A 288,358-nucleotide genomic window follows, 5' to 3' on the forward strand; every position below is an offset into this window, starting at 1 on the left:
AAGAAACAATTAACTGAGTCATTAGTTCTCAGGCAGAAGGTCTTCTGTCAAAAGCTGGGCAGAGGAGGGTTTGCATTTCTGGGCTTTTGGTCTGGGGGCTGGCAAGAGAAAAAAGCCCAGTGAACAATATCTTTTATAATCTTGCTCTCACTTCTCAGAATTGAAATGTATCTTTCTGTCTCTCTGTATCACCTTGAAACACATTTTTCTGTTCCTTTAGACTAGACTCTACTGCCCATTTTGCTCCTTTCCCCTTGCCATTCATTTCCCCCTCCTCTCTCTGTTTCTAACTACCTAACCCATAACCCCCTTGTTCCGGATTTCCTATCCCTTGCACCCTCTCCCAGTTCAAGAGGAACCCCAAAAGTCTTTTTTTGCCTGCTGGGCTGCTGAGAAACTTCTGGGATCCCCTTTCTTTGTCCTCCATGGGAAACACAGGAGAGATCGGAGCCCCCTGATAATAACCTGCATTTGTCTCCCAACACAATGGGGATGCTGGATCTTGTGTTTCTCCCCCATTGTGAGCCCCACATGTGTCGCCTATCAATTTTATATTTTATTATTATATTATTATTATTATTATTATATTATTCTTCATGATATCTTGCCCCTAATAAAATGAAGCAAAGTGACCTCGCTGTGAACTCTGGCCAAACATGCCTCGACCTGGATATCAGTGGCTTGCCCCAAGCTCATGTTCTTTCAATAGGTTTACCATGATCACCATATGAAATACTCAATGGACATTTTCTTAAATTTCAGAGGGCAAAGCCAGACCATTTAAGAATTGAGCAACCTTTGGACATTTTAATCATCTTTCATGAATGGCATATCCCCTCTGCTGAGGGCAGGTGTGTCACAACTGTCTCGAAACAATGACATTTTCCTCTCTCTGGATTCTGAATCACCAAATCTCATTAAGATTGCTGATACTACTGACTGGGAACAATAGTCCTGACATCCAGGTGTCAGACCCCTAATCAAGGGACTTGTTACTTCAATCTTCTTATCAATAGACAGGTCCGGCTTGCAGGGCCCAAGGCTCTTGCTGGGCCACCTGACAATAGGCCCAGGAAGGGCCAGTCATAATACAGCCATTAGACTAATATTTTTTGTTGGACTTATCTGGGAGTTTTAGTGTTTGGGACACTAGGCTTCATCAGAGACTGTACATGCAAAAGGACAATAAGAATTTCAACAAGGTTATTGTCCCCACACAGCAGGATACTTAATTCCATCATCAGCCATCACCTCCTTCATTGTTCAGTGACCTGCCAGCCCCTCTTTCATCATTGGACAGAGGGAGAATTGCACTGAAGGCAGGTGGCGCTCTCTCATTGGCCAGGGCGTGTCAAGCTCCCACCTCTCCAGGGAGCCCCTGCCAATCACAGCAAGGCTGGCTCCAGCCAGGGGTGATGGGAATTTTGAATCTGAAAAACTGTATAAAAGTGCATGCTTTGTTATGTTATGGATCTCAGTCTATTTTTGGCAAACTATTGCAGGCTGGCATCACTTTCAGCTGAAATTAGATAAAATTCCTCAGTGGCTTCTGCTTCAACTTGGCGAGTTATATTCTGGAAATTATTGGCTTCTTTTCTCACCAGGCTTTACCCACAGCTTGGATCTCACTATCCAATGCTGCTCTAAATTGCTTGTTAACACTGTCTGCCTTTGCCGCCCCCAGTTCCTTCAAGGTCAAGCCAGTCACTTCAAGGATACCATCCATCCATCCATCTCGCCCTTGATCGGCCTGTCTTCCTTTTTCCTTCCATTTTCCCCAGCATCATTATCTTCTCCAAGCTTTCCTGTATTCTCTCTATGTGGCCAAAATACTTAATCTTTGCCTCTAATATCCTTCCCTCCAGCGAGCGGCTGGGCATTATTTCCTGGAGGATGGACTGGTTGGATCTTCTTGCGGTCCAAGGCACTCTCAGGATTTTCCTCCAGCACCACAGTTCAAAAGCGTCTATCTTCCTTCGCTCAGCCTTCCTCATGGTCCAGCTTTAGCTTTTTTTTAGTGTTTCCCTTTTTTGGTATGGGGATATAAATTGATTTCCCTCCCAATCTGATAGCCATTCTTGTGTTTTCCATATTTACTGACATATGGCATGCATCACCTTGACAGCATCATCTTCCAAGATTTTAAACAACTCAGCTGGGATCCCGTCGTCTCCTGCTGTCTTGTTATTAGCAATGCTTCTTAAGGCCCATTCAACCTCACTCCTCAGGATGTCTGGTTCTAATTCACTCATCACACTGTCAAAACTATCCTAGATATTATGTTTCCTGTACTGATCTTCTGTATAGTCTCGCCATCTTCTCTTGATCTCTTCAGCTTCTGTTAGGTCCTTGCCATCTTTGTTTTTGATCATACCCATTTTTGCCTGAAATTTACCTCTAATATTTCTAATTTTCTGGAAGAGGTCTCTTGTCCTTCCTATTCTATTGTCTTCTTCCACTTCAATGTATTGCGTGTTTAAAAATAGTTCCTTATCTCTTCTGGGGTAGCATCTTCTGTTGGATTTGCGGATTTATATTCTGTTGGATTTATATTATTATTATTATTATTAATAAACTAATATAAATAATAATAAAGGCAACGGTAAAGGTTTTCCCCTGACATTAAGTCTAGTCGTGTCCGGCTCTGGGGGTTGGCGCTCATCTCCATTTCTAAGCCGAAGAGCCGGCGTTGTCCGTAAACCCCTTCTAGGTCCTGTGGCCAGCATGACTGCATGGAGCGCCATTATCTTCTTGCAGAAGCAGTACCTATTAATCCACTCACGTTTGCATGTTTTTGAACTGCTAGGTTGGCAGAAGCTGGGGCTAATAGCGGGAGCTCACTCCACTCCATGGATTCAAACTGCCGATCTTTCGGTCAGCAAAGTCAGCAGCTCAGCGGTTGAACCTGCTGTGCCACTGTGGGTTCCATAAATAATAATATATAAATATAAATAATATAAAATAAATATAAGTAATTATTGCTGTATATGCATGTATTTGACTAAGTTTCTGTGGGATCACTACTTGTGTATGTGTGTGTTAAGGGAAAAACACCTGGTCTTACAACTCATAGTTGAGTAATTAGAACAATCACGGATAACAAGCTTGAACCACTCCCTGAATGGGGTATAACATGGGAAATGTTTGTAATGTTTTTTGGGACTTACTGAATCACCTGCTTCAGACCTTGCTGAGAGCCTACTATGAAGAAATCTCCAAAGAAGATGCATGAGTTTAATGCAAGCAACTTCATGTGAGTTTTGTTTCTTCAAAGAGACTGAGTTATCTTGAAGCTGGAGGTTTTATGTTTTTTGACTCTGCTACTTAAATTTTGATTTTTCCATTTTCCTGGCTTGTTTCTTTTGCTCATTGTGGATGCACAAAAAGGCTGGATAAGTCTGGACAGGACTGCACGCAGTTTGTTTTTCAGCAAACCCGTAACAGTAATACAGTAGAGTCTCACTTATCCAACATAAACAGGCCGGCAGAACGTTGGATAAGCGAATATGTTGGATAATGAGAGATTAAGGAAAAGCCTAACATCAAATTGGGTTATGATTTTACAAATTATGCACCCAAACATCATGTTCTACAACAAATTTGACAGAAAAAGTAGTTCAATATGCAGTAATGCTATGTAGTAATTACTGTATTTACGAATTCAGCACCAAAATATCACGATATATTGAAAACATTTACTACAAAAATGCGTTGGATAATCCAGAACGTTGGATAAGTGAGACTCTACTGTAATATAAATCACTGGGTTGCTGTGAGTTTTCCTGGCTGTATGTTTCAGAAGCAGTCTCTCCTGACCTTTTGCCCACACCTATGGCAGGCATTCTCAGGGGTTGTGAGGTCTGTTGGAAACTAGGCAAGTTGGGTTTATATATCTGTGGAATGTCCAGGTGGGAGAAAGAACTCTTTATCTGTTGCAGGCAAATGTGAATGTTGCAGTTGGCCACCTTGATTAGCACTGAATGACCTTGTAGCGTCAATTCCTGGCTGCAACATTCACACTTGCCTCAAACAGAGAAGAGTTCTTTCTCCCATACCACAAATATATAAATGGCCTTCTCCAGGTGTTTTGGACTTCAGCTCCCAGAAATCCCAGCCAGTTTATGAACTGTTGGGAATTGTGGGAGCTGAAGTCCAAAACACCTGGAGGAGCAGAGTTTGAGAAGAACTGATATAAATCAGGCACAGCAAACCTCGGCCCTCCAGGTGTTTCGGACTTCAGCTCCTACAGCTCCGATAGGCTGTTAGGAATTGTGGAAGTTGAAGTCCAAAACACCTGGAGGGCGAAGTTTGTCCATGCCTGGATATAAATGAATGAATGTCTATGTGGCGCTCAGGGGCGTGCTTAAGGTGGGAGGGAGGCATGGAGCGGGGGCGAGGCTTGCCTTATCGCGCGCACCGCCCTTTTCCCGCCTTTGGCTCGAGCCGCTTCCTCCGTCCTTCCCTCCCTCCCTCCTTTCCTCGCGCCAGGCCTGCCCTCCTCTTAGCCCCGCCCCTCCTGCTCGTGCAGCATCGCGCCCCCCCCTCCCGCCGGAGAAGATGGCGCTGGGTGGCCAGGTTAGTGCGGAGGGGAAGGGGAGAGGGTAAAGACAAGGCGCCTCTTTTCTTGGGCTCCTGGGTCGGGAGGCTAGGCGAGTCGATGAGGAGCCTCCCCACCCGCCTCCTGAGGCTCAGGACGAGGGAGAGGAGGAGAAGGAGGCTGCCACAAGAGGGAGGGAGGGGCTTGTTTCTCTCAGCCAGGCCTGGGCCAACTTTGGCCCTCTCTCCAGATACTTGGCATTTCAACACCCACCCTTGCTATTAGGAAGACACCTATAGAGGGAGGGCGGAAGTTGTCCCAGGCCTGCTCTAAAGTGTCACCACAGACATTGTTGTGGTTGGCACAGGGGCCAGACAACTTTCAGAGGGAATGGAAATCATCCACTGAAATGTCCCTATCTCAGCCATACATGTAGGAGCCTCCGGTGGCCTAGGGGATAAAAGCCTCGTGACTTGAAGGTTGGGTTGCTGACCTGAAAGCTCCCAGGTTCGAATCCCACCCGGGGAGAGTGCGGATGAGCTCCCTCTATCACCTCCATGCGGGGACATGAGAGAAGCCTCCCACAAGGATGGTAAAACATCAAAAACATCCGGTCGTCCCCTGGGTAACGTCCCTGCAGATGGCCAATTCTCTCACTTCAAAAGCATCTCCTGACGGGGTTGGGGGGGGGGGGGGAGCCATACATGTGGGCAGTTTGGGATTTGGGGCAGTATTGGAATCCCAGGCCAGGGTGCTCAACCTGTGTTGTTTGTACACACAGGGGCCAAAGAACTTTCTAAGTTAATGTTAGGATACACTTAAATCTCACTTTTTCAGTCACCATGTGGATAATTTATTAATTTGGATTTTGGGGGGATTCCAGAATGAGATGTCTAATCTTTGTTGGTTGCTGTTGTTGTTGATGATGTACCCACATGGGCCTAACAACTTTCTTTTTTCCCTTTCTAATTTTTTATTCTTATTTATTAAAATAAGCATACAGTGTAAATGTTGTTGCATACAGTGATAATTTTGGGACTTTGTTATATTTTCAAGCTGTTGAGAGTTCAGTTTGTTGTTGAAAGCTTTCATGGCCGAAAACCTTGCAGCGTTTCTGGATACCAATATTAAAAACTCTAAAATCAGGACAGTAAATAAAGAACAACACTCTGAAAACAGGGAAATTCCAGACATGAAACAATCAGGGCCAGCTAACACCTCCCAATAAAGGATTCCCCCAGGTAGGAATCAGCCAGGCCTTGAAGCTGCAAGGCTTTTCAATGCTAATCATGGTGAATAATTGAAACATTAACGCTAGCCTCTAACAGACAAGAGCTCTTTCTCCCACCCTGGATGTTCCACACATATATAAACCTCCCTTTCCTAGTTTCCAATATACTTCACAACTTCTGAGGATGCCTGCCATAGATGCAGATGAAACGTCAGGAAAAAAATGCTTCTGGAACATGGCCATACAACCCAGAAAACTCACAGCAACTCTGTTGAGAGTTTGTTAACATTTCTCATATATTATATATATTTAAGGACACTCTGGCATCTGTGTCAGATAGATAAGAGAATTAGAGATTCTAAGTTAATATCAGTTTCCTCTTTGCCTACGAATGGGAATAATACTTCATTGATTTGCTGATAATGGATAAAATAACTATACTCTTAAGAGGAGAGCAACTAGAGGATTTCTTTTAAGAATGGCAGCTGGGGATCCAACAACTCAGCAATAAAGTAAAGTTAAGCTGGCTATAGAAAGGGCCAACAACTTTCTAACCGATTTGGGTACTGTTCTATTATCCAGGTGGAGGCCACAAGGGGTGCTAGAGAGAGAAGGATAGTTCATTTTACGAAGTGGAGAGTGGGTTGAATTTTCCTGTTTTCCTGTTATTCCCCCCACCCATGTTGCCCTCACTGAAATAACATCGTTTATGACAGGGGTCCTCAAACTTTTAAAGCAGAGGGCCGGTCCACGATCCTTCAGACTGTTGAGGGGCCGAATTATCATTTGAAAAAAAAAACGAACAAATTCCTATGCACACTGCACATATCTTATTTGTAGTGCAAAACAATAACAATAACAATGAAAGACCAATACAATATTTAAAAATGAAAATAAATTTAACCAACATAAACCTGTCAGGATTTCAATAGGAAGTGTGGGCCTGCTTCTGGCCAATGAGATAGCCAGGTTAATTAGGATTATTGTTGTTGTGTGTCTTCAAGTCATTTCAGACTTTGGGCAAGCCGAAGTCCAAAATTATTTATTTATTCATTTACTACATTTATTTACTACATTTATATCCCACCCTTCTCACCCTGAAGGGAACTCAGAGCAGCTCTATGTACATACAATATATTATATTATTAGCATAGCACAATATTAGCATTATATATTACTATATTGAACTATACCACTATATGTAACATTATATGTAATATATAACATATAATTAATATTATTATATGGTATTATTATTAGTATTATATTGTATAAAATGATAATATTATTATCAATATCATATGTATATACAATATATTATATTATTAAAACTGATATAAAAATATTATATTATAAATGAGGGTGGGGGCCAGGTAAATGACCTTGGAGGGCCGCATCTGGCCCCCGGGCCTTAGTTTGGGGACCCCTGGTTTATGATATGGGAAAAGGGGGGGTAACCAATGAAAATGGGGGAAATGGCTTTTCCCTTTCAACTCCTCCCCCCATAAAATGGACTATCCTTCTCTGTCTAGGCCCCCTTTTGTAGTCCGCCCGGATAATGGAACAGTACTGAAATATAAATGAAGGGTTTTCATGTGATGCATTGTGTCCCCACAGTTTATGTATGTGTCTGTATAATTAGAAGACTTCACTTAGAGTCGCTTTTGCACACACACTCACACATCAGCTTCCTAAAGGAATGGATTCATAGTGCATCAGTGAAGAGCCAGGAAAATTTCTGCAGTGAATAGAAAGCTGTGAAGAGGAGAAAAGTCTGTGAGGGCCTTATATTCCAGGATACACTGCCCCTATTTTCCAGGATCTGATCCCAGATTATCTGCTTTAAACTGGATTATATGCGGCTCCTTGCACACAGCTGTATAAAATCCACATTGAGCTGGATTATATGGCAGTGTGGACTCATGTAATCCAGTTTAAAGCAGATATTGTGGAATTTTCTGACTTGATATTCTGGATTATATGGCTATTTGGAAGGGCCCATAGACCGAAACCCTGAAGGGACTTTTATATACAATATATTTTTAATAGCTTGGGGCCTGAAACAAAGTTTGTGTACACTGAAAGATGAGAAAGCAAAGGTGTCACTATCTATCTTTTGAGTAGATAGTTTTGGAATTCCAGATAGGGGATGCTCAACTTGTATTGTTGTTACTGCTATTATTATTATTATTATTATTATTTGCACACACACTCACAAAATAAGTTTCTAAAGGAACGGGAGGGTTTACCATCCATCTGTGCAGAGTCAGGTGGAAAATTACTGCAATGGTTGGAAAGCTATGAAGTATGGACTGGAAGGAAAAAGTGTGTGGGTTGGCAGATCATGCTTTTAGGATCATGTTCTCTGGGTTTTGAACAATGTTAAATGGCAATGAGATCCAAGTCTAGACACCTGATATAGCCTGAAGATACAACATTTTAAATAGTTTGGGGCCCAAAACAATTTTTTTGTGTATTGAACCATCAGAAAGGAAACTTGTCATTATCCGAGTCACCATATGAACAATTTGGAATTAAGAGATGTCAACCGATGTTGTTGTTATTGCATGCACATTCAAAAAGAGGATGGAAATGGGAAGGAAGCAGTAGGAAAAGAGAAAAAGACTGCTATACCAGTAGATAAGATTCCATCAAAGAAACTATAATCCTGAGTTTGCAGGATTTAACCAGGATTGTTAGAAGATATTTGAGGGGTCACTATGGGCCCTTTCAGATAGGCCCTATATCCCAGGATCTGATCCCAGGTTTTCTATTTATCCCAGATTATATGGCAGTGTGGACTCCTATAATCCATTTTAAAGCAGAATACCTGGGATCGTGGGAAAAGGCATATCTGAAAGGGCCCTATAAGTTGAATCTAACTTAATGTCAGTCAACAACTAGACCAGAAACTGTGCTTCTGAATTTTTCTGTAAAGTTCCATTTTGTCCCATGGTTTCAGAATTTTTAGAAATTTTACATCTCTATTTGTTAGTTATTTGAAAGATTTAAAATGGATAAAAAATAAATGAATAGAAGAAATCAGTTTTAACTGCAGTTGTTTGGATGATGAATATATGATTGATAACTATTTCTTTTTATATCTCTTATCTCATTTTTTTTCTTTCCCCAAATATATGTAATTTTATTGTATCTTGAAAAATTCTTAATAAAATATATATTTTAAAAAATCACATCTCTGGTTTTATTAGTTTGTAGTTTGGGTTCAGACCACAACTGAGGCAACAATGACAATTTCTAAATATCTCCAGTTTTCGTTATTTGAGTAAATTCCTGCACATGTTTTTTCCCTCAGAACTGGAATATAAGTGGTTCTGGATTTCAGTGTCAATTCAGACTAAACAAAATCTACTAGACTATGACCTCGTCAGGCTGACTCTTAGGAGAACCCTGCTTTCTAATCTACTCTTGATCTTTTAAAAATATATATGTTTTTCAAATATGTAGTAAACTGGAAAAAATTAAAGTTTGAGCTTCATATAATCTTTATATCTCTTATTTGGGAATGAAGCTGGGATGTGAGATTGGCATATATCTGGCTTGGTGCAATATTTGAAACAGGATTTATGAAATAAGGTGTTTTTGACTGATGATGGAGAATAGCTGTCAGTCTTTGATTTCATGTGTTTTTGGATTTTCAAAATTGTTTCATCAGATTTATCCATTATTCACTCTGGGTACTTGGCATGATGTAAAATACAAACCTTAAAACCTCCCATGGTATTAGAATTAATATTAAAGCATAATAAAACATTATACAGTTCTGAAAGTGTAATCAAATGAAATAGTTTTTTAAAGGTAAAGCTTTCCCTCTAACATTAAGTCTAGTTGTGTCCGACTTTGGGGTTGGTGCTCATCTCCATTTCTAAGCCGAAGAGCCGGCTTTGTCCGTAGATGTCTCCAAGGTCATGTGGCTGGCATGACTGCATGGAGTGCCGTTACCTTCCCACCGGAGCAGTACCTATTGATCTACTCACATTTGCATGTTTTCAAACTGCTAGGTTGGCAGAAGCTGGGACTAACAGGGGGAGCTCACTCTGCTCCCCGGATTCGAACCGCTGACCTTTCGGTCAGCAAATTCAGCAGCTCAGTGGTTTAACCTGCTGCGCCATCGGGGATTCACCAATAGTTTTTTACTTACCTTCAAAGGAAAATTAGGAAGGGGAAGTCCTGCCTTTCTTGAGTAATTGTTAGTCATTACCAATAAAGTTGTTTTTCAGGTACCCACAAATTTACTCTGTCTAGGTGGGGGAGGAGGGGCATGATGATAGAAATTTTTTAGACAGATTCATAATGTAGAAAAGGCACTCCAGGTATTCTAAACTCAAACCATTTATTTTTGTTTAGATAACAATATTGCGTGTTTATATAATGTTAATAACAAAAAGAAACACGTAATACATGTTTGGTAAATTTATTCTAGCTAAGTACTGCATTGTAACCCGTTAACAAAGAAAGTGTTTTTATCAGTCATCTGCTGCCTGAGAAAATAAAAAGGAATATGGTGCATCTAGTCAGTCAGGTAACTCTGGAACTTCTCAAATAGAATGTGAAAGCTGTGATGATATTGTGTCTTATAATTTGGAGATTCTCTTTAGGTATTTTGGCTGATAGTTGGTAGATAATTCACTAGCCGAAAAACATGGCTGTTTTTAATGGTGACAGAGCTAGTTGCATGGTCTTTGTATGAGAGTGGAGAAGAGGCTAGCCAGAAGTACTATGCCTGTTTATCTGTTTTGATTATTGTCATCCGATAATTGTCTTTTCCATAAAGCTGTGTTACAGCGATAATGACTGTACTTTGATCTGTACTCTGTCCAGGAAGGAAAATAATAGATACCCAGTGAAATCTTTGACTGGGAGCAGTGAAGCAAACATTTCATTTCATTTGAACTCCATTTAACCAGATTACAGCAGTTTCATTAGTTTTCTCTTAATTTTTCAATTGTCTGATAATAGTCAAATATTTTTCAGTCATGTGGTAAGCAGATACAGACTAAATGCATTTGCATTGGTTGCAATAAAGTCTTTTGTAACTTTTCGTTAGCCTATGTTTGAGGAAGAAATTAATCAGGCTAGCAAAAAAACTGGGCAAGTTAGGTTTTAGCCCTTTTGCTGACACACAAGCAGGGATATCCTGACTTGAAATGAACACTAAAGTGAAAACTATATCCTTGCCTGCCAAATGTGAAAGAAGTGCTGGAGATCAAACACAGCACTGAAAATATTGATTTTTAGTGTTAACTTGGCCTGCTTTCCTGTTTCATTATGCTAGACATTGCTGATTTAGCTTGTTGAGGTCTTTTAATCATTGGAGCACAGCTTTTCATTTTTGAAATTGACTGGGAACTTGTTTTTTATACACATATACTTTCAGTGCCACAATATTTATCCTGTGTGAGAAATAAATGAATTATTGTATATACTCGGGTATAAAGAAAAAAAATGCCCTTCAAAATCTGAGTCACCTTATGACCTTGTGGGTCAATGCTGGAATAGGAACACATATGGAGCATGCTAGAATAAAATAAATGAACTTTTGATGTATGGGAACAACTGCTGTGGGACCCTCTACTGCCATCCTCTTTTAGCAGCAACATGAGTGGGAAATCTTTGACCCTTCAGATATTCAGACTTGAATACCCCAGAATATTAATCATCATGATCAATGGAGTCTCCTTATGGATGGAAAAAGTGGGATATAAATAAACATAAACATGTGTTAAAAGCATTACAGTCCAAAACATTGAGGGCAAGGTTCATGACTACTGACCTAGGAAACTGCATTTCATACTTCTTTGTATCAGTGTTTATGTAGTAGCAATATTATGAAGATATTAGAGAAAGGCAACACATAGATTTTAATATCTGATTTCTCCTGTTGCAGCAAAGTTTGGCAGAGCTAGAAGTTCTTTGTAAACAGCTCTATGAAGGGACAGATTTAGCCCAGCGAATACAAGCGGAAAAAGTGCTATTGGAGCTTATCAACAGTCCTGAATGTCTCAGCCAATGCCAGCTTTTATTGGAGCGAGGAACAGTAAGTGCTTTAAATTTTCTTTTAATCTAAAAGAACGTTGGTTATACTTGTTCACAAATGTTTATGTATCATTTTCCAGCACTATGTGCATTATCAAGGTACATTTGACAATCATTTTTCTTCTTTATATTTTATTTTTCTCTTCTATAGCAGTTCCAAAATTTGAAAACAGTAATAGATAACGTTTTCAGAATAGAAAGGAGGTCTCCTAATAGCTGAATGAAACAGAATGAAGTATTTTACTTCTTTGGGTGAAATGCTAAACAAATTCTGAACATGAAATACTTCAAGTTATGATCTAGCAGATTTGATCTGTGTCTTGAAGTTGAGCATTTCTCTTTTTCTTTAAAAGACATGGGAAGAGCTCTGTGCATCTACGAAGCTTTATAACCCTTTTTAGTGTTTTATGATTTAGTAAAGATATTTTCAAATCCCAGTATATGAATTTTGGAAGTTTCAGTAGAACAGACAACTCCCCCATCCAGTTATGAGTATAGGTTGTATGCTAAGAGGACTAAAGCCAACTCTACACTGCAACCAAACCTGCAACCAAATTGATATGGGTCAGAATAATTTGTTTCGTCTAGGTCCCCCTGAATCTGGATCAAATGCTCTAATATTTTGTTCAGAAATTAAATATTGCACACATAATTATCTGTGTGAAGGAATTTAAGGAAAGCTTTTTCAACAGAAACCTTACAACTAACTGCACATTGGAACTATGGCTTTTTTTAATGAGTCATTGGCATTTCAACCATTCATTCATTCCTCTCTGAGCTTCTTCAAGGATCTTGTTGACCTTCTCAAAGGGGAAGTATTATCTTTTTTGGGGGGGAGGGGGCAGAATGTAATAGACCGCTCATCAGTTGAAACAACTCTGCTGGATGATGTTGGCAGAAAATCCAGTCAGATTTTGCTACAGTCCCAAAATCCTAAAGCATTTTATGCTGATGAAATTTTGGTGTCTACTGAGTATTAGAAAGGAGAAAAAATTGTATTCAGCTATTTTTAAGTACAAACTTTAATTCAAATGTAAGTTTGATGTGTTACGTATTTGCCTATCAGCTATAAGGGAGCAGCATTATTTTAGAACCAGCTGGATTCACTTTGTTTTTCAAGTCATTATTTTCCTTTTTTTAAATATGTGTAGCTGCCTGCCTTTGGTAATTGGTGTATCTGTTGAAACCCATAGATGGACACACCCTGTCTATGAAAGAATGTAGAAGGTGACTTTTTTTCCTTCCAGAATCATCAAACATCTCCCTTCGGAGTCTTTAGGGGAGTGGCTTTCTCACCCACATTAGCAGTAAAATGACCAGTAGCACCATTGGATGGCTGTTGGAGGAATGGTTTTCACCATGTGAGGGATACTATTTTGCTATTCTCTGTCCTTACCCAATTTTGGGATTGGTACAGGAAATGCAAGAATAAGTGGAGGCAAGTGTAAAAACTGTTTTGGAGGCTGCACACAATCTGTGGGCCATGTTTTCTCCACCCCTGTCCTAAGAGAAAGTTTTTTGACAGATGCATAGATCATATCAGACTATATGTGTCAAGTACTCTATATATACTCATCTGTAATTCTAGGAATTTCAATCAGAAAATTGATTTAAAAAACCTGGGTCGATTTATTTAAGGGTCAATGTGTATATCTGGATTCTTATTTTAAAAAAGAAAGCACCCCCTTCTCTGAGTTGAGTGGCAAAAGGTGAACGAAAACAAAGCAACAACACCCCCTGTTTTTTTTCCAATCTGGCAGCACTTTTTGCATTTTTGACTGCTTAGAAGCAGTGGCAGCCAGGGCGGCTGATCCCCTGAGACAGTGCTGGCATTATCCACTTTCTGTGACATAAACCTCAACTTATCCATGGACCATATCAAAATCCATAATGGCCCCAAAGCATGCCCTTGACTTTTACGTGGGGTTGACTTATGCATGGTGTGAAGAAGTGTATAATTATATTTTGTTTATAGATGACATGTTTATTGGATTTTGTTTAAACAGTCAGGTTTGGCTAAAGTTTAAAATGGTGAGTATTTGAATTGATGATGTGTGGGGGAAGGTAGCCATCTTAGAATGCTAAGACAGGTTACCCTAGCAACAGGGGCGGAGCCAACCGCCGCTTGGAAAGGAAAAGGGGGAATATTTGAAAACCCAAGGCAGTCTGTGATTTTCTAGTCACAGTGGAGGATCTGATTCTTGTGAGGAGAATCAGGTTGGCTCAAACAGAAGGATTTGAGTCAGATCTAAGTTGGACCAGACTAGGCAAGTTAGGTGACTTGTCTAGGGTCATTTATAGAGCCTGTGGATTAGGGAAAATTAATCCCAGGGGATCCAGGAGGATCAGGGTTTAGTGTAATCCAGAGAAAGAAATATTTTGAAAGTTTGACCACCTCATATCCGTTTGTAACCATTAAGCGAAGTGCCTTTAACAAGTTATATGAAACCATCAAGCTCTGTACCTGCAATAAACTTGTTTTGTTTTTATTCTAACTAAGCCTCTGTCATACTCTTATATTAAGTTGAGCAACAACAACATCTGAAGTAAAACAAATAGAAACAGCTTAAAAGAACCAGTGCCATCTGCCTGACGTCTCCTCCATTGGTGGCAGCAAAGAAGATAGTCAAACAAATAATTAATTAACATCATCTCTCATAAAACATCTTTATTAATTGGTGGTATCTGTGTGTGTGTGTAGGATCAGAGGGATTCCATTCCCTGTCACCTCAGATTCTGTACACATGGGTATATACGGTAAGTACCACAATTCACTGACAACAAGGAGTCAAAGGTCCCCCTGGGGGAGAAGAGCTTAGTAAATTAAATAAATTAATAAATAATACAAAATAAATAAAATAAAGAGGATCATTTATTTTAATAAAGTTATAATTGTGGATGATATCTAAACAAGTCTGAAATGTTCATTGTTGCACCTGTTTGAATTGTATGTATTTTTGTAGACATCCTATGCGCAACTTTTAGCTGCAACATGTCTCTCCAAACTGGTGTGCAAAACTACCCCTTTACCTATACAACAAAGAATGGACATAAGTAAGTATAATTTAGGCATTTCATTTTTGGTTATTTGAATTATCAGATTACTCTAGTATTTAATCCAGGTGTTCAGAATAGATAACTATAATGGTTTGGTTCTGAATTTTTTAATCTTTACATCAAAATAATTGGGTGTTTGTATAAAAGTTAAAAAAACTATGTTGAGATAATTAATGGTACATTTGTTCATTTTATGTTTGAGCAGCTGTTTCTGAATACTGGCAGTCCCCAAGTTATGAACAAGATAGGTTCATAATTGAATTGAATTTATGAGTCGGAGCAGGTACATTTTTTAAGTGTAACACCAGCCACATGAAAGCTTTGGATAGCATAGGGAACACACACCTGTGGGGTTTGTTTTGCTGTCTGTGCCTCTGTTCAAAAGATTTCACTTCACTCTCTGTCTCTGTGTTAACTGAATTTTGAAAAACTTGGTTTGTTGTGTAAACAAGGAGTGGTGAGAAAGCTTCATAGGAGACCCCTTTTCCCCATGATAATTCTTTCAGGAGTGAATTTCCTTTCCTAAGGGTAGATTTCCTCTCATTTCCTGTTGTCTCATCCCCATTCTTAACTATAAGTCATTTGTAAGTCAGATGTATGTAACTCGGGTCTTCTAAAATACATATGAGAAGTTCTCTTTCATATTTCAAATGGATTTCAAACATAGAGTGTTAGTTTCTGTAGTAACAAGAAATGTAAAAAAATGTTTATTTAATTTGAATGTATTTGAATATGTCAATTACAAACTATTGTCCAGCTCCTTTGATTTCAATAATAAGATACTTGATGTTAAGGCAAATGTCATGGAGACTGGGTACTACTCACCTTAAGTCTTGCCCTCAAGGGAGTTGAGGGAAATGTTTTCCTGTATTGTTTATTGGAGACTTATTGTCAAAACTCTTCCACATACAGTAGAGTCTCACTTATCCAAGTCTCGCTTATCCAACGTTCTGGATTATCCAACGCATTTTTGTAGTCAATGTTTTCAATATATCATGATATTTTGGTGCTAAATTCATAAATACAGTAATTACTACATAGCATTACTGCGTATTGAACTACTGTTTTTGTAAAATTTGTTGTATAACATGATGTTCTGGTGCTTAATTTGTAAAATCATAATCTAATTTGATGTTTAATAGGCTTTTCCTTAATCTCTCCTTATTATCCAAAATATTCGCTTATCCAACGTTCTGTCGGCCCGTTTACGTTGGATAAGTGAGACTCTACTGTAGCTATATGCAGGTCGGTACACAGAAAACGGATTAACACACATTGAGTGTCTAGAGCTGGTGTTTTAATCTGTTATCTGTGTATTGACCTGAGTATGTAGAGAGTCTTTACATTCATTTCTTGTTTAACATAGGAGTTTTTCACCTGAAAATGTCACTGACTGTCAAATACTATGTTTATTATCTTATCTAATTTATCTAACTGCTTTTCCCTTGATTCAGAAACAATGGTGGCTTCAAAGTAATTAAAACAAAGCACAGCTAACATTATATAAAAGTTTATACATAATTAAATAAATAATTTTATTAAATGCACATAGTTAAGATAGTTAACATATTAAAGCTTAATAAGAAAGATAAAAGCACAGGATATTACATTTAAAATCACTTCTGCCTTATGGGTTAAGAGCCAAATACCTGCCTAAATAAAAAAGCTTGTGCTTCCTGGAGGAAAGAGAGCAGAGAAGGGGGCATCCGAATTTTCTGTGGAAGGTAGTTTTATAGTGTGATACCAAACAATACTAAGGGGTTTTTTCCCTGTCAAGTGTTTTGAGAATAATTAAGTGGAAAATGAGTGCTTATAACGGTAACGTTGCAGTAAAATAGAAACTAAAGTCTGTAAGACGTTAAAATGCAAAATAGCATATCAATCAATCAAAACTTTATTACAGTCCAAAGACCCAATTGGCTCAGCAGTAAAAGGTGCACAACTGCAAACAAATTAATACACTGATAAATTAAATGCAGGATGGCATGCAATACAGGGTGCATATGAACAAGGGTAAGACAACTCCAAATAGATACAGGACAAAAATATGGGAAATCTAACCAAAATAAGCTAATACTATCTTTTCCAAGAATACAACTTTTTATCTTGGACAATCATAAATTGCATGAAAATAGTTGTATTTATATTTTGGGCAAGGGTTGCTAAACACTCAGCTTTGTGTGTTTTCCATGGTGTTGTACGGTAGTACTTCTACTCATTCAGCAGGACAGCTTTTTTTTTTTTTTGCCTTTTACCCTTCATGGATATCTGCTCTTCTACAATCTGCTGCACATTCACAAAATTTGCCTGGGAGGTCCTTGTACTCTCTAGAATAGATTTTGGAGGTATGGGGAAGTCTGCTAGTGTGTGAACATTGGCTGCATCCTGATGTATTTTAATATTATACAATGTTGATTTAATGTTTGATATTTTGATATAGGGAACTACATATTAAACTATGTGGCATCCCGACCGAAGCTGGCCCTTTTCGTGATTCAAGCACTTGTCCAGGTTATTGCAAAGATAACAAAGCTGGGATGGTTTGATGTTCAAAAAGACCAGCTCATCTTTAGAGACATTATTACTGATGTTAAAAAGTTTTTACAGGTAAGAAACATTAACAGTGACTTTTTGTGAAACAAAGAAAAATATCTTTTTACTAAATAATTGTATAACTAGGGGTTGCTTAAAACAGAATAATAGATAATGAGCATATCATTTAGTTTGAGGTACAGCTGTGACATTTTTTCCGAAGCTAAGTCAGGCTCCATCCCTCTTGAGTTTCTGTTAGCCATCCAGGATTGTACTGGTTCATACAACTGTTGGTTCTTGGTGGTTTTCTCTATTGCTTTAGGTGCAGTCTGTCACCACTTTAACTGTCATAGCCCAGTGTAGTGGAATCCTGCGGGTTGTAGTTTGGTGAGGCACCAGCACTCTTTGACAGAGAATGCTAAAGATATTGAAAACTGCAATTCCTATGATTTCATAGCACTGAGCCATGGGAGTTAAAGTGGTGTAAAACTTCATTCATTCTACACTGTAGGTCATTACTGATTTCCTGCCGTTCTTCCTAGAAGGAACGATCTGCCCTTCCACCAGATGTCTTTTTGATGGGGAGAAACAGGGAAATGCAAAGGAAAGGGAGATTTTGTGAAAAAACCAAAATTTTGATACATTTAAACTATATATCAGTTCTTTTTGCATATGGATGAGTGTCTGTGGATTTCCTTTGTGTGGTTTTTGTGGCAGAGATTTCCTTGCTCCTTTCTTCTTCTGTGCAAGAATTTGTAAAGCTGAGACAAAAGGGTAATTAGTTTCAAAGGGGATAAGAGAAATATAAGCAATCACTTTTCTTTCCAGGGAAGCTTTTTCTTTCACTTAGAGGAGGAGAATGTATTATGTGTCTTAGCTTAGGTAGTATTTGCAAGGATTATGGTTGCTGTGGAATCTTTACAAATTTGTTTGGATGTTGAATGGTTGCAGCAACTAAAATGTTCCAGCTAAGTGGCAAATCTTACATCCTTGACACATAGTATCTTACTGCTTCTGGCAGTTAGAACCTCTCACACTGAGTTCTTGTGGCAGAATTGAATTGCAGAGTGAATCAATGATAGTAATATGGCTAGTACCATATTACAGATGTAGAAGAAGGAACAGAGTTTGACTGAAACAGCTGGGATCTATTTGTATTTCAGATGTTGTTGAACTTCATTTTCCATCAGCCACAGCTGGCATGTCTAGTGAGCAATAATATGGTCCAGTATCTATATGTCCATAGATTCCTATTGACCACTTGACAGCATGTCTATGGCTAAAACGAGTGTGAAACCATCTGTTGTTTAATTCTGTCATATGTTGTCACTAATTTTGTATTTGTGGGGAAAACCTGATAATATACTATAGTTACTGCACTTCAGAATTATTCCGAAAGTACAGTGATTTTAAAAAAGGTTTTGGGTTTATTAAAAATAAACATGAGAGGAATATTGTGGCTCTTTCGTGGGAATATTTTTATTAATGCAATTTGATTTTACATTTATTATTAAAATGTTGGCAGTGCAAGTCTGCAGTTTTTAATTCAGTAATAACAGCAATTCCGACTCAAAACTTTGCTGGGTAAGAGAATTCCTCTCCTGAACTGTTTTCCTATGGGAGAGAAAAGGAAGTCACATCTCTAATACTGGGGATGAAATTACCTTTTAAAATAGAAATATAGATCAATAGTAAATTTCAGGCATAGGAATGTGGATCATCATTCAATGGGAAGTTGTTCAGGTTTAATAAGTACTTGTTCATATGTTCAGCTTTTCCCGGGTGTCATAGGGGCCACTACCACTCTGATTTCCCTTTTTTCTCTTTCCTCCCGCTCATACCTTTTCCTATCCTTTCCTTTCCCTCCCTCCCTCCCTATTTTTTCCTTTTCTTTCCTTTCTTTCCCCTTCCCCCTCCTTCCTTCCTTTCTTTCTTCCTTCTTTTCTCTCTCTCTCTCCCTTCTCCCTTCTCCAGCTCTGGGAGGGCTTCCCTCACAATATCTCCATGGTAACATGGTTCTCTGTGGCTCTTTGCTTCCTCCCTTCCCTCATGTCATCTTTTCTTCCCAGAGGGCCACTTCACCTAGCAAAAATCTTTGTGGTATGGACAGACAGACATATTTTGACTTTTATACATATAGATGTGTACTTGTCTTGCTGGATAAAGCAAAGAGGCTACCAACTGTCTGAAGGTATGAAGGAATGGATTTTTTTGCCATTTCCTTCATGAGAAGAGAAGGGGTTTTTTATTGTGCATTTGTGGATGTGCTGCTTCTTTGTTGGTTTTTATCTATGAACTTCCCATCTATAGTACACTTGATGCTTTGACCCCAAACTACCAAGGTTTTGTTTGACAAATGAAAAGTAAGTTAATTAAGTAGCTAATTTAATTTGGCTGTATCATTAGTGAGGGAGATAAAATTAGACTGACAGTGAAGAAACAGATTTAGCAGATAATAATAACACACACCCCTCTTTGGATAGGGCAGTTGTAGCTACAAAATTATCTTTAACAGCATAAGAGTATTCATCCAACCTCTGTCGGAAATGATTTGACTTGGTCAGTGTTCCCAGCTGTTTAGGTTTATTCTACTTGTAATGTCTTGGGTGTAAAATAATGGCTCACAACTTCACAAGCAATGAGAATAAAATTTATTTTATGAGCAGCCCAGTTCTCCATTTGTCAGGGCTGAGTGCCTTTTAAGGATTTTTTATAACTATTCATTCTGAAGGTGACAGTCATGCTTTCATGTAATGATAAAACTGCACATAATCTATATATTGAAAATGTCAGCTTCCAAGAGGAGTTAGACAAATCCTCTTGGTTGATCTTAAATGATTCGGTTTCCTAATTTTTTAAGAGGCTCTTCAATCCCCCCCATTGCTGTATGCATAAAAGCTGTACAGACGTAACCTCGTGTGTCATTACCGTAACAGTTGATCAGCTTGAATAGTTGATATTCTGTTAAAGTCTGCATCTCCACAACATTTTCAAAATGTTCCTCACATTCAAACAGCTGTATTTCTTGCATGTAAAGTATTCAAAAACATATATGCTAATGAAATATTCATTATATAGACTTGTATTCCCTGGTTGTAACATAGTTTCAATAGCTAAATACACTTTTGTGTTTCTTTTTGACACGGGTATGCTTGTTGTTGGAAGAGGTAGGCGTAAAAGTAGCCATATAAAGACAGTCCTCAAGTTACGAACATGATAGCTTCTGTAGGTTTGTTCTTAAGTTGAATTTATATGTAAGTCAGAACAGGTACATTTTAAAAATGTAACTCCAGCCATATGTATGTGTGTGTGTGTATACACACACACACACACACACACACACACACACTCTAGCTGTATCCGGCCACGCACTTGCTGTGGCCTAGTCTGGTTAAATGGGAAAGAAAGGCTAGAGAAAGAGCAAGTTTCAGATATATGTGATTTCACAATGCTTGTGAGTAGGCAGTATTTGTGGTTGCTCCGTTGTCTGTGGAGATATAGAGATTGTGTGGTTTGGCGACTCTGGAACACGCATACAATATGGCGCTGGGGCAGGATGGGCGTCTGCGGGCTCCACGTGACTGCTGCTATTTACAATCCTCCTCTCCATAAAGCCAGGACTAAGCCACAAGGTGACAGAGTTTGCCTTGGGGTGGTTTTCTGGCATGTGGAGTGGGAAGAAAGCGCGGAAGAACGTGCGGAAGAAAAGTGAGAGTTTTGCCCGCCATTAAAATACAGCTTGCAAAGGGACAAACTGTAAGACCCGTCTGAGCGAAGTAAGACTTTTCCATCCTTACCCGGCTGCCGGTTTTTAGAATTTCATTGTCCGTTTATCCATATTGCTGCTGTGCGACCCTGGGGGTCGTCGGGACCATCGTGCTGGAGCTGGAACTGTGGGGCCGTTGCCATCGTGCTGGAACCACTTACCTCTGCCCCCCTTCTACTTTTTCTACTCGCTGTGCTTGGTGGCGGCCGAGCGGCTGCCGGAGGAGGCAGGCGGTTGCTTTGTGACTAGGTGTGGTGTGTGCTGGTGGAGCAAGGACGATGCGCCCACAGCAGTGGATCCTGCGGCGACGGGTGTGAGTTGCTGGGGCGTTCGGCAGGATCCTGGTAGGGCCACTCACCCTCATTTTGTGCTGTCGGTGGTGCAGGAGACACAGGGACGTCACGGCTGCGAGCGGCCGCCGTTTTTGTGGGTGTTGTGTGGCCCTGGCGTTGGGTTTCTTGCCCACTCTCCGCGGGTGCCAGGATGGACTGGTGACTGGGAGCACGGGGGGGGGGGGCTGGACCTCCCCGTGCTCTATTGACATCTTTGTGACTGGACCAGTCCTTGTGGTGTAATGTTATTGATGCGGAGGGAGGCAAGGCGAAGTACCATCTACCAAACTTACTACGCACCAATCACTTTACGAAGAGACTTACTGCCTACTAGCACTGTATTCCTCAAACTGTTACTGTCTGCGAAGTTCCTGCCTAGAGGCCTCTTTCATCTCCACCGTTGCCTTGGAGGTGACATCCCTCCCCTGAAACAGAAGGAAGCTCTTCCTAAATGCCTCCCTTCCCTTCCCTACCCTACCCTTCCTACCCTTCCCTACCTATCCCTGTCAGTTAGTTATCCTCAGGCCTCAGGCATCCCTGCAGGAAGGCGTTTCCCATTATGGCCTATCTGCGAGGTGGGGGAAAAGGCCCCTCTTCACCTCTGCGTCCTTCCTCCCTTTCCTTTCCCCCGCCACTTCCGGTTTTGCCTCAGCCCTCACTGTCTCCGTGTGTCCTTCTCCTCCTACCTTAAACAGTAATTTGTAGTTCAACTGCTGTTGCTTGTTTGTCCAGCAGATGGCACTGTTCGTGAATCAAAGCATGGTTTTACATGTCTCAGGTGTTTAATAGTAGATATGTGAATACCTTAAAACACTTGCCAGTTCGAATGCTACATTGCGTCCGAATTTCGTAGCAATTGGTGAAATAGTTTGGGAGATATGAGGTCCCTCAAAAACCGACATTACGTTTTTATTTGTATCGATGTATCAGCTCTGGATAACACAGAGAAGGGGTGAACACCCCTGTAGTGTTTATTTTGCTATCTTTGCCTCTGTTCAGAAGATTTCACCTCACTTTCTGTCCCTGTGAAAATTGGATTTTTTTAAAATGGCTGATTGTATAAACAAGGATTGGTGAGAAACCTTCAGAAGAGACCCCTTTTCTCCATGAAAACTCCTCCAGGAGTGAATTTCCTTTCCCAGGGGTAGTTTTTTCTCCCTGTTGTCTCAGCCCTGTTCTTAAGTAGGGGTTGTTTGCAAGCAGGATGTTTGTAACTCGGAGCTGCCTGTAATGTGAAAGATTTGTATGTACAATAGTTGGTCAAATGTTTGACCTTGTTCTGGTGAAAGCCAGTTGAGTTTGTCTTGCTGGTTTCTGGTTCTGGGACCAGGATTTGTCAATCAGAGGGGTAATGGTATAGAAACTCTTAAAGGAAACTCATATACTTCCTTCTTATATTTCTGTGTTGAGAGTGGGAGAACTAATATCTTAGGTTGATCAAATAGAAATTAAGAAGTTTTTTTTCCTCTGTAAAGTCACATTAAAATGTTTAATATGAATACTTATTTTTATGTGTTACAGGGAACAGTGGACCATTGCATAATAGGAGTAATGATTCTTTCAGAATTAACTCAGGAAATGAACTTTGTAAGTACTTTTCTTTCCTTTTCTCTCAAAGGTATTTTATAATATCTGTAAATTGTCTAGAGTCTGTTGCTTTGGTGGAGAGGAAAGAGGGGAAGGAGTTGAAAACAGATCTGTACTGTTAATAGTGAATAAAGTAATTGCAACATTGTCTCCTCCTTCTCCCTGGTCATGTGGGTTCTGTTGCTGATGGCAGCAAAGTTGCCCAGCAATGACCATAAGTTCTCTGGATCTCTGTGGCTGACTGCCACTGCCACAATGCGTCCCTTCTCCTCATGTGCTGAGTGAAAGGAAAAGGGGATGGCAGTGCCAGTCCATGTGGATAGCAGACCAGTTTGCATTGGAGCCAGCCTGCTGTCCATACTCTGCCAAAGTGCAGGGTTGCTTCAGAGTTTTTATAAACTCTGGAGCAAACTTTTCTTAATGCAGGTTTATCGCATGTTAAGGACCGGAAGTCCCTGCACATCGTCTGGATATCCAGGAACAACTTCCAGCCCTTTTCATCTTTAGGGCTAGTATAGACAAGCCCTTGGTCTACAAAAGCTTACACCACTTTACACTCCCTTCCATTACCTTACACTATAAAGCTTACACTAAAAAGCTTACACTAAAAAGCTTATACCTTACACTACCCCGGGGCTTACCACCTCCCTGTTACAGAACTCACACTGGCAGCCAATAGATTTCCGAGCCCAATTCAATGTGCTGTTTTTAACCTTTAAAGCCATAAACGGTTCATGCCCAACTTACCTATCTGACTGCATTGCCTCTTACCAACCTGCCCAATCATTAAAATCTTTCGGAGAGACCCTTCTGTTGTTGCTGCTGCTATCACAAATACAGTTGGCAACGACAAGAAAGAGGGCCTTCTTGGTAGCTGCCCCAACCCTTTGGAACTCCCTCCCCATTGAGATTAAAACTGCACCTTTCCTGTTATCTTTAAGAACCAGTTGAAGACCTACCTGTTCAAGCAAGCCTTTGACGAATGAATTCAGTTTCTAATGACAGCAAGGTCAATTTGCACTGAGCTTAGCGAAATATACTATTTAATTGATGAGTCTCCACAATAAATGTAATTGGTTTAAAATGTTTTTAATGCTTAATATTATATCTTTTTCTGGACGTTATTATGCTTTATGCGCTTTTTGTCTTGTATTTTATGTTAAATGTGTTCTGATTATGTTGTGAGCTGTTTTGGGTCTCGTTGGGGAGGAAAGTGTGATGTAAATAAAGATTTTTTATTATTATTACCTATAAGATCCCATTCCAATTGATGTTTTGGGTTAGTGTGATGCCATTGTAATGCCATGGGTTAGCTTCCTGAATTTCTTGAGGATTTTAGATTGCTTTTGAATTCATCATTAATGGAAAGGAATGGTGGTCTACAGTATTTCCCAATCCTTGGTTTCCCCTCTTTGTGCCTTCTGATTAAACTGAAGTTCTCATGCACACTTCCTTTGAGGGAACTTCTCTCCAGATCTGTTCTCTTGTTTCTGTCACGTAGGCTTCGTTTACTTCAGGCAACATAACAACAGCATGTTTCAGTGAGCAGTATTTTGGTATTAGATCTGAGACAGTTTGGTCATTATGCAGTTATATGTTTAGAATTCTATGGGTGTCTGGAATTCTGGATTTCTGAAATGGCTTAGATTCAGTACAGTCACTCTGATAATCACCTAGTTCATATTCTTTTTTTTTCTTTTTTTAAAATAGTTTTTATTAATTTTGACAAAACAAAACACATTGGGGATGGGGGGAAAGGAGAAACAAAAGGAAAGGAGGGGGGAAGGGGAGGTGGAAAGTGAGGGAAGGAAAGAGAAGGTTTTGACTTTGATAAGGGAGGGGTATGTAGATAGGGCTAATGGGGAGGAAGAAAGGGGAAGGGAAGGGAGAAGGGAGTTTGGGTGAATCTAAGGTATGATAGGTACGGGTCAGTTGGGGAGAATAGGGGGGAGTGTGGCGACTTTCTGTCTTAATGCTTCTGTCTTCTTACTCTTCTGTCGTTTTTGCCTTCACTTGTTTACAGTCTCTTTATTTCTTTAAATAATCCTCCAAACAGGACCAGTCCGTCTCTTTTGTTTTTCTGCCATCCTTCTTCTTTAATAAGAAGGTTAATTTGTCCATATCTTTTATATCAGTCACTTTGTCAACCCACCAGTCTTTCATCAATGGTTTCTCGGATTTCCAGTACTTGGCGATTACCATTCTTGCTGCCGTGATGAAAAAGGTGAAAAGTTTATCTGTATTAGAATCCACATTATCCTGATGGTCATATAGCCCTAGTAGGAGAAGCTCGGGTTTAAGTTCGAATTGTGTTCCTAAAATTTTATTGCATTCCTCTAATATCATTTCCCAATACTTTTTGACTTTCTTGCAACTCCACCACATATGTATGTATGAACCTATTTGTTCTCTACACCTCCAGCAGCTTGCATTAACATTTTTATACATTTGTCCTAATTTTTGTGGTGTGAGATACCACCTATGTATGGTTTTCAACCAATTTTCCTTCAGATCTGTGGAATAGGTGTATTTCATTTTAACTCGCCAAATTGATTCCCATTCCTGTATTAAAATAGATCTTCCTATGTTTCTAGCCCACTGGACCATAGAATTGGTAATTATCTCTGATTCTGTCATCCAGCTCAGTAGTTTGTTATATAATATGGAAATATTTTTTTTCCTATTTGAAGGAGTTTTTCCCAAAACCCTTGCTCCATATTGAATCCTATAATTAGATCTTTTTTGTAGGCTTCTTTTAGTTGGATATAGTGATACCATGTTATATTCTTATTTATCCTTTGGATTTCCTCCAACTCTTTTAGTTTCGGTGCTCCCACATTCCCTGTTTCAACCAACAAAATTTCTTTGTATGTGGGCCATTTTAACCAGCCCAGTAGCCTTCTGTGGTTGGCTTCTAATGGTGACAACCAAATCGGAGTTCTGGAGTGAAAGTATTTTTTATATTTTTCCCAAGTTCTGAACAGGGCTGACCTAATGTAGTGATTTCCAAATTGTTTTTCAATTTTTGACTTTTCGTACCAGAGGTACCCATGCCACCCTCTCCTTAGGTCATGACCTTCCAAAATTAATAATTTTTTCTTCTCCAATTTAATCCAGTCTTTAATCCAATACAAAGCACTAGCTTCGTGGTATAATCTCAAGTCAGGGACACCAAATCCTCCTGTATTTTTTGTGGATATCATTGTGGTATACTTTATTCTGGGTCTTTTATTTTTCCATATAAATTTCATTATTTCTTTCTGCCAATCTTTGAATAGTTTGGGTTTCCTAATAATCGGGATATTTTGGAATAGGTACATTAATCTGGGAAGAATATTCATTTTGATTGCTGCTATTCTTCCCATTAATGAGAGATTCAAGCTAGTCCATTTCTTTAAGTCTTGCTGGATTTCAGACCATTTAAGTGTATAGTTTAGGTCTAATAGTTGATTATTTTTGGCTGAGATCCAAATACCCAAATATTTGATTTTAGATGGAGTTTCTAGTCCTGAAGTGTCTTTCAATTCCTTTTGTTTTTCCTTGGACATATTTTTAGTGAGAATCATCGTTTTCTTTTTGTTAATCTTAAATCCTGCTACCCTCCCAAATTCCCCAATTTTATCGAACCAATTATGTATATTCTGTTTTGGATATTCAATAATACATATAACATCGTCGGCAAAAGCCCTGTATTTATAATTTTGTTTTTTCTTCGTGTACTCTGTGAATGCACACTAATGGAGAAGCTGCGCCTGCGCAGGTTCCGACGGAAACTCTTCCAAGCTGAAGTTCAAATTTTGGCGGTAACCACGCCCCCTTCCCAAGGGGCATATAAGGCAGCCCCAGGCGCCCGCTCTCCAGTTCCTTTTTTTCCGCCGCAAGGTTCACTTCGGACTCTTCGCATGTCTACTACTCGCTTCAAGCGCTGCACGCAGTGTGCTGCTAAAATTCCTGATTCGGACGGCCACGCCAAGTGCCTCTTCTGTCTTGGCGAGGCTTATGTGGTCGGTACCTGCCGTTTCTGCCTAGCTCTCACAGCTCAGGCCAGAAAAAACAGGGCCACTAGGCTTAGAGCGGCGCTCTACGAAAGATCTCTCGCGCCAGAACCGACTCCGTCGACGTCGGGTGCGTCGTCGTCTTCAGCTCTGAGAGCAATGTCGGCGCCACCAGCCAAGCCTCCGACAACTAAAGCCTCCTCGGTCTCGTCCAGGGCGTCGAGGACTTCCAGGACTGCTAAACCGGCCAAACCGCCGTGTACCGTGACGACGGCTACTGTATCGACCCGCTCTGGGAAGGTGGGGCCTTCTTCGACGTCGAGCTCTCTGGCTTCGGTGACCTCGATCCGCTCTCGTATCGGCTCCCCGCCTTCCTCCTCTGCCATTAAGATAGCCTTTAAGAGGGCTCACGAGGAGTCTCGTCGAGCGCAATCTGACTCAGCTGTGGTTCCTCCCACACCTGGCAAGTCCTTGAGGGTTGCATCCAAGCAACCGCCGACAAAAAAACGGCTGACTCAGCGCTCCTCCTCCTCGGCCTCCTCAAGGAGAGACCCGCTGTCCTCCTCGGCAACCTCCTCGAGAAGATCTTCTCCTATCGTGCCAGTGGCAGTGGCTCCAGTCCTTTCTGGAGGGCCGTTCCCAGTTGGTGAAGCTGGGGGACACCTGCTCTGACCCCTGCCCATTGACCTGTGAGGTCCCGCAAGGATCCATTCTGTACCCCATGCTTTTTAACATCTACATGAAACTGCTGGGAGAAGTCATCCGAAGTTTTGGATGACACCCAACTCTACTACTCCTTTCCACCGAACTCCAAGGAAGCCCCTCAGATACTGGACCAGTGCTTAGTGGCTGTGATGGGCTGGATGAGGGCGAATAAGCTGAAGCTTAATCCCGACAAGACAGAGGTCCTCCAGGTCAGTTGTATGTCTGATCGGGGTATTGGGTGGCAACCTGTGCTTGACGGGGTCGCACTCCCCCTGAAGGCGCAGGTCCACAGTTTGGGGGTCCTCCTGGACTCAGCGCTGATGCTTGATCCTCAGGTGTCGGCGGTGGCCGGGAGGGCCTTTGCACAATTAAAACTTGTGCGCCAACTGCGACCTTACCTTGTGAAGTTGATCTGGCCATGGTGGTCCACGCCTTAGTTACCTCTAGACTGGACTATTGGAATACGCTCTACGTGGGGCTTCCCTTGAAGACGGCCCGGAAACTCCAATTAGTCCAACGTTCGACAGCCTTGTTTCTAACGAGCTAATTATAGGGAGTGGCCAAGCCTCCTGCTTTAGGAGCTCCATTGGCTGCCATTCACTTTCCAGAACCAATTCAAGGTGCAGGTGATCACCTACAAAGCCCTGAACGGTTTGGGACCCTCCTACCTTTGTGATCACCTTTCCCCCTACGAACCTGCACAATCTCTTCGTTCATCGGGGGAGGCCCTCCTCTCGCTCCCACCTCCGTCACAAGCGCGGTTGGTGGGGACGCGAGAGACGGCCTTTTTATTAGTCCATCTTTTTATTAGTTTTTGTCATTTGTTTTTATTGGGTAATGTTTAAATGTTTGTAATTGTGCATGTCTCTTGTCTGTTGTGTTTTATATTGCTATTGTTTTTATTTGGACTTGGCCCCATGTAAGGCGCCCTGAGTCCCCTTTGGGGAGATAGAGGCGGGGTATAAAAATAAAGTTATTATTGTTATTATTCTACCAGAGTCTGAACCAAACAACAGACACAGTAACCATAAAGCCAGAGAAAACTGCAACAATGAAGTTCTGGAAAGAGCTTTGGGAAAATAATAAGAACTACAACAAAAACGCTGGGTGGATAAAGGAGTTTGAAGGAAAATTCTCACAGAACAAAATGGAATAGATGGAAATAACTGAAATGATCGATCAGTAAACGAGTGAAAAAGTCAAGAACTGGACATCACCTGGTAGTGATCAACTTCATGGATTTTGGCTCAAATATCTGATTAGTTTACATGGAATATGGCCCAACAATGCAATGAGATGCTGCAGAAAGTAAGTATCAGTGAATGGCTAACAACTGGAAGAACATACCTGATACAAAAGGATCCAGCAAAAGGAGCAGCACCAGGAAACTGCAGGCCAATAACACGTCTGCCCACTATGTTTAAACTACTGACTAGCATCATAGCTGACAGAATTCAAGACTATCTTGAAGAAAAAAAACATCTTGCCAGATGAACAGAAAGGCAACAAATGGAAAAGCAGGGGCACAAAAGACAAGTTATTAATTGACAAAATGATTCTGGAGAACTGTAAAAGCCAAAAAGCTAATCTTCACATGACGTGGATTGACTACAAAAAGGCCTTTGACTCACTCCCACACATTTGGATCATCAAGTGCCTGGATGCCATTGGGATTTGTAAAAACATTGGCACCTTTATTGAAAACATGATGGAGCACTGGACTGTTTGTTGCAAATGAAAGCTATGGACTTGTCAACATCAGAAGAGGAATTTTCCAGGGAGATTCATTGTCCCCTCTGCTTTTCATTATTGCCATGATCCCTCTGTCAACAATCTTACAAAAAACAAATCTCGGCTATCAAACATCTAAGAAATCTCACAAAATTTCGCATCTGATGTACATGGATGACCTGAAGCTGTATGGGAAAACGGAAACTGAAATCCAGTCTCTGACTAACACTGTCCGAATTTTTAGCACTGATATCAGCATGGAGTTTGGTTTGGACAAATGTTCAACAGTGGCATTGAAGAAGGGAAAAAAATCATTGAAAGTGAGGGCATAAATATGCCTAATGGCCAAACAATAAAGTGTCACAGCCAGAGGCCTATAAATATCTGGGCATATTACAGCTGGGCAACATCAAACATGAACATGTGAAAACTGTGGTCAGCAAAGAATACACACAAAGGGTCAGAAAAATTCCCAAAAGCAAGCTCAATGGAGGCAACACCATCAAGGCCATAAACTCCTGGGCCATACCTGTCATAAGATATACTGCTGGTATTATAAATTGGACACTGGTGGAACTGGACGATTTGGACAGAAAAACAAGAAAACTCATGACCATTCATCATTCACTGCACCCTCACAGTGGTGTTGACCGGCTATATCTGCCTAGAAGATCAGGTGGCAGAGGACTCTTACAAGTAAAACAAGCAGTCAAAGAAAAAGAACATGCCCTGGCAGAATGTGTAAAGCAAAGTGAAGAACCTGCTTTAATTGTAGTCAAAAATCAGAAACTCCTCAAAGCACAGCAGACAAAAAACCAGTACAAGAAAACCATACTACAAACTAGAGCTGACAACTGGCACAACAAAACATTGCATGGAAAGTTCCTTGACAAAATTGAAGGAAAAGCTGATAAGGAGAAGACCTGGCTATGGCTCACAAATGGGACCCTGAAGAAGGAGACAGAAGGCCTGATCCTTGCAGCCCAGGAGCAAGCCATCAGAACAAATGCAATTAAGGCCAAGATTGAAAAATCAGCTGATGACCCAAAAAGCAGACTGTGCAAGGAAATTGACGAAACCATTGATCATATCCTCAGCTGCTGTAAGAAAATCGCACAGACAGACTACAAACAGAGGCAGAACTATGTGGCCCAAATGATTCATTGGAACTTATGCCTCAAGTACCACCTGCCAGCAGTAAAGAACTGGTGGGATCACAAACCTGCAAAAGTATTGGAAAATGAGCACGTAAAGATACTGTGGGACTTCTGAATCCAGACTGACAAAGTTCTGGAACACAACACACCAGACATCACAGTTGTGGAAAAGAAAAAGGTTTGGATCATTGATGTCGCCATACCAGGTGACAGTTGGATTGATGAAAAACAACAGGAAAAACTCAGCCGCTATCAGGACCTCAAGATTGAACTTCAAAGACTGTCAGAAACCAGTGCAGGTGGTCCCGGTGGTGATTGGCACATTGGGTGCCGTGCCAAAAGATCTCAGCCGGCATTTGGAAACAATAGACATTGACAAAATTACGATCTGCCAACTGCAAAAGGCCACCCTGCTGGGATCTGCGCGCATCATCCGAAAATAAATCACACAGTCCTAGACACTTGGGAAGTGTTCGACTTGTGATTTTGTGATATGAAATCCAGCATATCTATCTTGTTCACTGTGTCATACAATGTTGTTATGTCAATAATAATAATAATAATAATAATAATAATAATAATAATAGCAACTTTATGTTTATACCCCGCCACCATCTCCCCGAAGGGACTCGGTGTAGCTAGCATGCGGGACCAAGCCCAAAACAAACAACAAAATTTACCAACTAGAACAAGTTAAAAACATAATAACATATAACAATCTAATTAAACAATTTAAAACAGCAGAGCATAAAAATGTCATTAAAATGAAACCAAACCAAACCTCAACAACTAGTAACTAGGAATATGGTGGGGATGATCAGAATTAGAGAGGGCGGGCATGGACTTGTGCAAAAAGCAAATCCTAGGGCTAGGGGTAAAGTGCTGAATATAATCTATGTGTGAGACTGTCACTTCGTCTCTTATACGTTTCTCAGTTTTCGTGTGGATCACAATATCTTCTCTATTTGCCTCAATTCATATTTATTCCGAGCACGAGTTAACTAGTGTACCATTGTATAACCATGTTTCTCTCTCATATTATACACCATATGGAATGAATCAGGCTATCGGGTGGAAGGATCCATCCCCGCGGGGTACCATGATGCCATGGCATTGTTCTAACACCTATCTGTTCTGTGTTTCATGTGGCCTGCAAAGCGATGTTTGAGTTGGGCAATGTGGCGTAGAGGATATTTAACTTTTGATATTTTTTGAACATCCTCATTGTGCAGTCTGCGTTTTCTCTGCGTTCTGAGAGACATCCCAATTATTGTGAGACTGTTGCTGCATCATATGTTTTGCTTATTAGTTCATCTGCAAGAAATGTACTGTAACAAATCTAAATGGACACACATTTCTTTCTTTCTTTCTTTCTTTCTTTCTTTCTTTCTTTCTTTCTTTCTTTTTTTAGATAGATTATTCTAGACCTTCATCAAAACATCGTAAAATAGCTACCTCTTTTCGTGATACAACTTTAAAAGACATTTTGATGCTAGCATGTTCGCTGCTGAAAGAAGTAAGTCTGAACACTAAACATATTTTAAATAAATTAGTTTTTCAATATCTTCAAAACCAAATTCATTAATGTTTACTTTATAAAGTGGCACGTAAGTGTTTCTTCATCTCAACATGATTAGTGGGCAGCTAAATGGGATATCTGCTTTTCAGCAACTGCAAAGCATGATAGAATTCATCTACTAAATTGAAACAGTAGTCGTAGCTATTTTCAGTTTTAATCTATCTGTAACAGAAGTTTTGGGCACTCACTTAAAATCTGAATAATCGGTGAATAATCATAGGCTAATATGACATGCAAACTGATATTACTTTTTTCCAATTGTGCTATTGTGTTCCTGTCAATTGTGACATTGTGATCATGTTTATAACTGCCTCCAAAGCGCCCAACACCACTAGAAATACAATTATTTTATTTTCCTTGCATCCAGCAGTATTTATTAATTTATTCAGTTTATATCCCACTTTTCTCCCAGTATAGAACCAAAGGTAGTAATACTCTATACTGAATAACTGGTATGGGCCAGAAATTTATAGCCTGAATTATATTTTCATCATTTGGTTTGATTTTTAAATCTTCATGTTTTCTTTTTATTTAATAGGTAAATACTATTAATTAATACTAGTATTACTTATGGAGTACTACTACTATTTTTTTCACTCTTATTTTGAATATTGTCAGCTTACAATATTGCCAAATATTTCTTATTTCCATTCCAACTCAGGCTTTTAATGGATTGCACACTGCTGTCAAATCAAAGCTCAATTGACATGTCCTGACAAAATATATATCAAGTATTCAATGTACTGAAAGAACTGCCATTGCAATAATGAATAGTAAAGGAGATAATGAATCAACATGGAAAAATCCATTCCACAAATTCACTGTGCCAGGATTTGCCTGCATCTGTGGCTGAAGATCCTTGGAAAATGCCAGCCACAAATGCAAGCAAACGCTAAGAGAAAATGCTGCTAGAACACAGCCGTACAGCTCGGAAACCACACAACATGCAGGTCATTGTTGTGTACAGGCAAACTCCTGTTCAGAAAATGAAAACCTTCAAAAACCAGATTCTTTATTTAAGAAAAAGAGTTGATTACAGTACAACGTGTGTTGTAGATCTGAGGAGTGAATAACTGCACAATATGTTTATAGTTAAAGCACTTCAGGTATTCCATGGGCTTTCATCCTATTTGTCAATAAACAAAACTAGTCTCCCTCTTGTGGGTTTCCCCCAATTAATCTAAAATATCTCAGAAATACTCCATCTTCTCCCCTTCATACAAAGTCTGTCACAAGAAGGACATTGTAGCTCTTGATGGTTGTAAATGCCTTCTGCAGCTGGCTATAAATCTGTCCGGCAAAGATAAAAAATTCCAAGCTAATGAGAGAAAGTGGCATTCTCCAGGAGAGCCAATATATAAGGAGATACAAGCATGATTAAAGCATGATAATGCTCATCATAATACATAGCCAATGCAAGCACCTTACATATAACTAATTAAGAATAAACATGGCAGGGCTTATGTTCCTGACAGTAATTGGGCAGCAATTTTTTCGAGCAATGTCTTCTAAAAATCTTTTGTACTCAACATTGTTGTTCCAGTTGCCATCCAGTCATCAGTCGTAGTTGTTTGCGTCAAGATGTTCAACTGGTGTGATAGATGAATATTTGTTGGACACTTTATCTATAATCCATTAAATTCACCTCTTTTAGAGCCTGCCCAATCCTTAAGTCTTTTTGCCTTCATAGCAGCATTTTCTATTACAATAATATCTTCCACCTCCCTTGATTTTATTTCTTCTTCCACATTTTGACTCTAGATTGCATTTTGGGTTTATTCTACAGTGACTTCCATAATATCATTCTTCCTAGGGAAGGTATTGTTTCTGCTACTTTCTCTTAGGGGACACTGACAAATCTGGTCCTAGTTATACTGCACTGGTCATTCTAATGGTAAACTAGGAGTTCTATGGATTAGTCCATAGTTATGAACTAGAAATGTACTCATGCTTGTAGCATTTGCTCCTATTTTATGTGAGTGGCTGGAGTAGCCAGGCAGGAATAACTGGATGTGATGTCTTAATTCAAGATTGTTTATTACACCCAAAGAAGGCAGGATTTTAAATCAGCTTTCCATTATAAAACATGGCATCTGTGAAGACTAGAATCCATGGTCCTGGGTTCTGTTGTCATTCTGTTCCAGCTTCACTCATGGTTTTGCTTACTTATTCATGTAAAACACCTGCATGCATGAGCATGTTGTAGCTAAGGAAGTCAGGATTCTTGGTTAGTCGTTATATGTGAATTCATCTGTTGTAACTAATAAGACATCCTGGTCCAGTGTAATTGAGAGAGTTAGAGCCTAATGCAGGGAGACATTTTTGGCCAAAAGCTGATACTGCTGTACTTTAAACATATAATGTGTGTCTATCAGGGGTTACGTATGATCATCATTTATTGAATGTAGAGGGACCCGATCATTGAAAGTAGAGGGACAGCAGACCATGTCTTTCTCCTTTTGCATATTCCAAACAGGCCCTTTTTTATGTTGACTCCACAGATGTTTGTGAGCTTATGGTGTTTTGTGCTATATCAACATTCCATGCTGAACTGAGAACATAGGTTATTTTCTGCTTGTTTGAAAGATGTATATTACTGATGCATACTTTTTTTATATGCTTGGATTTAGATGTTGGCAAAACCATTAACACTTCAGGATCAACAGCAACAAAATTTAGCAATGTACCTTTTGAAACTTGTCCTCAATTGTCTTAACTATGACTTCATTGGCAGTTCAGCAGATGAATCTGCAGATGATCTGTGTACTGTACAGATTCCAACAAACTGGAGATCAAGTAAGATAATAATTACTGCTAATAGCCTTGCATGTTTTGTCTTCTGTCTGTGGACATTATCACACCAGCCTGTTGTCTCATCCCGATCACGTTGTTTAAGAAAATGGAAACATACAGTTATTGGAACGATCTCTGTCACAACATGACACAGTTGTGTGATATTGGCACTTTGTTGATGCTGTTTCCTATGATAAGTCTTCTGCACAGCCCTGCTTTCTACCTGTGTTTGCCATACCCAGCAGATGTGCACTATTTTATGTTTTTTTTTGTTCCCCTATTTTGCCACAATTGTGCAGTTTCAGTGTTCATACAAGACCTTCCTACACTTCACAACACCAGAACTGCAGTGGAAGGAAATGATTGCCCAAGGAAGAATGACAAAACATTAATATTGGATTCATTGATTTCCCCCCCCCCCCCCCCCCAATCAATGAAAAGAGACAATCCAGCTGCAATTCAAACACAATGTAACTAACTATGGGACACACAATGTCATGTCTAAGCACCATCAGCACCATCAGCAAACACTTTTATCTTACCGTAACTGCACTTTTACAGCTTTGTGTGATAAACACTTTTATCTTACCGTAACTGCGCTTTTACAGCTTTGTGTGATAAAGTCCCCAGACAATGCTAAAAGTGGAGCTATTCGGTCAGAAATTCTTGGAACAACTTCCTTGCTTATTTCATGCAGATGAAAACTTTTTTATTTTATATAGAAGTAGATAGCAGAAAATTTTCCCACCCTGCACCCTAATAAGACTAGGAATGGAACATTTATTCCAGAGCTAGTTTCACCCATGCTCAGTTATTGTATACTTCAAACTAATTATGTTGGAATTAAAGCTTTTTGTCAGTTGTAACATTTTGCATCTTACACAAGCTTTTTCAAACAGTGACTCAAATCAGCATCAGATTTAAAAAAAACCTGTGCTTTACCAGGGGTATTTGCAATTCCAGTGTCAATTATACTTGATTACACCACATAAATTATGCCCTGTCCGCAGGTGTGTTTGTGGATCCTCAATCAAAAACATCACAACCCTGAGACCCTGTGGCAGAAAGGTTATGTTCAAATGAAATAGAATATTTATTTAGAATAACTTTTTGGGGCGGAAGGGATGACCAGCATAGTTTTTGGATCTTAATAATATTTTTTCCTCAAAACTATATGGCAGATGACTGAAACTCAGCAGTATTTTTAAAGCACTTTAGGTGACTGTTTAGTCAAATTTCTGCTTTTTAGACCTACAATTCTGTGTAAATCCTACAATCATATATGGCATCGGATGAATAAACTGTCATATCAGGCTGAATAGCGTTAAAATTGCCATTCAAAGACAAAGCTGTCTAAGAAGTACTTTCATTACCAATTATGTATTACTGTTCTGTGTTAATTATTTTATGGCAATAATAGCAGTGTGTTTATGGGAAATGGTGGCAGGTATATATCACTATGTCCAGGTTTCCTTACTAAAGTAAATGCCCTTTTTACCATGCACAGTTTATAGTCTTACTGTCTTTTAACTTAATCCAGTCTACCTACTAGAAAAACAGTGGCACAGACTGGATGTCAGGAAGGCTCTGAAACTATATATCTGAAGCACCAGACCGTTTTGGAAAATAGAAGCACTCTTCTTTCACCCACCTTTCTAGACAAGAAGGTGGTCTCATCTATACTAATTTAGTGGATCAGGACATACATTTTCTTGGCCTATCAGTCCCTAATCTTATCAAAATGTCAAAATGTGACAGCTCACCAAGTCAGTAGCCATTTCAGTGGCTTATTCAACTAATACTCCCCTGGAGGAAATTTGAAGAGCTGTAACTTGGGTCATTCAATCCACTTTTACAAAACATTATTAGTTGGATACATTTGCTTTTGTTAGGGCATCCTTTCACAGAAGGTGCTCTTGCAGGCTTTATTGGGCTAAATTGATTGGCTGTCTTAGAAGGGTACATTTGGGAACTTATCATGAAGGTCCATCAAATCTAGCCATGGAGGCAAGACCCTTATTCCATTTTGGGGGGATCTTCCTCTTCTCTCACCAAACTGGGAAGGAGCTATGGACCCAATAAAAATAATTTTCTAAAGCAACACATATATTCCCTTTCCTCACCTGGATGGAACTGGAGTTAACTCAGTAATGGATGGTTTCTTCTGTTTGGCTAGAATGGATATTCACAGTAAATTCCCCAGTGTGCCATTCTGCTTTTCATGGATGGGTTCTTCTTCCCCTGCACTCCATAGGTGAATTTTTCAAAGAGATAAAAGTGTTTTACTGCACAGACTGATACTTGCTATTAGCTTTGTGACATCATCTGGGAGTTCTGTCTGATTGGCTTTCTGGCATTGTGATGTTATCAGGATGTTGCTCAGTTGGGTAGGGTCACTGTCCCAGTAGTAGTTAACAGATGCAAAAAGGTAAGAGGGGCTGAATATCCTACAGTCATCAGATTCCATCTAATCTTGGAAGTCAAACAGAATCAGTACTTGAATTGGAGACCACCATTTAATACCAATTGCTATAGGCTATACTATACGTATTTTCCTGGTAAGGGATACCTCTTGAGTATTCATTGGCTTATTAAACCCTATTAAAATTAATGTAAATGAAATTATTTTCCGGGTAATATTTGACACCACCTAGTAGAATTTTAATTTAGTTTTAGTGGTACTAGTGAAAGTTAGTCATTCTGTAGTACTCCAAACAGGTGTTTGCGTATTTCATTCTTTTTCTTTCTCAGTCTTCCTGGAACCAGAGACCTTGGATCTCTTTTTTGATCTGTATCATTCCCTTCCACCAATGCTCTCTCAATTAGTAAGTATATCTTAAATAGTAATCTTTTGGTAGAAAAATGTCTTATAAAAAGTTATTATATGTGCACATGTTTAGTGTGTTAAATAAAAAACAAACTTACCCAGTGTCCCTCAATAAATTTCATGCCTAAGATAGGATTGTGTCAGATTTCAACTTCTACATTATAAATATAATCCATGTATTACTACACTAATCATTAACTCACATCCAACAAACATATGACTGGCAAATTGCTAAGGAGTTTGCTGCTTTTGCAATGATTGTTGATGTATAAATTCCAAGTAAAACTGGGATATTTTTTTTTTACCAGAAAAGGGGTGTTTGGCAGGGGAGCATTAAGAAAGAGCTGTGTGAAATTATGCAAGCAAATAGGAAGACCTTTCCTCTCCTTTCTCTCTTGTAATACTAAACCTTGGGTTCATTTCGGGGAGCAGAATTGTGTAGACTTCAGATGGGATAAAAGGAAGTGCTGTTTCAAATAGTAAATTCATAGAAGTGGTTTCCCAACATGGAAGCTAGTCGTAAATAGTTTTAAAGGGAAATTAGGTACAGTAAAATACATGGAGGATAAGGCTGTTTACAACTATCAGTCAATGTGTCTACATATTCCAGTATCAGAAGCAAAGATTATGTGGGCTTATCTAGAAAAGAATAACGTTAACTGGAAGTATCAAGACTTTCCCAGTTCATTTTGTTTTCATTTTCCCCGCATATTCATGGTTGTGCATTCAAACTATTGAAACATCACAGGTTTTCCCTCTCCCTTGTGTTCCTTCTATCTTCTTTTCCCACTACTTACATGTCACATCTAGAATATTCTAGAAATGGACTATCACCAATTTTCTCTGAGTCCTTTTTAATTGTTATTGAGGAGTTACATTCAGAATGTTAAAATTTAGCAATATTATATTTGTTAAGTGTTAGGATACTTTTATTTTATTGCTAGCATTCCTCTTTCTTATGCTTGAGCTCTGTTGAATCTCTTGTCCTGGGAATAGTCACTGTGTTTTTCTTGAGAGGCCACCTTAGCCAGGTTCAGAGACAGACAGACATGGAGAGATATTGGGCTAAAGTGGGACCAAAAATTCCTTGTACATACGGAGAGTTCCCTGGGACTACTTCATAGTCGGGAAAATGTCATGTAGATCTCCCCCCTCCATAAAATCAGAAAGGAGAGGAAATAAAACAGAATTTTTGTTTTTTCCAGTCTGTCTGTCTGGATCCTATTTTGTAGGATGATCCCGTGGCCGCGATATCTTACTTGTGGGCTGCTTACAGGCATCTGGTTGGCTAATGTGGAAGCAGAATGCTAAATTACATACACCATCAGTCTGATTCATCTGTACGCTCCTTATATTTTACGTTAAACCCTTCAAATATTTGTTTGTTTTCTAGGCACTTTCCTGCTTAGTTCAGTTTGCTTCTACAAGGCGATCCTTGTTTAGCAATCCAGAACGTGCTAAGTATCTTAGTAATCTGATCAAAGGAGTAAAAAGAATACTTGAAAATCCTCAGGTAGATATTTTTCAACTTTCTCACAAATTCTGGATGTATTTGGCAAAATAGCTGTGGCACCATAGTAACTTACTGTGAGTGTCTAAAATGTTTGCATGATTATCTTTTTGAAATGCTTTTTGTTCCTTAGGAAGTGTTTAAGGAACACTAATAAAGTGTTTGCATCATGAAGGACATCTGTCATTCTTGTTTGGCTTTAGCATTAGTTGGCACATGGATTCACGTAAACTTTAATATTAATAGACTGAGGGCAAACCAACCAGCTGCAGCAGTTCTGTTGTCTGGTTCCTATCACCTATCACATGGAGTTTCTGAGTTTCAACATTTCCTATTCCATAGCTTCTATTGATCTTTCAGGATCATTTGCAGGGTGATGATTTATTGCCAAATAATTTACTGCTTTTAAAATGTAGTCAGCCCCTCCATATTTGTGTATTTGACTTTTGCAGATTTGATTAAAATGTTCTCTCTAGTCTAGTCTTAGTCTACCGGTGTGGCTTAATGGTCCATGTCTCCTGGAGGTTGATCATAAAGTCATGTTGGAGGATCTAGAGTTTCCTAGATAGAACACCTCTCTTGGAATCTCTAGGTCCTCCAATACACTTATGTTGACAACATCTGGCCATAGATTCATGCTGAAGAACTTATAATCTTAAAGATGTTTTCTCAAGTAAAAACAAGCCTTATTTTTCACAGTTTTTCACCTGTGCCCGTAACCCCAGAAAATATGGAGGGCTGACCATTTGTTTATGTGCATTTGTATACTTAAGACAATAACTAATTTGTTCTGTTTGGATTTTTGTGTAATTTAGGGTTTATCTGACCCTGGTAACTATCATGAATTCTGTCGATTTTTGGCTCGGCTGAAAACTAACTATCAGCTGGGGGAATTAGTTGTTGTAAAGGATTACCCAGAAGTTATTAGGCTGATAGCGAATTTCACCATCACTAGTTTGCAGGTAAGGTAGTAACAGAATAATTCCATTGTTTTACTGCTGAAAGGGGGTTGGATTTGTGCATATCTTGATGGATCATGATGGATTTATTAAAAAATAAGTGTCGCCTTATATGTATCAGTAACATTCTGGAAGATCACCAGCTCCTTTTTTTTTTTTACATTTTTACGTAACATCAGGGCTTTGGTTTTAATTGAGGTATAAACAGAAAGAGAATAAATAACAATGCTGTGTATATTACAATGTTTGTAATTGCTCACATTGGGCTAAAGCATGTTCTAATGAAAATCTCATTTTGTTTCTTTCTAGCATTGGGAATTTGCACCAAACAGTGTTCATTATTTGCTAACTCTTTGGCAGAGAATGGTTGCCTCCGTGCCTTTTGTGAAATCATCAGAACCTCATCTATTAGATACATACGCACCTGAGATTACAAAGGCATATATTACTTCTAGACTGGAATCTGTCCCTATGGTCATAAGGTAAAATATAGTTGCAGTCTCTATGGGTAGAGTTGTCCTACTTCAAACTTGATGCTTCCACAAGTATATATATTTTTTTACTAGCTGAAGTGTACCCTTTGGTTCGTACCTAATACTCCAAAAAGAGCTTGTGGGGATTCCTGCTTACCTGTTCCACCTTGGCTGTTGTTGTTGTTGTTGTTGTTGTTGTTGTTGTTGTTGTTGTTTTAAACATCAAGACTCTTTATAGAAGATATCTATCACCATGTCCCAATAATTTTTGTCAAGCTCCCTTTTTTTGTTTCTAGGAAGCTCTCCTTGGAATTTTGACTTTTTCACTTGAAACTGATAGTGTATGGCTGTCAGATGTTGAGGCATTTACCATAATTTTCTGATTTGTTACACTATGTAACAAAATTTGAAAAAAATATTTTCCTGGTTTGAAAGTGTTCTTCCTGTTTAATTCTGTTCCTGTTTTGAAAGTACTGGTAGTTGTTCTACTCCAGAAATGATGTTTTTGTGGCTGCCACAAATTATGTCGAATTGGTTGAGACTCGATAGGATATTCTTTGAAAATCTTTAGCAAAATGTGCTGTAGGATGCCTCAAAAAAAAGTTTTTGCAGTTTAATAAACCTTTTCCATGTTTTTATGATAGAGCCAATTAGAAAATTGCATTTATAACCCAGGAACAAAAATTGTGTTACATAGTGTTCTAACTCCTCCCCCTTTTTTTGCTTCTAGTGTTACCTTTGGGTTTGGAATTTTAACCTGAAACTTGGATAGCAACAAAAAGCACACTTTCAAATTTTCTGGTGTCAAGCTGAGTGACACAATGATTCATACTTGTGAGATGCAGGCAGCCATATACACACCCAAATACAGAGCCAGGACCTTTATTTTCATAGAACAGCATATCTGTATTTATTTTATTTCTATGCAGACAGCATATGTGCCTGTTATTGCTCAGATGTGCATTTTCTGAATATAGGATTCTGTAAAAAACTGAATTATTACCCAAGTTTTGTCATCTTAAGGACTCCTTTGTCTATTCTCTGTCTCACTTCCATCCTTACTTGTCCCTCTGAGAAGGCGGCTCATAGAACTCCATTCTAGTCCTCTTCCATTTTTCATCTTTCCCTCTGAGATAGCCTTTGTATCTATATACTGACCTCTTGTGGGTACATCTGAGCGCTGCATACATAAATATCTATTCATTCCTTTTGGGGGCCCCAACCCCCCAATGGGGTGGGTTTTTTTAGTTGACACCTGACTAGTATCATGAGGGATATGCATACCAATTTAGTCCAGATCCATCAAGCCATGTAGGAGCCTTTTCAAAACAAACATATAAACATACACAGACTTTCACTTTTTTATACAGGTAGTCCCTGAGTTACGAACATCCAACTTACAAATGACTCATAGTTAAGAATGAGGGTGAGACAACAGAAAGTGAGAGGAATCTAGCCCTCAGAAGGGAAATTCACTTGGAAGGTTGGGGGAAAAGAATACTCTTGTTTTCACATGTTGTTTCGTGCTGACAAGCTTGAAGATATTAGCTAGAATGCTTGAAAAAATGCCAGTGTTCAAAGGATATTACATGCACTCTATTTCATATTTCCCAGAATGATGTTACTTTAAACAATGTTTTCTAGAGATAGCTTGGATGATCCATTGGATGATACAGCTACAGTATTCCAGCAGCTGGAGCAATTGTGTACCGTTAGCAGATGTGAATATGAAAAAACATGTGCTCTTCTTGTACAGCTGTTTGACCAAAATGCACAAAACTACCAGAAGCTGTTACAATCTTGTAGTAGAAATCCCCTGGCAGTCTCAATTCAAGAAGGTTAGTATGCATTATCTTTTCAGTAACAGTTAAGTACGTCCATCTTTTCTCTATTCTTGAAGTTTGCTGGCACAGGCTGGATTTATTTGTATTACAGTAGAATCTCACTTATCCAACATAAACGGGCCAGCAGAATGTTGGATAAGTGAATATGTTGGATATAAGGAGAAATTAAGGAAAAGCCTATGAAACATCAAATTACATTATGATTTTACAAATTAAGCACCAAAACAAAATGCTTTACAACAAATTTGACAGAAAAAGCAGTTCAATACACAGCAAGGTTATGTAGTAATTACTGTATTACTGGAGAAAGTCCTACTCCAAGGCTCTAAACAAGTATTTTAATATGTGCTTGGAAATGGAATGACAATTAGTGAAACTTTGACAATGGGAGCTATATGTTCCCTGCAACCATCCTCTATCAAGCTTCAGCATTTTGGACTCATGTGTTTCTGAACACTTTCCAAAGAGTGTGTTACAATAATCCATCAACTACCTCTTGACCTTGGGACAGTGAGCCTACCCAACTGAGCAACATCCCAATTACATCACAGTGCCAGGAAGCCAATCAGATAGGACTGCAAGATGGTGTCACAAAGCTAAGTCCAAGTATCAGTATGTGCAGTTACACACCATTTATAACTCTTTGAAAAATTCTACTGTGGGGATGAGGGGAGGAAGAACCCAACCAAGAGAAGCAGAATAGGGGAACTTACTATGAAGGTCTATACTAGCTAAAGAGAAGGAATGGGTTGATCATGGTATATGTCACCATGGTCAGATTGAACATCTCCAGCAATAGGTACAGGTGATGGACTTTTTAAAACTGGGAAATTTCTTTTTTTTTTTTACTACTGTTATATGAGCAAGTAATTTGCATGTTTTATAAACTATGCCAGAACTCTCTGTCAGCCGTTCCCACCACCAGCTCCTTCAAGGTCAAGCCAGTCACTTCAAGGATAACATCCATCCATCTTGCCTTTGGTCAACCTCTTTTCCTTTTCCTTCTATTTTCCCAAGCATCATTATCTTCTCCAGGCTTTCCTGTCTTCTCATGATGTGGCCAAAGAAATTCATCTTTGCCTCTAATATCCTTCCCGCCAGTGAGCAGTTGGGTATTATTTCCTAGAGTATGGACTGGTTTGATCTTGTGGTCCAAGACACTCTCAGGATTTTCCTCCAACACCACAATTCTAAAGCGTCTATCTTCCTTTGCTCAGCCTTCCTGATGGTCCAGCTCTCGCATCCATAGGTTACTACAGGGAATACCATTGCTTTAATGATGTGGAACTTCGTTGCCAGTGTGATGTCTCTACTCTTCACTATTTTATCGAGATGGGTCATTGCTGTCCTCTCAAGAAGTAAATGTCTTCTGATTTCCTGGCTGCACACTGCATTTGCAGTGATCTTTGTTCCTAGAAATAAAGAGTCAGTCACTGCTTCCACATTTTCTCTCTCTATTTGCCAGTTATCAATCAGTCTGGTTGCCATAATCTTGGTTATTTTTTTATGTTTAACTGCGACCCAGCCATTAGTATTGAGATTAAAACTAGTGTTGGTGGCTTTAACTCTCAAGTCTTATGCATGTCGAGTAGAATTAATATCTTCTTACCATGGACATTCCAATGCCTACTGCCTGGTGATGCAGCAAATGAACTTTGCCTCCTCCTTCCGAACTATTTGACTTTGTCTGTTAGCTCACTAATATGACCTGTAAAAACCAAGGAAGAGTAAAATCGAAAAGACAAAGAATTATTTCACAGTAGGGTGTTAAATTGCCGTTATATTACAGAATGCTCATTGTAAAAACATTTTCACTTGTCAGTCTCAGTAGTGGTAAAGTATGAGAAATTACATTTTTAAAATCTGTTGCGTTTTTCTGCAAGACTAATACAGCTACTCTGGAATTGGTAAAATAATCTAATTTAAGGGGCCTAGCAAGGCTCTTCAATTTAGAAGGCTTTTCTCCTTAAGCTGCAGTTGGCAGGCTGTGTTAATGTTATATTAATGATTGTACAGCTTTCGTCCCTTTGAAGTAATGTCAGTACATAAGCATATATTTTAAGACACTTTCACCTAGTAAAGATCCTAGTCAAGCTCTGGGATTGGAATAATAACACTAACTTGTTTTAACGAAGACTGAGATACTTTAAACTCAAAGCACTCTTAATTCCAGTAGAACAATGTAGAAATGATTATAATTAAAACTGAAGACATATCTTTTCAAATCAATACCCATTTAATGGTTCAGGAAAATTAAGCACTCCGGATATTTTGTATCTGAAGCTGTTTGATCAAAGCAGTTGGCCATTTTCAATTATTTTAAATGCCTAAAGGGGTATTTTGGCAGAGAATGTTGGCATTACTTTATATCTGTACTATTCTTAACACAGTATTCATTTTCTTTTCTGTAGTCTTAACACTTCTGTTAGCACAGAACAATAAATGCTACCTCCCCTAGTTATACACACTTTAATTTCAATGTTTAATGGCTTTTAATGTTACAAAATAAGTTAATATAATATTAAGACCTCATTTTATTATATTGTCTTGCTCTCTGTATTGATTGTGATGCAGTCATGGTTTACTAAAACAATAATCCCCAAGAAATGGGTCATTAACAGTAGTTAACGATTACTTGTGATCTATGGTAATGACTGATTTCTTTGGGATTATTGCTGTTATAAAACATAATTACAGATTATTACAGCAATAATTATTTTGGTAAAGAAAAAATCTTCTCTTTAAGCAGCTGGAAAAGCAAATATACTCAGTGTTTTGAATAGAAAAAGTACACATGAAAAATTATGGTGGAAAATGAATTTTATCTTCAGTGGATAGGGACCAACACAATATCATTGCTGAAGAGTCCATGTGCCCACAGAGGTACTTTGTAGTTTAATCTTAAATTTTGAAGAGATTTTCAGTCCATTTTATGACTTCATAAATTTCCACATTGTCAGTATTTAGTCATTCAGATATGGTGACAGTGGACCTAAAATTGTAAATTGTATTTAATCAAGACATATTGTTATACTTTTTCTCAAATAATTATTTTATTAGAATCAGTCTTAATGAAAACAACCAAATACATAATAACAGCAAACTTAAAAAATTAGTTCTCTTACTCTTTAAAATGTAGGACTCTTACCATATTGTTTTTTCTTTCATTGAAATATTTATGAATTGCCTTTTGAATAGTTCAAAGTGATTAACACAAAATCAAAGCAGTAAACATGAAAGCATTATTAAAACCCAAATATTCATTCAAGTACATCAGTTGAGATTTGCAGCCTTGCAAAACTCTGATACATGTCCTTAGCTATTGTTCATATCTTATGTGTTCCCCTTTTGTCTTCCACCCCTCCTTTTTACTTTCTGTTCCTGTCATATTTCAATTTTTTAAAAAACTTGAGAGGAATATGGATTTTATAAGATGAGCAATTAGTTCCAGAGCTTAGGAATCATCACTAAAAAGACCCTAATTTTGACTGCTCTTCTCCAAGTCTTCTGCGAGTATGGACCATTGGGAGGCATTTGTAGCACCGTTGATGTAGAATCCTATGGGGAGAGCATATCCATGTGATATGCGTATTGTAGACTGTGTGAGAGTTTACAGTTTAAGGCTATAGTATTTTAGTTAGTATAAAATTAGATGACTATGATGAATCTCCAGACATTAGATAAGAGATGATACTCTGTACCAGGCAAAAGTATTAAGTTATCTTAAAGGGCAACTAGAAATAGAAAAACGTTGCAGTGATCAAATATAGAAATGATAGGTACATGTACTGTAGCTGTAATACTGTTTGTGTTGTTTTAGAGTACAATAAATAGAGGAATAAGGTAAAGTGTGGGAGAAAAAATGGTGGAGTGGGTGAATTTGAATGTTGGAATGTGCTAGGTACTGCTTGGTTGCAGAGGAAAGTGGAGGGTAGAAGAGATAGGGAGAGTCAGAGATTTGTTTTCATCTTAAGGTGTGGTGAGCGTTGCCCAATCTTCACAAAGCTTTATGAATCTACACTTTAAGTCAGTTAGTTTATTTTTAACATTTTGTGTCAGTAAAAGTCAATTCATTCAACAACATTTGAGCACAGTATTTGGCCAAGCTATTTAGAGTATTGATAGACTGGTAAATGTTGAAATATTTTTGAGTTTAATAACATTGATTCACCAGATAGAAGTGGAATTGAGGTTAGAGAAAATTAAGCTTCAGTGAGTCAGTTGAAAACTAGATGAGGCGACAGCTCCAGAGCTTTCAAGTCTACCCCTAGGGGTTTTTTTTTGGCAACCTGCATGGCACCATATTTTTTTTTTAATGCACCAATTTTCAGCTGTTTTTTTTAAAAAAAAATCTGAAAACTTGTCTGAACAACCTCGCACTATTTGAAAATGCATGGTTTAGAACAGTAGTTCCCAAAACTTAATCCTCAAGATGTTTTGGACCTCACCTCCCAGAATTCCTGACTGTTGGTCAAATTGGCTGAGGCTTCTGGGAGTTGGAAATCCAAAACATCCAGAGGACCAGAGTTTAAGAAATGCTGAAGTAGATTGTCCATACCCCATTTCCCACTTCAAAATCTTCACTAGATGTGATGTGTACCCAAATATGCCAGCACAGCCTGCAGAATAGGGCCATGGGGGCGAATGTTGGCCACCATCCCTGCACAATATCTCACTTTGACCCGTCATTTTTATCTTTCAAACTACTTTAAAGGTTTAAAAATAAGTGGAGAAATAGAAGCCCAGCTCACCTGCACCGGCTGCACTGTTGCGGGCCTATGCCTTCCCCAAGTGCTGTAGCCTTCAAGATTCAGACATTGCTTGAGAGGAGTGATAGCCTATGAACATTATCTTAAATTTATCTTAAATTTGGGGAGCAAAAACTATAAAATTGATATGCATATATGTTAAATAATGTGATTAAGGTGGTTAGACAGATTCAGAATGTTATTTTAAACCTAAGAATTTGAAAATAGATACACAGATATGTTAAATATGCGGTTAAGGTGGTTAATGTGGTTAAACCCCTCATAGAAGAGAAACTGGATAGTAGAAAGATTTAAATAAGTTTAAATAAAGGATGTCAAGATAAGAGATTTAAAACTTGGATGTAACATAATATAATGTTATAAAATGTTTTATTTACTTGCCCCAACAACATTTTCCCTTTCCGTGATGATTAATTAGATACGTACTAAAACTTATTAAACTACTAACAATAATTTGAATAAGTCTTACCTCTCCCCCTTTGTCTCATAGAACAATTTTGTTCCTGAAAGGTGAATTAAAAGCTTCTGAACCTGCAGGCATGATGGGAAGTTCATAATAATGCTATCTATAGGTTTTTCTTGCAGTGTCAGGCCATTACCTAAATATTCTGTTCAAACCTACCCACCAAGTATAGGTGATAAAATACATTCCTACTAACACCTGCAGCTCAGGAAGCAGACCTGGGTCCCAGAAAACCTTCGGTTTCTTGTCCTGGGCAAATGGGACTATTATGACACTTTTTATTACAGGCAGACAGGTGGACACCACAGGGATTTTTAAAATATAAAATTCACCTCTCTCTAGTTTGGATGCATCATTTGTTTACCCTGATCCACTAAATCTCAAATTCCAGAAAGTCCACCGGATTGGAGGTGGCCACTCCTGGCTCCTCTAGCGTGAAACTTTATTGCAGCCATCCCAGAGGGAAGGCATGACGCCCTCAGTGATCACCCTCCATGTCTGATAGGTCCCGTGTCCCATAGAATATAGGGAACAGAGCCACTCCAATTCCTTCACTTATATATCTAAAGGAATAGTCTGATCTGCAATATAGCAAGCTGTCAAGAGATCCACTTGAGAGATTGTTCTTTGATTGATTTCCTGGAAAAACTCTTTGATTCTTCTCACATTCAGCACTAACTGGAAGATATATAGATCTGCAAGGTCATAGTCCTTCAATAATAATTTGAGGAGTCGACTTCTAGGCTTTGTGTGGGTGAGGAAGAGATTCTGTATAACTTTTTTTAAAGTATGCAGAACCAAAAGTCTAGTTTGAATGTTGACACAGAAAGGAGTAATTCCAAGAAAATATCATGACAAATGGTGATTTTACCATATCTTGGATGAGTATGTGGTGACTGTTGATCTTTAACAGCATGTTTAACATTTTGGAAAGGTAATGGAAAATATTGAAAAATATCCACATTTTTATCAACCTAATACTCTTTCACCATGTAATAGACACATTTCTGTTGACTTTTTGTGTTGGAAAAAGGGGGTGCAACTATTATGTGAAGAAAAAAATCATGTTAGTCTTACATCCTAGAAATTACTGCATTGCTGGCAGACGAATTTTATATGGTCTATGCTTTCCACATGACATGACATACTCTACCAATGACCTAGCTGCCCTCCCCTCCTTCAGTTATGGCTCTTCACTGGGTTGAGTTTGTAAGCTGGTATTGTCACTCTCTTCAACTTTTGGACTTAATGCAGTACTTTTGGACTCAAGAGAGTGATAATACTGGTTTTTGGATTCAATCTAGTAAAGAGCCATAGTTGAAAGAAGAGCAGGCAAGCAGGCGAAGCTATCATGTGTATAGCAAGTCATGTGATGAGGGAAACATGGATTCTTCCTGCCCGAGCTAGACTGTCAGCAATACATTGGCGTGGCTCACAAGCTAAGTCAATTATGTGAAGAAAGTTTAAAATACCAATTTTGGGACCCAAAAGAGGAGGTTTGATTATTACGCAGTGGTGACTATTATACCGGGAAATACAGTAATTTTGTCACATTTTCAAATGTCTTCATTATCCTGTATGTCTGGTGAAAGGTAAAAAAATAGTAAAAAACAAACACATAATACACCAATTTAATCTCAAATTGCTTAGTAACTCAGTGAGTATTCTGATCTGTCCCTGATTTCTACAATTCATCAGGCACACTTGTAGAACAGTTTGGAAAACATTCAGATGCATTATGGAATTGTTCTATAATTTTTTGCATATTTTGTTTTCTTTTTTCTGCTACATCTCTAGGACGCTTAGCCTGGCTTGTGTATCTTGTTGGAACTGTTGTAGGAGGAAGATTAACATACACCAGTACTGACGAACATGATGCTATGGATGGTGAATTGTCCTGTCGGTAAGTGGGTATCTTTATCATTGTTAGAAATGTAAAAAAAATGAATACAGTAGTAAAAAATTATTATATGCAAGGTCCCTGGATGAATGGATTTAAGTATTTATGTTTTAAGTTTTGTATACTGTTTTATTAAGTAATGTTTAATCGTTTTAAATGTGTCATGCTTTATTTTTTGAACTTGTTATTGGCATTGAATTTTGCCAGATTTTGTAAGCCGCCTTGAGTCCCCTCGGGTGAGAAAGGTGTGGTAAAAATGCTGTAAATAAATAAATAAATAAATAAATATTTAAAGAGACAAAGTGTTTTGAAAGCAGAAACCTTCAGATACAGACATGTGAGTTCACAAGTAGTCTGTGTATTATATCTTCAGGACTGTATCTGCCAGTGAAATATTTTTATCATGTAAAATAAGGCATCAGATGCTGGAGGCAGCAATGAAAACCCTTCAACTATTATTACTAAATTTCAGCCACTCCACTTCGCACATGTTGTAAGATTTGATGAGTGAAGAAGGGGTTTCAAAAAACTATGAGACTAGGGTTTGAATCGTTACTTGCCTTGGAAATTACTAAGTAACCTTGGGCACATCAAATTACTGCAGCCTTAGAAAACGGCACAGACAACTCCCCTTTGAACAAATCTTGCCAAGAAAACCCCATGTTGTCTTAGAGCACGTATATCAAATATAAGGCCCGTGGGCTGAATCCATCCCGCCACATCATTTTATGTGTTCCTCGCGGCTTTCAGTGACAGGACAACATTTATACAGTCTTAGAATTACAAATGGCGCTTTGAAGGCAACCATAAGGCTGATGTGGCCCTCAGTGAAAACGAGTTTGCCACTATAAATCAGAAATGACTTGGAAAGCGCACCACAACAACAAAGCCAAATTCAGTTTGTGACTAAGGTTCTGAGCACTGCCCTGCAACTCTATGCACTTTTTAATGTGACAATTATACTATAGATAGTATTCTGATATCTTTGTGGAAGGCAAGAACGTGAGAAGTATGGCAAAACAAAAAGAACCACTTGCTTGTGTTGTTTTAATTTTCCATACAACAAGTATCTTTCAAGCCTGGCTGTCTTGGACCACAAGTTATTATTATGAAAAAGTCATTATTCAGGATGTAGGTTATAGGCAAATAACTAATTGCTAGAACTCAAAGCAATTACCACTAGTACAGGGAATCTTGGATTATAATTTGGTAACATGAATACTACCTGTCGACAGTACACACACTTTCAATCTGTTTGGGTTAATATATGACCAAAGTAATCAATGTGAAGAGAACTAGCTAAGCAGGCACCATCTGTCAGGAAATGGTATCTTTTTAAAATGTTTTAATTATTTTATTATTTTTATACAGTTAGCAATACACTATATAGCAGTACAAACCTTGACATACTATAACTCACTGTAGATGACTATTTACAGTTTTTGTAACGAAATTTCAAGGAAATTGTATCTTGCCTCTCACTTCTTTTCCAACAGTTGGTGCAGAGGATAAACTCACTATTCCAATTATGACTACACAGATCTTTTGAAAGGGTTCTAGTTCTAGAGTTATAGAATTTTCACTTTTTTAACTAGATCATGGCAGAAGGCAAGTTTTAATGAGTGGAAATTCATCTAATTGCTGCACATTTTCCTCAGAATGTTCTAGTTATGCATCTGCACCTCAGGATAATTTCCCTTAGACCCATTGTATTAATGGGACTAACTCAGATATTGATTTACCATCCAGAAACTGATTCATTGGTTATAATCTGTTTGAAAGTAGCAAGTTGTTTTAGCCCTTGTAATTTAGAGTAGCCCTTTTTTCTTGCTTGAATTATATGTGATCAAACTCTACCACATTGAGTCATATAAGTGAACAATAGTAGCTTTTAAAATAGTGTGAAGAAAGCTCTTTTCAGCAAATGATGAATTTGAACTGTCTGCATATACTCTTGTTTTGAGTGTTGAGAATGAAAAAAAATCTTACAGAGGTTATTCATTTCAGAGTCTTCCAGTTAATTTCTTTGATGGATGCCCAGTTGCAGCGCTCCAGCAATGAGAAAGTAGAACTTGCAGTGCTCTGGTTTTTGGATCAGTTCCGCAAAACATATGTAGGAGATCAGCTGCAGAGGACCTCAAAGGTAAGTGTTTCTCCTAAGCTACTCACACAGTTGTTAAAAATAACCCGTGTCTAGATCTGTACATGTGCTGTACAGGGCAGTACAGGAAAAACAGAAGCTGGTATTTTTCCTCATGTACTGTTATACTCGTGAACAGCCTTGTTAGTTTCATTATCTGAATGTGATAATCTGCTAAGTTCATAACGGGAAATGGAGAGGCTATTTGTGTAAAAAAGCTGCACTAGTGTTGCCATTTATGATTGCCGAATTGGTACGTGTGCGTTCCATATATTATACAAAATTTCATAGCAGGATATACAAGATTATTTTTAATAGTTCCATTGTTTGACAGTCATTTGTGCAGTTTGTGTTGTCTCTCTTTTATTTGTTAGATTTTTCCTAAATTTTAGAGGAAGAGAAAAAAAAGATGTATGTTTTAAGGAACAGATTGTCACTGTACAGTACCACAACTTTAGGAGAGAATCGTAATAGATTATTGATTATGAAATGGTACTGAAAAAGATTGCAAAAAATTGAGCTCAAAGCAAATATGATAGTTATAAAAGTTTCAGTTTCTGTTGTGATACTTTGTTTTTGAAATGTTAAAGTGATATATATACATTCTTTTCCTTTGCATAAAATGTTCAGGTTATAATCCTTGTTCGAACCTTGTCTACTTTGGTATATTTGTGTCTGTAAGTTTCTTTTCACCACTATCCTTACATGTATACCAATTACATGCTAATCTATAGCAGTACACTTAGGAAACAGTTTATGTATGAGCCTTCAAGTCGCCTGTCGATTTATGATGACCCCATTAATTCATAGGCAATAGTGATTTTACCCAATCCTTTCTCTGAATCACGAGGGTTGAATGAATAGTAATGCCTCCATCTTCGTAACTCAACAGACGGCAGTACTGGTATTCGGCAGGTACTGGCTTGTTCAGTATACTCTCCTCTACAGTTCCATTTGGCGGGAAGCCTTAGCATTGAATGGTTGTGTTGTTAAAGTGTGAAGTATGGAACCCTGCGCAGACCGTTGGTCAATGCGGCTTAAGCAACGTGCAGTCATTGAATTCTTGTCACTCCAAAGGAGATTCATCAGAGAATGCAAGCTGTTTATGATGATTGTGTTGATGCAAGTACTGTGTGTCATTGGGCGAATAAGTTTAAAGATGTTGAGATGGGAATATCTGATTTGTGTGACAAAAAAGAGTTGGACGTCCTGTGACAGCAACCACCAAGTTTCACAAGCAAAAGGTTGACAGATTGAATCAGGACAATCATCGTATCATTCAGAGAGAAATTTCAAGCTTAATCGGCATTTCACAAGAATGTGTGGGTCACATTATTGCTTTGCTTGACTATCGGAAGATCTATGCACAATGGGTACCCAGGATCCTGACGCCTGAAATGAAAGCACACAGACTTGAAATTTGTCAGGAACTCCTCTCGCGTTATGGGGTGACACCTTCTGCTGTCAAGAATTCAATGATTGCACGTTGCTTAAGTCACATTGACTGACCGTCTGCGCAGGGTTCCATACTTCGCACTTTAACAACACAACCGGTCAATGCTAAGACTTCCCGCCAAATGGAACTGTAGAGGAGAGTCTACTGAACAAGCCAGTACCTGCCGCATACCACTACTGCCATCTGTTGAGGAGTTACGAAGGTGGAGGCATTACTTTTCATTCAACCTTCATATAAACTACAGCTTCCTGGTGTTCCGTGGCCTTTTACTATACAAGTACTAACCAGGACTGACCCTGCTTAGTTTCCAAAATTTGAAAGGATCTGGTGCTTTTAGGATATTTAGGCCCTCCAGGAAACAGTATACTTACTAGGAAATTCTACCATTTGTATCAAGTCTTCTCCATCTTGTCCATCCAAGTCTTGAGTACTCTGGCACTGCTACCAAGCCCTCTACCCATTACATCATAGGTATTTAAAATGGTGGTTTGTGAGCAAATGTAAGGTAATCTATTGAAATGCTCACAGAATTTGGTTGTTTCAGTATGTTGGAAAAAGGCAGCCTGCTCAAGCCTTTTCTGTTTAATTATTTGTCTGTATATAATATGTTGTTTTTATTACTGAAGTGTATCTGTGTTCTTTGATATGCAGTTTTTCCTAACTGTTCTTGAGGCTGTGGTAGAGGCTGAAGACCATGTAACCACATCAGGGACTGTTTATAACACAGTTTAAAAGATGACAATTGAGGAATGACTGTTGAAGATGACAGTTGGAAGTTGTGCATAGCTATATAATGTTGAAGCACTGATAAAGACTGAAAGTTAAAGACACAAACTGAAATGTTTTAAAATTTAAACTAACAAGAAATGTGCCTGTATTTTAAATGCATGAAGTTGTGAGTAAAACAATTATGTTATTTTAAAGAAGACTACTTGAATTTTTGTCTCCTGAGAGCATAAAATAGAAGCAAGATATTTTGGAAGAGTAGATGTTTTGAACACTAAACAACACTTCTGAAAATCGGCTAAATACATAAATATATGTGGATACTATTTCTTTTCTTAAAAGACATAAAAATTATGATTTTCCTAATTGGTCATAATCCTCCATTTGGTTATGTGACCAGTGTTACGATCTCTAACAACGTCATACCTTTCCAATAGGTTATCCAAGAGGTTATGGTCTCTAACAAGATCATGCCTATCCAGTAGTATTGCTGAGGGAGATGTTTTCAAGTAGCAAGTAATTGGATAAGCATATGTTTTTAGCTAGTTCTTCGTTTCCTAAATTTAGCAGTGCATAGTATTACATAGTACAATATACAGGCAGATCCCAAGTTACGAATAAGATAGGTTCTGTAGGTTTATTATTAAGTTGAATTTGTTTGTAATGGGAACAGAGACATTTTAAGTGTAACTCCAGATGTACGTATGTATGTATGTATGTGTGTGTATGTATGTATATACAAACACTCACACATGCACGCATACATTGGACAGCAGAGGAAAGTGTTAATGCTCTTGTGACATTTGTTTTGTTCTCTGTGTTCCTGTTCAGAAGAATTCACGTCACTTTCTGTCCCTGTGATGATTAGATTTTGAAAAAAATTGACTTGTTGTGGAAACAAGGTTGGTGATGAAGCTTCAGTGGAGAAGACTTTTCTCCATGATAATAACTCTTTCAGGGGTGAATTTCCTTTTGAGGGGCTGATTTCTCTCACTTTCCATTGTCTCAGTGCTGTTTGTAAGTTGGATATTTGTAACTCGGGGAAGCTAGGGAGTTTCAGAAAAACATTTATTTTATTTTATTTTTTCTATGACTTTGTTTTTATTTATTTTATAAAAATATGGAACGCTTCGACTGTGTGGATCATAATAAATTGTGGCAAGTTCTTGGTGGTATGGGGATACCAAGTCATTTTATCTGTCAACTGAGAAATCTGTATAACGACTAAGCAGCCACAGTAAAAACAGACCACGGAACAACAGACTGGTTCAAGATTGGGAAAGGATTATGCAGGGCTGTATACTTTCACCCTACCTATTTAACTTGTACGCAGAATACATCATGTGACGTGCAGGGCTTGACGAATCCAAGGCTGGAGTTAAAATTGCTGGAAGAAACATTAACAACCTTAGATATGCAGATGAAAGTGAGGAGGAGCTGAAGAGCCTTATCATCAAGGTGAAAGAAGAAAGTGCAAAAACTGGATTGCAGTTAAACATCAAGAAAACCAAGGTTATGGCAACCAGACTGATTGAAAACTGGCAAATAGAAGGAGAAAACATGGAGGCAGTGACAGACTTTATATTTCTAGGTGCGAATATCACTGCAGATGTAGACTGCAGCCGGAAATCAGAAGACGTTTACTTCTTGGGAGAGGAGCAATGACCAACCTCGATAAAACAGTGAAAAGTAGAGACATCACACTGGCAACCAAGGTCTGCATAGTTAAAACAAATGTATTCCCCATAGTAACCTATGGATGCGAGAGCTGGACCATAAGGAAGGCTGAGCGAAGGAAGATAGATGCTTTTGAACTTTGGTGTTGGTGGAAAATTCTGAGTGCCTTAGACCGCAAGAAGATCCAACAAGTCCATTCTCCAGGAAATAATGCCCGGCTGCTCACTGGAGGGAAGGATATTAGAGGTAAAGATGAAGTACTTTGGCCACATAATGAGTAAACAGGAAGAAACATGGAGAAGATCATGATGCTGTGGAAACTGGAAGGAAAAAGGAAGAGAGGCCAACCAAGGGCAAGATGGATGGATGGTATCCTTGAAGTGACTGACTTGACCTTGAGGGAACTGGGGAAACTCTGACGTGGACTGGTCCATGAGGTCACGAAGTCTGACGCGACTGAACGAATAAACAACAACCTGTATATATTTGTACTTCAAAGTCTCCTACATGGCTTGATGGATCTGGACCAAACTTGGTACATTTACCCTTCATTATACAATTTAAAATGCGAGCAGGTTTAAACTGAAACATCCACCCCTTTTGTAATGTAAAGTCATTTTTAATGACTTACGTTGGTGTCCCATGAGCCTCGCAATGTAGCACTCCATGAGTGGGCAGTGTTTAGCTAGAGGGGCTACCTAAGTGGAAGATATACCAATTGGAAGAGGACTACAGCATCAGCAGGGAACCACTCTAGGAGTCCCTTTCAGAGAGCCTACCCACTGATAAAGAGCCTTTCAGAGGGCCAGAGCCTTGCCATTGAGATGTTCTGAGAGAGGCTTTCTCAGAGGGCTAGGCAAAGACTGAAGCAAGTTGGAGAAAGGCGGCAGATGGTGGCCCACGTGACCTGGCTTCCATGTTTTGAGGGTGGGGATAGTGGGAGAGATGATGGCAGCCTCTGAGGAGAAGGAAGAAGATGAGGCTGACGGCCAAGATGCCAAGGTTGCCGTTCTGGGAGAATGGGACCTGGAGAAGAAGATGGTGAAAGGGAAAGCCTGTGAAAGCTCCTGCCCTTGAATGGAGTTGAGGAGGGGGCTCCCGTTTGAACCTGCGTTTGGCCCTGGATTCATTGGTCCCGTTCATAAAATCATAAAGCTAACGAGCATTTCTAATAAATAGTGTTAGAAAATGCATGGCCAGCAAACTGGTTCCATACACTAGTTTAATCATTTAATTGTTGCAGTACTGTACCTTGACATGTATGGGATCACGATGTAGATCCCTAGTTTTTGTTCAAGAATTGCAGTTTAACAACATTGCAATTTAGGACTTAAATCATCCGTATTATTGTTTTTCAGGTTGGGGCAAGGTGACAAAATATATCAAATACATCTTAGTATCTAGAAAACATCCTTGAATTGTTCATCAAAGAAAATGTCTTTTCCTGGGAGTTAATTTAGGTGTAACAAGCATTAATAGATATAAGTGGAGACATATATGTGTGTGTGTATTTCTTAGGCCTCTTAATAATCTGTAAATGTAGTGTTAGTTTTTCTCCCTGTTGCTTTGATTCAGCTAAGACAAATTATTCATAACTGGCTATATCACATAGTTTGGGAGATTGGTGAGAATTCTGTTCATGGTCCCTTTGGTGGATTTTCACTTTAAAAACCCTGCTGTGATGCACCAGGGCACGTTCTGGACATTGTTTTCTGGTGGCACAGAGCACTACCAGGAGGAAAGATGAAAGTTCTGTGAGCTAGCATTTGTGCCCAGGGCAGGAATGGCTTTAGATCTGTGAAACTTGATTTGTACTAGGAGGCATTGGCATTGGTAGGGTACAAATTAATTTAACAGGTATACATCCTACATATTTTTGATTTTTTGTCACATTATCTTAGGTTTAATTCCCAGTTTGAGACATGAACAAAAATAACTTGATACTGGGACTTAACTGCCTGCTTCTGTCTATAGTACCAGTTACATCTCTCTTTTCCTCCTGCTATAGCAGCACATGTAGCAGCAGATGGCATTATATCCCTGCAGTAAATCCTGTATTATGTATTACCTGCATATATGTACTCTTATTGATTAGAAGAAGATGTGTTTGGAAACAGAAATATAGAAAGATGCAAAACTGGAGCTAGTTGAGATGACAGCCATTTGCCCATTGTTTAAATTAAGAAAAAACCTCTGTGTATAAGCTTGATAAAGGATAGGGTTTTTTTGAGACACAATTGTACATTCTCTTTTACTGTACTTGGTGATGTATTGGTGCTGATTAGGGAGAATTTAGTGTGTTAACTGAAGCAACTATTATGCCATGATTACAATATTATGACCAACTCTATACTAGGCATATTACAAATCTGGCTAGTGTGTCAACTGTTAGGAATGGTTTTCCTTCTCATAATGGCTGGCAGAAAAAGGAGAATATCTTTTAAGTATTTCTTGTACCTGGTTATGCAAATGACCAGGCTGTGTTAGGTAACTATGCTACACCTTTCCTCAAATATTAATTCATTCACATTGTTCTACTTGAATATTTGTGTGTAAAGTTATGGTAATGCAGAGCACTGTGATATCCTTATTACTTTAGCTATCTTTTAAATTTGTTTACCTTTCCTTCTCTATCTTTTGCTATGGAAATTACACATGTTCTTTAAATTCTTTATTTAATGTGGTTATTTAATTCTATGAGGAAATATAAGCAGTAGGGAACATTCAGAAACTAGTGGGAAATGTCTCCCTCTGTTCTATGTATTACACTTTCATATTGTTATGGTTTTTAATGATATTTATGAGATTGCATTTCAGCATAATGTTCTCCCTGAGTAGCTCTTGGTGAAAAAGAGAAAGAAGGAATCAAAAGTATTCAGTTGAATGTGGATTTTTTTCTCTCACACTTCAGGGCACAGTTTATCCTTCCATTTAATTCCTCTTTGCTTTATGCAGGGAATGAATGACCTTACAAGGGTGTTAGTTGGAGAAATACCTTTATGAGTGGAGAATCAATATTTGCATTTGCCCTTTATAGTTAGAGGATTTTGAGGCACTTGTGCTATAAAGCCAGTTGCAGCAGCATTTCCTAGGGGAGATGGTGGCGGGGTATAAATAAAGTTTTATTATTATAGTGATGGTATGACCTGTGTAGCTCAAGCATGATTTTGTAAGATTGGAAACATTCAAAATACGAAAAATAAAGTTGTTGTTGTTGTTATTATTATTATTATTATTATTATTATTATTATTTATTATTACTCATCTCCAGCATGAGTTTGAGTCTTCCTGGAAAGTGTTTTAGCAGCTTATGGCTGTTCCTACCCACAGATATTAACAGGAGTATGGTATGTGAATGGCATAGTGTTTCCCCTATGAACCTACGCGATCTCTGAGATCTTCCAGGAAGACCCTCCTCTCGCTTCCACCCACTTCACAACTACGACTGATGGGGACGAGAGAAAGGGCCTTCTCGGCTGTGGTCCCCCAACTCTGGAACTCCCTCCCCATGGAGATTAGGTTAGCTCCCTCGCTACCTTCCTTCAGGAAACAACTAAAGACTTGGATGTTTCGGTTGGCCTTTGGTGCGACAACTATTAGATAGCTAACCCAAATGTTATTATCCGGTATTTATTAGGTCCCTATTTTATTATCTATGCATTTTATCTCATCATTGTATTCTTGAATAGACGTTTCAGTTCCTCCACCTATGTATACGACAGAATTGTATTTGATGGTTGACTGATATTATCAGATATTATAATACCTTTGTTTTATATTGTATTTTGTTTTTATCTTGTTATCTTGTAAATTGCATGTATGCTGTTTTTATCTGATTATGCTGTCCGGGCTCCGCCCCATGTAAGCTGCCCTGAGTCCCCTTGGGGAGATGGTGGCAGGGTATAAATAGAGTGTTATTTTTATTGTGATGGTATGACCTGTGTAGCTCAAGCATGATTTTGTAAGATTGGAAACATTCAAAATACGATTTAGTTAACTTTAAGCCAACTACTAGTTGTCTCAAAAATTGAAATGCAGATTGTGTATCCCTTATCCAAAAATCCAAAATACCCCAAAATCTGAAATTACCCTTATGGGTGACTGAAATAATGACACCTTTCCTTTCTGATGATTCACTGTGCAAAATTTTGTATCACACAGACATATATGGTATAAAATTACCAGTAGGCAATGTATATAAAGTATATGTAAAACATGAATGATGTTTTTATTTAGAACTGGTTCTAATCTCCAAGATATCTAATTATGTATACATATGTAAATACTTCAGTTCCCAGCCTTTTTGGATAAGGGAGACATAACCCATGTGCCATTTGTATAGCAGAGCAGGTATGTTGAAAAAGATGTTAACTTCATATGTTTCTTATGTTCTCATCTGTAACAAAATTGATAACTTATCATGTTGCACCACTGCTAAAAGCTACAGGAGATCTTATATTTCACAGAAAAGTCAGTTGATCCCAATGAGAAGAGAGTGTGTTTTTTATCAGAACTTGGTATGTTTCAGGAACATTGTATTGTAAGCATATAATGCCATATTCAATTCTAAGCACCATTGACTGTAAGGCACACACTAATTTCAGTACCACCGATAAAAACCAGCTTTAAGCACCTGTGATAGTTACACATCCTATTTTTAGAAATGTTTATATTGGGGTGTGTGCATCTTAGAATCAAAGAAATAGGGTAATTGCATTTGTTTAAACTAGGTGTGGGAGAAGTGTGACATGTGGGCCACTAACAGCCCTCAGGGCCATTTTTATGGACCCAATAGCCCACAAACATGATCTCTAGGGTTGTAGAGGACATTACCACATGTTTGGAACCTTTGTGAATCCTCAGGGTCAATATTACATTTTGTGAACTTTAAAAAAATGTTTCCCTAAAATGTCTTAGAATACCATTTGAAAGCAAGGAAGGTCCCAAATTATCTCCTATGCCCCTGGATATGTGTGTTTGGGGGTAAGATGTTTTTGCAGGAGCAGGTGTAGCCCTCTAGTCTTCTCCAGTTGCCCACACTCACCTAGTGCAAGAGTGTATCACTGCTTAACACCATAAAGATTTAGAGGGGCATGCATCCTGTTACAGAATTGCTGATAATTATGACTCGTGCTGTTTTAAATATTAAATATGCCTGTAAGTAAAAGCTGATAGTATAGGGATGCATGCTGTGATTGAGTTTGGCCAGTCATATTCATTAAATATTTCTTCTCATATTATCATTTATTTTGTATGAAGTACACAAAATTGTAGTATAAAAATTAGAAATAATATAGGTTCTCCAGGTCCCAGTCTTACTATCTAAAGATGAAAGGCATCCTTAGAAGTTAATTTGAAGAACATGAATGTATGCCCTAGAGTTTGATCTGGAATCATTGTATCTATTAAAGCAATTGGAGTATGATCAATGTTTATTTGTTTGTATTGGTTTCATGCTGCAGGTTGTCTCAAGAAGACTAAAAAGGTAAATAAGAAATGAATTAACTAAATAGTGTGTTGTGTGGTCAATTTACTCCTTGTAGTGTAAAATGTGTAGCATAATCTAATGCCAACTTCAATTGTGTTTTTTATAGTATTATCCTCTGCCATGCTACTAGACTTGATCTCATAGCTTGAATTATAGAGTAGGACAAAACCTTCATAATGTCAGCCCTTTACAAATTGTACTAAATATGATCTTGCATTTTCAAAGCCATTCTAATCCTGAACAGAAAAGCTTAAAGCTTAATTTGATGATACTGTTCTGAAACCAGCTGCATAGTGGCATGACTTTCCATATTTGGGGTGTTTTTGTTTGTCCAGCAAGTGCTGAAAAGGTTTCTGAAAAGTATGGGAAAGTTTTCTGCATTCAGCTCAACTTGGTGTCTAAATCAAAACTTTTATTTCTGAAAAATGATTTAGTTAAAAAAAGATCTATAGTTATGTGGTTTCTATGGAACGGAGCCATAAAAACATAGAGGAGTCTGTTAAATGTCATTGCAAAGGACATTCCAAGTAATATTTAGAGTTTGTAGATGGTAAAAAAAATATCAGAAAGAATCTCAGTACTGATAGCTTTAGAACTGAAATAGTTATTATCATACATCGATAAATATTATCTGGAAGTAGCAACTAGTATTTTATACCTGGACATCTTTATTTTGTCATGCTTTCCATTGTGTGATCACAGAATTAAAAGAAATATGTGGAGAAGAATCACACAGTATGTTTCTAAACTTTTTTGCATCACAGTTGAAATCTATTGATTTTCTGACAAATCAGTTCTTTTAAAATGGAATTAATTAAAACATAGTCTTGGCCACTGTGCATCTCTGAGCAATATTCACTTGTTCTTTACTGTATTTGTTTCCTTATCCTATGTCTACCAGACATTTGTGTTTTTACTCTTATTGTAAGGATATAGAAATGACTTTGCACTTGAACCTATGAATCTACAATGTACACATTTTATGCCACTAATAGTGTGTGCAAATGCAATGTTTGTTTATTGGGGATACAAGAATTGACTGTACATAGATTATTTCAGGATTCGATCTTTGAGGTTTTAGTGATTAATTACATAAGTTGTACAGACGAAGGTCTACACTGTAGAGAAATGTACTTTATTTTATTATCAGAAAGTAAAGAATTCTTGTTCTGACAGGTGGTGGAAATTAGCAGGCTGTTTTGAAATTGCGTTGTGTGGTTTGGAATTGGATCTCATTTTAATTCATCTTTTCTCAACTAGTAAATGAGGTTAATGCCATACATATTCAGCTGATATGGATGAAGAAATTGATATAAAGTAGATCAACATAGCTAGAGGGCTGGTTTAATTTATAGGTAAAGAGGCAGTGATAAATGGAAGTAATGTAGTTGTGGTCACTAAACTCTTCAGCCATCAGGGCTTAAATAGTGTTAGTTGGTCATTAAAGATATTGTCAAGATGCAACAAACAGGAATACGAAAAGGAATAGCCAACTAACCCTTAATTATCAAAATACAGAAAATACTAATTATATCTTAATTAGTTTTTTCTTAATGTACTGAAATTGTTACTTTTTGTACAGCACAAATGGATAGTTATATCAACAATAAATAGGTTGTTTTAATAACTTTCTTGTACCTCCTGGGAAAACTGAATTCCAATTTTTAATATGCAATAATGCTTCTCTAGCCTGTAGGAGAAGAAAATTATTAAGTAGCTTTATTTTTTTGAAGATTTTACAGCAGCTTTGGGAAGAATTATTTCACCATGCATCAATTATTTTTAATTGAACTGAATATTTTTCAGATTGCATTAAATGCCTCTCATTTAACTTTTACATTCAGAGTTTTAAAAAGAATTTTAACAAGAAATGGGTGCATCTGTGCCCCAGAATATGTAAGAAAATAGCTGTTAAGATTGCTAAGCTTTTTTAAAGTAGGAATTGCATGTTTGTTGTGCAAAGCAGATGAAACTACTAGGTTATGTGAAACATACGTAATTCTCCAGTTTAGTAATATACTGAAGACCAAGTTATATATAACACTAGCTGTGCCCGGCCACGCGTTGCTGTGGTGTTGTCTGGTGGTGTTGGTGAGAACTTGTTGAGGTAGTGGTGGTATTGAATGTCTGTTGTATGGTTGTCTTTATGTTTAGTATGCATTTGGTTGTATGTGTATTGTGAAAGTGGTGAGGGTAGAGGGGGTCTATGTCCCTGTGTAGTATTGTATAGTATTTATACGTTGTCCATGTGTTGTGAATGCTTGGATTGTGTCCTGCTGCATAATAGAAAGGGTTGGGCTGGATGGCCCTTAGGGGTCTCTCCAAACTCTTGGATTCTATGCTTCTATTATTATTATTATTATCATTATTATTATTATCATCTTCATCGTCATTATTATGTAGAGGCTGGATGGCCATCTGTCAGGAGTGCTTGGATTGTGTCCTCCTGCATGGTAGAAGTTGATCTGGATGATCCTTAGAGGTCACTCCAAACCTTAGGATAGTTTGAAGTTTTTGTTGTTATTATTATTAGTATTAGCATTGAGAAGCTGGGTGGCCATCTGTTGGGAGTGCTTGGCTTGTGTCCTGCATGGCAGAATTGGGTTGGACTGGATGGGCTTTAGGGGTATCTCCTAACTGTCTGATGCTATGATTCGATGTGTATTATTATTGTGCAGATATTGGATGGCCAACTGTCAGGAGTGGTTGGATTGTGTCCTCCTGCATGATATAAGGAAGTTGAACTGATGATCCTTAGGGGTATCTGCTAACCTTAGGATTGTATGATATTCTTATTCTTCTTATTATTATTGAGCGGCTGGCTGGCCATCTGTTGGGAGTGCTTGGATTGTATTGTCCAATGGCAGAGTTGGGTTGGACTGGATGGCCTTTAGGGGGTCTCTCCTAACTGTCTGATTCTATGATTAGATTTGTATTATTACTGTGCAGATCTTGGATGGCCATCTGTCAGGAGTGCTTGGTTTGTGTCGTCCTGCATGGTAGAAGGAAGTTGAACTGGATGATCCTTAGGGGTGTCTCCTAACCTTATGATTGTATGATATTCTTCTACTACTACTACTACTACTACTTATTATTATTATTATTATTATTATTATCGAGAGGCTGGGTGGCCATCTGTTGGGCGTGCTTGGATTGTGTCCTCCATGGCAGAATTGGGTTGGACTGGATTACCACAGTAATTATTTCATACTTTCGCTTATCCAGTGTTCTGGATTATCCAACGCAGTCTGCCTTTTAGTAATCAATGTTTTTGTAGTCAATGTTTTAAATTCATTGTGATATTTTGGTGCTAAATTTGTAAATACAGTAATTACAACATAGCATTACTGAGCATTGAACTACTTTTTCTGTCAAACTTGTTGTATAACATGATGTTTGGTGCTTAATTTGTATAATCATTACCTAATTTGATGTTTAATCGGCTTTTCCTGAATCCCTTATTATTATCCAACATATTCACTTATCCAACGTTCTGCCGCCCTGTTTATGTTGGATAAGTGAGACTCTACTGTATATTTATAATCTTATATTATCTGCTTAGAACTGGATTATATGAGGCCCCTTCTACACAGCTGTATAAAATGCACACTGAAGTGAATTATCTGGCAGTGTGGATTCAAGATAATCCAGTTCAAAGTAGATAATACAAGATTATAAATGGGTAATATAGCTGTGTGGAAGGGCCTTGAGTCTACACTGCTATATAATCCAGTTAAAATCAGATAATCTGTATCTTATAGGCAGTGTGGAAGAGGCCTGAGGCCTAACTGTGCCTGTCCCCTGGGCTGAGTAGGTTGCTAGGAGACCAAGTGGGCAGAGTTTAGCCTTGTAACTGGTAGCAATTGGATAAAAAACAATTATTAATCTCCCTCTAATTAGGACTTTATTTTTCTTTTCTTTTTGCTGTATGAACGTAGAGGTATGGATGAGGGGTTGTGTTGCCAAGTTTAGTGTTTCTGGGATGTGTAGTTTTGTTGTTTTGTCCTAGGCCAATTTTTTTTTATCCTTTTATATATATAGATGGTTTTTTAGATCAAGAAAGCAAATACCTGAAATAAACAGATCCATTGCACACTGCTACATGCTTATACTTTCCATGGATAGTTCAGGTGAACTAAAGTTTGGGTTCATGCAGAGCTGAGCTCACTTTCTGTTAGAGACAAACCATGGTGTCCTGTAATGTATAAAGTCGGGCACTGTGGTTTATATTTGCCTTCCAAACCAGAAATGGAAACTGTATTTGATATTACAGTGCATAAACTCTCTTAATAACATGGTGGCCTATAAACTGCAAATGGATACAAGTTAGGCTGTCTTGGATATTTCCCCTTTGTAATCAAAATGTTAGTTCAGATGTATTAAACACTCGTATACCTGGGCACATTTACACTGACCACTTAGCATGAAAGGTGGCTGAATCAGCTCTGTGACAGCTAAATATGAGCCAAAGCTGCTTAACGCAGCATCAAACTGTGCTAAAAAACCTTGCAAGTTTCTCCAGATTATATTGTAGAATGCAGAGCAACTCACACCTTTGAGTCCATTTAAACAGTTGTGATCGATTCTGAGACAGAACCAACACAACTGTTTATATGGCCACTCCATGTTCTCTAGACTTAGGCAGCCCAGGGACATGGGATGGCATTCACTATCTTCTGCCATTCTGTGAGCAAGACATGGATTGTGGTGGTTGCTCGTCCTCAGGAATGGTTCTGGTCAGCTACCCGGTTGACGTCACTCCAGGTGATGCGTGACTAGCAGGACTCAGGTTGCACCTGCTGGTTACTGCAGTGAGGAGAAGGGGAGGGCACGACAGTAAGGGTGGCTATTCAGCAGGCTGAATAGCAGCCAACAAATTCCTCACTTGCCTTCCAACAAATTCCTCACTTGCCTTGCAGACAATTTTATGGTCCAGAAGGTAGAAGAGGCAACAAAGGGATTGGCTACTCTTGATCTAATCTTAACAAATGTGGAAGACCTGATCAATACAGTCGAAGTGGTTGGATCCTTAGGGGCAAGTGACCATGTGCTCCTGCAGTTTGCAATGCAAAGGAATGCTGAAACTACGACAAGTCAAACACACATTCTGGACTTTAAGAGAGCTGACTTCCAAAAAATGAAGGAATTACTGAGCGGCATTCCATGGACGCCAATATTAAAAAACAAGGGAGTTAAGGATGGATGGGAGTTTTTCAAAAGCGAAATACTCAAGGCGCAAATGCAAACAGTGCCAACAAAGAAGAAAAATAAGACAAGTGCAAAGAAGCCAGAATGGATGTCCAAAGAACTTCTAACTGAGCTAAGACTCAAAAGAGACATGCACAAGAAGTGGAAAAGGGGAGAAATCACCAAAGAAGAATGCAAACGTATAGACAACTCTGTTGGGAAAAGGTTCGCAAGGCTAAAGCGCAAAATGAGCTCAGGCTTGCCAGGGACATAAAAATCAACAAAAAAGGCTTTTTTGCTTACGTTGGTAGAAAAAGGAAGAACAAGGAGGCGATAGGGCCACTGCAAGGAGAAGACAGGGTGATGGTGACAAGGGACAGGGAAAAGGCAGAACTACTTAATGCCTTCTTTGCCTCAGTCTTCTCACAAAAAGAAAGCCATCTTCAACCTCAGCAACCTGGAATGGACGAAGGATTGGGGGAAATCCAACCCCAAATAGGGAAACAAGTTGTCCAGGAACACCTGGCCTCTCTAAACGAATTCAAGTCCCCAGGGCCAGATCAGCTACATCCAAGAGTATTGAAGGAACTAGCAGAAGTTATTTCAGAACCACTGGCAATCGTCTTTGAGAGTTCTTGCAGAAGAGGAGAAGTCCCAGCAGATTGGAGGGAGGGCGAATGTGGTCTCTATCTTCAAGAATGGGAAAAAGAACGACCCAAACAATTACCGTCTGGTCAGCCTCACGTCGATACCAGGCAAGATTCTGGAAAAGATCATTAAGGAAGTGGTCTGCGAACACTTAGAAACAAATGCGGTCATTGCTAATAGTCAACACGGATTTACCAAAAACAAGTCATACCAGACTAATCTGATCTCTTTTTTCGATAGAGTTACGAGTTGGGTCGATACAGGGAATGCTGTGGATGTAGCCTACCTGGATTTCAGTAAGGCCTTCGACAAAGTCCCCCACGACCTTCTGGCAAACAAACTAGTAAAATGTGGGCTAGACAAAACTATGGTTAGGTGGATCTGTAATTGGCTAAGCGAACGAACCCAAAGGGTGCTCACCAATGCGTCATCTTCATCATGGAAAGAAGTGACAAGTGGAGTGCCGCAGGGCTCTGTCCTGGGCCCGGTTCTGTTCAACATCTTTATTAACGACTTAGACGAAGGGTTAGAAGGCACGATCATCAAGTTTGCAGACGACACAAAACTGGGAGGGATAGCTAACACTCCAGAAGACAGGAGCAGAATTCAAAATGATCTTGACAGACTAGAGAGATGGGCCGAAACTAACAAAATGAAGTTCAACAGGGACAAATGCAAGATACTTCACTTCGGCAGAAAAAAATGGAAATCAAAGATACAGAATGGGGGACGCCTGGCTTGACAGCAGTGTGTGCAAAAAAGACCTTGGAGTCCTCGTGGACAACAAGTTAAACATGAGCCAACAATGTGATGCGGCAGCTAAAAAAGCCAATGGGATTCTGGCCTGCATCAATAGGGGAATAGCGTCTAGATCCAGGGAAGTCATGCTACTCCTCTATTCTGCCTTGGTCAGACCACACCTGGAATACTGTGTCCAATTTTGGGCACCACAGTTGAAGGGAGATGTTGACAAGCTGGAAAGCGTCCAGAGGAGGGCGACTAAAATGATTAAGGGTCTGGAAAATAAGCCCTATGAAGAGCGGCTTAAAGAGCTGGGCATGTTTAGCCTGCAGAAGAGAAGGCTGAGAGGAGACATGATAACCATGTACACATATGTGAGGGGAAGTCATAGGGAGGAGGGAGCAAGCTTATTTTCTGCTGCCCTGCAGACTAGGACATGGAACAATGGCTTCAAACTTCAGGAAGGGAGATTCCACCTGAACATCAGGAAGAACTTCCTGAGAGTTGTTCAGCAGTGGAACTCTCTCTCTCTGCCCCGGACTGTGGTGGAGGCTCCTTCTTTGGAGGCTTTTAAGCAAAGGCTGGATGGCCATCTGTCGGGGGTGCTTTGAATGCGATTTCCTGCTTCTTAGCGGGGGGTTGGACTGGATGGCCCATGAGGTCTCTTCCAACTCTACGATTCTATGATTCTATGATTCTATGAACTGGGTTTAGCGCCATGGGATGGCCAGGATTCTCTCCCTGCCTCTACAGCACCCAAGAAGTGGCAGTGTAAACCATCCAGGGCTGATCAGTATATTCCATGCTGGATCGGCCCTAGAACAAGTGGTCGGCATAGAGCTGCCCTAGTCTTTCTGTTCCACTTGTGCCTTGATTTGTTCTTTGCTTGAATATTAGTGCTCCTAAAAGATAGACTCGGTGTTCTAAATTTTGATTTGAAAGCATAAAAGGGCCAATTTCTAGATCTTTGCATTGTGTAAGGCTTCTCAGCTCCAGCTGTTTTGCTGTGGGTATTCTTTGGAAGAATACACCAAGACACACAATGAGTGAAGATACCAGTCCCTTTCCCCCCACCTCAGGGCAATTGAGTTTTATGGCTGGTTAATATTCCTGTCCTCCCTTTCGGCCCATGGCCATGTGTTCTGTGTCAGCATTCTGTGTCCGGAGATGGCATGAGATGGGGATCATGACATCATGCCCCCTCCAAAAACAGTCCTCCCCCCTTGTGTGGAGGTTTGTGTGGGTATTGAGTGTGAAAGCTCTTGATGAGTGTGGGCATTTATGTCAGATTCCTTTACCCACTCCGATTCACTGGGGCGAAGTGCTTCCACCTAACCAAGTACTGTAGGGTATTTTTCCTGAGCCTGGAGTCTAAGATTTCCGCTACCTCATAGTGTTGGTTGCCCCCTATCATGCTGGGTGGGGGCGGGGGCTTGACTGGGTGCCATTGAGTGCTCTCGGGAGCTGGTTTGAGCAGGCTGAAATGAAAAACTGGGTGAATCATTCTGTAGGTCTGGGGAGTTCTAGTTCTGCGGTCACTTCATTGACCAGCCTTTTGACCATGAAGGGACCAATGTATCTGGCTGCCAATTTCTTAGCTGGTTGTCTACTTTTTAAGTATTTGGTGAAGAGTTATACCTGTTGTCCTAGTTTCAGGTCCCAATCTGGTCTCCTGTGTTTGTCTGCTTGGTGTTTGTAAGCTGCCTTGGCCTCTTCAAGTGCCTGTGTGATGATTGGCCATGCATCTTTGATTCGCGCCATCCATTCTGCAAAGGGGACTGGGTCAGACTGGATGACCTCTGGGGTTGTCAGGGTTCGGAGATTGCGGCCGTAAACTATCTCAAATGGGGAGTGCCCTGTGCTGGAATGCACCAAATTATTATAAGCAACCTAAGAATAGACCAAAAACTTTGACCAATTATCCTGCTGGTGGTTGGTGTAACATTTCAAGTATTGTTCCAGCACCTGGTTGATCCTCTCTGTTTGCCCGTCAGTCCGGGGGTGGTATGCTGTGCTGAGGACTTGCTTGGCCCCTAATTGGTGTAGAAATGCTTTCCAAAACCTGGACACAGATACTGAGCCCCAGTCTGATATGACTTTAGAAGGAGCCCTATGGTGCTTATAGCAATGTTCAATGAACATTTGTACCAATTGCTCTGCATTGGGCATGCTTCTGCATAGAATGAAATGTGCCTGCTTGGAGAACAGGTCTACTACTACCCAAATTACGGTTTTCCCATTGCTGGGGGGGGGATCTACAATGAAATCCATGCTGATGTGTTCCCAGGGAGCTGTTGGGGTTTCCAGAGGCCGGAGGAGTCCTGATGGTTTTCCCCCTCCACCCTTTGCTGTGGCACAGACTGGACATTGGTGAACGTATGCTTTCACATCCTTTCTCATGAAAGGCCACCAATAATTCCTCCTCACTAAATGCAGAGTTTTTACAAATCCAAAGTGTCCTGCTATTTTGTTATTATGATGATCGTCCTCGGGGATATAAATTTTGCTGCCTTTCAGCCACACCCCGTCCTTATAATCTAATTCGTGATAGTGTTCCCTGGGCCAGGGATCCCTGATGTCCCCCTCTGGGGGCAGGGTGGCCTCAGGTCCTGTCCCTTCTTCGTTCACTCTGCTCCTTGTAACTACCCCCATTCCCAGTTGGGTTTTGGAAAAGATGGTCCGCATCGTGTGTTGTTTATCTGCATTGTGTTGCGGCAGCCTGGATAAGGCATCCGCTAGGAAGTTTTCATTTCCAAGCAGGTATTTCAATTCAAAGTCAAATCTGGCAAAGAATTTGGCCCATCTCAGTTGCTTTGGGGTCATTTTGCGTGGTGTTTGGAGTGCTTCCAGGTTTCTGTGATCAGTGTATACTACAAATCTGTGAGGGGCTCCTTCCAAAAGGTGCCTCCAGGCTTCTAATGCAAATTTGACTGCTGCTGCTTCCTTTTCCCAGATGGGCCAGTGTGACTCTGTTGTATTGAACTTCCGGGAGAGATAACTACAGGGGCGCAAAATGCCTTTGTCATCCTTCTGGAGTAACACTGCCCCCGTGGCAGCGTCACTTGTCGTCCACTTGTATGACAAAAGGGTGTTGGGTATCTGAGTGTTTCAGGATGGGCTCTGAGCTTATTAGGCATTTTAGAATCTCAAAAGCCTCTTGGGCTTCCTTGCTCCAAGGCAGTTTGGTGCCTGACCTGGGCTTGCCTTCTGTTTGACCTCCCCCTCCCTTTTCTTTTTTGTTTTGAGCATGTCAGTGAGAGGTACGGCTATTTGGGCAAAGTTGGGTATGAATTGCCTGTAGAAGTTTGCAAATCCCAGAAAGCTTTGCAGGTGTCTCCTGGTCCTGGGGGGCTCCCACCTCACTATTGCCTCCACTTTGCTGGGGTCCATCTCAATGCCCTGACTAGAAATTCTGTATCCTAAGTAGTCCAGTTTGTCCTGGTGGAAGGCACACTTTGCCAGCTTGACATACAAGTGGTTGGCGAGCAGCTTTTTAAGGACTTCCTTAACTAGCTGGACATGAGATTGAAGGTCCTGAGAAAATATGAGGACATCATCCAGGTAACAGAGCACGCCTTTGCCTAAGTATTCCCTGAGCACTTCATTAATGAGATTTTGGAAGACTGCTGAGCCATTTTTTAAACCAAAACTCATTATTAAGAATTCATGCTTCCCGAAGACTGTATTTATTGCTGTCTTGTACTCATCACCTTGTCGTATTCTAACTCTATGAAATGCCTCCCACAGGTCCAGTTTGGTGAAGATCTTGCCGGTACTGAGTTGCGCCAGCATGTCTTTGATCAAAGGGAGATGATAATGTCTGTGTGGTGCTGATTGCATTTAAGTGACTATAATCGGTGACCAGCCTCAGAGAATGGTCTTTCTTTTCCCTGAAAAAGACTGGTGCACCCAGGGGTGACATGGATGGACGAATTAAACCCCTGGCCAAATTTTTATCCAGGAATTCTTTCAGTGCAACCCTATCTCATGGGATAGGTTCTTTGGACATTGGGGAGTTGGGCAAGATTTCTATAGCACAGTCTGTGTCTCGATGAAGAGGGAGTTTGTCACTCTCCTTGTCATCAAAGACCTCTGCTAAGTCTGCATATTCTGCTGGGATTTGAGGGCTCTCTGACTCTGCCATGCATTCTGTTGTCTGTTGACTCCCTCCACCCACCCCACCCCCGGTGGTTGAGAGGTGTGTGTGTGTGTTGTTCTCTGCCGCTGCCCCTCCCAGCCCCCCTTTCTGTGCTGGGCTTCCTGAGACTGCAATGTGCTCTGGTGCTTGCATGCCCCCTCCCTCCCCCTCCGGTGGAAGAGGAGTGAATGGGCTGCATCCTGTAGCGGCCCCTCCCCTCTAGCTCGTATTCAAGTCTCGCACATGAGCCTTACAAGTAGGATCTGTGAAACTTATGTCCCTCTCCCTCCATTTCACCATGGGATTGTGGAGTTTCAGCCAATCTAAATCTAGAACCAGTTTGTAGCGAGCCATGGGCGAAATGATGAAATGGATGGCCTCCCAATGATCTCCCACCCACAACAATATTTGTTCAGTTTTGTGTTTACAGAGTCCCCCCTTCATTTCGCTACCATCCATTTGCACAAAAGTTATTGGGGAGCGGAGTTTTACTTTAGACAATCCCAGCCTAAGCACCGTCTCAGGCTTTATTATGGATTTTGTGCAACCTGAGTCCAGGATTGCATTTATTGTCTTTTCCAGTCCCTTCCTTGCTCAGCTGCACTTTCAGCCAGAAGGGGGATTTGGTGCCACTTACCACTGTTTTGAAGCACCGCTTCCTTGCTGCCTGGGGTGGGGAAGAGTCCACTGCCAGTTTCTGCTGCTTGGATGCACCTCTTTCCTGCTGCCTGGATGCCAGCGCGCATTACTCCAGGCAAGCCTCGTTTCCCGAAAGCTGTTTGCTGCCTGATGTGTCATCCTGGGGTCTGCGAGGGGAGGCTCTGGCCATTTCTGCTGCTTTGCTGCCAGTGCTGTTGCGTTGGTCTTCCTCCCTTGTTTCAGATTCCCCTTCTGCTGGCTTTCTCCTGCTTTGTGCCCTGCAGGTTTCCTCCCACTTCTGAGCAGGAGCCGGCCAAATGCCCCACCACACTGTAGGCAAAGGCCCAGCTTCCACCTTCGATCCTTTTTACCTGGATCAAGCCTGTCTCTGCTCCTGGAAGGGGTATTGCTCTTACCCCCGGTGCTTCCGGCTGGGCAGGGTTGTTTTTGGCGGGATCTTTTGATTTCTTCTTTCACCATCTCTCCCTTGCCAGCCGTGTCCACCCATCCCATCAGGGTGTCTGGGCTGCCCCTGGCCAGCACCCATTCCAACAGGTCTGACATCAAGCCATCCTTGAACACTTGGATCCTGAAGGCTTCATTCCATTCAGGGAGCTGTGAGGCCAATCTTCTGAATTCCAAGGCAAAGTCCTGAACAGAATGGGAGCCTTGCTTCAGGCTCATCAGATTTGCTCTGGCTCTGTCCTTGCGCAGTGGGTCCTCAAAGCGGGAGCTTAGTGCCACCATGAAGGCATCCAAGTTGTTGAGCTCTGGTGCACATATGTCATACAGCGCTAGGAGCCATTCAGAGGCTGCCCCCTCCAGCTGGTCAGCCACATGTTGGACCTTGTCCATTTCGTCTGAGAAAGAGCCTTCCCACTTGGTCATGAAGGAAGCCACTCTTGTCAAAAAGAATGACAATTTCTCTGGGTCCCCATCAAAGGTGGCTCGCAGCTTCCTCTCCCCTCTGTAGTGCTGAGCCCTTCCACCCTCTTCCTCACTCCTCTGCCTATGGGGGGGAAGGGACTGCTGCAGAAAGGCTGGGGGAGATTATCTGAGGAGAAGGTGCGGCCGCTGGAAGACCAGAGTTGGCGTCCTGCCCCCTGGAGCCACCCTGTTGTGTCAGGATCAGGGCATGGAGCATCTCCTTCACTTGTGCCAATTCTTGCCTCATCTCCTGCATTCCTTGGCTGCACGTCGAGTGGGGAGGGCCATACTCCCAGCCTGTTGCCGGCTTGGCTCTGTGCGGCACCTCTGGCCAAGCTGGTGTGACCCTCCAGCGGTTGGTCATGGTTTGGGGAGGGGGGCTGCATTCAAGGGAGTGTGAGATTCTGCCATCTCTCCTCCTTCGGAGCTTGCTTCTTCCCCCGAAATATCTTAGAGTTGGTTCTCTCTCTCTCCTCCCTCCATGTTGATGTAGGCAGAAGCTAGAGAGAGAGTAAAGGATTCCAAACAAATTGTAAGGCTTCTCAGCTCTAGCTGTGTTGCTGTGGTTAGTCTTCTTTGGAAGAATACACCAAGACACACAATGAGTGAAGATACCATACAACTTTATTGTTTGGAATACAAGAGTCTACTCTACTGCCAATCTATATAGGCCCTAGCTACAGTGTTATAAATCATTCTTAGAGTCCTGGTGCCTGGAGGTTGCCCATTCTCACATTCCAGAGTTCCTTTCCCCCCACCTCAGGGCAATAGAGTTTTATGACTGGTTCATATTCCTGTTCTCCCTTTCGGCCCATGGCCATGTGTTCTGTGTCAGCACTCTGTGTCCGGAGATGGCATGAGATGGGGATCATGACACATTGACAGGATTGAAATCCATGGTTTACATACCATATTTCAGCTATCATGAAAGTTCTACAGCAATTCTGAAAGTGAAGAAGGAACATTTAGGAGCCATTTAATGTAAACCTATCAAAAACTGTTTTTCCACATTGTATAATGGTGTTTAGTTATTCTTGGAACAGGAAGTATGATATTGGAAAAGTGTTAATAAATAGTATTCTGTCAACAAGACTATTTCTCATTCAAAACATCAAACCAATTTAAAGCATGTTTTTGGGAATATCTTTACTTAGTGATGCTAAAAGTGTGCTTTTACCAAAAGGAACAAGAAGCAGATGTGAGAAGAGGTATTATTATTATTATTATTATTATTATTATTATTATTATTATTATTATTATTATGTTTATTTATACCTCGCTTTATCTCTCCCGAAGGAGACTCAAAGCAGCTTTCATTAAAAGTATGACCACACAGTTTAAAATATGCAAACATGCAAACATTAAAACAGAATTAAACGTAACAGTATTAAAGTAAGTAAAGGTAAGTAAGTATTTCTGGCCAATTGGAGTTGATGCTGTAGTAGAACTCCCATTTTACTTGCATGATTTTTGCGAGACATACCGTGTTTTCCCAAAATTAAGACAGTGTCTTATATTAATTTTTGCTTCCAAAGATGCACTAGCTCTTATTTTCAGGGGATGTCTTATTTTTCCATGAAGAAGAATTCATATTTATTGTTGAACCAAAAAAAAAAAAACATTTATTATGAGTATATACTGTTCAGTAGTTGTCATAACAAACCAGCATGACCAGACAAACTCTGAATCCTATCAAGAATTTCTTGTTACTACCACTATTTCCATGTACAACAATCTATGGTACGTACATTTATCGATCCTACATACTCTGGTATTCTGTTCAGTGGGCATGCTTCCAAACAAAAACTTTGCTAGGTCTTACTTTTGAGGGAGGCCTTATATTTAGCAATTCAGCAAAACCTCTACTAGGTCTAATTTTCAGGGGATGTCTTATTTTCAGGGAAACAGGGTATGCAGTGAATTCAAACTGTCAGTAGATAATATTCATAAACATACATGGATACTCTGTAAAAACTGACAACACAGAACATATGGTTTGGTGCATTGCATCATTTTCAATAACCATTGATGATTATCTGTATTGATCAAACATTAACTGCTATCTAACAGGGCTGCTTTTTAATCTTGTAACCGTTTCTCTTTCTTTGGATAAAAATGCATTTTATATCATTGTTGTTTGATGAGATGCAGGAGCTGGGTTCTGTCATTTAACTGCCTTGCCTACTGCCTGCTGGTGTGGTTCTGGTAAAGCTACTGTGGTTCCTGGTTCAGGCGTCACTGGGTTCAGTCTGGTTGCCCACCAAAAAGGGAGGGCTGAGGGGTGGAGTATTTGAGGACTGGGAATAAGGATGCAGCCATCAAATGATAGCCATGAGCAAATATGGGTTAGACAGGCAGAAAATGGTTTTAACAGTCTGTCATTGCTTGTTCTTGCTTGTCCAGCTGCATGTCCAACCTGTGGATGTCAATGCCACATCTTGGACCATCATATTCAGGTGACTATATTCAGGTGATCTAGCAAGAACAAACAATGAATGGATACTTGTACATTGAGCTGCATAGATTGAGCATCTGTAACACAATCAGCTGCGTTATAGGTCCAAATGGGATCCTGTTGGCTGTCACCTAATTCCAACTGGACTACATCCTGTTGTACCCATCTATGGCCATCTACAGAAGATGGGACCAGCTGCTCTCTTTGACTGGAACTTGCTGCAGCAGTCCTGGGAATAAACTACCTGGGCTCTGTCTCCCCGTTCAAGACCAGTAGTGCCTTCTAGTGTTACAAAACGGTCTGTTCTGGATTTATTACAGCTAAAGTATGAGAAAGAAAATATTCAATGTGAGTAGTATGTTTGACTGACACTAATGATTGTATCATAACATCTCATCCAGTTCACATGTAAGGTTTCATATTGTACTAATATACACACATATTTTTCTCAACTTGGTTGCTTTAGGTTTTTTTATTTTAAGTTTTTTATTGTGCAGTTGTGAAAAAATTTCTCCTCTCAGTGTGTTCTGTATGTTTAGAGTTGTTCATAAAATATTCTGTATCTGTCTTTAAAATGCTTAGCTAAGTTCAGTTCTGGCTCAGCTTTATTTCGTAGTAGCTAATAAAGGCATATTATCTTGTTCAGGCATTGTAATTATTGAAATGTGTGTGTCCATTAACTGCAACATTAGGCTGTGGATATAATTACTGTCTAGAGCCAATATCTTTGCAAAGTAGCATCCTCAATGCTATGAAGTCATAAGCAACATTTGTAAAACAATATTTAAATGATTCAGAATTATATCTTGAAGATTGAAATGTAGCACTGCTTGCATTCAGAAGATTGCTTTTATACGTTCGTCATTAGCATCCATGTTATCCAGTTATCCATGTATTAAACCTCCTCATTCGAAAGGCCTTTGTGTTACTCAAATTAAAATAGCGGTAAGCTATAAGAGTGTTGTTATGTAGAAAACTGTTTATTAAAAATGAGTTTTAGGGGTAGTTAAGGATAACCTTGGGTGCATCTACATTGTAGAATTACTGTATTTGACACCATTTTAATTGCCATGGCTCAATTATTATGGAATCATTGGACTTGTAGTTTGGTGAAGCACCAGCATTCTTTGATAGAGAAGGATAAAGGCTGTAAAACTCCCAGGATTCTATAGCACTGAGCCATAGTAGTTGGAGTTGAGTTAAACTGCATTAAATGTACAATGTAGTTGCACCGCTAGTCATGTAAGACTGAACTTTTGTAGATAGGAATGCCTTATTTTTTAAAACAAATGTTTGAAAGACTGTAGGATTGCTTATTAAATATTGCTTCTTTCTATGTTGACACCTTCTCAATGCTCAGTGTTTATGGATGGAACTCTGCTTATGGGATAGTAGTAAAAAACAAATAAGATTCTCACATTTTGCCTGTCATAGTATAGGCAGTGTTGGGAAATGCTGCCATTAAGGATGACATTCCACCCCCTAGGGGCATAAAGGATATGCATGCAATTTGGTGGTTTAACACTGTAGTCTCTCTTTCTGCATACTAGTATGGTCTGATACATTGCTTACTAAACTTTGAGTTCTGTCCCCAAAAGGGGTTCTCTTAGCTCATTGCTGGGGTCACTAAAATTTTGGCGATAGTAAAAGGTTTATTTTACTAAAATAACTTAAATGGTTGTTTCAGACTTTTGCAAGAATCTATTAGTAACAATGTACAGAATTTATAGTGGACTCTACAGAAAATACTTCAGCTGTTAATCATAAAAAGAGAAAATAGCCTGTTTTGAGACCCTTCCAAATGTTGATTTATTATCAGTTTTATATACATGTCAAAAGTTTATTGGACATAAAGGTGTCTAAGGTGACTTAGGTGCTGACAGAAGGAAACAGCTGTTACCACAGCAGAAGAAAGCTTACATGAGCAGAGTGAGTGCTGTGCTGAACTTTCATAGAGCTCTCTCTATGAGATATAGACTGTGGTCATCATGGAGGTCAACATGGTGGGTGGGGTGGGGTAGACCCAAGTGCTTATGACTTATTGTGTAAAACTGGGCTGTGACTTCCTTTATTGGAGCATGGAAGCAGCTGATCTTAACATTAAAATATACTCTCGCATGTTGAGAATGGAGTCTTCACTAACTTCATTTCCTTATGTATGTTTGAGTGTCTACCTGTCCTTAAGGTGAAGTTCAGGTATTCTTGGGGGGAAATGCAGGCGTCCGATCATCTGGCAATTTTAAATTCATACAAAAGATTATTCAGATTTCTGATTACTACTTTCAATCAGCAGTGGCATCTGTTAAACATTCATGAGCAATATCTGCAGATTTGGACAAAATAATTTTAGCAAAAAATTATTGCTTTATTACTAAGTAATTTTCCCTGCTTGCGGCATTATATATATGTATGTATAAGAGAAATGAGAGTCATTTTATTAAAATCAGCAGATAAAATTAGATACGACAGAAAAGTTGCCATTTTTAACATTTTGCTGTTATATCTCATTTAAGGAGTTTTTGTGAATTTTTTTTGTTTGTTCTTCCTGACCCAAGTATGGCATTTTTTTCTGGAAACTTAAAAGCCCATTGAATCTCTTATCCTAATGTCCTTTTTATTCTGTCAGTCTCGTACTGAAGGCTATCTTATAATTATCTTCTATTTTAATTCAATGTTGCAGCTGAGCTAACTTCTCTATACTTCCGGCTCTTTGTGACCTCATGGGCCAGCCCACGGCAGAGCTTTCTGTCAGTCACCTCCGCCCCCAGTTCCTTCAAGGTCAAGCCAGTCACTTCAAGGATACCATCCATCTATCTTGCTCTTGGTCGGCCTCTCTTCTTTTTTCCTTCCAGCATCATGATCTTTTCCAAGCTTTCCTGTCTTCTCATTATGTGGCCAAAGTACTAAATAATGACTATAAGATATTTATTACCATCCTGGAAAGTAAATTAAGAAAATATATTTCTCAGAATATCTTTTAGGATCAGAGTGGTTTATTTTGCCAAAAAGTCAACTAGGAAATAATTTAAGAAGTGTTCTTAACACAATAATATGGAGCCCCCCGATGGCGCAACGGATTAAATCCTTCTGTTGGTAGGACTGCTGACTGAAAGGTGAGCAGTTTGAATCTGGAGAGCGGGCTGAGCTACCGTCTGTCAACTGCAGCGCCTCATGAGAGGACATGGGAGAAGCCTCCCACAGAATGGTAAAACATCCGGGTGTCCTCTGGGCAATGTCCTTGCAAACGGCCAGTTCTCCCACATCAGAAGTGACTTACACTTTCTCAAGTCGCTCCTGACACACACACAAAAGCACAATAATAAAAAAAATGTTTTGCTTTTTTTAGATGCAGAGAAAGCATTTGATAATTTTTCCTGGAATTGCATATTTCAAAGTAGTGGAGGAAATGGATTTTGGCATAAATATCATTTGGGCGATGAAGACAACCTCTGAAGAAATCTTGCTGAGAAAACCCCATGAGACTTGACATTGAAGGCATACAACAACAGTATAGACCAGACTTTCTCACACTTGTCTCCTGGTCCTTAAATTTCATATTTTGAAACACACACAAATGCTTCAGCTGTAATCTAAGAATAATAAAAAAGAAGAAATTAACAAACTAATCATCCATTAGGACATTTAATAATTAGTAAAATAATTACAATGACTGTTGGAAAAATATATTTTAACTATAGAGCAAATAGTATAATTTCAGAGATCCCTATTTAACTGTAATTCCCATTCAAATTGAATAATAATAATAACAATAATAACTTTATTTTTATACCCCGCCCCATCTTCCCGAAGGGACTCGGGGCGGCTTACATGGGGCCTTGCCCGATACAACAATCAAATAACAATAACAGAGCAATAACACAATTATCCCAATAAAAACATCAGCATCAGTAAAAAACAGTCATTAAAATCAACATGCAGCATAAAATGTTAAAAACAGGAGACTAATTCATAGATCTAGGGCAAAGTGCAGAATGTTCCGAAATGGGGAAAGGTAATTTCACAGTTTGAATGGACAATAAAGTGCAGTGTAATAATGGCAACGCATCAACAATGGGGCTATTATAGAATGGGCAGACAGATCAATCCAACAACAATTGACCATCAAAGGCCTTTTGGAAGAGCCAGGTTTTTAAGCTCCTCCGGAAGGAGAGGAGGGTAGGGGCCTGCCTGATCTCTCTAGGGAGCGAGTTCCAAAGCCGGGGGGCCATGACGGAGAAGGCCCTCTCTCTCGTCCCCACCAACCGCGACTGCGAGGGTGGTGGGAGCGAGAGAAGGGCCTCCCCCGACGAGTGAAGAGAACGTGCGGGTTCATAGGGGGAGATGCGGTCTCCAAGGTAGGTGGGCTCCAAACCGTTTAGGGCTTTGTAGGTGACAACCTGCACCTTGAATTGGGCCCGGAAAATAAACGGCAGCCAGTGGAGCTCCTTAAACAGAGGCGTTGAACGCGTCCTGTAATTCGCTCCAGTTAAAAGCCTGGCTGCCGAACGTTGTACTAGTTGTAATTTCCGGGCCGTCTTCAAAGGCAGCCCCACGTAGAGCGCATTGCAGTAATCCAGTCTAGAGGTAACTAAGGCATGGACCACCATGGTCAGATCAGACTTCTCGAGGTATGGTCGCAGCTGGCGCACAAGTTTAAATTGTGCAAAGGCCCTCCCGGCCACCTGGGCCTCAAGCGTCGACACCTGGGCCTCAAGCGTCAGCCCCGAATCCAGGAGGACCCCCAAGCTGCGGACCTGCGCCTTCAGGGGGAGTGCGACCCCGTCAAGCACAGGTTGCCACCCAATACCCCGATCAGACGTACGACTGACCTGGAGGACCTCTGTCTTGTCGGGATTAAGTCTCAGCTTGTTCACACTCATCCAGGCCAACACAGCGGCCAGGCACTGGTCCAGAATCCGAGGGGCTTCCTTGGATTTAGGTGGAAAAGAGTAGTAGAGTTGGGTGTCATCCGCGTAGAGATGGCACCGTACTCCAAAACTCCGGATGACCTCTCCCAGCGGTTTCATGTAGATGTTAAAAAGCATGGGGGACAGAATAGAACCTTGCGGGACCCCACAGGTCAATGGCCAGGGATCCGAGCAGGTGTCCCCCAGCTTCACCATCTGGGAACGGACCTCCAGGAAGGACTGGAGCCACTGGAGTGCAGTACCCCGAAGACCCATCCCAGAGAGCCGTCCCAGAAGGATACCATGGTCGATGGTATCGAAAGCCGCTGAGATGTCCAAGAGAACCAGCAGGGTCACACTCCCCCTGTCCAGTTCCCTGCGGAGGTCATCCACCAAGGCGACCAAAGCCGTCTTGGTACTGAACCCAGGCCTGAAGCCAGACTGAGATTGGTCCAGAAAATCCGTATCTTCCGAGAATCCCTGGAGCTGAGAAGCAACCACCCGCTCCAAGACCTTGCCCAAGAATGGTAGGTTAGAGATTGGTCTGTAATTACAAATATTAGTCGGACCCAATGAGGCCTTCTTCAAAATAGGCCTTACCACAGCTTGTTTTAGGCTGGATGGAAATTTGCCCTGCCCCAAAGAGGCTATCAACCAATCAACTAACCCACCACTGGCCTGTTTTAAAAGCCAAGGTAGGCAAGGATCAAGGGCACAGGTGGTCGCCCTCACCGCTCCAAGAATCTTGTCCACATCATCAGGTTGCACAAGCTGAAACGAATCCAACAAGATCGAACAGACAGATGCCTCGGCTACCTCACCTGGCAATGCATCAAGGCCGGCGTCCAAGTCGGAACGAATCTGAGCGACTTTGTCTGCAAAATGGTGAGTGAACTCGCTACACCGAGTTGCCGAGATGTCAGATGCCCCCCCACCCTGAGAAGGGTGGAGGAGCTCCTCAACAACCCGGAACAACTCTGAAGATCTATTTGTTGCAGACGTGATGCGAGCAGTCGTGAAAACCTTCCTGGCTGCCCGCAACGCCGCAGAATAAGCCCTAATAGCGGCTTTAGACCGTGCTCGGTCAGAAACGTCAGAAACGACAGGATCGTCAGCCTCCGTAGCAGACAGAACCCCAAGAGACGTCAGGAATCCCTCAGGATCCATTAGTCTCCTGGGGCGGACCATCTTAATGGGCCCACCACCCCTGCGGAGGTTTGAGGACATAGTGAGTCTTAAACTGATCAGATAATGGTCAGACCATGATAATGGAATAATAGTTTGCTCTTCCACTCTGACCAAATTAGTACCTAATTTCAGTTTACAGTTTTCCCAAGGAAATTTTGCTTAGCATTGAAACAGTTTTTAAAAAAACTCGGGCGAATGCTCCTTTCAATAAATTGAACAAGGAAAGTCTACATGTTAATAAAAATGCCTATGTTTTTAATTTCTCTTTTCTCTTACATGATATTTTAATTTTTCGACAAGAAATAATGTCCTCTCCCTCTCGTAGTCAACCCCCCATATATGATTTCCATACTGCATTATATGGCAGTGTAGATGTGGCCTCAGCACATAAATAGAAGTTGTTTGTGTTTTTCCTGATATGCGCCAAGGTGGATCTCTGTGCTGGATTTCTCTTATCATTTGTAAAACGTACTGTATGTGAATACCTTTTCTTTATACTAATCTGTTAATTAGAAATTGACAGATTCAGAGTTATTTTGAAATGGTCACATCTTATCAAAAGCCTTTTAAAGTTCTGGCACCTTGTTGTGCTACTTCAAAATTTATAATAAAACTAGCTGTACCCGGTCACGCATTGCTGTGACCCAGTCTCATTCAATGGGAAAGAAGGTTCATGTGATTAGCATCTGTGCCCTTATGTAAACCGCAGAATTCTAGAGATTACCTCTGAATGTAAATATAGATGGATGGATGAATTGATATAGATCTCTTTATTTCTTTGCCCTCCCCTGTCACATGCCCCCATGTTATTTTCCTCCTGGGAGAGGCCATAGGCGCCCCCAGGGATTGACTCCAGTGCCACCTCCTCCCTGTTATTGAAAATCTGGCTGCCAGTATTAAAAAAAAACTCTGAAATCAGGACAGTAAATAAAGACCACCACTCAGAAAACAGAGGAATTCCAAACATGAAACAATCAGGGCCAGCTAACACCTCCCAACAAGGTATTCCCCCAGGAAGAATGAAGCCAGGCTTTGAAGCTTCAAGGCTACTCAGTGCTAATCAAGCTGGCCAATTTCAAATTCACACTTGGCTCAAGCAGGAAAGAGTTCTTTCTCCCACCCCGGACCTTCCACAAGTATATTAGGAGAATCCTCCTACAAGATGGTAAAACATCCGGGCGTCCCCTGGGCAACATCCTTTCAGACAGCCAATTCTATCACACCAGAAGAGGCTTGCAGTTTCTCAAGTCGCTCCTGATACGGGGAAAAAATACAATAGTCTCACTTATCCAACATAAATGGGCCTGCAGAACATTTGATAAGCAAAAATGTTGGATAATAAGGAGGGATTAAGGAAAAGTCTATTAAATGTCGAGTTACATTATGATTTTACAAATTAAACACCAAAACATCATGTTTTACAACAAGTCTGCCACTTGTTTGGGAGTGTGGCTGCACTTGTGTTGTTGTTAGGTGTGTTGGCCTGCTGCGCGTTGCTGCCTAGAGAAACAGCTATGGATCCAGGTGGGAGACAGACTACGTTGGATAATACAGAATGTTGGATAAGTGAAGGTTGGATAAGCGAGACTCTACTGTACAATTAAAATATAATTATAATATAATGTGCTGCAGGATGTCCCGCAACATTTTTTTTTGCAGCTTAATAAACCTTTTTCCATGTTTTTATGATAGAACACTAGGAAATAATGACATTGATAAACCTAAGAGCAAAAACCATAGTGTTACATAGTGTAATATATTATACTATTATAATAATATATAATGATAATGTAATACAATTATAATAATATAATAAGCAGAGGTATCTCTTGCTCACCTCCCTGGGGCCCACGAAAAGGATTTTGACTCTCAGTATCTGTCCTTTCCGAGGTTAGGCTACAGAGCCTTGGCTTTGCATAACTCGCTAAGCCAAACTGAATGGTGAGGATGTGGGTCTAGCCGTCCCTTGCGGCCCCACCCATGCCGGTTGCTAAAGGGAAGAGTCTGCTTGGCTGTTGCTAACGCCCTTGCTAAGGGGAGGAGCCGTCTGCTGGAGACTGATTGGCTGTTGATAAGGGGCATGATTTTTCCTGTCTCAGGTGTGACAGGTTTGTGATAGTAGGTATGTGAATACCTTAAAACACTCGTTAGTTTGAATGCTACTTTCTGTCTAAATTTCGTAGCAATCAGTGAAGTAGTTTGGGAGTTTAGATCCACCAATTAAATTTTACTTTCCATGATCAGCCTACAATGTGATTATATTCATGTCTCTTCAGAATTAAGCGTTATGATTTATTCCCAGGTAAGTGTATATAGAATCTCAAAATGGCACGAGTTTATGACTTTGTGACTAAATCCAATTGTTAGGCTTCTCTCGAGTAGACCTTTTGAATAAATTGGCATTATTATGTCAACATTATTAAATTCCATTAATTCAGCTATTTACTGTAGTTAAACATACTGTATTTAACCCCAAAAATGTGTATCTGTTTTGTTATCCAAAAAAGGGGAATAGAACTACTACCACTCTATTTTCTTTCTATCTTTGTTTCTGTTTTATTGCACAGAAAACTGTCCATCTGTCTTTGAAGACCCGTAGCAAACTAATCTACAATGGGTTTTCCCTCCATACTTGAAGAGTTTGGTTCATCTATTGGTCCATGTGGCAGATGAGTCAAGTCTATCTCTCAGGTTGTTATCCAGCATGGCAAGGTAAGATAGCAAGAAGAATGTCCTTAGAAATGGATCAAACTCTTTAGAAGGTTTCATAACCAAAAAGATGTAAACAACCTGAGCCCTAACTAGAAATAGAGTCTCAACAAGAACTAGAATTGGGATTGTTGAGGCTATGGGAGCTTTAAATTTAATTCATTTCTTCATGTTTAAAATATCCTTAATACAAAGTTTCGACAATGAGAGACCAGACCTCACAGCTCTATGATCCTTTCACATTCTTCGAGATCTATTTCAAAATGTTAGGTTAAAATGAGGTTCAGCAATTAAGATGTGCAATCAGCAGGGTTAACAGGGCATCCTAATGTATCCTTACAAGTGATGGAATCATCACTGTTGAAAGGATCCTTTCAAGGATCAGATTTTGTTTGGCAGATGAAACTCCTTCAACAAGCCCTTTTTGTCGTTGGCTAGTCCTGAATGAATGAAAGCTATGCTGTAAAGATATATGCACCAGTGTTACTCTTTTAGCCTCTGAGGGGTTTATTGGTTTTCCTTAGCTGTTCTAACTCCCAATTTTGTCTGACTAAAAACTTGTGCCTATGCATTGCTCTCTGAATATACAGAGAGCAATGCATAGGCCTCTCATATTTTAGGATAGAGGAGGATTGGGAGGAGATATTTGTTGTTTTGATTCTTCTGTGCAGAAGACCTCTCTTTATCAATAGAGATGTCTCTTGCTTTTCCTCTCCCAAGTCAATTTAAAATAGGTCCACATGAAAATACCCTACTTTGAATATATGGAAATCTATATAACAGTCATCTATTTCCAATTTATCTCTAAGAATTCCTTCATTTTCTTTTCCCACAATGATTGTCTTTTATAAGTGCCATACACTGCTTTGTGGGAAACTTTGAAATTTATATATTCTGGGAATAAAAGCTTTTACTTTTGAATTTTCCTGTCTGTAGAGATTCTTTCAAATGTGCAAACAATGCTTGTAGGGACATTGAAAGCATGGGGGGGGGGGGGGAATATGCAACGACGACAACAAACCCATGGGAGTGCTCTTCTCCCTGGAAATAGGTATATCTTCCTGAAGATCCAAAGTCCCAAATGACTCTTAGAGAACAACTCTTAATTTGGTATTAATAAGTTATGTTATGAGCTTTCTATTTATCATTAGCAAAATATATAGCAAGTTTAAGAGTGTCTTTGTTATCCTATGGATATCTGATAGTGTTTTAGAAGATGCATTTCTTCTTGCATGGTTAGACAGAGGAATATTACTTTTGTGATGTGGGCTGCAGTTAGTGTGTATATGTATATGAATATTTAGAACAGTTGTTTTGGGAGGGAAATCCTTTGCTACATGATTGTGGGTTCACCCAAATAACAGTTTGGTTTAAATTTATGATAAATAAGCAATTAAATGGTGTGCATTTGACCTGCATATCATATATATCATGTCTGCAAGAGGAATGTTCTGTAGTTTCCCCCTCCAATGATGTGTGGTTTCAGAGGGATTTGACAGGGCTCTCATGGTAGGCTTGTGTGGGGCCAGTTCATCAACACCACACACAACCTATATCTTTTTCTTTCTCTCAAGAGCAGAGAGCTAATGAGTGAGATGGGAAGAGGTAAGATTACAACACATTCACCCCACAGCCATATATTTACTGTATCTCTCTCTCTCTCTCTCTCTCTCTCTCTCTCTCTCTCTCTCTCTCATTATGCTCATAAACATACAACACCCCCCACCCCCACACACATTTAACTTGTGGAAGGGAACTACTCTCCCTATTTAGGTGGGAAGAACTGTTCCTTGTCTGGCTGGGTAGTGGAGGCTTGGAGAGAGCCTGGCAAAGTTGTCATGGCCATGTCTTACCCTCTCCTGCTCTTTACTATTCACTATCACAGTTGCATGTTAGTATGGATTACTTCAGGGATAATATCACCTGCACTTTGTCCTCAATGAAGAAAATGCACAGTTGTGCTTCTTAATTAGATTGAGTTCAGTTATTTAACTAAGATCTTATTATAACCTACAGTTTCAACACTAGTTCTCATAGGAGAGGCTCTTAAAAATATGGCTTCCTACCATAAAATAACTATTTGGTGTTATCATAACAGGTTTTGACCAAGGAGAAACATGGTTTCCTAGTACATTTAAGTATGATTTTCAAAATATCAGTTACAGAGACCAGTACATTCTAGTATAGCCTTCATTTAACAAAATGGAAGGTTACTAATTACCAGAGAGTTAAAACCTGCAAAAACATGTGTGTTTTTGTACTGGATGGACAGAGATATTATATACATATTTTGTTAACTGATGGCTAATTTAATATTGACTAATCTAAATAATCCATACTTTTCTGATATTTGCATGCGCCTTTAAAAATACTTTTGTGATATTAGTTTTGATTCTAGCTCTGTTATGTCTTACAGACCTTTCTGCAAACTACTAATGGGATGAACACAATATATCACTTTTATAATAGCGAGCTATTAAAGGCAAACATAAAGCAGTCTGAAGGCCATAAGTGCTGCCAACAGCTCCTGCTTTAATGAATTCCCTTTTAGATGTCCATTAAATGCTCATGGCAAATGTACTCATAATGGAAATGGCAAATCTAAATGGGTAGATATGAATAATCCATGGAGTTTAAATTCTGTTTATGATCATCTTCACATTTAGTTTTCAAGACAGCGCAGTTTAGTTTTCATTACAGTTCGGAATAAAGAGGACAGGGAGTAATTGATTGCTTCAAGCAGATTAAAATCAATGGTCTTCTTTCCAAAGAACAAGTTCAATGCAATAATTCCAACTTTAAATATTGATTTAGGGAATTCAACACAATGTTTTGTGCTGTGTGAATTTTATATAAAGACAAATATTAATTTTATGTATTATATGTATGTATATAGAAACCGAGAGGCTGTTAGCAGTATGCGCATGAGTTAATAGTGATCTATATTAAGTCCTTTTGATATTATTGCAGTCATAATGAATCAATGATATTCCCGTCATCATTGTAATACTGTTTGTAACCCATTAGCACAGAGAAATTACAACCCATCATACCTCATTACAGTGATTGAGGGTTTATTACCATATTCTCAAATTGCTTGCTTGTGATAAAACTAAATAGGCACCAGACAACTGTAGGTAGACCATAGACTATGTGTTATCGTACTCTGGTAATGAAGGATTGTTACAACATAATAGGATAAAATCTATGCAGAAAATAAACTTGCCAGTAGAGAAGAGCTGGAGGGTATTTTTTATGCTTGTCAGAGTATTAAAGGTTAAACATTTGTTTTCATCAGGCTGTTAGCAAATTTGGTTTTCATATTTGAATAGGTGCTAGATTGAAACCTTTAAAAACCTTTAGATCTTGTATTGCAGCATGTGTATCATAGCTAATACACTGTAAATATATTCAAATAATACTGTTGCCGATGTTGACTACATTTCCCCCCCTAAATATTCTGCTGGTTTACATGCAGTTTTGGTGACATGGAGAGAGACCTGTCAACCTCAATTTAAATGATTTGTGTGCCCTGAGGTACAGAAAAGGGGCATATGGTTTGAATAGAATTCACAATGCTTTGGTGCTTATAATTAAAAAATTAAGCTGAATATGATGGCACATGGGCAAATTGGAAATGTCCTTTAAATGTAAAATCAAGTGAAGTCGTAAGCATATGTGAGAGGTTACTGTCCTGGGGTACAATATGCTTCCACTTTTATTGATAGATGATACACTACGTTTAGTATTCAGAGAAGGTACTCTTTCCAAATGGATGTTTCATTGTGTGATTCCTTCCAGCTCAAGTGGAGATTATAGATTCGGCTGAACTATGAAACAGTTAAAATAGAGTGGCTCTGTGGTCAGATGTTTTGTGAGATCTTTTCTGTAGATTATTTGTCTCTTAGTTCGGTTGTCTTTTGAGAGGGACAATCTTGGGGTAGATGCTGTTTTTCTGACTGAATATTTTGTCTACCACCAGAAGGAAGTAGTAGACTTTTGATGTATGCATTGATATTGAGATGATACCTGAGTATAATGTCCAGTCGTTTCCTTCCTGTCAGTGTTATTTACCCAATTATTTCTATGATTTTGATCTGAAAGGATAGTGAAGATATTGTGTGGTGTGTCTTTCTGTTTCTTGCAGGGATTTATGCATTTCTCAGATTCAGTTCTTTCGGGTACCAGTAGAGTGTTTGTGTGGACTGTGAGAGACGTGCTTTAAATGAATATTCTTCAGCTAGTCTAATAAAAGATTTTGGCTTGGGAATGAAGGAATAATTCAGAGCACTTAATAGTTTTTACATTATTGATGGCATTAATCTACTTGAGTCTGAATAGCCCCTGGAAACCTCAATCAAGATTGTGCCTTCTTGCACGATCAATATGAGACATGATCCAAACCCCAGATTACAGGAGCATCTCCTGTTTTTGATGCAGGGAAATGCACCTTATAGACATGGGGAGAATTACTTTGTTCTAAGAGGTGATATGGAAAGCCCTGTAAGACTTGACATTTGCACTCTTAAGCTACTGAATCATGCTGCGGAATGATGGCTTGAATCTACATGTAGTCTATTTGTGTTTTATTTCTTATGAAATCTGCTGCAGTAGCTCTCAGTATTACATTGAAAAATAATAATAATGGAAAGTTATACATAAAAAGAACTTGGTGGTATAAGAGCTGCTGTTATAACCCCTGAGGAATCTTGCACACATTTGGAGCACACTGTTGGAGCAACACAAAGGCATGGGCCAGTTAAAAGAATTGTTACAAGAAAAATCAGTTGGACAGCTCTGATGAAAGTTATGTGACTAGTTTCCGTGAACATACTATGCTGTCAGATTAGTGTTCGGTAGTAAGTTACTTTACCCTGTTTCTGTTGTCTGTGTTTTGCTTCTATTACATGATGTTACTTCAGTCATGCTTGCATCATAAACCACATTTTCTGGGATAGAAGGGAAGGGCCTTTATTTATAAACATCTCCTACACCACCATTTTATGGGACCTTTGATTGTTCAACTATATATGAAAATATGAAAATATGAAGGAAAATGAAAGAAAACGTCAGATGTATTTTGGACATAATTGAATATTACAAATGGAATCACCAAAAAGAATTAGCGCTTCTCTCCATCGACGCGGAGAAAGTCTTTGATAATTTGAATTGGTCTTTTTTCAAATTATTATTTAAGGAAATAGATATTGGTTATCAATTTTATAATGCGGTGGATACAATATACGATAACCAAAGAGCTAAAATCATGATTAATGGCCAGTATTCACAGAATATCAAGATTGGAAAAGGGGTGAGACAGGGATGTCCTTTATCACCCCTAATTTTTATTTTTGCCTTAGAAATTTTATTAAAAAATTTAAAACAGGACCAAAGGTTGAAAGGTACTAAAATAGTGAAAAATGAATTCGAATTTAGGGCCTTCGCAGATGATATTATATGCATCATTGAAGATCCGAGAACACAACTACCTATTTGGTTATCCATAATTGAGGAGTTTGGGAAAGTTGCAGGATTTTATATAAATAGAAAGAAGTCCAAGATTTTAACAAAAAATATGTCCAAGACAAACCAAGAAGCCCTACAAAATATGACAGGAATTTTAGTAACAAAAAAATTTCAATATCTGGGAATATGGTTGACAACTAAAAACGCGCAGCTATTGGAAAATAATTACAAATCCAAGTGGAAGGAAATTAAAAATGATTTACAAAAATGGCAGCACCTAAATATTTCATTATTGGGAAGAATTGCAACGATTAAGATGAAAATTCTACCGAAAATTTTATACTTGTTTCAAAATCTACCCATAATTAGAACAATTAAAACATTTGCAGAATGGAACAAAGACCTTTCGAAGTTCATATGGAATGGCAAAAAAACCAGAATTAAACATGCAACAATGACAGACAAAAAAGATAGAGGAGGCTTTGGCCTCCCTAATCTTAAACTTTATTTCGAAGCCAGTGCAATGTCTTGGATAAAAGATTGGTGCAATTTAAAGCAAGAAAGTATTTTAAACTTAGAAAGTTTTGACTTGAGACGGGAATTTGAATTTGGAATTTGAATTTGGACTTGAGACGGGGATGTCACGCATATGTATGGTACGATAAAAAACAAATAGAAAATTTTTTTGGAAACCACTTTATTCGATCTTCCTTGATAAAAGTTTGGAAAAAATACAAAAAAATTATATATGACAAGACTCTGTTATGGATATCACCGATAGAAGAAAATAACAGGAAACTTTTAGGATGACCAGAATGGCCAACATACAAAGAAATTTTAATTAAGAAAAATAGTGGATTCCAGGTAAAACCCCTCGAAGAAATAAAAAGAAAGTATAGAAACTTAACATGGTTACAATATGCCCAAATAAAGAAGGAAATAAGCAAAATCTATGATAGACTATTAGGCTGGACGAATGCAACAGAAGAAGTTAAAAATTGCATGGTAAAATGGGCCAAAAATATTGGTCGACCAATAAAGATGGATGAATGGGAAATATTATGGAAAAAGAAAATAAAATATACTTAAGCATGTAATTTAAAGGAAAACTGGCTAAAATCGTTCCACAGGTGGTATATCACACCGAAAAAGCTAGGGGAAATGTACAAGGGAACTCAAAATACCTGTTGGAAATGTAAAAGTCATATTGGATCATACTACCATGTCTGGTGGACATGTACTGAAACAAGAAAATATTGGAAGATGATACACGCAGAGTCTCAAAAACTGTTACGGAAAAACTTTCCGTTGAAACCAGAATACTATTTACTAGGATTGACAGATTAAGAAGCAAACCTTAATTTAAATGAAGATAAATTATTTATGTATATCAGCACGGCAGCAAGGATTATATATGCGAAACATTGGAAATTACAAGATATTCCGACTAAGGAAGAATAGCAAGAAAAAATTGAAGATATCAGAGACATGGATGAATTCACGTTTCTACTAAGAGCACACAAAGGACATTCAATAAATAAGACTGACTGTAATTTATTTAGAGAGTATATGGTTAACTAGTAAAAAGCAATTTTTGACAGTGTAAAATTAATTAGATGAGATCAGCACAATCAGGACTAAAATAATTACAGTGCAAATCAATAGGCCCCCCCATAAAGGAAGAATGGAAGTACAAACCATGTTTTACGTTTTTTAGGTGTTGTGATGTTTTTTTTTTGTTTTGTTCTTTCTTTCCTACCCCTCCCCCCCTTTTTTTCTTTCAGATTTTATGTAAAATGTTTTGTTGTAATGTGTTGTCAGAAACTTTAATAAAAATTATTTTTTTAAAAAAACTATATATGAAAATTCTTTACATCATATACTGTATGTGATGTTGATGTAGCATTGAGGGGGAGAAAGTGAGGAAGAAATTCGGTCATGGGAAATCAGACAAAGCCCAAAGAAAACTCCTTCACAAATCTTGCCATAAATGCATTAAATGTGATTTTACTTATAATATGTTAACATTTTCTGGTTAAGAGGCAAGTAATGAAATCCTTTATAAACTGATTTTGGGAGAATAATGTTAACTTTTTACTTCCAAATGTTACATTTGGTGGTCATTTTGGTTTTTATGAAGGCATATATCTATGTTAAGAATGATAATAATAATAATAATAATAATAATAATAATAATAATAATAATAATAATAATATACATAAAATACATAAGTAATATCAATTTCACACTAGTATTAATGAATTTGAAAAAAATCTGAAAATATTGATTAATACTAACTCGTTGGCAATTTTACCTAGCATTTCTAAGTTCTGTTCTTCTTACTACTTAGTTATGAATTATTCTTGCTACTTGAACTTTAGCCAAAATAATTGTGACAATTTGATGTTGGAATCATGTTACTTGATTCTGTTTTCTTCAACTAACTCTACTTGAGTGATGATGCTGGGATCAAGACAAAGAAGAATGTCAAAGTCAATGTTTCATGTAGTGTAGGATTGACATTCAAATACAAAAAGATCAGTGATTCATGAGTTCTCACAAGTGCATCATTGTCACGTAGTTCAAACACCACTAACTAATTTTAAAGCTTAAATTTTATTTGTACATCTATACTCACTAGGTTCCCAACCCATAGTTTTGTTTGGAGCTGGCAAACTGAAAACATAAATTAGAAATTGACAATTAGGAATGTGAAAAAATTCCTCCTGTTTTCAGGATCTGGATTTTCTTTTAATTGTATTTTTCACATTCTGTGCAAAATTTTTGCATAAAACTTGTCTTTTTTCTCTGTGATATTAAACTTACAAATGTAGTAAGCAAAAACAGACAGGCACACAAAGATAAGTGGCCCATTTAGTGCTGTTGCCTTTTGTCCATGCAATAAGGCAAGAGTTAGTACATTTTCTGTTTTGCCCTTTTACAGAAATACACAAAAATCAGTCTTCAAAATGCACAAAATATCTACTGGTATTCTCTCTTTTATCTTACACATACTGTATATACCTTACTGCTTTGGGACTTATTTGTTTTATTTCTGCTGTCCTAGAGACTAGGACGTGGAACAATGGCTTCAAATTTCAGGAAAGGCGATTCCACCTGAACATTAGGAAGAACTTCCTTACTGTGAGAGCTGTTCAGTAGTGGAACTCTCTGCCCCGGAGTGTGGTGAGGCTCCTTACCCTGTTTCCCCAAAAATAAGACAGTGTCTTATATTAATTTTTGCTCCCAAAGTTGCACTAGGTCTTATTTCAGGGGATGTCTTATTTTTCCATGAACAAAAAATGAACATTTATTATATACTGTACAGTAGTTGTCATCACAAACCAGCATAACCAGAATCCTATCAATAATTTTTTGTTCCTATCATTATTTCCATGTACAACAATCTACGATACATACCTTTACTGATCCTGCATGCTCTGGTGTTCTGTTTGGCGGGCATGCTTCCAAACAGTAACTTTACTAGGTCTTACTTTCGGGGGAGGCCTTATATTTTAACAATTCAGCAAAACCTTAACTAGGTCTTATTTTCAGGGGATGTCTTATTTTCGGGGAAACGGTATTTGGAGTCTTTTAAACAGAGGCTGGGTGGCCATCTGTCGGGGATGCTTTGAATTAGATTTCCCTTCTTGGCAGGGGATTGGACTGGATGGCCCATGAGGTCTCTTCCAGCTCTAGGATTCTATGATTCTATTGTGTTACTGTGTCCTTTCAAGTCAATCTTTAAGTGACTTTAAGGTGAACCCATTGCAAGGTTTTCTTGGCAAGATTTGTTCAGAGGATATTGGCTTTTGCCTTCCTCTGAAGCAAAGAGGATGTAACTTGACACCACTGCTGTTGAGGATACTGAACAAGATAGACCAGTGGTTTCACTTCAAAGAAGTCGACTTTGTATGATGCAGACCTTTAATTTTGTTAATATGACCATCAAATCATTGATAACTCAGTCACAGCATTTAGAACAGGAATAGGCAAAGCCTGGGGACCGAATGCGGCCCCCTGGGTTCTTACCTCAAGCTCTCCTCATTTTTCCTGTCCTCTTGGCAAGACACAGTGGCCCACTGCATCCTTATGCCAAAAAGATGGAGGTGGAAGGCACATAACAGCTGAGAGCTCTCTGGTGCACTCTCAGCCACCATGTGTCTCGACCTCCTCTCAACATAAGGATGGTGTGAGCGGCCCCATCCTTATGCCTGGATGATGGTTTGAAGAAGGCATGTGGCTGAGAGGCCTCCGGAGCACGCTCAACCACCGCCTATCTCACCCTTCTCCTAGCATAATGCTAAGACGAAAGCCTGAGGATCAGGGGAAGAGAATGGGGAGGGGAGGGCGAGCAGCCCCGTCCCTATGCTGGGGGGACAACCTGAGGATGACCCAGATCCTGCCCTGCCCCCTCTTGGCCCCACCCTCTCTGGACCCTTCCCCTCCTTGGTTTGCACCACACAGCATGTGCCTGGCCCCCTCCCTCCTGGCACGGCCCTCCCAGCCAGTTCCACAATGCAGTCCCAAGAGAAAACAGTTTGCCCATGCCTGTTGTAGATATATACTATCTGTTTCTCCTTCCCAGTGATACAAAGAATAGCCTATATAGTTTAGTGTATCAACCTAGCATTGTTCACAAAACTTCTAGTGGTATATTTGGTCAATATTCTCATCAGGTTGTCTTTTACAATCTTTTTAAATGTAAACAGTACTTGGCCATGTCTTTAAACAACGCCTTTTGTCATCATGAAAAATTGAGATTTAAGCCAACAGATTCCGCATCTGAAAATAAATGTCAGCCAAAAGCGGCCCAAGGTAATTTCGCCTTGTAGGTGAACCTAGTGCCGCCCCCGCCTCCCGAAGGCCCCGCCTCCCGAAGGCCCCGGGCTGTGGCTCCCGCCCCATTGGCCGAAATGGCCAATGGGACTCTTCTGCGCATGCGCAAGGGTTCACTCACGTGGTGACGTAAAGCACGCAGCGTGCCTTACGTCACCGCGTGAGCGAACCCCAGCGCATGCGCACCCAAGCCTTACCCATGCTGCGCGAGCGAGGGACCCCTTCCACATGTGCAGAAGGGTCCCATCGGCCATTTTGGGTGATGGGACTCTTCCACGCATGTGCAGTGATTCTGCCGCGGAAAAACAAAAGAGAGGTGGTGGTGGGTGACGGTGGGGCCGCGGCGGGACCACATTTTCATGGAGACAGTATGCTTATGTGATCCAGTTAAGCTACTGACTTCAAGTCAAGACAATTAAACACATGAAGTTTTGCACCTGAAGAAGACTCTGCATGAAGTAGGTTTCCTGTTGTGTGTTTGCATTACTGTGCCTGTTTATAATCATTTATTGTATTTATAGATCTCTATTGTTAAGCACTGCATATGTACATATTTGTGTTTGGCCTGAGATATACCAGCTGTGCTGACTTCAGCCCTGATCTCTCAGCCACTAGGAGGCATGTAACCTGTCTGCTCAACACTAGACAAGACCTATCCAGCCACATACTCTGAACCTCCCTGCTGGGATTCCTGGAGCATACTGGTCACTCAATCCTAGATCCCAGAGCCATACCAACCACCCCACAAAGTTGTGGTGACAAAACACATAAACAAGGGAAGGAGTAGCTCTCTTTGGGCCAGGAATAAATACCTGACCTTCTGACCAGAATGGAAACGCCATCTAGGCCACTCTGGCTGGGTAGTATGGGCCTCCCAGTCAGTGCTGTCCACCCATTGGCTAGCTCTTGACCAATGACATTACATGAGAGGAGACATAAAGGTTAGCCCAACCATGTTGCAGCTGGCAGTCATTGCCTTTCCTCATGACTTCCCTAGTACACCACCTCACCTGGCTGGGTAAGCCAGGCATCATATTTTCCCCAAATAGGTTGAAATTTGCTCCTTGAAGAGTTCCTTTAATATACTGGCTAAGCCCTTGTGCATATACACCAACTGTGTTTAGTGGTTCTATTTCAAAGCATGATTATCAGTAAAAGATATGATAAGATACGTTGTACTAGTGTACGTGTACAGTTTGAAGATCTCTTCAGAGGGAGAACAAAATTACCAGTAGTGTAAAATATATTGATCTTTTTTTCTTTCCTCTGTGCTTATATTAATATCCAGTTCTTCCTTGCTATTCTTTTCAATAATTCAAAATATGTTCCTTAATATGAAGGCGATCATTAAGGGTATTGCAAAACTATTATGCTGTGTGGTTTATACACTATAATTAGTTCAGCAGATCAAATACAAATCACTTTTACAGACTATTTTCAACAACATTGAAATACCGGCTAAATATTGAAAATAATTAAAGGAATCATGTTTAGTGTGGCATGATTAGCTAATTCACTTTACAAGCATTTATTAAAATGAATTCACATGTTATTATTCCATAGGTAGTTACACAATAGTGTTTATCCAGGAAAAATATAATGAACCAAACTCTTTGTATCCAGCCCTTCACAATTAAAATGAAGACTCCCCAAGTAATATCAATCTAGGATAGACTAATTAAGTTTGGTTTGATAACCATTCATTTCTTCTATTGCCTCTGAGCAAATTGTTTATTAGAGAAAGTTATTTTACACAAATCAAATCAAATTGGGTAAGCCATTATATTTGAGAGAAACCTTAGCCATCCGTCAATTAATCCATCATTTTCTCCAGACACTTTTGCTTAACAAGGAGATCACATTATCAACAATTTAGATATCAGATGATTAAATTATAACAGAAAATTTATTGACAGTTTTTCTAATACTTTTATTATGAGTAAATGCAAAATGCTTCCAACATATTTAGCAAGGCAAGTAGGATCGTTGTCTAAACTACAGAAACACACCAAAGAAAGCAGATTTTTCAACGTCTGTCAATGAATTGGTTTATGCAGTCTTGTATCTAGTTCTGCACACTTAACTACTCCTATAGATAACTCCGTTTGTGTCACATATGATAAACCAAGCATTGATATTTTGACATTTGAATTATCTTTTAAAATTCAACACTAACTGAACTACCTAGAATCCCATTTTGGGGAGAAATGCAACATGTAACTTCCAAGAAAAGAGGTGAGGGATAAACATACAAGCAGCATTTGCTAGCATAATTATCTGTACAATAAAAGTGTCTGTGTTGAATGTACTCTTTTTTCTCAACACTATTTCTGTCTGCCTTCTGTAATCTCAAGGAGATGTACACAAACATTTTAGCAGACGCAACAACAGTAGAGTTGTCAAAACAACTTTTGTGGGAAGGATGCTGAGGGTGGATGAGTGGGGCAGAATTTGACTAACCAGTCTGAGCATTGACTGCCGGTCTCCAATTACTAATGAATAATATACCATTACCATGTTACTTTGCTTCTGCACTTGTATTAAATAGCTTCATAATAGCCACTAATGGGCAGCTGCTTGACATTAGCTAACGCTAATAATCCATCAAAGAGGTCTAGACTAAATGGTGTTAAAGCCGAAGTGGTATTTAAGGTTATACTAACTTTTATTCAATTAGGGAGCATTTAGAAGAAAGAGATCACGATTTCCTGTGTATATATCTAGGGGAAGGTCATACTTTCAAAGTATTTTTCCAGCTATTATATTTATTGTGTATCAGAAGGAAAATAGAGGAGATTTATATTACAAATAAACTTGTAAATCATAGATGTACATTAAGTATAAATGTCAAAGTTTGTACCAAGGATAATTATATGATTAGATTAGAAAGTTGTCTGTTCATGAATAAAAACTGGATTTCTTAGTGCATATATGTAGCATTATGATGCTTCCTAAGGGGAGATACAAGGATAAATGTTGATAAAAGCATAGGTGTATATTTGTACTAAATAATAATAATAATAATAAAACTTTATTTATATCCCGCCACCATCTCCCCAACGGGGACTCGGGGCAGCTTACATGGGGCCATGCCCAGAACAGTACAATATAGCAAAATATAAAACAACATATCACAATACAATTAAACAATACAATAAATAATCATATACACTGCAACACAATATATATATATATATATATATATATATATATATATAAATATAAATATAAATAAAAAACAGGGCGGGCGGCATGAGACACTTAATTAAAACTTGGGGTGAGAAAAGGATAAGAATACAATCACGGAGACCAGGGACATAAGATAAAAACAATCTAGAGGGTAGATGATGGGGGAGTAACAAAAGAAGTGTGTAATAGTTACTCTCCGAAAGCACATCGGAAAAGCCAGGTTTTTAAATCTTTCCTGAAGGCTAAAAGAGTGGGGGCTTGCCTAATTTCGATGGGCAGTGAGTTCCATAAACGGGGGGCCACAGCAGAAAAGGCCCTCTCCCTTGTTCTCACCAGGCGGGTCTGGGATACAGGCAGTGGCGACAGGAGGGCCTCCCCTGATGATCGAAGAGATCGGGCAGGTTTATGGTAGGAGATACGGTCACGAAGGTAGGTGGGTCCCAAACCGTTTAGGGCTTTATAAATGATGGTCTGCACCTTGAATTGGGATCGGAAAGTGAACGGCAGCCAGTGGAGCTCCTTAAACAGGGGAGTAGATCTCTCCCTGTAACTCGCCCCCGTTATTAATCTGGCAGCCGAGCGTTGGACCAGTTGTAATTTCCGAGCCGTCTTCAAGGGAAGCCCCACGTAGAGCGCATTACAGTAGTCCAGTCTAGAGGTAACTAGTGGATGGACCACCGTGGTCAAATCAGACTTCACGAGGTATGGTCGCAGTTGGCGCACAAGTTTGAGTTGTGCGAAAGCCCTCCCGGCCACCGCCGACACCTGAGCCTCAAGCGTCAACGCTGAATCCAGGAGGACCCCCAAACTGCGGACCTGTGATTTCAGGGGGAGTGCAACCCCGTCCAGCACAGGTTGCCACCCAATACCCCGATCAGACGAGCGACTGACCAGGAGAGCCTCTGTCTTGTCAGGATTGATCCTCAGCTTGTTCCTCCTCATCCATTCCGCCACAGCGGCCAGGCACTGGTTCAGCATCCGAGGGGCTTCCATGGATTCAGATGGAAACGAGTAGTGGATTTGCGTGTCATCTGCGTAGAGATGGCAACGCCCTCCAAAACTCCGGATAACCTCTCCCAGCGGTTTCATGTAGATGTTAAATAGCATGGGGGATAGGATAGACCCTTGAGGGACCCCACAGGTCAATGGCCAGGGGTCCGAGCAGGTATCCCCCAGCTTCACCATCTGGGAACGGCCCTCCAGAAAGGACTGGAGCCACTGCAGAACCGTGCCACCGAGCCCCATCCCAGAGAGCCTCCCCAGAAGGATACCATGGTTGATGGTATCGAAAGCCGCTGAGATGTCCAGGAGAACCAGCAGGGTCACACTCCCCCTGTCCAGCTCCCTGCGGAGGTCATCCACCAAGGCGACCAAAGTCGTCTCAGTACTGTGCCCAGGCCTGAAACCAGACTGTGAGCGGTCCAGAAAATCAGTGTCATCGAGGAACTCCTGGAGCTGCGTGGCAACCACCCGCTCTAGAACCTTGCCCAAAAATGGGAGGTTGGAAATTGGTCTGTAGCTGCTACATACAGATGGGTCTAAGGAGGTCTTTTTTAATAGCGGTTTTACCACCGCCTGCTTAAAGCAGGATGGAACTGACCCCTGGACCAGGGAGGCATTAATAATAGCCATAAACCAACCCAACAACCCATCTTTGGCTAGCTTAACCAGCCAAGATGGGCAAGGATCCAGAGCGCAAGTGGTCGCCCTCACAGACCCAAGAATCCCCTCCACGTCATCAGGAAGAACAAGCCGGAAAGAATCCCATAAGATCGAACAGACAGGTACCTCGGTTACCTCCGCTGGAACTACAGTTAAGCTGGAGTCCAACTCATGACGTATCTGAGCAACTTTGCCTGCAAAATGGTGCGCGAAATCGCTGCACCGAGTTGCCAAGTCATCAGGAGGCCCCTGGGTCTCAGGAAGCTGCAGGAGCTCCCCAACAACTCGGAACAACTCCGATGGCCTGTTGGCTGCAGACGCTACGCGGGCAGTCGTGAAAACTTTCCTGGCTGCTCACAGAGCCACGGAGTAAGCCTTAATAGCGGCTTTAGCCCGTGCTTGGTCAGACACATCGAGCGATTTCCTCCAGATGCACTCTAGTCCCCTCCTCGCACGCTTCATCATAGCCAGCTCCTCAGTGAACCAAGGAGTCGACGTGACTCTACGCAGCGAAAGGGGACGCTCGGGAGCGATCGTGTCAAGTGCCCTTGCCAATTCGCTGTTATAACGATCAGCCAGGACATCGACAGGATCGCCAGTCTCCAGAACAGGAAGATCCCCAAGAGACCTCAGAAGTCCATCCGGATCCATCAGCCTCCTGGGGCGGACCATCTTAATGGGTCCACCACCCCTGCGGAGGTTAGAAGCCACGGCGAAACTTAAACAGATCAGATGATGGTCAGACCATGACAATGGAAGAATATTTTGCTCTTCCACTCTGACTGTCCCACCGTCCACAATAAAAACCAGGTCCAACGTGTGTCCCGCCTGATGTGTGGGCCCAGATATAACTTGAGTCAGCCCCATGGTCGTCATGGCAACCATGAAATCCTGAGCTGCACCTGTCAAAGTGGTCTCGGCATGAATGTTAAAGTCCCCCAAAACTATGAGTTGTTGGGAGACCAGGGCCGAATTGGAGACCACTTCTGCTAGCTCGGACAGAGAGACTGCTGGGTCGCGGGGTGGACGGTACACCAGCAGAATCCCCAAGCTGTCTCGGGCTCCCACCTTCAGGAAGACACACTCAAACCTCGGAGACTGCGGAACGGCGCATCTGATCAGGGCGATGGACTGCCGAAAGATCACCGCGACTCCTCCTCCCCGCCCCCCAGCCCTGGCCTGCTGATGCACCCCGAAACCTGGTGCGCACAGCTGGGTGAGATTCACACCACCCTGCTCGTCCAACCACGTCTCAGTGATGCATGCCAGATCCGCCCCCTCATCCAGGATCAAATCCTGGATAACAGCTGTTTTACCGTTGACGGATCTGGCGTTCAAAAGCAGGACCTTAAGGCTGGGAGGTCTGTCCTGAAGACTACCACACCTATTCCTCTCCAGGGTCGCAAAAACTCTGTTGCGCTTCTCCCTGGGTCGAAAGTGACTAAACACTTAAAATTCAAGGTAACCCATTTCCCCCCTCTTTTTTTTTAAAGAATAGCAACCATGCTTGCTATTTTGTTTTTTCTTCGTGTACTCTGTGAATGCACACTAATGGAGAAGGCTGCGCCTGCGCAGGCTCCAACGGATAGTCTTCCAAGCTAAAGTTTGAAATTTGGCGGTAACCCTGCCCCTCTCCCCAGAGGGTATAAAGGGCGCCCTCCGCGCTCGCTCTCCAGTTCCTCTTTTTCCGCCGCAAAGCTCACTTTGGACTCTTTGTTCTTATGTCGACCACGCGTTTTAAGTGGTGCACTCAGTGTGCCGCTAAGATTCCAGATTCCGACGGTCACGCTAAGTGCCTTTTCTGCCTCGGCGAAAGCCACGTCGTCGGTACCTGCCGCTTTTGCCTGGCCTTTACAGCTCAGGCCCGTAGAAATAGAGCTGCGAGACTCCGCGCAGCTCTCTACGAAAAAACTCTTGCTCCTGAGGCTTCTACTTCCACCTCGGCCTCGATGGCGTCCAGGCCTGCTCCGTTGGTATCATCCAAAACCTCGAAAACTTCGAGACCAAAACCGGCCAAACCGCCCTGCACGGTGACCACCGCCACGGTTTCCACTCGGTCGGGCAAAATGGGCCCTTCATCGACTTCGAGTTCGGTGACTTCGGCCATTTCCACTCGATCCCGCCTAGCTTCGCCGCCATCTTCTTCCGCCATGATTGCCTTCAAGAGGGCTCAGGAGGAATCCAGACGGGCCCAATCTGACTCGGCAGCTGTGTGCCCGATCCCTCTGATGCCGGGAAAATCGCTGAGGGTCGCGTCAAAGCAACCTCCAGCAAAGAAACGAATGATCCAGAGGTCATCCTCCTCAGCGTCTTCGAAGAAGGACGTCCCCTCCTCTGTGGCCTCCTCTAGGAGATCTTCTCCTATCCAACCAGCACAACGCCTCCGCTCCTCTTCCTCTCCTCATGGTCAGTCCTCGGATGCGGACGCTCAAGCCTCCCCCGACCGGTCGGTCAGGACAGTTATTAAGGCTCCCCAGCCAGCACCATCTCGTCTTCCGGCTCGACAAGAGCTTTTTCCCCCGGCTCAAACACCCGAGAGGGGTAGACAAATGACGCGCTTAGCCCGTGCTGCCCAGGCTTCCGCGTCCAAGGGCGTTCGTCCACAGCCGGCTCCCGCTGCTCTTGAGGTGATACCTCATCAGGACTCTGCGCTTGTTTCGCCTCCCCGGTCCCCTCAAGGGCCCGAGGAGGATGACCCCGATATCGAACACCCCGAGTCGATCCTCTCCGCCTCCGTTGTCTCTCTCGGTCTCGACCTCTCCCCGCCTCACGACGCCTACGAGGTCGACCCACCTTCCCCGACGGATAATATCCGGGCTTTCTCCGACCAGATGGTCAGAATGGCAGACGCTCTGGGGATGGAAATTAAGTAAACCTCAAAAGCTGTTACCGACCCCGTTTTCAAGAGGGTCCAAGCTCAAGCCCCGCCAGCCACCTTGCTGCCTTTTCTTCCATACCTCCTGGACGTAATCCAGGCATCTTGGAAGACTCCATCTTCGATACCTCCAACCTCTAAGAAAATAGAGGCCTGGTACCGAACCGACGATGAAGCCTTGGAATGGCTCAAGCATCACCCCGACCCAAACTCCATGGTGGTAAAGGCCTCCCAATCGTCGGGTCGACAGTCCAACTCCCCTGCCGACAGGGAAGGTAAACGATTCGATGCGGTAGGCCGCAAGCTGTACTCCGGCGCTCTCCTCCTTGGCCGCATGGCGAACTACGGAGACTGCATGGGCGCTTATCAACAGATCCTCTGGGAAAAAGCCCAACCTTTCTTCGCCAAACTTTCTGACGAAGACCGGTCAGTCCTTTCGACCCTCCAACAGGAGGCGGACTCCCTCGCACACCACCAAATTCAAATGGCTAAACATACTGGCGATACCGCCGGAAAAATGATTGCCCACGCAGTTGCGATCAGACGGCATGCATGGCTTCGGTCCTCAGGACTCTCTTCTTCCTCTCGACAAGTGATCGAAGACCTTCCTTTCAACACCCAGGGCCTTTTCAACTCTGGTACTGATGACAAACTGAAGTCCAATCATGACTTCAAGATCCTCGCAACAAAGTGCGGGACCGATCAACCTCAGGCTCAGCGGACCCGATGGTTCCCGCAACGGTACCGTCGCTACCCTCAGCCTTTTCGTCACCAACCGTTTCGACGCTCGTCGAGCTCGAGTCACCACAGTCATCAGCAACAACCTCGCCACCAGCATCAGATCCCGAAAGGTCGGGGCAAGGGTGCTGCAGCTATGCCACAACCCCAACGACGGGCCTGACGCCCACTCTCTTGGGGACTTTTCTACCTTCACTACTACTGCCACTGCCATGCCTTTCCTAGGCTCCGACCAGAACCTTCCTCTCTGCTCTTTCCTTGATCGCCTAGATCCTTTCTACCGCGAATGGGAGTCTATAACCTCAGATGCCTGGGTTCTTCGCATTGTCAGAGACGGCTATGCCTTGGAATTCGAAACTTTGCCCCCCACGGGTCACATCCTCCACACCGACCCTTCACCAGAAATATGCTCCGAGGTCGACTCCCTTCTGGCGAAGGGCGCACTCCAGCCTTCTCCTTCCGAGCAGGACACTCGAGGTTTCTTCTCGAGATACTTTACGGTTCCCAAAAGGGGCGGAGGACTTCGGCCTATCCTCGACCTGCGAGCCTTAAACCTCTTCATTCTGCCTTCAAAATTTCGAATGGTCTCGGTGGCCTCCATTCTCCCGATGCTCCGACACGGAGACTACTTTGCCTCTATAGACTTACGCGATGCGTATTTTCACGTCTCGGTACGTCGATCTCACAGATGCTTCCTTTCCTTCAAACTCCTCGGACAGTCTTACCAGTTCACAGTTCTCCCTTTCGGCCTCGTCACGGCCCCAAGGGTCTTTACGAAGGTGGTCGCCGTGGTGGCAGCGCACCTAAGAAAACAGGGCATAATGGTCTTTCCTTATTTGGACGATTGGATGATTGTCGCGTCCAACCCCTCATCCCTTCAAAACCACGTCTCTCAAGCTCTTTCTCTTCTACAACGGCTGGGCCTTCAGTTGAATGTCTCAAAGTCCCAACTCCTCCCGGCCACAGAAATCCGCTTCATCGGAGCTCTCTTCAACTCCATCGCGGAAACCGCCTCCCTACCGAAGGACAGGTTCCTAGCCCTTCAACAACACCTTTCTCTCCTCCTCCGCAACCGCAGGATCCGAGCCCACTCTGTCCAGGTTCTTCTGGGTCACATGGCCTCCACAGTCATGGTTACTCCTTTCACCAGACTACGTCTCAGACCTCTCCAAAGATGGTTTATAGACTCTTTCAAACCCCATCGGCATCAATGTTTCTCACAGTACCGAACCAGGTTCGCCTCTCCCTTCGTTGGTGGCAGAACCCAGCGAACGTTTGTGTGGGACTTCCCTTCCATCCCTCCCTCCCGTCAGTCACCATCACGACCGATGCCTCCAATTTTGCGTGGGGAGCCCACATGTCAAACCTCACCGTCAGGGACCTTTGGTCCATCCAAGAGAAGTCTCACCACATAAACTTTCTAGAACTGTTATCAGTCTTCAAAGCCCTCCGGGCGTTTGCTCGCTTTCTTCCCCACAAGACTGTTCTGATCCAAACGGACAACGTAGTAGCTATGTACTACATCAACAAACAAGGGGGTACGGGCTCGAGAAAACTGATGGCTCTCTCGATGGACATTTGTCTATGGTGCATAGCGAGACACATAACCCTGTCGGTGGTTCACCTTCCGGGGGCTCAAAACACGCTAGCAGACTCTCTAAGCAGAATAACAACCTCCCCCCACGAGTGGCGTCTCGATCCCGAAATCCTGAAATCCGTCTTCGACGATTGGGGCTGGCCAGCTCTGGACCTTTTTGCCTCCCCCTCGAACGCTCAACTTCCCCGCTTTGGAGCGAGACTACCTCCAAACTCGACTCCGGGCTGTCTCGGAGACGCGTTTCTCCTCGACTGGACTCTCAAGCCCGTCTATCTTTTTCCTCCCTTCCCTCTCATCTCGAGGGTAATACAGAGACTCTATCTAATGCCAACATCGGCCATCCTGATCGCCCCTGCATGGCCACGCCAGCCGTGGTACCCAACTCTACTCCGCACTCTCCCAACTCTCCCTCATCTACTATCTTCACAGAGGGGACAGGTCCTCCACCCCGACGTCCCGTCCCTACACCTGACTGCCTGGAGGATACTTCCTTAAATTCTCTCCACCCAGACCTGCAGGCGATCCTTCGTGCCGCCCATAAACCGGCCACGTCAAAGGCCTATGCTTACAAGCTTGCAAAATTCCAAACTTTCCTTCGGGACCGACACGTCGATCCCGCCTCTACTTCGATCCCGCTGGTCCTGGACTTCCTACTTTCTCTTGCGGATCGTCAACTCTCTCTGGCCTCGATAAAATCCTATCTTGCTGCTCTCTCCTGGCATTTCCAACGTCAGGGACAACCCTCTCTCTTTTCTAACAACCTCATTAAGACCTTTCTTTGAGGTTACAACAACCTGCACCCTCCAGTTCAACCTCCGACTCCCGGATGGAGCCTCGAACTCGTCCTTTCTCAACTAGCTTCAGCTCCCTTTGAACCTATGACCTCCGCAGACCTTCACCTTCTCTCTTGGAAGACTGCCTTCCTAATCGCTATCACCTCTGTGCGCAGGCCTTCGGAACTGGCTGCTCTTCGGGTGGACGAACCCTACCTCCGTTTCCACCACGACAGGGCTGTTCTTCGCCCGGACATCACCTTCCTACCTAAGGTGGTCTCTGCTTTTCACCTTAACCAGGACATAATACTCCCTGCTTTCTTTCCTAATCCTTCTTCTTCTTTGGAGCGGAGACTTCATCTCCTGGATGTCAGGAGAGCCCTCCTTTTCTACAAGGACAGGACTAAGGACATACGTAAGTCACTTAGACTGTTTGTGGCTTATGCTACCCATAAGCTGGGCGAACCACTTTCTTCTCAAAGACTCTCACACTGGATTGCTCAGATTATCGAACTCGCTTACCAGCTGGCTAAACGCCAACCCCCCTCTTCGATCCGCCCTAGATCAACGAGGGGCCTTTCCACCTCTACTGCCTTCCTGAGGGGCATCCCTCTCGACTCCATCTGTCGAGCGGCTATCTGGTCCACTCCATCCACCTTTGTTTCACACTACAGGATGGACTCAAAGAACCTCAAGGACTCGGCCTTTGCCAGGTCTATCCTTTCCTCCTGCCTTGCCTAACGTTATTTGCCTTACTCAAAACCAGTTTTTTTTGGTTATCCTTTCTTACAAGTTGACCGCTGTCATTCAGCCTTTATTTACACGATATGTTCATGGGTTCATTAACGTAGTGCTTGTGTACTATACTTACCCACTGCACTGAAATGTATTTCATGAATACCTCTACCTCTGTTTCAAGGAATCGGTCTATACTTACCTCTGTAATTTCTTACAGACTATCGCTTACATACAATGTTGTGATTGTGTTCTGGGTCCTAATAACAAGGATCGGTTTCTTTGCACTATATGCTGTTGCATCGTTTTCTTTGACTATTGCACTTGTTTTTTGTTTTTTTTTGCACCTTGTGCTCAATAAATGTGTTGTTTGGACACTAAACTTGTTATCGGGTTTGCTATCCCACCTACCTACACCTCAGCTTGCTAGTCTCCATTAGTGTGCATTCACAGAGTACACGAAGAAAAAGGACAGGTTGCTTACCTGTAACCGTGTTTCTTCGAGTGTACTCTGTGAATTCACACAATCCCGCCCTTCCTTCCCCACATGCAAACCTCTCCCTTTCTCGCTGCCTTTGCGGCGTAGGAACTGGAGAGCGAGCGCGGAGGGCGCCCTTTATACCCTCTGGGGAGAGGGGCGGGGTTACCGCCAAATTTCAAACTTTAGCTTGGAAGAGTATCCGTTGGAGCCTGCGCAGGCGCAGCCTTCTCCATTAGTGTGAATTCACAGAGTACACTCGAAGAAACACGGTTACAGGTAAGCAACCTGTCCTTTCTGTTTCTGGTAGTCAAGACATCTGCACATTCATGTTCATTCCTGTTCCTTGGATTTAATTAAGGACAACTTTCGGAAGCTGAATTCTGCAGTCAGTGTAGTGTTTTTTGCATGGCACAACAATGCAACCACAAAATGCTTACATTTTGTTGTAGGCCACATTGTATTGATCTCATTGAAGATCTGATGAGATATAGTATAGTGTGTTGAATTGGAACATCTGGGTGCTAGTCAAGTTGCTTGCTTACTCTTTTAGTGTGATCTATCTCACATAGGTGCTGTGAGGATAACATGGGTGAGAAGAGAGTTAGGTATACTGTTATGGGTACCATGGAGGAAAGGCAAGATATAATCAGTAGGCTAGCTAGCATTTCTGACTCTTCAAGCTTTATTTTCTTTGTACTCGATATACAATTAATTTGAAATAATTTGTTCTTAATGTGCCATTTATCAATCAGCTCCAGATTAATGGAGATGATCTAGCTCATGCCATCTGCTTTATCTCTCCTCTTTTTCCCTTCTTTGGTTGGATATTTTTATCTGCTACACAGGCTTATAAGGGAGCCAGAGTGGTGTAATTGTTTGACTACTGAATCAGGACTCTAGTAAGGCCAGGGTTCAATTCTTCAGTCGGCCATGAAAGCCGATTGTGTGATCTTGGCAAATCACACTCTCCTGGCCTCAGAGGAAGGTAAAGTTAAACTTCCTCTAAATAAATCTTCATAAGAAGATTCTGTGGCAGGTTTGCCGTAAGTCAGAATTGACTTCAAAGAATGCAACAACAACAACAACGAAAACTTTTATGGTAGTGTTTATTGTCTGTAAAATTAAAGGTAAAGGTTTCCCCAGATGTTAAGTCCAGTCATGTCTGACTCTGGGGGTTGGTGCTCATCTCCATTTCTAAGCCGAAGAGCCGGCGTTGTCCGTAGACACCTCCAAGGTCATGTGGCCGGCATGACTGCATGGAGCGCCGTTACCTTCCCGCCAGAGCGGTACCTATTGATCTACTCACATTGGCATGTTTTCGAACTGCTAGGTTGGCAGAAGCTGGAGCTAACAGTGGGCGCTCACTCTGCTCCCGGGATTTGAACCTGGGACCTTTCGGTCTGCAAGTTCAGCAGCTCAGAGCTTTAACACACTTCACTACAGGGGCTCCTTATTGTCTGTAAGCTACTCTAATTGATTTTGTTTTGGAAGTTAGTATTTTGTGATTAATATATTTCTTATATCTGGAAGCCACCTTCCGTATCTTTATGCATCCGACTATAATTGAAAGTCAGAGAACTAATCTTCTAAATGTAATAATAGTCTTGTGTTTCCCCAGGTATGCCAACAGTTGGAAGAATGGGGGTAAACCTGTGGTGTAAATGGATTTCAGCCATTGTTTGTATTATAATGTTTGGGATAGTCAAGGTTTGACAAATAAAAAGAAATGCAGAGGCGCAGATAGATTATTGGCAAGTGCACTTTTGGTGTGTAAGACATAAATATTCAACCTCTGAGAAAACTGCTTTCTTTTACATCTGTATCATATTTTGGGGGAGTTAAAGTAAATAGGAGTTACTTTTATGGAGAAATGGCCTTTCTGCAAAGGTAATAGCATATCCTTTTATGATCTCTGATAAATGCAGTGTCTACAGGAATAATGCTGGAGAACTACATGCTGATTTTTTGATGGCTCAAAACTCTCAGAATAAAATACCAACCCACTCCTAGGTAGTTGGTCTGGACAGCTAGTAAACAGACTCAGAAATAAATGCAAGAGATCACTTCAAACTTGGATTCATGAAACACATTTTTAAAAGGGGCCTGTGCTTCTAAAAGGAGGACAGTTTGCAAGAACGGAAGCGTGAAAGGTTAAGTTCTCGCTGCTAAGTGTAGCTCTCATATGTGCATTATCACGCTTTTAAAAAATATAATGGTCAGTGTTATCCATATTGTGCACTGTTTACATGTTTGAGTTCTTGTTTGGATTTTACTTGGTGATTTGATATTAATTTTTAATGTGAAAGCACTTAGCATTAGGAGTTTGACATTTTGTCTGACCTTAATCACCAGGAGGATCATGAGAGGTTTATTCAGTGGGAAGAGAACTGTTACAGCACTGACAAAAATGATGGGAAATAAGTAAACAGCCTTTTAAATCTTCTCCAGAAATCAATAGGGTTTAAAGATGATGGACGCTGGTATATTTTTTGTTGGATGGTTCCCCCCTCCCCCCTTTATTTTGCTGCTTAAGGACTTCAACCTTTTACGGGAAATGTCTTCTAGAAGTGTCAGCATTTTCTTTTCCTGAGCACAATGAATCACTGCTCCAAATAGAACACTCTGCATAGATCGCTACATCATTTATTACAGCAATGATACTCTTTGAGACTTATTGTGGTAATGCAGTTGATGTTTTGCAATTTAGTGCTTTGAAAAAAAATGATGTAGGCTTTCATAAACTCTAATTGTTGTATCAGCAGGACTTTGTAAAATATAAATGGACAAATTGGCGTTTTTCATTCTTTCAGGGAAATGCTTTTTCCTTTTTGTCCCCCTCTATCCTCTTAAGTCAGGTTTTCTTAAGGTCACGGATAACCTTGCTACCATGACAGTTGTCAACATCATTTAATAATGAAAGGTAATAGTTCTGAAGTAATTGAGTCATCAGCCTTTTTAACAAGAAACAGGTTTTGAATTGCCAAATAACAACCTATAGATATATATCCTGTTTTCATGAATGATTTATTTGACATTAAGCTGATGTAGAATTTCGTAATGTATCCACAAACAACAACGTTCAGACCTGAATATTCCCATATTGATTTACATCATCAATCACATGTGTGGCAGGATTATTATGTTTTAGCCAAGGCCAAATTCACTCAAAATTACCAGCTGTGTGATTATTTCAGATTAAATGTGGCTGCCATGAAATACTAATATGGGACTTTTGTGACTTTTACTTTGGTTTATGGTTTACTTTGAATAAAATGATTGACAACTACAATAGAATACCAGTGTGTTCCACACATAGTTCTAAATAAAATCGGTCTTTACATTTATTTACTAATGCTATTCTTTTGCTTTGGGGATTGTCTATGATTATTAAGATGGAATTCTTCTGTATATGCTGAGTGGAAGAATTTTAAGTTTCTTCATCAATTATTGGGACTGATTTGTAATATTCTTCTTAATTTCTTGTGAAGCATTCTGTACCTGGTATTAGTATGTGGCTGTTTAACTATCCATTCGTCCTTCTATCAATTGCTTAAGGTTCAAATGATAGCATAATAAATAGGGATCTGATCCTAAATTGTTAGGGCTGTAGGCAGTTGAGACTGTAGGCAGTTTGAAACTGAGTGACAAGGCTTAAGCTGGCTATATCAGTGTGGTCACTGGTGCAAATTTTGCATACATGGTATAAAACAGCGTGGCAATACAAGGTAAATCATTTGGATGTTATTTATTTGTTTATGCTTTTTATTAGCTGTTGCGGGCAAGTGAATACTCCTTTTTACTGGAAAAATTTGATTAAACTCCCAATTTAGGGATAGATAATAGGTAAATAGGGTTATGGGTTGATTATTTCCGAGGGTACACCTGTGCCAGCATTTGTGCCTAGATTAATCCTATTGTCTTCCTTGAAACACAAATGTGACTAAATGTCAGGAATGCAATCTCAGTTTCCACTTGTCTGAACAAGGTCAGTGGAGTAGAGCCCTAAATACCCAAAATACCCAGTGGTTCTCAACCTGTGGATCCCCAGGTGTTTTGGCCTAGAACTCCCATAAATCCCAGCCTGTTTACCAGCTGTTAGCATTTCTGGGAGATGAAGGCCAAAACATCTGGGGACCCACAGGTTGAGAACCACTGCCCTAAAAGCACCAGATCCCATCTGATCTTGGTACCTAATCAGGGTCAGCCCTGGTTAGTATTTGAATGGGAGATTGTCAATGAATATTATATAGTGTACACTATTTTTCAGAAGAAGGAACTGGTAAAACCACCTCTGAGTATTTCTTGCCTAAAAAATCCCTATGGAATTCATGGAGTCTTCAAATGTCAATGGGCGACTTGAAGGTATACACATACACACAAACAATAGAGTGGAGCTGAATATCTCTTTCTCACTTCCCTCTCTTGAGAGAGTGAAAACATATTTGCTTCAGTTTCTTTTTAGTATGAAGTGAATTGTATCTGTGCTGCACTACTCTTTTTTTTAATGCCGGAAGTGGACTTTTAAAAAAAAGTTGTAAGCAGGACATCCTGCCATCTCCTTTATTTACATCCTGTAACTTTCTGTTTTTACTGTGAGTGCCTTGCTTGTTATTTTGGAGGATCAGCCTTTTGTGAAAGACAGAACATAACTAAGTTCCCTTCTAAAATGTGTTATGTTGCAGCTTAGTAAACACAATTCGCGTAATTATGTGTCACATGCAAGAGAGCAAGGATAAAAAATGAGTGCACATATTTATAATTATTTTTTAATATTTATATTGAGATGCCTCACAGAACTCCACAAACAAGATAGGAATGTTGCTAATCATAATAATTTTGTAATCTAAGATAAACAATAAGGCAAAAGACAGCAGGAATGGCAGAATTGTTTACGAAGCCTTTGGATATTTTGTCTTTTACTAAATATGTACAGTGACTGTATTTAAGCAACAAACTCTCATGTTAATAAAGGCAGGAATGAGCCTCCTGTTTCTATATGTAGTCACTTTGTTCTTACATGCAAGTCGGGAAGTAAACCATAAAACTATAACAACAACAACTCTTTATTGATTAGTCAATTTTGACCATATCAAAACATGTGAAACATAGAAAACGTACCCACTTACCCATACATACAGTAAAACCATGTATAGATACAAAGCATCCCGGCCTACTAGCCTGCCAACCCACTCCTAGGTAGTTGTGCAAATACAGAATAAAAATATTAAAATTAAAATTAATTATCCCCTTAAGGTAAGGTTTAAGCGGGGGCAAGGGTAAGTAAAACTAGTGGCTTGTCCATAGTAAATTTAAAATTTGGATTTTGTTATTGGCATTAATATCACAGCTCTCCGCTTCCATCTTCTCACGGATGGCCAGCACTTTTTGCGTAAAAAGGGTCAGTTTTAAAATAGAGTTTTTATCTGAACCCTGTAGAAGGATGTTCAATTTCTCCTTATTCTCTAAATGAGTATGGTTCTCCAGCAGAGACTCTAAATAGAAAGATCGAATCCTGTTGTAATAGGGGCATTTTAAGAAAAAGTGTTCTGAGTCCTCCACTTCTGCATCTGCCTCATGGCACCCACAGGTTCTGTTCGTATAGGGGATATTCTGACGTCTACTTAGCTTAGACTTAATGTCGAGTTGCTCGAATCTAGCCCGGGTAAAAAGTTTTCTAATATATAGTGGAAGTGTAAAAAAGAGGTAGGTTTCCATGCCCACATTGCATTTAAATTTAGCCAGGACCCATAAAACTATAGCTCCTCACAACTTGCTGTTAATGTCTGAACTAGAAAGCTATGGGTAATGGTGCCCAAAAAGTCAGAATGTTAAACCATGGTTCTAAATTTGCTGTCATATCCTGGCTTGTGCAAATGGCTAATCATAATTTCCCAGGTGAGATGTAATAGGAAGCTCTGATTATGACTTGTGGGTTTGTTCCCTTGTTCTTTTAAAGGGATGAGCTAATGGGCATATAAAACTCACCATTTTAATCAAGGTTTGATCATCCAGAAATGGGTTGTATTTGTAACTATTTAAAATGGGAGGAATGAGAACCACCTTTTAATTGTGGCCAGAGCACTAAATGCGAGTTGATAATATACCATTTGCGTTATTATTTGCATTGTCAAACAATTAAACCCTTTAGTTTCATTGCTGCCGTTTATTTTCCGAGCCCAATTCAAGGTGCAGGTGATCACCTACAAAGCCTTGAACTGTTTGGGACCCATTTCCCTCTATGAACCTGCACGGTCTCTTCGCTCGTCAGGGGAGGCCCTCCTCTCGCTCCCATTACCCTCGCAGTCGCGGTTGGTGGGGACGAGGGAGAGGGCCTTCTCCATAGTGGCCCCCCGGCTCTGGAACTCTCTCCCCAGGGAGATCAGGCAGGCCCCTACCCTCCTTACTTTTTGGAAGAGCCTGAAAACCTGGCTCTTCCAACAGGCCTTTGGCAATTGACTTCCATAGCAAAGGATTGACCAGTTGCCCATTTTTATTTTTACCACACTTTATTCCTTTAGCTGACCATAGTCTCCTTTGTTTATGCCTTCCCCAGCACTTTAATGGGATAATGGTTTTGTATCGTCCTCCCTCCGACTGTATCTGATATTACTAGCACTTTTATGGCCCAGTTCTTTTTAGGAGCCAACCCAGGATTTTATCAAGCATGTTTGTTTTATATGATTTTATTTGTTTTATGACTTGCTTTATTGTTGATTGATTTGTTTTTATTGTGTTTTATATTGTCTGTTTTGCCTGGGCTTGGCCCCATGTAAGCTGCCCCGAGTCCCCTTGGGGAGATGGGGTGGGGTATAAAAATAAAATAATAATAATAATAATAATAATAATAATAATAATAATAATAATAATAATAATTATTATTATTATTATTATTGCTTTCAGAAAATCCCCAATTCTAGATTTAACTGGACAACACATTTTGGCTTGACTTGGTTCTTGAATTTAATAAAATGAAAACCAAAGCATTTGTAGCACTTTTATATATCTTCAAAATTAAAAAGAGCTGACAGTTTTACTGGCAGAGCAAATGTTAATGCCTGTTACATTGATGTTAGAGGACCCAATCATTTGTCAGTGTGCTATAATGCATGCAGTACATCTTCATTTTATAGGCATATAGAAATTGGCTTCATGTTTTCAAGATAAACGGGTGATCAAGTTGCAATTAACCTTTTGAACCTTACTTTGTAATAGAATAGCCAATTAGTATATATTATCAATTGCAATTGCAGTCAGTTCATCCCTGCATTAAGAGAACTCTTGTGAGGTGATATGAATGGTAATTTATTATTTTTCATCAAAACAATAAGATAAATAAAGAAAACTCCTGGGATGTGCTCAAGTAAAGCAAATTCCTTTTTATCAACTGTAACAGCAGGGTCTTTGGTTATTGCCTAGTCTCCTAATTCAAAGAACAACAAGCCTTAAACCAACATGTTATGTCAAGGACTTTCCATGTTCACTTGAGTTATAAAATTCCTGGAGATTGCTGCTGTTCAGAGCCATGTCCTTAACAGATATATTCTTCTGGCAACATAGGTATGGCTGGATAGCTTATACTGGGTAGTTCTTATTTCACCACTATCATGGGATAGTGATTTTTTATCATGTCAGAAGTGACTTGAGAACATACTGCGAATCGCTTCTGGTGTGAGAGAATTTCCCATCTATGGAAAAGTTGCCTAGGGGATGCCCGGATGTCTTACCATCCTCCTGGGAGGCTTCTCTCATGTCCCCGCAAGCTAGAGCTGACAGATGGGAGCTCATCCCATCTCGTGGATTTGAACTGGCAACCATCAGGTCAGCAACACAACCTTCAGGTCAGCAGTCCAGCCGGTGCAAGGGTTTAACCCATTGTGCCACCGTGGCTGAGATAGTGATCTAATAAATTTTTTCTTATTCTTCATAATGCCCTGTCCAAAGTTGCATAGTTTCAGCTAAATCCAACCTGTATTTTAGCATGAGCACTTATTTTAACATGTGAACCCATTTTTGTGTATTTTGTACACACATACACACACACACACACAAAGTCGTGAAATAAAAACACAATATTGTAAAATATGCAAAACTTTGAAAATCTTGTCCACGGTGAGAAAACTTGAAATTCTGCATGTTGGTGTGCAAGAACAAAATACATTATGAGTGAAGGTCTACACTCATAATGTGGAAATGTATGGCTGTCCTTTGCCTGAGTGGTGGACCTGAATTTTATATTTGCCTTCTGGCTAGAATAGGCACATGGAGCCTGTGCCTCTGAATGTACCAAATACTTCGCTGGCAACCAATAACATCCACATAAAATTAAGAGCTGGAAGAGAGCAACAGTTTGGTTCCTTCCTTTGCTGAGTGAAATCAGTGCATCTTCTAAATCAGGTCTACCCTGGGAAATAATAATAATAATAATAAACTTTATTTATACCCCGCCACCAATGGGGACTCGGGGCGGCTTACATGGGGCCATGCCCAGAACAATACAATATAACAAAATATAATAGAACAACAAATCATAGCACATTAAACAACACAATAAAAGAAAATATACACTACATTAAACAAGGTCAAAGAACAATAAAACCAAGGGCGGGCCACATGAACACTAGATTAAAACTTGAGGTGAGAAAGGAAGTAGGAGTAAAAACCACAGAGGACAGGATCATAAAGTGACGGTGCGATCTGGAGGACAAATATTGAAGGAGAGCAGCAAAAGGGATGTATGAAGTGATTACTCTCCAAAGGCACAACGGAAGAGCCATGTTTTCAGGTCTTTCCTAAAGGCTGCTAGTGTGGGGGCTTGCCTAATCTCACCGGGCAGTGAGTTCCACAATCGGGGGGCCACAGCAGAGAAGGCCCTCTCCCTTGTTCCCACAAGGCAGGCCTGAGATATTGGCAGTGGCGACAGGAGAGCCTCCCCTGATGATCGAAGGGATCGGGCAGGTTTATGATGGGAGATACGGTCACGAAGGTAGGTGGGTCCCAAATCGTTTAGGGCTTTATAAATGATGGTCTGCACCTTGAATTGGGACCGGAAAATAAACGGCAGCCAGTGGAGCTCCTTGAACAAGGGAGTGGATCTCTCTTGCAGTGGGAGAACTCGCCATACAAAAGGCTCGCAAATATAGACAGAATTTGGCATCATTATTAGTAGTACTGTATCATTTTATCTTGATGTCAAAACCCTCTTTGAATTCTTTGGCATAGTAATTTTCCTTTAGCATGACAGTAGTTCAGCTGTCTGTTTTTTATGTTAAGTACTGGTATTATCTTTGAATTTATTTCCTGGGTCTGTATTCAGACTCTGCTAATCTAGCGTGTGTGAGAAAGCCTTGTGGTCTTTGAGAGTTTACACCTTTTAGCTGTAATATTATACTTCGGGAGGGGGAGTTTAAGTCCTCTTAGAGGGTGTGGGGAGTTCCAGATTTCTTCTGAATTTTTTTTTTGTCCATAAGACATTGGATCTTGTGCTTCCTCCTTTACATTCTTGTCCTGTTCTCTCCACCAACTCATGGGTAACCAGCCATTTTTACTCCCATTATAAACCTCTCTTTTTCAGCTACTTCTGCAGATATTTCACAAGATCAACTAAACAGAGCACTTGAGAAGGAGAGATTATGAATTCCTCAGGATAAAATGGTCTGAAAAATGGCATCTTTTTTAAAAACTACAATCACCATATTCTATTTATTTATTTATTTATTTACATCACTTTTACTCCGCCTTTCTCTCCGAGGAGACTCAAAGCGGCTTACAGTAAATAGGCAAAAATTCAATGCCTAAAAACAATGTAAAAACAACAATTCATATAAAACAATCTACAAAACAACAGTTCATATAAAACAGATACCATTACAAAATAAAGTCACATTATATAAAATTTTAAAAATGTCCAAGATTAAAATCCATTCATCCAGAATCCTCAAGTCTCCGTACAGGTCATGTAAAGTCCATATTCTCGTTCATTAAAAGCTTGCATGCACAACCATGTCTTTAAGGCTTTCCTGAAGCCTAGGAGAGTTGGTATCTGCCTTATGTTGCTGGGGAGGGTGTTCCATAGCCGAGGAGCCACCACCGAGAAGGCCCTGTCCCTCGTTCCCACCAACTGTACCTGCTAGGCTGGTGGGACCGAGAGCAGGGCCTCCCCCGATGATCTAAGAGTTCTAGAAGGCTCATAGGGGGAGATACGTTCGGACAGGTAAGATGGGCCAGAACCATTCAGGGCTTTGTAGGTCAAAACCATCACTTTGAATTGGGCTCGGTAGCATATCGGCAGCCAGTGGAGCTGACTCAACATGGGAGTAGTACGCTCCCTGTAAGCCGCTCCTGTTATTAGTCTGGCTGCTGCCTATTGTACTAGTTGGAGCTTCCGAGCCGTCTTCAAAGGCAGCCCCACGTAGAGCGCGTTGCAGTAGTCCAAACGAGATGTAACCAGAGCGTGGACCACCATGGCCAAGTCAGACCTCCCAAGGTACGGGCGCAGCTGGCGCACAAGTCTGAGTTGTGTGAAGGCTCCCCTGGCCACGGCTGAGACCTGGGGCTCAAGGCTCAGCGATGAGTCCAGGAGAACCCCCAGACTGCGAACCTGTGTCTTCAGGGGGAGTGCGACCCCATCCAACACGGGCTGTAACCCTATACCCTGTTAAGCCCTGCGACTGACCAGGAGAACCTCTGTCTTGTCTGGATTAAGTTTCAATTTGTTCGCCCTCATCCAGTCCGATACAGTGGCCAGACACCGGTTCAGGACCTGAACAACCTCCTTAGTGACAGGTGGGAAGGAGTGACAGAGCTGGACATCATCTGCATACAGATGACACCGCACCCCGAAACTCCGGATGATCTCTCCCAGCGGTTTCATGTATATGTTGAACAACATATACATTCTACTGCCACATTGCTGACCTTCTTGCCCTGGTATAGTCAATGTTTCTCCAAAGATGCTGTACAAGCTGAAAAATGAGCTGCCCAATCTAACTCCAGCAAATTTTAAACTGCTGTAAATAATGCAGTTAGTATCCATTGAATCTCTGAATAGGCATGGGTCATTCTTAACTTTCACTCTGCTAGAGTGGCCAATTTCAGATTAATCCATTGACACTTTTTCTTTATTGATCTGCTTATAAATATTAAAATAAGAGAGATATTCTGGATGCTGGTCTTGAGAAATACATTTAACTAGATTCTTACTAAAAGACTTTAAGCATGCACACAGTTTTGGGAATCAGAAATGAATGACAAGACTTCTATTAGTGGTGTTTTAGAAGCAGAAATGATAATTTAGCATACCTCAAGGGCCTTTTAATAGTGTATAATTTGGCAAATATTCACACCTCATGTTTTAAATAATGAAGTCAAGAGGACAATCCTAACTATATTAAATTTATATTTGTGTGTGTGTGTGTGTGTGTGTATTATATATATATATATATATATATATATATATATATATATATATATACACAGTAGAGTCTCACTTATCCAACGTAAACGGGCCGGCAGAATGTTGGATAAGTGAATATGTTGGATAATAAGGAGGGATTAAGGAAAAGCCTATTACACATCAAATTAGGTTATGATTTTACAAATTAAGCACCAAAACATCATGTTATACAACAAATTTGACAAAAAAAGTAGTTCAATACGCAGTAATGCTATGTAGTAATTACTGTATTTACGAATTTAGCACCAAAATATCACGATGTATTGAAAACATTGACTACAAAAATGTGTTGGATAATCCAGAATGTTGGATAAGCGAGTGTTGGATAAGTGAGACTCTACTGTATGTATATATGTAAAGACAGCTGCGTTTTTTAGTTATGGATATATGCATCTATAAAGATGCTGTATAGCATGTGAAATCTGAGTGTGTGAGTTTGGTTTACTCTTGGCATGATTCACTTCCATCTAGGATTTGACCCTGATACCTTCTCATATGAAGATTGGTTTATACCTTCCAATTAAGCAGTGGATGATCCCAATCTTCATAGTTTTGAAACGTCCTTTCAATCCTTAATTATGCCTTGGATTCTTTTTTTAAATTCCAAGTTGACCTTGGTGTCAATTTTTCAGGATGTAAAACTAAATCTTTCAGTGTTTTGTCAATATTTACCTCATCAAGGACATAAACATTGGTCTCTTTGTCTGTGTGCCTGAATTGACTGGATACAGTAAGATGGCTACAAAGAAATTCATCCATATATCCAATTTGCCTGACCCAGTGGGATTTCTAAACTTCAAAATCAATATTTTTCATTATCAAGTAATATTTTGCCAACCTTTCCTCTGTTTTAGCATAATAATTTTCATGATGGGAAAACTGTTGTCCAGCAAAGGATTCTGGGAAATGTACATTTCATGGAATGGAATCTCTGGCCTTTTGATCAATTTATCCCAGCAAAAGCCTACGGTTATATGAGAATCATGGGCATTAAACTGAGATAATGCACTCTTTTTTTTTCAGTGTTGAAACTATGGTTCATGTTCTCAATAGGATGTAATGCTGGCCCACAACTCCATGTAGGGAGATTAGAGATCCTGAAAGCTATCCTATGTACAGAAGCTCTCTTGGTCTAAGCCACTTCTTAAAAATGTTGTAGACTTTGTGGGTGGAAAGCTTTGACTGGTTTCCTGTCTAGTTCTGTCTGATTTTTTTTTTTCGTGTCAGGAGCAACTTGAGTCATTTCTGGAGTGAGAGAATTGGCCGTCTGCAAGGACGTTGCCCAGGGGACGCCCGGATGTTTTGATGTTTTTATCATCCTTGTGGGAGGCTTCTCTCATGTCCCCGCATGGAGCTGGAGCTGATAGAGGGAGCTCATCCACACTCTCCCCGGGTGGGATTCGAACCTGGCAGCTTTCAGATCAAGTCACTTAGTCCACTACGCCATCAGGGGGTTTGTTCTATCTGATGGTTGTGGCTATATTGAAATTCTAAACAATTAATGAAACTTTAAGTGCCAAACTCCAGGTTCTGACACAGTAAAAGTGTCGTCAACTTTTAAACTTGCATATAAACCATGATTTTTTTCATTTTGATGCATGGGAGTTGGGCTGCATAAATTTAACATCCATTAGAGAGGAAAAATTTTAGTCACAAAGGGCCAGATCTAAAATTGTAAATGACCTGGTAGATTGTTGATAAGTGTTCATAATGTTTGTAGAACAGTGGCAAACTAAGTGTGGTTACACAGGAACTGAAGGTTTCTTCTTTCAGATCTGTACCCTTTTTTTTCTAGCTGTGTACTACCCTGTTTCCCCTAAAATAACACATCCCCAGAAAATAAGACCTAGTAGAGGTTTTGCTAAATTGCTAAATATAAGGCCTCCCCTGAAAGTAAGACCTAGCAAAGTTTTTGTTTGGAAGCATGCCCGCCGAACAGAACACCAGAGCATGCAGGATTGGTAAATGTACGTACCATAAAGTGTTGTACATGGAAATATTGGTAATAACAAGAAATTCTTGATAGGATTCACAGTTTGTCTGGTTATGCTGGTTTATGATGACAACTACTGTACAGTATATAATGTTCATTTTTTTGTTCAACAATAAATGTGAATTCTTCTTCATGGAAAAATAAGACATCCCCGAAAATAAGACCTAAAGCATCTTTGGGAGCAAAAATTAATATAAGACACTGTCTTATTTTCGAGGAAACACGGTATGTGCCATGTGTATTTCGATGGCTGAAAGTGAGAAGGAGCTGAGGAGCCTTATCACCAAGGTGAAAAAAGAAAGTGCAAAAGTTGGGTTGTAGTTCAACATAAGAAAACCAAGCTTATGGCAACCAGACTGATTGATAACTGGCAAATAGAGGGAGAAAACGTGGTGGCAGTAACAGACGTTATGTTTCTAGGCGTGAAGATCACTGCAGATGCAGACTTCAGCCAGGAAATCAGAAGACGTTTACTTCTTGCGAGGAGAGCAATGGCCAACCTCAATAAAATAGTGAAGAGCAGAGACTGGCAACGAAAGTCCGCATAGTTAAAGCAATGGTATTCCCCATAGTAACCTATGGATGCGAGAGGTAGACCACAAAGAAGGCTGAGCGAAGGAAGATAGATGCTTTTGAACTTTGGTGTTGGAGGAAAATCCTGAGAGTGCTTGGACCGCAAGAAGACCCAACCAGTCCATTCTCCAGGAAATAATGTCTGGCTGCTCACTGGAGGGAAGGATATTAGAGGCAAAGATTAAGTATTTTGGCCACATCATGAGAAGACAGGAAAGCTTGGAAAAAAATCATGATGCTAGGGAAACTGGAAGGGAAAAGGAAGAGAGGCCAACCAAGGGCAAGATGGATGGATGGTATCCTTGAAGTGACTGGCTTGACCTTGAAGGAACTGGAGGCGGCAACGGCCGACAGGAAGCTCCACCGTGGGCTTGTCCATGAGGTCACAAAGAGTCTGAAACGAATGAATGATTAAACAACAAACGGATGTGCCATTTGGTGCTGATGATATTTCACACCAGGATGGAATAATGTAGCAAGACTGGCTAGAAAGCTTAGCAGCAAGGAGCACTATATAATAACACTTTCCAGGGTCTTTTTCATGGTGGCATCCTGAATGTGAAATGTCATCTCAGGAGAGACTTGCCTTGTGCTGCTTTTAAAGGCATATTTTATTGTCCTGCATAGATTCAAGGGCAGATTATAAAATATAATCACAATGGTTTCAACAACTGTGCTTATATGCTGTATATTTTAAGGCAAGTGTTGAACTGGTTTTATTGTTCTCACCCTCTCTTTCTCCCTTCCCCCTTCTATCTTCCTCTGTGGTGGAAATGTTTGTGTTGTAATTTGATGTGAACCATCAAGAGGACAGTGTTATTGGGTAGGGTATATCAGAGCTACTCAAAGTGAGGGTCCTTGGACCAGTGCCAATCTACAAGCCATCAGCTGCCGGTCCCTGATGAGTTTTCAACAAATGAACGAACCGTTATTGCCAGTGGGCACAAACATGGTAGCATTCCCTGGCATATAGGGAGATGCCAGTCCCCTACATCAAATAGCATAAGAAGCACTGTGTTTATGTGAAATTAAAGTCTTTTTGGTGTCTGATAACAAACCATATGTGTTGATACGACATACTGCAAGGCTATTTTTTGCCTTTTAAGAGGGTAAACCAGGAATTGTGTTTCACAGGCAGCAACACATCCCTTGACCCTCTTGTCAAAACTTTCAGGCACCCATGCATTTCTGTCCTATTCTCTGTGGGAGCAATATTTTCTGAGGTGCTGCTGTCAATGACAATTGAGCCATGAACTTTCTCCTGGGTATCTGATTTGATTTTAAAATCCAATCTTTGTTGGGTTTGGTAGGACTTATTCCTAAACAAAATGGTATGTGTGTGACGGCAAATGAAGTGTCAACTTGGCAAAATTCTGTGCTCCCTGCCTGTTCCGTAGGAATGTAATGCCATTTTGCACAAGAGGGCGCACAGTTTGTGTCTCATAGTGCTTTCCATTAAATTCCCCAAACCTGCATTGTTTTCAATACAACATAGTACTTTGGTGGCTCAGATTATGCAATTACCGGTCCTTCGTACTGGAAGCACATTCCAGTTATTCTGACACTTGTTCTCCAGTGTTCCTGCCCATGACTTCTAACTGCCTAAGCACTTACAAATAATCATTTTGAAGACAAGCGTAATATTGTGTTATTTTTTACCCAGCATGGCAGCATATGACAGAAAAATCTGCTGTTTCTGCATTGTGTAGTTTTTGCATTTTGAAGTAAAGTACTGTGAGCATTAATAAGACATTTAAATTCATTATGGTGAAAAAACTCTCCATTTAAAAGCAACGATTGTATATAATGTCTGCCATAGCAAACTGTCTGGCTGCAAAGCATTTCCTTTATCTCTGTGTAGAAGAGTGCTAGAAAACATGTATAAAGATAGCGGGAGTAATGAGCAATACAGTCGAGAGGAGTGATTTATGATACCGATTTCTGACAGCTATAGTGCTGAGATTCCCAGGGTATGTGATCACTGTGTTAGCATTCTGACAGCTCAGCATTTAGAACATTATGGTAATTTATGCCGCGTACGCTGTCACCTGCACTGTCAGAGTTTCTCTTTAATGATGGTGTAACTATTTTGTTTGTTTGTACTGCATTCTTTTCATTTGGCTAATGCCTTCTCATTAGATTCAGCTTGGAAAATGAGAGTAATTAAGTGCTTCCTATAGCTCAGATGCAATGATTAAGTTGCAGAGCTGCTGCTGGTTATGTCTAGCCATTTATCTCTATTAATCTGAGAATAATCAAGATGATGAACACATGTAATTTTTGTTAATGTTCAATAGATGAAATTTATAGTTTCTTAATCAAACCCAAATAGTGTGTGCATGTGTGTGTAAAAGTTTTATCATTGTTGTTTTAGTGTTTTAAGCAAACATACAATTATCTGTACAGTTATAGTAGCAAAGACCTAAACAGCTTTCTGCAATCAGTTCAGCAGTTTTGAGGCCACTGAATGTATTCAAATCTGATAGTTATAAATAAACCATTGAGTGCATTTGTACTTTGTTCTCTTGGGTGTTTGTCAGTATTGTTTAAGAATACTCTTTAAATTTCAGAATGTTTTGTTTTTCCGCATCACTTCTTTGCACAAATTTTCTCAAAAGTTTTTAATGCTAAAAGTCTTTATTTCTTAAGAAATATATGTATAAAATCTGTGTGTGTTGTGTAAAACTAAAAAAAATATCATTTTAATGTTTCTCAGAAGTTTGTAGACCTGAGTCCACTTGAAATGATAGAACTTGGCTGTGTTATGCTTTGTAACCTTCCCATAGTAATGATGACTGAGAAAGAGAAATTTCACACATTAAAATATATCTGGGGGAAGTAAAGGCAATGCAAATGAACTTGGCTTCCTTTTTTGGTAGGTGTGGCAAACGTTTTAATGGAACCTACATGAGTGTCGAATAAGCAGTTCTGATTTGGGCTTTGTTGGTGTGCAAGTAACTTTCCACACATGGTTCTAATTGTGTGATAATGTTATGGCAACACATACATTTTCTTTTGAATGACAGACCTTCAGCTACATCACATGCTGCCTTTGATATTCATGAGTCCTGAAGGAAGTCAGAAGCACGAACTGAAAGGCTGCTGTTCAAAAATGCAGGTCTGAAGCTCCCACATGCACCAAAAATGATCTGTCTGGTTCTTTCAGACCAATTGCTATCTGAATGCTCATGAGAAATTAGTGACAAATCTTTGAACCTCTATCAAACGTATTGTTTGATAGTTTTTTTCTGCATAAATAATGAATTTCTGGATTTAACTACTATAAACATAACACAAGTGGTCAAGGTTATGATCCATATGTATATAATATGATATAGTATAATGTTTGTTGTTGTTTATTTGTTCAGTCGTTTCTGACTCTTCGTGACCTCATGGACAAGCTCACGCCAGCGCTTCCTGTTGGCCGTGGCCACCCCCAGCTCCTTCAAGGTCAAGCCATATAATGTGTAATGTACATTAGGAATATTTAGATTCTATCGACCAAACAGCATGGAACTATAATTTCTATATCTTGGAGAGCTGTTGTTCTGCCTCTTATCAGTTCTTGTTTCAAGGCAGTTTTGAGCATTTGGGACTGTATCCCTTTGATGTTGTTATGACAGTATAACGATGCCAGTGGAAATAAAGCATTGGAGAAATAGGCTACCCAAAAAAGGTGCAGCCTCTAGTAGCTCTTCTGTCTCTAATGAAGTGTGGATTCTGTAATACAGAAGACTGGTGGACTGCTTTGGATTATAGAACTGTAGAATCATAGAGTAGAAAGATACCACAAGGGCCATTGAGTCTAACCCTCTGCCATGGCCTCCTGATGTGTTTTAATTGTCATTACAAGTTAGTATGGATTTGTGCAGGAAATACAACAGATAGATGGACTTGTTTTAATTAGTGATTATATCTAGCTCTGTATGTGTGTTTGTACACTTGATAGCATGAATGATTTTAAATATTGGCTCTTTTTGCAACCTACTGGAGGCTGTATATATGTTCAGAAAACCAGCCACTGCCAAAGTGAGGAGTAACACTTGTCTGAGGAGGAAGCTCCATGAAAAGTTTCTTGGCTTATATATTTTCAGATAAGTGATGCAATAGCTATTCTTACACTACTCTAAGCCGAAGCATGTTGATTGTGATTGTTCAAAGATTCAAAGATTGTATATAATAATATTTAAGTATGAGATCTTTCATCTTGAGATGGCAGCTTCAATCACAAGTGCTAATTGTAGCTGATGGTTCATGGCAAAACATATATTATCATTTTTGTATTTTGATATAAAATCAGGAACTTTTGTAAGAAAATGGCTATTAGTATTTTACCAGACTTCTTAATTTGGAGGAAAATCCCTTTTTCGAATTTTTAGAATTTTTTAGAAGTTAGGTTACTGATTGCCTTGATTTTGCCGACTGATCCCTATTCAAATAGAATTTTTTTACTTCATTAAACATTCTTTTGTTGGAATATTTTCCAGAGGGCAAGAGTATCCATATTGTTTCTAGAAACAACATTAAAGAATAATTACTAGTTGTGTAGGGCCGTCATTGAAAATTCCATAAATGGTGGGATCATTTCTCCAAGAAAAGGGCTGAGAGTGGCCAATGATGGCTGCTGGGCTTTCATTTTTCTGTGACTGGTAAATGAAACGAATGCAGCCTCACCAAACTACATGACTAATGACAACCTCTAGTGGCTTCTGCAATCAAAGATTAATTTGCTTTATCAAGTTTAAAGAATAGTAGGTGATAAATCATGTCAGAAACAAATAATCAGTGGCAGGCTGATGTTCTTTTGCACAGTGGAGGACAGGTGCAATGGAGAATTTGTCTCCCCTGGATGGTTAATGTTATTCCTTCATGCTTGTGCTGAGTTCTAATTTATATTATGTTGGTTTTCAAATTAGACAATATCCTGTGTGGAACCAACTGTTGTGTGGAATTAACTAATTTGAGAAAAAAAGAAATTGTCTCAAAACCAAATACATTTTCAAATGTGCTTGCTTTTATTTCCTGGGATTAAGTGACTATGCTTTTAGAGCAAATTGAATTTCTCTTCGATAAAAGTGTATGTTTCTGCCTGTCTTGAGGAAAGGGGAGGAGGAATTTGAAATAGAGGGTGCCTATATGCACATAGAATAGTTGTTCTTTTAATTATCAAAGAAAGAAAAGTGTTTGGCTGGTGAACATATAAGTCAAAGCATGTATATGCTCATTAATGCTGCAGTCCTAAAATGTCTATTCAAAGTTTTCCCTATTAATAGCAGTAGAAACTAATGCCAGGTATCATAGTAACCTAAGGCTTTTACTTTTGAACAAACTGCTTTGCCTTCCCTCAATTTTAGTAGGAATGCACTTGACAATTTCTAGTTGAGTTCACTGTTAATTTCAAGGTTAACATTGGGATGGCTAGATAGAATAGAATAGTTGTTTTCACCCTAGAAATACATGATAATAAACAGCAATTGACTTTTGAAGCAAGTAGTCTGTTTAGGTTTCAATCACATACATGTGGGAACAGTCAAACACATTGGGACTTATTTCAAAATAAATGTGCCTGTTTTGAACACAGAGTCATATATGTAATACTGTATTTTATATGTTGTGTGGCACCATTGTGTGCTATTTGTAAGCCGCTCCGAGTCCCTATGGGAGATGGTGGCAGGGTATAAATAATTTTTTAAATTATTATTATGAACAACAATCTTCCCTCCTCTCTTATATTTTCAAAGATATACAGCAAAGTAGAAAATGTTGAGGTGATAATGCAGGCTAATTCTGGGAATCTGTCAAGTGATGACAGAGAGCCAGGAATCATCACTTCTTATTTATTTATTTAAAACATTTATATTCCGCCTTTCTCACCCAGAAGGAGACTCAGGGCGGAGCACAACATATATATGACAAGCATTCCATGCCGGGACATAAAATAACTATAAATATACACAAACATTAAAATCAGTTATATCTACTTTAAATCAGCTGTTGTCTTGACTTCTGTCTGCTGTTTCACATGATGAGATGATAAAGACGCATTTAAGACACTGTTGCGATTGGAGCACTGAGAATCTCTGTAGTGAACCAAATGCGGAGCAATTGCTCTTGCAGAAAGGCAGAAATGGTGGAAATGGTCAATTGCATTCCTTGTTAATATTTAAGTGAAGTAATGCCCTTTTTCTCACTGAGTTGTGCCAGGAAACGTCAGTCTGTCCTGTTAGCAGCCAAACATTTAAGTGAGGCAGCCATTATAATACATAAATGTGATCCAAGTGAAAAGAAGATGTTTCTCCCCCTTCCTTTGTTTTCAGACTGATGTAATCCTAAATGCTTATATTGCAGTATTTCTGAATCAAAGCTCTTCCATTAAATCTGATATTTTTAAAAAATATATAGAAGTTGAATTATTTATTTAGTGTTTTATAGAGTGTATTTTCTATTATCTATTTGTAGAAGTGAGTGAATGCATTGCTGTTGTTGCTTTTTTGCAGACATGTCTGCTTTTCCCCACAGTCTGACCCTGTAAAAGAAAAATGTCAACTTGCTATGAGTCTGCTATTATAATAGCTTTCTCTTGTTCTTTCTCCTGGAATTAAATGTGTATAATCTACATAAGACTATTTCAAAGCAGGACACTTGGTCCTGTCATTAGGCAAAACTCCTGATAGGTCAATTTGATGAATGACTTCAGTGCACTCTACAATATCCCTTTTTACTTTTCTTTAATTAAATTGATTTTATTTCTTTAGATGAATTTTGCCAGAAGTTAGCTGTGTAAGGACTTTTAATAAGAAAGTTGTGCATACAGAGACACACACTCACTACTTGGAAAACGTAGACTTACATGAATTTTTTTTCAAAGAAAGTTTGTTTAGAGGTATGTGTTGTTGCAATGCCAAGGTCAATAAAGTATACAAAATTGTGTCAAATGCAATGCTCTATCGGCCATAGTATGTAATATATATGTTCATGTTGTTTTAACCAATGGTAGTTTGAGTGTGATGACTGGCTAGACAACTGCTTCAAGCACAGCAAAACACCCTTGGATTCTTCTGTATTTATGTAAGATCTTGGGATATCAGGGCTATCCATTGTTATGAGATTTTTTTTCTTCCTATCTCTATCATCTCTGCTGATTGTATCCACAAATCCAGATGTAGGAAAAATAATCCCTCATTCCTCATATTTTATCCTGTTCAGCACAAATACTTTGGATGGAGAAATTTCTCAGGCTTGAAATAAAAGAGTAGCATTGCTAGTCATAGATCCATTACAAACGAAGAGAACATCTTCAAAGGTCTTTAAATATTATTCTTTGACTGCCTAAGTCAAAACTGAGCCCCTTCAGCCTGCCACCCTCTCTAGCTATTACTGCTTGCAGTTGGTCTTTCCCTCCATTAAAACATCTGGAACAGTATCGCCAATGCAACCTGGTTATTATCAATTGCTTATCTCAGTCATACCACAGAATTAGACCTTCTCCTCACCTCAGGAAAAGATTTTGCTCTAAGTTCCAGGTGCATGTGCTCAGAGAAAGGATTGCTACACATGTGGAGAAAGGGCTTAGAGCACATCTTCAAACCTGCAGTCGTCTTATTCCAGTACTTCACAGCTTTTGAGAGGAATGTAGACCTGTGTCCTATCTTGATTTGAAAGGTTTCAATTGTTACATGAGTGCAGAATGAAAATTTTCTTCAGTCCCCAAATTTCTAGCATTGTACAAAGTGGGATGCTAGAAATTGTACAAAACCAGCAGTGTTATATTTGCTGTGCTCACATTCCTTTAATAACTCTGCCTGCCCTTTTCCTTGGATGCCTAATTTGTATTTCTAAATGCTTAATTGCTGTTTTAAATTGTTGTAATACTAGAAATTTGGGCATGAAAGGAAAAATTGGGGGTTGGAACTAGGTTTCTTGTTTAGGAAGAGGCAGTGACCTCATTTTGATAGATGATAGATTCTTCCAGTAAAAATTCACTTTGCAGAAGAGGACAGTGTCTTGACTCAGTGAACTGAGTTTCCATGTTAGTAGATGAGCAGTCCTTCTCCAACAGCATATTTTACAACCTTGCTTCAAATATTTGCAGATAGATGTCTTTCCATCAGAGTATAGTGATATCTGCACTGTAGCAGACATTGCAGAAGAGCAGTCATTTTATGCAATTCTATCTTTATTTGTAGTCAATTTGTTAGTAGCCATTTTTTTAGTCAATGTTTTTAATATATTGCGATGTTTTGGTGCTAAATTCATAAATACAGTAATTACTACATAATGTTACCATGCTTTGGGCTGCTTTTTCTGTCAATTTGTTGTAAAACATTTTTTGGTGCTTAATTTGTAAAATCATAATGTCATTTGATGTGTAATACCTCCTTATTATCCAACATTTTTGCTTATCCAATGTTGTGATACCGGGGGAGGGAGTGTGGAGGGGTGGAGTTTTCAGTCCTCTGCAATAGGAGTAAATCTAATAAGTTCTTTCAGTTCTCCCATTTAACTTACATAAGAATTTTGAAGATCACAAAAATATTATCTGATGATCCAAGGCTAGACCTAAGCACTAAAATTCCTGATTTGATTGACTGATCATTCCATGGTGAGTGGCTTGTTTGATTCAGCCATGTCCTTAGAATTCATCTGAAATGTATCCTTTTCTCTGGGTCCCTCTGAATCTTGTCCACCACCACCCCAGACTGGTTAATTGCTCCAGATCCCATCAAAACATGTTTACATAAGTGTTGGAAGTTTGTGAAAGTATTCACCTGGTGTCTCTCATCATCTGGCATATTTTGTTCCTGGGATTAAATGAGTTATCTTTGAGACATAGACATAGCTGTTTTCACTTTGTTTGTATTGGTCATCTGTGTGTTCTGTGGTTGTGTATGCTAGCAGCAATTAAAAAGGAAGTAACAGTTAATTTGTAGTAGTATAAATCCAGTCCTTTCATACCCGAGCGTTAATCTAAAACCAATACCAGTTATGTTGCTGCTGTTGCTCTCTCTGAAATATTTTTCGAGCTCTCTTTGGCCCCTTCTGCTTTGCCATATAACTAAGCCAAAATATCATATATAACTAAGTCAAAATATCAGATCAGATCATAGAACATTCTATTCCATTAATTTGTTTTATTTGATAAGATGGTTGCCATGTTCAAACCTTCTTCATTCATTGCTGTTGCTGCTGATATTTCAAGGAATTGGGTAGAAAAAGAGGACACAATATGATTCCAGCAGCACTGAGTCGGACTTCAGTGCTATGATCAAAGCCCTGTAACCTTTTACATAATGTAAAAATATGACAGCATATTACAATGGATCCCATGGGCCCAGCTGATTGTATAGTACATATGACACCCTTACTTTGGCAATGCAGTTGCAAAAGAGTTTTTCTTCCTTTCTTGTGAGGCCAGTTATTTGCAAGTAATATTGATCCATATCATGGAATATGATACCTCTCAGGTATAATGTATGTTTTTACAATGTGAGTTGGCCATAACACTGTTGGTTTATAGAGGAGAGTAATTTGAGTTCCATACATGAACTCTTAAATTAATGTAGCAAAATTCCATCTGGAGCATTTCAAATTGGCTCCTTTCCATATTTTAGGAGGTAAGCAGTAAGCCTGCCTTCCCTTATTTTAGGTATTTAGTTTGTCAGGCTGTGTGGGTTTTGAAACATGAGAGAGACTGATGTGCAATGGATTTAAGAGTTAGGGAAGCATTTGCAAGTCAGGGATGAAATTTTAAACTGGGACAGAAGTAAGGGAGAAGAGGGAAGGGAGCATTTGTAAAATATTTGACTACCACTGCAAACTGATGTTTGTACTAAAGTGTGGCAAGCATTATTACATGTTTAAAGCAATGAAAGTCACTCTCTCTCTTGGGAGGCCTGGAGGGATGTGCTTTGCCCATTGCCATAAATGCTTACCCCATCATAAATACTTATTCTCAAATTTTTCAATTAGAAGAGTCACCATTGATACTAACAAGTGAAATATTTCTTAACATTTGTGAAAAATTAAATAAATAATTTAGTTACTGGTAATATTTTTTGAGATCTGCAGCTAATTCTATTTCCCCACCCCATATATCTTTTCATTTTAGAACATGATTTTCAATAACCAAGGACTTGTTAAGGAACACAATTTCCACGTTAGAGTAGAACGTACTGTATGGTTATTTGATAGCTCAGGAGGTGCATTTAGAACATTAATCTTCACATCTTTTGGATCTGTGCAAGGACTGAATAACTTGTTAAACATTATTATAGACTTTTTTGAACTGCCATAACTTTCAAAAGCAGTTTGCAATGGAAAACTAAAAGTATCTATTTAGGAAAACTCATTTAAAGTCCCTTTGGATTTCAAAACCAATATGTTAGGGTTTTTGGTTCATGACTGTTGGTTTCTGTTTCTTCTCCCCATCTCTGAATATTTTTCCTCCTTCCAGTAAAAGCAGTGTTTATTTCCAAGCATTTATTTGATTCAACTAAAGTTACCTCTGCTTGTCATATGCAGGAACAATCAACTTGGATGTCTAATCTGAAGGAGACTTCTGCTTCTGATTGTTAGTTATCAGGTCCTTTGGCAGAGGTTATATTTATATTTATTTCCCATTGAATTGCTCAAAACTGTGCCTAAACATGGTAATACCAGGGCAATAGGAATGGGGGCACTGTTGTACTCAAAGTGGTTCATAGCCTCGTCCGGTCTTGTTGAAATATTCATAGAATACTGTTAAAATCCTCCAAGTGTCTTCTGAAAGTGTTATTTTTCAAGTCGGAAAGGGCTGCTTAGAATTGTTTCCATTGTGATCTAAAGTGAATATTATAAAGAAATCTGGACTTCTTGGACTTTATAGAATATTCCCAACTGTGTAAATATGCAGTCTTCTTAATATTACTTAATATGTATAGAGTACTTCATTTGAAGTTATAAATTACTAAAACAATAAGGAATACTATGTAAATGTGGGTAGTATATCAAGAAAAGGCAGTTTCCAGGAAAGCAAGTGAAATAAAAATGCAGTTATTATATGGCTTGTGAGAGCCTATACTACATGAGTATGATGTAACGTTTTAAAGTTTATTACAATTAGAGTATGTGTATTTGTATATATGAAAACACACACACATATACATACACAAACACATACATTTTAAAGATGCACTTGAATGTTATTTCCTGTTCAAATAAAGAAAATAGCCTTTGATTTATTAGATTTTCTTTGTTTTGACTCAAAATTTTATTGGAACGTTATAAATAATGTTAGTTTAAAAGTGTGTGGTTTAGTCTGCATTTGCCGCATGTCCATATCTCTTTTTGCTGCTGTTGATACTATTTGTTACTGAAAATGTTTTTGAATTACTGTATATGTTTTTTTTAAGTGCAGCAGAAAAATTAGTATTCTTTTGATATACTAGACAGATTAAATGATACCCCCCCTTAAACATGGCAGATCCTGAAAGACAAATTATTCAAGTTTTGTGGCATCTTTAAATCAATTACATAATGTTTTTTACAATGGCCAGAATGGGAATGCTAGTGGATAAGGATATCTGTGTGAAGGGAATGTTATTCTTAGATATAACCTCAGATTTGCCTTCAGCTACTAGACAAAAGGTCAGATTTTACTAAAGTGGATAATAAGACATAAATATAGACATTTCACATGATGTACCATGTAAATGTAAACCTTTGTAGTTACAAGTTTTTGTAGCTGGAGAATTGTTTTAAAAGGCATGTAATTTATTAGCTATCAGTAGCTGCTTTATTGCCTTGCCGCACTGCAGTAATAAATAAAAGAAAGTGAACTGATTTTACAAATGGCACACAAGGTGCACATTTTGTGAAAAAAGTCTTTTTAAAAAAAGAATTGGCATTAAATCCTTTTTTTGTGATGACAAAGAGGCTAAGAGTGCAAACTGTATTTTCTGTTTATCGAAAACAGAGTCTTTTTTTCTCGAGGGCATTTTTTCCTATGATCATCAAGGGATTTCAAAAGCAATAAAGTGTGGAATCATTGTTCGACTTGAACAGTATTAAAACTTAGGTTTTAATTTCAGTGAAGTAATAAGATTTGAACCTGTCTCACGTTACAGCACTGTGAGGCATTTAGCAATTGTATTTTAAAGGAGGTTTTTAAAATGCATCTCACTTGTAAGCTAACAGCCTGTCTAATAATTAATAGTTTCTCTTTGGTATGAACTGGGTTTTTGGTATGAGCCGTCTTTGATTTGTTAATAACAGATTACAATAATTAAAAGGATGTTCATTCTTAATTAGCTGAAGCCCATAGCCACTTTTTGTCCTTATCTGCCATTGTTTTTCTGATTTTACATATAACTTAAATTTTATACGCATTGCTTCTTACAGAAAACCCTAAGCAGATTTAATGACTAGAATTAATAATACATCTTACCCAAACATGCCTAGCACTATTAAACCATTCATTGTTCAACCAAATAAAAGCACATAAAATCTCACTGTTGCTTACATGTTGAAAGCACAGCACAGATACATATATGACTTTATATAAACCACATAAAAATCTAAAATGATCTTGCTGTACTTTTGTTAATAAGGCCTGATTGCTCTGACATAATGGGTCTGTTTTATTATTCAGCAAGACAAGGTCAAAATGGTTAAAAATATTTAACATTGGAGTGGTGAGCTATGATCTTTCAAGATGATATCAAATGCTGCCTCTATTAGCCATAAGGGCTGTTTCTTTATTTTAGTAGAGGGCCTAGACTGTAAATATTAGAGGATCTCAAATAAATCAACATATTATCCTAAGGATACAAAATGTAAGAGCTATTTGTGGTTGGGAACCTTTGACAGATAGTTTGGATGCAGCAGATGATTGCCCGCCTTGCGTATCTGGCCTCCATTACTATGCCTGGAGGCAGTTTAGTGTTATAGTTGTATACTGATGTCAGGATTACTACTGAGTGGCTAGCAATGACAGATGTCTATAATTACAGGCAATGCTTCCAGTAGTTCAAAAGAGCCAGCCTATGTTGAACAATTATCTTATTTCTAGCCTGCCAAAGAGTGGTGCTCAGATTGCTAGTATCAGCTATGGTGCATCTTCTACATCTCTCCCCACCCCCAATACAAATGGACAAAAGAGTTTCTGATGTGCAACTCAGAAGACAAAGGCCTTGATCCAGAAAACTTATATGTAGCAAATGTAAGCTGCATTTGTATTGTTACACATGAAGATGTCCATGCCAAGCACATGGTTCAAACTGTCAGTTCAGCGGAGACTGGCCAAAATAGCATGCATATTATCCACAATCGATCAGTTCTGAGACACTAGTAGGAGAAACATTTATTTGGCAGCATAGTCAGGGGCAAGAAGGATGTTACATAGAACCCCATTCATTGCATGCTTATCCCCCCCCCCCCCCCCATGTACATTTTGCATATGACTGACATCTGTATGTTCTGTTCATAGGCATAAGATAATATCTCTGTTAAACCTTTAATATAGACAGCAATGGTATAGCAGATTTGCTATAAATACTTTTGGGGATCACCTTTATGATCTTCAATGACCTTTAGACAGGCAGCTATACTGTGTTTTGTTTTGGTTTTTGAAGAGTTGTGGTTTCCTTCCAGCTAAGCTCCTGCAGACAACATGTTTGTTCAGAAGATATCTGTTCGGTGTTTTCCGGATCATCAAGAACATAAATCCTATTGCCATAATTTTCTCTCACCTTTCTCTCACACAGAAATGATGTCCCCCCCCCCCTTAGGAAAACATTTATATTACAGAAGAATTGTCATTTCCCCCCTCCCGTTTCCAGAAACATGTGGATATTTTGTGTTAAACTGACATTTCTAGAAATAGTGTGGGGTTTTTGCACAAAAATATAATTTGTCATAAAAAAAACTTCTGTTTTATTTAGCCTGGTTTCCTGGGTATTGGATAATTCACTTTCCAACTGGAAAGTAACAGCAAATACTGGTTCAATCCTATTGCAGAGAAATGGACACTCACAGTATTTGTGGATTGGTTGGTGCCCCAAATCCTTACAAACCATTTCACAACCCTTTCTAGATTGGGGGGCAGCAATAACTGATTTCCAAAAATCCTCCAAAGTATTTTTTTTTTACTTTGTAAAAATTGATTGTAGCATGGCGAAGACCAAATTCATAGTTTCCTAATCCTAATCTGACTTGATGCAACCAGGAGATTCACTTTCTCGTACCCTTATCTGACTTTTTGTTTAATTGTCTACCTTGAAAACTTGAACTTGAATGCAGATAACTGGCACCTGACAAAAATGACCAACTGCCTCTGCAGTGGAACCCGTCCATGTGCAAAACAACAAGATCCCAGCCTCTGGTTCCCACCCTGAGATAAACAGCCTCCTGCCTTGTTTCTGCCTCCTCAGAACTGACCTTAAGTCAGAATGCAGTGCTCTGTTTTGGCTCAAAACTGCAAAGGTTGAGTTGCTTCTTCACTATGGGCCATTCAGAATCAAGTCCTTTTCCTGAGTCTCCTGGCTCCACAGCAGCCAAGCTGCTCGGTTGATTGGCCCTTATAAGAAGCCAAAGCTGTGCAGAAGATTGACCTTCCTGTCCTCTTTATAGCCTAATGAATTAATGCCAAGAGACAAGGGTACCATGAGCTGAGACTTCACTTTTTCCCATTCTCATCTGATGCTCTCAAATGAGGGGTGGGGTGGGGGTAAAGAACTTTAGAATACAGAACCATCTCTTTGAAGGCCTGGGCTTGGAAAAGGAGAATGGAAACTATGCAGCCAGAGAGAGGGAAAACAGGTTTCTGGAGAAGAATGGGGATGGACTGGGCAAAAAGAAGTCACACTCTTCAAAAGCCTGTTAGCCTGTGGCAATAACAGCAGACACAGAAAAAAAAACCCACATGGGTCCTTCAAGAGCTGGCACCTTCCCCAAATATTAGATTTCCTTCTTATTCCTTTGGCCAAAAATATCTTCGTGCCCTATGCCTATATCAGTTCTCTTCTGTGTGTTCGTTGTTGTTTAATTCATTGAGTCAGGAGCCCCCAGATGGCGTAGTGGACTAAGTGACTTGAAGGTTGGATTGCTGACCTGAAAGCTGCCAGGTTCGAATCCCACCTGGGGAGAGTGCGGTTGAGCTCCCTCTATCAGCTCCAGCTCCATGCGGGGACATGAGAGAAGCCTCCCACAAGGATGGTAAAAACATCAAAAACATCCTGGCGTCCCCAGGGCAATGTCCTTGCAGACGGCCAATTCTCTCACTCCAGAAGCGACTCAAGTTGCTCCTGACACGGAAAAAAAAAATTCATTGAGTCGCTTCCAACTCTTCATGACCTCATGGACCAACCCACGCCAGAGTTACCTGTCGGCTGTCGCCACCCCCAGTTCCTTCAAGGTCAAGCCAGTCACTTCAAAGATACCATCCATCTGTCTGTGTGTGGGGTTTTTTTCTGACTGTTATGTAAGCAGAGGTCCACAAGTATAATGGTTTCATCCTGACCAGAGTAGTGGCATTGAAACCACTGGATCTGCCTGTGTGTTTACCCACCTTTGAACACTTAGTTGAGCAGGACTTCTCTAGTTGGGATTAACCAACAGGATACCAGCCTTGTTGCTACATGTACTTTGATGGCCCATAATGTTCTATCAGAGCATCCAGTGTCCCACTTGATTGCTTTTCACCAGTCCATTTTTTTTTACCTCCAAGACATATGAATGAGATTTAGCTCAAAGCCTTTATGTCCAGAATTTAGACATCCCACCACATTGGCTGTCTTTGCATGGGCAGGATTATATCTGTTTCTCTTCTTGAATGGTACTACTTTTTATTTTGGTACAAAAAGTGCTTATTTAACATGGACATGCCATTCTCAACAGACATACAATATGGGTATTTTGTATTGTGATTAATGTATCTAAATAATGACTCTAAACTGGGAAATGCTTTGGGAGTGGCACAGTAGAAGCAAGAATACTCACTTTGATGCCCTCTAGGTATGCTATGCTTCCACTCCCAGAAGCCCAAGCTACTTAGGCTAGTTGTTTAAGATTATATACCCTGTTTCCCTGAAAATAAGACATCCCCAAAAAATAAGACCTAGTAGAGTTTTTGCTGAATTGCTAAATATAAGGCCTCCCCCGAAAGTAAGACCTAGCAAAGTTTTTGTTTGGAAGTATGCCCAGCGCCCGCCAAACAAAACACCAGAGCATGCAGGATTGGTAAATGTACATACCAGTTGTACATGGAAATAATGGTAATAATAAGAAATTCTTGACAGGAGTCACAGTTTGTCTGGTTTGGTTATGTTGGTTTGTGATGAAAACCACTGTACAGTATATAATAAATGTTCATTTTTTTTGTTCAACGATAAATGTGAATTCTTCTTCATGGAAAAATAAGACATCCCCTGAAAATAAGACCTAGCGCATCTTTGAGAGCAAAAAATAATATAAGACACTGTCTTATTTTCGGGGAAACACGGTAGGAAGTCTAGTCAGAACATATGAAAGATTCCACTTTGTTTACCCTGGTATAACGTGAACAAGTGTGTTTGTTCCAGTCTTCAGAGCAGTGCTAGTTCTACTAGTCTTCTCCCTGAATTCAAAACAGAATAAATGTTTGCCTGCCCCATGTTATTTCATGACATAATGTTTTAATGTTGTGTCAGTGCTGGTGTTCTGCTGCGGAACTTAAAGTTTAGGAAATTGTAAGATTTAAAACATTTATGTTATGCCTCTGGGTAATAACTTTACTATAATTTTGTGATTCACTGCCCAAAATCTTAATTCATTATTATAGCCTTTACAAAACTTATAGAATCATCACTTTCTGGTATTTTCTTATTTGCACAGTGTGAAGGATTCATTGTTGTAGTTTAATTTGTTTCATGTGGTGCTTCTGAGTACATTCCATACAGAGCTGTTATTGAATTTCTCCAACTGTCATTATATAGCCATACAACCTTTAGGAACCCCATTCTCTGTTTCGCAGTTTTATAATATGCTTCACATTTTAAAGATTGACACAATTAGCTCTTGCTTCTTAGCTAAACATCTTGGACCAAAAGATGATATGAGCAAGCTGGCAGTGAAACTTTAATTTCTATAATGGTTATAACACGCTTTCTCAACCTAAAATAAAATTAATATACTGTTTTCTCCAATTTTGTCTCAGAAGCTGGATATATATGTCTCCCTGTCTCCTCTGTTCTTTGTAGGATAGCAAGAACAAAAACAGCCATTGCTTTTGGTTTATTGAAGGAAACAGATTAGCATGTTTTGTGTGTAGAATGTTACACTGTAGTATTTATTGTATTAATTTGATTTGGATTGGATGCCACTTCACCTCATGATCATTACAGTATCTTGCTAGAACGGAAATATTGTTTGAGTATTATTTCAGTGGAACTAGTTGCTGAATCTAGTTTTGTTTGGTTTCAACTTGATCTTTATGATTACGTGTTGCATAGGGACCACATATGTGATAGGTTTTCTGGGTTGAAACTTCAGTGAGAGTAATCCCACACTTGTGCATGTGTTACAGAGATTTTGCAATCTAGATCTATAGCTGAGTAAAGATTGCACCTTGTGGTCCTGCTCCCCTTTCTCCAGTTCCCATCTACATGTAGGCAGTCCCATTCTGATTGGCCTATATGTGTCATGTCTGTGTACTCCATAGTCTTCTCTTCTACTTCCTTCAATATGTGGATCAAATGTACAGAATTGTCACTTAGTTTAGAAGCCTGTGTATAAATATAATTATGGCTCCCATCTGAAGCAGCCGTCTTCCAAAGTGGGAGGAAGCAGACTTTTTCATCTCAATTATATCCCCAGCAGAAAAGTAAAGTCCAGTCACAAATTTCTAAGGTAGCCCTGTCTGTGCAAGGCTTATATTTTGAATGTTATTAATGGGACCTGTAAGAAAAGATTGAGCTAACTGATCTTTCAACTGGCTCAACTGGATTCTTCTTTACTAATTTTTGTTTTCTATGAACACTTGGCATTCTGAATTGTTTTTCAAGTTATTGCAATTTCAGGATTTTTTTTTTCATTTTTATTTCTGCAATCATGGTGTCCCCCAGACAGTGCTGGTACCTCTCTCTTGTTCCTTAGTTTTTCAGAGTCTCTGATTTGACTTGTATCATTTGCATTTGTTGTTAAAAAGATTAATGGTGCATGAGTATGTGTGGTGGTGGTGGTGGTGGTGGTGGTGGTGGTGGTGGGGAGAATAGGTTTCATACCTTCTTGTGTAAAATTTTACAGACTTGGTACATGTGATACTTGCCCTGTACTCCTTCAATGTGATACTTTTCTCTTCCATAACACGGGGCTGAATTATGTTACCCATACAGCTACTTTAAATGACCTTGTCACATATAAAAACTAATCAGATTGTTGTTGTTAATAAGCCTTTCTGTGTGCTTATTCACAGGTTCAGATAAATAGATTTAAGAGGTAATGATCCTGTTTAGCACTCAGGCTTAGCTGTCAGATTCTCGCAGTTGAGGGACATCTCTAGGGATGGCTGTTGACATAGATCTTGATGGGATAATAAGAATCAAAGCTAATGCATGATGAAAGGACTAGCAAGGATAACTGTGGATTAGAGGAGTGTTCTTTGTTAAGTTTGACATCTATCCCAGGCTATTTGTTCAACTCTGATCCAAATGCTAATTTGCAACAAATGAAAATACTTGCAGGGTATGTGGTCTTTTCTCTTCTTTTTCTCATATTTTTCCATTTTATTGTAGGCCATGGTATTAAGATATGTTACTCAAAGAATTGTCACAGAATTTTAAATCTGGCACATAGTGCTGAAAAAGCTGATTTTCACCACATGTAAATATACGTGGTTGTTGCAAAGATTAAGAAATGTTCATCTTGGAAAGAAGTGACGAGAGTGCCGCAGGGTTCCGCCCTGGGCCCGTTTCTGTTCAACATGTTTATTAATGAGTTAGATGAAGGGCTAGAAGGCATGATCACCAAGTTTGCAGATGACACCAAATTGGGATGGGTAGCTAATACTCTAGAAGACAGGAGCAGAATTCAAAATGATTTTAGCAGAGTAGAGAGACAGGCCAAAACTAACAAAATGAAGTTCAACAGAGACTTAGGAAGAAAAAATGAAATGCAAAGATGCAGAATGGGGGACACCCGGCTCGACAGCAGTACGTGTGGAAAAAGATCATGGAGTACTCGTGGACAACAAGTTAAACATGAGTCAGCAATGTGATGTGGCAGCTAAAAAAGCCAATGGGATTTTGGCCTGCATAAATAGGAGTATAGTGTCTAGATCCAGGGAAGTCATAGTATCCCTCTATTCTGCCTTGGTCAGACCACACCTGGAATACTGTGTCCAATTCTGGGCACCGTAGTTGAAGGGAGATGTTGACAAGCAGGAAAGTGTCCAGAGGATGGCAAATAAAATGATCAAGGGTCTGGAGAACAAGCCCTATGAGGCATGGTTTAAAGAGCTGGGCATGTTTAGCCTGCAGAAGAGAAGTCTGAGAGGAGACATTATGAAGGCCATGTATAAATATGTGAGGAGAAGTTTTAGGGAGGAGGGAGCAGGCTTGTTTTCTGCTTCCTGGAGACTAGGACGCTGAACAACAGCTTCAAATTACAGGAAAGGAGATTCCACCTGAACATTAGGAGGAACTTGCTCACTGTGATAGCTGTTTTTCTGCAGTGGAACTCCCTGCCGAGGAGTGTGGTGGAGGCTCCTTTTTTGGAGGCTTTTAAACAGAGGCTGGATGGCCATCCAGGGTGCCTTGAATGCGATTTCCTGCTTCTTGGCAGGGGGTTGGACTGGATAGCCCATGAGGCCTGTTCCAACTCTATGATTTATGATTCTGTGTATGTTTGACCTTACGTTGAATGTTTATGTAAGTCAGAATAGGTATATTTTAAAGTGTAATTCCAGCCAAATATACGTATTTTAGCTTTGGATCACATAGGTAAAGGTAAAGGTTTTCCCCTGACATTAAGTCTAATCGTGTCCAACTATGGGGGTTGATGCTCATCTCCATTTCTAAGCCAAATAGCCAGCGTTGTCCGTAGACACCTCCAATGTCATGTGGCCAGCATGACTGCATGGAGCGCTGTTACCTTCCCGCCAGAGCAGAACCTATTGATCTACGCACATTTGCATGTTTTTGAACTCCTAGGTTGGCAGAACTGCTAGGTTTTGAACTGCTTGGTTGGCAGGTGGGGCTAACAGGGGAGCTCACCCTGCTTCCTGGATTCGAACCGCCGACCTTTTGGTCAGAAAATTCAGCAGCTCAGCGATTTAATCCCTTTACCACCAGGGGCTCATAGCATAGAAAAGAGTTAACACCCCTGTGGTGTTTGTTTTGCTGTCTGTGCCCCTGTTCAGAAGATTTCACCTCACTTTCTGTCCCTGTGAGAATGGGATTTTGAAAAATTTGCCTTGTTGTAGAAACAAAGATTGGTAGGAAAGCTTCAGGGAAAACACCTTTTCCTCGTGACTACTCTTTCAGTAGTGGATTTCCATTCCGAGGGCTAGATTTCTCTCACTTCCTGTTGTCTCACTCCCATTTTTAACTATAAATTGTTTGTAGGTCGGATGTTTGTAACTCGGGGATTTCCTGTATTAACAAAATGATTCAGCTGAATGCTATCTATTAACACTAAACCTTGCAAACACCATTTTTTATGGTGCCCTGGTTCCCGTGACAGTAGAAAATTGGCTTATAAATTGAATGAATGAATGCATGGATGCAAGAATGCATGGATGAATGAATATATGGATGATTATTATATTTAAATATAATAAAAGCAAATCACTTTATGCTCATAGATGCAGTAACTCATCAGATCATTGTGCTAAATGTTTCTAAATTTGACAGAATGTATTTGGTTATCTTTCAAATTGTACTGTCAACCTTTATATTAAAATGCCAATGAGTCTTCTAAGAAGCAGACAAGGGGAGCATCCACGACTCATTATAAAGTCGGGGTAGGCTCCTCATTATTTGGCAATACTTTTAATTGCTGTCCAAGTTTCAGTGTCCAATTGAAGTCAAAATTCCAAATCTGTTGTATAATAGTATTCAAATTTACATTGTTTTTAGGCATTGAATTTTTGCCTATTTATTGTAAGCCGCTTTGAGTCCCCTCGGGGAGAAAGGTGGGGTAAAAGTGATGTAAATAAATAAATAAATAAATAAATAAATAAAGGTATGCTGACCAGAATGGTTCGTTTCTTGATTTACTTGCTGAAGACATTATTGTAATTTCACAGAGGGATGAGATTTTGATGAGGAAAAGGAAGAAATAAAAACGAACCGGACATTTAGGTTAGAGAGCCTGGCATTTAAAATGTTATTAAAAATAAAACAGAATTCCAATAATAAGCCAATAGATGACACCGAGGCTTTTATCTTATTTGGGTTTACCAGGGAATACGTCCTAAGAATTTAGGGTTTATTTCTGAGTATACAATCAGTTCTCGCTGGTGTTAGGAACACAAAACTTCTACAAAAGTAAAAAACCGTAAATAATAAAATTCCTATTTTTTTGTACCTGAGAAAGCATATCTCTTAACATTTCTCCAGCAATTTCTGCCAGAGCATGCTGAATGACCTAGCGATTCCTAAAGAGGTATTTTCTCTAGGAATCTGTAGTTCATCCAGCATGATCTGGCAGAAAGTACTTGGTATTTCAAGTATTTCAGCATGACTCCATGATTAACATCTGACAAAAATTGAAGATAGAGTCGCACTGGAAGACCTGGACATTCTATCAGTAACATTTTAGTCAATTCCATGAATAATGGGATCTGCAACAGTCCAGTCCATAAATGTGGAGGGATGACTTTATGTGGTCAGATTCACTTTGCATGTATTGGTTTATCCTTCATTTATAACTATTTGATTACCAATTTTGAAATGAAGTAGTGATTCTTAACTGTGTAGATTGTAAAATAGGTGGGGATAAATACAAATACAGTGCTATGTAATTTAGTTGTTGGGCAAATTGCCTGCATAAAACAACTGTAGTACACTTAATGACAGAAAATTCAGCCAATTTGCTTTTAATTTGTTGTCAAAAGAGTACTCTGTGTTCAGAATAGTCAATGTTTTGAAAAGCAAGAACAATAATTAAGATGCCACTGTTGGATTTTTCCCCTTCAGGTTTATGCTCGAATGTCAGAAGTCTTGGGAATAACAGATGACAACCAAGTTCTAGAAACGTTTATGGCCAAAATGTGAGTTATTCTTCCATGGTGGTATTTCTGCTCAAAACTTTAAAATGTAAACATGAAATATAATGTAAATATTGTTATTTTTTATTATATTTTTTCAGTAGGATGGAATGTTTACTTGCAGTCCATATACTTTTCGAGGCTTGATCAGTGAGCTACCACTGATGGAAGAGTGAAATCCAGAGTCACCATAGGGGGAGAGGCAGTCCCATTTCCCACTTCACCCCCTATGCCCCCTCCCACTGGGAAAGCTACGAAGTTCTCTGGGATCAGTTTTAAGCAATGCAGAGAACTGCAAAAGGCAGGGAAAGAAAATTCCTCAAGTTTTATTGGCAGAGCATTGTATTGATTCCTTCACTAACCAACAGTGTTTTCTTGATCACTTTGATATTCTATTTTACATGCTATTCATGAAATATTGCAAAATCTTGAGTAAAAAGTACTAGTCTGCTGCCTTCCTCCTGTAAATCTTGACTTTCTAAATACCACTCTGCTGTATTTCTCTGGGACTTTCACTGGAGAAATTTAAGAGAGGCGTTAGAAAGAGTGGGGAAAGAGCTTCTGTGTTTCTTTGAGGCTTATTCTTACTATGCCAACACTATTTTTAACCCTGACCGTGGCAGAAAAGATATTTTGGAATCTCACTATCACTATTTTTTTTGTACCAATTTAGATAACAAAATAGGTTTTTTAGGATATTATGATTGGAAGAATCCCTGAGATTCAGTCACCTGTTTTTTTTCAACGGATGACTTGTTTCATAGTGTCATCCATGTACTTTTCCGCCCCAGCTATTGTAATGTGTATTGAGGAAAAATATTCCAAAAATATGATACTTTACAAGTATTCTGGGATTTTGTATAGGAAAAATATTCCATCCCAATGTGTGGTGAAAACTTTATGTAGAAGGGCCGGTGTATGTTCATATGATAAACCTCTTGTCTGGTCAAAGATGAAATGATAGTAAGTGATGATATGATCCCGTGATCCTTTTCCTTAATGTCATTAGAAGCAGGGGTGGAGGGACCTGGTCTAGGCATCCACAAACAGTTTGCCATAGAATAACCACAGAAATGATTCTCTCTCTTTCTTTTTAATTCTAGTGTGACAAATCTTAAATACTGGGGACGATGTGAGCCTGTGATTTCAAGAACTCTTCAGTTTCTAAATGATCTTTCAGTTGGATATCCTTTTGATTGTATATCACAGATATTACTGCCTGGATTATTTAGGAGACAGTTGAGTATGAGACATTTTCTTGAACACATTTTTGTGTTTCAGTGGACCTACTCTAGCTGAGGCTAGCAGTTTCATTCATCCCCTAATGTGCAGATATTTTGAACTCCTGCTCCTCTCACCCTCCACAAATCTTTGATCTTTGACTGTACTGGTTGGACTCCCCTTGATTTTTATTCCAAAGCCTATTAGGACAGGCTCAGCTGGTAGTAAATTAACATCTAAACTAACATAGTGTGTGTAAACATATGTTTAGCTGCTTTGATATTGTTGTCCAATACTAGGTGCTTATGTGAAAGGAATTATCACTTTTTTGTGTGACAGATGTAGAAGAAGATATTGTATTGAAGTGCTAAAATGTTAAAAGGGTAAAAATGATTGCTTTTCTTGATGTTTTCTTGCAGTTCAATAAGCTAAAGTTCAACAAGAAATTCTGCTTTAAATAACATTTCATATCATAGTCCACATTGCATACCTTTCCACATATTAAGTTATGTAGCAGAAGTGCTAATGAATTCTCCTTGTGGTTTGCAAAGATACATATAAGGACACCAATAAGAGTGCCCTCGTGTATATTGGCACTCACAAAAAGTGTTCTGTGGTTTGTCCAAAACCAAACCAAATCCAAATTCAAATTTATTTAATGCTTAGACCATAGGTCTTTCGCATGCAAGACAAACAAACAAATACACAAAAGCCAGGCCATCAAATACAATATAAAACATGACATTAAAACCCTATATAAATAATTAAAACATTAAAATGCTGCAAATATCAATGTCAGGATATGCCCTTCAAATACTACATATGTCATGGATTAGCACCAACATAATTTAAAACAAGATAAAACCAAGTAAGTACAGCATTATTAAAACCCAAGCAGTGAACACCTTAGATATAAAAAAACCACTATTAGTTAAAATGGTCACTTTTTGGCTCCCTTAAATAGGGTGCATCTTGGCAAAGCAATTATCTCTGATGATCTGGAGTGGACTACTCCAGCTTAGCATCACCTATAGCTGCACTGTTAGCCCATGAACCAGTGTAGTGTTTGCATGGTGGCTGCACAGGCTGACAGTACAAAAACTGGCATCCAGTGCACCAAAACTGACATCCAACATGACAATTTCCAGAATGCTGAGGAAATTTAGAGCAGGAAATGCTATCACCCTCCTCCTCTGATCTCCTCAGCATGCTAGATATCGTCATTCCAGGCACCATGTAGTGTCTGCAGGTCGTATTGGTGACCAGTGGGCACCACTAAGGTAAGGGTGAGGGGGAAAGGTAGATGACATTTGCCCTGTCCGGGCTGCTTGAGCTTCAGAGTATCCAGCAACCTCAGGTAACATTAGTCAAGGCCACATTACACCCAATCAGCTTCATCCTTCATGTAATGATCACTGAGCTAACAGCAAGTGAAGATACGCTCATAGTAATGTAACAACAGCCCCTTGTGCTGAATATGGATACTGTGTAACTCGCCACTTCTGCAGACATAAGGCCACTTATGAAGACGTAAGTCCCCAAGTGAATTCTAGATAGCATATTAAAGTGCAATAATATTGGCAGTCAGTCCAAATGGAAAACTTTAAATGGTTTTATTGTATATATTTGGGATACTAGTGAAATAGGCAAATGAGAAGAACCAATGTAACGTATAGCAAAGAAGGATCCTTTTTGGTCTGGCATTTTATACTGGATGCTGAACCAGAATTTATGAAATGTGACATACTTTCTTCCCCTTTCTTTACAAATGTTTTTCATCCTCCCTCGCTTTTGGTGTTTCTTTTGACTGCTTTAGAGAAAAATTAAATTAAATACAGATTGTGTATCCTTTATCCAAATTGTTTGGGACCATATGTGTTTTGGATTTTTGATTTTTTTTTCAGATTTTGGAATATCTATATTTGAATATACATACATAATGGAGATGGGAACTAAATGTGTGGAAGTTGGTATTTTAAAAAATAAACAGTCTCTGTACTATATATATTTTAAAAACTACATTAAATGTATACATCTTCTAAAAACAAATAACTTGCTCTGAAGTTTCCTGAAGGGTAGCTATGTTAGTCTGTTGCAGCAAAAAAAAATAACAAAGGGTCTTATGATGTCTTACAGAGTCTATAATATGAACTAACAAATGTATTATGCCATATACTGGTGTAATAAAAGTCCACTTCCTTAGACACTTTTTTCTTGCCTGTTTAAGTTTCAAGTAGGTATTAGAATGGCAGGGAATTTCTTGTTTTTGTCATCCATAGGAGAACTGGACAAATGGTTTCCTTGGGGAGGAAACATAGTTTAGTGACATGTCTTTTGCATACTAAAGGTTCTAGGTTCCTGTCATCTCTAAGGTTAGCCCCAGAAGGGATTGCTACAGTAAAAAATGGTGGCCTTGATGAACAGTGACATGCCATTATATATATACTTTGCCTCCACTGGAAACAACCAGAAACCATATTATGGAAATTGATGTTGCTTTTGTTCTCAAACTGGGTCCAAGGATGCTTAATATTATCTTTATTTCCCAATAATTTCAAAACAAGTGCGTAAAACCCTCTTGGTTTTAGGGAAATTTACTCTGTGTGCCATGATTCAAAACGAGCTCTATAGCTTTAGCTTTGGTAAAGAGCTGATTTTGAACAGATATGCAACATTGAAATGAACAATAGTTTGAATAAATAAAATGTGCTTATCTATCATCTTAAATATAATTTGACCCAAATGTTTGAGATACATACAGCTTTAGTTGGGCGCAGCATGGCACAGATAACTGAGATGCTGTTTCACTTTATTCTTACGTGTTAGTATTAGTTACGTTTAAAATTGTGTTCTTTGCCAAATGAAAAAAGATTTCAGAAGTATTAAGACACCCACTTTTGTGCTGGAATTTAATATGCAACTTTTTATTGGAAAATAATCGTCCTTGTCTGGCAAAATCCACCATGCAATATTTCTGTTAGTAGGCATAATGTAATAAAGGCAGGGAGGGCTATTTATCACAACAAATTTTGAGGATTTCAGGATTCTTTTTATTATTTTAATATATTTCTTTGATATTAAATCAGAAAAATGATAAATTACACCTGTCGAGGCTGTTTTTCCTTTTTGCTGGAAAATGATGTACAGCCCAATTTTGCTGGTCATTTTGGCTTTTAACAATACAGTATTCCCCCCTCCTTTTTAAAAATCTATTGTCTCGACTTTTAAAGAGTAATACTGCCATACTTTTTAGTGCATGTACACACACACACACATAGATATCCATCTATCTATATCTATATGTGTATGTGGAATGTTTATGTATACTTCATGGTATTGTAGGCTTTGACCTTTTAACATTACAGCTGGTTTATCATTGTAGCTCAATGGCTGTGGTACTCCATTGGATTAAACACAAACACTCTTCATTCTGTTTGGGACTGTGCCACTGCTGGTAGGTTGAGAATTAGATTTTTGTCACATATAACTTTGTACAAAGCACTGGTTTTTAAAAAGAGATCACATCACATTTTCTGCACACAGGGGTACATTAAATTGTGATTAATTTGAAAAGCTAAAAATAATTAGTTTAATTGAAATGGCTGCCCAGTAGTTAATTTATTCACATGCGTATAATTTCCTTCTAGTATTAGGCATTGCATTTTTTAACATTGGCACTTTTGTTATGCATATGGCTTATTTACATCTACATAGATATGTAACCTATGTTTTTATTTAAAACAAAAGATTCTTCAAAAGGTTTAGATAAAAGACCAGAACTTGGGGGATACTTTAAGCAAAAAGAGGCAGCACATGATTTGTGTTGCTGTCTGGTTTTGTGTTATTTTAACAATTATTTCAGGCTTGCATATTCAGAAATGTATTAGCCCAATTTGATTTTAAGGCTCAGTTATTTGAATTATAAATCATTATGTCCCTTCTAGCTGATCAGTCATGAATTCATTTACATAATGGAATGTGTTCATGTTTCCTTTATGTCAGTGCAGTCATGGTGCTCCCTCATGCACCCACTGTTTTATCCAATAATTAACTTTTTCATAACGTTTTCTGTAACAAAGTATATATAAAAGCATTGTTGTTTGGAGACTGTGGCATTTTTTGTAATTCCACATTTTTCTTTACAATTGTAAAGGGATTTTTTTAGGTTTAAGAGGACTACATTATAAAACTATTTTTTCCAATGTAGGAGTACACAGACTTGAGGAATTCAATGTTCTCTACCTTGGAAAGAGGAAAGAGGCCTCTGACCTCACAAAGAACAAAGTTACTGTACTGTCAGTTGAGTTTAAATTTTAGTGTCCTTTGTCTCGGTCTCCACATGGCCCTCCAGACCATCAAAGAACAAACAGACAGAACAAACAGAAATAACATCTGATACAAAATGTGGGCCTATGACTCTTCCCCTATGTAATTTTTGAAGATTTTTCTGAGAAACTGGAGCTTCAAAAGTTTGCATAATGTGTTTTGTATATTTTGATTGGGTTTAGGATTTATTGTGTTATACTATAAGAAATTCACAAATAGTCTGAAATGACTGAGTGATTGAATAACAACAATAAGAAGAGTTCATAAAATGGAACATTCACTTCCATTTTTAATAAATGGCCAGGTTTCCTAAAATTTTGTAAGGATTCTATAGAATAGAGCCATTGTAATTATTTATTGTATTTACTAGAATTCTTCAATAAGATAAATTTCTGCAATTTTAAAACTGTTTATTCAGAATTTTAAAAAACAAATTACATCATTTTTCTACATCCTTTGTAATGCATTTTTCTATTGACATTCCAGCTTTTTAATGCCATCAGTAAAAATGGTTTTGGTTGAGCACCTAGCCACTGATGCACTGATGTGAATCAATTCCATGCTCCTTTCTTCAATCATTGTGGTCGTGGTAGTAACTGGATGTCCAGAGACTCTGCATTCACTACACTAGAACGGCAAATTTTAAACATTTCAATCCACGCATGGTTGACTCTATGAGAGAGAAATTTATCCCCATATACTGAGTGCACATGCAGTGATGAATTTGTGCTCCCGGCACACCTTCTGCCCACAAAAAGGGTATGACAGAACACTGTTCCTCTTTGGTGCAATTTATAGATTCTACAGTCATCTTCACCACATCCTGACAACTCTTATGCTAAACTGCAAGGTTGGCTGGTTTGCCAGACATAGTAGTCACATGATACTCTCAGACACAATGTGTTTAGTATACTTGTACTCTGTTTATCAGCCATGTAAGTTCTCAGAGCAGCTTATAAACGGTTAATTTGACTGTTCCTTACTCTCAGGCTTTCAGTGTAAATTAAACACAACATATGAGGAAGAGGAGATGGCAGTGGGAGATAGGGTTAAATCTATGAGATTCTGCCACTTCTTCTCTCCCTCTGAGCCCAGGGCAGTGGCAGTTGAGGTGGACAGAGGGCCTTTCGATTGCTTCTGGGTCTAGTCATGATGGAGCTGTGCCTACTTCCTCTTCCCTTGCTCCAAGGCTAGGGAAGTGGCAGAATCAACCTCCTGTAACTGCTTAAATAACATTCATGAGCCTAGATTGCACCTAGAGCTGTGATGGGTGCCTCAAGGGGTGCTTCACTCTATCTTTGGAGAAAAAGAGAGGGAGAATGGTCTATAGTTATATATAGAACAGATGACAATTTATGGCTACATTTCTGAACCTGATCTTATGTGAATATAATCAAGTATTATGTGAATATTCAATGAAAGCTGAATGCTTTTCATGTAAAATAAGAGGCTGTTGTTGTTTTTGTTGTTTTGCTGTTGTGTGCCTTCACATTTATTTCTGGTTTGTAGTGACCCAGTAGTGGCCTTTAAAACATTAGGATAAAAGAAAATGTCATTATTTTAGTCATTGCCCCAATTTAGATAGCTCTGTTTGCCAAGTGAAATTTCTCAGGCAATAACAATTTGCCTATTTAATTCGAACCATTTTCCTTTACTTTTCTTCCCAGTATTTTTATCAGATAAGGAGTAGGAAGGTGAAATAATTTTACTGAGGCATTGTTTATGACAAGTTAGAAGAGTGTCAAGTCAGAGATAAGGCAGTTGAATTACATCCACATCAAGAGTGGGACAACAAGTGCTTTTTGTTTATTACAGCAGTTTATATCAAATGTCTGTCCTCAAAATAAGAGTCTTTTTAGAGTTCACGTGTATGTGCAAAGCCATAGAAAACAAGTACAAATCAATGCAAACTGATACAAATAGACACAACAAACAACCCATCCAGAGAATCTGGTTTGTACACAAAAGTAGTTCTCTCAAGTATGAAAACTCTCTTAAGTCTGAGTGACAATATCTCACAAACAAGAAGAAAAATAGATGGTTTCTTCTCCCATGCAAGAACAAAGTGAGGAAAGATTTGCATCTCTATATGAGAATATACATAATATTTTGCTTGTTAGATGACTAGTGGTTTTTATCTCCATTCTCATGTGAACGCAGAGGCATTTGGAATAAAGACCTGTATTTCTAACCTTAGAGCATTTGCTCTTTGCAAATATTCAGAACTGAAAACATGCACTTGAGTGAAAGAATTATTGTTTAATTCTTGATTCATTTTACTCTAACAATTAAAATGATGAGAAATAACTAAAGTTCACCTGCAGCTTCTCCCCTGTCTTGACTATTTAAAACAGGGCAGTGATGCTGAGGAAAGCTGTATGGGAAGATGTAGATGCTGAACTCTAGTCCTTGATAAAAATCCCATGTATTCCAGCTATGGCTGGATCAACACTGCCATATGATGCACTTTAGTGCAGTTAAACTGCATTATAAGGAGCTAATGCAGTTCCAAATTGAATTATTAGCAGTGTACATCCAGCCTATATCTGCACCTGCTCTGCTGTCTGTAAAGATCCCTTCACATTAGACTAAACTGTGAACTTTGTTTATATTGATCCATCTGTTGAGGGGTAGGGATGAGTTTAGTACCGGCACTTACCAAGTTACAAATATCCGACTTACAAACAACTCATAGTTAAAAATGGGAGTGAGACAACAGGAATTGAGAGAAATCATCCCTTCGAAAGGGAAATTCACTCTAGGAAAAGATATCATAACAAAAAGGTGTCTACACTGAAGTTTTATTACCAATCCTTGTTTCCACAACAAGCCATTTTTTTCTCAAAATTTAATTCTCACAGGGACAGAAAGTGAAATCTTCTGAACAGGGACACAGACAGCAAATCAAACATCACAGTATTTATTTGTTTAAAACATTTATATTCTGCCCTTCTTACCCCGAAGGGACTCAAGGCGGAGCACAACATATATACAACAAGCATTTAATGCCAGAGCATAAAATAAACCATAAATATACATAAACAGTGAAATCAGTTATCTTCACATTAAAACCATTATTTAAAACCATCGCAAGATAGCCGCACTGTATCCGATCAGCAGGGTGAAATTTCCTATTGCTGCCATTATTGTACTGCCCCAAAGGCTTGGTCCCACAACCAGGTTTTTACCATCTTTCTAAAGGACAGGAGGGAGGGGGCTGATCTAATCTCGCCAGGGAGGGAGTTGCATAGCCAGAGGGCAATCACTGAGAAGACTCTGTCTCTCGTCCCTGCCAATCGCACCTGTGACGGTGCGATCTTAATCTCTGTGATGGTTCATAGAGGGAGATGCATTTGGACAAGTAGTGTTAATCCTTCCCTATGCTATCCAGTGTGTGTGTGTGTGTGTGTGTGTGCACCTGTGACGGTGCAATCTCAATCTCTGTGATGGTTCATAGAAGGAGGTGCATTTGGACAAGTAGTGTTAACCCTTCCCTATGCTATCCAGTGTGTGTGTGTGTGTGTGTGTGTGTGTGTGTGTGTGTGCGTGCGTGCGTGCACCTGTGACGGTGCAATCTTAATCTCTGTGATGGTTCATAGAGGGAGATGCATTTGGACAAGTAGTGTTAACCCTTCCCTATGCTATCCTGTGTGTGTGTGTGTGTGTGTGTGTGTGTGTGTGTGCACCTGTGACAGTGCGATCTCAGTCTCTGTGATGGTTCATAGAGGGAGATGCATTTGGACAAGTAGTGTTAACCCTTCCCTATGCTATCCAGTGTGTGTGTGTGTGTGTGTGTGTGTGTGTGTGTGTGTGTGCACCTGTGCCGGTGCGATCTCAATCTCTGTGATGGTTCATAGAGGGAGATGCATTTGGACAAGTAGTGTTAATCCTTCCCTATGCTATCCAGTGTGTGTGTGCACCTGTGACGGTGCAATCTCAATCTCTGTGATGGTTCATAGAAGGAGGTGCATTTGGACAAGTAGTGTTAACCCTTCCCTATGCTATCCAGAGTGTGTGTGTGTGTGTGTGTGTATACTGTCGCACCTCAGCCTTGATTCACCTTGCTCCAGCACACAAACTCCACAGCAGGTTTGAGTCCAAAGGAAACATGACAAAATCCAAGAAACATGGATACATGGCCTGCAATATAATCCAAAGCACAGCAGGAAATCTGGAGCTTGCTTCTCCGGTAGCGAGAAAGTTGCTTTGACAACAGCTTTTCCCCAAAGCACCCCTTTTATTACATCACTCTTTGCAACACATGAAAGCATTTCTTCGCCCTCTCACCTCCCCCCATCTGTTTGAAATCCTTACACTACGCCATACTCTCAATTCCAAACGCTCAGCTCTATCTAAGGAGCCCATCCCATTAAAGTCAGTTTACTCGTTAACTCGCTGAGATTCATTAGTAAGCTGGGAATCTTCCAACCTCCCATCCTCCATTCTCAAGTCAGTGTGCACCTGGCTGGCTTCACTGGGTTCAGGGTCATCAACTCCAAACCTGCCTGTGGAAAACTGAACTTGTACTCTGTGTTCCTCATCTCCCAAAGCTACAGGCCTTTCGGGGATATTTTGAACCTGAATCTCTCTTTCCTCATCAGAATCGTTTCCAGATTCAAGCTGAGTCACAACACACACACACACACACATGTGGCTAGAGTTACACTTAAAAATGTACCTGTTCTGACTTACATACATATTCAATTTAAGAATAACCCTACAGAACTGATCTTGTTTGTAACTTGTGGACTGCCTGTAGTTTAGTAGTGTACTACTACTGCAAGAGATAATAGCTTTGGTCTTGAGAAATAGTTGCAAATGTCATTTGTTTCCCCAGTCTTCTAAATATCTCGCAGAATTTTGACACACACATATATATATACACACACACACACACATATATACACACACACACATACATACACACGCACGCACGCACATTAGTAAGAAAAACACATTGGTGACTGGTGGTTACTTGTAGTTTATCGAAGTGTTGCTTTCAATTCTAGGTCGTTGTATCATTTCCATTAGTGCTGTTAGTATCTTGCAGTGTCCTCAAATTAGAAACATAATAACAGTCGAATTTCCCTTATCTGAAATGTTTGTAACAAGGAGTGTTTTAGATTTTTAAAATGTTTGATTAACTCTGGCAAAAGTGGAGGGTGGACTGTAATGTTTATTATGTCTGACCATAAAAAATAAAGGAACAACAACATTTTGTTGCATCATATTAACTAGATGTGGTTTTCCTTAACATTAAATACTTATATTCTTTTGAAAAAGCTTGTGAAAATAGATGCTGTGAAGTTCATGCTACAGAATCATACGGTAGGCTTTTAAATTTTGTTTCAACCATTTTTAGAATTGCTAGATTTAGATTATGAATATATTTGACTGGTTTTCCTCTTTTTTGTCTGCTCTTTTCCACCAGAGTAAACACTTTCCTTTCTTGGGTGTCAATGATAATTATGGTTTGAGTGACCTCAGATGCAGAACAACATTTTATACTGCTCTCACGCGTCTACTTATGGTTGATCTCGGTAAGAACATTCTCATAGTATTACTTCACCCTGTTCCTGAAACTAGAAAGGTCCTTCAACAAGATTGGCTGATGGGCAATTCTTAACTATGCTGAGGTTTCATAGAAATTTAGAAAAGATATGACTGTGTTTTCAGATTTTTTTTCTAACCACACCATAATCTAATAGGTTGGATTCCACTTTTATAAGGAGTTTTATGTTGGCAAGAGAGCTTTTTCCACTTTATTCTAGACTACTATGCGAGAAAAGGGAAATTAAATGCAGCAAGGTTCCTTTGTTTCTCTTTGATGTATTGTTCAAGTAGAAGTCTGAGAATTGCTGCATTGGGCATCCCTAATTTAGCACCATGTGAAGTAGTCTGAAATATCTTCAGATGACCATCACAGCTATTTTCATTCTATTAATGCAATGGTTCTCAACCTGTGGGTCCCAGATGTTTTGGCCTACAGCTCCCAGAAATCTCAGCCAGTTTACCAGGTGTTAGGATTTCTGGGAGTTGAAGGCAAAAACATCTGGGTACCCACAGGTTGAGATCCACTTTATTAATGGTTATTTGGACCCAGCCCAGTTTATTTATCTACTGATATTCGCTTCAAAGTTAAATTATCTTCATTGAAGACCATTCTCAGGAGTGTTGCTTTGTAAGAAAATATGTTTAGATATGGCTTGCTAGAACATGAGCTTTGGGCACAAGATGAATCCCTACTTCCATAGAAGAACCCACTTACTTGACATCAGTCTCATTCCAAGAGTAAACAGCTGGATTTGAAATATCCTATTCTTTTGGTTTCTTTAGTTTTAGAATGCAGTGAAAATCCATGATGTTTCAGTTTTTATGATGATAGTTTTTGATTGAATTTCAGAACTTAGATGTTTCCTCTGCAGAGAAACCTCTTCACAATACTCTTGCAAGACTAGAACAAGAACAGACAAAGATGGCCTGTGTGCTACCAATGCCACTTTGATGGTTACAATAGCTTTAGGCAGAATCCCAAGAAACTTTGCTCTTGTTTTATAAAAGAGAGAGAAATTAAGTGCAATGAGCGATTAAATTATGTTTTTCTGTAAAAAGAAACATAAATTTCGTTTTCACTTTATTTGAATATATCTGCTACCAGTCTGGGAATATTACTATGCTCCCATATTACCGCAAGGAGAAGATTGAAAGAGACATTTATACAAACTTATTTCCCTGTATCAGTGGAGTTTCCTAATCTTGTGTTATTTACTGAAAACAGATGCAATATTAAAATGTACCTTAACAAAGTTTCTGCTAGCCCAGTCCCTCCTCCAACACAGGTCATGGAACTGGAGTTTTGATCTGGAAATCAGCTTCTATTTGTTAATTAGCAGTGGTCTCAGAGATGTTTTTCTAGGTGGCCTGCTGACCAATTTCATTGGAGCAAAGGCAGCCTTACACCACTGCTCTCCCCTTCCTCTTTCACATATTCATGTATACACCAGCATAATATAAGGGCTTACAAGGCAGAAACAAAGGCTTTCTCTCATCCTCCAGTACTTTTGTAAAATTCTGTCTTTCAGCATCCTTGTTGAATTTCATGCATACAACATGTCTCCAGAATTAAGTAAAATTATTAAGAGAACATAACCTTTTAGAGAAGAGCCAAAAACCCTTTAGGGCAGAATCTCCTCTTGTAGTATACAACCAAATATAATAATGCTAGGCAATGGTTTCAGTTGTTAGACAATAACCAGCAATCTCCGATCTGTCGGGAAAACAGATTTGCCAGTGCATAAAAACAACATAGCTTTAAAAGTTTTTTTTTCAGTGCTCATAAAAGGTACTGTCCCATAAAAGAACTTATTTCATGTCATGCACTCAAGAGACAAAAATGAAGTAGACTTCGGTGGAAATAACATTTTTGGTTTACTCACAACTTTCATGTGTTCAGTATACACAGGTACAAAAAACTTATTAATCTAGTTTCAAAATTCTTTGAGATGATTCCCTATGCTAGCTGGCCAGGGCATCTCTTTTGCAGCAGAACAGGTATCAACAGGTCATATAGTCAAAAGAAGAGAGTCAAAAGAGCATGTGGTCTGCAACCCCTTTTATAACTTCTCAGGAATTGTAAAGGAAACTGCACATCAGAACATACATACAGGAAACAGCAACAAGATCATAGACAAACAGATTGCTAGAGAAGGCTTGATTAAGATTGTCATTTCCAACAAAAATACCCTCCACTAAGAGTGTCCCTTCTTATAAAATAAAACTGAATAAAATGATGAGTTGCTCTTCTGTCTAAAGCTCTTAACGCAGTAAATTAAAAGAATGTGTATGTTTCTTCTTCCTCATCACCTGTTCTATGAGGTCTTTTCCAACCATCAGTGAAAGCACTCAGTCCAGATCAGAGGACAGAGAGTTTTCTGCTCTAATAGCCCTCTGATGGTTTGGTTGGTGCCATAAGATTCCAGTGGCTCGGTCTCGGGCCTTCCACTGGTTCTTTCCTACTCACCAGCCTCAGCCTATTGTGTAGTTTCATATGTAGTTTCATTTGCAGCTTGTTACTACATCCCACCTCAATCTCCTTGTCCGTTCTCTTTCTTTTTTCTAGAATGTGTGGTACCCAAGCCCTTTTGGTCAGACTACCTTGTTCCCTGTCTTATTCTAGCAGGAAAGCAGCAGTGCTATGCTCTCTGTTCCTTACTCTGTCCTCCCAAGGAGACATATGAATACATTTCCATGTAAAAAACCCCATGCAAATACATCCTGTCAGCTTCACTTTCCAAGCAGGCTACCATCTCTGCCAGTTATTCAAGGATCCTGCTGTATACTAGATTCCTAGATTTCACTGTACTTCCCCTAAGATTTGACTTAGTGATAAGCGTCATTTGTATGTTGTGTGCATTTTCAAAGGAAATTTGCAGTTTAGCTCAGGGTTTCTTTTTCATATGGATGGTTTGGTGACATGTCCTGTTCTTGTCTTGGTCTTGTTTTTTTATATCACGCAGGTCCTGTCATTCTGATGTAAATGATCATAACAATGGTTGGAGTTCTTCTTTTCAGATTTCCAAACCATTCATTTCATTCTTGGTCCCCACTTTCCTTATCCAGAAGCCAGTTCATGTTCCATGCCCATTGAGCATGCACGGCCCTCTCTGGCTTGTTTTGGGTTCTTTCATGACAGTATGGGATGAAATAGGCTACAGTAAAATCTTTTGTTTCTTTTAGTGATCGCCCTGGGAATATTTTAAAATAGCTGGTTTGTAGTGATTGAACTAGGTAATGCATACTTTCTACATTGTGCAGTGTACTATGCTTTTAAAATATTGTACAACACCTAGAGAGACTAAGTGCCTGAAAAATAGCCATGAGATGTTTCAAAACTACAAGTTCACTCCTCACTTTTTAGGTAGCATTTCTATATAAGTAAGTTTTCCCTTCTTGATTTTCTTTTTTGGATAATACAATGGCAACTGTGTCAGACTCTTAACACAGTTGTTTTAATACTATGCTCTGTTTCCCCCTCCTTTTTTATAGGAGAAGATGAAGATGAGTTTGAAAACTTCATGCTTCCCCTGACAGTTTCATTTGAAACAGTAGCCCAGACATTTAACAGTAGCTTTAAACAAGAGGAAGCAAAGGTAGGCAATTTTTAATAGTATGGGGAAATCTATTTAACTATGAATTACAGGCAAAATTTTAAAATAAACAAAACAAGGCTGTAAGTACAATTTGTCCAAAATAACTTCTTAATTTCAATGAAAGTAGATTGATATTCTCAGTTTGGTCTGTTTGTGGTACTTTTTTCTCCTTTGCTTAATGTTATATTTTTAAAAATCTGTATATGAAATTTAATTGTTGTGTCCTTTGAATATGGTTCTTTGTTCTCTACCATGAAATCATGAGATGTTCATAACAAGGACAAAGTACTAACTGGAAAATGAAGAAACAAAGCAAGATGATCACGGAGGAGAAAGTTAAGGAAGGAGTGAGTGCCCTTCCTACTTGCCATATCTACCTGCCTTATCCCTATTTGTTACTTTTCCTGTTTCCAGGGCTATGTCTTCCCAGTTTGAGGTGGAGTGATGTAAGGGCCTGCATCCATGGAGAATATTCATGGGGGGGAGTGAACATACCCAGATCCTTAGTTTGCCATGCAATGATGTATTGAACATGTTTCCCAAGTGCTCTAAAAATAAGTATGGAAACACATACTTAAAATTCATTTTCCTTGTTTTTAACTATAATATTTACAGGAAGGAAATATGTGATGTCATTGCATTGTTTCATGTACTTGTTCTCCTCTTTACTCCCCTCCCCTCAATGGTAGCCGATAATGTGAAGCAGGGTTAGAAACTACTTTCCATATCACACATTTCCTTTACTCAATGGTAAGGCTGAATTAGATATAGGGGACTCTTCTTTGTGGCCACCTTATGAGCACCATTGCTTTTGATTCTACCTTTTGATGCCAACAAAAGTATTATTTGTGGAATCTATGCCATGTGTATATTAAGTACTTTTTCTGCCACTGTGCTGTTCTGTTTGTTTTTTAAAGTTATCTATTTCTGGGTTGTTGTGGATTTACAGAGGTATATACTACATAAAAACACTGTATACTTAGAACATTTCTTCCAAACAAGAATTTAATATATAAATCAGGAGTTTATTAAATGGCTGAGCATATATGTATAAATAGGAACTGGTCTTGAAGTATTGCGTTCTTAAACCGAACAAAGTGATTAGGATAACTGATAGCTAAATAAGGTTTTTATGTGCCTGTGGGAGCCATATTAGGATTGATTTGACAAGTCAGTTCAGCTGTGGCAACAGTCATATTATCTGCCACAACATTATGTTTTATTAGTAAAATCCTTAAGTGTAGCAAGCTGTTTGTGTCAAAACAACAGTATATTTTAGGAAGGAAAAGACTTGCTAAGTGGAAACTGCATCATCAAGAACGAAACCCATTAGCATAACATTACATCAAATAGATTGGCTTCTACTATTAGGAACAGTTAACTGTGCACTCTGGAGGTGGCTATTTCAGATACACTGTGCAATATTCTAGAAGTGGTATCAGTAATTTTCCTTTAGCATTTTAACATGCAATGGAAAACCCCTTAGTGTCATTGTTCCATCCCTGTTACTTTCAGAAGAAAGAGCCTGTGATCAAGGGTGCTGTAATCTAGCTCATTCTTGGTGCTGGTTTTGCAGACAACAACCTTATAACTTAATTCAGCCATTCCTCTGTTGGTGACATTCAAGGAATTGTCAGAGCAGGGTTGCTTGGCAAGCCAGTACAAAACATTTTTCTGCCTGATGTTGTTGCATGTCCCTCCTACACAAAAATACACAACAGGGCCAACAGAAGCAGTTTAATTTGAGAGTGCCTGGCAGGCCATGTGGCACACACAGAATCCTTTCCTCCAATAAAGGTAAGGAGTCCAAAGGATCATGAGTAATGGCCTGGGAAGCTACCGTTGCTGCTCTTCTCTGCCCCACTTCATCCATCTCTCTCTCTCTCTCTCTCTCTCTCTCTCTCTCTCTCTCTCTCTCTCTCTCTCTCACACACACACACACACACACTGCAGCATGCTGTCTCTGCCTACTTCTAGTATCTTCTAGTTCATGCAGATATTGCTAGAAAGAAACCCCCTGCAAAAAGACAATGTAAGAGATTACTTGTGTACAAGTCTTCCATGTGTGTTTGAAGAGGCTTGCAGGAATGTAACCACATGTAAAAAAGACATCTGAAATGTAGAGTATATTTGCTACACATTATATTTGATGCTACTTTATGTAAAAACTGATTCTTTGCTGTGGAAAAAAATATGAAAAGTGTTGTTCTCATGCGTCAATGAAATGTTTTAGCAGCTAATAACATGAATAATTTCTGGCTTTGATTCAAGAAAGTAAATTTCTACATGTACTTTAAGCTTAATTTTTGAGCTTAAAGATCACTTAGAAAAATGGATTAGCTTTCAGTGCTTCTAAGTACATTATTGCTGTTCAAGGGAGCAATTTGAATTTAAGGCAGAGATTTTAAGTGGATTTTAAAACTATCTTGATGAAAGATGGAAGCTTTCTTTCCATTTGAAGACTTTGTCAGTGCTGAAACCATTTTGCAGTCACACTGTCTTGTTTGATAGAGAAACATTCTTACTGGGGGAAATTTTTAATGGAGTTTCAGTGTTATATCACTAAACTAGCAAGTTCTTAATGACCCTGGAAAGTGATTGCTTTGATTACACTTTAATGGTATTTGCAAATAAAATCACAAGTAATTAAGGGGAAATCTCCAGGCTTTTGAGCAACTTTGATGCATGATAACTGCCTGATTCAGCTCCATCTAGAGTAATGCTGTGTAGACAAGAGCTACTGAGATCAATAGCAACATAATGATAGTGGCAGAATTAAGTGAGTAACCTGAGAACTGTGCCTTCAGAATGCATGCAGCTGCCACAAGCTTGGGCCACACAGTGCACTCCTTGCTTCCGTCCTAAATGTTCATCAAAAGACGCCCTGCAGGAAAATGGAGTTAGATGCTCTTTATTGCTGATCGTGTCTCTTGCCACATTTATCAGGGAAATTGGATTAGCAGTTGGCAGCTGCAGGTAGACAAGGTTCTGCAGTGATTAAATATGCAGCTTGGCTGCATTTGTTGTGACAGACCTTTAGTAAATTCTACTGTAAGCACCATCTGTCTAATTTGTATAAAGAGAAACTTCACGCTCTAAGCCACCGACGCTAAAGAACTGCATGGGTTGCTTTATCACAAAGAAAACTTTCCCTCTAAAAAATATTTTAAACATAATTTATTGGGTTAAATTGTGGGTTTTTTTCCTTTTGTTTTTGCTATTTATCCTGATGAATAAATAAAACATGTTAAAGCGCTTTCAGGTACTATGTTTTGGAAGTACTAGAAACAAAAAATGTTTTCTTCTTCTTCTGTAAAATGTTTAGTATTTCTAACTGCAGGGAGGTGACACTGTTAGAATATGACTTACAAAATGGACTATGACTGCCAGAGTCATTTAATTTGTGGTTTCTACTAGGTTATTTTTTCCTAATTGCCTTTTTATGCATTCAAAATACATAGCTGAAAAATAGTTGATGTAGGGCAGGTTAGCTTTCTTGATGTGCCTCTATAGTTGGACATTGCTGCTCATAAATAATATGTTTAGTTTTGTTTTCCAGGAGGGGCTAACCAACTACATGAGGATGTTATCATGCCATACCATTATCTGGGTGGGGAAAATTCATTGTTGCACGTTGATTGCCAATTTTCTCACCACCATTATCTTAAAGAAAACTTGCATTGGCCCTGGAAATTCTGGTCAATAATATATCGACTTTCTATACTTAACCTCAGTGCTACTTGGATATTATTTATGACAATGATTAGTTTGATAGGAACAAATAAAACAATATATCCCAGGAAGAGGAGTGGTTAAGTAGCCTGCTATCTATAGCTGGTTCACAGAAACTCAAAGCTCTTGAATTATTTAAAATCCTTGATTTTCAGCTTGCACACATTAAAAGTTTTCACACTAAGTGCCAAATGTTGCAAACAGCACTTTAACAGAATGATTTTGCTTTGATCCCTGTAGCAGTTCCTGAATAATTTATCACAGGTTATTGCCTTAATTCTGGAGAGGGATCGTGCAATAAAGGCAGATGAAAACACTCCAGTCGAAACACCTTGGGGCCTGCTCATTCCTCTGACATGGCTCTTTTGTTGGAACTATTTAGAGGTTATTAAGACGTGTCTGTAGAATTAAGAGTGTGCTGTAAGGAGGAAGACAGCCATCTTAATTCTAAAGACAAAGCACTATGACCCCTCACCTTTTTTGTGGCTGTTATTATATAGTAGAATTATGAGGGTAATATAGCTGCACCCAGAAGTACAACTATATAGTTGTCAGACTTACCCAATATAAAATCCATTTTGGGGGTGTTAGAATGGCATTGTTGACTCCAGTTGAACAAGTTTAGGAATGTGGCTCAGACTGTAGTGATACAATTTCAGTTTTGTGCCCCCCCCCCAAAAAAAAAATCTCAATTACTTTTACAGAATCATATGGAACTCTCTAATCTGAGAATTTGAGGAAAAGAAAAAAAACGCAGCAAAGCAAATTTTGAACTAGCCTTTTCTTTGTTCATTTGTTATGGGATATATGATAGTGTGGAAAGTAATGCCAGTCAGGTCATTAATCCTTTATTAACAGTATGAGGCATATGGAACTACATACATGTGCATAGTAACTCTTTGTTTACAAGGTTCTACTCAAAATAGTCTCCATTAGTGGCAATGCATTTGTGACAACTTTGAACCTGCTTGTCAGATCCACTTTGGAAAAAACTCAGGTACGCTCTGCTCCAGGGTCTGATAGTACAGTATCTCCTACTTCCCCTGTGTTATCAAAGCCCCATCCCCTAAAGGCTTTCATTCATCTATCTGAACAGGTGAAAATCTAAGAGCACAGATCAGGGCTATAAAGCAGATGTGATACCATTAATCACCTCATTTGTGTAAAAATCTGTGATGTTGCCAAAGAAAGGTGGGATCATGCATTATCATGGTGTAACTAGATTGCATTCTGCTATTTGTATGGTATTTATTATGGATGACTTCTCCAAGTTTCCAGAGTGATGCGATGTTTGCATTGGTGATGAGACATGACATAACTCCATGAGCCAAAGGCCAAGAATAGTCTATGGAGTTGTGGCACTCCAACTTTCCTAGACCAAAGACATTCAAAATCTAGGACAGATTATTATAGTGGATGTCTTCTGACATAAGTACGGGGGGTGATCTTGCTTGATTTTCCTGAGTATGGGACAACAATAAAGAATAATCACTACAATGCATTCTTCCTTGTCTTTCAGCTGACAAGACAGAGAACTAAACTTACCCCAAATGGGTTCTTTGTTCACTTGTCCAGGAGCAGACACCAGGGTACTAGCTCCAACCAGATTGAGATATCACATAGAAAGCTTCTTATGAATCCAACTGTTTAGTCTTCAAACAACCACATTATATGTTGTTCAATAGCCGTAACTGTACATCTTAGGAACTGATGAGTTTAGTACAGTGGTACAGAGAAGATGATTCCTCAATATGATTGTGTTTGTTGAATAAGTTACAAAGCATTTCAGGTTCAGGCAGAGGATTCAAGCATTAAAACCACAGCTGATTTTTCTGTTTTCTTGCCGCTGAAAGGGACCAATTGGAAATGAGAGAATGGCCTGTTCTGTGATTTTCTTTAGATTCTGCCATTCAGTATGTGGATTTGTTGACATGTTCATATGTTTTGATTCTACGGTTTCTTGAGAAATTGTCATGGCTAAATGGTCTATCAGTTTTCAACCCTCATCCAAGCTAATGGAACATTTCAGTTCTCCTGTGTGACAGATCTCCTCTTCATGTCACTCACCTTGCCCTCCTTCTTCTCAAGATCCCTCTTGGATTAAGCCTCAATCTCATCACTATACAGACTAGTGGATGTGTGTTACTCTCTATCAAAACTTTACAGCCAAACACAGTTGTAGAAAAAAATAAACAAGTAGAAGTTTATTAATATACAGTTAGATTACACATTAACACCTGAACTAGTTAATCAGACCTGTAGTGTAAACATTTTATTATTATATTGTTATATGAAGTGTTGCAAGCAATGTTGAGAAGTTTTAGCCACCTTCCATGTACAGTTTTGTTTTTACAGACAAAGCTAGTATTTTTCAGACACATACATTGTGTTGGTTACACTTTTGACCAAAAAAAGGTGGGAAGGCTGCCACCTACTAAAAACGAACTTCATGCAAAAAAAATTTCTGGCATGGTATGTTTGGATATTGTGGAATACTCTTGATTATGTCTGTGGATATGGGCGTGATTATTGCATGAGAAAATACACCAACATAAGTCACACAGTGAACCTATTTCCACATGCCAGCATGAGGATACATTGGGTTATTGGTAACTAAATCATACGTTTGAGCATCACTTACCCTAGAATCTAATCATTTAACCTTTTGAAGCATGTATATCATTAGCAAAATAAGAATCTTCTGTTTGTCCTAGAAAGAGAGCTATAATATAATAAGGTCTTCGAAAAATTGTGATAATTCTACCAACACCTTACAAGTGTTCTCATGAATCTTACCCTATTGTCTTTCCTAGTGAGTCATATCTTCTCATGATGTCCAAAGTATGACAATCTCAGTGTAGTCATCTTGGTTTCTAGGGAGTCCTCAGGCTTCATTTGCACCGGGGGCCACTTATTTGTCTTTTCTGCAGTCCATGGTGTTGGTAGAACTCTTTTCCATCACATTTCAAATGAGCTGGCTTTCTTCACTGCCCAGCTTTCACAACCATTCAAAGAAATTGGAAACATGATGGCATGGATAACCCTAACTTTATTTGTTTATTGAGTGAAATTATATCCTACCTTTTTCTCAAGATTGGGTTCAGTATCCAATGATATATTTCTATACTTCAGGATCTTGCCTAGATCCTTCATAGCTGTCCATGTGCTCATCTATACCAGGTAGGTTAGCAATATATGGGAATACTGCTCTGCTACATCAAATACCTTGTGAAGCATTGTTCTCCTCTATATTTTAAATAATATTTATTAAAATGTTTGCTATACATCATTTGTTATACAGCAGAACCATAATATTCAATATTCAATATAATTCTACAATACATTTTTGCATCCACTGTTATTTATCCCATACCACTGTGCTTCCCTGCCCCCGAGCCATTTCTTTTATACATTATCTGTCCAAAATTTCATTTCCTCTTGTGGTGGTAATTTTCCATCCTTCTTTTTAAATACTCTTTCAATAAATTTTCTTCATACATCATCGACATTATTTTGTTTCCATATCCCTCTTCTAACTTTTAATTTACATGTCAGCTTATCATTTATTGCCATTTTCCATACTTCCTTATACCATTCTTCTACTTCCCTTTTCCAGTTCCCTGCTATCATCAGTCTTGCTATTGTTAATAAATTTGATATTGAGTCTTTTTCTTCTTTTCTCAACTGTTTATTGTTATATAAAGATAATAAAGCTATACTAGGGCTTCTTTTTATCTTGATATTTATTATATCCTCTTTAAATACCATTCCCTAAAATTCACTTACATATTTATATTGCCACCACATATGTATATATGTGCCCTCTTCTTGGAATCTCCTCCAACAATTTTTGAGTAATATTTTTATATTTACTATTTTTATTGGTGTTAAATACAATTTTTATATCAACTTATAATAAATTTCTCTAATCCGTATCGATAAATTTTTCAGATATCTCTGTCTCCATAACTATAACCATTCCATTTCATTAATTTTTGTCCCAAAATCATCCTCCCAAATCTCCTTGAGATTGTTATTTTTTATTTTTCCTTCATTCATTTCATTTATTATCTTATATATTTTACTATTTATTACTTTCAAATTTTTATGTTCCTCTATCTTTTCCATTTTGTATTAATTGTTCAAATTGATTAAGCTTACTTTCATTTTTATTGTTTTTTACCCAGTTTGTGATCCATTGTTATATACAATGTGTATATCTATATATATAAAAGGAGAATGGCATCGCTCCATCTATATATATAAAAGGAGAATGGCATCGCTCCACCGGGCAAAACAACAAAACTAAAGGCCCCCCAACCTAGAAAATTGACAACACAACCCCTCATCCACGTCTCTACGTTCTTACAAACAAACTACACATCCCTAACCTCCATAGGGCCAAAAAACCCCAAAAAAACGGAATGCACCCCTTTGTGACCCACCTTGATTGACACTAAACAGCTTTGCAGCTTCAAAGCCAAGCTGCCTCCTAGGCCACAGCAAAAAACAAAACAAAACAAAAAACACTTCAGTGTGAATTTTAAACCATTGTGCAGAAGGGGCCTCATATAATCCTGTTCCAGGCAAATCATATAACATTATCAATATAATGTATAATCATTACTGTGCTCTAATAACAATACACAACAATATAATCTCTAAAATCACAACACTAAATAAACAACAACACTCAGAACACAGGGGAATTCCACACAGGAAACAACCAGGCCCAGCTAACACCTCCCAACAAAGGATTCCCTCACGCAGGAAGCAGCCAGGCATGGAAGCTACAAGACCATTAAATGCTAAACAACTTAAATAATCACACCCAGCTAACACGTCCCAGTAAAGGATTCTTCCAAGTACTAACCAGGAAGACCTTGAAGCTGCAGGCCTATTCAATGCTAATCAAGGAGATCCATGGCAACACCTGCCTCAACCAGACAACAGTTCTTTCTACCACACTGCACATTATTCCACACATATATCAACCCCTTTGTGGCCCACCTTGATTAACACTGAAAAGCCTTGCAGCTTCAAAGCCAGACTTTGGAAACCATGAGGCAACTCCATCTCATTCAACCTGGCCTAGCAGGGATACCCTATGTAGAAAACGGCCAGGCTTTGAAGCAGCGGGGCTATTCACTGCAATTCCAATTGGCCACAGCAACGCGTGGCAGGGCACAGCTAGTAGTTATATATAATGGAACCATGACAATTTTATTTCCTCAAATTCTTCCATAATCCTTTCCTTTTTCATTTCAACCTTTATCCAATCCCCTGTTTTATCCATATTTTTCCCTAATTTTTATCCATGATGTTTTTTTAGATTTTTTGGAAATATCCTTTCCATTATAATTGGGGTTGTTAATGAACCATCCTCTAGTAACTTTCTTTTATATTTATTCTATATATCTAATACATTACTCAACATTGGGTTATCAATTTCCCTAATTTCCTTTCACATAAACTCTTAAAACATATTCCAGATTTCTTCCTCTACCTTTTTAAAATCTGTTTTTAGCCATTCTATATCCTCCTTATTTCTTTTATTTCCATTACAGTATTTATTTATCATTTGTTGCCATCTGTTCAGCTCTTCTTCTGTAAGCTGAAGTGGTAGCATTCTAAATATAAAGTTTATCCTTGGAAGTATTTTGATTTTACTAATGCTATTTTTCCAAACCAAGATAAGTGTATATTTTCATATTCTATTAAATTTTTGAACTATTTTATTTAAAACTCTCCCTATCAAATTTGACATTTGTCTTCCTTTTACAAACCCACTGTTCCTTTTCTCTCTGTTCAACTGCACGTTTTTCAGTTTCTTCCTCACTCCACCTCCATACCATTCAAAATTTGATAGAATTTATACAATTAGAAAAAAACCAACTTCCTAATGGGTTGTTGTATGTTTTCCGGGCTGTATGGCCATGTTCCAGAAGTATTCTCTCCTGACGTTTCACCCACATCTATGGCAGGCATCCTCAGAGGTTGTGAGGTATGGAGAAACTAAGAAACCTATGGTTGTGAGAGCTGGACCATAAGGAAGACTGAGTGAAGGAAGATAGATGTATTTGAACTGCGGTGTTGGAGGAAAATTCTGAGAATGCCTTGGACCACAAGAAGATCCAACCAATCCATACTCCAGGAAATAAAGCCCGACTGCTCACTGGAGAGAAGATATTAAAGGCAAAGATGAAGTACTTTGGCCACATCATGAGAAGACAGGAAAGCTTGGAGAAGAGAATGGTGCTGGGGAAAATGGAAGGAAAAAGGAAGAGGGGCCAACCGAGGGCAAGATGGATGGATGTTATCCTTGAAGTGATTGGATTGACCTTGAAGGAACTGGGGGTGGCAACGGTGAACAAGAAGTTTTAGCGTGGTCCATGAGGTCCATGAAGAGTCGGAAGTGATTGAACGAATAAACAACAAAATTAATAATTGAAACCAAGTAGTTAGATTTCTGTGAAAATAAAGTTAAACGAAGGAACTTTTCATCATTTCCTGGTGTGTTACCTTTGAGTTTACATGAATTTACATATGATGTTAGTGTTGGGTTTTTAAAAATTGTGTCAAAAGCAAGCAAGTCGCTTCTGGTGTGAGAGAATCGGTTGTCTACAGAGATGTTGTCCAGGGGTAGCCTGGATGTGTTACCATCCTGTGGGAGACTTCTTTCATGTCCCCTCATGGGAAGCTGGTACTGACAGACGGGAGCTCACCCCGTCATGCAGATTCGAATCGCCGATCTTCAGATCTTCAGATCAGTAGTTCAGTCGACACAAGGGTTTAATCCATTGCGCCACTGCAGTTCCTGTTAGTGTTGGTGATACAGGTTGTTACTTTGTAGAGCAGTAGCATTGTTGAATGTAATAGATGTCACAAATTAGTAGTGGTGTGCAATTTGGTTAAATCCCGTGCCGTTTTCGGTGTCTGGATTTTTTGTGCCCCCGCCCCTGATCCGTTTTTCCGGAGCTTCCCAAATTTGGCCAGTGAAAAATCAATTTTTCGGTTTGGTAGCCAAAAGATCCGGGAAGATCCGATCCATTCCTAGTAATGGGGGACTTATGGGGCTCCCCTTTCCATCATTTTTAGGGCATCAGTCTTAAGAAACCACTATTTCTGGTATCCTTTCCTTTAATCTCCTTCAGCTAACCCTGGGCTAAGGCATCAGGTTTAAGAAACCACTGTTTCTGGCGTCCTTTCCTTTAATCTCCTTCAGCTAGATCTGGGTTAAGGCATCAGACTTAAGAAAACATTACTTCTGGAATCTTTTCCTTTAATCTCCTTCAGCTAGCCCTGGATTGTGGCATCAGGTTTAAGAAACCAGTTTTTTCTGGCGTCCTTTCCTTTAATGTCCTTCAGCTAGATCTGGGTTAAGGCATCAGACTTAAGAAACCATTATTTCTAGTATTCTTTCCTTTAATCACTTTCAGTTAGCCTAGGATTATGGCATCAGGCTTAAGAAACCACTGTTTTTGGCATCCTTTCCTCTAATATCCTTGAACTAGACCTGGGGAGAAATTGAATTCTCGCTGTGGGGATTCAAGGGAGTCAGGCTATCCCCTTCCTTCAATAAACCACTCCAATATTGAAACAAACACCCCCAATGCCCTTTCACAGCCCATAAATGAAATTGCCAAAGGAAAAGATTGAAATTGAGTCCAAAAGCAAGCTCCCATGAGCAGCCAAAAAACAGATAGAACAAGGAGAACGTGAGCAGCTTTCTTCTTCTGATTGGCTCAGGCAGTCAGCAGGGCTCACAGCCTCACAGGAAAACCCGTACGTGCACGGCTGCCTCTTTCGCTGCACTCTACCCACACTCCACATGTAGCTGAAAGAAACAGAAGGCAGCCATTTTCAGTAGCCACATGGTCTGTTGCGGCTGAAAAAAATGGTGGCACCCATGCCGTTATGGCTGGTCAAAAGTGCCGAAAAGCCAGAGCCCATTTTGAAAAACATATCAGTGTGTAGCCCTACAAATGAGCACCGACAGTGGTAAATGTAGTACTGCAAGCAAGCTACATATTGTTTTAATTGTATCTCATTAGCCTTCAGCGAAGGGAATTCCTGTTTAAAATTGGTCTGGTTTCTATTCTGGTATAGATTAAGTATCCTTTATGCAAAGGACTACAAATGTGTTGGATTTTGGATTTTTTCAGATTTTGGAATAACTTTATTTATATAGATATACATAATGAGATAACTTAGATCAAGTCTAAACATAAAAGCATGGGTGTTTCATGTACATCTTATACACATAGCCTGAAGACAATTGTAGACAATATTTTTGATAATTTTGTACATTAAGTAAAGTTTGTGTATTGAACCATCAGAAAGCAAAGATGTCACTCAATCACCCACCCATGTGGACAGTTTTAGATTTTGAAGTAAAAGATGCTCAGCCTGTATAAGGACTAACCATGCATACATGGATAGCAATCACAAATGCTATATTTTTCTTATGTCTAAAAATGGCATGAGCAATTAAAACAATAGACTACTCAAAAGTTTAATTTCCATCTTCTAAACAAATGGCACTCAAGTACCTTGTAACCATTAATTTTTAAGAAGTGTCTGTTAAATTATTACTGAAATTGCTTAATAAAAATAATAATGGGTCAACATTGTATAAAATAAACATTTTTTTTGCTAACAGTTTCAATGAATTCAATAATAACATATGAACTATATCCAGTAATGTTTATGGTAATGTATTTATGTTTTATGCTTATCAACTACTTATGTTTAAAACATAAACCAGAACTACCGTATAGATTTTGTTCAGATAACTTTTGAAAAGTGACCAAGTTGGAAAAGTGGTATCCATGAAAATTCCTATTTTCAGTTTAAAGAAAAATAATAAGGTGGAAGAGACAAATAAAGATAGTTGTGTTCTCTTAAATGTATTTTCAGATCTTTAATTCAGTACATGATGTCATGTCTACTATTACAAGCTTTGGGCTAATGTTTATATTTGGGTTACAGACTAAGGCTGTAAAGTTCTATAGAGGGAGGACATTTATACTAATGAATTAAAATCAGATATTGTGTTCATTATTGGCTGATCATTACTCCATCTGCTCAGTGCTAACATGAAAATCAATTACTGTGTCTCCTTCCCACTGACAGCGTATGTTGATCGGACTGGCAAGAGATCTTCGAGGGATTGCCTTTGCTCTGAACACAAAGACCAGCTACACCATGCTGTTTGACTGGATGTATCCTTATTACTCGATGACAATACCGGCTCTGTGCACAGAGGGATACCAGGTCCCTTGCATTAGTTTAATAGTGTGGCACAGTGGGGAAGAGGAAACAAAGCTAAATGAACTAATGTGTAATCAGCTAAAATTACAGTGCAGTTGCAACCGTGCCATTAACTGCGAGGGTGACATTTGGAAATAGACTACAAAGAGGTCACGGGGGGAGGGGGGGTTGTACTGCTCTAATCCTTAAATATTACTCTAGGTTGTAAACCTGCAATGCTGTAATAGTCATATAGTGCTTTAATTTACATTGTGATGTTACTCTACTTAGTTAAAATATAGGTTCTCCTTTCAGATATCTCCTTTTTCATTCACTCGTGCCATATTATATTTCAAAATGAAGAATCAGCTTTATAGTTGCTTGTTTCATTTGATGCTGTGCATATAACTGTTATCTCTTTTCACGTCATAAATGCTTTAGGCCAGCGAAGTTTCTCCTTTGCTTTGTTCCACTTTACTAGAAAGCAGAACAGTCTTTTACATAAACTTTGCATAATTGTTTCTGGGCTTGAGGGACACGATGGGTAAGCTGAACAGCTGGAATTGTCAATTAAAGTACATTTGGTCCCAGCAGTAAAAGATAATATGTTTTCCTAGAATCTTCCAAGCTGTCCACCTTTTTAGAAATCAACTGAGCTTGTTTTAAGGAAGTACTTTAGATACTTTCCATCTGGATTTCAAGTCACAATTGTCTTCAAAGAATAGGATTGGAGCCTGTTATTCCACATTGTTCTGTTCAAGAAATATTTGTGCTTGTTTGAAGTTACCTTACATAACTTTGGACGTTAGGATAATCTTTAGATGTCCCATTTGCAAGTTTTTTACAAGCAATGCTTATATTTGTTCCTCCTTTTTTTTTAGAAAAACATGTAAATGTTGGGATACTATATATGTGTTTTATTTTTCTATCATCTTTATTTATGTAAAAAATAACACAATTATAAACAGTAAATATTTCAGAAGGTAAAAGAAAAGAAAAATGCAAATGATAAAGCAGTAATCATCAACATTGCAGCATGTAGATTAACTGTTACAGTAGCTCATTTCTATTTCAGATAAACAAAATTTAAAGAAGACTCCAGTTCTACTAGCTAGAATCATTTGTGGTTATCCTTAGATTGCCTTTCAGTTTTAAAAGAACTGCTCAGATTGTAAGGTATTTCCACTAGATGGCAAAGATGAGCAGAATTCATAAGCATCTTTGACTTGGTCTTTGACCTTTGAATCATTATATTTTATATATTATAACAATTCTCTGGTAATGTTTGAAACTGAATAGCCAAACAGGCAGAATAGTAATGTTATCCTGCGAAATAGGATTGTTTGTAGCAGGCTTGCTTATACTAATTGGGTTTCTGTAACAAATCAGACTCCTTGGAAAAAGGCCAAAGGCTTTTCATAATTGTATTGACAAGAAAATGAATATGATAAATGGTGTTCATTCAGTTGAGAAAAGATTTATAGTTTTTCCCTCTGGGCAAGAAATGAAGAGCAAATATGTGTAATAATAGAAAATCTGTTACAAAGTTGTTATTTGATCTTTCATAAGGCTTTATTAAAATATCCCCAAATATTTTAAAGGCATTTCAGGTGGTAAGGTATAGGCTGGTTTTGACATCTGCTAAGAAAAGGTGCGTAAAAATGTGGAAATAAAAATACAGTGAATATGAAAATCATTCATTTTCCTTGAAATATGGATATGTCAAGCTGTCAGTTATTCAGATAGAAGTTGCATTTTAAAAGTTGCTTTACTTTGTGTATTGGGAACATAGCACACTCCTAAATGTAAAGAGGAATGTTTTATAAAATCATATGCCGTCCATCGTAGGTTCAAAATGCAATCATATGAAGATTTCTTGTAGTTTTTATTTCAAAGCACTGTACCTGTTTTGAGTGTATTATAGCATCTGATATGTAGGGTTAACATAAGCTTTGGTCAGCTTAATTTATTTTGTGTTAGCCCATTCTTTGAGAAATATGAGGTGTCTTTTAAAGCAACATCTGTTGCACTGTATGTTCAGGGCAGGGCTACATCAAAGAAGAGTTAGTTTATTTTGGTTGTATTTTTAATGTTAGGAAATGGGAGAAGACATTTGTACAATTTTATGCCACCTGTGCTGAAGGAACATAATTGGCTAAGGATGTTACATACTCTAGTAGTCTTGGATGGCACACACTTCCTAGACCTATTTCAAATCAGCTTCAGAGCAGGATACGGAGTTGAGACTGCTACGATCTCCAACACCGGCAGGGGGAATGTGTCCTTGCTGGTGCTTTTAGTTATCTCAGTAGCGTTTGATACTGTCAACCATGGTATCTCTCTGGAACACTTGGAGGGGTTGGGAATTGGCTGCACTGGTTGCAGTAGTTCCAGTTGTATTTCTCAGGCAGGTTCCAAATGGTGCTTGGGGATAGCTGCTCCTCAAAAAAGGAGCTGTTATGTGGCATCCCACAAAGGGCAATTCTATCCCCAGTGCTTTTAAACATTTACATGAAACCACTGGGAGAGATCATCCGTAAGTAGGGTGTTATCAATATGCTGACGACATCCAAATATATTTCTCCATGCCTTCCAAAACAGCCCCAGCTAAGGGTAGTGTGTCTTTTCTTCATGCTTGGAGGAGGTAATGGAGTGGATCAAGAAAAACAAATTGAAACTGAATCCAGATAAGATAGAGGTGCTTGCCATCAAGGGTCCTAACCATAGGGATGGAGGTGCATCAACCAGTTCTGGATGGGGTTATACTCCACCTGAAAGACTGTGTTCGCAGGTTGGGAGTGCTCCTGGATCCATCTCTCCAAATGTCAGCCTAGGTAGATAAGAGTGCGGATATGCTAGATGCGTCACTTCCTAGATTTTCAGTACTCAATACTGATAATCTCAAGATTGGACTTCTGCAATGTACTTTACATTGGGCTGCCCCCTACCAAGTATAGAAACTCCAATTAGTTCAAAATATGGCAGCCAGACTAGTTACAGGAACTTCTAGGAATGAGCATACAACCATATTAAAGTCACTCCACTGGCTGCCAATTAGTTTCCAGGTAAAGTATAAGGTGTTGGTTTTGACCTTTAAAGCCCTACATGGTTTGGGTCCAGGTTACTTACGAGATCGCCTTTTCCCATATAATCCGCCTCTTTGAATACTTAGGTCCTCTAGGGGGCAGTTATTCCAACCAGCCAGAACCCTTTTCAGTCATCACCCAGAAGAGCTTTTCATCTGCTGCCCCAAAACTGGAACGACCTGCTGGAAGAGATTCAAAGCTAAATGAGCTGTTGGAATTTAAGATACAACTGAAGACTCGTCTCTTCCATCAGGCCTATCCAGTCAGTTTTAGCTTGTGAATTTTAAACTCATGTCTCTTATTTACTGCTTTTTAATCTTTGTTCTGTGTATTTTTATATATGTATTTCATAGAAATATGTTTAAATATGTGTATTTTATATAATTTTTTTATAATTACAAGTTTTAAGCTATGTTATGCCCTGCCTCGGGTCATGAGAGGTGGTTAAGAAATACAATGCATTATTATTATTATTTGAAACACAACAAGATGAATCCACAGCGGACACTCCTGGCTGTTGTATTGGATCACACGTCGGACACTTCCCAAGTGTCTAGGACTGTGTGATGTATTGGCGAATAATGCGGGCAGATCCCAGTAAGGTGCCCTTCTGCAGCTGGCAGATGGTAATTTTGTCAGCGCCGATTGTGTTCAAGTGCAGGCCAAGGTCTTTAGGCACTGCACCCAGTGTGCCGATCACCACTGGGACTACCTTGACTGGCTTGTGCCAGAGTCTTTGCAGTTCGATCTTTAAATCCTCATATCGTGTCAGCTTTTCCAGTTGTTCTCCTCAATCCTGCCATCATCATCATCATCATTATTGTTGTTGTTGTTGTTGTTGTTGTTGTTGTTGTTGTTATTATTATTATTATTATTATTATTATTATTATTATTATTATTATAAGCAACAAACCTTGTTAGGGCAGCCTTGTTCGCTTCCCCTATATTGGATATTGATGTTTACAGATCTGAAATCAGCCGCCTTCAGTAACCTGGGGACTAATGTTTTGCCCTTGTCAGCCACCAGGGTTCTCACCAGAAATTTCCAGTGTAGCTTTTAAAGGAAGATGGCCTAATAAAAAAATGTTTGAGCGACTTCGTGAGCTGCATCCATTTCTTCACCAATACTTTCGTGTAATCTCATACTGACTTTCCTAGAAAAGTTCTCTAAATAATTTTATGCCCCTGCAGAATACTCAAGATGTAAAAGTTGCCAACATCGCTACATTGTGGGATGCAAGTTTTCCAACATTCCCAAAATGACCATCCCTCTCCTGTTGATAAAAGAAATGCAAATTCAATACTTGTCATGGGATTTCTTTTTTCTCAAAGGAAGGAGTACCTCAGTTTCAGTAAAATTCTTGATACATTTGCTCATTGTAATTCATTTCATGTTCAGTTTGTCTTTCTTCAATTCTATAAAGGTACATTTCTCACAGCATCCTGCCATATACTTGCTTATACTTTGTTATTCTATATTTTTCTTGTTACCCTCAAATCTTAATACGTGTTCAAGATCATTATTAGCATCTTAATATTAAAGTGATTTTTAATCCTCTGCTGGTGTTACATTTTGAAGACTTCTTTTTAGCCCCAGAGGAATGCATCTAGCCCACATCCTTGAGAAAATTCACTAGTGAATACAGATTTTTCATTTCTTCCCCTTTTTCATGAGGAGCAAGATTGCAGGCATGATAAAAGCTCAGTGCTCCCATAACATAGGAATGATGCAAGAGATTTGAAAAATGAAGGAAGTACTACCAACGTTTTGCCACTGAGAGACAATTTGGGGTTGCTAGCCCCCCCCCCCAAAAAAAAAACCCCAAAAAAAACAGAGGAGCTTGTGTCAAAGACAATTTATAGGCAGCATACCCTCTAAACTCACTTGAGTCTTCAGGTAAGTTCCCAATAGCCCTTGAGAACCTGTACACCGGGATTTATTAAGCAATTATCTGAAATTTTGTTGAAGAGCAGAATTCTGATCTTTTAGCGCTCACTTGCTGAAGCTCAACTTTTAAAGATAGAGAAAGAGAAAAACTATCTATGAACATACTTATTGTTGAATTCATTGAATATATAGAAGCTCTTTTCCCACTGACAGTCTACAACTTTGTTCCAGTATATTTTCTGGCAGGTTTCCACTGTGCTTATGATGAAGAAACTACATTTCAGTTTTGATTGCTTAGACATCTCTTGATGTTCTCTAGAGTTTAATAGATGATATTATTGCAATACATTTTTGGTGAAAGCTTCTCACTTAAGATATTAGGAGCACCAAATATATTGATGAATGCCCTATATTTTCTTCCTCTACAGTTACAGTAGAGTCTCACTTATCCAACACTCGCTTATCCAACGTTCTGGATTATCCAACGCATTTTTGTAGTCAATGTTTTCAATACATCATGATATTTTGGTGCTAAATTCGTAAATACAGTAAATATTACATAGCATTACTGCATATTGAACTACTTTTTCTGTCAAATTTGTTGTATAACATGATGTTTTGATGCTTAATTTGTAAAATCATAACCTAATTTGATGTTTAATAGGCTTTTCCTTAATCCCTCCTTATTATCCAACATATTTGCTTATCCAACGTTCTGCTGGCCCATTTACGTTGGATAAGCGAGACTCTACTGTATATATATTTTTCTGAGTAGTACTGTTTGTTAATAAACTGTCTTATTGTTCTTGTAATTTTGGTATATTGTTGTTAATCATCTGCTAATTGGTCTAATGGGATCAAAACCTTGTCAGCAAGAACTTAAGTTTTCAAATATAGAATAAGAACTTGTTTGTTCATGTTAACACAGACTCTTGATAAATTGTAGTTTGACTCAAATTCAACAATTTATTGCAACCAGAAAGCATGTCCAGGATCCTAACCATGTTTTTAAATGACATCTGAAACTATATTTTATGCAACACTTTTATTCTGATCTTTATCTTTAACTTACGTTATAAAAGATATCCATCATATCTTTCAATACTTCAGACAGCTGTTGAGCTGTGGTATCGTGAGCCAGCATGTACGACTCCTATTTTGAAGCTCATGGCTGAGATGATGCAAAACAGGTACAGTTTGTCATAGTCGTAATTGTTTTGATAGTGCTTTTGGTAACTGTAGAGTGTGAACAGACTAAGAAGATACAACATGCAGTAGTGTTTTTGTTTTTTTGTTTTTTGGAATAGTCTCAAAACAAACCTTACATCTGTTGAAATTACATTTGAGTTGCTTTGTTAGTAAATGTGGAGTTGAAAGGCAGTACTTTCATAAGATCATTATTTTATTTTGTTTACTGTTCTCCCAACATAGGGCCCAAGCCCTATATTGCAAATGTTCATGCAAATGATTTCAGTCCTTACAGCTCTTAGTACAATCCTGTGCATATTTATCCAGATGCAAAATCTGTTAAACATCATGAGACATGAATACACTCCAGTCATGTATAGGCTTAGGGCGGTTCCAGATAGCCCTTTAATCCAGGCGATTGCTCCTGGATTATAGTCCAGACACCTCCCCCCAGCATCCACACTTTCCTTAGGGTGTGTCCAGATGCCCTGCCGGACTTTCTGGCAGGGCACAAGGACACCAAATAAAACCCCCGAGAAAAGTCTTTAAAAAGGAAAATAATCTACCCAGCCACCATTACTTTGCTGCCAGAGTTCTCCTGGCACATTATTTCTACACACCAGGAGAAGGAGGGCCCAGGAGTGATTCTTCCCCCCCCCCTTTCTTCTGGCGTGTCATTTCTATGTGCAGGAGAGTTCTAGTAGCAGAGTAATGGTGGCCGGATAAGTTCTTTTCCTTTTTAAAAGGATTTTTAAAGGGGGTTTGGGAGGGGGTGGGATTGTCTCGAGCTTCTTGGAAGTCGTGCAGCACGATCCCTGGTCCCATCTATTCAGCGCCCACAGATCCAAAAACCTAGATCTTCTAAAAAACCTGGGTCTTTACAGCTGACAAATTATTTCAGAACAAACAGGGTTTTCCTGCTTTGTACCGAAAGCATTCATTTTTCCCTGAGGTATCGTTTGGATACCCCAGGGGAAAATACGAGAGGGCGCGCACTTTAGGTTCTGTTTGAATGCACCCTTAGATAGGAGTAAACACAATAGGACTTATTTTTGAGTTAATACACACACTTTATCAATAACTTCATGTGAGTGTAGTGACATCGAGACTCGTGTGTATGAATTAAATAATGTATCTTACAGAGGAAGATTATTAAATTGTTCACAATTACTTGTTCAAATATATATGTTACAATACAATGTTTTAATGTTATAGTTACTTTTATACTTCTCATATAAAGAGATAAAAGTGTGTGCTTGTGTGTGTGTGCCAATTAGCCATCCAAAACACACTTCACTACTCAACTGCCTGTACTAAGTGACCCACTTATTCTAAATTCTCTTTCTCTTAGAGTCATGTTCCAAACTAACTAACTTAATTTTGATTAAACCTGACTGTTTTGACAATTGACCCTACTCTCTATTCTTTAACTAACACAGTTGTATTTTCAAAAACACATTCAAACTCCTAACCAATTACCTGGCACTTCCAACAGTTGATGCTCTCACTTTTCCCAGCAACCACTTTCTTTTAACATTATAGGTACTACCTGTGATAGTATGTTATCTTATTTTCTTTAATACTGTATAAGCACAGTGACCTTTGTACTGATTTTGAATATCACACTGGCCATATGCATTCCAAAATGGAAACCAGGCTTTCAGTGAATATCGTCAACATTTTTAAATTTAATCCCAAAAATTAATCTCTCAATTGCTGTTTAACAATTTGATATTTTGGCTGTGATTTTAAAATCTAATTGCATATTGCATATTTTAATTTCCCAATATGTATTGCTATAATGTAACCAGTTAATTTCAACATGCCTCTCTCTGTCTATCGTGTTTCTCTGAAATTGGTCAGAGCCCCCTGCTTTTCTTTTAGAAAAGATGCCGTTTTAGCTTCAGAGGACAGCGGTTCAGAAGACACCTTTGCAAACACGGATAGAATTAAGCAAAATACTAAAGTACTAGCAGATTAATTCTCCGAAGAGGGGAGCTCTCTGAAGCCTTTTGCATATTCATTATATTCATTTATCTATTGGTATGCACAAGATCTGTGTTGTTCCCTTTAGAGAACATCATTAGGGATGGGTTTGCTTTCTCTTGTGTTGTGTATTGCATTACATTCTACAGGTTTTAATGCATAATACAGTACACCTTGACATGGTGAAAGTGTGTTGCAAAGTATCAAATTGTACATATTGACAGAATGAGAGTTTGCTTCCATATTTTTCCATCTACCAGATGTTATCATTTTGTACTTCGTAGAATACACAGATATTGTAAAGTGTTACAGCCTTTTGAGAATCCTAAAAGCTTCTGCCTGGGCATGTCTATTCAAATGAACAAAACTCCTTTGCTCTTATCATCCGTGTGGAACAAGAGAAACATTTACAAAAATGGGGTGGAAGTAGAGGGGTCTACAGGCAATTGAAGTGATCATAAAATTTGGAAAACCATGGACCCGGAACACCTTTTTTTATAAAGAAAGTTGATGCACCTGGGACTTATCATTTTGTGGTTGAAATAATTTCTGGGGAAGGGGCATATTACATAATCATTAAATTGTTAACACTGTGGGAAGAAGAGAGAGTTTGTAATCTTCTTACAGAAACTGTTGAAGGTGGCATCAAACTACATTGTTGGTAGTCGATCCCTGCTCAGGATAGTTCTTAGGTCTCGGGCCTCAAAAAAATAATAATTAGGGGAACCTGTAACTTAAATGTTTCAGTGTGCAGTGCTCCTCTTTGGTGTGTCAGCCAGTTGACTAAATGGCTCTTCCTTTCCCCCTCCTCCAATTGAATTTTTCTCTCCGTCGAATCTTGAAGTTTCCATAAATGTGCCAATAACTTCTCTTGCTTTTCAGTCCTTTTGACATTATAGATCATTCAGCACTCGAATTCACCATCAGTATAGGAAATAAACATGTTTTAAGTTGATTATTTAAGATGTGTTGTGCTTTCCCCTAGATCACAGCGTTTAAATTTTGATGTGTCATCTCCTAATGGGATTCTGCTTTTCCGGGAGGCTAGTAAGATGATTTGCACTTATGGTGAGTATATATTGGTGATTTTCTATATATACTTCTTTGCCTGTTTAGTAAGAAAAGCAAAACGCCTCATTTTAATCAAACAGGACTTGGATTCCCATTAGATTGATATTGACTGCTGTTGTGAGGCAAAGTGATGAGTACAGAATACCTTTTAAAAATAGAGGAATTTCTATAGAAATTTTATTAATCTAAGAGACACATTCAATAGGGGTAGTCATAATTCTTTTTTGACAGCATGCTTGGTAGATCTTTGACAGATCAGTTTGGAAGCAAAAAGGACTATCCAAAATTAGTAATGATTTGTATTAATTAGAAAATGAAAAGATGTACATCCATGGTGTACAGAATGTTGTGGACCGTTAATTTGTAGATGTCTGTAGGAGAAAAGGAAGGAGAAAATAACAGCAGGAGTTTAGACTGCTCAAGCTCCTACCATAGAATGGCCAAATTGTGACATGTAACCCCATCAATTTTTGTGGACCTCAGAAAAAAATTAAAACCTGTTGCACCACCAAAAATTGCTAGTTAATGGTTAAATTCACGAACATGCTGCAGTGAGACAGCCTAATCAATAAGCAATCCAAGTCAGGTGATGTAATTGACTGATCTGGGAAATGACCATCCCTGTCAAAGAGAAACCCTGGTTTTTCAAATGATTTGGAGTGTTTTCTCAGTCACTCAAAATAGGAACCCTTTGCTTTACCATTTCTGTGGGCACTGCTGATTGTTATAATAAGTTAATTTAAAACTTATAATGAAATTAAAATCACTCTATAGCAAAATTAATGTATTCTACAATGAAGCAACTTGCATTCTAAATGAATAATAAATTATATAATGCATCAAAAATGTAAAAAAATCATTTAAAATTTAAAATACTTACCAGGTTTGGGTGGATTTTATTTTTCAGTATGTATTAAAAATATTATTATTATAAAATCTATGCTATACATTCACATCAAATGAGCATATATTAAGGCATTTTCACATATTTTTCCCTGATTTGTATCTATTTTTGTCTATTTATCCAGTAGCACTGCTATCTACAAATTTGCTTTTGAACCCAGTAATATTCTAGGAAATACATTTTGTGCAGCCAAAGTCTTGGCATAGTCAATTGGCAGAATTAAGTGTTTGTTTATAACCTAATCTGATTTAGTACTTTCCAAAACCTCAGTCCAGCTTGAATCCAGAATCTTTCTTTTATCAGATGATAACACCCTCCTCCCCCCAGTAGATGCTAAAGAAGAGACTGAAGTGTAGTATAAAGGAAATTATTCATGTTCTTCTGGAATTCCACCAGGAAACAAATAAGATTAACTCTTTGATCTGATGGCAGAACTTAAGGCTTCTTTATCATCTTTGAACTATTCTGATGATTTACTTATATACTCTGATGAAGAAGATCTTATCCATTGATGCCATATCACCCATTGCACCCTTTTAGATAAGATTTTTTTTATCTGATAGGCCTCCAGTTCCTTCCAATCATAATTCTAAATTTACTTTACCCAGTAGTCTTCTTACTATAAGCCTTGATTGTGCTTGGACCTCTGGTTCATAAATCCTCGGAGCTGGAATATTAATGTTCTGTTCCTCTGCTCGTTCAGTAGGAGACCTATCTATCTAGTTTATCCAGCTGAAGGAGAGAATATTAATAATTCCAGTTCCAATGATTTATGAGCCAGAGGTCCAAGCACAATCATGCTTTCTATCCTACTTGATAGGGGATGGCAACAGTTAAGGTCCTTGACTACAGGGAAAAGGATGTTAATCTCCTTGTCAGTTTATCTGTTTAAGAAATTCTACTAAGCTATCCTAAGACCACCACCACCCCTCTCTCTCACACACACACACTCTCTCTCTCATAATTTTTGGGGCTGTGGCCCTCAAGTAATCAATCAGAGAAGTGACCTTTGGAACCACAGAGGTTGCCAACCTTTCCTCTAATGGCAAAGTATCATGTTTGAGATTGAAGAACACCTAGGTGGACGACACCTACTTGGTGAAGGCTAATGTAGCCAGTACTAACTTGAAAGATCAAAGTTCAGAGACAGTATAAAGAAATGTTCTCCTTTTGAGTTGTAAACTTTATGTTTAGTTTAGTTGTAAGTAGTTATTAATATCACTGCTCCTGGACCTAGGCATGATGGAAATGTGTCTGCTTCTTCTTCTCTCCGTCCAAGATGAAGACACATCCAAGATGAATTTTTTTTGCATATTTGATCATATTTTAGCGCCAAATTATGGCTTCATAGGCATATCTTTTATAAAATAAAATAAAACATAATCCCATAGTTCCATTCATGTAATTTAAAAATGGAAAGAAGGAGGGTATACTCAGAATCCTTTTCCAGGCAAAACAAATTTGACTTCAGTGATTTTGTGTACCTTCTAGAAGTATTTTCCCAGAAGTATTTTCCTAGATCAAAGTCTAATTCATCATTCTTTACAAGTAGGCAAATATCAAGCATATGCTGCATGGTCCGCCAGTGTCTCTCTTAGGCACAGTCTTATACTGCATTAAACTGACCTTCATTTTCCCCCATCATGGTGTAGTTGGCCAATGCTTCTCAGGCTAATACAGGGGACCAGGATTTCCCCTCCCAGTGTGACGGGCTATAACCACATTTGATGCTATTTGATATACTTGTTTCTTTTCTCTTTGTATTTGTGTTTGTACAAATATATTTTTCACTCATTGGGGGAAAAATAATTGATCTAGAACCAAATTTTTGAATTGTTTGTCAGTGGAATTCTTGTATTTTCAGCTTTTACTCACCATTTTGGAAAACTGACAGAAAAATAATATGTTCAATATGCTGTATTTTATTTATCTACATTCTGTCATGATATACTTTGATGTAAGTTTTTAATTTTGTTCCCGCTTTCAGCTGTTCTAGTAGTTACTGTTCAGGGTCAGTATCAAGGTTAGCCACAGGAGCACAGAACAATTTCCTGTTCTCATAGTCCAGGTAACATTTGGATGAGGATTACATTTTACCACATTTTGCAGTAGCCAGGGACATTATTTCTAATGAGCTTTAAATTGCTCCTAGACCATCCATTGTATAAAGCTTAATGTTGTAATCATTCCACCCTAGTAACTTAATAAAATAGTCCTTCCTTTAAAAAAAAAGTTAAATTGTTCTTTGCTATGTAATAAGTAAGTATTGTTGTTGTTATTGTAATATTGCCAATGTTTGTGTCCGGTCACACTCCCTTGTCTCTTTATGCTGATCAATCTCAGTATGCACATTTTGCAGCTATGAGTTGATAGATGTAGGATCTGATAAACTATTACATATTTCAATATTACACTAATACCTGTTGTTCTTTACCTTTTAATGATATACTTGTCAAGACGGTTTAAATGGTGGTGTAGGTTTGTTATTTTTAGATTATCCATTCTTTGACTTGTGATTGCATCATGCCTGCTGTGCAAAGAAAAGGAGCTTCATTTGAAATAGTGTTATTATTTTAAATTTTCTTTTTAATTGCTCCCAGTCCTTCAAAATGCTGTTGCTATTAAAAAGTTTGCTTTGCTTTGCTTTGCTCTGTTCTGCTCTGGTTTGGTTTGGTTTCCAACAATATCTAGGGGAATGTCAAGGTTCTGGCACAGTTTATACCAACTGTCCCAATAAAAATAAATAATACAATTAGTTGATTATTTGTTCGCCACCAGCAGATCCTTCATATCTTCCAAAGAAAATACGAGCAATTGACCCAGCTCCCAGCATTATTTGTTGGTGTTTTCCATTCCCTTTTACACAGCATAGGAACAATTGATGCCTGCTGACAGACTTGTTTGATACATGAAATTAGAGTTTAGAAATACAAGATGTGTAGACAGTAGTGGCATGCCAGATCCCATAGTATCACCTCCCCCCACAAGCATTTAGAGTTCACAACAGACTATGATGCCATAGCAAACTCCCTTTGTCAGCACAAATAACAATATAGATTGGTAGGGAATATTGAGAATTTTAGTAAGAAAATTTAGGTGGAATTAAATAGCTAAAGCTCTTTACTTTCGTATTTGCAGTTTAACTTCAGGTCTATACTTGTGTATAAGTTGAAACATTTTAACAAAAAATCAGCCATACAAACCTGGATTAATGTATCTATGGATTAATGCTGGAAACAGATGCCGGTGCCAGTGTCTCAATGAGCTTTGTGCATCATTTTGTGTGCCTGTGGTACACAATTGGCAGACATTTTAAAAGAAGTTTTACTGCATAAGCCTCACAAGGCCCAGACCTGTTTACAAAGCTCTCTGTGAGAGAAAGTAGTCCCATCAGTGTCCTGACAGGTTTCATGTGGGAATGTCTGTCAGAAGGTGCAAGGTATTGCACATTTCAGTAATTCTGATCCTAGACTTAAGTTTTAGAGGGGGCGCTCTTTAGATTGTGGTATTACTTTAGCAACAAAATTCTGGTAAATATTTCTGCTATGTTTTAAAGCCCTGCTGCTTTATCTGCTGACTAAGAACCCTGAGCTATCCGAGTTGTATGCTCCAAACAAGTTATGAATTGGAAGTTGGATCCCCAATAGATCTGAAGACTTGTAGGTTTCTGGAGTACACCAGTACCTTCAGACATTGTGTGTGCCACCAAAGGTAGCTGTGGAGAAGAAGTTTCACTCCTCATTAGGACTGGAGTTAATTGTAGACTTGTAGGAGCTCATCTTTTCATTCATACCAAACACCGTAATCATTCAAAATGCAGTTCCTCCAGCTTCAGGAACAAGATCAGTAATACATTACCTGGTGGGCATAGACAGACAAGTAGTTTATCTTTTTATTATAGGTAGTATGTTTTCAAATGCCCTTGAATTCAGGAAGGAGCTATAGCTCAGGCAGAACGGCTGCTTCAATTCACATTTGCAAATGGGGCTAAGAAAAGCCCCGTATCTGTAACTCTGGGCAACTTCTGATTAATGTTGAGATTGATAGACCAGTGGCCTGATTTGGTATAAGACGGGTGCCAATGTTGAGATGTTCAGCAGATCAGCCATTATCCCATGTTAAATGATTGCATTCCTGGAGTAAGGTAAAGGTAAAGATTTTCCCCTGACATTATATCTAGTTATGTGCAACTCTGGGAGTTGGTGCTCATATCCCATTTCTAAGCCAAACAGCCGGCATTATACATAGACACCTCCAAGGTCATGTGGCTGGCACGACGGCATGGAGCACTGTTACCTTCCTGCTGGAGCAGTACCTATTGATCTACTCACATTTGCATGTTTTCGAACTGCTAGGATGGCAGAAGCTGGGGCTACAGGGGGAGCTCACCTCGCTCCCCAGATTCAAACCCCGACCTTCCGGTTAGCAAGTTCAGCAGCTCAGCGGTTGAACCCGTTGTGCCACCAGGGGCTCCTGGAGCAAAGAGGCCATAAAATAGTGATCCAACTTTCTGGCTTAGTCCATTTCATTTCTTTTTACATTCTATATTTAATTTATTTTTAAATAAGCAACTCTGTGAAGACTGAATATTACTAATTATTTTCTTACTTTGAAACTCGTTGTTAGGTCTGCTAGATAGAATGAAGCTCACACTTGGTGTCCCTGCTTTATTGTGTATTTCTTCAGCTTCTGTTATAATATATATTTTGTGATTACTTTAAAATGTAGCGACTTCTGTTCTAGAATAGTAATGTAAGGGTTATTTGTATAATTTAAAAAACTGGTAAAATGAAAATGTTAAGTGACGTTATTTTCAATTACTTATGTCAATTTCCTTCTTTTTTATCTCTTTCCTCTCCTTACAAACAGGTAACCAGATCCTGTCCCTTGGGACGCTGTCAAAAGATCAAGTTTATCCAATGAAACTCAAGGGTATTTCCATCTGTTACTCTGCACTCAAATCTGCCTTGTGTGGAAATTATGTCAGCTTTGGAGTCTTCAAGTTGTATGGGGACAACCACTTTGACAATGTACTTCAGGCCTTTGTCAAAATGCTGCTCTCAGTATCCCACAGTGACCTGCTAGTAAGCAATTATTCATCTTGGGAGTCTTTATGCAAAATATGAAATCACTACCACAGGCTTCAAGTAGAGAGAGGGTGGAGGAGGATCTAGTACACTTGAAATGCCATGCTTTTTCACCTCAGCTTCCTATATTTATTTTGCATTTTTACAGTCAGAAAGATCATTTGTATTGCCATTAATACAAATAAATATTCACTTCAAAATATTGTAATTATTTTAACATGGAAGATATTTGCAAATTATCTTGTATAACACCTTTGAATGTCAGTAGGATTATTTTGTTTCCTCTCTCATTTTGTCCAGCTATCATAATTTGTGTTTAAGTATGTATGTGTTACTATATTAGCTATATACCATATATGTCCCACCCCTTTTCTAGTATGTTCAAGGAGAGGTACATTGCTTTTGCAACTGTTTTGCAGTAGATCAGGATGGAAAAGGATGACTAGCCCCAAACAACAATAACAGAAATTTATTTTCTATTATTTTATATAATAGAGTCCACGGGCAACTCTTTGTTTTGGAAATAGGACATATTGGATTACCTTTAGTTACGTAATATTACAGTCTACTATCTAGCAAATAAGAGAGGGGGAAATTCTGTCAATGTCAAAGCCTTGGCACTGAGTTGCATGAAGTGTTCTTTTTGGACAGTACTGCATAGTACTTAGATGCATCTAGTTAAATTTACCTCATCTTGGTTTATACAACTCACCCACCACCCCAGAAGACACTATAATGCTTCTGGGAAAATAAAGGCATGTACGCAAATCAGGAATATCAGCATGGTGGAGTGACTTGGACCCTGAGGTTTTAAATCTTTCTAATCCATGGAAACCCACTGGGAGACCTTGGGCACATTTCACTATCCTATCCTAAGAAGAGGAACATTGTAAACTTCTTCAGAGTAAATCTAGCTGATAACAATCTCGGTTACAAGCAAACTGATCCATCAGAAATCTTTCCCAGCAAGTTATCTTTTCAATCAAGAATTTCCAGAGTCCAAGATGGAAGCAGCACCTTCTTGTCCCAAGAGTTTATGAACCAAAGGAGCACAAATCAATGGCATGAGGATAGAATGGAAATAAATGGCCAGGGCGAGGGAGAGATACAAAAAAATCTCTTTCTTTTTTCCATACCGCCTCGCATGAAGTGCTCACTTTCTTTTATTTTCCTCTCTTAATCCATGCAATCAGACTTGTAGCAGCTGAAGAAGTGTCAAAGCTGCCCACAATTGCTTTTGTGACTTTAAAGGAACAGGGCATTTAGCACAATTGGAATGTTTCTCTAAAAGGAGAAACACATGGCTCCCCCACATGGCAATTTTAGTTATGTGGACTAAGCAACAGGTGGTAGAGTGCAATGGGGCAGGCATTAATGAGCAGCTATTACAATATTATCTACAAGGTTGGGTTACTATTATTGTGTCATTTTATGTAATTGGGGGTCATCCAGTGGCAACAGATTACTGTATCTGTGGAAACATATGGAACTTCTGTTATGCTTGCAACCAGCCTTATGTTGGACTTCATCTTCACAATGTCAAGAGCTTAGACAGGTTCTTTCAATTAATTCAACATTGTACCTATTCAGTTTTAATGCCTTTTTCTATTAAAACATATAATAAGTGTTAGTGTTCTCATGCGTATGTAAAAAGCTGAAATTCAGTAATCATTATTGAGAAATAAAACTGAAATGGAACATCTCCTTTCCTCCAACTTGCTTTCTTTCTCTCTAAAAAAATAGGGGTACACTCTCAGTGTACACTAGAATGGTGGGCTGTGTTCAAAGTCAGATTGGCAAAATGTAATGCATGTCTAGCCCAAGACATTTTGATTCCAAGGTTCAATGTAACAGCTAAACTATGTAACAGAATAAACCAAAGCCATGTTTGGGATACCAATTTAATAATTCAATCATTTTAAGAACAGTACCGCTCCAGTTCTTTATCTATCTCTGCATAGAACTACTGTATGTACCACAGGCTCGAAATGAGGCAGTGCTCCCCAAGACATTTATAAATGTATCGATTCTCTAGTTTGTAAACTGCTAAATGTCCTGGTGGACATCGTTTAGTTCCGAGCCTATGATATGTACAGTAGCCCAATGCTGATATTACAAAATTGAACATATGAAAGGTATAGAATCATAGAGTTGGAAGTGGGCTGCTAAGAAGCAGGAAAATTGCATTCAAAGCACTCCCGCCAGATGTCTATCCAGCCAGTATATCATAATGTGCAGTGTTCTCTTTAAATATTCTTGTTCACTGTGGGGTGATCAGGGGTAGAGTAGTTGGTTCCTTCCATGCTTTCAGTTTCATAAGGCTTTTATAGTACTTCTCTATCCTATAGTGCACACCTACAGTATTCTGTAGGAAACATATGAGCAGGACTGTGTATACTCTGTAATTTGAATCTGGGCCTATGTTTAGATTTTGAGTGAACTCTACATACCATATATACTTGTGTATAAATCAACCTCATGCATAAGTTGAGGACATGTTTTGGGGGCAGAACGATGGATTTTGATATGAACTGTAGATAAGTCAAGGGTCATTTAGTGGAGAGGGTAAAAACAGCAGTTCTGGCAGCCGTTGCCATTTTCCTGCCATGGCATTCAAAAAGGTCAGAAGTAGGGCTGTGATGGGGTGAGTAAAAGGGCCTGGTGCTTCTTTTAGATTCTCCCAGTATGGTCTAAGTTCTCACTACTCAAAGATGGTTTTTTATTTTATAACAGTTAAGATACCGCACTTACATTTGAGCTGTGGAAAAGTCGACTTGGGGTTTTTAAGTCAATTTGAGTCAGTACTAAAATTTCTAGAGTTACAAACGAGTCTATACATTGGTTGGTTGCCCTCTTCATAATTAAAAAATGTATATGAAGTGGCACTGAATTTCATAATACGTTTACAAAAAGCAGATTATTTTGTCAACAGAAAGGTCAATAGCAGAGAATAAATACAGCCCAGAATGCAATTTATATTAAAGCGGGAAGGTAATCCTTATAGGCATCTTAATATTTTTCATAATCCAAATACTTATCTGATCTCTCTCTCTTTTGTTTTAAGCAATATCGAAAACTAAGCCAGTCTTATTACCCACTGCTGGAATGCCTCACACAGGACCATATGAGTTTCATCACTAGTTTAGAGCCTCATGTACTAATGTATATATTTACTTCAATATCTGAAGGACTTACTGCACTAGGTAAGTACAACATATAATTGAGCAAAGCAAAAATGCAAAAGGCACTGTATAGCAGTTAAAAGCAACTTGGCATGATTTTCAAAGCAAACAAGACTTTTATTTTGTCATTACTGCAGTGCAGAATGCAATTATTTTTCTTTAAAATGCTTATTTTCTGAAAAATTAAATATGTATATCTTAAGATTTCTCCACTTGACTGGGATAAACATCAGTAAGCATAACCTTCAACCTGCTAATGTTGCGGATAAAATTACCCGTGTGTTTATTACATCTAAATATGTATATTCTGCTTCATAGTTAGGAATCCAAAACATCCATCCAGGTAGCATTGATTTTTTGAGTGGTTAATTTACTCTCCTCATAAAACAATATAATTATTTATCATTTCTATATGACTTACTTTATCATGGTAAGCCACTATTTGTGGAAGCAATCCAATCACTAACATTTTGGCCAAGAATGTCCAGTTATTTCATAGGCAAAGTGGGGTTACTTTGAATATCCTAACTAAAAACAGTAGTCAATACTGCATCACAATTAAATGCATATTTAAATGCAATTTCAGTGTGCTAAAAGGAAAGTGTTTAAGTAAGCAAGCTATACTCTGTGTGTAAAAAAACAAGAAAAACCAAAAGCATAGGTAATCAGCATTTTTTCATTTTTTCCAATGTAATATCTAGCAGTTGATTTATTGAAAGCTTATTCCTTTTCTTCCTATCCCACTGAGATGTTTGGCACAGGATATAGTATTATAGATTAAACAAGAGAACAAAAGATATGAAAGTCCACATCTTAAATCTTTTTTAAAAAAAATCTTGAAGAGTAACATCTTGGATCCACGCTTTGTATTTCATACTTTGAAGTAATATTTATTCCTGTGGAATAAAGTACTGTGGTTGTAAATCATGTATAATGGAAGCCCTCATCTTAGACTTCACTGTAAGGACAAACACTTCAAGAGCCCTTTTCTAAAGTGTTTGCTTGGCTTTTTCACAGCTGACTCAGTGGATTGGAACCTTTTAATGTATCCTCAGTGTATGACATGGTCTCACTAATCTCCACGCAAAGCCTTTCTAATTTTCCGGTGATTGATAACATCCTGCCATTCATTAACTAAAATGAAAGCATAACATTTTCGCTGTCCAGCCGTTTTTATTAGATGTTGAATAGATTAATTTGTTTACTTTTCAACCTGACTCCCTTAAAAGGGAAGTCATTCTGGTACTGTGTAAGAAGCTGGCGGGGGAGTATGGCACTTAAACCTATTCCCTTTATCTTCATCTGAAACCAAATAAAGGCCTTAAATTATGGCGCGCTTAATAGCACTGTCAAGTATCTTGAAATAATTCTTCCTTCTATGTGTATTCATAAAGTCTTACAGCCAAATAAGCCTTTTCAACAAATAGCATTTGCACCTTGAGGCTCAGATAGACGAGAAGGACGCTGGCTTGAGAACAAATATCTTCCTGTGTTTTCTGATGACTGCAGACACAGCCCCTCTCCCCTTTTATTTACCAGAGCAACAGTTGTCCTTCCCATCCACCCGTCTCCCAACCATCTTAACTTGTTGGTTGTTTGCCTTGAATAAAATGCAATGAGGACCCCATTCAGGTTCAACAAATGCCCCTCCTTGTCCATTAAAATCTGTGTGGGGCGCTTGCATAACATCCTCCTTTCTTACACTGTGACAATAAGAAGAAAAATGAGCACCACAACAGCATCTTTGATATACTGTTATGGGAAAACATAAGTAGCTCTTAATACTTAAATTGCATCCGCGTGAGCAGATGAACGGGTAGACCTCTTCACTGTGCTGCTAAGATCACTTACAGAAGAATATAAAATATCTACTTGTACAGTATCAGCATGTTTAGAGCCGCTACTGGTTTCTAAATGGACGTTAGTGATTCACTTTGTGTTATTCAATTTTAAAACAAATAGAGTCAAAGCGCAGGTTGAAAAGTACTGCAAAACCCACTTATGAAATATGCATTTCCAAATACATTTCTTGGAGCGTTCATTATCTTCCTTTGTAGATACAAGGTAGGAGACTTTTGGGATGAAATACTGTGTTCAAGTGTTGACAGTAGGTTTAAATAAGAAGACTAAAAACTGGAGAACTTGTTCCACTCGGACTTTTGTAGTGCATAACCAGTTCTATATCAGGATAGTCTGTTCTTTATAATTAAGCATTTCAATTAAACTTCATTAAACTGTTCATGATTAAACGATTTCTCTCTTATTTTCAAAGTATGTATTTCATTGTCAGCCTGTTCTGTTTTTTGAATAACAAAGAAGATTACTTGGGAGTTGACAGTCCAGTTAAGTAAAGAAGGATCCTAAAATTGTTCTCTTATTTTTTTTAGGACAACCTAAAACGTAGCAATGTTAGAAATTCTTTATTAGAAAAGGCACAATCCATTTCTTTAGTTGATTTTGGAGAACTTATCTTAAAGGGGAACCAACATATTCAGTTAAATTTTGTAGCACACAAACACCTTTTATGTAAACAGAGGTTTTTGTTTTTTGGGTTTTTTTATTGGTTTTTTTGTGCAGCAGTGATGACACCTCCCATAAATATATGGGTCAAACTAATGAGCCAGACTCTTAACACATTTTTACAAATATCTTGATGACCGATTTATGCTTTTAGGTCTGATAGTATTCCTTTGGTTTGAAGACTGATTTGAGTTTAATGACTTTGGTTAAAAGCAAACTTGTAGTCAAGTTTTTCTGCTTGGTAGATCCCTTTTAGATGCAGACCAGATTGTCAAGTATCTGCCTAAGTATAAAACAAAAATTTGCTAGTGAAGGTAAAAGAATATCAGAGCAACCACCATAAATGAGGGGGACCACAAATCATTATTGCAAAAGGTTGAAATCAATTTATGACAACTGTTATGTGCAAAAATACTGTATTCCCAAGTCATCTTTCGCAATAGGTAATTCTACAGAGTTCTGACTACTATATCTTGGGGGAAAGGAATGTCTTGGTTTTGTGTTTCCCTCTTTTTTGGAATACAAAACCATCCTAAAATTTCACTGCTCATAATATGGAGGGAATTTTTCAGAGTTTATAGTGATATAAAGGAGAAAGAAGTGTGGGATACTTGTCCTTGTTACATTCATTGTATCCAAAGTTAGCAGGAAGATAAAATTAATTTAGTGTTTTGAAGAAAACCAGGATCTAAATTTAATAATAAATAAAATAAATTGGGATCATCATACACACAATCCTCAGTTGCTCGAAGAGTGAGCTATGATTATACTGAACATACAATGAATAGGTAAATGGTTTCTACAATTAATGACATTCTGTAGGGAGATGTGAATGTTCGCTTCCATTTGAAACCAGTGGAAATGAGGATTGTCAGAAATGTAGTGGAATGTTTCATACTTGGTAAAATGAAGAGAGTCTTGAGACTAATTGCAGCTATATTGTCTGCAAAATCTTTCTTAGGACCTCAGGAGAACTTAGCTTAGGAATAATATATTGCAATGATGTTCAAATACAACGAAACTTCAAAACAACATTTATAAAGTAGAACTGGCACAGATCAGTAGTCTCATGTCTAGAGGGAAGTGCTCAAATGCTCACTGCAATATTGGCAGACTTCCACTTATCACAGTTTAGGGGGATATACTTAATTGAGTCTATCATATACCTTCCCTTTCTCCTTTGAATTAATATTTTAACAGTTTAATTCTTGCACAGACATGCACCCATTAAAATAGCATAGCATTCAATGCCAGTTTTTAGCTTCTGAAAGTAACTTAGATTTGTATCCTTCCGAATCCACTGTAGGCTAAAAAGTTATCCTCACTTGAGAGGTATCTGAAGCCTTAAAGCTTGTTGAGCTCCCTCAAGTAAATTTTTTTCCACTGGTCAGTCAACATCCATTCCATGATTTTCTTTGCCTAACAAAGAAAGAAAGAAATGATAACCCCTAACATTAAATAAATTAAATGCTGCTAGAATTGTAACAGAAGGTACGCTGAGATATAGAGAATTGCTAGATGAAGCAGTAGTATAGAAAGGAAAAGTCTGCAGAATTCAATAAGGAGAAACTGAATAAAATTGGTTGAATTCATAAGCAGAGTATAATTAGAAGCTTAACAGCTGCTGTTGCCATGCACTGATTTTTATAAGGAAACCAAGTCTGATTTCACTCTACAGGTTGAGCATCCCTTATCCGGCATTCCAAAATTCAGAATCCGAAATTGTCCACAAGGGTGGTTCAGGTAGTGACATCATTGCTTTCTGCTGGTTCAGTGGTTTGTGGACTAGTTGAGCATTATGAAAGTACAGTTTTGTGATATTACAATTTTGCCCGAAAGAGGATGACCAGCTTTGTATAAAAGTGGTTAATAAAGGCACTGAAATAAACTGTATCTCATTTCATGGCAGCAAAAAAACAGATTAATATACCTGATTCAGAGGTACATATTCTTGGTGCAAAATGTTATGGGACTTTCTTCTCCTAAGAAATTTATTTTGCTGTAACTTTGGTAGAAGAAGATACTCTCGTGTTCATTTAACCAGCCAGTAGAAGTCCAGACATCTAGTAGGAAAAGCACAATTGTATTCATAATTAGCTTTCAGATCATAAAAATACCCAACCACCCATTTATCTTAGTCTTCTTTACTTCTCACTGTGTTCTCCCCCATCAGTATCGTATTAACATTTTCATGCATAAATACAAATGTATTTTTCTAGCATTCATATTTAGATAATTGTTGTTAATTGTTAACTGCTACCAAGTCATCTTAAAAATTATGGCAATCGCATAAATCAGAGACCTCCAAGTTATCCTGTCTTCAGTAGCCCTGCTCAGGTTTTGCAGCCTATCCATCTCCCAACAGGATTGATCTATGGGGTCTATCAGTCTGGTATGTAGTCTCCTGTTTTCCTCCTACCTTCCCAAACATTATTGTCTTTTCTATTGAGTCATGCCTTCTCAAAATGCTACAGTCTCGGTTTAGTAATCTTGGTTTCTAGTGAGAGTTCAGCCTTTATTTGCTTTAGGGCCCATTTATTAGTATTTTTAAACAGTCCACTGTATTTGTAGAACTCTTCTCTAGCACATTTTAATTCATTGATTTTCTTCCTTCCTACTTCCTTCATTGTCCACCTTTCACAACTATACATGAAAACGGGAATTATCATGACATTCACAATCCTTAACTTTAGTATTCAATTATATATATTACACTCCGGGATCTTCTATGTTTCCTTCATAATTGCCCTTCCAAGCCAGTTTTCTTTCCTAATTCCCTCAAGTACAAACTCTTCAGAATTCAAAAATTTCTTAGCAATAAGGAGACAGCTGGAATCCTGCAATTTGTAACAGCCAGCAGGAGTGCTTACAAAGAGGCAGAGTACCAGTGAGGGATAGAAGTCCCCATGTGCTGTGTATAATGAAAGTAAGGAGTTTATCCTATTTGGAAATATTGGATTGTGTCAAACCTACAGAACATGAGGGCTGGTGTGATGAAATAGTTTATCCAACCATTTAGCATTCTAGATCACTAGGTAAGTCTTGCAGCCTTTCCTTTTCTTCCAAAAATTGTTAATATTAAAAATAATTCAGGAATTCAGATGTTTTGTTTTGTTTGTTTTCTTGGTACAGATACCATTGTCTCCTCCAGCTGTTGTGCAAGTTTAGACTACATTGTCACCTACCTCTTCAAACACATAGCAAGAGAAGGGAAGAAGCCTCTGAGGTGTAGAGAAATTTCCCAAGAGGGACAAAGATTACTGCATTTCATGCAACACAACTCGGAGGTACTGCAGCAGGTAAACTCATCATTGTTTACCCTGGCTATATTTTGATCATTGTTCTGAACAGAGGTTACCTGATCTCCTTTTTGTCTTGGCAAGTACAGTGTAATATTTCTGTTTATGAACCAATAGATCTCTTATTTTCAGTTGGAGTCCTTATTTTTGAGGATAGGGAAAGGTATCTAATGTTATACTGTGGGTTAAGTGAAGTAAGATCACCGAGACTCCTGCTGTCAGCCATTACTATATGGCTGTAGAAAAATCTTGACTTCTTGGGTTGTGATTTTTTTAAAAATTTCTTCCTTGTCTTCCTCTTTTTCTTCTCTTGATCAATGCATTTTAATTATGTGTTTATCCAGTGCTTGGATTGCCTTTTTTTTTGGCAGAAAGGCAGGATGGCAATATAATTTTTTAAAAAAAAGATGTAGCAAAGGCAATATGTTCAGAAGATTTTAAGGATGGATGAGAGACATTTGTATAAAAAAAGTATGACTGGTTATCAGCCATGATCCGTTTTTGGAATAATGGACAAAAGGAATTAATATCTTCTTGTCTTCATGCACTTTGTGGGAATTTTCTGGAAAGATCTGACTTGCAGCTGTTGAAGATAGCTTACTAGACTAGATAGAGCACTGGATCCAGAAGAAGTATTTGTACGTCATTATATTCAGTATGATTGACAAGTTGAGTGATGAATGAAGAAGCAAAACCATGGGCCCTCTCCTCTACACCATTCAGAGGTGGTGATGACAAATCAACATAGGCTTCAATTATCCTATTTTGTGCTACTGTCTTGAGAAAAGAATAGTGGATGAGAAGGTAAAGAAGGGAGCTCTCGCAATATTTCCACTAAGGAGAATTGCAAGAGTTTCTTTCTTTTCAGAATGCTGAAAAGAGGTTTGACACCTTCTACCTGCTCTTCATTTTGTGCTACCTATTTCCTCACATTTATGCAACCTCACTCTTTTTATTGCAGTATGGCCTATCTTGTTTTGCATCCATTTTAGGATTTACATGAAACCAGAAAGAATTTTTCTACTATTATGTTGATGGACCTCAATCTTCTGAAGAGGCCCACACATGTGCATCCATTTACTGATTATCAGTCTCATTTTTGTCTTTACCTAATCCAGGTGTAATATTAGATCAGGGGGCAGGGATAGCTACTCGGAACTGGCAATATTAAAGATAATGATAAAGGTAATGATTAAAGTAGAGATTATGGGTTATGAATATTTATTTACATGGACTATTTTTAGGCCACCTTTTCATCAGGAATGGACAATGTGTGCCTGTAGTTGGGCTACCACCCCTATCAGCCTGAGCCAGCATCAGAAATGGAGGAAAATTCTGGGAGTTGCTGTCCAGCAATATTTAGAGGGCTGTGTTTTGCATCTGTGTTTTCAGATTTTAAAAAATACTGCTGTGTTGTTGTTTTTTTTAATATAAATGCCAAAAGGGAGAAGAAAAGAGTGAACTGGGAAGAGGCATACATAGAATATGAATAGGCATATCTATTAATATTAAATGACCATATGTCTACAAAATATTTAATTGGTGCTGACATCTGTAGCATACATATCTCTTTATGTCTAAAGCAAAGGATTATCTGACCATTGAATTATGGATGGTGGATGGTAATGATAAAACTCTCCTGAGGCAGTTTCCAGTGTACAATTTTAAAATACATAAACAAGCATACATGTTAAAATCATAAAATAGGCCAATGGTGTCCTTTCTGTATTGCTGCGTTACATATCCCATCAGATTTCAGTCTTGTCTGTGGTGGCTGGCATTGGTGGGAGCTGCAGTCTTAACAATTTGAAAGCTAGGTTATTTGCTCTCTCTTTTTCTCAATGTGCTGCTGGAGGCAGCTGTTGTTTACTTTGCCTGTTGTGGACCAGCACACACAGTGGGATAAGCTAGAATTTAATACCATTCTGACTCATGTCAGTCTTGAGTGCATGGTTTAGCACAGGACAGCTCCTGCAACATGATATTGAAAGTTTGTGTTTTTTTAGCTCTCCATCATCCTCCCAGTGTTGATACTACTTAAAAAAACCCTAACTAGACAGAGATTGAGAAGGAAAGGGGCCTAGGCAGGCATAACAAGTATGTACATATGTGTATGGCTCTTTTTCCCTTATCCAGAACCTAAGATTTTATAAAACAACTTTGTCAAAAAGGAGCTTCACTGTCCTACAGCTGTCATTTAACTTTACAATACATAATCATTCTTATAACTGTAACTTTGATAGATCATTATCTCCAAATAAAGCTAAAGTGGGAATACACAATCAGATATAATTTAGACATGTAGATAACTTATCATCATGTGATTCCCTGGCATCGTTTGCCTCTTTGTGCAGCTTCCTGAAGTAGCCAGTCCAGAGGGAAAGTTGATCAAAATCTAGCAGCATATCCAATATTTTAATCTTCCTGAGTACAGTAGTTAGTACTCAATGAGTACAGCTCCATAATCAAGAAGAATGGCGTACTGGCTCAAATCTGGATTTTCATACATTTGCCTTTCTTATGAACTTAATGTCCTATGTTGTATCAATGATGGTTGGCAATCCTGAAATTTATAGCATATGAATAAGCAGCGATCTGTCTTTATTAGCTTCACAATCTGTAGAATACATTATATTTATTTTGAATGCAGGCTTTCAGGTACTCTTTTAAATATTAATGACCAGTCTCCAGTAGTCAGCATAAATATGATTTGCATTAGCGCAAGTCATACTGTATTGAGTGCCTCTGATGTCAACTATTCTGTGTACTAATACCTGACATCATCTCCCGAGGTCACTGCCAACTTTGACCTTTCTCCTTGTGCACAGTTTTTCTAGTCTCAGAAGCTCTTTTGAATTGATTTGAAATTTTGACTCTTCCCTTTATGAGGCAGTAAAATTGATAATTATTCAGATGGGAACAGAGTGCTGAGTGAAAAATCAATTCCACCCGCTCTCTGCTGCGTATAAAATTACTTCTGACTCTGCTGGTCTGAACGAATAGCCAAGGTAAAAGCAGCAGGCAGGAATAGTAGAAAGAGTGAGCTGGACGTAGCTAATAGCCTAAAGGGATGGCTTTTTGAGATGAGGGAGTGAGCCAGTTGGGGGTGGTTATCAGCAATGATGGGGCTCATTGATTATATGTTTACATCAGGTTTCCATTGGGTTATAAATCAGCCCTGAATAGAAACAGAACCCAAGGCTTTGTGTCTTACCAGAGGGACAATGAATTAGATTATTCTCATTTTCACACTCAGATGAAAAGTGAGCCATTGATTATTCATCGGCAGGCCATTAAATCCTGGCTTTGGAGCTGATTTGACTATCATGGAGGCTAATGAACAAGACTGTTGCTTCACAGCTAGAGGTTTCAGTTTCCAAGACAGCTGTGTCTTGTAAGTAATGCCTAACCCTATTAAAAGGAAAGGGTTATTACAAATTGCTTAACAGTGCTACAAAACTAGACCCTAATGACTAATTGTACGGTGAGCTTAAAGAGCCTTGTCAGTTCTTTAAAGTGATGCAGTGGAACTGCATAGCTTCCCAGTTTGCCTGTTTTGATGGGAATGCTCTTATATATTGTATTTCTTTTCAATCAAGAAGAGAACATCTCTACATATTTGTACATATCCAAACAAGTGTAGAATTAATTGGTAATGTAATTGTTTATTTTCATAAACCAAATGAAAATGGTTTGTATTAGCTATAACATAGGATCATTAGGTTTTTATAGAAAGCACCATGTAAATTCAAGTTATGTAATCAGATGTGTAATTTGCTGCTCACATAGACTGTTGAACTGTCCTACTCCTTCTCAAGACCTTTTCGCAGTTGTCAAGCAATGCCCGGTATGTCCCCTACTTTATTATTGCCACGTTCCCCTAATTTAAAAAGTAATAGATGAGAAATTGCTATAGAGGACTGGATGTATTATTTGAGTAGGAAGAGCTGATAGACAAAGGCTTTGAAAAATTATTTTAAGAGTACAAGACCACCTACTTTCATACAACTACTACTTACATTGCAGAGTGGAGTCTCCAAGTGCTTCAGTACTTGGCTAGATTGGGTTATATAATAAGCAGGTCTTCTGCTAGTGCCTGCGGGATAGTAATAATAACATTGTGGATATAGTCAGGCATTTAAAAACGATAGCCTTATTAAGAGTATTAGTAGTTCAGTGAAAGGCATTTATTTAATTATGCTGTAGAATGGAAACTAATTCTGAAAGTGCATATCAGCTAGTAGACCAGAAGCCATGCACTTTCAAGGATTTTATCTCTTACAGTTGGCTGGTCATGTCTACTGTGTGAATAAAATAAATTGAGGGAGAAATAAATCCAGTTTTAGTCCTTAGAATATATTCATTGAAATAAATCAGACTCCTTCTGTGCAACTAACCTGACTTCTGTTGATGTTGGTGTATTAGCCCACAAATTGCAAAAGGTGTTATAGTTACTTGCGTGTGAAACTGGACTATTAAACATTTTCCATAGGTGAGATGAAATAAATATCATTTTGCATCCTTTCTGATTTGATTATACTGTTGGCTTTCTTTTGCATCTCTAGCAGGTATCATTTTAAGTGCTGATGTGGACCTAGACAATGTATCTAAATGCAGCCTCTTTAAATAGGATAGTGCTTATTTGTTCTTTCTTTATTACAAAAGTTGCTATTGAGTTCCTCCTTGGAACTATATAAAGCCAACACCTTCAAAGCTTTACAATTTTTGAATTTTGAACTTTATTAACTATTGATTTGATAGTTTTAAGAAGGTGAAACATTGATGAAATATAAATAAAAATCATACTAATATTTTTTATGATTAGTACTTTTTATGATTAAGATCCATTCAGGGGGTGCTTTGAATTTGTTTTAATAGTTTTTAACTGGAAATTTTAAAATACTGTTTATACTTAATCCTGTTTTAATGTTAATATATTTGTATATTTTAAATGGTTATGCTAATGCTTTTATGTTAAGCTGCTTTGAGTCCCCTTCGGGGGAGATAAAGTGGGGTATAATAACACCAAGGAAATTACTTTTCTTAGTACTTTTCAGACAGTGTGGCCTCAATTTCATCACCGTTGCCTGTGTAAAACTTTCAGTACATACTTACTGTTTTGGTACACTTTGTGGGATGTTCTTCACATTTAAAATTCTGATTGCTGAAAAGTAGTAAATGGTGGGAAAAACAATAGCAAATTGAGGAAAAGCTGGCACTTGACAAAAAGGTTTAAAATTAGCTTTCACCACAAGCATATAATGAGCTAAAATATGTAATGCATAAAATATCTTAATGTTTCACAATTATATTTTCCATAATCATTAATATTCTGATGATCTTCACTTGTATTTAGATAAGTATTCTTTGCACTAGAATTCAAAGACTGACATAGTCATGCTAGTCTGGAACATCAGTATGCAAAGGAATCTAGTAACACTCTGGAGACTAACTGAGAGAAAGAGGTAGGCATTATAAGGTTTAATAGACCAAGGGACTAAATCTGGGGCCGGTCCGAAACATAGCATCTTTGAGATTTGACATTCTGAGAAGCTGTCCATATATTCAGCTTCTGAAGCATAACAGCAATGGGAGCAGAGTCCTGATGGACCAGTTGGGAAGAATCCAGTTTGCCCCTACTTGGTTTATTACTCTTTTCTTTTCTGTTGTTTGTTTCCATGGCAGCAGCTGTGGAGCTCCAGAGACATCAGCAAAGGCACCCAGCAACAACCAGAAGCTCTCTAGAGCTCCAGAGCTGCTGCCAAAGCAACAAACTACAGAAAAGGTAAGTGCCACTCTCTTCTCCCTCTCCTTTGGAGTGCAGGGGAAACGTGATGGCAGTAGTGGTCCATGTGAACAGCTGGACTGGTTTAAGTTAGAACTGGCACAGCTGTTAACATCAACACCAAAGTGGACACCACCCTGAAATAGAAATCTCCAGAGGATTTCCTGACTTCTACTAACACGAAGGTAAAATCCGTTAGAATCATAGAATCATAATTGGAATAAACCGCGTGGGCCAGCCAGTCCAACCCCCTGCCAAGAAGCAGGAAAACCGCATTCAAAGCACTCCCAATAGATGGCCATCCAGCCTCTGCCTAAAAGCCTCTAAAGAAGGAGCCTCCATCACATCCTCTGGTTTGAGTCTACATTTAATCCCTAAATGTTGTGTGTACATCCAGGAGCGACTTCTGGTCTGATTCAGGATATGTGCCCCATGTAGCTGGGCCCTAAGTCTACTTCTTGATCTGAATAAGTAGACTTAAGTCTTTGAAAACATATGCTACAAACGTGGTTCTCTCAGTCCCCTTCTACACTGCCATATAACATCCAGATCGGCTTTGAACTGGATTATATGGCAGTGTAGACTGATATAATCCAGTTTAAAGTAGATAATGTGGATTATCTGATTTGATCATTAGATTATATGACAGTGTAGAAGGGGCCTCGGTCTTTAGGGTGTTACGAGATAAGCATTATGTCACAGACAGAACGCCACCAGATAAAGTTCAACACAGTTTATTAAAGGTACAGAACTAAAAAGTGCCCGTATGAAACAAAGGACTAGGCAAACACTTGCCTTCAGTGTAAAAGATACACAAAAAAGACTCCGCTGATACTAAAAGCGGTTCAAAAGATAAACCGGATTAAACGGGAGTTTAATCCGGGTTAAACAGAAAATGCTTACTTCAGCCCGGCAATTTAAACAAACAAAAGTTGATAAACAAGGATTCAAAGAAACATAAAAAGCTGGCAGCAGATTCCTCTCTGCTACTCGAAGGCTGCAAATGAGTAACTAAGGTGTTACTCCTCCGTGCAACAAACGGAATCCGGATCCAGGCACTTCAATCAGGGTAGCAACGGTCAGCAGGGTCCCAGTCCGGTCCGAGGTCGAAAGCCAGGTACAGATGTCTTTGGTTCACCAATTCCACCGAAAGCCACAGAAGGGGTAGTCCAAGGTCGTAGTCAGTCAGTCAGTCCAGCGTCAATCCAGAATAGGCAAATAATGTCCGTCAAGAAGACGACGGAGGTCCAAGCTAATAAGATTAAACACAGGTTGCACAACAAAAGCCCACACAGTTCCTCCCGCCGTCTATGCCCAGTGTCCTTGGTAACTTACGTATTCAGCAAACGAAACACACCCATCTTCAGGAAATTCCCAACAAGAGCCCAAGCGTTCGTCCAGATTACCTTGCCCAACGCAATTAGCCCTGGATTCGAGACCCCATCTTATGCCAGTTTACAACTCCTCATCGCTGTCAGCTGTTACCCTAATTCCAGGTGCCTCATCATCATCATCCTCATCAGAGCTAAAACACCTTTGACTACGCCCCACAGCATCCCCAGCTGTGGATCCCGTTCCATCCCTCCAACTCGTCCACGGGTCCGATCCTGCAACCCACCAGTCGCCTCCCATACTAGCATTGCCGGTGACACCCAAATCCTCCCTCACACGAGTCCATTCCATGTCATCCTCCTCTGAGCTAACCACCTCTTCCTCCATTCCCTCGGTAAAACCCTCAAAGGAGTCTTCGTCAGTTGGTTCTGCAAATAAGTCCCGCAGCCGTTTCCTTTCTCGCTCCTCAAGAGAGTCTGACTCTCGAGGAGTCTTACGACCACGTCTCCCAGTATCGGAGCCATAAGGCTCAACCATAACACATTATATCTTCTTTTTTTGTGCCTTCATATCCCAACCCGGCTATAGGAACCCATTAAGTGACTTTGGACAAGTTGTGGTCTCTCAGCCTTAGAGGAAGGCAAAGGCAAACCCCCATGAACAAATCTTGACCTCTCTCTCATGTCACATAGGAGAGAGACGAAAGGTCTCTGCAGAGTCTCAGGTGAAAGAAGCAGAAGCTATTTAACCCTTCAATATCTCCTGCTAAGTTACATAGTCACATAGGCTGAATTAGTGGTAGTGGTCTCTTCTCCTATCCAAGGGCAAGAAACAAAGATGGAGCCCTTTATGGGGGTAGTATTGACTCCAGTAAAAAGCTGTGCTTCTTTACTGGGCAAGATGCCCAGACTTTAAATGAGGAATTAAATGTCCAAAAGGTGGCGAAAGTGCAGTTTGTGGTCCATGTTACCTCTTAATCCTTTAGCCCCCTCATTTCCCACTGATTTCTCCCCAGCCCCAGTATCCCCACAAAAATATTCAAATATTTCTTTCAGTGAAAAATCTCCCAAAACCAGCCTCTAGGAGCCATTAGATTTGTGATTTTTATTTCCCCATCTCCAGACAATTTAATGCTGGAAAACCTGTAATGGAACCAAAAGTGACAACTGATTATTTCCAGTTGCAAGCACTTTTTGGCCAATTCTAACGTCCACCAGGAAACAAATATAACTCCCAACACAGTTGCCCTGTCAAAGACAGAACGCCACCAAATAGAGTACAACACAGTTTATTGAGGTTACAGAACTAAAAAATGCCCATAGGAAACAAAGGACTAGGCAAACACTTGTCTTCAGTGTGAAAAGTAACAGAAACAGCTTCGTTTGAATTAAAACGGTTCGAAAGAATAAACCGGATTAAACAGGAGTTTAATCCGGATTAAATCAAAAGTGCTTACTTCAGCCTGGCAATTTAAACAAACAAAAGTTGGTAAACAGAGGTCAAAATGAACACAAAAAACTGGCAGCAGATTCCTCTCTGCTACTCAAAAGCTACAGATGAGTAACTCAGGCTGTTTACTCCTCCATGCAATGAGCGAAATCCAGGTCCAGGCACATCAATCAGGGTAACGGCGGTCAGCAGGGTCCCAATCCGGTCCAAGGTCGAAAGCCAAGCGCAGACGTCTAAAGTTCCACAAGTTCCACCGATAGCCACAGAAGGGATAGTCCAAGGTCGTAGTCAGTCAGTCAGTCCAGCGTCAATCCAGAGTAGGCAATTAATGTCCGTCAAAAAGACGATGGAGGTCCAAGCTATCAAGATTAAACACAAGTTGCACAGAAAAACCCCACACAGTTCCTCCCGCCGTCTATGCCCAGTGTCCTTGGTAACTTACGTATCCAGCAACGAATCACACCCGTCTTCAGGAAGTTCCCCAACAAGAGCCCAAGCGTTCGTCCAGATTACCTTGCCCAACGCAATTAGCCATTGATCCTAAACCCCATTTTATCCCAGTTCATAACTCCTCATCGCTGTCAGCTGCTATCCTAATTCCAGGTGCCTCATCATCATCATCCTCATCAGAGCTAAAACACCTTTGACTACGCCCCACAGCATCCCCAGCTGTGGATCCCGCTCCATCCCTCCAGCCCGTCCATGGGTCTGATCCTACAACCCGCCAATCGTCTCCCATACTATCATTGCCAGTGACACCCAAATCCTCCCTTACACGAGTCCACTCCATGTCATCCTCCTCTGAGCTAACCATCTCTTCCTCCATTCGCTCGGTAAAACCCTCAAATGAGTCTTCATCTGTTGGTTCTGCAAATAAGTCCCGGAGCCGTTTCCTTTCGCGCTCCTCAAAAGAGTCTGACTCTCGAGGAGTCTTACGACCCCGTCTCCTAGTATCGGAGCCAGAAGGCTCAACCATAACATGCCCACCCTGATTTTATCAAATCTTTGGACAAAATTGAAATGTAGTAAAGGAGCAGAAACATCATCATCATCATCATCATACCCACCTCTCTTTACCCTTGAGGCAGGGTACAGCAGGGTTAAAACATAGCAATGAAGCACAACACTATTAAAATACATATAACAAAATATGCACAAGACCACACCAATAAAATGTATGTTAAAATATAGAAATTAAATTTGATTGGGTAGGCCTGCCAGAAGAGATAGGTTGAGACCTTTTTTCTAATCCAGTGGTTCCCAACCTTTGGGCCTCCAGAAATCTCATCCATCTTACCAGCTGTTAGATATTGTGGGAACTGAAGTCCAAAACACCTGGAGGCCCAAAGGTTGGGAACCACTGTTCCAATATAACAAGTTAATGCAGCTAGTGTGAGGTATAAGGACCTGAGAATGCATATGGACCTAAATATATGCTTAATATTTTGGATGCTTTTAATCTGCTTTAACATACAAATGTACTTGAAAGGGTTTTTTTTAGTGATTTCAACCTATAGAATATTTTGGCAGCTTTATGTATTGAGACCAGAACAATGTTCTAGGATATTGTATCTGTTTTGAACATTTTAGCATGGTTTAAGGATCTGATCTAGCTGTATTATAACTTCTTTAATTGAAAGAGAAGAAAAATAACTGCTGTAGGCCAAATCATCAGAGACGGGTGAATAAAGTAAAGGGGGGGGGGACCATATTGAATAAGCCAAGATTCATTCTCTGCGCCTGAACTGACATTACTACTGACATTAAATTTAGGCATCTGAGCAATGATTGATAGTTTAATATCATAAATAAATTTAATGAAGGAGGGAAATTGTGGATGTATCTTTAAAACATATTAACCGTTGCACCACATTCTACAGCTTGTATAACTGCATTTATTCATTATTCTTCTTTGGTGCCTGTGTAATTTTTTTCAGCAAAGAAATTGCCTTCTCATCTTGGGGCTAAGTAAATCAGTATGGAAAATAGTATTCTGGAGATATAAAGATAATGTTGTGTTTTATACCAGCACACTGAAGCTATTCTTCAACCTCTACACAGAATGCTGTGCTTAAAAGTTCCCTACATCAGTATATCTCAAGTTATCCAACATGAACAACCAATTCCCACCCCACCCCACCCTACCCCAGTATACCAGGAACTGGTATCTTATTTTTGCCCATTGTCTTACAGTTGTTTATTTCTTTTCTGAAAAATTTCTGGGGATCTGCAATTGATAGCTTGCGGACCAGCACCAGCCTATGGACCGCCACCAAATAGCACAGCTTCAAATACAGAGTGTTTCAAAATGATGCTCCTGGTATCAAATCGGTATATCTCTGCAACTACAAACTGTCCATGAATGAAATTCATACCATTTAAAAGGGCGGGGCATAGAGTGATTACTGCTAGATGCCACTCCCAGAGCTCAAACAGCCCTTGGCTTCAGTCAATTGCAAGATGGTGACTCTACAACACAAGACATATTGAGATATTCTCCATTTGCGGAGTTAAAATTTAGATTTGTTTTTGGCTCAAAATGGGTAGTAAAACTTGTTAACTCATTAAATCATTGTTAACTTTTTGCATAATTGTAACATGTTGCCGCTGTGAAATACGCTGCTTACAAATTGAGTCCATCTTTTTTAAACACCCTGTATAGAATTAGCAAGAGGAGGCCACCGGCATTCCTTTTGCCCTGGCTTGATTTCTTGCATAAATTTTATATTATATTCCCATGCCTGTTTAAATGTTGTCATTAGCTAAAGCCCTTAAAACAGTTGTACCAGGCTAGGAGTAGCATCCCTAATCAGGAGGCTTGTTGAGCAGTTAACAATGACCTGTTTCACGGTGGGGAGACGTTTAGCTTCATTGGGTAACAAGTATTGTGTAGTGTACCGAAGGAGACAAAAAGGCTTCAGTTTGGCTTTCAGGAGCGGGGGTGGGGGGAATAGCTAGAGGTGTCAATGGGAGAGGTGCACCCTTAGGCTAGGCAGCTGGTGTATCTATGCTTTTGTTTATCAGTTTCTGGTTTATGTACCCTTTCCGCCGGCAGATGAAACAATTGCTCCTACCGGGTCAGCTGCTGGTCAGAAGCAAAGTAAGAAAAGACGTGGCGTTTCAGACCCGTCAGCCATCATTTTCACGCAGCTGGCACCTGCTACTGGTGCACAGCAGGAGGGTTAAAGGTCAAAGAGGCAGTTGTTCTAAACTCAGTGATGGCTTAAAGGGACTTGTAGATTAATCTGCTTTATTAACTTCCATATATTAGATAACTATTGCTGTGAATGAAAGCATGTCTTTCTGAATAAGTACCCTCACCTCTTTCCCTTTTAAATTGGCTTTGGAGTAATGAATATTAAATAGAATGCATTTCAGGGGTAATTAAATGAAAACATTAGGATGCTGGGGTTTTCAACTTAGTTGTAACTTTTGTTACATATTTATCACACATTGTTTGCCTTGTGCAATGTTGGGAGGAAAAATGAATGGCCGCGATTTTAACAAAAGTCACTCCTACTTGACAATAGTAATTTGCAATGGAAAACATTGCTTAAAACAACAGACAAAACAATATTCTAGGAATAGATGCCTAGAAGATTTGTCCCCTTTGTCAAGTATATAATTCATTAGGTTGTACTTTTACTGTAAATGTAAAGAATGTAAAATCCAAAGTTTGGTGCAAGATATTTTCATTTGGGTTTCCAAATAAAATAGATATTGGGTTGTTGTATGTCTTTCGGGCTGTGTGACCATGTTCGAGAAGCATTTTCTCCTGACGTTTCGCCCACATCTATGGCAGGCATCCTCAGAGGTTGTGAGGTATGGATGTATCCTCACAACCTCTGAGGATGCCTGCCATAGATGTGGGCGAAACGTCAGGAGAAAATGCTTCTCGAACATGGCCACACAGCCCAAAAGACATACAACAACCCTGTGATCCTGGCCATGAAAGCCTTCGACAACACAAAATAGATATTGTCAAATAGCAAAATATAAATATTTTTCATTGAATTCTGGCTCCATTATTGGTCATGCTGTTATTGCCATTCTTCAGACCATTTCTCTGAAAACACAAACCACATATACACAGTAATGCACCTATTTATTCATTAATTTGCCTTTTTTTCCAGTGGCCCAAAATAGTAGGTATATTTTTGGGGAGAGTGCTTCTAAATATCTGTCACTTGAAAATAAACATGTGGGCAAGGGAGTCATCATTCCTAGATGCCTGTGGTTGATCGTGGTAAAGAATGGTTGCTTCCTAGATGGGACATTAATCTAATCCAGAAGAGCTGTTCTTACGTTGATGACACCATTATGACATACCATTGTGGTGTCTGTTATTAGGCCCTGTAATCTTATTCTTTCGTTTGCTATTCTTTTAAATCTTGTCTATCATGTGTCCCCTATTTAGTTGTATGAGGCTTTGAGATGTTTTGGTTAGGAGATGGTGACTTGCCCATGATCAACTAAGATTCCTTATGGCTGAGTAGTTATTTGAACACAAGCCACAGGTATTGGGGGAGATTTCTGATCCATGCTGTGGGAATGTGTCTGTTCTGCTTTCACACATATGTCTGGATGTATTGATCTTTGGCCCTTCTCTTGCTTCACTTGAAGTGTATCTGCTGGTTCTTGTAGAGAAAGTCTGTCTTTGTGAATTACAGCCAGACCCTGTGACAGTTGTGTTGTCATAGGAGCTATACCAACAGCACCCTTTATTTGGCTGTTTATTATATTTAAATTATTTTTTTACCGAGAGAAAAGCAATTAGCTGCTTTATGTCATATTGTGTTCTTTCATATATATTCTATTAAAATGAGTAAGCAGACAAACTCAATGAGACTGATACATTCATATTAGTCAGAAAAAATAATCAAGAAGGCTGGATTTAATAATAATACCACTACATTTTACCTTAATTGGCAAGAAATTATATAGTGTATTTTTTAAAAAAATCTGGTTTTCTTTTGTTTTACAATGAATTTATTTCCATCTTTATTTGGAATCATTGCTGTTGCCACCTAGTCTCTCATTTTATGAGCATAGGTTTTCAAACTGCAAAATGTAAGGAGCTGTAGGGACAATTTTTGAACTACTTCAAAATCAACTTAATATGGCTGTAAATGGTTTCAGTATATAAATAGCATGCCACTTTTAAAAGCTGGCCTTGAGGAGAACATTATGATTGTGTAGTAAAATATTGAGACCTCTACTGATTTACAGTACCTTATGTATCATCGTCTCAAGGGTGTAGATGCTTACTTATTTATCAATTAGTAGTAAAGAAAATAAAAAATGTCACTTAAATAGTAGATATCCATTAGAAGTCATTAGGAAGTAAGCAACTTCTTTTAAACATGGAGCAAGTGATCAACATGTTCTAATACACATGTGTCAAATGCAAGGCCTGCAGGCCAAATCGAGCCCATTATGTAATTTTATGTGACCTGTGAGGCTTTCAGTGTCAGGTCAACATAGTTACATTTATACAATCTTATACTATGTTCACGTACAACCGACCCTTGGAAGGCAACCATAAGGCTAATGTGGTCTTTGATGAAAATAAGTTTGACAGCCCTATTCTAATATATCTCTCCTTATCACTGTTTGATCCTTCTTGTTGAAAAGCAATCCTTCTTAAAGAAATGTCTCTTTGGTCTAGACCAGGCATGAGCAAACTTCAGTCCTCTGGGTCTTTTCAGTTTCAACTCCCAGAAATCCCAGTCAGCTTACCGGCTGCTAGGAATTGTGGGAGTTGAAGTCCAAAACACTTGGAGTACCAAAGTTTGCCCATGCCAGGTCTAGACAGAGGAGGAAGGACAATTGGTTGCAATTGAGAAGAAGTGTTCTAGGTCTATATGTAAAACCATTTCAAGGCCAAATTTTTATAGTAATCTGTAACAATCAATCAATACATACAGTTTTATCATTCTTTTACTCCTTTTTCGTATTTAATATGACTGTTCTGACAGATAACATAGCAAGGTGCTTTATACTGAGTCAGGCCATTCAACAACACTGCCTGACAGCAGCTTGCAGGCAGCCTCATTTTGTCGCCTTACCTGGAGATGCTGGGGATGGAGCCTAGAACCCTCAGCAAGCTAAACAGGTGTTCTATGGCTGACGTAAGCAAAGACATCAAGCTTTCAGCAAAAGTTTAGGACCAGATGTGAATGGGCTCGTAAGCTTATTGCATACTTTGTCGTGATAGACTGCTGCCAAGGCCATTGGCAAAGGCAGCATATGACAAAGCTATTATCAGGATCAGGCTGTCTGCACCTTTCTCTCTCAAGAGAGACTTGTAATGGATGCTGTTTTCTCCCCTCATTAATCATGTGATAGTGAAGGGGCAGTTCTCTAGTCTAAGTGGAGGAAATTCAGTGCAAGTACAGTAACATGTAGAGACTGTGTTCTACAAAAGCTGGCGTTCACATTGTAAAATAGAAGATGCTTGACTGAGTGCATATTTTCCAAATGGAACCAGGCAGTGATATGATATACGCTAACTGAAAAAGACTTCTCTTGAGTTCCCAAGCTAAAGAATGCCAAGCGTCTTTAAAACAAGCAGCTTTTGAATCCTTTTTATAGGTGATAAGTTATTCCAGCCTTGAGGAAGAAGAATGTGCATATCCAAAAGCACAGATGGGATGCTACAAGGATGCCTAATTGGAAAACATCTGTCTGCTGTATCACATGCCCAAATACCACTCAGCAGAGAGCTTACCTGGAATACAACACAGACATTAATAATAGGTGCTTCTTCTATTTATATGTTTCCGCTTGTTGTGTGACATATGGCTGGGTCAGCCATGCATCACCTGTTTCCTTCATAACACCCTACTTTACAGCAGAGCAAATGCTGCGACACCTAGGAGTCTTGCCTTTTTTGTAAGCTCTGCTGTCCCTTGAGACACCTAATTGTACATACAGCAGATTAGCTATGCTGGCTTTTTATTTTTGAACCCACCTGTCAAACATGAGGCTGTCTTTTATCTGTTGTAAAGCATGACTCTTAATTCATAACTACTGTTGACTTAGCAGCAACACTCACATTTCTCTCCCATTCATATACAAAGTGGGGCCAACTCCACCCTGCATTTTGTTGCCATGGGCATTTTCCCCCAACCTTGTTCATGTCTGGTGTTGGAGTCAGAAGGGGAGGGAGGGAGGGAAAGACAAAGGACTTTCTGAAAAAGTCTGTGCAGAGGCAACATATAGGATAGGAGCAATTATTTCCCTTCAACCACAGTTCTCTTTTTGATGTGAAAATTGAATCCCCTCCCTTGCTTGTATTTGCCTTGCCATCACTTCTATCTTTTCTCCCAAGTGTACATAATGATAGAGTCACTATAAGTTGGAGTTGACTCTTGAAGGCATATAACAGCAGCAACTTTTGTTCATCTCTATTCTGTCCTTTTTGTCAGCATATTAGAAGCCTACAAATCAAACCAAAACTGCTTAATTTTAGATCAATGCTCTCTTTAGAGTGAGGCATTTATTTCCAAAAGGCACATTTGCCGTCATGCAACTGCTTCTTGTCTTCCTGTTCCTGCTGTATTTATTTCCAGATAAAATGCAGGCATCTGCTTTATTATCTTGTCAGCAATTTAAAAAGCAATTTGCCAATTGTCAAAAGTTTGAGTAATAAAACATGCAAGGCTATAGTAGCTTTTTAATCAGTGGGGAAATGTCATTATGTTATGTGATGATGTAAGGAGATAATTGATAGGTATGCCTAACTCTAAGCTCTTACTGTAGATGTCTTCCCTAACTCAAGAGAGGAAAATGAAGGGCAGTAGAAGGTTGCTGATATATCAGATGTTCATCAATCAATCTGGAGTGGTGAATGTTTGGCCCTCACATTGGGCAACAAGAATTGTAGTCCAACAACATGGATAGAGTCAGATGTTCCCATTCCTTTCTTAGACCATCATATGGCCACCTAGTATCATAGGCACAGGTCTTTCCCACTTTCTGCTCTTGAGTTGCTGAGGGCTGAACCTGGAATGTTCTGTATTCAAATTCATGTGCTCTGCCACTGATGTTGATCCCTCCCAAGTTCAAGCCCCTCCAAGTATACCCAAGCCTGAAAACATAGACATCTTGAAGCTCACAATCTTACCATGTGGTTTCAAGCTGAACCAATTGGAAGTTTGAGAAACTGCAATCCAGATTACACATTTGTATACAAATGCATGGAAAGCCAGAAAATTCACTGTTAGACTGCAGAAGTGATGGAGTGGACAGATACACATATTTTCATACTTTTGTGAAGTGCAAATTAAGTTGGTTCGTATTAAAATGCAAACTACACAAATTCCACTTCCTTCCTAACTACATATTCTATGGTGATTCCATGGTACATTCTGTCAGGCCCATCTCGTAGCCCATCATTGTCTACTATGACAGACAACAGCTTTGCAAAACCTCGGGCAGAGAAAGATCTCCCCATGCCATGCCAGCTAAGATCTTTTTAAAGAAAAATGAAAACAAATGCTGGAATTGCCAGGGATAATATACCATCTTCTTTATACAAAGCATGTGCTCCACTACTGAGCAGAGGTCTCTTGACTTCCTTTCCTCAGTCTGCTAGACATTTTATTTCTTGCTATCTTGGTTGGAAGACAAACTGATCAAGGCCACTTATACACAGCTGTATAAAATCCACATTATTTGTTTTGAACTGGATTATATGTCAGTGTCGACTAAAATAATCCAGTTCAAATCAGATCATGTGGATTATCTGCTTTCATAACCAGGATTATCTGACAGTGTAGAAGGGGCCTAAGAAGACCTTATTTGTTGCGAGATGTTGCAGATAAAATTCATGTGAGCTGTTGTTACATTAAGGGATTTTGCCTGGAATGTGAAAATCAGGGCATACTTCATTATTTCCTGTATCATATACAGGCAGTCCCCGAGTTACAAACATCTGACTTAAAATCGACTCATAGTTAAGAATGGGGGTGAGACAGTAGGTAGTGAGAAAAATCTACCCCTCAGAAGGGAAATTAACTTCTGAAAGAGTTATCATGGGGCAAAGGTGTCTCCACTGAAGCTTTATCACCAATCCTTGTTTCCACAACAAGCCAAATGTTTCAAAATCCAATTATCACAAGGACAGAAAGTGAGGTGAAATCCTCTGAACAGGGGCACAGATACCAAAACAAACCCCATAGGGGTGTTCATCCTTGCCTGTGCCATCAAGCTTATATATGGCTGGATTTACACTTTAAAATGTACCTGTGCCGACTTACAAACAAATTCAACCTAAGAACACATCTACAGAACCTATCTTGTTCATAAATTGGGGACTGCCTGTATAGAAAAAAAAACAGTGTTTGAGATGCTTCCTTTGTTTCTTCCACTCTTGAAATTGGGTGTAGGGATGGAAATTGTATTTCATTGTGGCATGTATAATTCTGTTGTATAGATGTACATCAAAAGTTAGTGAAGGGTAGTGATTTGAATGTTCAATTAGGAAAACAGGGTTCAAATTCCAACTTATCAATGGAAACCCATTAGGTGACCTTGAACAAGTTCCACATTCTCAGCCTTAGGGGAAAACAATGGCAACCCCCCCTCTGAAAAAAGTCTTATCAAGAAAACCCTATGACAGTTGACTTGAAGGCACATAAACACATCAAGCTGCACACCAGCATTTTGGTATCTCATTCTTCGCTTCTAAAGACAGAAGTAGTGATATATGTTGTTTCTTTATTTTCTTTGAACTTTCAATTTGAGAAATGCAGAGAAGTTAATTGAAAGGAGCCAGTCAGTATAGTTGGAGTGGCTTGGCATATGGTGAATCAGTGGCTGCTGGACTCAATTCATGTTTCCAAAATATTGGTGAAATTAGAGCAACCTGTAACTCTTGAAGGGACACTAACCGACAGGTGGATTTTGACAGGTATTAAGAAATTATCAGTCCCAAGCGTCAGATACAATACTGAGAAATAATTGTGCCCTAGATTTGTATGCCGAACTTCTCAGACATGAATAAAATATTCCACTCTATCTTAGAAGCAAACAAAACCTGAATTCTACTCATGTTCAAGTGAATACCTCTTTAGGTCTTGTCATTCAATGTCACAAGTTTAAACCTGGGAGGCCAAGATTTGCAGGCACTGGGACATATGAAATGGGGTCAGCCGATTCTGTCTTGTGATTCTACTCCTCCATTGACTACCTTGTTCAGGCTTAATGCCTGAACAGAACTGCATCATATAAAACACGAATGTTTACTTTGTCTAAGGGGCTTTTTCCCAGATCCAAACTCAGCTTTTGGAACTGCTCAGTCCAAGCTCTTGTTCTCCCCCCCCCCCCCCAAAATAATAATAATAATGATCCAGCACCTGTTTTCTGTATAGCTTGGTAATATTTCATGTATATGTTTTATTTTGTTGATATATATATATATATATATATATATATATATATATATATATATATATAGTTTTTTACATGATATTGGCTAACATTGGATCATATTGTGTTCTTTTCTGTAGTCTGAAATATTTCGGTTCCCTGAAATATTTTATTTTATGTGTAAATGTGCTAAGAACAATTTGTTCTTAAATGCTGAAATAAATTTCAAAAACCTTGTTAGAAATCCTTAAATTATATATGTTTTTGCCATCATGGCATTGTGCATCCAGAGGGCATTAGCCAGCTGTGTGCCACTCCCATGAACTGCCCTGAAGCAGCTTGCTTTTGGTGATAGGGTTCATTGCTTTTTCCTTTGGACTAAGCTCTGAATTATCCCCCTTTGAAAAGGATAGGCAATAAATCCAGATATTCCTTCACATTTTCCTTTGTTGTAAATTGTCCAAAAGCACTTTATCATTGTTTTTAACCTGAATCCTTTCCAGTTTGCCAAGATCCTTCTTAAAATATTACCTTGAAAACTTGACATGACATATGCAGTTTTCCTCTCTGAGACAGAGCAGCAGAGCCATGCATTTACACTCTACACCATTAGAAAGCAATCTAAAATGACCTTTCATCTTTTTGCATCAGTATCAGTGGGAATTCATGTTTAACATAGTCTTGTATCTTTGCATCAGTTGAGCTTGGAACTTGATTGTTATGTTCTGCCATCTCTATAAATATTATTGTGTTTGTATTCTGTGAATTATAGTAAGACATAATATACTGTGTTGTTGTGCATGGGGGTTATGCAAGTATATTATGTAAGCATGTGCCATCAAGTCCCCTCAGAGGTAGTTTTCCCAGTTCCTTTCTCTGAGATATCGCCAAAAGCACATGATACTCACCAGCATATTGGGTCGTTTAAGGCAAGTGGCCTGTTTAGAGGAACAGGGAGTATTCAAAAATTTAGATGTGGTTGGTATCTAGCAGAGAGGTTGAAAGAACAATTGAAGACTGATGGACAGCAGTTATGTTGAGTTACGGGGGTAGAACTCAGAGAGTGGGTTGTTGTTTTGGTTGATGGTGACGATTTGCCGTGACTCAACATATTTGTTGTGAGCAACAGTAACGTATAGGAAAGAGCCAATCTGAAACCACATATGCTTCCCTACTATGGGTACTGAGAAATATTGTCACTGTTTAACAACATGGGCAGACCTCTAAGAAGCATCACCTCTGTTCTGCATTAGGTACAGCTTTCCTAATGTCTGGCTGTCTTGCATCAAATGTTCCTTGGTTTCAAAATTTCTCTACAGTGAGAAATTTTATTTTGTAATTCTACACGCTGATTGATACACATGATCACTGCCCTGAGAACAATTGTCAGCAAAAATCCTGAAAGCACCATTTTGTGTTCACCTTCTAATAAAAAAACAGCAAGGTTTAAACATGAAAGCAAAACTTGAATATGTACAGTAGAGTCTCACTTATCCAACGTTCTGGATTATCCAACGCATTTTTGTAATCAATGTTTTCAATACATCGTGATATTTTGGTGCTAAATTCGTAAATACAGTAATTACTACATAGCATTACTACATATTGAACTACTTTTTCTGTCAAATTTGTTGTATAACATGATGTTTGGGTGCTTAATTTGTAAAATCAATGATGTTTAATAGGCTTTTTTTAATCTCTCCTTATTATCCAACATATTTGCTTATCCAACGTTCTGACGTCCCGTTTACGTTGGATAAGTGAGACTCTACTGTACTTTATACTGTTTTCTTCCCATAGCTCTAGATACAGTTTCAAGACAATTCATGGTCTTTCTGTAGCAAACCGCTTACAAAAGTAGGCCACAGGCAGTACAGTAGAGTCTCTCTTATCCAAGCTTCACTTATCCAATGTTCTGTATTATCCAATGCAGTTTGCCTTTTAGTACTCAATGTTTTTGTAGTCAATGTTTTCAATACATTGTGATATTTTGGTGCTAAATTTATAGATACAATAATTACTACATAATGTTACCATATATTAAACTGCTTTTTCTGTCAATTTGTTGTAAAACATGATGTTTTATGCTTAATTTGTAAAATCATAACGTAATTTGATGTTTAATAGGCTTTTCCTTAATCCCTCCTTATTATCCAACATTTTCGCTTATCCAACATTCTGCCAGCTTGTTTATGTTGGCGAGACTCTACTGTACCTAATATTCACATTGCATGACAATGCCAACTTTGGAGTTGCCAGCACTTGAGTCAAAGTTCAATGTTGACCCAACTCCATTCTCTACCAAGCAGTGTGTTCTGACTTAACACCCTGCACAAGAATGCAGTGACATCACACCCTAGTACCTTACAGAAACTTCTTTGCATTATTATTATTATTAAAGTTGATTAAAAGGATATAAAGAAAGCATCATAAAACCACATATCAAGAAATATAGGTCAATTGACCTATAATGTATTAATTTAGAAAAATAGGAGATATTATAGATTTTTAAACAAATATAAATCCTATAGTAAGAGTGAGAAAGGAAACAGTCTTTCATATCTCATATCACTCTTTCTATGAATTTTCTAGGTCTTCCAAGGAGTCTATATAGTAACTTCCAGTGTCAGTCAATAGGTTTCACTAATATCTACAGTTTTCTACTTCCATGTTAATTTCATGGAAATAATTACTAAATCACTAAATAATTACTTGAGTCTCCCAAGTAGAAAAGGATCTCTCTTTCGTAAGCATACTCATGGTTTTTTCTCAACCCCTCATCATGACTTCTCTTGCATCAGTGTTCTATCTGGATAGATATCATTGGGAACACCTATAGAAATAGGTTCCAAAATAATATCAGTCCTATTTATCCTCTTACAGGGGGATGACGCTTGATACTAATCGCTGAGAAGATCTCTGTCTGAATAACATCAAAACTTTTCTCTCTTTCAAAGTGTAATTTACTTTAACAGTGTATTGTAGTTTTTATACCTCAAAACGAGCACTAAGCACCATTCCAGCTTACTTGCATGTTTCTAACTTTCCTTTCCCCAGCACTTAGCAATACGTCAATATGTGTATCTGTGACTAGAACTAACCCTAGAACATATAATTCATCCACAACTGAAATGGCAGTAAAATAGCTGTTTTGACACTATGTAGAGATTTTGTCACTATCCTAAGAAACGGCCTTGGTTTTTGTTTTAAATGTTTCAGTGTCAGGAAATGAATGATTTGAAAGTTACATAGGAGATTATATTTAGTGTCCATTGTGTAACATCCTTTAAAAAAATCTATATACTTGACTAATAACTTGCCACCATTCCGCACTAGCATTGATGAAGGAATCAGTTGCTTGTACCATACAGTATGCTGTTTGTGTTGAAGCATCAAGTAATGTTTGATAATTCCTTGTTCTGAGTGATTTGGAGAGCTGAAATGATCTTTTTTTTCATTTAGTGAAACATGTTGTTTGACTTATTCTTAGGCAGCTATTATTACAGTCTGGCTTGCAATGCGTGTCGGTTCTCTGGAGACACAACTGCCTGCAACTTACTGGCACTGAAGAAATCATTGAAGGATTTTCCACATTTTCCTTATATTTGAGATTGAGATGAATATTTTCATTTCTGAAATTCCTTTATTGTATTCCACCTTCTAGCCCAAATTTTACAAATATAGGTATATTAATCTATATTTATTTTGGTTTTATATGTGGAATACCATGGTTGTGAACATCCATTCTTCATTACTTTTTTCACTCACATGAAATTCCACACAGTACAGGAATACAAAATTTTGAGATATTTTAGTCATCTTGAATGTCAGAAGTAATTGGTTTCAACAAGTGACAGAATTGTGCTCTTAGAAGTAGATTTCTGGGTTTTTCGTTTTCAGTAAAGGTATGCTTGACTGGTTTGCACTGTTGTTATGTGCCTGGTGCCAAATGAGCCCCACAAAATCACAGCTGAATATGGAGCAGGAATATATATCAATTGGCAGTGTATATTTATATTTTTCTTTTTAAAAAATTGTCTTTCTTTCAGATGATGTCGATTCTTATGAACACCATCATTTTTGAGGATTGCAGAAACCAATGGTCTGTGTCAAGACCCCTCTTGGGGCTCATACTCCTCAATGAGAAAGTAAGTGCACCAGAATGAGAACTTGTAGCCAGGTGAAAAAGCTGTTCAAGTCTGTGAATTGCAGTACAGGGAGTCTTCAAGTTACAAACAAGATAGGATCTGTAGGTTTGTTCTTAAGTTGAATTTGTATGCAAGTTGGAACAGGTTCATTTTTAAGTATAACTCTAGCCAAAGATAGATAGATAGATAGATAGATAGATAGATAGATAGATAGATAGATAGATAGATAGATAGATAGAAAAAAGATTTGGATAGCATAGGAAAGGGTTAACACCTCTGTGGTGTTTGTTTTGCTGTCTGTGTCCCTGTACAGAAGATTTCACTTTACTTTCTGTACCAGTGATAATTGGAATTTGAAAAAAAAAACTTGTTGTGGAAACAAGAAATGGTGATAAAGCTTCAGTGGAGACACCTTTTCTCCATAACAACTCTTTCAGGAGCAAATTTCCCCTCCAAGGAATAGATTTCTCTCACTTCCTGTCATCTCACCCCCATTTGTAAATTATGAGTCGATTGTTAGTTGGATGTTTGAAACTCGGGGACTGCCTGTTCTTGAATTTAGTAGATAAACTGTGTCTTGTATCGATTAATAAGAGCACTGTGGTGTCGGTGAATAAATCTCATGGATCATGCCTGAGAGAGACTCCCGCAGTACTAAGGGGAGACCCTTCCTTCTTTACATATAAAGTGGGACTCGTTCCTTTCCATACAAAAAGCATATTTCTGCTTTAGCACTGGACCCATATATACTACCATATAATGCAGTTTGAAACTGCATTATATGGCCAGTGTGGACTCATATAATGGAGTTCAATGCAGTTAAAACCACATTATGTGAGTCTACGCTGAACATATCCCCAGCATATCCGCTCTGAGTCCCCTTCGGGGTGAGAAGGGCGGGATATAAATGTATTAAATAAATAAATAAAACATCCACAGTCCTTATTTAGACAATCTTTGATGCACAAATTTTACCTATCCCTTATAATTGACAATGTTTACCTTGAAGTCCTGTTTACTGGTATTTGAATCCTTGATGGAGTATATTGATTTGGATTTGAAATTTTATGTCTGTTTTTAATAGAATTGTTTTGGTTCTGTCTTATGATGTTGTTTATTATGTTTACTAGGTTTAACTTTGTCGTGTGGTGTTTTTTGACAATTGATTGTTTTTTATGCTCATGTTCGAAACCGCCCTGAGTTCTCTCAATGAGATGGAGCAGTATATAAATAACGTTTATTATTATTATTATTATTATCATTACTTTTTTAAATTATTATTATTATTATTATTATTTTATTATGACACAGCAAACAAGATAGATATGCTGGATTTCATATCACAAAATCACAAGTCGAACACTTCCCAAGTGTCTAGGACTGTGTGATGTATTTTCGGATGATGCGCGCAGATCCCAGCAGGGTGGCCTTTTGCAATTGGTAGATCGTAATTTTGTGAATGTCTATTGTTTCCAAATGCCGGCTGAGATCTTTTGGCACGGCACCCAATGTGCCCATCACCACCAGGACCATCTGCACTGGTTTCTGCCAGAGTCTTTGAAGTTCAATCTTGCGGTCCTGATAGCGGCTGAGTTTTTCTTGTTGTTTTTCATCAATGCGACTGTCACCTGGGATGGCGACATCAATGATCCAAACCTTTTTCTTTTCCACAACTGTGATGTCTGGTGTGTTGTGTTCCAGAACTTTGTCAGTCTGGATTCGGATTGTCTGGATTGTTTTATTTGTCATCACCCCAGGAGCCCTTGGGGGCAGGGAATTGATGGATGGATCAAATAATCAGACAGAGAAGATCTTTTACATTTGACAAACAGTTGGCTCATCTTAATGACCTTTGATTGTGCGTGTATCTACACTCTAGAACTAAAGTAGTATGACTCCACTTTATCTGCCGTAGCACAATGCTATGGAATAATGGGAGTTGTAGATTTGTGAGGCAGCAGTACTCTTTGGAACTCACTCTGCCCTGCTATAAGTTGCATAATTTCTTTTGAGCGTGCTATCTGTGTAATAGTTGCACACTGACAAAATGGGGTTGTACTTCTCCTATATTATCTATTCAAGATTTTGAGGGGCTGAAAATTCAACACTGCTAGAATGTTTCAAAGTACTTCACAACGTTGGCTTGGGCAGGCACAGTCCCAAATATGTAGCAGCACCCAGAAACACTCATTTTATATCTTAAGATTCCCACTGAAACCTTTGGTTTTCCAGCTTTGGGGACCTTTTTCAGATGAGTCTCTTTTGCAGAGGTTGCACATGAAAATAGAGCTCTATGGATTCATACCACTGGCCCAAAGGTCCCAGTTTCAATACAGTGATGGGAGCCAGTCTGAACTCCTGCTGCAGATGCCAAGGGATTGCTCCTGAAGATATTGACCTGTAGTGCTCTCCATTCTTCAGTGCGAGTTCTGACTTTATTCCAAATCCGTTTATCTCCTGGGCAGTCACAAGTGGCAGTGCATTACTGCTTTGGAGAATGAATTGTCTATACAATAAGAGGGTGCTGGGAAAAAATCAGACACTAAGATTAGCAGCAGCCGCATACATTAAAATTCAAACTGAAATCCCAGCCCTGGTAGGAAACTAATAGAAGAAGAAAATATATCAAGTATAGAAGCGCCGTCTCATCATTCACCTGTGCTGAAGGATCCAATTTTAACCATATCCAATAGCACTGTCATTCATCTTCTTGGTGTATTATTGTGATTTAAATCCAAGCTCCATACGAGGAGCAGTTCTTTTAAAATGATTGAGAGGGAATAAGGGCAAATTCAGTGTTTAGAAAAAGTTTATGACATCACAATATTATCCTTTACAGATGGAAGCAATATTTCCTACTTTGGGAGGAAAACTAATCATTTTCTATCTGCCCTGAGTCACTGCATCATTATAAAAAGGCGGAAATAAGTAGTCGTATGCATTCCCAATCTTGTTCTCAGCAACACTTTAGCCAATGCCTCTGATTTATAGTATTAAGTATTATCCTGGCTTTATATTAATTATGTGGTTTTGATTTTAGCAGCTTTAGTGTAAGAAGGAATTAAATATTTCACAAGAAGATACAGCTATGCAATCATGAATAGTAAGATATATACGCCCAGCTCCACTTACTTCCTTCTGGAACGATATTGCATTCTAATGATCATGGAGCCTGGTTAGCTGCAGAATGTATATGCGCCATTATTTATGAGCAGGTCCTCTCTAGACCTAGTCACTTTGGACTTATCTGCATTAGAGAGGCAGTCAGTTAAGCCTGGTTTTTGGGGGGAGAGGGAATATGAATATAGATAAATCAAACCAACAGCAAATATTATATGTTTCCCACGTACCAATAGCATTCATGGCTCCAATTTCCAAAAAGCTAGCAGTAAAGTGCTGATAGGTGGTTTGCTTTAGGTTCATGGCCCCGGCATTACGTTGAATGCAACTTGGAGATGAGTCACTGGGGTGCATTCCTTGTCTACACATGTCTGAAAGGAAGGGTAAACATGTAATTTCCTGATTGTTCTGTCAGTGATTCTAGGCGATTGTATGATACCAATTTATCATTACTTATTGCTGTATTTGTACTCTTTCCTTCAGGTAGTACATGGTCCTCTCCATAGTTTGCTTTACCACAACCCTATTGTATAGATTAGGCTAAGAAGGAGGGATGGAGCCAGAGTTCTTCAGAGAATTTAACAGCTAATTGGAGATTTAAACCCAAGATTTCTTGTTTCTAATCTGATTTCTCAAATTGGATTAGTGAATGGTTTTTCATTTTATGAATATAGTGGGATTTTGGTATCCACTAGGGTTTGATTCCAGTCCCCACCCAGCCCTGTGGATGCTCAAATTTTATACTATATACTAAAATGATGTCTCTTATATGAAATGACAAAATCAGGGCTAGCTTTTGGGATTTAATATTTTCAAGCCATGGATGGTTGAGTCTGTAGATGCAGAATCTGTGGATAAGAAGGGTCAACAGCATACATTAGCAAGAAAGTAATAAATCTCTTGGAGCCCCGGTGGCGAAGTGTGTTAAAGCACTGAGCTGCTGAATTTGCAGATCGAAAGGTCGCAGGTTCAAATTCCGGGAGCGGAGTGAGCACCCGCTGTTAGCTCCAGCTTCTGCCAACCTAGCAGTTCGAAAATATGCCAATGTGAGTAGATCAATAGGTACCACTCTGGCGGGAAGGTAACGGCGCTCCATGCAGTCATGCTGGCCACATGACCTTGGAAGTGTCTACAGACAATGCCGGCTCTTCGACTTAGAAATGGAGATGAGCACCAGCCCCCAGAGTCAGACATGACTGGACTTAACGTCAGGGGAAAAATTTTACCTTTTTAAATAAATCTCTGCTACATAAAATAAAATAATAGAAAAGGGCAAGATAGCTGGTTGGTATCCTTGAAGTGACTGGCTTGACCTTGAAGGAGCTGGGGCTGACAACAGCTGACAGGGAGCTCTGGCATGGGCTGGTCCATGAGGTCATGAAGAATCGGAAGCAACTGAACGAATAAACAACAACAATTGCTGCTATTCTGCATCTTTCTTAAAATTGAGTAACAGATAAAAAGTCTGACTTGCCCAAATCTTTGCAGTCTTTTTGTTGGGTGCATCAGTTGAGAAGGTTCCTAGAGGAGTGGAGGCATTAAGATTGGGTGAAGGTGCCTTTCCTCATAAGCAAAGAGGAGCTCTACCAGGAGGAATGTAATGGATCCATTTGCCCTAAACCACAAGTTCCAGTTGCTGGAGACAACTGCCAGTGATATTGCACTATACCAAAAAATGCTTCATTTTCCATTTTCTTAGCACTGGTCTTACTGGGCTTCTTGGGTGCAGCATCCATGTAAAGAGATTGGTTGAAAAGTGTGTCTTTTCACCGCCTGGTTACCAGGAGGTGAAAACACACATCTTCCACTCTACCTATTTAAACCTACAGAGCATTGGATGAGGCTGCACACCTCTCCATCTCCATGTGGAATTACATCATAACTGATCTTCATGGTAGAACGTATCTTAGAAGCTATGTAGGTAAAGGTAAAGGTTTTCCTTGACATTAAGTCTAGTCATGTCTGACTCTGGGAGTTGGTGCTAATCTCCATTTTTAAGCCAAAGAGCTGGCGTTGTCTGTAGACACCTCCAAGGTCATGTGGCCAGCAAGACTGCATGGAGCGCCATTAGAAGCTAAATAATCAATAAATAAAATATAAATATAATTCCAAAACGAATTTTAAAGTGTAGCCATTGTGTTCTTCCAAAAGCCCAGGTGTGGGCCCCTAGCTCCACTGCACCTACAGCTACCTTAGATATGTATTGAAGAGGGCTAGAGAAAACATTTTTATTGAAATGTGAAATTCTGTACAAAATCCTTTTATTTTGAAGGTGCAAATGACTTTTTTCATTGTGAAGTATTTCCTGGGCGCTCCCATCATTACTAAGAACTTTCCCATTCTCCCAAGTCGGTTTAAATTAACCTAGTACTTTCCAAAATGAAACGTATCTGTACTTGCCTTGTGTATTTCCACATTTGCAAAACTATATAATTGTTGTCAGTAAACACAGCTATTGTTTCCAAACAGAAGGGAAAGAAGAAAGCTAGCATTAAAATATTATCTGAATGCTTAATTCGTGTAATATTGCTAACATCTGTCAGCACTTTGACTATAACTTTTGCATAATGTGGAAATTAATTTTAAAAAATGAGAATAAGACATTATCAGTGGGAGGGAGAGAAAAAGGGCAAATGGGAGAGAGAGAAAACATGGCATATTTCAAGAAAAAGATTGGATAGAATTTGTCAGTCAACCGGATTTTAAAAAGAACTGGAAACTCTCGATGTATCTAGAGATAGTTTCATCTTCATCGATGTATCTAGAGATAGTTTCATTTAGGCACCCTGTTGGGGGACAGTCTCATGATTCACTGATCTATTTCTGAAAATGCTGAACTATAGCATCAAATCCCATCAGTGGTTGAAAAAATACACCAGTATGCTCAAAGTTTTCCCAGAGTAAGAGGCGTGTTTCAGTTTTTTTATTATGTCTAGGTAAGCATTAGTAACTGTCACTGTAGCCTCTTTTTTGTCTGAAAGAGTTGAGTTTTGTTTTTCATGACAATGTTTTTACATGTTTTTGCTTGTCATTTTTATCTTGTATTCGCATATGTACCCATCGATGCCTGACTGTCGAAGGAGCTACTGCTTCCCTGCTTTCATCCCATCTTTCTCTTTTCTTTCCCTCATACCTTTCCCTCTTTCCATTACCTCCCTCCCATCTTCTCCATTCCTATCTTTCCCTTCTTTTTCTCTTTCTTTCTTTCCTTTACCTCCCCTTTCTCCCTTCTCCAGCTCTGAGAGGGCCTACTTCACAATGTCTCCATGACAAAATGGCTCTCTTTGTGTCTCTTTCGTTCCTTTCTCGTGTCCCTTCATACAAATGTCACCTTTCTTTCCCAGTGACATCACAGAGAGCCACTTCGCCTAACAGCAGCCAATCCAATGACATCACAAAGAGCTACTGGATTGTCACCTAGGAACAGCCTTTGTGATACAAACAGACAGACATATTTTTTACATTTATATACATAGATATATTAAATTATCATGCTTTTGTGTGGATTTGTCACGACCCAGGCTACAGAGCACCAATAACCATACGCAGAGGCCAGATTCTATCTAATATCTTTATTAAGGAAATATATAAAGTTAATAAAAGCAAATGTAAAAGTTAGTCCAGAAGCAGACCTTTCAGGAAAGGTCAAAATTAGTCCAAAGAAACAATGTCCAATATGAAATATTAAGGTCCAAAGTTGTAATCCAATAACCGAAACACTCACTTTGCCAGGCAAAGTGAGGGGAGATGACAAGGTCCTTTAGTCCATGAACTTGAGCAAGGCTAGGAATTAACTTGATACTTGAAAACAAGGCTTGAATCGTGGCACAAGGTAACAAGGAACAAGAACAAGATCCGTGGAGTTACTTGGTAAAATCCGTGAAACAAGGCAAGGTTTAGTCCTGAAAGGCGAGGCAAGGTCCGTAGGTAAACAAGGCTGGGAAACAGGAGCGAAGGCTTGAAAACAAGAACAAGGCTTGAACAGGAACGAGGCTTGGATCGGAGCGCGCTGTCCAGACACAACTCGCTCCGGAGGCTGACGAATTGACTCCGCAAAGTTACTCCGCGGGTAAAACACCTATATAGAGTCTAACTTTCCCGCCGAGAGCAGTTCTCTGGGAACCAGAAACGAAAGCTAATCTCTGAGACCAGATGTTTGACTCCTTAAAGATTCTCATGGAAAGCAGGCTTAATTGGCTAAATTCTTAGCAATTATTCTAGCACTCCTGCGCGAGGCCGCTTCCAAACCTCTCTGTTGTTTACAAAACTCATGGCGAGAAAACACGGGAGATGTAGCCTCAGTGTTTGTTTGACATACTTCTGGAACATAACCCTCTTGCAGGTGCAAGGTTCCCAGATCTGGCTGGGAAGAATCTGTCTGGGAAGAATCCAGTTCTGACTGGGAAGGTAAAAAACCCAAGTTTTCTTCTTCATCAGGCATCACAATGTCATGAGCCCATGGGTCATCACACTATCCCCCTCCTCAAGCCCCCTCCCAAACTGGGACTCTCTCCCCGAGGCGCGAGGTCGTGGCTTGGCGGGATAGGTCTGATGAAAGCGACGGCGGACTGTGGAGGCGTCTTCCCAAGAGCGTTCCTCAGGGCCAAAACCCACCCAGTCAATGAGATATTGCAGGCGGCGGCGGTGAAAGCGAGAATCCAAAATGTCCTGGACCTCGAACTCGTCCTCCCCATCCACCAAAATAGGGACGGGGGCCGGTCGGTCTACATCTGGCCGCACACCATCCGCCGGAAGGAGCAGGGAGCGGTGAAACACTGGGTGAATGCGCATTGAACGCGGAAGTTGGAGTTTGAAAGTCACGGGGTTTAATTGCGCCACCACTGGATAGGGGCCAATGAAACGGGCATCTAACTTCCGGCAAGGGCGATGGGAGGGCAAAAAGCGAGTGGACAGAAAAACCCGATCTCCTACCTTGATTTCGGGGCCCGGCTGGCGATGTTTGTCCGCGTGACGTTTATAGTCCTCCTTGGCTTGTTCCAGTTGCTGGAGCAAAAGTTGTTGCACCGCTGTGAGTTCCTGCAGCCAATCTTCTGCTGCGGGAACTTCTGAAGTTTCAATGACAGGGGGAAAGAAACGTGGATGGAAGCCGTAGTTTGCAAAGAACGGCGTTTCTTTTGTAGAAGCCTGGACTCCATTGTTGTAGGCAAACTCCGACAGTGGTAACAGAGAAGCCCAATTGTCCTGTTGGTAGTTTACATAACAGCGAAGGTACTGTTCCAAAGTGGCATTGGTGCGCTCCGTTTGCCCATCCGTTTGGGGATGATGAGCTGAAGATAAACAAGAGTCTATGCCCAATAGTTTTTGTAGTGCCTTCCAGAAACGAGAGGTGAATTGGGAACCACGGTCTGTGACCAAACTCTTGGGCAATCCATGTAGTCTGAAAACATGTTGGAGGAATAAATCTGCAGTCTCTTGGGCCGTGGGAAGGCCTTCACAGGGAATGAAATGGGCTAACTTGGTGAAAAGGTCCACCACCACTAGGATCGTGGTGAATCCACAGGAAGGTGGTAAGTCAGTGATAAAATCCGCAGAAATTATTTCCCATGGGCGAGATGGGGTAGGAAGGGGGTGTAGAAGCCCTGAGGGCTTCTCCCTTCTTATCTTGGAGCGCTGGCATACTGGGCAGGTGTTGACATATTTTTCCACATCTTTGCGGATCTTGGGCCACCAGAAATCTCTTAGGATCAGATGCATGGTTTTAAATAGTCCGAAATGCCCTGCTGGTTTGCAGTCATGACACAGACGAAGTGCTTTTTCCCTGCCCGGTCCGGGTGGGATATAAACATGATTTCTATAGCAAAGCAGTCCATCTTTAAGCGAAAAGGGAAAATGCAGACCTTGACGAAGTTGGTCCTGTGCCCAGGCATCTGCTTGCTGACTAGCCCTGATTTCTTGAGCACAGATGGGTCCTGGAGTAGAGGGAGTTGAATCAATGGGAGTGGATTTGGTGTTCCCCACTGTGAGCGTGGCAAAGTTCTCGGGTTGTAGTAGTTGGGATTCAAAGGTCTCCTTGCGTCCTGCAGCGTATTCCGGTTTACGTGACAGGGCGTCTGCTTGCTTGGTTTGGGCTGGGGTCACATAATGAATCTGGAAGTTGAAACGTTCAAAGAATAAAGCCCAACGTTGCTGCCTCTGATTTAGCTTGCGGGCAGTTCTTAGATGTTCTAGATTCCGATGATCAGTGTGGACTTCAATGGGAAATTTGGCCCCTTCTAGCCAATGTCTCCAAGTTTCAAAAGCTGCCTTTATGGCTAATAGTTCTTTTTCCCAAATGGTATAGTTCCTCTCTGGTGCGGTTAGTTGACGAGAATAATAGGCACAAGGATGAAGGTGATCTCCCACCGGTTGTAGGAGCACAGCCCCAATTGCCACATCAGAGGCGTCCGCTTGCACCACAAAAAGGGTTTCAGGATCTGGATGCTGAAGGATTGGCTGGGATGTGAATAATTTCTTTAGTTGCTGGAACCCTTTCTCTGCTTGATCAGTCCAGCGGAAGGGCTGTTTTCCACGGATGCAGCTGGTGATTGGGTCAGACCAGCGGGCAAAATCTGGAATGAACTTGCGGTAATAGTTCGCGAACCCCAAGAATCGCTGCACCTCTTTCTTGTTGGTTGGCGCCCGCCATTCCAATACTGCTGAAACTTTTGTCGGGTCCATGGAGAGCCCTAGAGGCGAGATGCGGTACCCCAGGAAATCTACCTCTTGTAGATCAAAAGCGCATTTTTCCAGCTTGGCATAAAGTCCATGATCCCGCAATCGTTGTAACACCATTTTAACGTGGTTCTCATGTTCTGATTGTGATCTAGAAAACACCAAAAAATCGTCCAGGTAGATGATCAAGAACCGATCTAGATAGTCCTGAAAAATGTCATTGACAAAATGCTGGAACGTTGCGGGAGCTCTGCATAAACCATAATTCATAACTCGGGACTCGAATAATCCGAATTTAGTCTGGAAGGCGGTCTTCCACTCGTCCCCTTCTCTGATGCGAACTAGATTATAAGCCCCCCGTAGGTCCAGCTTGGTGTAGACCTTGGCTCCTCGAAGTCGGTCTAGTAGATCCGAGATTAAGGGCAGGGGATAGCTGTTCCGCTTAGTGATATTGTTCAATGCTCTATAGTCCACCACCAAGCGTAATTCCCCTGACTTCTTCTTCACAAACATCACTGGGGAGGCGGCTGGGGATTGAGAGGGTCTGATGAATCCCTTGCGAAGGTTTGTCTCTATGAATTCCCTGAGAGCTTCTTGCTCTGGTTCAGTCAGGGAGTAGAGATGCCCTCGCGGGATCGGGGCCCCCTCCACCAAGTCAATGGCACAGTCATAAGGTCTATGTGGGGGTAATTTTTCGGCTTCTTTTTCATTGAATACATCCCAATACTCGGAGTACTTCTTTGGCAAGGTGATAATGGGCTCGGTGTCTGTGGCATGGCAGACCTTGGCTACGAGGCAATGGTTTTGGCAGTACTTTGAAGCAAACTGCAGTTCTCTGTTGGACCAGGAGATGCTTGGGTCGTGAAGTGTCAGCCATGGAATCCCCAAAATCACAGGGAAATGGGGAACCTCAGTAACAAAGAAGGAAATCTCTTCCATATGTTCCCTTATCCACATCCTGGTGGGTTCCGACCACTGGCTTACGGGGCCCGTCTTGAGAGGGCGGCCATCGATGGCTTGCACCACACGGGCATTCTTGAAGTCATGATATTGTAATCCCAGAGAGTCGGCATACTCTCTATCAATGAAATTGTTGGTAGCTCCTGAGTCTATCATGGCGTGGATCATGACGGGTCCCTTTTTTGCTGACCATAAGGTGACCACTAGAAGGAACAGGACCCCGGTTGGCGGCTCTTGAATGGGTTTCTTGACCGGGTTGGCGAGCCTCTCTACGCCCGGTCGTTGGCTTCCCCCGCCGGCTGTGTGCCAGCCGCCTCAGACGCCTTCGTCTCCGTGGAGGACGCCGCCGCAAGACGGGCGGCGGGCTTCCCTTTGGCTGGGCACTCTCTGGCGAAGTGGCCCCCATTTCCGCAATACCAACAGAGATTTAGGCGTTGGCGGCGGGCCTTCTCGGCGGCATCTAATCTGGGACGCACATTGCCCAACTGCATCGGCACCTCCTCGCTCCCTCTGGGGTATGGGGATGGTGGTGGGGGTCTCCACACTGGACGCGGCTGAACGCTGGCGGGAGCGGGGGGTTTTGCCCCAGCTCTACCGCTCTGGCCTCGTACCCACTGTTTCCTGTTGGCAATCATGACTTCAGCCCGTAAACATTGATCGATGAGTGCTTCAAGCGTTTGGGGAGGATCCACCTTGGAGATTTCCTCCAGCATTTCAATGTTGAGACCCTCCCGAAATTGTCCTCTGAGGGCAACATCGTTCCAGCCGGTGTTGTGGGCCAGCACTCGGAACTCGGCTATGTACTGAGACATGGGTCTGTCTCCTTGGAAGAGGCGGCGGAGTTTGTGACCGGCTGCCTCCAAATTGTCCTCGATTCCCCAAGTCTCCTTAAGGTGGTCCAAGAAGCGTTGCGCTGATCTTAGGTGTGGAGAGGCTTGGTCGAACAGTGCCGTCGCCCAGTTGGCCGCTGGCCCGTCTAGAAGACTGTAAACCCACGCCACCTTGATGTCTTCTTGGGGAAACTCGGCAGCACGGGCCTCTAGATAAGCTTGGCATTGGCGACGGAAAACATGAACCTTAGAAGCTTCTCCAGTAAACTTGGTTGGCAACGCCATGGCCGGAAGACGGATTCCGCGTTCCTTCAAACCCTTTATTTCCCCATCCTGTGCATTGAGCTTATCACGGATTCGGTCCACCTCATCCTTGTCGATGGTGTAGGTAATCGGCTGGCCGCCCGGTCCAGGTCCGGCTCCGGTAGACATTCTGGCCGAGGTTAATTGGTGCTTAGGGTGGCGGAGTCAAACTGTCACGACCCAGGCTACAGAGCACCAATAACCATACGCAGAGGCCAGATTCTATCTAATATCTTTATTAAGGAAATATATAAAGTTAATAAAAGCAAATGTAAAAGTTAGTCCAGAAGCAGACCTTTCAGGAAAGGTCAAAATTAGTCCAAAGAAACAATGTCCAATATGAAATATTAAGGTCCAAAGTTGTAATCCAATAACCGAAACACTCACTTTGCCAGGCAAAGTGAGGGGAGATGACAAGGTCCTTTAGTCCATGAACTTGAGCAAGGCTAGGAATTAACTTGATACTTGAAAACAAGGCTTGAATCGTGGCACAAGGTAACAAGGAACAAGAACAAGATCCGTGGAGTTACTTGGTAAAATCCGTGAAACAAGGCAAGGTTTAGTCCTGAAAGGCGAGGCAAGGTCCGTAGGTAAACAAGGCTGGGAAACAGGAGCGAAGGCTTGAAAACAAGAACAAGGCTTGAACAGGAACGAGGCTTGGATCGGAGCGCGCTGTCCAGACACAACTCGCTCCGGAGGCTGACGAATTGACTCCGCAAAGTTACTCCGCGGGTAAAACACCTATATAGAGTCTAACTTTCCCGCCGAGAGCAGTTCTCTGGGAACCAGAAACGAAAGCTAATCTCTGAGACCAGATGTTTGACTCCTTAAAGATTCTCATGGAAAGCAGGCTTAATTGGCTAAATTCTTAGCAATTATTCTAGCACTCCTGCGCGAGGCCGCTTCCAAACCTCTCTGTTGTTTACAAAACTCATGGCGAGAAAACACGGGAGATGTAGCCTCAGTGTTTGTTTGACATACTTCTGGAACATAACCCTCTTGCAGGTGCAAGGTTCCCAGATCTGGCTGGGAAGAATCTGTCTGGGAAGAATCCAGTTCTGACTGGGAAGGTAAAAAACCCAAGTTTTCTTCTTCATCAGGCATCACAATGTCATGAGCAGGACTACAAGGCCCATGGGTCATCACAGGATTGCTGGGATTGCATTCATTGTACACATGAGTATCTGCTAGGCCTAGTGAAGTTGACTCAATCTATGTAGTTTATAATATGGTAGAGTCAACAGTCCCTCAAAAGTAGTGGTTCCCAACCTTTTTTTGACCAGGGACCACTCTCCAAAATTAGTACCAATCAGTTTCTGGTCAACTGTAGATTCGGTTTGGTTATTTGGGGTGCTGATTCAGAAAATTGCATTGGATAGACCACATCAGCTCTAGTTTTTGATACAGAACATATGCCATCCAGTAGTCGCCATCTGCTCACCCACAGAAAACCATATTTAATAATATAGAGCTGGTGTGATCTATCTAATGCAATTTTCTGAATCAGTACCTCAAATAACCCCAGGAACAGACCTAAAAACAAAACCAAGAAAAAACCTTTTAATTGGGCTGTGTTATTGTCTGTGAATTTTCACATTTGTGGGTCTGGAAATGGTATCAGTTGTTATTCCAGATAGAATGGAGCACCCCGTGCTTCCAAAGCTGAACTCATTCAAACATAGATTTGGAAATCTCACTCAGTAAACATACACTAATTATGCCCTTCATTTTTCTCCTAATGATTTGTCTTTTGTCTTTTCAGTATTTTAGTGAATTAAGGGCAGGGCTAATAAACAGTCAGCCTCCTGATAAACAAGAAGTTCTTCATCAATACTTCAGAAACCTAATGGAAGGTGTGGAGCAGAACCTTCTAGTAAAGAACAGAGACAGGTAAACCTACTGTATCCTGAATAGCTATTTTTTGTTTGTTTTATTTTTATTTGTTTCTTTTATATTCTCCCTGTTAGAGATTCAAAGCATTTTAGAAACTCGATACAATTGAAAAACCCTTTGTACAAAAGTTGGAACAATGACTGTCAACTACTATTGTTTTAAACACAAGTTAAAAACAGCATTAAAAAGAGCTTTAAAACATAATTACATAAAAACATTCCACACATGTGCATACACACATTAAAAGCTCTATGTGCTGCAACATACTCAAACCCAGTAGATGCATGGATGATAAGAATCTGCTTTAATAGAGAACCCAACTTCCTCCATTCATGATTTAAAAGCTAAGCAAACAGAAGAAATGTTTTTGAACATTTGGTTTCTCTTGATTGAATTTGTTAATAACCCATTGGAATTTTCTTTCATCAAGGTCACATGTTAATTTATGGAGCAATGTAGTTTCCAAAAGGAACCCAGGGTCAAATACGTTGTCTAGGTTGGAATTTCTCTATAGAATGTACTTCTTAATGTTTGTGTTTTAATTAGTTTGAAATGCTTTGTCTGTTCTATTTCATTACATAACCACTCGAATATTTTTACCACTTGATGTAGACAAGATACTCAGTACTGTGAAGGTGCAAAACGTTTTTATTATGGCACAAAAGCAAGGATGGTTCCTTGGACCAAAGCCTTGACAGAAATGGCTTGAGAGCAAGGGGGAAAAGTTTCATTTGCATAATTGGGTTGTGCCTTATTCTGTTTTGGTCATCTTTTTGTAAAGCATCCAGAAAGCTTTGGCTGTTGTGTGGTATAAAAAAGCAACACATTAAATAAAAATTCTCTAATAGTTAATTTTTAAAAACTCATTGATTCACATAATCCAAATATGATTATTGTGTAGCCAAATTTGTTAAAAGCTGTTTGAGATAGAAAGATAATTCTAGAAGTAGTAAAAGGAGGCTTGATTTAAAATTGTAGGAGTTTGCAATCCGTTTGTGTTGTATCAGTTGTCAGGCTATTATTATATTTGCAAATGATTTTTCTAAAGGCTTAAATGATAAGTACTTTTTAACTTCCCTTGGGGTCTTCTTGGTTCCAGATTCACCCAGAACATGTCCGTCTTCCGCAGAGACATGGCTGAAATCCTGCGCTGTGAGGGAGTGACGGAATCAAGCAGTTCAGACATGATGAGTTGATGCTGAACGTGAATGGTGTTTAAATAATAATGATCAGATTCTGAAAGTTGGGATGCCACGCTATATTGTTAGATAGGTTTTAACTTTCATAGAAAATATTTTTTTAAATAACTTCTGCCTGTTTGTATCTCTGGCATAAATGTAAGGATTTGTAACACTGGAAAATGTGTAAAATGAGACTTGGCATAAAGAGCCATTTTGAATTTTCCTGTCCAGGTTTCTTATTTCTTTTTTCAATTACATGGTGCCGAAATGGGACTTAACCAAAGACCAAAATACAATATGTGTTTTCTCCATGAAATTACATTTATTAGGGGTTTTAAATCTGCAATCTAACAAATAAACAATTTCATACATTCTTTTTTAGGTTCCTGGTGCTGTCTCGAGTTCTTTCATAACTTTATTCAAACTCTGAATGAACAGAAAGTATAATTTTAACCAATAAACATGGAAAAGTGTAGGATTTATGTCTAAGTGTACTGTCTGTAAAAAAGGGGTTAATGAAATGACAACTCATCTGGATTAAAGATAAAAATGAAAAAAGCGGTACTTTCCAAACTCAGAGGTGACAATCCATTTGTTAAATAGAGTGTAAATAAATTCTTATTTGATACAGTCCATCTTGAATGTTTCATTGTAGATCAAAATCCCATTTCCATAAAATGTACTTTGTTTAACTACTAAAGTATTTTTGAACAAGAGTAAAGTCAACTGTCACCAGAAGAACCCTGCAAGTAAATACTTTATGTCCTAGGTTATTTATTTTGTAAATAGTGGTTTCCAACAAGCAGCAGATTCATCTTTACTTACACAGAATTCTTAGAAGACTTCAATCATGGTCCTAAATAATACCTTCTAAAGGGTAAGGAACACTATGAAAAGATCCATTTCAGCTTTTAGGTCCATGGCATTGAATGCACTTGTTCTTTGAATTGATTTTTCAAAAAGTGTATTCAATGTGGGGGATAAAATTTCCCAAACTGATGGTCATTCTCTCTGCTGACTTTTCTTGGGAAGAATCATGTAATAGAAACCTGCCGGTACTTCCAAAGTTTTTTTTTATCAAATAAGCTTTGGGGGGAAATGACTACCATCTTAATGTTTCTCAGCTGGAGTCATTTTTTCAAGCTAAAGTTGTACCTCAAGTTTCCCCTTCATGTCCTTCAGGAGAGAAGGAACTGCAGTTTTGCTATACGCACGTGCTTCTGGAAACATCACCATAGTGTTGTTGGAGTAGTAGTCTACTACACATGGTCTCTGTGGTGACATTATGGGAATCAAGTCTCACTCAGGAACTATTGGGATGTCTAGGTTGTCTCTACTAGTGATGCTGTAACAGTGAGACAAGAAGTCCCACAGATTTGGTGACAGTAACGAGTCATGTGGAGGTCTCTGTTGAAGTGAGAATGACAGTCTCCACATTTGGTGGCAGTGACAGTGTTAGGACAGGTAGAGGTCCCCAAAAGAACATACTCTCCCTTCTGTCATGATATCATGCCTTTCTCATGACAATGTTGTTAAAACCAGATCTCTCAGATCTGACTTTCTGAAACTTCTCTGCTGCTGTCTTCTCTACTCTACTTCTCTACTTCTCTAAAGTTTCAGTCACTTCTGCCTACTTTGCTCATCATTGCTCCAAAGGTGGAGGTCATCTAATTGGAAAGTGCTTGACCAATGACCTGCAGTTTCAGTTTAAATGTTGATACTGCTATCAGAAGCAAGCAGTACAAAGAGTGCTGTCAACCATAAATGGCTTAAATCCTAGAGGTGGAGAAACAAGGAGCTGTGTTATGTCTATTTGTTTCAAAGTGTGAATTAGGCTTGTGCAATTCAGCCAAAAGGCATGCCATTTTGGGGTCCATTTTCAGCTAACCTCTCATTCTGTTTACCGGGAAATTACTCGAATTGGGAGAAGTGTTGCCGTTTTCATTTGGCAAAGATTCGGCCCATTGGCTACAATGGGAAACTTTCAAGGCTCAATCCTCAGTCATTTTTAGGCCTATCTGCATGAAACCTATCTCAGTTTTAGACCCCATTTACAACTGCAGGCCTGCCAAGTTTCAGATCAATTCACCAATTTACTGATTTTTCAGAATTATTTTAAGTTTTTACCATAGTCACTGGTTTGTCCATTCTTAGCCAGTCAGAGCATAGACACAACCAGGCCTTTTATTGGCTGAGAAACAGAGAGAGAGAAACTTCAACTCACATCATGCTCTGAGAGGAACTCGGAGACTTTTCAATGGCCACCCCATGCAAGTGCTGCTGGGAAAGTGAGTTCCCAGCAGGGCCCTCTGGAGGAGGAACCTAGGGAACTTTTCCGCTGCTGGTTTAGGGAGAAAAGACACTGCAGGATCTTCTCCAGGAGCCCCGCGGCAGACCCCTGCCCTCGGGTATAATGCAGGCTTAACTCCATCCTCTGCAGTAGCAGATAAATCCGGCTCTCTTGATCAGTTTTTCCCAGCTTTTCAGTTCCTTCCTCCTCGTTCTGTTTTCAGCAGATTACATAAAATTGACCACTGAATATTACAAATCACTTTTGATCAAACTGATTCGGGCCCAAGTCTAGTATGAATTTAAGGTTCTGTTTCAATATCCTCCTATAAACTACCTTAGTAGCTATGCAAAATCATTACTGTTATCTTGAAAATCTGTTGCTTTATGTTGAAAGGTTGACAAGAAATTTAATTGATCTTTAACTGGATTCCTTTACATCATGTACTGGAAGGAACTGTTATGTGTAACAGGCCTGTGTTCACAAATCAGTCAATTTGTGGTGTTAAACTAGCATCCCTCTTGAAAGCTGAAGTTGGAAAGTATAGGCTAGTAACTCAGCACTCTGGATTTAGTGCTCCTTCCTCAAATATGGGTAGCAGCTCCCTGGAGCACTGAAATCCACTGCTGAGATACAGTTTCAAGGCAGAGCTTCCAAATAAATAAACTCTTATATGAAGTTTGATATACATATTTTGAATAGCTTCTCAACCTCTGTTAAGATCTGGATTAGAGTAGATGGGAATATAAAATGCCTACTTTAAGAGAAGCCATTGAATACTATAGTACCTTGATCTGACTTTTATAGTTCTAGTTGGTGGTATAAAAATGTACCTCTGGATCCAAGGAAAGCTCCCAAAATTAAAACAGTAAAAAACTGATTCTTATAATGTCCCTGCAATAGCAGAATGACTTGAATGCCCTACTTTTAAATAGCTTTCTTTCCTGTGCTCTATTTTCTCCATACCTTTGTGTCAGGTGTGAACATAATGGAAGGGCATAATTGAGATGGGGAGCTATTGTAAAGGCAAATGAGAACTAGATTATAGTAATTCCCTGTGAATTAACTATCTGTGAGCTTACATTGTAGCTTTAAATTGAACAATTAGAGATTTCCAATTTATAATAGACTGTGTATGTACATCTCACAAATCATTTTACCGCCATGAAATGAATCCAAGCATTGGCCAAGCTTTCATACACAGAAATGTGGGTGGGGGAAGCGTCTTTAGTTAAGCATGCCTGCATTGCTAAGCTTTTAAAAGGAAGGGGTTCAAGAAGTAGAGACGCAAATCTAACTGTCTTGGAAAAAATGTTCTGTGTCAATATGGTTTCCTCCTTGCATAAGAATGCTTCAGAGGAATTTGGCAGCAGGTGGGTCTGCACTTCGGAAAATAATTCTTCTGACTTTTTAATGTTTTATTGTATTCTGTGTTTATAGTGACAGCAAACCTTTCAAACTATCGAGAAATGCCATGCTTCCTTGTCATATTAAAAAATAATGGCGGTGTAGATTTTATGTTCCTTAGTTGAGATTGCTGTTAGGAGTGCTTCCTTGACAACATTCTTTTTGAGGTTTACAGAAAAGCGTAATAAAATATGTAAGTTACATTTCTACAAACAAAAGCCCCATAACATAAGTTATTTATAAGTGTGAGATCTAAACAGTATCACGATAAATAAACTCTAATGGATACCTGCACCATCCACCCTAATGCAATTTGCCCAACAAAAGTGTTTGAAACAAAGTTATATTTAGTAGAGTAGAAAAACCTGGCCAAGGCTGAACATTATTGTATAAGAATACAAAGGATAAAAAGGAACAGGAAAGCTGGCTAGGCTAACTGGTCTATGTTAGAATTGCATGCTGACAAACCTGTGATGCACTTTCCCCCATAGAGCATACAGATAATATTTTGGTGCCAGAGGGGCATGCTTACTTGATACTAATGAACCAATGTATGACAAATGCTGGCCCTGCTTCCTTTGAATCTAAAATTACTGTTTTGGAGAATCTGAAAGACGTATGGATATGTCTGGGGAACAGGTGTCCCAATCCTAGGATGTTTGCTCTCCAGGCATCGAGATAATGTATGTTGGGAAAAGAAGGTGTCCTTTCTAGGAAGACGGAAATGATCCCTTTGAATGGATCACTTCTTGGAAGATGAACAAATACCTTCTCATAGACATACACATGCCTCTTAAGTTTATGGAAGACAGAAATTGATTGCTGGAATTATGGTGTATAATAGCATGATGCAAAGGTATGGATATCAGAACTCATTCAGATAGCTTGTTGTTGTTTTCAATGACATTGGTGGTCATAGTGTATGTTGGCACCAAGAACATGGGTAAATGCTTTCCTAGGGTCCTGGAAACCCAGTGTAGGTTGATAGTAGATGGTTGAAAGACGCAATTTCCAAACTGTCTTCCATTATCAATTTGTAGGACTCACCTAAGTGAACAAAATTGAAGATTTTATCATAGTTGAAGATGAAGAACAGATGTGAGGGAGGATAGCTCTGTATGTATGTCTGCCTGCCTATCTCTATCTCTATATCTGCATTCTGTGGCATAATCTGTCAATGCCAAAGATTCTAGGCTACTCTGTGACATCACAAGCCACCGATTCTTCACACACAGCCAAGATCACCACAGAACTGAAAGAATCCAGTGCTCTTAATAACCTTCAATTGTGTTTTTGTAAAGCAAGTACTGAAGCAACTCACAGGATTATTCCTCTAGTGAAAAGGTAAAGATAGGGCAAAGCATTCCAGCTTAGCAGGAAATGTGTGATATGAATAAAGTGTAAAACTTTTGATGACAACCACAGTAAAGAATGGAAGTTAAGTTGTATTCATTCTGCCATTATGGCTGTAGGTCATCATTGCTGATCAAATGTGCAGGGTCAATTGCACCTTCTATCTTTCATTTGCCTCCTGCTCTTAATATTGTATTGTTTTTTCCTCAGGCAAAGCAGCCTTCAGTTTGTCTCAATAGACAATGGCCTGCACTCTCCATCAAGATGCCTACAGAAGAACTTCCCTGGGCATGCTTGACTTGTGTGTGCTAAAAATATGCCCTTGATACAATGGTCTGGTCAACTTAATGGCTAACAAAAAGAACAATAAGGCCAGTATTGATTTAAATTTAGCCCATTTTTCACTATTGACAAAATCCCATTCATTCAGATACTTCCAGCACTCTTAACTTCTCAACCTTAATGATACATTGGAATGGATAAACCTTTACCATGGAAAACTTAGTGCCAGCTATCAACATGAAGGTTTTTATGTACTGTGTAAACCCTGTGGTATGGCAGTGGCTTACATTAGCCAAGGGTTGGACTAAATGACCTCTGATGTCCCCTCCCAGCTGTAAAAATTCAGTGTCAGCAAAACCTTACCAAGTCAATAGAACAAATTAGATCTTCCTGTTGCTACTTGCTTCATTCACCGGAAGGGACTCTGGCAATATTGCCTACGCGCTAAAATGGAAATCATTCTTCCTTTATCTTGTAATATTATCCATCTCTTTAGTCCTCTCTGCATTGTTGTTGATGCAATATATGAAACTCTATAGGAATTTCAGAGTAATGTAGTATCAATTAATGTTCCATTATTATAAAATGCTACCTGTCTTGTTAAAAGGTTTTCAGGGCCTCACTTTCCCTTGATCTCCTTCCAACAGCCTGTCCATCCCACCTCACCTCTTCATTTCACAAAGAGAGAGTATAAAATGACAAACAAAACAGATAGATTGAACTATATGGCTTCAGCTGAAGTTCTTTGAAAGGTTGGATGAGATCTGCTTTTCTAACCCGCTTGATAAAGGAACTAAGTGTAGCCCACTGCAATGAGACCAAAGCTAAATCAAAAGCTAACTTCCCACAAAAATGCATCTTGACTTATTTGATAATTTTGTTTATTTATATTGCAGCATTTCCCCTGAACTGAGGTCCCAGTGTGGCACACATTATTATCATTATGGCACAAATATGAATAAATCCACAGTAATTCATATTATTAAGAACATAAATGAGTTATAAAACAAAAATTCATTATCATTCTTACCAATGTATTTTCATTTTCAGAATTCAGAAATCCAGGTGCCACTCTCTTGTGTAATTTTTGGAAAGAATTAATTCTGATGTGCAGTGTGGGGCCTTCTTCCCTACAGTTTTGCCTTCAGTAATGTTTGGACAGAGGAACTATGTGTATAAGACCAATTAGCCCTTTTTCATAGCATTCTTACATGGTCGGGAAATTTGGAGATTTATATCACAGTACTAACCCCACCTGTAGCTCCTTTCTCTTATGGTTGTGAATATTCTTAGAGGAATGAAGATTTGAACACTCCTAGTTGTGACCCAAAGGTAATTTTAGAGAAATACTTTCAACAATTTTGTGCATGAAACAAAGTTTGTGTACATCAAATCATCGGAAGGCACATGTGTCACTATCTATTAATCTTGTGGAGATTTTTTTCTGTATTTGGAATTACAGATAAGGGATGCTCAACCTATACAAGACATGTACGCGAAACCTTGGGTGTTGGGATCTCTGGCCAAAAGAGGCTGTGAATATGGGAATTTCAATCCAGACATCCGGAACACCCCAAGGTGAGGAATGCTGGAGCACAATGCATTTTGCAGAATGTTAACCTGCTCATTCAATTCAGAAACGGCTCCGTTGACTTCTCCCTGGCAGAACAGAGGTATCATAAACACATTTGCTGAGGATAGGTCTTCTGGTGGCTATTGACTATGAGATGAGTTTCTAAATGAGTTCCTAGATGAGTTGTTCATAATATTGGCTATGAAATGTGCTTAGTGAAGACTAGGACTGGATTTCCACAAACCTAATCCAGCATGTGAACCATTACAGCACTCTTGTGCCTGTCAGCATCTTAAAGACTGTCCCCAATGCCAATGTACTGAGCAAAGTAGCTTGACCATCTTAACAGTATTATAGGACCTAGGGCAAAGCAGCACACTGGGCTCTGCCTACACAACCACTCACTGGGATAAAAATGTAAATTGTCAATAAAACAAACATATTTATTGGTACTACATAATAAGTCTACAATTTTTTTCCTCTGTTGGTGGGACTAACGCTGGACAGACACCCAACCACCACGAAGTCACTAATACACCAGGCAGCCTCTCATTCACCTCATATCCCAGTTTCCCATCTTCCTGGGAGAACAAACACAAACCAAAGCAGACAGACTGGCTACTCCTCGCCTTATTTCATCTAACAGCAGAGAGGGCCGGCTGCTTCCTGGCCAGTCCCACATTTGTCCAAGAAGTTGCTCAGCTCAAACGAATGGCTGCCTGGCTTGGGGGCTGCATGGGAAGCTCACACTCACTTGTCATTAATTGCCTCCTGCAAATCTATTCCAATATTCTGCTTCCATAACATGGCAAGCAAGAAAAACAGTAAAATGTCTCTCATGAATGCAAACATGCCAACTTTCCACTAGCAGCCATCATTTTTCTCCTGCTGAGATTTTAATGTTGAGGTGGGTGACTGGAAAATTAGAATAAAATTCTGGTTTTACATACTTAGCATGGGGCTGCTAGTCCCACCCCCCCACCCCCGAATGCCTTGAGGGTCTTGAAGATGGCCAACGGTTTGAGCTAGCTGATGTAATAGCACGTCCTGGCAATGGGCTTCCCAGGCTGCTGTCAAGGATGGTGGAGGGATGGAGAGGATGGAAAGGTACTCCATGGCAGATGTGTCTTCAGCTTGTCCACCAGGTCAGGGTAAGAGTATTTGGAGGATATCTGAGGGAATCAAAGTGATCCAAGAAGCATCTTTGGAGCGGTTGCATGTGGAGGTGAGCAAAGGGGGTGACTGCCACAGTCAAAGCCATGTGCCCAAGCACAACTTGAAAGTCTCTGGCTGGTAAACAACACTTTGAGGCTGCTGCTTGGAGGGTGACAATTCTGTCATTGTGTTTTGCCAAGTCCCAATTATATGAACAAAGGTTTCCCAAGCAACAGAAGAGTCAAGCAAAGTCTCGGTATATTAATAGAAAAAGCCCCAAATGCTAGAGTCCTTGAAGGTTAGCAGTATTAAGGTACGTACACAGGCAAACCAAACCATTGAGAGTGATATCAAGTCAAAGTCCTGAGTGCAAGTTGCCTTGGTCATACTGAAGGAGTTTCAAGGTTCATTCAGGAAAAAAAACAAGCCAAAATGCCAGTCAAAAGTCGACAAAGCCAGCAGTCAGCAAATAGCAAAGTCAATCTGAGTGGAAGTGAGCGAAAATGTGAGATCAGGCTATCTCAAGTCTGGTTTGGACTGGGAAACAATAAGCCAGTTATCCAGGTACAGGAAGAGAGCAACCCACTGTCTCTGGAGCCACATCACCACTAAGGACATGCATTTGGTGAACACTCTTGGAGCCTTTTCAGCTCTAATGGTCAGATAGTAAACCGGTAAACTCGGTGGCTAATGGTGAAGGAGAGAAAGTGGTGATGGGGTGAATGGCAAGATGAAAATAAATATCCTTGAGAACTATGGTGGCAAATCAGCTATCCCTTCAAAGAAGAGGCAGTATGGATGAAATGACTACCATTCAGAATCTATGGGGCTTGATGAATTTGTTGACTCCTTGGCGATCCAGGATTGAAGGGAGGCCACCATTTTGATTTGTTATGGTAAAATACTGGGAGAAGAATGATCTCTTGTTCTCAGAGTGAGGGACAATTTTGATGGTTCCCTTGATCAGAAGGGCTTGAACTTCTTGGAGGATTGGAGGCATTGGAGATATTCAACGTATCAATCCCATTGGAGGAAGTCTGGTGAAGACACCAGACACAGTGAAGACATCTGGCCTTGCTCTTTGCTACTCTGCTACTGAATACACATGCCCAGTTTGGAACCCATCTCACCATGTTAAAACAGTGGATGTGGCTCTTAATTAGACATGCCACATTATCACAGGATGTCTATGCCACACACCACTAGAGAAATCATATTTTTTAGCTGGCATTGCACCACCTGACATCCGCCGGGAAGTAGCAGCCAATAATGAAAGGACCAAGGCAGTGACGTCTCCAGCCCATCCCCTGTTTAGATATCAGCCAGCACGCCAATGCTTCAAATAGAATCATAGAGTTGGAAGAGACCCCATGGGCCATCCAGTCCAATTCCCTTTCAAAAAGCAGGAAAATCACATTCAAAGCACCCCGACAGATGGCCACCTAGCCTCTACTTAAAAGCCTCCAAAGAAGGAGCCTCCACCACACTCCAGGGCAGAGAGTTCCACAAAATAGTTTTCTAAGATCTACAGAGATACTTGCAGGAATATCTCAGCAAGCAAGAGTCCAAAAGTGGCAGGCTAAAACCCAGAACCTCAAGCCATGGCTGATACCATATAAGAGACTCCCTCCTGGGCACACAGAAGACTGGACAATTAAACAGACTGCACTCTGGCAACACGAGATGCAGAGCTAACCTTAAGAAATGGGGCCACAAAGTGGAATCCACGACATGCGACTGTGGAGAAGAGCAAACCACAGACCACCTACTGCAATGCAGCCTGAGCCCTGCCACATGCACAATGGAGGACCTTCTTACAGCAACACCAGAGGCACTCCTCAGCTATACAATCCTTACCCCACCTTACACTTAGTGTACTTATTTTGGAAGATGTATGTTGTCTTTTTTTAATAGTGCAATTTTTGGTTCTCTGGTTTTAAAAGCAGTGGTGGATGTGAAATTCTTGGTGTCTCCTTGTTTGTAGTGACTTACCCAAAACTAACGCAATGTGGAATTCACTTCTGAGTAAACAGAGAAATTATTCCTCAATGCACTGTCCCTCTCAAACCACTGGTGAGGGATTAATACCCCACAATTAATCACTATAATCCCATTTAACAGTCACAGCCACAGCCTAAGGACTCCTGGGACTAGCAGTTTAGAGAATTGTTATTACCATATATACTTGAGTATAAGCAGAGTTTTTCAGCCCATTTTTAGGACTGGAAAAGCCCCGCTCGATTTATACTCGTGAGGGTCCTGGCCGGCTTATATTCGGGTCAGTTTATACTCAAGTATATAGGTAATCAGAGTTGGACAGTCTTATCTTATTAAAGTCTTGTTATCTTACAGTTTTATGTAAATATTCAAAAACATTTATTCTACCGATCCCTCAATTAATGCAATTTTATTGGTACCAGTTTTTATTTTTGAAATTTACCAGTAGCTGCTGCATTTCCCACCCATGTCTTAAACTCGAGTCAATAAATTTCCCCACTTTTTTGGGGTAAAATTTGGTGCCTCGGCTTTATATTTGGGTTGGCTTATACTTGAGTATGTATGGTATTATGTTTATTTATGTCATGCTTTTTGTTTCCACAAGAAGGCTCTTTTGCATTCTCAGCCAGCGGGGTTCCTCTGACCACTCCTCAAACAATAAATCCCAGAATCCCATAAGATGCAGCCATGACAAAGTGGAATCTTAGTGCTATATATGTGGGGTGTAGAGGGGGGGTGCCTAGAAGAGAATTCTCAGAAGTCAGGTGTGACTGGTGACACAAGCTTTTGTGCAGTGGTCCTCAACCTGTGGGTCCCCAGGTGTTTTGGCCTGCAACTCCCAGAAATCCCAGCCAGTTTACCAGCTGTTAGAATTTCTGGGAGTTGAAGGCCAAAACATCTGGGGACCCACAGGCTGAGAACCACTGCTTAATGGCTTTAATGTTCCAAGGACAGTAGAAAGTTCTATTTTGAGTATAAAAGAAGGGAGAAGATCACCTTTATCTCATTTGTGTTGTTGGGCCTTGCCCCATGTAAGCTGCCCCGAGTCCCTGCGGGGAGATGGTGGCGGGATATAAAAATAAAGTTATTATTATTATTATTATTGTTGTTGTTGTTGTTGTTGTTGTTATCATCATCATCATCATCATCATTTGCTGCTTTTGTAGCAAAAGTGCTTGGGAGCCCTTTGCAATTGTTTCCTTCCAGTGAGAAGGGGGTGGAGGAGAGAAAGGGACGAAAGAGGGAAGGAAATTCTAGTTCAAGAGAAAGAGAATGATTACTCCTATGACAATGAGAGAGAATATTCTAATGAGACAAGGAAAGAAAGAAGGAAAGAGGAGAGATAAGGGCTACTTTAAGGTTATTCTAGTGAGAAAGGGAGGGAAGGGGTTGTTCTTGAAGGAAAATTATTGTTCTGGACACCTCCATCTTGCTGCAGAAACCACCATATAAAATCCAGATTATCTGCTTTGAACAGTGTAATCCAGCTCAAAGTAGATAATGTGGATTATCTGATTTGCTAATCTGGATTATATGGCAGTGTAGAAGAAGCCTCAGTGCTATGGGATCGTGGGAGTTAAAAGTTTAGCCTTCTCCACAGCTTCATTTGCTGGGAAGGTTAAGAACATTGTAAAACCACAACTCCCAGGTTTCTATAGCATTGGCCTCTGGGCAGTTAAAGCAGGGCCAAACTGAATTAATGCTACAGTGTAGATGCGCCCAGTGTAGATCTACACTGCTCTATATCTCAGGATCCAATCCCAGATTATCTACTTATCCCAGATTATCTGGCAGTGTAGACTCATATAATCCAGTTCTAGGCATATAATCTGAGATCAGATCCTGGGATATAGGGCTGTGTAGATCTGACCTCAAATGATACCATTTATTTTACAGGTATTATCATCCCCGGCTCATCCTCTGTTCAGATATCAGCCAGCAAGCTAACGCCTTAAATCAAGAACTAGCATCCTAAGATCTACAGAGATACTTGCAAGAACAGCTCAGCAAGCAAGAGTCCAAAAGTGGCAGGCTAAAACCAGGAACCTCAATCAGTGGCTGATACCGGATGAGAAACTCCCTCCTGGGCACACAGAAGACTGGGCAACATGGAAGATGCTGAACAGACTGCGCTCTGGCACCATGAGATGCAGAGCCAACCTTAAGAAGTGGGGCCACGACATGCGAGTGCAGAGAAGAGCAAACCCTGGACCACTTGCTACAATGCAGCCTGAGCCCTGCCACATGCACAATGGAGGGCCTTCTCACAGCGACACCAGAGGCACTCCAAGTGGCCAGCTTCTGGTCAAAGGACAATTAGTATAATGCCAAGTTTTTAACTTTGTGTGTTTTTAAATACATTATAACTGTATTTCTCATGCTTTCTTTTCAAATGATGGTCATTGGTGGAATCACATCATTGGTGGAAAACAGAATTCACATTTAAATGCTGGGATTTGCCACCCGGAAGAACATATATCAACTGTATGTTTTTTATGATTTAAAAAAATAATAAAGCGCAGCATTAAATAACCACTTCGGCGCATCAATCGCACCTCTTTTAACGGGTTTCCATTGGTTTTAATAGGCTAGTTAACGCTGGAAATAGTTTTTTTTTCACTACTGGGAAGTTTTGAAATAGGCTTTATATATATATATATATATATATATTATATGGATCCCTCTATAAAATATCTCGAATGCCCTTACTGTGAAATGTATAAAACAATATCTCTGGCAATAAAACTCCCCTGATGGTGGAGGGAAAACGTTTATTTTTATATCTAAAATGTGACCACCTTCTGGAAATTAATTCCTAATTGTATTATTCATGGAGGGGAAAAAGGAGTGGAGAAAAAAAGCCTGGCGTTGAAAGAGCACCGTTATTAATTATGAAATATAATTACAGTTTAAAAGGTACAGAACGTCAACAGATGAAACTTTTTTTAAAAAAAAAAGAAGCTGATATTAAAACCGAGTTAATATTTAATAAGGTCGCCAAGCCTCAGCAAAGAGACTGTTCCTAAGTGAACTGTATGAAGAAAAATGTATTGTTTATGCGATTACCAAAGACGCAGTGATATATTATCCCTTTCGCCCAAATAATATAGATATCCTCCCTCTCTCTCTTTCTTCTTCTTCTTCTTCTTCTTCTTCTTCTTCTTCTTCTTCTTCTTCTTCTTCTTCTTTTTAAATATAGTAATAAAAACATACTAGCGCCTTTTAAAAAACCCCTATTACTTACCACCCCTTTTCATATTGTACTATCAGAGACACTTTGGAATTGGTTTAAAAGCACATCATTCATTATTCAAAGCTCATCTTTGCATATTATCCTGCCAGGCCTCCCTGGATGGAAAGCGTCCACGAAATTGATCACCACCGACACAGGCACGCAATAAAAAGGCAGCCTCGGGCGACGGCGGGTGGCAACGGCAGCCGGGCCCCATTAATGCGGATCAAGCGGCCATTTCCCTCCAATTCTGGACCATATTTATAAAATGCCCGCGCTCTGCCGCACATGCTCCCTCGCACTGCCAGGGGACTCCGGGCCCTTCCACACAGCCATATAACCCAGAATATCAAGGCAAATAATCCACAATATCTGCTCTGAACTGGATGACCTGAGTCATATATTCAGTATATGAGTCATATACTCATATACTGCCATATACTGGGCTTTCTGGAAAATAAGACACTGTCTTATATTTATTTTTCTCAAGAAGACACACAATGGCTTATTTTCAGGGAATGTCTTATTTTTATTAAGTGTTTTTTTTTTCGTGTCAGGAGCAACTTGAGAAACAGCAAGTTGCTTCTGGTGTGAGAGAATTGGCCGTCTGCAAGGATTTTGCCCAAGGAATGCCTGGATGTTTTTGATGTTTTCACCATCCTTGTTTTCTCTCATGTCTCCGCATGGAGCTGGAGCTGACAGAGGAAGCTCATCCACGCACTCCCCAGGTTGGATTCGAACCAGCAACCTTCAGGTTAGCAACCCAGCCTTCAAGTCATCAGTCCTACTGGCATGTGTGTTTAACCCAATGCGCCACTGGGGGCTCTCATTTTTATTAAGTAAGGTAAAGGTTTTCCCCTGACATTAAGTCTAGTCATGTTTGACTCTGGGGGTTGGTGTTCATCTCAATTTCTAAGCAAAAGAGCTGGTGCTGTCCATAGACACCTCCAACGTCATGTGGCCAGCATGACTGCATGGAGTGCCCTTACCTTCCCACAGGAGCAGTACCTATTGATCTACTCACATTTGCATGTTTTCAAATTGCTAAGTTGGCAGAAACTGGGGCTAACAGTGGGAGCTCACCCCGCTCCTCAGATTTGAACCGCCGACCTTTCAGTCAGCAAGTTCAGCAGCTCAACGGTTTAACTCGCTGCACCATTGTAGGCTTTAGCATCAATCCTTGTTTCTCCAACAAGACAATTTTTTCAAAATCCAATCCTCACAGGGACAGAAAGTGAAGTGAAATCTTCTGAACAGAAGCACAGACAGTAAAACAAAAACCACAGGGGTGCAAACCCTCCCCTATGCGATCCAAAGCTAAGAATATTGGCCAGAGTTACACTTAGAAGAGGTCCCTCTCCTGACTTACATACAAATTCAATTTAAGAATAAACCTACAGATCCACTAAGAAAATCCAAAAAATGCTACATTCAGCAAAGCACAAGAGGGATCCTCTCACTTCTGCAGGAGTCTACGAATACCATGCAGCTGTGGACAAGTCTACATAGGGACTAACAAACATAGCATTGCCCAAACATGAATCAAGGAACATGAAAGGCACAGACTGACTCAACCAGGGAAGTCAGCCATAGCAGAGCACTTGATGAACCAACCTGGACGCAGCATATTATTTGAGAACACAGAAATACTGGACCACTCGAAGAACCATCATGTCAGACAACACAGAAATGCCATTGAAATCCACAAGCATGTGGACAATTTCTACAGAAAGGAGGAAACCATGAACAAAATCTGGCGGCCAGTATTTAAAAAACTCTAAATTCAGAACAGCAAATAAAGAGCAGCACTCAGAAGACAGGGGAATTCCAGACAGGAAACAATCAGGGCCAGGTAATATCTCCGAACAAAGAATTCCCTCAGGCAGGAAGCAGCCAGAACTTGAAGTTGCAAAGCCATTCAATGCTAATCAAGGTGATTAATTGCAACAAACACTCTTGCCTGCAACAGACAAAACTTCATTCTCCCACCCCGGACATTCCACAGATATATAAACCCCACTTGCCTAGTTTCCAATAGACCTCACAACCTCTGAGAATGCCTGCCATAAATGTGGGCAATATATCAGGAGAGAATGCTTCTGGAACATGGCCATACAGCCTGGAAAACTCACAGTAACCCAGAACCGATCTTGTCCATAACTTGTGGACTGCCTGTAACACTGGAAAACAGGTATTTTGTTTCCTTTATGTTTTTTTTTGTGTACCAAATAGATTTTTTGATGCTGATCACATAAATTACTTCAAAAATGTCACCTCCCATAAGGTTTTTGAGAAATGGCCAATTTTGTTTTACAGTTATTGTGAAATTTTGAAATATTTTCTTGTTCAACAGTAACTTGCATGGTCTTTTAGGTTGCTCATATCTTTCACAACCCTAACCAGCATTGTGCAACATGTATTAGAGGGCCCTTCCAGACAGGCCCTATATCCCAGGTTTTCTGCTTTAAACTGGATTATACAAATCCACACAGCCAGATAATCTGAGATAAACAGAAAACCTGGGTGCAGAACATTTTGCATGGACAGCCTTCAAGAATGTTATTTGTAACTTTCTAGGCAACTATAAAACACCAGATAATTTCCAACAGGTTGAAAGTTTGCTTCAGGCATACAAATCAATAAAGTGTAATATGTCACTGAAAAGATAATTTTCTTCATTCCCACTTGGACTTCTTTCCAGACAACCTGGGTGCTGTGAATAATGAACATGGTGAAAGGTTTCATCAGGACATTGCCAAGATGGAGAAACAATATCAGAGCAGGTGGAATCCATTTGTGTTGGGTGACTATTGTTGGAGTCTCATCTGCAAAGGGTCAGACAGTGATTACATACAAAAATCTGTAGCAAAACATTTTTATTTTTGTTTCCTGGTGACACTATTACTGTCATAGTGTGTGCCGCTATATAGCAATGACAATTCACAGCAACTCATACAGCAATGCTTAGGATGTATTGCCTTTTTCTGGAAAACTGTACGTGCTATAGACATAATAATTACATAGTTGTGTTCAGTGTGTTAAAATTTACTTTAGGTAAAAGTTTTCCCCTGACATTAAGTCTAGTCATGTCCAACTCTGGGGGGTTGATGCTCATCTCCATTTTTAAGCCAAAGAGCTGGCATTGTCCCCGAGACACCTCCAAGGTCATGTGTCTGGCATGACTTCATGAAGCTCTGTTACCTTCCCGCCAGAGCGGTACCTATTGATCTACTCACATCTGCATGTTTCTGAACTGCTAGGTTGGCAGAGGCTGGGGCTAACAGTGGGAGCTCACCCCACTCCCCGGATTTGAACCACCGACCTTTCGGTCAGCAAGTTCAGCACCTCAGCAGTTTAACCTGCTGCACCTCCATTTACATAATTCACCCAAAACTGTGGCAGAAACAGAATATTCCCAAAAATGTGTTGAGCAGTGTAATGGACCACAGTGCTAGGGACCTTGATTCCATTGCCTTCTCTGCACAGGCTTCAGTTTTGAGTCCAAGGATCCTGACTGGTCTTGGAAGCTAAGCAGGGTCAACCCTTTTTGGGACTTGGATGGGAGGCCAGGATCTGTTGGCCATCTTTCAAGGGAAGCAACTGGCCAAACCATCCTTGAGCATTCTTTGCCAGAGGAAAAACTAAAGCCATTGAAGGCAAGCACAAGCCAACCTTGAAAAATATGTTTTGAGATGTCTGTTCATGCGACACACCTCCATATTGTGGCTGACACACCAATGTGTCACAACACACAGTTTGGAAAACTCTGGTCTACTGGCTACTTGAAGGCACACACCACACCGCATCTGATTTTAGACACTAACCAGAGTCAGCGCGGGTTCATACTTGGATGGCAAGTCACCAAGGATTACAAGTTAGCAATTGCTATGTTTCAGAGGACGGAAATGGCAAAATAATTTCTTGAGGACTCCTTGCCTAAGAAAACCCTGTGAAATGCATGAAGTTGTCATAATTCAACCTGAAGGTACATGCACACACATTCAGAAAAATATATGGATTACCTGAATACTCTAAAGGCACCAGATCTTCTTTGATCTTGGAAGTTAAGCAAGATCAGCCCTGGGAAGTATTTGGACTGGAGGCTTCAAGGGAATGCCATGCGCTGTAAGCTCTATTTCAGAGGAAAGAACTGGCAAAACCATTTCTGAATATTTCTTGACAAAGTAAGCACTATGAAATTCATGGGCCCAGAGGTGATTTGAAGTCTCACGCACACATTCAGATGACCTGGATATCTATATTTCAGAGAAAGGAACAACTGGCAACTTAAAGGCACACACATAAACACACACAAAAGGCAACTGATTATATCTGATCTTGGAGGCTAAGAGAGGTCAGTTAGGAGTTGAGTTAGAAGACTGACAACAAATTCCAGGTGCTATAGGCAACATTTTAGAGAAAGGAACTGACAAAGCCATACCTGAATATCCCTTGCCTAAGAAAACTCTGTGAAGTTCATGGGAATTCTATGGCTCAACAGGCAAAATGAAGACACTCAGGCTGGATCTACACTGCCCTCTATCCCAGGATCTGATCTCAGATTCTCTGCTTTGAACTGGATTGTATGAGGCCCTTTCCACAAAGTTGAATAAAATCCCACATAATCTGCTTTGAACTGGAATATATGGCAGTGTGGACTCAGATAACGCAGTTCAAAGTGAATATTGTGGGTTATTCGGCCTTGATTTTCTGGATTATATGGCTGAGTGGAAGGGCCCTGAGTCTACACTGCCAGATAATCTGGGATAAGCAGATAATCTAGGATTGAATCTTCAGATATAGGGCAGTGTAGATTCAGTCACAATTACTTGAAACCAACTGCCTGCAAATACAAATCTGCTCATGGGCCCATGATGGATTTCCATCCCTCCAAGATTGTAGCTGTTTTTAGTGTATTTGGGAGTGCTGTGTTCGAAAAGCACAATAGAAATGTAGCATTACACACAGCTCTTTCACAAATTGCATCTTTTTCTCTGTGATTTTGATCTAAGTATGGAGGTGGATGCTTCCAAAAACCTTTGGAAGCATTTTAGAAGACTTCAACCCCTTTCTTACTGTTTGTTCTCTGAAGAAACTTTGCTCAGTCACATATGACAAAACAAAAGGATTTAGAGTGCCAAATGGCTATTTTTTTTGGTTTTGTATTGAATTTATATCCTGCCTTTTTTTTTTGTTCCAAATGAGATCCAAAGTGGATAAATTTTGTAAACTTTGCATTTTGTAGACAGGAATCAGTAATATCTCTGTCTTCAGGAATCCTTGCCCAAAGAGAGAGAAATCCATGTTAAGGCAACACTGTTTTGGGGTGAAGGGAAAGGTCGCAAAAGAGCAACAGAGATCTCTGCAATGCTTTCTCAGACAAGAAACAGCAGCCACAAGAGAGGAGAACAATTAAATATCTGGGCTTTCTTGGCCGGAATCAATGGGTTGCTGTGAGTTTTCCATTCTCTGCTGATGTTTCGCCCACATCTATGGCAGGCATCCTCAGAGATTGTGAGGTCTGTTGGAAACTAGAGAAATTGGGGTTTATATAACTGTGGAAGGTCCAGGGTGGGAGAAAGAACTCTTGTCTGTTGGCGGCAAGTGTGAATGTTACAATTAATCACCTTGATTAGCAATGAAAGGGAATCCTTTGTTGGGAGATGTTAGCTGGCCCTGATTGTTTCATGTCTGGAATTCCCCTGTTTTCAGAGTGTTGTTCTTGATTTACTGTCCTGATTTTAGAGGGTTTTTTTAAATACTGGTAGCCAGATTGTGTTCATTTTCATGGTTTCCTCCTTTCTGTTCAAACTGTCCACATGCTTGTGGATTTCAATGGCTTCTCTGTGTCCTCGTCTGACATGGTGGAGCATTTCTGTGTCCTCAAATAATATGCAGGTTGGTTCCTCGAGTGCCCTGCGATGGCTGACTTCCTCTTTGTTTGTTGTTTCTTCCGCTTCTCCTTAATTCTCTGTGTCTCTTATATAGAGGTATTCAACTGAATGAATAAAGTGTGCGCCTTGTTGCATTATGTACGCCTCGAAATCGACACCGAGTTGCCCTGTGCACGTTGATTCTATTGCTTTGTGACCTTTAGAAATCTAGAACAGCATCCTTAGGCAGGTAGGTCTTGGCTCCCCGCTCTCTGGAAAGCGGCTTCAGGTTCAAAGAGACCCAAGCGAGTGTGCTGGAGTGAGATCAACAAGTTTGCTTCTCGGCCAAGGGATCGAAGCCACGGGAGGAATAGCAACGGGAGAGGGGCTGGAGGGGGCTCCTGAGGCCTTGGTCTTGACCCCGTTGGCGGAGGAAGCCTCTCGGAAATCATCACGGCAGCAGCCAGGCTCCCGGGGAATGAGCAAGAGCAGCCGAGACGGGCCGGGCGCCTTTTCTGCCCTTAATCGCATTACCAGAGAAAGGAAACCGGCTTCCTGATGCCATCTGGGCCGCCGCTGCCAAGCGCAGAAGGGGCGGGAAGGGAAGCTGGAGGGGTTTCTTTTTCCATGAAAGACATCCCTTTCTCCTCCCCGGCTTTGGAGCTTGTTTCTCTCTCTGCTTGAGATCAGGCGCAGGCAGCCCGTCCTCACTCCCAGCTTCTCCCTCCTTTGAAGCAAGAGGAGGACTCTGAGCACCCTTCGACACAGCTGAATAAAATCCCACACTATCTGCTTTGAACTGGACTATATGGCAGTGTAGACTCAGATATCAAAGCAGATAGTGTGGGATTTTCTTCCTTGATCATTCTGGATTATATGACTGTGTGGAAGAGCCCTTGCCCCCCTCATCCCCTGTTCAGTTCCGCCGTTCTCCTTCTGGTCCGCCCTTTCCAGCGAGAAAGGCATCCAAAAAAGAGGGTCCTTCTCCCCCGTTCATGGCTGAATCCGTACTGCCAGATAATGCATTGTGAACTGCACTATATGGTCAGCGTAGGTCCATATAACGCAGTCCAAGCTGCCTTATATGGATCTGCACTGACCACATAATGCAGTTCAAACTGCGTGATAATCCTATCATTCCCCAGCGTTAGTCTAAAACCAGTCCCAGTGATGTTGCTGCTGCTGGTCTCACTGAAATATCTTTGGAGCTCTCTTAGGCTCCTTTTACTTTGCCATATAAATAACAACAACAACAACATGTTTTATTTATATTCCGCTCTATCTCCCCAGGGGACTCAGAGCGGATTACAGGTACATATATGGCAAACATTCAATGCGGTTATACAATTGACAAAGACAGTATATACATAAACAAAGGCAAGGCTTCCCTCTTTTCATCTCCGCATCCGGCTGTGCTCCACTGGGCCATGGGGAGGTGCTGTTGTTTCGTTTTCCGTCATCTATGGACGCCTTTCCTGGGTTTTGTCTGTATGTTTTTTCCATGGCGCCTTTTCCCTCCCCGCCAAAGCGGTACCTATTTCTCTACTCGTGGGATCCCGTGGGACTCTGGGACTCCTTTCTTTCCTGGGAAGCCAGAAGGGCCCCCTCCCTGCTGTCCTTCCAGAGGCAGGGCAAACCCCTTTTTTCAGGCAGGCATTTAAAGATGTGAGTGTTTAAGATCTAGCCAGGGAATGCTATGGTTTTTAACTTTGAATATGTTGGATGGATTTTAACTGAATTTTTAAAATACTGTTTGTGTTTAATTCTGTTTTAATATTTGTTTATTTGTCTATTCCAAATGGGATACCATTGCTTTTTACGTCAAGCTGCTTTGAGTCCCCTTTGGAGAGATAAAGTGGGGTATGAATAAATAATAATAATAATAATAATAATAATAATAATAATAATAATAATAATACATCGCCAGATGATCCAGTTCATACGCCAGTGTAGAAGGGGCCTGAGAGTTTGAGACAAAGTTTGCCACAAGAAAGAAAGGGAAAAACGCTGTTAAACCTCTGCAGGAGTCTACATAGACAACGTCTACCACGCAGCTGTGTAGAAGTCTACATAGGGACCACCAAAGGCAGCATTGACAAAGACGAATCAAGGAACATGAAAGGCTAAGCCAGAAGTCAGCCATAGCAGAGCCCTTGATGAACCAACCTGGACACAGCACATTATCTGAGAACACAAAAATGCTGGACCGCTCCAACAACCACCATGCCAGACTACACAGAGAAGCCATTGAAATCCACAAGCAAGTGGACAATTTCAACAGAAAGGCGAAAACAATAAAAACGAGCAAAATCTGGCTACCAGTATTTTTTTAAAAAAAAAACCTCTAACATCAGGACAGTATAAAGGACAACACTCAGAAATTAGGGGAATTTCAGACAGAAAACAATCAGGGCCAGCTAACACCTCCCAACAAAGGATTCCCCCAGGCAGAAAGCAGCCAGGCTTTGAGGCTGCAAGGCCATTCAATGCTAATCAAGGTAGCCAATTGAAACATTCACACTTGTTTCAAACAGACAAGAATTCTTTCTCCCACCCTGGACTTTGCACAGATATACAAACCCCATTTGCCTAGTTTCCAGCAGACCTCACAACCTCTGAGGATGCCTGCCAGATGTGGGCGAAACGTCAGGAGAGAATGCTTCTGGAACGTGGCCATACAGCCTGGAAAACTCACAGCAACTCTAGTGTTCTATCCGCGAAATCTATACTACGGCCCCTTCCACAGAGCTGAATAAAATCCCACATTTTCTGCTTTGAACTGGGATATATGGCAGTGTGGACTCAGATAACCCAATTCAAAGCAGGTATCGTGGGATTTTCTGCCTTGATATTCTGGGGTATAGGGCTGCGGGGAAGGACTCTTAAGTCAATAAGGAAAACAAAAGGCTCCGCTCCACGATTTCTTTTTTCGTGGACGGGGCCTTGTTCAAGCACAAATATGAACCTCCCGTCAAAGGGATCCCTCCCAATAAATACGGAGGACCATGCGAGGGTGTTTCCTGACCCTTGGAAGGGAGTGGGGCCCAAATGGAAGGGCACAGGAAAGGGTCCGTGGGCGAAACGGGCCCACAAAGGCCACCCGGGCGCCTCCCAATCTTCCTCGCGTGGCGGTAATTGAATCCTCGGCGTTCAAAACGAATCTCGTGGCCGCCGCTTCCGGACTCGCTCTCCGAAAGCCCGCCGAACAGGTGCGGATCAAATAGTATTACATCCTATTAAAAGGCAAATTCTATTCCCTGTTTTCATTTGCCTTTATAAAGGGGGAAACTAAGTAAATGCATCGGCACGTTATTTAATTGTTAACGCTTTTCAGTCCAATTGGGAGGCTAGGGAGCGTCTCCAAACTCCCGGCGCCTCCTCGGCAGGCTTTGTGCACAGGACTGGATCCGAAACGGAGTTCCCCTTTTAGGCTCAAAAATTAAAAAGGCTTTGTACCAAAGAGGCTCTCCCAGGCAGAGAGTGCTGGAAGAGACGGGTTGAAAAAAAATACTACGATTTCTTTCACCAGAAATTAATACCAATTGGCACTGATTGGATGTCCGAAACGCAAAGGGAGGGAACAAGGAAGGCGGGTAGAGGAAAAAGCGACCACGGAATTGCATTTAATTCCCGGAATCGAGATAACGGGAGGTGTGTTTTCACGGCGCCGAGGAAGACAACCAGGAAAGGCGCGTGGAGACCAGAGCTAAACTTGAGCCTGTTTCTACTGAGCCTTGTCGCCTCCGAAGAGAAATTGGCGGCCTTCTTATCTAGAGCCTAATAAGAAGGAATATTTCAATGTGTTGTCCAAGACTTTCATAGCCGGAATCACTTTGTTGCTGTGAGTTTTCCGGGCAGTATGGCCATGTTTCAGAAGCATTCTCTCCTAACATCTACATGGCAGGCATCCTCAGAGGTTGTGGGGTTATTATTTGAGAACACAGAAATGCTGGACCTCAGAAATGGTTGTGAGGTCTGTTGGAAACTAGGCAAGTGGGGTTTATATATCCGTGGAATGCCCAGGGTGGGAGAAAGAACTCTTGTCTGTTGGAGGCAAGTGTGAGTGTTGCACTTAATCACCTTGATTGGCGTTGAATGGCCTTACAGCTTCAAAGCCTGGCTGCTTCCTGCCTGGGGAATCCTTTGTTGGGAAGTGTTAGCTGGCCGTTATAGTTTCCTGTCTGGAATTCCCCTGTTTTCTGAGTGGTGTTCTGTATTTACTGTACCGAATTTAGAGTTTTTAAAATACTGATAGTTGGATTTTGTTAATTTTCATAGTTTCCTCCTTTCTGCTGAAATTGTCCACATGCTTGTGGATTTCAGTGGCTTCTCTGTGTAGACTGACATGATGGTTGTTTGAGTGGTCCAGCATTTTTGTGTTCTCAGATAATATGCTGTGTCCAAGTTGGTTCGCCAAGGGCTCTGCTATGGCTGAGTTTAGACACAACATGTTATTTGAGAACACAGAAATGCTGGACCACTCAAACAACCACTATGTCAAACTATGCAGAGAAGCCATTGAAATCCGCAAGCATGTGGACAATTTCAACAGAAAGGAGGAAACCATGAAAATGAACCAAATCTGGCTTCTAGTATTGAAAAACTCGAAAATCAGGACAGCAAATAAAGAACACTCTGAAAACAGGGGAATTCCAGTCAAGAAACAATCAGGGCCAGTTAACAATTCCCAACAAAGGATTCCCCCAGGCAGGAAGCAGCCAGACCTCGAAGCTGCAAGGCTATTTAATGCTAATCAAGGTGGCCAATTGAAACTCTCACACCTGCATCCAACAGACAAGAGTTCTTTCTCCCACCCTGGACCTTCCACAGATATATAAACCCCACTTGCCTAGTTTCCAACACATCTGACAACTTCTGAGGATGCCTGCCCTAGATAAGAGTGAAACTTCAGGAGAGAATGCTTCTGGAACATGGCCACACAGCCCGGAAAACTCACAGCAATCCAATATTTCGAATGTATCTTTTTATTTTTAAAAAATAAAGACAAAAATAACCCACACACAATGCAGACAGTGTCCTCCTGGCATCTCCCTTTTATTTTCTAATCCGTCTATTCAACTGGAAGTTAAGAAGACGGTAAGGAAGAAGGCAGAGGGTGCCTCTACTACCCTGTAGAATTAATGCCATTCGGCGCCACTTGGACGGCCCTGATTCACCCGGAGAGTTTTACAAGGCCTCCCTCCCTTCCTTCCGCCTTCTCGGCCTCCCCAAACTACAGAGCCCAGGGTTCCGTCGCCTCCAGACAGGGCAGTGAAAGTGCTGTCACACGGCATTGATTCTACGAAAACGCGAAGCCGGTCCTCCCCTTCACAGACGCATTTTGGGGGAAGATATTTACAAAAACAGTGGCTTCACACGGAAAAGGGACTGTTCCAAGGAGTCGGGGGTGGGAACGGCCCCAGTTTTACCTCATTTTGCGATCAATGGGACTGAGGAAACGATCCCATTGAGCTCAAATTAACCTGTCTTCGAGGGAAAGAGGTGCTTTCGGGTGATGGGACCAGTTTGGGAGTGGAGCTGTGTCTCCAAAGGGGGGGGGGGGATCTCTTTGTGTCGGGTTCCCAAGAGAAGGAGAGAGAATGGAGTCCCGCTTTCCTCCCTCCCTCCCTCCCTCCCTCCCTTCCTTCCTTCCTTCCTTCCTTCCTTCCTCCCTTCGTTCGTTCGTTCTTCAGCATCATCTTTTTCTTCATTCTTCTCTTTGTCTTCATCATCCTTTTCTTCTTTCTCCTCTTCTTCCTATATTTTCTTCGCCTCCTTCTTTTCATCCTCCCCCTCTTCATCGTTTTTTATTCATCATTCTCCTCTTTTTCTTCTTTCTCTGCGTTTTCTTCTTCATCCTCGTCCTCCTACTCTTCTTCTTCCTATTCTTTTTCTTTTCCTCATCTTCTTCTGCCTCTTCTCCTTCATCCTCCTCCTCTTTTTCTTCTTCTTTGATCTTTTTCATCATCCTTCTCTTAGTCTTCATCATCACCCTCTTCTTCCTCCCCTCCCCCTCCTCCTCTTCTTCATCATCTTTTTCTTCACCATCCTCCTAGTCTTCTTCTTCCTATTCTTTTTCACCTCCTCTTCTTCATCACTCTTTTCTTCTTCCTCTTCTTCCTCTTCTTCTTTTCCTTCTCCTCCCCCTCCCTCTTCTTCATCCTCCTCTTACTTTTCATCACTATCCTCTTAGTCTTCTTCCCCCCCCCACTTCCTCTTCTTATCCTTTTCTTTTTCTTTTTCTTCTTCTTCATCCTCTTCACCATCATCCTCTTCATCCTCCTCTTCTTCTCCTTCTTCTTCCTCTTCTTTCTTCTTCATCCTTTTCTTCTTCATCCTCCTCCTCCGTCTACTCTTCTTCTTTCTATTTTTTCTTCTCTTCTACTTCTTCATCCTTTTCTCCCTCTTCGTATTATTTTTCTTCAGCCTCCTCTTCTCCTTAGAATCATAGAATAGTAGAGTTGGAAGAGACCTCATGGGCCATCCAGTCCAATCCCCCTGCCAAGAAGCAGGAAAATCGCATTCAAAGCACCCCCAACAGATGGCCATCCAGCCTCTGCTTAAAAGCCTCCAAAGAAGGAGCCTCCATTACACTCCGCAGCAGAGAGTTCCACTTCTGAACAGCTCTCTTTCACAGTGAGGAAGTTCTTCCTGATGTTCAGGTGGATTCTCCTTTCCTGTAGTTTAAAGCTATTGTTCCGTGTCCTAGTCTGCAGGGCAGCAGAAAACAAACTTGCTCCCTCCTCCCTATGACTTCCCCTCACATATTTGTACTTGGCTATCATGTCTCCTCTCAGCCTTCTCTTTTGCAGGCTAAACATGCCCAGCTCTTTAAGCCGCTCCTCATAGGGCTTGTTCTCCAGACCCTTGATAATTTTAGCCACCCTTCTCTGAACACCTTCCAGCTTTTCAACATCTCTCTTCAATTGCAGTGCCCAGCATTGGACACAGTGTGATTCCAGGTGTGGTCTGACCAAGACAGAATAGAGGGGGAGCATGACTTCCCTGGATCTAGATCAGGCATGAGCAAACTTGGGCCCTCCAGGTGTTTTGGACTTCAACTCCCACAATTCCTAAAAGCCTACCGGCTGTTAGGAATTGTGGGAGTTGAAGTCCAAAACATCTGGAGGGCCCAAGTTTGCCCATGCCTGATCTAGACATTAGACTCCCATTGGCTTTTTAAGCTGCGGCATGACATTGTTGACTCATGTTTAACTTGCCCAGGAGGACTCCATGATCTTTTTCTGGTGCCAGGCGTCCCTCATTCTGTATCTTTGCATTTCGTTTTTTCTGCCTAAGTGGAGTATCTTGCGTTTGTCCCTGTTGCCATTGTCCCTTCTTCTTCTTCCTCTTCGTTTTCTTTTCCTCTTCCCCTTCCTCCTCCTGCTCCTCCTGGCCCAGGTGGGCTCCTTCCCGCCCTCTCCCCGCCCCAGTGATGTCACCGCGGCGCCCCGCTCCCTTTGAAGGCGGCCCAGCTCGCGGAAGCCTCCAGCCAATGGGAGGCGAGGGGCTTGCTCGGGGTGGCCAATGGCAGCCGCCGGAGCGGAACCCGGAGCCCCAAATGCCCGGGCTGTGCTTCAAGAGAGAGGGGGGAAAAAGATGACACAGAACCTGTCGGGCCGGAGAAGCAGTCTTGGCAAAGTTTCAGTGACGGAGCGGGACCTTCCCCAGGATCGAGGGTGAACAGAACAGAGAGAAAGAAAGGGGTTGGCTGCTTTCCTTCCTTCCTTGCATCCTTTTTCTCTCTCCCCCCCCCCCACCCCCACCTCAAAGAGGGGGCTCGCGTGCTTCCTCTCTCGCGCGCGCGGGGTGGTGGGGGGTCGCGTGCGACTCCGCCGAGGATGGAGCCGCCGCCGCCGCCGCCGGCGCGCGCCCAGACCCCGCACGCGCCGCTCCCTCAACCGCCGCCGCACGAGCCCATCAGCTTCGGCATTGACCAGATCCTCAACAGCCCCGACCAGGAGGCGCGAGGGGCCGACGCCAGCTACTTGGGGAGCCCCAACGGAGGAGGAGGAGGGGGAGCAGCAGGAGCAGGAGCGGCGGCAGCATCCGGGGGAGGCCGATCCGGGGCGCCCTACCCGTCCTTCGCCGGCCTGGGCGGCCCCTTCGAGGACGCGGGATCTTACAGTGTCAACCTGAGCCTGGCGCCCTCCGGCGTGATCCGGGTGCCGGCCCACCGGCCCATCCCCGGCGCCGTGCCCCCGCCCATCGCCTCCGCCATCCCCGCCATGCCCGCCGTGCCCGGCCTGGGAGGACTCAACTTCCCCTGGATGGAGAGCTCCCGGCGCTTCGTCAAGGACCGCTTCACCGGTGAGGAGGAGCAGGAGGAGGAAGAGAGAGGGGAAAGGGAAGGGCAAGGGAGCTTTCACCCTGCAAGAAAAGTGTGTGGAAAGGCGTGTCCTTGACTCTTTGGAAATAATAATAATAATAATAATAATAATAATAATAATAATAATAATAACAATAATAATAATAATAATGCCCAGTCCCATCATCATCACACTGGGAATAAGAAATCAGATTCTACCCAAGGATCTATCAAAGTAACATCTGGGGACCCACAGGTTGAGGACCCACAGGTTGAGATAGGTAGATAGATAGATAGATAGATAGATAGATAGATAGATAGATAGATAGATAGATAGATAGATAGATAGATGACTGGTTTTTCCTAGTGTTCTGATGGGGCTGTAATGATGCCCAATCCCATCATTACCATTCTAGGAATAAGAAATCATAGTCTACCCAAGGGTCTATCAATGTCTTGAGGGAGGGAAAGGGGGATCTCCTTTCACCCTGGGAGGAGTGTCTTCTTGAAAAGAAGAATCAGAATGATCATAATAAATATGTCAGTCCCATCATCATACTAGGAATAATAATAGTAATAATAATAATAATTTTATTATTATTACTATTATGGTTTTGAAAGGGTCAAGTACACGCCTGTCGGCATACTTTTCTTATTTCCTTCCCAATCTGCAGAGCCTTGGATAGGATATTGTCAGTGGTTCTCAGCCTGTGGGTCCCCATAAATCTCAGCCAGTTTAACAGCTGTTAGGATTTCTGGGAGTTGGAGGCCAAAACATCTGGGGACCCACAGGTTGAGGACCCACAGGTTGAGATAGATAGATAGATAGATAGATAGATAGATAGATAGATAGATAGATAGATAGATAGATAGATAGATAGATAGATAGAGGACTGGTTTTCCTAGTGTTCTGATGGGGCTGTAATGATGCCCAATCCCATCATCACCACTCTAGGAATAAAAAATCATATTCTACCCAAGGGTCTATCAATGTCTTGAGGGAGGGAAAGGAAGATCTTCTTTCACTCTGGGAGGAGTGTCTTCTTGGGCTCTCTTGGAAAGAAGAATCAGGATGATCATGATAAAAAAAAATGCCAGTATCATCGCACTAGGACAAACCAGTCCTTTATCTGCCTATTCCTGTCCTATCCAAGGCTCTTCGTATTGGGAAGGAAATAAAAAAGTATCCATGACTCTGTCAAAATCATCATCATAATAGTAATGATGATGGTTATAATTATGATGATGGTAAACATGCCAGTCCCATCATCACACTAGGAAAAATAAGTCCTCTATCTATTCCTGTCCTATCCAAGGCTCTGCCTATTAGGAAGGAAATAAGAAAGGTATGCTGGCAGGCGTGTCCTTGACTCTGTCAAAATCATCATCATAATAGTAATGATGATGATGATTATGATGATTATGATGATGATAATGGTAAACATGCCAGTCCCATTATCACGCTAGGAAAAGCAAGTAATCTCTCTATCTCTATCCTATCCGAGGCTCTGCAAATTGGGAAGGAAAAAGGAAAGGTATGCTGACAGGCGTGTCCATGACTCTGTCATAATAATAATAATAATAATAATAATAATAATAATAATAATAATAATAATAATAATAATAATGCCAGCCCCATCATCACACTAGGAAAAAACAAGTCTCCTATATGAGTTGCTGAGAGTTTTCCGGGCTGTATGGCCATGTTCCAGAAGCATTCTCTCCTGATTTTTCGCCCACATCTATGGCAGGCATCCTTACGGTTCGTGAGGTCTGTTGGAAACTAGTCGAGTGGGGTTTATATATCTGTGGAAGGTCCAGGGTGGGAGAAAGAACTCTTGTCTGTTTGAGGCAAAGTGTGAATGTTGTAATTGGCCACCTTGATTAGCATTAGCCTTGCAGCTTCAAAGTCTGGCTTCTTCCTGCCTGGGGAAATCCTTTTTTGGGAGGTGTCGGCTGGCCTTGATATTTTCCCATCTGAAATTCCCCTGTTATCTGTTTCTATCCTATCCAAGGTGCTGCGTATTGGGAAGGAAATAAGAAAGTATGCTGACAGGCGAGTCATTGACTTCAAAAATCATAGTAATAAAAGTAGTAGTAATAATAATAATAATAATGCCGCGTCCCATCATCACACTAGGAATAAGAAATCATATTCTACCCAAGGATCTGTCAATGAATTGAGAGAGGGGAAGGGCTATCTTCTTTCGCCCTGTTGGAAAAGTATGCTGACTGGTGGTGTCTTTGGCTCTAATAATAATAATAATAATAATAATAATAATAATAATAATAATAATAATAATAATGCCCAGTCCCATCATCATCACACTAGGAAAAATGTCTCTCTCATATATATATGAGATAGAGACTTACTTTTCCTTTTGTGATGATGATGGGACGCAGCATTATTATTATTTAAAAATAATAATAGTAATGTGTGTATGTACACATACATGTGTATACACACACACACACACACACACACACACACACACACGCTATCCAAGGCTCTGCATATTGGGAAGTAAACCAGGGTCTCCTTTCACCCTGCAAGAAAAGTGTGTTGAAAGGCGTGTCCTTGACTCTTTGAAAAGAATAATAATAATGCCCAGTCCCATCATCATCACACTGGGAATAATAAATCCTATTCTACCCAAGGCTCTATCAGTGTACTGAGGAAGGGAAGGGGGGAGGTCTCCTTTCACCCTGTTGAAAAAGTATGGTGACTGGTGTGTCTTTGATAATGATAATAATTATTATTATAATGCCCAGTTCCAGCATCATCACGCTAGGAAAACTAAGTTATTGAGATCTATCCATCCATCCAAGGCTCTGCGTATTGGGAACGAAAAACGAGACCTCCATTCACCCTGTAAGGAAAGTATGTTCACAGGTGTGTCTTTGACTCCCTGCAAATAATAATAGCAACAACAATAATAAGATTCTGGCAGAAACCAGTGCAGGTGGGCCCGGTGGTGATGGGCACATTGGGTGCCGTGCCAAAAGATCTCAGCCGGCATTTGGAAACAATAGACATTGACAAAATTATGATCTGCCAACTGCAAAAGGCCACCGTATTGGGATCTGCGCACATCATCGAAAATTCATCACTCAGTCCTAGACACTTGGGAAGTGTTCGACTTGTGATTTTGTGAAACGAAATCCAGCATATCTATCTTGTTTGCTGTGTCATACAATAAAATCATAATAACAATAATAATAATAATGCCCAGTCCCATCACCATCTCACTAGAAAAAATAAGTTATCGAGATCTATCTATCTCCATCTATTCAAGGCTCTGCGTCTTGGGAAAGAAAAGGGAACCTTTTCTCACTCTGTAAGGAAAGTATGTTCACAGGTGTGTCCTTGACTCTCTGCAAATAACAACAACAACAACAACAACAACAACAACAACAACAACAACAATATAATGCCCAGACCCACCATCAACACACTAGGAAAAATAGAACATCTAATATATATGCTATTCAATTTGTATGCTATCAATATGTATGCTACCCAAGGCTCTGTGTATTGGGAAGGAAAAGAGGGACTTCTTTCACCCTGCAAGAAAAATATGTTGAAAGGCATTTCCTTGACTCTTTGAAAATAATAACAATAACAATAACAATAATAATAATAATAATAATAATAATAATAATAATAATAATGTCCAGTCCCATTATCACACTAGAGATAATGAATTATATTCTACCCAAGGCTCTATCAATATATTGAGGAAGAGAAAGGGGGATCTCCTTTCACCCTGTTGGAAAAGTATGCTCACTGGTGTGTCTTTGGCTCTTTGATAATAACAATAACAATAATAATGCCCAGTTCATAATCATCAGTACGAAAAATAAGTCAGATATATATCTCCCATCAAAGGCTTTGCGTATTGGGAAGGAAAAACGGGACTCCTTTAACTCTGTAAGTAAAGTATCTTCACAGGCGTGTCCTTGACTCTTTAAAATAATAATAATAATAATGCCTAGTCTCATCATCTTCACCCTAGGAATAATAAATAATATTCTATCTAATGTTCTGTCTATATATAGAGGGTGGAAAAAAGGGTTCTCTTTTTACTTTATTATATAGTATGTTCACAGGTGTCTTTGGTTCTAATAATAATAATAATAATAATAATAATAATAATAATAATAATAATAATAATATATCCAGTCCCATCATCACACTAGGAAAAATAAATAGGTAGGTAGAGAGAGATTACCCAAGGCTCTGCCTATTGGGAAGTCAAAGTAGATCTTAACAGGCGGTTCCTTGACTCTTTGAAAATAAGAATAATTTATATACGTATTTATTTGTTTACTATTTTTATATCCCGCCTTTCTCAACCCCTGGGGGGACTCAATAATAATAATAATAATAATAATAATAATAATAATAATAATAATAATAATAATAATGATGATGATGCCAGTTCCATCATCCTCACTAGGAATAATAAATCATATTCTATCCAGGGTGTCTCCCTTCACGCTGTAAGAAAATTATGTTCATAGGTGTGTCCTTGGCTCTTTGAAAAGAATAATAATGCTCGTCCCATCATCACACTAACAATAATAAATCGTATTCTACCCAAGGCTCTGTCTATGTATTAAGGGAGGAAGAAGGAGGTCTCCTTTCAACCTGTAAGAAAGGTATGTTCACAGATGTGTCTTTGGCTCTAATAATAATAATAATAATAATAATAATAATAATAATAATAATAATAGTGTCCAATGTGTGATTCAAAACAACAGCCAGCAGAGTGTCTGCTGTGGACTCATCTTGTTGTGTTTCAAATAATAATAATAATAATAATAATAATAATAATAATAATAATAATAATAATGCCCAGTTCCATCATCACACTAAAGAACCTCTGATCCTATCCAAGTCTCTGTATTGGGAAGGAAGAGGGGATCTCCTTTCACCCTGTAAGAAAAGTACGCTGGCAGACGTGTCCTTGACTCTTTTACAACAAAAACAACAACAACAACAACAACAACAACAACAACAATGCCAGTCCCACTATCATCCCTAGGAATAATAAATTGTATTCTACCCAAGGCTCTATCTATGTATTAAGATCGAAAGAAGGGGGGGGATCTGCTTTAATCCTATAAAAAAGTATGTTCACAGGTGTGTATTTGGCTTTATAACCACTAGGAATAATAAATAATATTCTATCTATGTATTGAGCGAGGAGAAAAAAGGGTGTCTCCTTTCACCTTGTCAGAAAAGTATGTTCACAGGCATGTCTTTCGCTCTCTTAAAAATAAAAATAATGCCAAATCCCATCATCACACTAGGAAAAATAAATAATTAGGGTGGGTGGGGAGAACTAATATCTTATCCAAGGAGACACACTTGGCAACATACTCTTGGGAAACAAAACACTAATGACCAGTCTCATCATGATACTAGGAAAATAAATCATATTCTACCCAAGGATCTGTGTATTAGGAAAGGAAAAGTATGATGGCGGGTGTGTCTTTGGCTCTGTTTAAAACAATACCCAAATCCCATGATAACACTAGGAACAATGAATCGTTAAAACAAAGTCTTAGCCAATGATCTATATATTGGGGAAGGAAAAGGGGGTATCTTTCTCTTTTAAAAGAGAGGTTGGTGGAAATGCGGCTTGTGCCCTGTTAAAAAGGATTTTAAAAGCTGTCTCTTTAAAAAGAATAATGCTCAGTCTCAGTATCACCACTCTAGGAAAAATAAATCATGTTCTATCCAAAGCTCTGTTTTTGTGGGCCTCTTTCTCCCTGTCTCTTTCTAAAGAAAGGTTGGCTGAAGTTCCCCTTTCACCCTCTTAAAAAGGTACCTTTTTCTCTCTCTCACTTTAAAAAATAATTATTACACCGGGGTTGCTGTAGGTTATGCTCCAAAAGCATTCTCTCCTGAGGTTTAGCCCACATCTATGGCAGGCATCCTTAGGGGTTGTGAGATATCTGTGGAAGGTCTAGAGTGGGAGAAAGAACTCTTTTCTGTGAGGCAAGTGTGAATGTTGCAATTGGCCACCTTGAGTAGCATTGAATAACAGAAAAGCCATTGAAATCCACAAACATGTGGACAATTTCAACAAAAAGGAGGAAACCATGAAAATGAACACAATCTGGTTATCAATATTTAAAAACTCTAAAAACAGTAAATAAAGAACGCCACGCAGAAAACAGGGGAATTCCAGCCAGGAAACAATCAAGGCCAGCTAACACCTTCCAACAAAGGATTCCCCCAGGCAGGGTGCAGCCAGGCTTTGAGGCTGCAAGGCCATTCAATGCTAATCAAGCTGACCAATTGCAACAATCACACTTACCTCCAAAAGACAAGAGTTATTTTTCCCATTCTGGACCTTCCACAGATATATAAACCCTACTTGCCTAGTTTCTAGCAGACCTCACAAGGATGCCTGCCATACATGTGGGTGAAACGCCGGAGATAATGCTTCTGGAACATGGCCATACAGACTGGAAAACTCACAGTAACCCATTGATTCTGGCCACGAAAGCCTTCGACAACACAATAATAATGTGTTTCCACATTACGCTAGGAAAGCACTCGAACACTCTTTCCCCACTTTGTCAAAAAGTATTCTGACCGATATTTATGCCTTAAAAAAGTAAATAACAATGCCCGGTCCTATTATCACGTTAAGGAAAATTCATAATTATATATATGTGTGTGTGTGTGTTGCCCAAGATTGTGTACTGGGAAAGGAAAAGGGGTCTTTCTTTCTCTCTCTTTGTAGACTTGGAAATCCCCTTCGCCCCTTGTGAAGCAAGTGTTCTGGCAGGTGTGTCTTTGCCTCTCTTTTCCATAATAGTAATAACAACAGCAATAATAATTCTCGGTTCCATGACCACATTAATTAGTTTAAATAACATATCATACCAAAGGCTCTATATATTGAAGGGAAGGATATTTCAATTTGTTTGGGGTTTTTTTTGAAATGGAAGAAAATGAATGTGCCATCAATTTGGCATTCCCCACTTGCTTCATAAATAAATCGTACCAACCTGTAGTTTCCCTTTGAGGCTAGATCTACACTGTCATATACAATCCAGATTATTTGCTTTGAACTGGATTATTTGGCAGTGTAGACTCACATAATCCGGTTCAGATCAGATAATCTGGATTATCTGGCAGTGTAGATCTAGCCTGAGTAGACCTCTAGGAAAGAGGACAAAAGAAACGTGAGTTCTGGATTATATTATTATTGGGTTGCTGTGAGTTTTCCAGGTGGTATGGCCATGTCCCAGAAGCATTCTCTCCTGCCTCTCACATCTATGGCAGGCATCCTCAGAGGTTGTGAGGTTTGTTGGCAACTAGGCAAGTGGGGCTTCTATATCTGTGGAAGGTCCGGGGTGGGAGAAAGAACTTTTGTCTGTTGGAGGCAACTGTGAATGTTGCAACTGGCCACGTTAGTTGCATTAGCAACCACTTGCCTAGTTTCCAACAGACCTCCCAACCTCTGAGGATGCCTGCCATACATGTGGACGAAACGTCAGGAGATAATGCTTCTGGGACGTGGTCATACAGCCCGAAAAACTCGTAGCAACCCAGTGATTCCGACCATGAAAGCCTCCGACAAGATATATTTTTAATTATTATTAATAATCATCATCACATATTTCTCTCTTGATCCAGACCTAAAGAGGTTTCATATTGTCACAATCGCCCTCCTCAATGCGATTATTATTGGCTTTAAAAAAAAAACAAAAAACTAAACACTATCACAAATACTCAACCCCAATATTTTCATTATTCTAAATTCCTCGGGAGGCTTTTAGTTTGGTTTCAATGGTACATTAGTACTTGAGTTGAGGAAGGCGGATAAATAGTAGCAAGTGAAAGGGAGGACTAAAGGCACACCCGAAATGATGATGGGAATCCTTTCGAATCGAAAGCGGGTTAGATGAAGGACCGGGAAAGGGTGGGCGGATGGGGAAAAAACCAGCATCATTAGATTGTTATTTTTTAATTGCTAGTTAAGCAACACTTTCAAAAATATTGGAAAAGATTCCCCTGGAAGGTGTCGAATCCTGGTGAAAACAAAGCCGCTGTAGACATTCCCGCAAATTGCAAGGCTCTCAACACTTGAAAAAGCAAACTGCGGGGAAATGTACCCCGATGGGAGCAACCCCTTCTGTCTTTCTTCCAGGCCCGTTTGGTTTGCTCTCGTTGCAGCCAGACGAGGCTACTTGTTTGGAAAGAAGGGATCCCGGGATAGACCCTCCCCTGAGTCCCCTCCCTTTCTACATTTGTACCGAATTGATCCGGAAGAACGTCGGGTTTGTCCGTCCTTAGGATGTTTCGAGGTGCCGAAACCCCAGGGCAGGAAGGGCCTGCTTTTGCGAGCTTTTTGTGCGGGTTTGTGGCCTGGATGCCGCAGTCCCGGAGGCATTTAATGGTCAGTGGAAACGGGGCCCGTAACCAGCGGCACAACACGGTTTGAAAGCGTATGAAATAGTCAGTGTAGAGGGGCCCAAAGAGAGCAGGTGGGCCTCCGGGTATTTCGGCCCTCAAAGGGTTGACCAGCGTGTCAAGGCCGCTTCTTGAGCATCTCTCATACTGACAGTCCTTTCTCTTTTCCTCCCTTCCTCCCTTTCTTTCTTCCTCTCTTCCTTCTATTCTCTTTCCCCCTCTCCTCCCTCTCTCTCTCTCTCTCTCTCTCTCTCTCTCTCTCTCTCTCTTTCTCCCTTCCTTCCTTCCTTTTCTTCTCTCTCTTTCTTCCTTTCATTCTTCTCTCTTTTTCTTTCCTTTCTCTATCTCTTTCTCTCCTTCCTTCTTCCTTTCTCTTTTCTTTCTCTTCCTTCCTTTTTCTCTTCCTTACTATATCTCTCTTTCTCTTCTTTCCTCCCTCTCTTCTTTCTGTTCTTTCTCTCTCCCTTCCTTCCCTTCCTCCTTCCTTTCTCTTTTCTTTCCCTTCCTTCCTTCCTTCCTTCCTTCCTATTTTTCACTTTCTCTTTCTCCTCTTCCCTCTCCCTTTCTTCGTTTCTCTCTCACTCTTTCTGTCTCTTCCTTTCTCTCTCTCTCTCTCTCTCTCTCTTTCTTTCCTTCTTTCTCTCGCTCTCTCTCACTTTCTCTTTTCGTTCTTTCCCTTCATTTCTCTCTTCTTTCTTTCCTTTTTCTTTCCTTTCTCTCTCTCTTCTTTGTTCTTTCTTTCCTTTTTTCTCTCTTTCTCTTCCTTCCTTCCCCCTCTCTCTGTCTCCCTTCCCTTCCTCTTTCTTACCCTCTCTTCTTCCTGTTCTTTTTCTTTCTCCCTTCCTCTATCTCGTTCTTCCCTTGCTTCTTTCTCTTCTTCCATCGCTTGCATCCTCAGCGGCGGCGGCCTTGACGCCTTTCACGGTGACGCGCCGGATCGGGCACCCTTACCAGAACCGGACCCCTCCGAAGCGGAAGAAGCCGCGCACCTCCTTCTCGCGGGTCCAGATCTGCGAGCTCGAGAAGCGCTTCCACCGCCAGAAGTACCTGGCCTCCGCCGAGAGGGCCGCGCTCGCCAAGTCCCTCAAGATGACCGACGCCCAGGTCAAGACCTGGTTCCAGAACCGCAGGACCAAGTGGCGGTGAGTGACGGCCAAACAGGCGCCCAGGGCAGCAGGGAAGCGGGGCAGAAGGGGCGCGCGGAACCCCCCCCCCCCCGCCTTCCTCCTTTGGCTTTGGAACTCTGCACATGCTCAGAGGAGGAAGGGGGGGGTTCCGTCTCCAGGGGAAATTATTATCCATCTTTTCCACCCCTCCTTGTGGAAGCCAAGGCTCGGGCTCTCTCTCTCTCGCTTGCGGAGAAAGAGAGATCTAGGGACCTTTTTCGCTCCCACCCTCGGCCAGAGCTTGGGAAACGTCTGTGGAGGCCGAGGTGTATTTCCCAGAGCCCCCCATTTAGCATCACCACGGTCATATAATAAAATAACTTGGGGCGGGGGAGGAGGAGAGAAAAGTAACCTTTTCAAGCTCTGTCCTGCGGACTGGGTAAGAAAGCAAAGTGAAAGGCAGGCTGCCTCATCACACCAGAGCATGGATCCACTTTAAATCCGGTTTCTGCCTCCTGCAGAATTCTGGGGTTTGTAGTTGGGTGAGGCCCAAGATCTGTCTGGCTGAGCTGTTTAAAAGCCCCTCCCTAAAGTGGATTTAAAGCGGATTTAAAGTGGATCCAAGCTCTAGCGCCTTGCACTGTTTCACACGAATACAAACCTGTATCGCTTTGTTTGCATTGCTATGTATCTACAGTAGAGTCTCACTTATCCAACATAACCGGGCCAGCAGAATGTTGGATAAGCGAATATGTTGGATAATAAGGAGGGATTAAGGAAAAGCCTGTTAAACATCAAATTAGGTTATGATTTTATAAATTAAGCACCAAAACATCATGTTTAACAACAAATTTGACAGAAAAAGTAGTTCAATACGCAGTAATGTTATGTTGTAATTACTGTATTTACGAATTTAGCACCAACATATCACGATGTATTGAAAACATTGACTACAAAAATGCGTTGGATAATCCAGAATGTTGGATAAGCGAGTGTTGGATAAGTGAGACTCTACTGTATTTATTTGATTTACTTTGGAAAAGAGAAAAGAGGCTGGTTGAATGACCCGATTGCAGAGAAATAATAATAATAATAATAATAATAATAATAATAATAATAATAATACATCACATAGTCCTAAGAGTCTCCATGGCGCAATGGGTTAAACCCTTGTGCCGGCAGGACTACTGACCGAAGGTCTGTGGTTCGAATTTGGGGAGCGGAGGAGCTCCCATCTGTCAGTTCTAGCTTCTCATGCGGGGACATGAGAGAAGCCTCCCATAGGATGGTAAAACATCAGACATCCCGCCCGTCCCCTGGGTAAGGTCCTTGCAGACGGCCAATTCTCTCACACCAGAAGCGACTTGCAGTTTCCCAAGTTGCTTCTGATACGTGTGATCCAATACAAAAGCCAACACAGCGATCTTGTTTGTTGTGTACTAATCTTGTTGTGTATCAAATAACAACAACAACAACAACAACAACAACACGCGCCTCTCTTTTTGGTTCCGCTGAGGACAAGTTAATGCTGGATCTACACTGCCCTATATTCTAGGCTTCATTTACAATGCCATATAAAATTCAGATTCTCTGCTTTGAACTGGATTATATGGCAGTATAGACTATGGCCCCTTCTGCACTGTCATATAATACAGATTATTAAATCAGATAATCCACATGAACTGCTTCGAACTGGATTATATGAATCTACATTGCCATATAATCCAGAGCAGAACATTTGGGTTATATATGGTGTAGAAGGGTTCTCATATAATCCAGGTCAAAGAAGATAACGTGGATTTGTTGTCGAAGGCTTTCAGCTCACTAGATTGCTGTCAGTTTTCCGGACTGTCTGGCCATGTTCCAGAAGCATTCTCTCCTGACGTTTCGCCCACATCTATGGCAGGCATCCTTAGAGGCTGTGAAGTATATTGGAAACTAGGCAAGTGGGGTTTATTTATCTGTGGAAGGTCCAGGGTGGGAGAAAGAAATCTTGTCTGTTGGAGGCAAGTGTGAATGTTGCAATTCGTCACCTTGATTAGCATTGAATGGCCTTGCAGATTCAAACCTGGCTGCTTCCTGCCTGAGGGAATCCTCTGTTGGGAGGTGTTAGCAGATAATGCGGATTATCTGATTTGATTATTTGGATTATATCGCAGTGTAGAAGGGGCCTAAATCCCCACAGAACACCCTTTGATTGCCGAAAAGTGTGAATTATTCTCATGTATTCCTTTCCCAGTGAGCCTGCATTCCCCAAGGCACCAAATCCTGGCTCATCCTGGAAGCTAAGCAGGGTCAGCCCTGGTTAGTACTTGGTGGAAAAGGGATTGTTAACGGAATGTGTTTCTAAGGCTGGATCTATACTGCCCTATATCTCAACATTTTATCCCAGATTATCTGGCAGTGTAGACTCATATAATCCGGTTCAAATCAGATAATCTGGGATTAGATCCTGGGATATAAGGACAGTGTAGATCCAGCCTTATTCTTCGGTGGATGGAAAAAGAACAGGGTGGTAGAGGAGGAATGGAGTAAAGCCAATGCAATGCTATCAACAGTGTCACTGTTCTGATGATGATGATCGTCACCACTTCAATAATAATAATATGAAAATAAAAATAAATAATAAAATGATTGATAAAATAGTATTTAAATTGTTTAATGTACATAAAATAATAATATACAATTTGTTGAATTATAATAAAATACTATTATTATTAAATAGTCCATTGTGTAATATACTTTAAACACTTAATAAAATAATAATGTATAATTTCATAGAATCATAGAATCGTAGAGTTGGAAGAGACCTCATGGGCCATCCAGTCCAACCCCCTGCAAGAAGCAGGAAAATCTCATTCAAAGCAGCCCCGACAGATGACCATCAAGCCTCCAAAGAAGGAGCCTCCACCATTTGTTGAATACACATTTAAATTCGATGGTTAATAAAATAGTATTTGAATTGTTTAATATACACTAAACGTTAATAAATAAGAATATATAATTTGTTGAATGTAAATTTAACATAAATTAAATGGTTAATAAAATAGCAATATTTAAATGATTCAATATAAATGAAATGATTAATAAAATAACCATATTTACATTGTTTTCATATAAATTGCATGATTAGTAAAATGATAATGTTTAAATGATTTCATATACATTACATTATTGGTGATATAACAGCAACAACGTCAAAGACCTCATAACCTCTGAGGATGCCTGTTGTAGATGTGGGCGATTCGTCAGGAGAGAATGCTTCTGGGACATGGCCCTACAGCCCGGAAAACTCACAGCAACCCAATGTCATAGCCTTTTAGGCTGCAATCCTTCATTTAATTGTTTGAGATGAACAATAACATTAAATTATATTTAATATTCAAGCGGCTTAATGTGAATAATACAATTAAAGAATTATTATTATTATTATTATTATTATTATTTCAAAGCATTTGGGGCTGCAACCCTAGACTTTCCATGCCTTGAGTGACGTCCATGGCATCCTTGGCTCGAAGGTTATGGGGAAGGAGGGCCAAGAGCTTTGATTTCGGTCGGAGTTTTGGTTTATCCGTCTCAAGAGGGACAGATAGGAATTCCCAGCCTTCGAGTCTGCAGCATCCTCTTCAAACCCCTCTGGCCAACGAGTTTTCCTACTTTGGCCAGTGGCCACTGAACTTAAAGATCTTTAAGTTCAGAAGCAAAGGCTACTGACGGGGAGGCATTCCCCCTTCAGAGGAAAACAGCAATAACAATAACAACAATATTATAATGTATGATATTTCTCCCCCATGACAGACCTCGTTTCTTCTTCTTAGGGTTGACCATTTCCTTATTTGTTGCACTTTACCTGCTCTCTCAGTTCGATATATCCACACCCCATCCCAAGCTGCTCTCTCATTGACTGTAGCACTTCAGTCTATTACCTCATCCCCAGTGTTTACAAAATCCACTTGGTACACTTTGCCCAGTTCCAAATCGTGTTTTACTACGGTCACCTTTTTAATTTTATTATGTTAATGTGTATGTTTTATATTTCTTTTTTGATGTGTTTTATTTTGTTTATTGTAATCATCCAGGCTTGGCCCCATGTAAGCCGCCCGAGTCCCTTAGGGGAGATGGTGGCGGGGTACAAAAATGAAGTTGTTGTTGTTGTTGTTGTTGTTGTTATTATTATTATTATTATTATTATTATTATTATGGCCATGTTCTAGAAGCATTCTCTCCTGACGTTTCGCCCACATCTATGGCAGATACGCTCAGAGGTTGTGAGGTCTGTTGTAGAAACTAGGCAAGTGGGGTTTATGTATCTATAGAATGACCAGAGTGGGAGAAAAAACTCTTGCCTGTTGGAGGCGAGTGGGAGTGTTGCAACTGGCCACCTTGATTGGCATGAGCAACCACTTGCCTAGTTTCCAACAGACCAAACTCATTGCCCCGCGGATTGAAAACATACTTTCTTTCTTTCTTTCTTTCTTTCTTTCTTTCTTTCTTTCTTTCTTTCTTTCTTTCTTTCTTTCTTTCTTTCTTTCTTTCTTTCTTTCTTTCTTTCTTTCTTTCTTTCTTTCTTTCTTTCTTTCTCTCTCTCTCTCTTCTTTCCTTCTTTCTTTCTTTCTTTCTTTCTTTCTTTCCTCCTTCCTTTCTCCTCTCTTTCTCTCTCTCTTCCTCTCCTTCCTTCCTTCCCTTCCTTCCTTCTCTCTCTCTCTCCCTCTTCCTCCCTCCCTCCCCCTCCTTCCTTCCCAGACTCTCTCTCTTCCTCTCCTTCCTTCCTTCCCTTCCTTCCTTCTCTCTCTCTCTCCCTCTTCCTCCCTCCCTCCCCCTCCTTCCTTCCCAGACTCTCTCTCTTCCTCTCCTTCCTTCCTTCCCTTCCTTCCTTCTCTCTCTCTCTCCCTCTTCCTCCCTCCCTCCCCCTCCTTCCTTCCCAGACTCTCTCTCTTCCTCTCCTTCCTTCCTTCCTTCCTTCCTTCCTTCCTTCCTTCCTTCCTTCCTTCCTTCCTTCCTTCCTTCCTTCCTTCCTTCCTTCCTTCCTTCCTTCCTTCTCTCTTTCTTTCTCTCTTTTCCTCTTCCTCCTTCCTTCCGTTTCTTCCTCTCTCCCTCCCTCCTTCCCTGCTTCCTTCTCTCCCCCTTTCTCTCCCTCCTTCCTTCATTCTCTCTTTCTCTCTCTCTTCCTCTTCCTCCTTCCTTCCTTTTCTTCCCTCCCTCCCTCCCTCCCTTCCTTCTTTCCTTCCCTCAAACGCCTTAAATCATGCTGCGGTTTACATTTGTGACGCGCCTCAGTCCTCGTACAAACCCTGCGTTGCCAAGCAGTCTTCAAACTGTATTAAATGGTCAGTGTAGACGTATTCACGATTACCCATACTGCACCGATGGCATCAGAAGCCCCCAAATGTCCAGCATAGAAGGAATTTACGATGCCGGTGGGGTGTTTGGAAATAACAGTCTCGAAAGGTAAAGGAGCAAAGAAACCAAGGAATGTGCACAAAGGGAACAAAAGCTGTCAGTCAGAGCCACTTCTACCGTGTCCTGCTCGAAATTTGGGGACTGATGGCCCTTCCACACAGCCCTATATTCCAGAATATCAAGGCAGAGAATCCCACCATATCTTGCTTTGAACTGGGTTATTTGAGTCCACAGTAGAATCATAGAATCATAGAATAGTAGAGTGGGAAGAGACCTCATGGGCCATCCAGTCCAACCCCCTGCCAAGAAGCAGGAAATCGCATTCAAAGCACCCCCGACAGATGGCCATCCAGCCTCAGATAATGTGGGATTTTCTGCCTTGATATTCTGGGATATAGGGCTGTGTGAAAGGGCCCTGGGGCCCTTCAATCCGGCACATACAATTCGCCACTGGGTTTGATTCAAATCGCCTTGAAAGCAGCGCAATCCGGACGAACAGCCTCAAAGGATTTCCCGCCCAATCAGGCGCAATCTGATTTGCTTTGTAAACAACTTAACCGGTTTGTGGATAGCGGCCCCCGCTTTTCTCTTGAAGCTGCCCAAATGATCCGAGGCCCCACCTACACTGACTATTTAATGCAGAGTCAAAGCGGTATGGAAAGAAACGGTTTCTCTGTTGCCCACTGGATACTAGTGATGATGCAAAACCACAAGAGCCCCGATTAGAATTCTATCGCGAGTTTTGTCCAAAGCTCCTTCCCCACAGCCCTATATTCCAGAATACCAAGGCAGAAAATCCCACCATATCTGCTTTGAACTGGGTTATCTGAGTCCACACTGCCATGTATTCCAGTTCAAAGCAGAAAATGTGAAATTTTATTCAGCTGTGTGGAAGGGGCCCTAGTTTTGAAACGGCACTGAATTGTCAGATGAGAAATCCACCATTAAAGGGAGCAGTGTGTTATCGAAGGCTGTATGGCCATATTTCAGAAACATGCTCTCCTGACGTTTCGCCCACATCTGTGGCAGGCATCCTCGGAGGTTGTGAGGTGTGTTGGAAACTAGGCAAGTGGTTGCTCATGCTAACCAAGGTGGCCAGTTGCAACACTCACACTTGCCTCCAACAGACAAGACTCCCTTCTCCCACCTTGGACATGGAAACCATGAAAATGAACAAAATCTGGTTAGCAGAATTAAAAAACTCTAAAATCAGAACAGTAAATAAAGAACAACATTCAGAAAACAGGGGAATTCCAGAGAGGAAACAATCGCGGCCAGCGAATATCTCCCAACAAAGGATTCTCCGGGCAGGAAGCAGCCAGGTTTTGAAGCTGAAAGGCCATTCAATGCTAATCAGTTGAAACATTCAGACTTGCCTCCAACAGACAAGAGTTCTTTCTCCCACCCCGAACATTTCACAGATATACAAACCCCAGTTGCCCAGTTTCCAGCAGACCTCACAACCTCTGAGGATGCCTGCCATCGATGCAGGCGAAACGTCAGGAAAGAATGCTTCTGGAGCATGGCCATACACCCCGGAAAACTCACAGCAAACCTGAGCTGGCAATGTTTGTTAGGGTGGTGATTGCGCTTGGATGCATAAACCTAGTTGTTGTTGTTTTTATTGTTATTGTTGTTCCAAGGAGGAAGAAGAGAAAAGAGGCTCCTCAATGTCAGGACAGCCTTTCTTCTTCTTGGAAGAGAGGAGGGAGCCGAGGGACGCCTCAATGTGCAAACAGCCCAGGGCGACGGGGTTTTATTTTTATTTGTGTGGTTCCAGACAGAGAAGCCTCTCCTTTGAGTCCCAGCTGATCCCCACCCAGCCGCCTGGACCCCTCCTCAGGCCCACAAAAGCCCCCTTTCTTTGCCAAAGACAGGGAGGGAACTGGTGATAAAGGGGAACGTCTCATCCTTCAGGCGATGGGAGGAGGATCTACCCAGAGCTCTTTTCTAAGGATTGAAAGGAAGCAATGGCCTTCTCCTTCCCCACCCCCTTTGATACCTAGTTATCAGGAGCTCTCTAGCCCAGCTCTCTCCAAAAGTGGGTCCCAAGGCTTGCTGGCCAAATGGTCAAAGGCTGACAGTGAAAGGCACTGCAGAATATCTCAACCAGAGAAGTCAGCCAGAGCAGAGTACTTTATGAACCAACCAGGACACAGCATATTATTTGAGAACACAGAACGGCTGGACCACTTGAACAACCACCATGCCAAAGAGAAGCCATTGAAATCCACAAGCATGTGGATAATTTCAACAAAAAGGAGGAAACCATTAAAATGAACAAAATCTGGCTATCAGTATTAAAAAACCCCCCACTAAAATCAGGACAGTAAACAAAAAGCATCCCTCAGAAATCAGGGGAATTCCAGATTGGAAACAATCAGGGCCAGCTAACACCTCCCAACAAAGGATTCCCCCAGGCAGGACGTAGCCAGGCTTTGAAGCTGCAAGGCCCTTCAGGGCTAATCAAGGTGGTCAATTGCAACATTCACACTTGCCTCCAATAGACAAGAGTTCTTTATCCCACCCTGGACTCTCTACAGATATATAAACCTCACTTGCCTAGTTTCCAACAGACCTCACAACCTCTGAGAATTCCTGCCATAGATATGGGTGAAACGTCAGGAGAGAATGCTTCTCAAACATGGCTATACAACCTGGAAAACTCACAGTAACCCGGTGAGAATATACTTTAATTTCAAACTAAACCTCATGGTCCCTCAGACTGTCCCCCCCCCCCACTAAACATGAAGGAATTCCCATGCATACTGAACATCTCTTATTTATAGTGCAAAACACCAAAAATCAATACTGCACATTTGATCCATTTAAACCAACATAAACTTACCAGTATTTCAGTGAGAAGCCTGGACCTGCTTTTTGCTGGTGAGAGAGTCAAGTTAATTAGGATTGCTGTTGTTGTGTGCCTTCATCTCCTTTCAGATTCAGGGCAACCCTCAGACCAAACTTTTGAGCAGGGTCAGGGAAGGACCATTACTCATTTATTTTTATTTCCTTTATTTTGGTCTTGCCTTTCTTCTGATAACAGAGATTCAAGGAATAGGAATGAATTGAGCTGGAGGAGAAGAGCCCCTTTCCCTTTGGATGCCCACACTACATTCCACTCGGGCTAGAGCTACACTGCCACAAAATGCAGTTTATACTGCAGCCTATGGCCAGTGTAACCCCATATAATGCAGTTCAGTCAAACTGCATGATATGGATTTATCCTTGCCAAGTTGTGTAGTTCAAACTGCAGTGTTGATCCAGCCTCTGATTTTATTTTAATGGCCATAATACAGGCATGGGCAAACTTCTGCCCTCCAGGTGTTTAGGACTTCCACAATTCCTAACAACTGGTAGGATGTTAGGAACTGGGGGGATTGAAGTCCAAAACACCTGGAGGGCCGAAGTTTGCCCATACCTGTCATAACTTTACCCTGTGGGATCCTGGGATTCATAGTTTAATGCCAGTCCATTAACTACGAACCCTGAGGTCCCTGGTCTTACCATGAGGGTCACCATCTTGTCAATGACTGAGGCCAAGGCTGTTTGTGTGCTGGGAGAAGTATGTAGTGGTAATTCTTTGAAACTCTATGGCCCACCCTGTCAAGGGGCCAGAGTTGCATTCATGGATGATTCCTATTGTGTATATCTATATCTATATCTCTCACACAGTTTCATATTGGGTTCATCCTTATTGAAACACCCTGTATTTTGATAAATGGTTGAACAGAGCAAGAACTATCTATCTATCTATTGGAATGGTTCCTGTGTTTTTAGCTTGTTAATGTTTTTGTGTTTTTTTCAGGGAGCTTTACTCCCTCAAAGTGAGCTTCTCTCCTGAAACAGAGGCCCCATCTACACTGCCATATAAAATCCAGGTTATCTGCTTTGAACTGGATTATTTGGCAGTGTGGAATCATATAATCCAGTTCAAAGTAGATAATCTGGGTTACCTGATTTGATAATCTGGATTATATGGCAGTGTAGAAGGGGCCAGAGAAGGCCTGTATCTGACAGTGTCATGGGTGCAGCTGCATTGCGGAATTAATGCAGTTTAACTGTTCTGGTTCAATGCTATGGAATCCTGAGAGTGGTAGCTTGACAAGGTCTTTTGCTTTCTCTGCCAAAGAGGGCTGGGACCTCACTAAAGGACACCTCCTAGGATTCCATAGCATTGAGCCATGGCAGTTGAAGTGGCATTAAACTGCACCTATATTTATTTATTTAGCATGTCAGAAGTGACTTGAGGCTACAGTTATAATGTATTTTAACGAAACACAGACAAAGTTAAAACTTGACATTATACTAGATTTCCTTTGACCAGAATCTGACCACTTGGAGTACCTCTGGTGTCGCTGTGAGAAGGCCCTCCATTGTATGTGGCAGGGCTCAGGCTGCATTGTAGTAAGTGGTCTGTGGTTTGCTCTTCTACCCACTCGTATGTTGTGTGTAGCCCCATTTCTTACTATTGGCTCTGCATCTCGTGGCTCCAGACCCAAGTCTGTTCAGCACCTTCCAAGTCACTCAGTCTTCTGTGTGCCCAGAAGGGAGTCTGTCATCTGGTGTCCGCCATGGATTGAGATTCCAGGTTTTAGCCTGCCACTTTTGGACTCTTGCTTGCTGAGGTGTTCCTGCGAGTATTTCTGTAGATCTTAGAAAACTGTTTCTTGATTTAAGGCATTGGCATGTACTGCGTCCATGCTATGGCACCAATGTGGTCCAAAGGGGCTCAGTGACTGACTGGGGTGTCTTTTTGTCCTGTTTCCAGGCGACAGACGGCAGAAGAGCGAGAGGCCGAGCGGCAGCAGGCCAGCCGCCTGATGCTGCAACTGCAGCATGATGCCTTCCAGAAGTCTCTCAGCGACTCCATCCAGCCAGACCCACTCTGCCTCCACAACTCCTCGCTCTTTGCCCTCCAGAACCTGCAGCCCTGGGAAGAGGAGGCTGGAAAGATCCCACCCGTCACCTCCTTGGTCTGAGGAAGAGGCCAAGGACCAGAGAGAGAGACAGAGAGACAGCAGGCCCTCCTCCCCTCCTCTCCCTGCATGACCCCAAGGCCTGGGTAAGAGGAGAAGGGACCACCCCACTGCCGCTTGCGAGGGATCCAGGAGGAAAGGGATCATGCCAGCCTCCAGTGCCGGATTTCCATTGTGCTTAGGTGTGCTTAAGCACAGAGCCCTGTTGGCCAGGGGAGGCTATCTTCCGGCCAAAGATGGATTTTATTTATGTGGTGTAATTCTAAATTTGAAGGCTTTCGATTTCAGTGATCGATAGTCTATGGGAGTACTTCACAAAGCAGGAAGTGTAGGCCTACCAGGCCTACCTTCTTCAGGACTCAAGGAAGGAAGGGTCCTCATAATTTAACTAACACAGGGCCTATTTGGTCCTCAATCTGGCACTGCCACCCATTTGCCAGGCACAGCCTTCCTTCCCTCCCTCTACCATGGACTGCCATGTTGGCTTCAGCTGGTCACCTTCCCTGCTTTGGCACAAACTTTTCTCACTGTTGGGGAAGCGGAAAAAAGTCTCTCTCCAAAGGCCTTGCCCCCATGTCACTGCATCCTCTTTGGGCTGGAGGCTGGTTGGCAAAACCAAGCACAAACCTCAGCATTGGGCAGACTCTGGGAAAAGGAAAAAAGGCAGGGAAGCTCCGCAACCCTTTACCTGGTCCCTCTGGCAGGGCTTGGTCCTCTTTTCCCTATGGCATGTGTAAGTGCCACCCTTGGTGTGGGGTGGATGTTTTCTTTGGGGTGACCTGGCCCCCTCACACAGAGACTTCTGCCCTCAAAGGGAAGGGGAAGAAAAGGAAACGGGGGTCTCTTTTTGGTTGGGTTGAGCCTTCTTTTCTTTTTTGATGTGAATAATGTATTTAATGCACCAAGATGCCCAGCACTGTTAATAGGGAGAAAGAAGACCTTGGTTATATATAGAATATATATATTATATATGTGGAAAGCTGAACAAATATTTAAAGTCAGTTGGGAATGGGATGGGGAAGCACAATGAATGGGGAGGGGTGAGGTTTCCCACCTAGGGCCCTTACCTGGGCTGTTCCATCATCTAACCTCTCCTCCCTCCCGGAAAATCATTTAGCAGAGGCAAAGACATTTATTATCCGGAGCCCAAAAGCCCTCTGCTTCCAGCTATTTCTCTCCCTAAGGCAACGCACCCAGTAATTTATTGCCTCCCTCTTCTCCTGAAGGAGGGCTTGTTTTTCAAGCGAAGTCAAGCCGCCATATTTATTTTATTTATCTTATTTATTTATTTATTGTGGGGTTTGGCCTCAGTTTCTCCTTGTGGCAGGAAAGGAACATAATCACAGAGGGTGCTATTGTGGAAGAGGTTGAAAAAAAAGAGAAAAAAAAACACAGAGAGAAAGATGATCAAGAAAAACAGCCCCTCCCCACGCAGAGTAGAGAAAGCGCCTTATGTTTCATAATCAAAGAAAAAAATATACTGAGGAAGAGTTGGAAGTTGATCCATGTATCATAGTTTGTACTTGCTCAAAGGTGTAAATAAATGTTTTCTTTAAAAATGTGTCTGGTCTCAGCTCTGATTATGAAATGCCAGCAGGGCTCCATATATGAGTTGAATCTGGACTAGGACTGCTGGACTGTTTCTTGGCCATGGAAACTCATTGGAGTTACTTTGGATGCTCTCTTGTAGCAGTGGATAACCCCTGCTGAACCAATTTTGCAGAGAAAACCCTGTAATAGGTTCACTTTGTCTGAAATGACCTGAAGACATACAGCAAGACGTCTGAAACAACTGGAGAGCAGTAGCTTGGGGGAAATCAGCTTTATGGTTCTTTCTTGTCTTTGAGGACTCGCTAGGGGAACGTGTGATTCTACAGATCTTCTTAGATTGCAGTTCCCAGCACTCCTTGTCAACATAAACAGAGATGAGAATTGTAGCCCAACATCTGGACAGCTGGAGTTTCCCACACTTGTTTTAGTGTGCCCAGAAATAAAAAGGCAATGGGTTCTTGGTTCTTGTCCAGTCTTTCCTCACTCCTGAATGGATACTTCTGAATGGATGTTCAAAGTCTTGTATTCCCTACTTCCTTTTTAAAGAGGCATTGGGGTAGAAAACCTTGTCAAGTCAGTTGACTTAACATGTCTTCCAGAAGAAGCCGTCTTTCCCCCAATATGGGACTGGTGGTGGCTTACAACAATTAAAAAAAATGTTATAAATTCATTATTCTGATCCTGGTCTTGTCTTCTTAACACAAAGTATGTGTGTGTGTTTAAATAATCAATAATGCAGGACAGAAAGTGATTCTCAAACACTGGTCTTCCAGGGTTTTTGACTCCAGCTCCTAGAGTCTCTGATCATTGGCCAATTGAGCTAAAGCTTCCAATACTCTGGGAGGACTACTTTGAGAATTACTGAAAGTTTTAGCCTGGGAGTGGCTGAGGCCACTAGACTTCAGTGAACAAGTGAAGGTTCACAAAGCTGAATGCTTCTCCAAGCAGGGAAAGAACATCTATGTGGATTAGGCAAGCTAGTATGTTAGGGAGGCCAGACCTCAGTCTAGTGAAGGGGAAAGTAAATGGCCATCTTGCTGTCATAGAACCCCATTTCCCAATTGTTCTAGCCAGCCTGGTATATTGAGAAGTATAATGGGAGTAGGATTTATAAGCTTCTCCAGATACAAATATTCAATGCAGATTGTGACTGCCTTTGAGACAGTCACAACTTGCATCCCCCTCTGTCACTGGCTATTCTGGCTAGGACTGCTGCGAGTTGCACTTCATCAACATCATGAAAGTTGCATGACCCCAACTCGAGTTTAATGGTTCTGTCTCTTTGCTCTGGCTGAGGAAGCTCTAACCACAGAGGATCTCATTCAGAAGCATTCATCTTTCTTTTTTTTTTTTTAAATGCTTTTTATTAAACTTTTATGAGTTACAGAAGGATCAGAGAGGGAGGGGGAGGGGAAGTTGGGGGAACTATAGGGATGATGGTGTGGGGTTGACGAATATGATTCAGGGAGGGGGGTACGGGAATGGGGTAAGGATACCAGCTGAGAGGGAGGGATCTCTATCAGGGATGTTGGGGAGGGGAGAGGGGGGGGGAGATAAACTTCCGATCTTTTCACTTCCTGTACGTTTCCTGTTTTAGGACGCTGGTTCTTGCATGTAGTTATCTAGAAGTGTCCAATTCGTTTCTTTCATTGGTCTTCCGTTAACCTTTTTCAGCAAGTACGTCAATCTGTCCATGTTTTTGATGTCCATTAATTTCTCCAGCCATGCTTCTTTGGTGAGATTCTTCCCTTCTTTCCAGTTTTTGGCTACTACTGTTCTAGCTGCAGTGATGGCATAAATAAAAATTTTCTCTTTATTGATTTCCCCTGATTCCGAGTTCAAGTCTTTTTTATTTTTAAAGTTATATAATCCTAATAAGAAATATTCTGGTTTACATTCAAAATTTACTTTAAAGATTTTTTTACATTCTCTGTGAATTATCGACCAGAAGTTTTTAATAACCTTACAACTCCACCACATGTGGAAGTATGAGCCCACCTGTTTTTTACAATGCCAACAGAGATTATTTCTATCTTTATACATAGATCCTATTTTTTTTGGCGTTAGATACCACCTGTGAACAATTTTTAGCCAGTTTTCCTTCAGCTCGATTGAATAGCATATTTTAGTATTTTTATTCCAGATGGTATTCCATTCATCTATTGTTATCGCTCTGCCTACATTCCTGGACCAATTTAACATTGAGTCCTTAATTATATCCTTTTCTGTATTCCATTCTAATATTTTATTGTAAATTAATGTTATGATTTTTTTTCCCTTTTAAGTAAGTTATCCCAGAAGTTCGTATTTATATTAAATCCAATTACTTTATCTTTCTTATAGCATTCTTTTATTTGATAGTATTGAAGCCATGTAATATTTGTATAGTTTTTTTGAATTTCCTTCCAATCTATTAATGGGGGTAGTTCTCTTGAAATACTTTCTTTTTTAATGATATCTTTGTATGTCGGCCAATTCTGCCATCCTAATAGTCTGCGCTGACTTGCTTCCAGAGGCGAAAACCATAGGGGGGTTTTCCTATATAAGTATCCTTTATATTTTTCCCAGATTGCGATTAAGGCAGATCTAATAAAATGATTTCCAAATTCTTTGTCAATTTTCCTCTTATCTTGCCATAGGTATCCGTGCCAGCCCCATCGTAAGTTATATCCTTCTATAGTTAGTAATTTGATTTTTTCCAATTTTACCCAGTCTATTATCCATTCTAGTGCACAAGCATCATGGTATAATTGTAGATTTGGTAAGTCAAAGCCCCCCCTTTCTTTTGGAGTGGTCATAGTTGTAAATTTTACTCTGGGTTTCTTATTTTGCCAAATGAATTTATTTATTTCCCGATTCCAATCCGTAAATATTTTTTTACCTCTGATAATGGGGATATTGCGAAACAGGTAAAGTAATTTAGGAAGGATATTCATTTTGATTATCGCTATTCTGCCCAAAAGTGATAGTTTTAAATTTTTCCAGCTATCTAGGTCTTTTTTAATCTCATGCCATTTTGCTCCGTAATTTAATTCCAGAAGTTGGTTGTTTCTACTTGTAATCCATATACCTAAGTATTTAATTTTTTTGACAGTTTCCAGGCCCGATATATCCTTTAACTCCTCTTGTTTTTTTTTTGATATATTCTTTGTAAGAATTACTGTTTTTTTCCTATTGATTTTGAAACCCGCCAATGCACCATATTCTTCAATCATTTTTAGCCAATCCTTAATATTCTCTCTTGGGTTTTCAACTATACAAATCACGTCATCTGCAAAGGCACGGACTTTAACCTCTTGCTTGTCAATTTTTATACCCTTCAGATTTTCTGCTTTCTTAATCGATCTCATCAAGACTTCTAGAGTAAATATGAAAATAAGGGGGGAAAGTGGGCATCCCTGTCTTGTTCCTTTTTGTATTTCAAATTTGTCAGTATATAGACCATTTACTTTAATTTTTGCCAGTTGGTTTGAGTAGATTGCATTTATCCCGTTTTGGAATTGAGTCCCCATATCTAATTCTATAAATAATAATTTGAAAAATTCCCAATTGACGTTGTCAAAGGCTTTCTCTGCGTCTAATGCTAAGAAGCCCACTTCTCGCTGGTGATTTTGGTCAAAATATTCTATTGCATCGAGAATTATTCTTATATTATCTTTAGTACTCCGATTGGGTAGAAAGCCTGCCTGATCTTCTGTAATCCAGTCTTTTAAGAAGTTTGTGAATCTCTCTGCGAGTATTTTGGTATAGATTTTATAATCATTATTTAATAGTGATATGGGCCGGTAGTTCCTTACATTGCTCGAGTCTGTTCCGTCTTTATGTATCAAGATTATTTCAGCTTGTTTCCAAGATTCTGGGATTCGTCCCTCGCTAATGGCTCTGTTCATAATTTTTTTTAAAAATTGCAGTATTACTTCTTGCTCAATTTTGTAAAATTCGGCTGTAAAGCCGTCTGGGCCTGGGGCCTTGCCTAGTTTTAATTTTTGAATTGCTTTTTTAATCTCTTCTATAGTGATTTCTTGATTTAATTTTGATCTTTGGTCATCTGTTATTTTTTGTAGTTTTTGACTGCAAATATATTTAATTATTTCCTCTGGATTGATTTCATCTTTTTCGTACAATTTTTTATAATATTCTTCAAATTCCGTTTTAATTTCGTCATCTGTGAATACATCTTTTTCCTTTGTACTGATTTTTATAATTTGTTGTTTGTTTTTCTTTTTTCTAATTATTCTGGCCAGCCATTTCCCCGGTTTATTAGCATTTTCAAAAGCATTTTGTCGTGCCCATTTTAATTGGTTTGCAATAGATTCTAACTGTAAATTTGTCTTTTCTTTTTGTAATAATTTTATTTTTTTTAATATATCTCCTTCTCGGGGGTTTGCTTTTGATTTTTGTTCAAGTTTGTCTATCTCTCCTTGTATTGTTAGTAATTTTTGGTTCTTAATTTTATTATTTCTTGACTTTTGTTGTATAAAGAAGCCTCTCACCACCGCCTTATAAGCGTCCCAGACGGTTTGAGGGGCAATATTCTCCTTATCATTTAATTGGAAATATTCTTTAGTTATCTGTTTTAACTTTTCTATATCTTTTTCCTGCTTGATCAAATTATTGTCCAATTTCCAACTTACCATATTTTTACTCTTATTGATTGTCATGGTTATAGGGCAGTGATCTGAGAGATCTCTTGCCTGTATTTTTATCTCTTGTATTTTAGATGCTAAGCTTTTAGAGGCCCATACCATATCAATTCTAGTCCAAATTTCATGTCTGTTCGAATAGTAAGTGAAGTCTTTTTGAGTAGGGTTTTTTAGTCTCCAAATGTCACATAAATCAAATTCTTCCATGAGCTGAAACATATTTTTAGGGAGAGATTTTTTAACATTTTTTTTACTATTCTTTTTCGTTGATGATCTATCCATCTTACAATCCATAATGCCGTTAAAATCTCCCATTATTAACAGATGATCAGTTTCTACTTGATTAATATTAGTTCTCAATTGTTTTACAAATTTACGTTTTGGGCCATTTGGCATATAGACATTGCATATTAGGATGGATTCATTGCCCACAAAGATTTTGACTGCGATAACTCTGCCTTCTTGGTCACTAAACTCTTTAACTGGTTTTAATTTTTCAGTAATATATAAGGTGACTCCCCTTTTTTTCTTTTCATCTAGAGAGTGGAAAGCTTTTCCTAATCTATTATTTGTTAAATAATTGACATCTTTGTTTGCAATGTGTACTTCTTGTAGCGCCGTGATGTCATAGTTATTTTTCAATAAAGTGTTGAATAATCTTTTTTTTTTAATTTTTGAATTTAAACCGTTGATGTTGTTTGTAAAAACCCTTAATGACTCTAAGAAATTATTCATTAGTTGATCTATCACTCACTGCATCCTCCTCCTCATCCGAGGATCCCTCCAGATTGTCGTCTGTAGGCAGGGTAGACTGTATTTCCTTCGGCGAATCTTGCCTTCTTTTCTTCGCTTGCTTTGGATTTTTCTCCAGGCTCGGGGGTTGTAGTTTTGCTTTCTGTGATAAGTCCCTTTTTAATTTTCTGTAGAAGTCGTCTGCTTTTTCCTCACTTTTAATCCACACTTTTTCTTCTTTATAGGTCAACATCAGTCCCTCTTGTCTTTCCCATCTGAATTTAATTTGCAGACGTTTTAATTCATCCGTTAGGAAGAAATATTTCCTCCTACTATTTAGGGTAGATTGAGGGAACTCTTTGTATATCATTATTTTTTTGTCTTTATATGTCGTTAGACAGTGTTTAGCGCCTCTGAAGACTTCTTCCTTTGTGCTTTTCTTAACAAAGTGAACAATTGTGTCTCTTGCCACTTTATTTTTTTTCGCATAGTTGGTGTGGATTCTTTGAGCGGTGTCTATTTGGTCACTAGCCTCTTGTTCAGTGCATTTCAGAATCTTTGCTATAATTTGGGCAGTAATTTGTTTGATATTTTCTTTAGGTTCTTCCTGTATGTTCCTAAGCCTTAATTGATAGTCAGTAATGTTTTGCTCTAATCTTTCTTGCAACTTCT

General features: G+C 39.9%; 2 protein-coding genes and 1 long non-coding RNA gene across 6 annotated transcripts; 2 read left to right on the plus strand and 1 right to left on the minus strand.

The window, feature by feature from the left end:
* Nucleotides 1–4,482: 4,482 nt before the first annotated feature.
* On the plus strand, nucleotides 4,483–233,745 carry ranbp17 (RAN binding protein 17). 3 transcript variants are annotated; one of them, XM_062958006.1, is made up of 28 exons: nucleotides 4,483–4,575; nucleotides 11,677–11,826; nucleotides 14,789–14,879; nucleotides 17,323–17,489; nucleotides 23,034–23,099; nucleotides 32,099–32,203; nucleotides 34,897–35,062; nucleotides 37,811–37,884; nucleotides 39,280–39,399; nucleotides 40,212–40,358; nucleotides 40,665–40,837; nucleotides 42,473–42,666; nucleotides 49,702–49,807; nucleotides 51,812–51,947; nucleotides 143,356–143,429; nucleotides 144,530–144,610; nucleotides 154,238–154,301; nucleotides 154,405–154,513; nucleotides 158,019–158,122; nucleotides 170,990–171,078; nucleotides 177,163–177,270; nucleotides 180,240–180,322; nucleotides 186,099–186,313; nucleotides 189,381–189,519; nucleotides 195,151–195,317; nucleotides 218,307–218,405; nucleotides 232,053–232,180; nucleotides 233,283–233,745. In XM_062958006.1, exons 1-28 carry the CDS (start codon nucleotides 4,558–4,560, stop codon nucleotides 233,377–233,379), a joined length of 3,270 nt encoding a protein of 1,089 aa, XP_062814076.1. In that variant the 5' UTR covers nucleotides 4,483–4,557; the 3' UTR covers nucleotides 233,380–233,745. The 3 variants fall into 3 exon arrangements, with proteins under 3 accessions (XP_062814076.1, XP_062814083.1, XP_062814087.1); XM_062958013.1 differs by lacking the exon at nucleotides 32,099–32,203; XM_062958017.1 differs by lacking the exons at nucleotides 4,483–4,575; nucleotides 11,677–11,826; nucleotides 14,789–14,879; nucleotides 17,323–17,489 and having other exon boundaries at nucleotides 23,047–23,099; nucleotides 32,103–32,203.
* On the minus strand, nucleotides 192,020–200,933 carry LOC134292587 (uncharacterized). Its single transcript, XR_009999838.1, has 4 exons — nucleotides 200,433–200,933; nucleotides 199,337–199,413; nucleotides 193,949–194,081; nucleotides 192,020–193,437 (listed from the first exon to the last, which is right to left on the minus strand). It is a non-coding gene; the product is annotated as an uncharacterized LOC134292587 (long non-coding RNA).
* Nucleotides 233,746–260,006: 26,261 nt separating the features above from the next.
* tlx3 (T cell leukemia homeobox 3) lies at nucleotides 260,007–282,321 on the plus strand. 2 transcript variants are annotated; one of them, XM_008115269.2, is made up of 4 exons: nucleotides 260,007–260,837; nucleotides 267,597–267,641; nucleotides 270,171–270,414; nucleotides 280,553–282,321. In XM_008115269.2, the coding sequence occupies exons 1-4, from the start codon at nucleotides 260,369–260,371 to the stop codon at nucleotides 280,761–280,763; spliced, it is 969 nt and encodes a 322-aa protein (XP_008113476.2). In that variant the 5' UTR covers nucleotides 260,007–260,368; the 3' UTR covers nucleotides 280,764–282,321. The 2 variants fall into 2 exon arrangements, with proteins under 2 accessions (XP_008113476.2, XP_003215331.2); XM_003215283.3 differs by lacking the exon at nucleotides 267,597–267,641 and having other exon boundaries at nucleotides 260,022–260,837.
* The last annotated feature ends 6,037 nt before the right edge of the window (nucleotides 282,322–288,358 follow it).

Source organism: Anolis carolinensis, chromosome 1, assembly GCF_035594765.1.
Source record: "Anolis carolinensis isolate JA03-04 chromosome 1, rAnoCar3.1.pri, whole genome shotgun sequence".
Lineage (NCBI taxonomy): Eukaryota > Metazoa > Chordata > Lepidosauria > Squamata > Dactyloidae > Anolis > Anolis carolinensis.

Coding starts and splice junctions, on each gene's coding strand:
- ranbp17 (XM_062958006.1), top strand. Junction 177,271..180,239: donor GCTGAGATGATGCAAAACAG/GTACAGTTTGTC, acceptor GCTTTCCCCTAG/ATCACAGCGTTTAAATTTTG. Junction 186,314..189,380: donor TATCCCACAGTGACCTGCTA/GTAAGCAATTAT, acceptor TTTTGTTTTAAG/CAATATCGAAAACTAAGCCA.
- tlx3 (XM_008115269.2), top strand. CDS start 260,369: ATGGAGCCGCCGCCGCCGCCGCCGGCGCGCGCCCAGACCCCGCACGCG. Junction 260,838..267,596: donor CGTCAAGGACCGCTTCACCG/GTGAGGAGGAGC, acceptor CTCTCTTTGTAG/ACTTGGAAATCCCCTTCGCC. Junction 270,415..280,552: donor AACCGCAGGACCAAGTGGCG/GTGAGTGACGGC, acceptor TCCTGTTTCCAG/GCGACAGACGGCAGAAGAGC.